The sequence below is a fragment of the Mobula birostris genome, chromosome 13 (genome assembly GCF_030028105.1).
Source record: "Mobula birostris isolate sMobBir1 chromosome 13, sMobBir1.hap1, whole genome shotgun sequence".
Classification (NCBI taxonomy): Eukaryota; Metazoa; Chordata; class Chondrichthyes; order Myliobatiformes; family Myliobatidae; genus Mobula; species Mobula birostris.
This window is the reverse complement of record NC_092382.1, coordinates 84,110,760-84,390,354: the sequence shown is the minus strand read 5'-3', so window position 1 is coordinate 84,390,354 and position 279,595 is coordinate 84,110,760. Positions and strand designations below refer to the sequence as shown.

Here is a 279,595-nt window from a genome sequence, read left to right as displayed (position 1 = left end):
AAGGCCGCGCTCGGAGGGCTCTGATAGACCACCGGGGGTGGTCCCAGCTGAGGGTGGTCGGGGTTCGGGGGGATCGATTGGTGGAAAGGCAACCCGGTTCCGTGAGTTCCAGCGGATTTACTTGTGCACAGACTGTTCAGAACCAAGTATAAGTGACGTGTTGTTCCTCTATATTGTGTTTCTCTACTAAGCACATAGTCACAGTAAGATTTTTAAATTGTAATCATTTAATCCCTTGCCGTGTACTATCTGAGTTTTGCACTGTGGGCCTGTACTGCGGTACATTACACATCAACCACACCAAATTGATTACGCAGTTTGGCGGGGCTGAAGGCCACTTCCCGAGACGAACACGAGCTGAGCGAGCCTGAGGCTGACATGTAGAATGACTTGGACAGATTAAGAGAATAGGCAATGATGTGGCAGATGGAATACAGTGTCGGGAAAGTCATGGTCATGCACTTTGGTAAAATAAATGAAAATGTTTACCATTTTTTAAATGGAGAGAAAATACAGAGACGCGAAGGGGCTTGAGTGACCTTGTACAAGATTCCCTGAAAGTTAATTTTTAGACTGGATATCTGATGAGGAAGGCAAATGCAATGTTAACCCATTTCAAGCGGACAACAACATAATAGCAAAAACATAATGCTGAGACATCATAAAGCACTGGTGAGGCCTCACTTGGAGTATTGTGCACAGTTCTGGGTCGTTTATCTTAAATTGGATGTGCTGACACTGGAGATGTTTCAGCGGAGGTTCACAAATATTATTCCAGCATTCAGCAGCTTGTCAAATAACGAGCGCTTGACGACTTTGGGCCAATAATTCACTGGAATTCAGAAGTCTGAGGGGTAACCTAATGAAACAGATCGAAAGATGAAAAGCCTTGATGGATTGGACGTGGAGAGGACGCTCCCTCTTCTGGAAGAGTCTAAGACCAGACGTCACTGCTTCAGAATAGAGAGGCGCCCTGTTAGAACGGAGATGAGGCCGATTCTCATTAATCAGAGAGTGGTGAATCTGTGGAATTCTTTGCGCAGGCTGTTGCGGAAGCCGTTTTTGCCGCATATTTAAGGCAGATGTCAAAGAATTATTAATTGATCAGGGCTTAACTGGAGAAGGGAAAAGATTGGAGGCGATGAAAAATGGATCCAACAAGATGAAATGGCGGAATTTCGTTTGGTGGCCGAGACTTGATGCAAACATCGAGCACATAGTTGGTGCACGCGACCCCTGCTTTTGTAGCTAAATCTCTCCAATGTTCCGTCCGAATCAGTCCCTGATCGCAGAGGTCAGCGCTCTTTCAGTCATGCCCGCATGGCCCTCCCTCCACCGCGGACGTCCATCCTTCAGCTACCTGAGGTGAAATTTCCCCAGTACCATCCTTCAGCTCTGTAGCCTGTCTATTCCTTCCACTCTGAGAATTCTCTCAGTGGAAAATTGGGCGAGATACACATCCCGTCAAAAACTCATCCTCAAGAATGCTCCAAGCCATATGGTAAGGGACACGTAAGTGAAAGGGTTCTAGGAGAACGAAACGGGGCAAATAGAGTATAGCCTCCTGGGTAATAACTGGGGAATAGCAATCACACTGTGAAAATACGCGGAAATCCGGGTGGACATATGAAATACAACCAGAAGCTATTCCTTAATGAGACATTATCATGGCTAATATTTTCCCACGAAGAAGTTCTTGTTTTCTTCCGCATCTAATCTCGTTGACTTTATATTAAAAATGGCAATGAAGAAGTATTTCAAAGACTGCGACTCTGCTGAATTTCGGATCAAACGTTACTAACATTCACTACATTTCCTAAAGGATATCCTTCCCGTCACAGTTCTGAATTATCCCACCTGGGGTGTTAATGTATCCTGTCCGCAGTGTGTAAGTTTGGTTCAGTTCATTTCTGTTTCTTGTATTTACTCCATGGATCTCCTCAGCTCCGCCCTCCTGCATCCATGCCACTCTGTCATACTCCTCCTTTGGAGCTTTGTTACATTCTTACTGTTACCATGTCTCCGTCGTACTTATCCATGTTGTAAGATGTCCACACATGTTTCTCTGAAGTTCCGTCTCTCGGAAAGTCTTCTCTGCCAATATAGGGAAATTCCTTTCTATATTTCAATTATTTCCTCTGCATATTCTCCCCACGACTCTCACCAGTTCAGCACGGTGAGATTTGCCTGGTCTTCATGCTCTTCAATATCAGCAAGATTCTACCAACCTTCACAAATCCTTTTTTATTTTCTCTCTCTCTCTCTCCCACTCCACGTCTTTCAGCATTTTGAAGGGAACATTCTTTCCCTGATTTTCCCTCGATACCATTATGCCCTGGTCCCAGATGAGGCACATCCACTGTGATCCAGGGACATGGAGCTGAGCAAACTCGCGGGCTAAGTGCTAGCGAAATTCTAGGCAGCCTCTAGAGTAGATCTCCCTGCTCTAGGCCGAAGAGCCTGTAATGTGCTGTAAATATCTTTGTTCGATGTTCCGCTTCTGGAAGAGTCTAAGGCCAGACATCACTACTTCAGATTAGAGAGGCGCCCTGTAAGAAGGAAGATGAGCCGGAATCTCATTAATCAGAGAGTGGTGAGCCTGTGGAATTCTTTGCGCAGGCTGCGCGGAGGCCGTTTTTATGTATATTTAACGTAGATATTCAGGGATATTCAATATTCAGGAGGGATAGACATGAAGGAAAGGGAGGTGGGGTGGCGTTGCTGGTTAAAGAAGAGATTAACGCAATAGAAAGGAAGGACATAAGCCGGGAAGATGTGGAATCGATATGGGTAGAGCTGCGTAACACTAAGGGGCAGAAGACGCTGGTGGGAGTTGTGTACAGGCCACCTAACAGTAGTAGTGAGGTCGGAGATGGTATTAAACAGGAAATTAGAAATGTGTGCAATAAAGGAACAGCAGTTATAATGGGTGACTTCAATCTACATGTAGATTGGGTGAACCAAATTGGTAAAGGTGCTGAGGAAGAGGATTTCTTGGAATGTATGCGGGATGGTTTTTTCAACCAACATGTCGAGGAACCAACTAGAGAGCAGGCTATTCTGGACTGGGTTTTGAGCAATGAGGAAGGGTTAATTAGCGATCTTGTCGTGAGAGGCCCCTTGGGTAAGAGTGACCATAATATGGTGGAATTCTTCATTAAGATGGAGAGTGACAGAGTTAATTCAGAAACAAAGGTTCTGAACTTAAAGAGAGGTAACTTTGAAGGTATGAGACGTGAATTAGCTAAGATAGACTGGCAAATGACACTTAAAGGATTGACGGTGGATATGCAATGGCAAGCATTTAAAGGTTGCATGGATGAACTACAACAATTGTTCATCCCAGTTTGGCAAAAGAATAAATCAAGGAAGGTAGTGCACCCGTGGCTGACAAGAGATATTAGGGATAGTATCAATTCCAAAGAAGAAGCATACAAATTAGCCAGAGAAAGTGGCTCACATGAGGACTGGGAGAAATTCAGAGTTCAGCAGAGGAGGACAAAGGGCTTAATTAGGAAGGGGAGAAAAGATTATGAGAGAAAACTGGCAGGGAACATAAAAACTGACTGTAAAAGCTTTTATAGATATGTAAAAAGGAAAAGACTGGTAAAGACAAATGTAGGTCCCCTACAGACAGAAACAGGTGAATTGATTATGGGGAGCAAGGACATGGCAGACCAATTGAATAATTACTCTGGTTCTGTCTTCACTAAGGAGGACATAAATAATCTTCCAGAAATAGTAAGGGACAGAGGGTCCAGTGAGATGGAGGAACTGAGCGAAATGCATGTTAGTAGGGAAGTGGTGTTAGGTAAATTGAAGGGATTGAAGGCAGATAAATCCCCAGAGCCAGATGGTCTGCATCCTAGAGTGCTTAAGGAAGTAGCCCAAGAAATAGTGGATGCATTAGTGATAATTTTTCAAAACTCGTTAGATTCTGGACTAGTTCCTGAGGATTGGAGGGTGCCTAATGTAACCCCACTTCTTAAAAAAGGAGGGAGAGAGAAACCAGGGAATTATAGACCGGTTAGCCTAACGTCGGTGGTGGGGAAACTGCTGGAGTCAGTTATCAAGGATGTGATAACAGCACATTTGGAAAGCGGTGAAATCATCGGACAAAGTCAGCATGGATTTGTGAAAGGAAAATCATGTCTGACGAATCTCATAGAATTTTTTGAGGATGTAACTAGTAGAGTGGATAGGGGAGAACCAGTGGATGTGGTATATTTGGAATTTCAAAATGCTTTTGACAAGGTCCCACACAGGAGATTAGTGTGCAAACTTAAAGCACATGGTATTGGGGGTAAGGTATTGGTGTGGGTGGAGAATTGGTTAGCAGACAGGAAGCAAAGAGTGGGAATAAACGGGACCTTTTCAGAATGGCAGGCGGTGACTAGTGGGGTACCGCAAGGCTCAGTGCTGGGACCCCAGTTGTTTACAATATATATGAATGACTTGGATAAGGGAATTAAATGCAGCAACTCCAAGTTTGCGGATGACACGAAGCTGGGTGGCAGTGTTAGCAGTGAGGAGGATGTTAAGAGGATGCAGGGTGACTTGGATAGGTTGGGTGAGTGGGCAAATTCATGGCAGATGCAAATTAATGTGGATAAATGTGAAGTTATCCACTTTGGTGGCAAAAATAGGAAAACAGATTATTATCTGAGTGGTGGCCGATTAGGAAAAGGGGAGGTGCAACGAGACCTGGGTGTCATTATACACCAGTCATTGAAAGTGGGCATGCAGGTGCAGCAGGCGGTGAAAAAGACGAATGGTATGCTGGCATTTATAGCGAGAGGATTTGAGTACAGGAGCAGGGAGGTACTACTGCAGTTGTACAAGGCCTTGGTGAGACCACACCTGGAGTATTGTGTGCAGTTTTGGTCCCCTAATCTGAGGAAAGACATCCTTGCCATAGAGGGAGTACAAAGAAGGTTCACCAGATTGATTCCTGGGATGGCAGGACTTTCATATGAAGAAAGACTGGATGAACTGGGCTTGTACTCGTTGGAATTTAGAAGATTGAGGGGGGATCTGATTGAAATGTATAAGATCCTAAAGGGATTGGATAGGCTAGATGCAGGAAAATTGTTCCCGATGTTGGGGAAGTCCAGAACGAGGGATCACAGTTTGAGGAGTGAGGGGAAGCCTTTTAGGACTGAGATTAGGAAAAACTTCTTCACACAGAGAGTGGTGAATCTGTGGAATTCTCTGCCACAGGAAACAGTTGAGGCCAGTTCATTGGCTATATTTAAGAGGGAGTTAGATATGGCCCTTGTGGCTACGGGGGTCAGGGGGTATGGAGGGAAGGCTGGGGCGGGGTTCTGAGTTGGATGATCAGCCATGATCACAATAAATGGCGGTGCAGGCTCGAAGGGCCGAATGGCCTACTCCTGCACCTATTTTCTATGGTTCTATGGTTCTATATTTCTATGTTTTCTCCTTCGTGACAAAGGTGAGATCCTTTTCACTGAAACCCCACAGTAAGAGGTTTCATCTCCTTTTCTGCATCACTGAGATGCCACAGATGGAGGTGAGATATCCCTCACTCGGACCCCACAGACAGAGACGAGGGCTCCCTCATTGAGACTCTAGACAGAGGTGAGGAATTGCTTCATGAAACCCTCACAGACGGATGAGACAGAGGAGGTTCATCAGCTTAATTTATTTACACTCTGTCTTCCCCCACCCCCACACACTGTCCCTGTGCAACACACACGTATGCAAACGGAGCACAAGACAAAATGCAAGTTCTATAGCGTGTGTGAGGATGGCCACTCACGTGTGACTCCCGATGAGGTGTAGATGTGTGACTGGAGAGAGATGGGACCACCCTACAACCTCCTCACTGTCTGCTGTGAGCAGTGTCAGGCTCAGCGACAGGTTGACTACTTTCCGCACCGGCTTCTCGAAGCAATGAAGTCTGAGCTGATCAGTACAACAGTTGATGAATGTTTGGGAAAATTATGCAAAGCAAACAAACAACCTGAACCTCTGCAATGAACAACCTATTGTTCCCAGTCAATGACTTCCTCTTACAACCATGGGTTCAGTGATTGGTCAGTTTTGAGCAGTAAAACAGGAATGGACAGAGGTGCTGGAGACAAAATAGTCACAGGATTACTGTTGTCAGGTTTAAAATAGGTCAGAATTGTGGAGTGGAAGCTGTATATCATCTGTAATGGACAGCACACATTCATCAGAGTAGATACAGGGCAAACCCCCCCAGTCAGGTTGGCAATGGACTGTTTTCAGGGCCTGTTACTGAGAAGGAATTGAGAGAGAACTTTATGAAAGATTCAGAGACTTTTACACACAGAAGTAAGTGTGCAGTCACACTGAACCACCACAGGGTGCTTATCTCAGACTGCAGGAAGGGGCAGCATTAGTTAGGAAAGCAAACGGCACGTTGATATTTATTGTATGGGGGATGGTGTTGGTCATCGAGTTGGACATACAAAGTCAGGTATCAAAAGGTTGAGCATGAGAGGTTAATGTCCTGGGTTCTGTATATTTCAATTTAAGGTTCACTGCAAGGAGTATGACAGAAGCAGCAAGTGAGCCCAGGGTTTGGACCAGCATGTGGAATCATGAACCTGTAGTGAGAATAGGTTGCAGGAGGAACAGGACTGGCTGCTCAATATTACAGAGTTCTGTTGTTTTAGCCAGGACAGAGTAGGGGGGATTAAAGGGAGAGCGGGGGCATTACTAGTCAGGGAAACTGTCACGGCTGTGTTCCAGCAGGACAGGATGGAGAGCTTGACTACTGAGGCTATATGGATGGAACAAAGGGATAAGAAATGCATGACCACATTAAAGGGATTGGATTACAGACCACTCAATAGTCAGCTGGATTTAGAGTAAATTTGTAGAGATCGCAGACTGTTCCAAGAAGCACAAGGTTGTGATAGCACAGAAGCAAACTGGATTTGAACCTGGGACAAGTCACCTCGAAGTCCGGTGCTGATGCCAGCCAGTTACCACCAACCGCTTAATAATGCCATTAGTTTCAAGACAATTGAGGAGCAGATTTGGTCTGGTCCTCAGGTTGATATTCTAAATCAGAGAAAGGCTAATGTTGATGTTATCAGAAAGGATCTGGCAAGTGTAGATTGGGATAGGTTGCTTTCTGCCAAAGGCATGTTTGTTAAGTGGGAAGACCTCAAAAGTGAAATTTTGAGACAATAGAGTTTATATGTTCTTGTCAAAATAAAAGGTAAATATAACAGGTTTTGGGAACCTTGGCTTTCAAGAGATATTCAGGTCCTGGGTAAGAAGATGAAAGGGGAGCTTAGCAAGTAGGGGAAGGAAAAAATTAGGTACTTGAGGAGAAGAAGAAATGCTGGAGATGGCTTAACAAGGAAATCATGAGGACTAAAAGAAAGCATGAGGTTGCTGTAGCAGAAAGGTGAAGGAGAATCCCAAAGGGATCTACAGATATATTAAGAGCAAAATGACAGCAGGAAAAAAAATGGTCCTCATGAAGTTCTTCTATGCATGGAGCCAAAAGCGTAGGGGGAAATTTTAAATGGATATATTGTATCTGTATTTACTCTGGAGACAGACAGTGAAGCAAAGCAAGGACTGTATACAGATTAGACAGGAGGGGACATTTGCTGTCTTGAAGCAAACTAGGGTGTATAAACCCCCAAGAATCTGACAATGTGTTCCCGCGGACCTTGCGGAATGCTACAGCAGTAATTTGCAGGGGCCGTAGCAGAGACATTGAAAATATGCTCAGCATCAGGTGAGTGTCAGAGGACTGGACGATTGCAGATGTTGTCCCGTCATTAAAAAAGATTCAAATAATAAACCAGGAAATTACAGGCCAGTCAGCCTGCCATCAGCAGTCGGTAAGTTATTGGAAAATATTCTAAGGGACCAGATATATAAATATTTGATTAGAGAAGGATAGTTTGAAAACTGTCAGAAACAATTTAATCCAGACAAGTCTGAGGTGTTGCACTTTGGTAGGATAAACCAGGGTAGGACTTACATAGTGGCATTCAGGAATGTCCCAGAACAGGGGGAACTGGGAATACACATCCATAATTCCTTGAAAGTAACATCAAAGGTAGATAGGGTCACATATAGGTAGATAGTAGTTCTGTTCAGCTACTCACAGAAAAGATACCAATAAGATTTGAGGAATGCAGAGAAAATTTACAAGACTGTTACCAGGAGTTGAAGACCTGATTTACAACAGGAAATAAAGGTACACACAATTGTGACAGGTATAGATAGGGTAAATGCAAGCTGGGTGAGACTAGAACTGGAGAAAATTTACAACAATGTTGACAGGACTTGAGGGCCTGAATTATAGGATATGTTTGGAAAGGTTGGGAATTTATTCCCAAGTGTGTAGGAGAATGAAGGGAGATTTGATAAGTGTATACACAATTATGAGGGTTATAGATAGGGTAAAGGTAAACAGCGATTGAAATATTTAAGGGGAACATGAGTGGAATCTTCTTCACTGAGAGCGTGGCGAGAGTATAGAACGAGTTGCCAATGGAAGTGCTGGATGTGGGTTCCATTTCAACATTCAAGAGAAATTTGGTAAAGTACAATGTAGAGTGGGAGGGGTTTGAAGGGCTCTAGGCCTGTTGCAGTTTGATTGGACAAGGCAGATTAATAGTTTGGCGTAGACTACATGGGAAGAAGGTCTCACTTTGAGCTCCAGTGTTCTCAGCTTCTTCTCTGATTTCTGAATTCTCTCTCCATTTACAAAATAGTCTATGCCTTTGTTCCTTCTACTGGAGTGTATGACCACATAATTCATTACAGTGTGTTCCATCTGACACCTTCTCAATCCTCCTAATCCAAGTCTTTCTGCAGACATCCTGCTTCCTCAAAGCTACCTGTCCCTCCACTTATCATCCACAAACGTTGCACAAAGCTATCATCCATAACAGTGACATCTCTCTCTCTGGCTATCCATCCCATAGGATGATGATGGTTCCTTTCATTCAGCTAGTGGGGTGCAACCCCACGTCTCAGAAAGGAACAGCGTCTGTGTGAATGGGTAGGGGGTTGCACAGGTCCAGACCCACCCTCTCGACATCCCCTCCCAGATCCAGAGGCATGGTGGGCTCCAAGACGGCTGGGGGAAGTTCTGTAGCAGTGATTGATAGATAGATAGACATACTTTACTGATCCCGAGGGAAATTGGGTTTCGTTACAGTTGCACCAAGAATAGAGTATAAATATAGCAATATAAAACCATAAATAATTAAATAATATATAAATTACGCCAGATGGAAATAAGCCCAGGACCAGCCTATCGGCTTAGGGTGTCTAACCCTCTAAGGGAGGTGTTGTAAACTTTGATGGCCACGGGCAGGAATGACTTCCTATGACGCTCTGTGTTGCATCTCGGTAGAATGAGTCTCTAGCTGAATGCACTCCTGTGCCCACCCAGTACATTATATAGTGGATGGGAGACATTGTCCAAGATGGCATGCAACTTGGACAGCATCCTCTATTCAGACACCACCATCAGAGAGTCCAGTTCCATCCCCAACATCACTGGCCTTACGGATGAGTTTGTTGATTCTGTTGGTGTCTGCTACCCTCAGCCTGCTGCCCCAGCACACAACAGCAAACATGTTAGCACTGGCCACCACAGACTCGTAGAACATCCTCAGCATCGTCTGGCAGATGTTAAAGAACCTCAGTCTCCTCAGGAAATAGAGTCGGCTCTGACTCTTCTTGTAGACAGCCTCAGTGTTCTTTGACCAGTCCAGTTTATTATCAATTCATATCCCCAGGTATTTGTAATCCTCCACCATGTCCACACTGACCCCCTGGATGGAAACAGGGGTCACCGGTACCTTAGCTCTCCTCAGGGCTACCACCAGCTCCTTAGTCTTTTTCACATTAAGCTGCAGATAATTCTGCTCACACCATGTGACAAAGTTTCCCACCATAGCCCTGTACTCAGCCTCATCTCCCTTGCTGATGCATCCAACTATGGCAGAGTCATCAGAAAACTTCTGAAGATGAATGGCTGGACCAACATTTGATGCAAGGGATGCCCTTTCTGCACTTCACGGCACATGTTTGCAAGATGGCCGTTGACCCTATAATAGGGTTTGTCCGCCCTTTGGCAGGTCTTGTTATTCGTCCTGCAGGGTGTCTAGCCACCCTCCTCACCAGGCAACTGGTAGGGGAGCCGGCTTAGTCGCCGACCACCTGACCATGCGAAAGGTAGTACTGAGTTACACGGTATCAGTAGCACTCAGACGAGTGACCTGACCCTAATATAATGTGAAAATAAATAGTCCCAATACCAACCGCTGTGGAACACCACTAGTCACCAGCAGCCAACCAGAAAGATCCCCTTTGTTTCCACTCAATGTCTTCTGCCAATCAGCCAATCATCCATCTCGCTGATATAGTTCCTGTGCTCTTATTTTGTTTAGCAGACTCATTTGCAGCACCTTGTTAAAAACCAACTGAAAATCCAAGTAAATAGCATCTTCTGACCATCCTTTATCTATCCTGCCTGTTATTTCCTCAAAGAACTCCAACAGCTCTGTCAGGCAAGAATTCCCCTTACGGAAGCTATCCAGATGACATCCTATTTTATCATGTGCCTTCAAGCTCCTCAACATCTCATACTTAATAATGAAACCAACATCTTACCAATCACTGAAGTCATGCTAACTGCCCTATAATTTTTTGTCTTCTGATATTTGCAAATTTCCAGTCCTCCTGAATTATCCCAGAATCGAGTGATTTCTGAAAGACCATTACTAATGCCTCCTTAAACCCTTCAGCTACCTCTTTTAGAAATGCAAGCACCTTCTCTTTGGTAACAGCAGAATCAGAATCAGATTTAATATCACTGTCATACATTGTGAAATTCGCTGTATTGTGGCAGCAGTCCAATGCAACACAATAATCATTAAACACTGTAAAATACAATGCATTTATACATAGTATTTAAGTTAGTAGAGCAAAAAAAGAGCCAAAATATGAAAAAGAAAAGAGATCAAGTACATGAGTTCATGGTCCATTCATAAAGCTGATGTTGGTGGGCGGTGTGGAAGAGGCTGTTGCTAAAACAATGGGTGTGTGGCTTCAAGCTCCAGTACCTCCTCCATGACGGTAGCAATGAGAAGAGGGCATGCCCTGAGTGATGGATTCCCTAATGCTGGATGTTGCCTTTCTGAGGCTTTCCCTGTTCAAGATGTCCTCACTGGTGGGGAGAGTAACACGCTGGAAGGAGTAGGCTATTTGCAATTTTCTGCAGCTTTTTCTGATCCAGTAGAGTACCACCTCCTCATTCCATTCCAGACAGTGATAGCCCCCTGACACTCCCAAATTCTGCCACACCGTCTTCTGCAGTGAAGACAGACACCAAATACATTTTCAGTTCATCCATCATTTCTTTGTCATCCTTTACGACCTCTCAGTATCATTTTTCAGTGGTCCGATCTCCACTCTCACTTCTCTTTTACTCTTTATATATCTGAAAAAATCTCCTTGCATCCAATTTTATAGGATTGGATAGCTTACCCTCATATTTCACTTTTCTCCCCTTATTGCATTTTAATTTTGCCTTCCGTTGCTTTGTAAAAACTTCCCAATCCTATACCTTAACAGCAATTTTGCTATGTATGCCTTGTGTTTTCTTTTCATGCATTCGTTGACTTCCCTTGTCAGCTCAACCTTCCGTTAGACCACATTGCGTTTGGGATTGCTTTATCCTGGGCCGTCCAGATTGCACCCAGAAACTCCAACTGTTGCATTTCTGCCTTCATCCCTGCCAGTGTTGCCCTCCAATAAACTTCAGCCACCTCCTTTATCAAGCCTCAGCAGTTTCCTTTCCTCCACAGTAATGATGATAATCTGATTTTCGCTTCTCCCTCTCAAACTGCAGGGTGAATTCTGTTATGTTATCATCACTGGCTCATTATACAATACCCAATCCAGAGCTGCCTTTTCCTTGCTGGGCACAACCACATGTTGTTATAAAAAGCAATCTTGTAGGCATTCTGCTATTGCCTTCTTTTAGATCCAGTACCAACATGATTTTCCTCATCTAACTGCAAAGTGAAATCCACCATGGCCTGCTTCTGTGTTGCATGAGTCTGTGACTCCTTCCCTTGCTCTCTCAATTCTACTGTCTGACACTTTCTCACTCCCCCCAACATCTCACTTTGTACCAATACATCGTGTTTCAATGTGCGATGTTTTACCAAATGTTACCTGTTCTAGGATGTGAAACCCCTCTGTTCTCCCTCTGTCTGCATCCTTTAACAAATAAGAGAACAGAACAGGGCAGAATTACCAGAGGGATGTTCCTATTACATCTGTAATGCCCACGGAAGCAAAAGCAAATAATTTGGAATGTTTTGCAGGGAAACAGAATATTCAGCCCAACAAACTGTGTGGCATCTCTCTTGAAATCCCCCCTCCACTTTTCTATTTATCTTTCTGTCTCTTCCTAGCTGACTAGCCGGTCTACCTGCCTCCTGTATACCACTTGGTCATCATTAAAATTCTGCCAACATTTCTGCAAACCGCACATTTATAGATGATGTTTGAAGCACTCACACTCACTCTGCCCCCAACACTCTTGAATTTCTGGCTTACCGTCCTCCTATTTACCTCACCGCCCTGTTCCAGGAACTCCTGTCACTTCTGCCTCTGTATGAATTTGCATCTGTGGTTTTCAACATGTTATACCTGAGTGAGTGAAATGAACAGACCTTTGTTGTCAATCTGTGTGTTTCCTGTTGCCTATAATTTCCTGTTTTTTAAATTTTCCTCATTAAAGAGTGGAGTGACATTTACAATTTTCCATTCCCCTGAAGCCAGTCCAGAATCTAGAGATTGTTCCCTGGAGCATAGAAGAATGAGGGGAGATTTGATAGAGGTACAGTATATAAAATTATGATGGGTATAGATAGAGTGAATGCAAGCAGGCTTTTTCCACTGAGGCAAGGGGAGAAAAAAAACAGAGGACATGGGTTAAGGGTGAGGGGGGAAAAGTTTAAAGGGAACATTGGGGGGGGCTTCTTCACACAGAGAGTGGTGGGAACATGGAATGAGCTGCCAGACGAGGTGGTAAATGCGGGTTCTTTTTTAACATTTAAGAATAAATTGGACAGATACATGGATGAGAGGTGTATGGAGGGATATGGTCCATGTGCAGGTCAGTGGGCCTAGGCAGAAAATGGCTTGGTACAGCCAAGAAGGGCCAAAAAGGCCTGTTTCTGTGCTGTAGTTTTTCTATGGTTTCTATGGAAAGATCACCACTAATGCCTCCTCAAACATTTCTGCTACTTTCAGACCTGTCGGCTACACAAGTACCTTCTTCCTAGTAACATCAACTGCACTCTCTTTGCCCCCAACACTCGATATTCTGGCATAGTGACAGTGTCTTTCACAATGAAAGCCAACGCAAAATAATTATTAAGTTTGTCCACCTTTCCTTATTCCCCATTACGACCTCTCCAGCGTCATTTTCCACTTGCCTCTCTTTTACTCTTCGTATATCTGAAAAAAAGCTTCTGGTATCTTCTTCTATGTTATTGGCTAACTGACCTTCTGATTTCATCTTATCTTACCATTTTTTAATTGTTTTCACTTTGTTTTTAAAATCCTCTAGTTTCTAATTATTGTTTTACTGATTGCCCTCTTTTGATTTTATACTGTCTTTGACATCCTCTTTTCAGCCATAGTTGCCTCATCCTCCCTTCACAATATTTCTGAAACTTTGATATTTATCTACCCTGTTCCTTCTGAATTACTCCTATAAATTCCAGCCATTGCTGCTCTGACATTATCCCTGCTAATGTCCCTTTCCAATCACATTGTCCAGGCCCACTCTCATGCCTCTGTAGTTCCCTTTACTCCACTGCAGTATTGATACATCTGATTTTAGCTTCTCCCATTCAAATTGCAAGGTGAATTCTATCATATTATGATCACAGTCTGATTACACAAGCCCAAATCCAGACTTTACCCTAGTGTGCTCAACCACAAGCTACTTCACAGGCATCTTACAAATTCCTTCTTTTGGGATCCAGCACTAACCTGATTTCCCCAGTCTTCCTGCAAATTGAAAACCCCATGGCTATTATTACATTACCCTTTTTATGTGACATTTCCATCCCCTGTTGTAAATTGTAGCCCACATCCTAGCTACTGTCCAGAGGTCCGCATATAACTCCTGTCAAGAGCTTTTTACCTTTGCAGTTTCTGAACTTCACCCACAAGGATTCTACATCTTCCCAATCCTATAAAACCATAAGACCAGTAGACATAGGAGCAGCATTAGGCCATTCAGCCCATCGGGTCTACTCCACCATTCCAGCATGACAGATCCCTCTCAACCCCATACACCTTCATTCTCATGATATTCCTTGACGCCCTGAGCTATCAGGAAACAACAAACTTCTGTTTTAAATATACGCACAGACTTGGCCTCCACTGCAGTCTGTGGCAGAGCATTCACCACACTCTGGCTAAAAAAAAAAAATCCTCCTTACCCCTGTTCTAAAAGGTCGCCCCACAATTTTGAGGCTGTGCTCTCTAGTTCTAGATGCCCCCGCCATAAGAAACATACTCTCCACATCCACCCTATCTAGTCCATTCAACATTTGATAGATTGCAATGAGCTCCCCATTCTAATTTCCAGTGAGTACAGGCCAAATTGCAATGAGCTCCCCATTCTAATTTCCAGTGAGTACAGGCCAAAAGCATTCTAATTTCCAGTGAGTACAGGCCAAAAGCTGCCAAACACTCCTCAAATGTTAACCCCTTCATTCCAGGAATCATCCATGTGAACTTCTTCTGGACTCTCTCCCATGACAACACATCCTAACTGAGATATGGGGCCCAAAACTGTCAACAAAAGTCCAAGCTCAGCCTGACTAGTGTCTTATAAAAGCTCGGCATTATCTCCTTGCATTTATATTCTATTTCCCTTGAAGTAAATGCCAACATTGCATTTGCCTTCTTTACCACAGACTCAAGCTATGAATTAAACTTCTGAGAATCATGCATCAGGACTCCTAAGTCCCTCTGCACCTCTGGTGTTTCAGACTTCTCCCCATTTAGATAATAGTCCGCATTACTGTCTCTTTTACCAAAATGTATTATTGTACATTTCCTAACACTGTATTTCATCTGCCACTTTTTGCCCATTCTTTCAATTTGTCTAAGTCCTGCTTCCTCAGCACTACCTATCCCTCCACCTATCTCGTATCATCTACAAGCTTTTGCCACAAAGCTATCACTTACATTATCCAAATCATTGACAAACAATGTGAAAAGTAGAGGTCACAGTACTGACACCTGAGGAACCACCCAGCAAAGGCTCCATTTATTCCCACTCGCTGTCTCCTGTCTGTCAGCCATTCCTCTGCCCGTGCCAGTATTTTTCCTGTAATGTCTTAGGAGTTTATTTGTTTAAACAGTCTCATGTGTGACACCTTATCAAATGCCTTCTGGAAATCCAACAATGACTTTCTCTGCCTCTCATTTATCCATCCTGCTTGCTACTTCCTCAAAAAACTCTAACAGATATGTCAGGGAAGCTTTCCCTTCACATAAACCATGCTGACTTTGACTTATGTTATCATTAAACTATGTACCCCGAAACCTCCTCCTTAATAATGAACTCCAACACTTTCTCAACCACTTAGGTTAGGCTAACTGGCCTATAACAACTTTTCTTTTGCCTTCCTCCCTTTTTAAAGAGTGGAATGGCATTTATAATCTTCTGGCCCTCTGGGACCCCGCCAGTATCAAGTGATTCTTGAATGATTATTAACAATGCTTCCACTAACTCTTCTGCAACCTCTCTTAGGGATCTGGAATGTAGTCCATCTGGTCCATGTGACTTTTCCATCGGAAGATATTAGAGCTTGCCAAGCACTTTTCCCTTTGTAATAGCAATGGCACTCCCTCCTGTTCCCTAAAACTCCCGGACCTCTGGCACACTGCTAGCTTTTTTTTCTCTCACTGTGAAGACTGATGCAATGTTCTCATCAAGCTCATCTGCCATTTCTTTCATACGACCCCACCAGCATCATTTTCCAGTGGTCCATTATGAACTCCAGTGCCAATTCTCTCTCAGAACTCTATGACTGTGGCAAAGTACAGCTCCAACACCATATACAAGTTTGCTGATGACACCACTGTTCTGAGCCGTATCAAAGTTGGTGATGAATCAGCATACAAGAGGGAGACTGAACATTTGGCTGAGTCATGTCCTAACAACAATCTCTCACACAATGTCAATAAGACCAAGGAACTGATAATAGACTTCAGGAGAGGGAAACCAGAGGTCAATAAGCCAGTAATCACTGGAGGATCAGAGAGGGTGTGCATCAGTAACTTTAAATTGCTGGTGTCTCTATCTCAGAAGATCTGTCCTGGACTCATTATAGAGAGATAATTGTGAAGAAAGCATGACAGCACCTCTACTTCCTCAGAAGTCTGCAGAGAATTGACAAGTCATCAAAAACCTTGGTAAAGTTCTGTAGCTGTGTGGTGCAAGGTCTGCCGACTGGCTGTGTTACGGCCTGGTCTGGGAACACCAATGCGTTTGAACAGAAAAGCCAACAAGAGGTAGTGAGTTTGGCCCAGTACATCACGGATAAAACCCTCCCAACCATTGAGCACAGCTACATGAAGTGTTGCTGCAGAGAATTAGCATTAATCACCATCCAGGCCAAGCTCTTTTCTCATTGCTGCCATCAGCTAAAAGGTACAGGAGCCTTTGGTGGCCGGAAGTGACAACTGTACTTTTTTCCATAGATGCTGCTGGGCCTGCTGACTCGTCCTGCTTTTTGTGAGATCCACCGTGTCATTCATACCTGTCAATTTCTAACTGTGCTACAAGATTTTTGACTTCTTGATGTTTTTTGACTTCTCCAGTGCATTCAACACCATCCGCCCTGCTCTGCTGGGGGAGAAGCTGACAGTGATACAGGTGGATGCTTCCCTGGTGTCATGGATTCTTGATTACCTGACTGGCAGACCACAATACATGTGCTTGCAATACTGTGTGTCCGACAGAGTGATCAGCAGCACTGGGGCTCCACAGGGGACTACCTTGTCTCCCTTTCTCTTCACTATTTACACCTCGGACTTCAACTACTGCACAGAGTCTTGTCATCTTCAGAAGTTTTTGGATGACTCTGCCATCGTTGGATGCATCAGCAAGGGAGATGAGGCTGGAAACAGGGCTACGGTTGGAAACTTTGTCACACGGTGTGAGCAGAACTATCTGCAGCTTAATGTGAAAAAGACTAAGGAGCTGGTGGTAGCCCTGAGGAGAGCTAAGGTACCAGTGACCCCTGTTTCCATCCAGGGGGTCAGTGTGGACATGGTGGAGGATTACAAATACTTGGGGCTACGAATTGACAATTAACTGGACTGGTCAAGGAACACTGAGGCTGTCTACAAAAAGGATCAGAGCTGTCTCTATTTCCTGAGGAGAGTGAGGTCCTTTAACATCTGCCGGACAGTGCTGAGGATGTTCTACGAGTCTGTGGTGGCCAGTGCTATCATATTTGCTGTTGCGTGCTGGGGCAGCAGGCTGAGGGTAGCAGACACCAACAGAATCAACAAACTCATTCATAAGGCCAGTGATGTTGTGGGGACGGAACTGGACTCTCTGATGGTGGTGTCTGAAAAGAGGATGCTGTCTAAGTTGCATGCTATCTTGGACAATGTCTCCCATCCACTACATAATGTACTGGGTGGGCACAGGAGTACATTCAGCCAGAGACTCATTCCACCAAGATGCAACACAGAGTGTCATAGGAAGTCATTCCTGCCTGTGGCCATCAAACTTTAGAACTCCTCCCTTGGAGGGCCAGACACCCTGAGCCCATAGGCTGGTCCTGGACTTATTTCTTAGAATAATTTACATATCACAGGTAAAACTCTCACAACCATTGGGCACAGCTACATGAAGTGTTGCTGCAGAGAATTAGCATTAATCACCATCCAGGCCAAGCTCTTTTCTCACTGCTGCCATCAGCTAGAAGGTAGAGAAGCCTTTGGTGGCCCGAAGCGACAACTGTATTTTTTCCATAGATGCTGCTGGGCCTGTTGACTCATCCTGCTTTTTGTGTGATTCACCATGTCATTCATACCTGTCAATTTCTAACTGTGCTACAAGAGTGTCGACATTATTCCTTCAGTGTGAGCATTCAAAGATAACACATTCAGTGCTGTATTCATCACCCTTTTCAATTTTACCCACATATTACCATCAGTAAAATTTATATCAGTTTCTAACCTTTCTGTCTTTTCATTTATTTGGGAGAATTTTGACACCTCTCTTGAACTCTCCTTCCCTTTTATTTTCTCCTCCACTGTTTGAAACAGCTGAAATGTTGAACGTAATATTTAATTTAAAGACAAACTTCATCCTATCCCACTGTCAGCAGTCTTATGGTCTAAATCTAATCGACCTATGGACTGCAATTTTAACCTGTCACCTGCCTAAATTCCACCACTATTTTGGTTTTGCTACCAGTGGTGAAAGCACACTAAACCTCCTTTATACTAACATACCAAGTGCATTTAAAGCTGTTTTCCCTCCCCACATTGGGCTCTCAGATCATTTATCTGTTATGTCAATACCTGCGTACAAACCACTGATCAAACTGGCCAAACCAGTTCTGAGGGAGCAATCTCAGCATTGCATGACGGCTTTGAAAACATGAACTAGAGAATGTTCAGAAAGGCTGCTACCTATGGCAACCATGTTAACGTCGAGAATATGTGGATTCTGTGACCAGCTAACACAGAGACGTGTGCTGAGAATTTTATCATCACAAAACACATCCATGTGAGGACAAATAAGAAGCCATGGCTTACTGCAGAGATCCATGCATCAATGAGGGATTGTGATTCTGTCTTTCAATCAGGACACGTGACATTTCTCAGGGAAACAGGAACTCTGCTTTCCACTCCATCAGCAAGGCTAAACCGGAGGATTGTCAGAGAATATGGAACCACTCATGTGATACCAGAGAAACGAGGCACATGAGGCGTAGAATTCAGAGGATTACAGACAAGTCTACCCCGTGCATCCGTGATAAGGATGCCTCATTCCCTGACAGGCTGAGTGTCGTTTCTGCCCAGTCTGATGCACAGAACTGAGTGCTGGTGAGAAAAGCACACAAGGGAGCAGACACTCTGTCTGGCTGAAGCTGAGGTGAGGAAGACCGTGGCCAGAGGCAACCCACGCAAAGCTGCAGGGCCCTATGATATAGCAGGTCAGGTTCTGAAAGACTGGGCAACCCAGCTAACTGAGGTGCTGTGGATATATTCAACATCTCTCTGGAGCAGTCCATTTTCCCCTCGGTTTTCAAGATGGCAATGTCATCCCAGTGACAAAGAAGGTGACAGTAACCTGTCTAAATGACTATCCGCCAGTGGCATTACCATGAACCATTATGAAATGATTTGAGTAGCTGGTCATGCAGAGCATTAGAGCCTTTCTCCGGCTAGATTGGAACCTTTCCAGTTGACGTACTGCTTGAATCAATCCACTGATGATTCTATAGTCTCTGCCCTGTCCCACCTGGAAAGTGCAAGGCTGTGAGACCAGTTCAGTGTTTAACTCCATTATACCCCAGACCCTGATTGGGAAACTGTCCTCGCTGGGTCTGAACACCTCCATCTGTAACTGGTTCCTGGACTTCTCAATGGAAAGGTCACAGTTAGTGCATGTGGGCAGCAATATCTCTAGTCCCACCACCCTGAGCACTGCTGTACCCCAGGGTGATGTGCTTACGCACTGCTGATGGACGACAGTATTTCAGAGTTCAGCTCAAACCGTATCATCCAGTTTCCAGATAACACAAGAGTGGTTGTGGCCCCATCAGTAATGATAATGAGTCAGAGTACAGACAGGAAGTGGAGTGGAAGTGTGAGAACAGCAACTTAAGCCTGAACATGGAGAAGACCAATGAAAAGACTGTGGATATTAGGAAGGTGCAAATGAACCAACCCCCCCTGAAAATTAATGACTCCTCTGTGCACCAAGTTCCTGGGAATTCGTATCATGGGTAACCTCACCTGGTCTCTCACATCACCTCCCTGAACGAGGCAGCACAGCAGCGTCTCCACTTCCTCAGGAGATTCAGGTATGTGAGCACACACCATCAGCAGAATTTTACAGCTGCATCTCCATCTGGTATGGGAACAGTGGAGCGTCGGACAGGAGGTCCCTACAAAGGACTGTGAGAACATCGGAGATTATCATAGGGGTCTCCCTACCATCGGGAATGCTGCATACATGCAGCCCTTAGAATTATTAAGGATCCCACTCATCCGTCCGACATCCTCTTTGACTTACTACCATCAGGCATTAAGACAAGTAGAGTCAGGATGGATACAGTTTGTTCCCTCAGGCCATTAGGCTTCTGAACTCACTGCCACAATGCATCCCAAGTATCACCAGTTCATTGGTTCCTTACCCGACAATATTTAATTTATGCACTTTATTTTGTGCATTTATGTGTAATTCATTTGCAGATTTTTATTCTTACTTTCCGAAGATATTGTGTGTGTTCTATGTCTACTTCTGTGCTTTACACCCTGGTCCAGAGAAATCTTGCCTTATTTGACAGTATACGTGAATCAATTTCGATGACAAAAAACTTGATTTGACTGTCCCTCCTCACTGTCTCAGCCATACACCATATCGACTTGTATACCATCTGCCCCATCCTCAGCCTTATCACTCCAGTTTCCATTTCCCTGCCAAAGTAATTCAATCCCTCCACAAGAGCTCTAGCAATCCTACCCGCAATGATATTGGTCCCCTCAGGTTCAGGCCAGAAATGTCAACTGTTTTTCCTTTCCATAGATGTTGCCTGACCTGTTGGGTTCTTCCAGCATTCTGTATGTGTTGATCTGGGTTTCCAGCATCTGCAGAATCTTGTGTCTATGATTTTCCAAGTCATGTCTTATTATCAAAAAATTGCCTGCTCCACCCCTTCCAAAAACCATATAGTTTTCCAAAAGCAGCTTGAATTGAAAGTCCGCTCATCTGAAACATCCCTTTAGCCACATATTTATAGACCAATCCTTGTATTTCTATACTCAGCGCACGTGGCACAGAGATTATAGACTTGGAAACCTGGCTCTTTAACCATCAATCCAACTCCCAAAGCAGGCATTGCAACATCTCATTCCCCTGTTATTAGCACCAAGGTGAACAATGATCTCTGGCTGATCTCCGTCACTTTTCACAATGTCCAGCAGATGCCCCCGAGATGTCACCAGTGGTCGTTCTCAGACCAGATAGTTATTACCAGAGGGGGCAGTTTTACGGTCAGTAGTCAGAGGTTCACAGGAGATTTCAGGTCAATATCTTCACAGTGAGGGTCTTCGGAGTTTGGAATGCAGTTCCTCAGAGAGTATTATCTGGATGAGCACTTGAATCAACAAGGCACAGGAGGTGATGAAACAAGTGTGCTTAATTATTATAGACAGGTACTTGATGGTCAGCATGGTCTGGATGGTCCAAAAAGGCCTGTATGTGCTGCACATTTTATAGTTGTTTCCAAGTTCAAAGTAAAAGACAAACTGGTGGAGGTAGCATCATGCCATGGGAATGCTTTTCAGGTGCAGGGTCTGGAAATCTGGTCAGGATTGCTGGGAAGGTGACTACTGCTAAATACAGAGAGATCTGTTTGGCTCTGCCAGAAAGCTCAAACTGGTGAGGAGGTTAGTCCTTTATTAGGACAACAACCCAAAGCACACTGTCAGAGCAGCCATGAAGTGGCTTCAAATGAATAAAATTGTTGCCCCTGCGTGGCCCAGTCAGCTTCCTGACCTTAACCCAATCGAACATCTCTAGCAAGACATCATGATTGCTGTCCACCGCTGCTCCCCACTAATCTGGCACAGCTTGAGCAATTTTGCCAGGAGGAATGGGCAAACCTTGCTCCATCACCTTGTGGAAATTAAAGAGACTGCTCCAAAAAATTAACTCCTGTCTGTAATAACTGTGAGAGGTGGTTTAACTAAATATTGAGCAAAGTTGAATAAACACTTTTGAACTTTTGAATTTTTAGCTTTTTATGCTTTCCAATTCTCTCTGGTTTTGGCCTCAATTAAGAAAAAAAGAGCATGCGACTTACAAGTAAGAATTCTGAGTTAAATTGATCAAGCTCCCTGGTTGTAATATTCAATTATGTGACCAAAAGGTTGGAGGGTGAATACTTATAGAAGGCACTGTAGTTTGATAGATCAATATATGAAACTGAGAACATGAACTGTAGAGTCCTTGAAAGTGAGTCCAAAGGTTGTGGAATTAGTTTATCATTGAAGTTATCCACATTGCTTCAGCAGCCTGACGGATGAAGGGTAATAACTGTCCTTGATCTGGTTGTGTGCTAACTCAGGTTCCTGTACTCCCGCTCAATGGTAGCAATGTGAAGAGAGCGTGGTCTGAATGTTGGGGTCCTTGATAATGGATGCGGCTTTCTTGTGTATGTACTCCTTATAAATGTGCTCAATGGCAAGGAGACCTTTTTCCCTGGGACTGGGCTGTATCCACCACTTTTAATAGGCTTCTCTGTACTTTGCATTGGTGTGGGACAGGGATGGATTGACCAGTAGTGGCAGCCTTAAATTGAGATGCAGGGCGAAGTCCTCTTGCTCCTAGTGTGTTGTCTCCTTAAATAATGACATGAAGGGGCCACAGGAGGAGACTCTAGAGCTTGGCTGCTGATTTCAATCCATACACTGATCAGTAGATTAAATGAACACAGAAAACAGCCTCCCAGGAAGGTGGAGACAATAATCTGGGATTAGCGTTCAAGGTGTTTGATGGTTGGCATGTAGTCAATTGTCCAAAGTGCCTGTTTCTGTGTTGTATGACGCTCAGCACCTCTCCCTCCTCTTTTACCTCTTACTGTCTTTCACTCTCACATTCTCCCCATCACACCCTCAACACATCGCTTTATATGAATGCCTCATGTTTTACCCTGTGAACTTTCATCAGATGTTACCTATGTCAATGATGTGAACCCTTTCTGTTCTCACTCTGTTGGCATCTGGTGGCAAACAGGAGAACAGAACAGGGCAGAGTTAAGCACACTGATATTCACATTAGATCAAGAGTGAAAAAGTGCAAAGAAGATTTACTAGGATATTGCCAGGTCTTCAGGAGTTGAGTTACAGGGAAAGATTGAACAGGTTAGGACTTTATTGCTTGGAGCGTAGAAGAATGAAGGGAGATTTGATAGAGGTTTACAAAATTATGAGGGGTATAGACAGAGTAAATGTAAATAGGTTCTTTCCATTTAGATTAGGAGAGATAAATATGAGAGGACATGGCTTTAGAGTGAAAGGGGAAATGTTTACAGGGAACATTGGGGGAACTTCTGCACTTGGAGAGTGGTGGGATTGTGGAACGAGCTGCCATCTGACGTGGTAAATGCGGGCTCACTCTTGCGTTTTAAGAATTGGATATGTATATGGATGGAAGAGGTATGGAGGGTTATGGGCCGGATGCAGGCCAATGGGACGAGCGGAATAAAGTTTTGGCAGAGACTAGAAGGGCTGAATGGCCTGTTTTCTGTGCTGTAGTGTTCTGTGGTTCTATCATGAATCACAACACAAGCAAGAGTGAATAATTTGTAAAATTTTGCAGGGAAATAGAATATTAAGCCCCAGAAACTGCATGGCATATATATCTCACTCTGTCCCCCTCCCTCCCCTTCTCTCTGATGCTCGCTCTCTGTACCACATCACCACCCTATTCCAGGAAATTTTCTCACTGATCTCTGTGGGTGAATTTGCATCTGTGGCTTTCAACACCTGATAGACAACAAAAAAATCTCAGTAAGATCAGAGGAAATGAAAGCTTTTTTTCCAGTCCCATGACCACTACCTGAATATTCATCGCTGGTATTGTTGACTTATTTTGTAAATTATAATAATTTTTATGTCTTGCACTATTATGCCATCATAAAACATTCTGCACAAATGTCAGTATTAAAAAATCTATTTCTGTTTCTCAGCTCCATTTCTCACCATGGCCTTGTTTTCAAATGTTGCTCAATACCATCCTTTGGCTTTTTACCAGATGGGTTGTCTTTGGGTCTGACACAGAGAGTCTTTCATTCACTAGCTGTCAGCTTCCTCTCACAAACACAACATCAGACTGCTGGAATCTGGAGCAACAGACAAGATGGTGGTGGTGTTCAGCAGGTCAGGCAGCATCTGCAGAGGGAAATGAACAATCAATGTTTCGGGTCAAGACTCTTAATTAATCTATGATCAATTACCTCCTCAGCCACAAGCTGTGTCTGTGTCCATGTTATCACACTGTACACAGATTGTAATGGACAGAGAGTGAGAGACAGACTGCAGGATTGATCCTTCCACACCAGCACAGTGTCAGATATGCACTTTGTAGAGGAAGGTGGGGTTAGATCAGACTGGCAACGTGGTAATTACAGATATCGTGGGTCAAATGGACTATCCTTGTGCTGTACTGCTTTGTGATTGAGTGACATTAGTGTTTTGTGCATGGAACACATTACACTGACACCACAAACAACAGAAAACCTGCAGATGCTGGAAATCCAAGCAACACACACAAAATTCAAGAGGAACTCAGCAAGCCAGGCAGCTTCTCAGGGAGAAAAAAAAGTCAACATTTTGGCAGGACAGATATGTCCCGACGAAGTAGCTCGCAAACAGCGGGGCTAGGCTACCGTGGCTGACAAAGGAAGTTAAGGACTGTATTAAAGTGAAGGAAAGTGCATATAAGGTAGAAAAAGTGATTTGGGGCTCATCTGTGGAAATGTCTGAGCCCACGGTGGTGGCGAGCAGAGGGATTCACCACATTGGGGGGCAAACACCGGCAGACTGTTGCCCTGCAAGCGGGGCCAATGGTCCGGGCAATGTGGGGATAGGAGTGGCGTTGGGGGGGGGGGGGTGGCGCAAAAATGGACTGGCTCGGGGTTTTATTGAATGACAGGACATGCTGGAGGAGCCGAGTGGCCTGCTCCCGTTCCTGGTGTCTGTGTCTTCAAATACAAGGAATAACCAGACCCTTCCCGGGCCTGCAGGATGTCCCAGTCGGTGTTGTAGGAACCGGTGCTCGGAGCCCAGTTGCTCCCAAACTGTGTCAACTATTTGGCTGAGAGACCATATCCAACATTTCCAAATCTGTTACTGACAAAAAATGTGTGTTCATAGAAACATAGAAAACCTACAGCACAATTCAGACCCTTCAGCCCACAAAGCTGTGTCGATCATGTCCTTACCTTAAAATTACTAGGGTTACCCATAGCCCTCTATCTCTCTAAGCTCCATGTACCTGTCTAAAAGTCTCTTAAAAGGCCCTATGGTATCCACCTACACCACCGTTACCAGCAGCCCATTCCACTCACTCACCACTCTCTGAGTAAAATACTTACCCCTGACAATCTCCTCTGTACCTACTCCCCAGCACCTTAAACCTGTGTCCTCTTGTGATAGCAATTTCAGCCCTCGGAAAAGCCTCTGACTATCCACCTGATCAATGCCTCTCATCATCTTGTACACCCCTATCAGGTCACCTCTCATCCTCCAGCTTGAACTCCATCTGTCACTTCTCAGCCAAGTTTTGCATCCTATCAAAGTCCCACTGTAACCTCTCCTCCGTCGCTCCAAGGAGAAAAGGCCAAGTTCACTCAACCTATTCTCATAAAGCATGCTCCCCAATCCAGGCAACATCCTTGTAAATCTCCTCTGCACCCTTTCTATAGTTTCCACATCCTTCTTGTAGTGAGGCAACCAGGATTGAGTACAGTACTCCAAGTAGGGTCTGACCAGGATCCTATATAGCTGCAACATTACCTCTCTGCTCCTAAACTCAATTCCATGATTGATAAAGGCCAATGCACCATATGTCCTTTTGACTGGGTTTTACTAGGTTTCGGCAAACTAGCAACAGAGGAGCTGAAGGCAGTGTGGACAGGGCCAACAAACTTATCCTGTTCTTTAACAGATTTGACATTGTGGCCCCTGCCCATCCCCCACATGAGCCATCTGTTGTCGGCCTCCAACCAACACATATTCCACTCTCCCCTCCTACCCCTCCTCACAGTCCCCCACCCTGCTGTCATGACTATACACCTTCCCCACACGAAACCACCATGGTTGGCTTCACCGCTGAACAGGTGAGAAGACAGCTGAAACGTCTCAACCCAAGCAAGGCTGCAGGATCGGATGGTGTCAGTACCAGGGTGCTAAAAGCCTGTGCCCCTCAGCTATGTGGAGTACTTCGCCATGTATTCAACCTGAGCCTGAGGCTCCGGAGGGTTCCTGTACTGTGGAAGATGTCCTGCCTCATCCCTGTGCCAAAGACGCCGCGCCCCAGTGGCCTCAATGATTACAGACCGGTGGCATTGACCTCCCAGATCATGAAGACCCTGGAGAGACATGTTCTGGAACTGCTCCGGCCTATGGTCAGGCCACACTTAGATCCCCTCCAGTTCACTACCAGCCTCGACCAGGAGTTGAGGATGCTATCGTCTACCTGCTGAACCGTGTCTACGCCCACCTGGACAAGCCAGCGAGCACTGTGAGGGTCATGTCCCCAGGTATTTGTAATCCCCCACCATTTCCACACTGACCCCCTGGATGGACACAGGGGTCACCGGTACCTTAGCTCTCCTCAGGTCTACCACCAGCTCCTTAGTCTTTCTCACATTAAGCTGCAGATAATTCTGCTCACACCATGTGACAAAGTTTCCTACCATAGCCCTGTACTCAGCCTCATCTCCCTTGCTGATGCATGCAACTATGGCAGAGTCATCAGAAAACTTCTGGAGATGACAAGACTCTGTGCAGTAGTTGAAGTCCGAGGTGTAAATGGTGAAGAGAAAGGGAGACAAGACAGTCCCCTGTGGAGCCCCAGTGCTGCTGATCACTCTGTCAGACACACAGTATTGCAAGCACACGTAGTGTGGTCTGCCAGTCAGGTAATCAAGAATCCCTGACCCCAGGAAAGCATCCACCTGCATCGCTGTCAGCTTCTCCCCCAGCAGTGCAGGGCGGATGGTGTTGAACGCACTGGAGAAGTCAAAAAACATGACCCTCACAGTGCTCGCTGGCTTGTCCAGGTGGGCGTAGACACGGTTCAGCAGGTAGAGCGGGGCTAGGCTACCGTGGCTGATGAAGGAAGATACAGACTGAAAGACTGAAGAGTGCCATGTTGGGCAATGATAATGAATATTCCAGCTCTCAAATTCAGCTGCACACACGAAGTGCTGGAGGAACTCAGAAGGCCAGGTTGCACCCATGGAAACGAGGGGCACCCATTTAGAACGGAGATGAGGAGGAATTTCTTTTGCCAGAGGTTGGTGAGTCTGTGGAATTCATCACCGCAGATGGGAGTGGAGGCCAAGTCATCGGGTATATTTAAGGCAGAGGTTGATAGATGGTTAATTAGTCAGGGCATGAGGGGTTATGGGGAGAAGGCAGGAGATTGAGGCTGAGATGGGAAGGGATCAGTCATGATCAAATGGCAAAGCAGCTTCGATGGGCCAAATGGCCTAATTCTGCTCCTATATCCTATGGTCGTAAGTTAAGGACTGTACAAAAGCCAAGGAAAGTGCATATAAGGTAGCAAAAGTAAGTAGGAAGTTAGATAATTGGGTAGCTTTTAAAATCCAACAACAAACAAAAAGCTATATGAAGGGGAAAGGTGAAATATGAGGGCAAACTAGATAATAATATAAACCATTATAAAAATGCGAAAGGGAGGCGAGAGTTGATATTGGACCACTGGAAAATGATGCTCATGAGGTAGAAATGGGGAAGAGATGGTAGATGAACTTGATAGGTACTTTGCATCCGTCTTCTCTGTGGAAGACACTGGCAGTGTGCCTGAGATGCATGAGTGTCAGAAGCAGGAGTGAGTGCCATTGCTATTACAAAGGAAAATGAGCTGGGCAAACTCAGGTTCTTAAAGTGGATAAGTCACCTGGACCAGATGGACTACATCCCAGAGTCCTGAGAGAGGTTGCTGAAGAGATAACAGATGCATTGGTCATGACCTGTCAAGAATCACTTGACTCTGGCATGGTCCCAGAGGACAGGAAGATTGCAAATGTCAATCCACTCTTTGAGAAGGGAGGAAGGCAAAACAAAGCAAATTATAGTCCAGTTAGACTAACCTCTGGCTGGGAAAGTGTTGGAGTCTATTATAACAGATGAGGTTTCGGGGTACTAGGAGACTAATGATATAATAAGTCAAAGCCAGCATAGCGTCTGTACAGGGAAATCCTGCCCGACAAATCTGTTAAAGTTCTTTGAGGAAGTCATAAGCAGGATGGACAAATGAGAGACAGTGGATATCAGTTATTTGGATTTTCAGAAGGCATCTGATAAGGTGTCACACATGAGACTGCTTGACAGGATAAAAATCAGAAGAAATACTGGCATGGATAGAGGAATGGCTGACAGTCAAGAGGCAGCGAGTGGGAATAAAAGGAGCCTTTTCCGGTTGGCTGGCAGTGACTAGTGGTCTTCAGGGGTCAGTATTCGGTCTGCTACTTTTCACATTGTTTGTCGGTGATGTGGATAATGGAACTGATGGATTTGTGGTAAGATTTGCGGATGATACAGAGATAGGTGGAGGCGTCGGTAGTGCTGAGGAAGGAATGCGATTGCAGCAGGACACAGACACATGTGAAGAATGGGCAAAAAATTGGCAGATGGATTACAATATTGGGAAATGTACGATAATGCATTTTGGCAAAGGGAACAATAGTGAACTATTATCTGATTGGGGAGAAGGTTCAAACAACAGAAGTGCAGAAGGAAATATGAGGCCTTGGGCAAGAGTTCCAGAAGGTTCAATGCAGGTTGAGCCTGTGGTAACGGCGGCAAATGCAATGCTGGCATTTAAACTGAAGCAGAATATATGAGCAAGAAGATAATGCTGGCACTTTATAAGACACTACTTAGGCCGAACTTAGAGTATTTGGGACCCGTATCTCAGAAAAGGTGTGTTGTCATTGGAGAGAGTCCCGAGGATGTTCAAGACGATTATTCCAGGAATGAAGGGGTTAAGATACGTGGAGCGTTTGCCAGCCTTGGGCCTGTACGAAGATTATTCCAGGAATGAAGGGGTTAAGATACGCGGAGCGTTTGCCAGCCTTGGGCCTGTACGAAGATTATTCCAGGAATGAAGGGGTTAAGATACGCGGAGCGTTTGCCAGCCTTGGGCCTGTACGAAGATTATTCCAGGAATGAAGGGGTTAAGATACGCGGAGCGTTTGCCAGCCTTGGGCCTGTACGAAGATTATTCCAGGAATGAAGGGGTTAAGATACGCGGAGCGTTTGCCAGCCTTGGGCCTGTACTCCTGCACTGAGCTATGTTTAGTAAATGCGGGTGGGGGTGGTGTTAAATCCTCAAAACGGAGGAGCAAACTTTTAGAGTAGTTAAGGAGGATTTCATTCAGTCAGAGAGCAGTGAATCTGTGGAATTCTCTGACACATACGACGATGGGGCCAAGTCTGTGGGTACATTTAAGGCAGAAGCTAATAGTTTGCTGATCAGTCAGGGCATTACAGGATATGCCGAGGAGGCAGGTGCAAGGGGTTGAGTGAGAACCGGGATCAGCCGTGATAGAACGGCAGAGCAGACTTGATGGGGCTGAATGGCCTAATTCTGCTCCTATGTCTTATGGTCTTATACTGCTAGTGTCTTACACAGTGAAGATTGACAGAAAATACTTATTACATTCAGTCGCTGTTTCTTTGCTTTATTACTAACTGACCAGCATCATCTTCCAGAGGTTCAATATCAGCTCTTGCCTCTCTTTTACTCTTTATATATCTGAAAAACTTTGGATACTTGATATTATTGGCACACATACCTTAATTTTTCATCTTGTCTCTCCTGTGTGTTTTTTTTAAGTTGTCTCTTGTTGGGTATGTAAAACCTTCCCAATTCTCTAACTTCCCACAATATTCTTGCTATATTATATGACCCCGCTTTTGTTTTTATCAAGAACAGGAGAAGATCCGTGGATGCTGGAAATCCAAGCAACACATACACAAAATACTGGAGGAACCAAGGAGGCCAGGCAGCATATATGGGAAATAGTGAGCAGTCAATGTTTCGGCCAAGACCCTTCATCAGGACTGGGAAAAAAAAGGTGAGACGTCAGAGGAAGAAGCGTGGGGGTAAGAGCGGTTGAAGAAGTGGTAGGTGATAGGTGAAACTGGGAGAGGGGGAGTAGTGAAGGAAAAAACTTCTTAGGATATAATTTCCTTAACGATTCTTGAAAAATCATTGCTAATGCCTCCACATCCCTTCAGCCACCTCTTTCAGATCTCTGGGCTGTACACCATCTGGTCCAGGTGACCTATTCACCTTCAGGCCATCTCTGTTTCCTGAGGACCTTCTCCCGAGCAAAGTAACTACACTTTCTGACCACTGACATCTGGGACTTCCATATTCCTGCCAACGTCTTCCACAGATAAGAGTGATGTACAATACTTATTCGGTTTATCTGCCATCACCTTGCACCCCCACCCCATTACTACCTCTCCAGCATCATTTTTCAGTGGTCCGATATCCACTTCTGCCTCTCTTTTACACTACATGTACCTGAAGGGACCAACAACTGCTTCAAAATTTGTATTGGAATCAAACAGCGGTAGTGAAAATTGATGGTAATATAAGCAGTTGGACTAAAATTCAACGAGGAGTTAGACAGGGATGTGTTGCCTCAACAGAATTATTTAATACCTATAGTGAAATGATTCTCAGAGAAATAGAAGACCTAGATGGGATAAAATTGGAGGTGTTAATTAACATCAACAATATAAGATATGCAGACGATACCTCCTTAATAGCAAGTGCTGCAGAAAACCTACATGTCCTCCTAGACAAAGTAGTCCAAAGAAGTGCAGATTCTGGTCTAACCATCAACTGTAAAAAAACAAACTGTATGGTAATATCAAAACAGCAGGATACTCCCAACTGCCGATTGTACATAGGAAACAAAGAGATTGAACAAAAGACCAGCTTTAATTACCTTGGTAGTTTTATATCACAAGATGGTAGAAGTAAAGTAGAGACAAAAAGAATTGCCATTGCCAAAACCAACTTCCAAAAAATGAAACCTGTTTTTACCAACAGACACATTTCTATGACAACAAGACTTAGGCTACTAAAATGTTACATCCGGTCAATCTTGCTGTATGCTTCCGAAACATGGACATTTACACCAGAACTCCAAAGAAACTTAGAAGCAACAGAAATGTGGTTTCTTAGAAGAATGCTGAAAATATCATACAGGGTAACTAATAAGTCAGTACTCCAACGTGCCCATACAAAAAGATATTTCATGAGAACATTAAATAAGAGGAAATTTGAATTCCTGGGCCATGTCATCAGAAATAGAATGCCTCACATTACAAGTCCATGTGCCTGGGAAACACGGTAGAGGAAGGCAAAGAAGAAAATATATGGACACTGTGAAAGGACTAACAGATCTAAGTGTGCGAGATATCACTGACGCTGCAAGGGATCATTCAAGGTGGAGAGCCATGTTCGCCCATGTGTGTAACGCACAAGGCACATGAAGAAGCGAAAAAATACTTGAAGAAAAATTTGGTATCCTCTTTAATATTACTGGCTCGCTCACCTATGCAATCCATCTGCAATGTTCTGACGAGAACTATCCTTTGTTATTCAAATAACAAGCCATGGGTGACAAAGGACATTAAGGACATCCTGAACGCTAAAAAGAGGGCGTTTAGAGGTGGAAATAGGGAGGAGCTGAGGGCAATACAGAGGGACCTGAAAGCCAGAATCAGGGAGGCTAAAGACATGTACAGGAGGAAGCTTGAGTGGAAACTCCAGCAGAACAACATGAGAGAGGTCTGGAGGGGGATGAGGACCATCACTGGGTTCCGGCAAACTAACAACAGAGGAGCTGAAGGCAGTGGGGACAGGGCCAATGAACTTAACCTGTTCTTTAACATTTGACATTGTGACCCCTGCCCATCCCCCACATGAGCCATCTGTTCTCGGCTCCCAACCAACACATATTCCACTCTCCCCTCCTACCCCTCCTCACAGTCCCCCACCCTGCTGTCATGACCATACCCCACCCCCACAAAAAACCACCACAGCGGGCTTCACGACTGAACAGGTGAAAAGACAGCTGAAACGTCTCAACCCAAGCAAGGCTGCAGGACCGGATGGTGTCAGTACCAGGGTGCTCAAAGCCTGTGCCCATCAGCTATGTGGAATACTTTGCCATGTATTCAGCCTGAGCCTGAGGCTCTGGAGGGTTCCTGTACTGTGGAAGACGTCCTGCCTCATCCCTGTGCCCAAGACGCCGCGCCCCAGCGGCCTCAATGACTACAGACCGGCGGCATTGACCTCCCACATCATGAAGACCCTGGAGAGACTTGTTCTGGAGCTGCTCTGGCCTATGGTCAGGCCACACTTAAATCCCCTCCAGTTCACCTACCAGCCCCGACTAGGAGTTGAGGATGCCATCGTCTACCTGCTGAACCGTGTCTACGCCCACCTGGACAAGCCAGCGAGCACTGTGAGGGTCATGTTTTTTTGACTTCTCCAGTGTGTTCAACACCATCCGCCCTGCTCTGCTGGGGGAGAAGCTGGCAGCGATGCAGGTGGATGCTTCCCTGGTGTCATGGATTCTTGATTACCTGACTGGCAGAACACAGTACGTGTGCTTGCAACACTGTGTGTCCGACAGAGTGATCAGCAGCACTGGGGCTCCACAGGGGACTGTCTTGTCTCCTTTTCTCTTCAAAACTTACATCTCGGACTTCAACTACTGCACAGAGTCTTGTCATCTTCAGAAGTTTTCGGATGACTCTGCCATAGTTGGATGCATCAGCAAGGGAGATGAGGCTGAGTACAGGGCTACGGTAGGAAACTTTGTCACATGGTGTGAGCAGAATTATCTGCAGCTTAATGTGAAAAAGACTAAGGAGCTGGTGGTAGACCTGAGGAGACCTAAGGTACCGGTGACCCCTGTTTCCATCCAGGGGGTCAGTGTGGATATGGTGGAGGATTACAAATACCTGGGAATACGAATTGACAATAAACTGGACTGGTTAAAGAACACTGAGGTTGTCTACAAGAAGGGTCAGAGCCGTCTCTATTTCCTGAGGAGACTGAGGTCCTTTAACATCTGCCAGACGATGCTGAGGATGTTCTACGTATCAGTGGTGGCCAGTGCTATCATGTTTGCTGTTGTGTGCTGGGGCAGCAGGCTTAGGGTAGCAGACACCAACAGAATCAACAAACTCTTCCGTAAGGCCAGTGATATTGTGGGGATGGAACTGGACTCTCTCACGGTGGTGTCTGAAAAGAGAATGCTGTCTAATTTGCATGCCATCTTAGTCAATGTTTCCCATCCTCTACATAATGTACTGGTTGGGCACAGGAGTACATTCAGTCAGAGACTCATTCCACCGAGATGCAGCACAGAGCATCATAGGAAGTCATTCCTGCCTGTGGCCATCAAACTTTACAACTCCTCCCTTGGAGGGTCAGACTCCCTGAGCCAATAGGCTGGTCCTGGACTTATTTCATAATTTATTGGCATAAATTACATATTACTATTTAACTATTTATGGTTCTATTACTATTTATTATTATGGTGCAACTGTAACGAAAACCAATTTCCCCTGGGATCAATAAAGTATGACTATGACTATTTTCCTTCTTAATTATTTTAGATGCATTCTGTTGGTTTTTGAAAGCTGCCCAATGCTCTAACTTCCTAGTAATTTTTGCTCTATGGCCTCTCTTTGGTTTTTATGTTGTCTTTGGTTTTTCTTATCAGCAATAGTTTTGTCACCTTACCTTTTAAAATATGACTTCCTCTTTCTGATGTACAAACCCCATTTCCAGAAAAGTTGGGATATTTTCCAAAATGCAATAAAAACAAATATCTGTGATATGTTAATTCACGTGAACCTTTATTTAACTGACAAAAGTACAAAGAAAAGATTTTCAATAGTTTTGCTGACCAACTTAATTGTATTTTGTAAACATACACAAATTTAGAATTTGATGGCTGCAACACACTCAACAAAAGTTGGGACAGAGGCATGTGTACCATTGTGTTACATCACTTTTCCTTTTAATAACACTTTTTAATTGTTTTGGGACTGAGGATACTAATTGTAGTACATTTGCAATTGGAAATTTTGTCCATTCTTGCTTGATATAAGACTTCAGCTGCTCAACAGTCCGTGGTCTCCGTTGTCTGATTCTCCTCTTCATGATGCGCCATACATTTTCAATAGGAGATAGAGCTGGACTGGCAGCAGGCCAGTCAAGCACACACACTCTGTGTCTACAAAGCCACGCTGTTGTAGCCCGTGCAGAATGTAGTCTGGCATTGTCCTGCTGAAATAAGCATGGACGTCCCGGGAAGAGACGTCGCCTTGATGGCAACATATGTCTCTCTAAAATCCTAATATACGCCTCAGAGTCAATGGTACTTTCACATACATGTAACTCACCCATGCCGTGGGCACTGATGCACCCCCATACCATCACAGATGCTGGCTTTTGCACCTTTCGCTGATAACAATCTGGATGGTTGTTTTCATCTTTGGCACGGAGAACTTGACGCCCGCTTTTTTCCGAAAACTAGCTGAAATGTGGACTCATCTGACCACAGCACACGGCTCCACAGTCTTTCGGTCCATCTGAGATGAGCTCAGGCCCAGAGCACTCATCGGCGTTTCTGCATAGAGTTGATGTATGGCTTCCTCCTTGCGTAATACAGTTTCAAGTTGCATTTCTGGATGCAGTGATGGACGCTACTTTTATACCCAGTCATGATACCTCACCTGCTACCAATTAGCCTGCTTAATGTGAAGTTTTCCAAACCGGTGTTACTTGAATATTCTGTGCACTTTTCAATCTTATTTTAACTCAGTCCCAACTTTTGTTGAGTGTGTTGCAGCCATCAAATTCTAAATTTGTGTATATTTACGAAATACAATTAAGTTGGTCAATAAAACTATTGAAAATCTTTTCCTTGTACTTTTGTCAGTTAAATAAAGGTTCACGCGAATTAACGTATCACAGATTTTCGTTTTTTATTGCATTTTGGAAAATATCCCAACTTTTCTGGAAATGGGGTTTGTATATATCCTGTGCCTTCTGAATTGCTTCCAGAAATTCCAGCCATTGCTGCTCTGTTTTCATCCCTGCCCGTGTTCTAAATCAATTTTGACCAATTTTTCTCTCATGCATCTCTAATTCACTTTATTCCACATCTGACTTTAGCTTCTCCTTCTCGAAGGTCAGGGTGAATTTGATAATATTAAGATCACTTGCCCCTAAGGGTTCTTTGAATTTAAGTGACCGCATTAATTCCGCTTCATTACAACACCCAATCCAGAATAGCTGATCCCCAAGTGGGCTCAACCACGAACTGCTCTAACAAAGCATCTTGCAGGCATTCTAGGAATTCCTCCTCTTGAGACCAACACCATCCCAATTTTCCTAATCACCTGCATGACAATCCCCCATGATGATTGTAACATTGCCCTCTTGGCACGCATTTCCTATCTCCTATTGTAATTTGAGGCCCAAGTACTTACTACTGTTTGGAGGTCTCTATACATTTCACGTCAAGGATTTTTTTTTACCTTTGCTATTCCTTAATTCTACCCACAGATTCTACACCTTCCAACCCCATGCCACCTCTTTCTAATGATTTTATTTAATATTTTACAAACAGAGCCACACACAACCCCACTACTGGCTTGTTCTTACAAGAAATGTATCTGGGAAACAAGAGGACCTGCAGATACTAGAAATCCAGAGAACTACACACAAAGTGCTGGAGGAGCTCAGCATGTCAGGCAGCATCTAGGGATGGGAATTAACATTTCAGGCCAAGACCCTTCCTCGGGACTCTTGATACCCACGTATCTGGAATATCAACAAGCAAAGAAAATAGAAAGTACTGCGAAATAGGGAAAAACTTTGACAAAATTTAGTTCAAGGCTTAAAAAATCTTGCCAAACAGAGCTCAGTTGTTAACAAATACAACAAAGGCAATAAATACTTTCATCAAAACCGACATTGACTTTTTTTTTATATAAAAATACCTTGATCCCATTTCAATCCATTTTAAAGGTAAATAACTTTAGAAAAGACTATTTACACTCAAACCCATTTAGATTAACACTACCTTGGAAAGAACACACATGAAAAAAAAATCACACAACAGTCAGATAAAACTTCTATGTATATATTTTCATCAAAAATGAACAGAATTCAGCACTCCATGTGTGCATTTGCAATCACAATAAGAAATACAGACCGGAAAACTTAAATGAGAGGCCAACTCAAAGAAATGAGTCATCACTATGGAAGAAAACATTAACCAGTGGAATGAGTATGACCCTCCATGGGAGACATCCCAGTGATCTGAGCAGACCAGATGGTGACAAGGAAGCATTGAGCACCTGACTGAGAGTTGGATCCCTCTTCCCAGAAACAGAGGGGTTCCTTGCAGAAATACTGGACAAGCTGGTTAACAAAAGGGGAAAAAAAATCGAAAACACATGAAATACAAACAAACAAGGCAGCAAGTGCAGAAAATGCCAAGAGAAACCAGACACAATCCAACACATGCCAGGATCCTGCAGCAGTTTAATTCAATTTGATCACTTACAAAGGTACAATCAAGTGATAAATATCATTCATCAAAATCTTGCTTTAAAATACAAACTCATGAATGCCCTCCATCACTTCATAAAGGCACCATAAATTCAAGCCTGGTCCAGTTTTAGAGTCAAAATCTTACAAATTATATGATAATCAACACATTATTTCAGATAGGACAATCCATAATAACCATTCAGATATAATATTACAGGATAAACAAGTGGGAACAACTCCCGCAATAGATAAAACCATTCCCAACACACACATGTTCCTCGACCACTGGAGCACCTCACCACAGGCATCGTTTGTGCCATCAGTCAGACAACCAAATTATTTTCTCTGTCAATCAGCTTCCAAATGTTGCTACTCTGACATTCGTTGCCACACCCCGCTGCTGATTCCCTTCTCCTCATCATACGTTCTTACCCTGACCATCGTCCAGAGCCTCAAACTCTGCCCTGTGCAGACCCGCCTCTGGTTTCTGACCCTGCTCCACTGAACATCCAACTAATGGTTTCCTATTCTGATTTCAGTCTTTAGAGGACAGTGGTATTTTCTAACAACCCTTTAGAAGCACAGAAAATGACATGTAATGTGGAAATGAGCCCTGAATAAGGAGGTTAACCCCCAATGTCATTCTTCCTCAGCCCAGAGATTTGAGAGGCGAAGGGTATCTCAGACAGAACTGCAGTCAGCTCGACTTGTTCAGTCTGCAGAAAATTCAAGGGAAACCTCTTCACCCACAGAGTGGTGACTGGAACCCATCCCACAGGGAGAGCGAGAGATGAACAACAGCAGAGGACTTAAAAGGACTGTCATGGAACAGAATCACTGGCAGGGTCCAGCCAGCCTGAGCTGACTCTCTACTGAACACTAGGTGAGTTATAAATTCACTAAGTCCCTGACACAGAGTTTAAAATAGAACTGATTTATTTGTCTCAGATGCAGTCCCATTAAAGGTGAATATGCAGCAGAAGAAACTCCTCCCATGCCCAGTGACCAGGGTGCAGAACTGGGTGTGGTGAGCAGCAGCAATAATTGCAGAGTTCAGCACCGACAGTCCTCTCAAAATTGCATTCAGCAATGGTGATGGACAAATATCGAGCATGCAGCTTATTGAAACTTTCTCCCCAGTGTGAACCCAGCAGTATGTCACAAGTGTAACACGCTGTAAGGTTTCACTGCTAATGTAATGGCCTCGGTGCAGTGTTTCACTGCTGAGGTAATGGTTTCTCTGTAGCAGCAATGTTTAGGTTACGACTAGAGATAACAGGGTTTTGGAGTGCGGAGCTATCCAATGAGTGAAATGTTCTTTCTTGTGAGTCTGGAAGAGAGATTTTTGTGGTCTTTTGCCAGGGAGAGATGAAAAGACGCGAATGGAGAGAGTGGGCTCTTTTTGTTCTTCGCTAACCATATAGTCAAAGTAAGAATTATAAAGCTTAATTGTTTAATCACATATTGTGTACTGTTTGGTGTTTCAGGGTACTGATGGTAACAGGGGACAGATCACGCAGCATCCTCCCAAACGAGATTTCTTAAGTTTGGCTCGGCTGGGGGGCTATCACCCCCTATATTAAGCTGCTAGCTGAAGCAAGAGTTACACAAGGTTAGATGACTGAGTGAATCCTTTCCCACATTCACAGCAGGGGAACGGCCTCTACCCAGTGTGAACTTGCTGGTGTCTCTGCAGTTGAGATGACCAAGTAAATCTCTTCCCACAGTCTGAGCAGGTGAATGGCTTCTCCCCAGTGTGAACTCGCTGATGTTCCTTCAGTTGAGATGATGAAGTGAATCCCTTCCCACATTCCATGCAGGTGAATGGCCGCTCCCCGGTGTGAACTCGCTGGTGCGCCATTAGGGTGGATGACTGAATGAATCCCTTCCCACAGTCTGAGCAGGTGAATGGCCTCTCCCCAGTGTGAACTCTCTGATGTGCCTTCAGTTTAGATGATCGAGTGAATCTCTTCCCACACACTGAGCAGGTGAATGGCCTCTCCCCTGTGTGAACTGACCGGTGTGCTTGTAGGTTGGATGACTGACTGAATCCTTTCCCACACTCTGAGCAGATGAACGGTCTCTCCCCAGTGTGAACTCGCTGATGTACCTTCAATTGATATGATGAAGTGAATCCTTTCCCACAGTCCGAGCAGGTGAACAGCCGCTCCCCAGTGTGAACTCGCTGGTGAGATATTAGGGTGGATGACTGAGTGAATCCTTTCCCACAGTCTGAGCAAGTGAATGGCCTCTCTCCAGTGTGAACTCTCTGATGTGCCTTCAGTTGACATGACCAAGCAAATGCCTTCCCACAGACTGAGCAGGTGAATGGCCTCTCTCCAGTGTGAACTCTTTGATGTATCTTCAGTTGAGACGACCGAGTGAATCCCTTCCCACAGTCTGAGCAGGTGAACGGCCTCTGTCCACTGTGAACTGACTGGTGTATCTTCAGATTAGATGAGCAAGTGAATCCCTTCCCACAGTCTGAGCAGGTGAACGGCCTCTCTCCACTGTGAACTGACTGATGTACCTTCAGTTTAGATGAGCAAGTGAATCCCTTCCCACAGTCCGAGCAGGTGAACGGTCCCTCCCCGGTGTGAACTCGCCTGTAAGCCATTAGGTCAGATGACCGAGTGAATCGTTCCCCACAAATTCAGCAGATGACCAGCCTCTGCCCAGTGAGAACTGACTGGTGTGTCCACAGGTGGGAAGACCGACTGAATCCCTTCTCACACACAGAACAGGTGAATGGCCTTGTCCCAGTGTGAACTTGCTGATGTACCTTCAGTTGAAATGACTGAGTGAATCCATTCCCACTGTCTGAGCAGATGAGTGGGAACTCACCCGTGTAAGATGACGGGCGTGCCAGTCGGTCAGATGAGCGAGTGAATCCCTCCCCACAGTCTGAGCAGGAAGGATGATCGAGTGAATCCTTTGCTCCACTTCTTAAACATCTGGACAGAGACAGCAAAACTGGTGTGTTGTGTTCAACGTTCCCGTAGACAAATTCCTTGTCAGTTTTAACCTGTAAATAGATTTACAAAATCCATCAATGGGTGTAGGACAACATTTCAGATGAGATCACTTCAGTTGTCAAGGTGTGATCTGGCATCACACTGTTACAGTGAAGTTCAACCCAAGTTGGAAGGAGAGATCATCTAACTGGGCACAGTGCTGGTACCTGGAATGATCATCAAATTCTCTGATGCTCTTTCTGTCTCTCTATGAATGGGGAATTTCTGCCATCTCCAATCTGTGACCTGGCCCCACAGTTACTGAAACCCTCTCGCACAAATTCCGGCAGTGCATTCCACACTACCACCACTCTCTGTGTAAAACACCTACCCCTGACATCCCCTCGGTATCTATCTCCAAGCACCTTAAAACTATTGCCCCTCGTGTTAGCCATTTCAGCCCTGGGAATAAAACTCTGGCTATCCACATAAACAATGCCCCTCATCATCTTATACATCTGAATAAGGCTCTGAACATAAACAAGGAAATTATGCATTGCTTTGAGGATTTGTTAGAAGTATACACAATTATGAGGGTATAGATAGGGTAAATGCAAGCAGCCTTTTCCAGTGAGGTCGGTGGGATGACAACCAGAAGTTGTGGGGAAGTGGGGAAGTGTGGAAGGTGAAAATTTAACGGGAATATTTGGAAAAGCTCTTCGCTGAAATGGTCGTGAGTGTGTGGAATGAAATGCCAGCTCAAGTGGTGAATATGAGGTCAGCTTCACCATTTCAAAGAAGTTCAGATGGGGGTCTGGATGGTAGGGGTATGGGGGGCAATGGTCCCGGTGCAGGTAGCTGCATTAGACAACTTAAATGTTTTTTTGGGCATTGACTAAATGGGCCAAATAGCCTGTTTCCGAACAGAACTTCTCCATGTTTCTATGACAGAGAAGCTGGCCAAACTTGTTTGGAAGGGTAGAGGTAGGAGTGACAATGGAGCAGCAATGGCTGGAACTTCTGGGAGCAATTCGGGAGCTGAGTGATCGATAGATCCAAAAGAAGCATTGGAAAGGCAGGAGGACACAACCGTGGCTGAAATGAGATGCCGAACCAACAGAAAAGCCAAAGGGATGGCAAAATATAGAGCAAAAACTATTGGGAAGCTTTTAGAAACCTACAGCAGATGACTAAAGAAAAGTCAGATGGGCTCAGGGCATGGAATTATGATATTGATTAATGAGTTTTGGTAGCACCCAACAGTCTGAGGCATTTCGAGGAACAAAATATCCCGGGCCTCAATATCTCTTGAAAACCAAAGTTCCCTGCACCAGTTACCTTTCAACTTTTATTTTGGCAGGCACATACAAACTCTACACCCTCAAAATTTCACTTCTGAAGGCCTCCCACTTACCAAGTACTCCTTTGCCAGAAAACAGCCTGTCCCAAACCACACTTGTCAGATCCTTTCTGATACGATCAAGATTGACCTTTCTGCAATTTAGAACCTCAACCCATGGTCCAGACCTTTATTTTTTTTATCTTTACTTTGAATTTCATGGCATTATGATCACTAACTTCTGTCATCAGCCCTGGATCATTTCCTAACAGCTCATTGCACACTTCTACATCAGGAATTCTACATACTGACTAAGGGCACATTTGACAAACTCTACCCCGTTTAGTCCTTTGACAGTATGGGAGTCTCAGTCAATATATGTAAAGTTAAAATCACTTACTGACTCAACCTTCGTTTCTTGGCATGGTCTGCGATCTCTCTACAAATTTGTTCCTCTAAATCCCTCAGACTGTTGCATGCAACCAAGTCCCAATAATGGCTACAATATCAGAATTCCCTGTCCTGTGCTCCTCTGGATTTCGTACAATGCTTCATGCATTGTGATATACACAGCTCTGCACATTCATTGCACCATGCTCGAACATTTGATTGCTTACTCTATGTGACGTCTGAACAACATCTGACTGGTGTCAAGAAAACAAACTCTCCCTGATTGTCACAAAAACAAAGGAGCTGATTGTGGACAACAGGAGGAATGGAGACAGGCTAACCCCGATTGACATCAGTGGATCTGGGGTTGAGAGGGTGAACAGCTTTAAATTCCTTGGCATAAACATCATCAAGGATCTCACATGGTCTGTACATACTGGCTGTGTTGTGAAAAGAGCACAACAGCACCTCTTTCACCTCAGATGGATGAAGAAGTTTGTGGTGGAGCCCCAAATCCCAAGAACATTCTACAGGGACACAATTGAGAGCATCCTGACTGGCTGCATCACTGCCTGGTATGGGAACTGTACTTCCCTTATTTGCAGAAACCTGCAGAGAGTGGTGCGGACAGCCCAGCGCATCTGTAGATGTGAACATCCCAATATTCAGGACGTTTACAGAGACAGGTGTGTAAAAAGGGCCCAAAGGCTATTGGGGACCTGAATCACACAACTACAAACTGTTCCTGCTGTTTAACATTCAGGAAAAGGTACCACAGCAAAAGGACCAACAGGCTCCAGAACATCATCTTCCACCAGGCCATCAGACTAATTAATTGATTTCTCTGTTATATTGATTGTCCTATGTACAAACTATTTATTATAAATTACACATTGCACATTGAGACAGAGACATAACATAAAGATTTCTACTCCTCATGTATATGAAGGATGTATGTAATAAATTCAATTTAATTCACCCTCTCCAATATCTGTTCTGTCATTCTGGCTCCCTTTCCCCCTACAACTTATGTTAACCACATCACCCCTCCCCCCACACTAGCACTAGCAAGCCTTACCACTAGGATATTAGCCACTCTTGTTCTGTTTCCTTAACTAACAAATCCCCTATCACCCTTTTGACTTTCCTCTGCCAGGTAATCCCCCCAACAGTTTCTAAAGTGGTCCACCTCTTGTTGTGGGGGATGACCACAAGAGTACTCTGCGATGGCTATTTAAACTCATTCCACTTCCTGATGCTCACCCAGTTTCCTGTGTCCTGCACCTTGGGTGAAAATCACCTCTCTTCATGTCATAGCTATCGCCCAGCCCCTCAAACTCCCGGATGATCCAGAATTCATTCATTTCCAGCTCCAACTCCTTAGAGTGAAGGGTTACAAGCTGTAGCTGGATGCACATCTTGTAGGTGAAGGCATCAGGGACACTGGAGGTCTCCCCACCTTCCCAGCAATGTCACCTGTAATTTGTAACAACCAGTGTGCACATAAATCTTGTACTGTGCATTTTTCACCCAGTGACAACGTGCACAGTGAATTTTATACAGAGAGGTATTCATTTTAACAGCTGGCAAATCACTGTCAATAGGAACTTTGATCTCCTCCGGGTTTGATCGAGTTCGTCTGCACTCTCACACAACCTATGTAGCAGGCCTGTAATGGGTAATGAAGGATTTTCTCACCAGAGCTTTTGCACATTGTCCATATGTGCTTTGCTTGCTAAAATATGCTTCAAAAAGTCAGATTTCCACATATCACTACACTTCTTCCCAGTTGCAAATTGTCCAGCAACTTTTGCATCACCGCAATACACACAGGTAACACCAGTTTCTGTATTGTACATAAATATTTCCCCTGAACCCTCCCCCAAATGTGGTGAACTCATTGATGGTAATGCCAATGAATATAAAGGGAGGCGCAGTAGTCTGTCTCATTGGAGTCTGGCACATTTGTGATGTGAAAGCTATTTGTTGCCCAGGACAAAGGTGTTTGATATCATTATCTTCACAGAGTGAATGGGTCAAAACATGTCCTCACGGGTAGAAAGGTCCAGAACAAGAGGAGGTGAAACAAGCAACACACACAAAATGCTGGAGGAACTCAGCAGGCCAGGCAGCATCTATGGAAAAGTGTACTAATGCTGAATTCCGGCATTTTGTGTGTGTTGCTTGCATTTCCAGCATCTGCAGATTTTCTCTTGTTTGTGATTGGAGGTGGAACAAAGGTGATTTTCTCAACTGGTGATGTAAAAGATTTTGTTCCCTTTCTCCAAATTCCTAATCATTGCACTTAGACAGCTGGAGCTAGCTCTGTCTGAGAGATCCATCGGCTCCCATTCCCTCATCAGCCGGAAGCTCCCTGGGGTCAGGGTAGGGATCGTGGGGCTGAGAGAGGGAAGAGAACAGGACTGTTCCGGGAGCGCGGGGCACAGCAATTGCCCCTCAGTCGGTGGTGAAAACGGCCGCACGCAGAAACACTTACCAGCAGCGATATCCGAGGCCTTTTGTGTACTGCGCATGCGTGATATTCGGGACCATCCGCAACCCTGACGCCTGCGCATTCGATCGGTGCTTCAGCGACAGCGAAAGCTGTTACGCTGAGCTTTCAGGTTGATCACGGAGCCGTTGAAAGTTTCTGCAAGCACCGGTTCAAGTACAAACCCCAGTGTTTTTTTTGTGTAGAAAACTCAGCACCTCTTTTAACGCAGAAAGCACTCCCTTAAAACAATACAATTAATATCAGCAAACTTTCCGCGTGTTTAATGCCAAAGTAGAACTTTCTTACAAATGCAGATATAAAACACAAGAGATTCTGCTGTTGCTGGAAATGCAGACATATACACATAAAATGCTGGAGGAACTCTGCAGTTCAGGCAGCAACTAAGCAGAGGAGTACACAGTCAATGCATGCTGAAGGGGCTCGGCCTGAACGCTGCCCATTTATTCTTCTCCACATTGACTGCCTGATCTGTTGATTTCCACCAGTATTTTGCAGAAATTAACCACATTTTTTCGATCAACCAGTTTCCAAATGTTTCTGATCTTTCATTTTAGCCGCATCCTGCTGATCTGATTCCTCTTCCTCCTCCTCCTTGTAAACTCCAGTTCCCATCTCTTCCTGGAGCCCCAAAGTCCTGACTCAGGCTGGTAACTCTTTGGTTTCTGACTCCCCTCCATCGAAGATTCACTCGTTAGTCTGCTGTCAGACTTCAGCAGTGCATTGCAACAACCCAGCTGTCTGAGGCACAGTCCTTTGAAATTAGTGAAAATGACACCAAAAGTTGAAAAGAGCAGGGAAGGAGGAGTTTAACCACCTTAGTCCGGAGCCCTGAAGAACGTGAAAACCACGGTGAGCTCATCGTCTTATTCCGTCTGGAGAGAATCATGCAGGAAATTCATGCAGGTGTATAAGATAATGAGAGTCATTGGTTGTGTGGATAGCCAGAGGCTTTTCCCAGGGCAAAATTTCCTTCCTGATGAGAAGTTGCTGATGTTGCAGCAGCTGGGATGATTGAGTAAAACTCTTTGCTCACTCCGGACAGAAATGTGGCCTCTATTTATTGTGAACTCACCGGAGCATCACAAGGTGTGTTAACTGAATGAGTCTCTTCGCACACACGGAGCAGGTGAACGGCCTCTTCCCAGCGCGAAGCTGTTGGTGTATCTGCGATGGCCGACTGAATCCCTTCCAAAATGAGAGCCAGTGAATGACATCACACTGCTATCAACGTCATGGCAATGTATCCAATCAGATCACGGACATGGACACGTGATCGGACTCTCCTTGTAGCGAGTGGGGCGCTGTCTTCTCCAGCATCTCCGCCTCCACATTCAAGGATCGGCGGCATTCAAGCGCTGGTGAACTGACAGATACAGCGGAACTAACGGGCTGTAGTGTTTGTGATTCCCATGCACAAATCCTTTGACTCTTCTACACTGTTAAAAGTTTACAACGCACGTCAGTGGGTGAAGGACAACATTTCAACTTAGAAAATTTCAGTCTCCATGGTTATTTCTGATAAAAACAATTTCACAACTGAAAACATTTCGGAGGAACAAGAAACACACATACAAATGCTGGTTGAACGCAGCAGGACAGGCAGCATCTCTAGGAAGAGGTATAGTCTCGTTTCGGGCCGAGACCCTTCGTCAGAACTAACCGAAAGAAGAGATAGTAAGAAATTTGAAATTGGAGGGAGAGGGGGAGTTCCGAAATGACAGGAGAAGACAGGAGGGGAGGGGTGGATCAAAGAGCTGGAAAGTTGATTGGCAAAAGGGATACGAGGCTGGAGAAGGGAGAGGATCAGGGGACGGGAAGCCTGAGGAGAGAGAAGCGGGGGGGGGGGGGAGCCCGGAGGGTGGAGGGCAGGCAAGGAGTTATAGTGAGAGAGACAGAGGGAGAAAAAAGAGAGAGAGAACAATGGGGGAAAATAACAAATATATTTTAAAAATAAATAAGGGATGGGGTATGAAAGGGAAGAGGAGCATGAACGTAAGTTAGAGGGGTCAATATACATGCCATAGGGTTGGAGGCTACCCAGACGGAATATAAGGTGTTGTTCCTGCAACCTGAGTATGGCTTCATACATATCAGAATGGGAATGGGACGTGGAATGAAAATGTGTGGCCACTGGAATAACAAGACCCTTCTTGGGCCTGCAGGTTGTCCCAGTCGGTGTTGTAGGGACCGGTGCTCGGAGCCCAGTTGTTCCCAAACTGTGTCAACAATTTGGCTCAGGGACCAAGTCAACATTCCCCAGTCTGTTATTGACAAAAATAATGTACATTTATATCCTGAAAATGACACCAACTGTATATTAGATCCTGAGAGTTTCGGGAGTTTGGATAAATTAAATGAGGGTGTCTGCGGGTTTTTGTTTCCCGGGGTTTGTTTCCACGTCCTGATATCGATGGAGTGAAGCGGGAGTTCAGAGCCGACACAGAGGGGTCGGATACAGGTCAGACGGGGTAAGTTACAGGCGACACTCCGCTCCGGGACCATCAGCACCGGAGCACTTAGAGTAACGCCGCAGTAATTCCGGTCAGAGAGAATATTAAATGAAACCAGCATGGACACTTTCTGATCCGATCCCCTGACAGAGTGTGAAGGAGCCGCGGCGAAGAGTAGTTGCAGAATTTAAAATAAGCGAGCCGAGCCGGGCCCGTGTGGGCGGAAGCCGAGGAGGAGATCGACGCCTGCGAACGGGGGAAGTAAATCTGCAACGAGCTTTGGAAATTGTCCGTGGACAAAGTCGGAGACAGCGGGGCTGAGCGGGACCGGACAGTGTGAACAGATGTGACCGGATCGCGGGAATCATTGTCGCTGAGAAAGTTGCCAAGGCTTTCTCGGCTTTGCATATCAGTCAGAAACCTGATGGACAGAGATTTACACTGATTTTCCGAAGCGTTCCCGGCCTCCTTCCCGAACCCTGCTCTCCGTGCAGTCAGCGCCCCGGACCGGAACGTTTCTCCCGGCATCGGCACCTTTGAGGCGCCGGCGATCGCCGCCTTCCGCGTTTTAAACCTCCGGGAATCAGCTGCTCTCTATTTCCAGCATCTCCCTGCCCCGGGACCCACGGAGCGGACAGACAGTAACCCACTCGCTCTCTCTGTTGCTTCCCAGTGAATTTAGTGGCGATGGTGATCCTGTCCCGGGGAAAGTGCGGCCTCTCCACCCGCACCACTCGCTACCTGGTGGCCACGGCAGCGGCGGATCGACTGACCATCGTGTTTGCGGTGATATTGTGGCGGGTCGGTTACTATTACTTCCCCGGGACTTTCCTGGACATCACCCGTGTGCAGTGTGATCTCTGCCCTGGGACAGGCAGCAACAGAAAGTTCTGTCTGGTTCACCGTCACTTTTACATTTGATCGGTTTGTCGCTATTTGTTGCCAGAAGTGGAAAATAAAATATTGCACCGGGAAAACTGCGCCTGTGGTTCTGACAACAACCGGCGTTCTGCTCTGTTTTAACAATGTGCCCTTCGTCTTTATATATCGTCCTGTGAAAGTGATTGACAATACACCCTGGGACTGTATTGAAATACCGGGCTACTATACAGATCCCGGGTGGGTGGGATATGACCGGCTTTCTACCGTCCTAACGCCATTACTCCCGTTCGTGTTAATACTGTTCAACGCTCTGACAGTCAGACACATTTTAGTGACTAGTCGCGTCCGTAAGGGTCTGAGGGGTCAGAGCAAGGCGGAGAACCGCAGTGACCCGGAGATGGAGAGCAGGAGGAGGTCTGTGATCTTACTTCTCACCATCTCCGGAAGCTTCAAAATCCTGTGGTCGGTGAGTGTTGCCGAATTTCTTTATTACACCATTGCCGGACTGGATCAATATAATTACCACGATTCTGAATACATTTTTCAACACACCGGAGACAGACTGGTGATATTAAGTTGTTGCAGAAACATGTTTATTTATGGGGTAACTCAGTTCAAGTTCAGAGAGCAGCTCATCAGCGCAGCGAAATATCCGCTCACGTCAATTATTCAACTAATTAACAAATAACATATCTAAGCTCTTCTCGGAGGCCGTCGCAATGTTTTCGATCTTGACTCTACAGAGCCAATGATTATTGTAGAACGTGGCAGCGGGGAGAGTAAATCTGGTTTCGAGCCCGAGAAAAACACAGCCCAGGAAAACCGTACCCCGCGACTCCACTCCTACCGATTCTTCAGCTCATCCTACCATTTATTTTCAGTTTCCACCATATTCCCGCGCTCGTCACCGCCAGACCCATTTCGGTCTGAGAAAACGGAACAGGTTCTGGGGACATTCAAGACCAAATCGGCAAAAAATGCAACTCATTTGTTACCTTAGCCTTTTGCAGAAGAATGAAGAAATCACCAGGGCCTGTTATTGTGGCAAATCACCACCAGGTGGCAGTGTTGTCCATAATAGGGAGATGTTTCCAGAGATACGGAGGGGTGGAGGGAGCTGGAAGCCAACCTCGCAAGTGGCTGAAATACTAAACCTGCCCCAAACTACTCTCTTTACCGCTAGTCAGGGTCCCAAACAGTCCTTCTGTGTGAGGCAACTCTTCAGCTTCGTGCCAGACAGGGTCATCTGCTGTTTTCTGTTCTCCCCGTATGGCCTCCTCGACATTAGTGAGAGCCGCTGTCGTCTCTGCACTCTGACCCAATGAGATGCTGGAGATGCAGAGTAACATACACAAAATGTTGGAGGAACTCAGGAGGTCAGATAGCTTCTAGAGAGTGGGGGGGGGGGAAGCATAGCAGAAATTTCTTGCTAAGACTCTTCCTCGGAAATGGAAGGGGTGGGGTATGCGGAATAAGATGTTGGGTGGAGGAGAAGGATTACAAGCAGGCAGGTGATTGGTGAAGCCAGGTAAGAGCGAAGGTGAGTGGGCGGGGAGGGGGGAGGTGAAGTGAGAAGGTGTGAGGTGGTAGGCAGAATAGGCAAAGGGCTGAAAATAAGAAATCTGAGAGGAGACGAGAGCCGACCATGGGAGAAAAGGATGGAAAAGAGGCACCAGAGCGAGCTGATCGGCAATGGGCAAGAGAGGAGGTAAGAGGGGAGAGAGAACCGAGAGGGTGGGGTGTGGGTGGAAAAAATGTAGAGTAGAAGTTAAAGATATCGACGTTCATGCTGTCAGGTTGGAAGCTACACAGATGTGTTATGAGGTGCTGCTCCTCCAACCTGGGAGTGCTGTCATCGCGTCAGTCCAACAATGATCCGGCATGTTGGAATGGGAAGCGAGAGTGGACTGGCCACCTGGAAATACGTTTTATTGCGGTCGGAACGAATGTGCTTGACAAGGAGGTTTTCCAATCTACATCGGGTCTCGCTGAGGTGCAGAAGGTCGCACTGGAAGTGCCGGATACGGTAGATGAACCCGACAGACCCGCAGGTGATGTGCTGCCTGAGCTGGAAGGCTGAATGGAGCTGACGGAGGAGGTAAGTAGGAGCGTGTAGGACTTCTCTGGCTTTGCAAGGTTACGTTCCAGGAAATAGATCAGTGGGGGGAGACGAGTGGACAAGGAAATCCCTATGGAAAGCCGGGAGTTGGGGTGGGGTTCAGTAAAAGATGAGCTTGATTGTTGGAGACAAGAGAAGTTGTGGAGGTGACTGGGATATGGAGTGAAGGTGAATTTTCCGGACATGGAGCAATTGGGTGTGAGATCGGCATCAATGGTGGTGGAAGGGAAACTGTATTCTTTGAAGAAGCAGGACAACTCTGACGATCTGGAAAGGAAAACCTCATCCTGGCAACAAATGTGACGGAGATGAAGGAACTGAGGAAAAGAAATAGCTTTTTTCACAGGAGGCAAGATGCAAGGAGGGTTAGTCAAGATATCCAAGCAAATCGGTAGGTTTATAAACAAAAAGCGTGAGGGTGTTTTATGAGCCCTGCCATCCGCCACGGGCAGTGTCTTTCTCGAGTCAGCTGTCGCCTGAATGCACCAGGGTGGATGGTGGAGGGTTTTGCAGAGATGGCGAGTGCTGTAGGGGTCGGAAGGGTTTATAGAAATAGGGAGTGCTTTAGGGCTCGGAAGAGTTTTCACAGATGGCGAGGGGTGTTTGAGCGTTTCTCTACCACTGAGGGAATGTACTTTACTTGTAGTTCCAACATGGCATTTTTGTCTGCAACAAAATGAAACCCATATTGTATCAGAGTGTTTTGCGAATAATGTTTGTGCAACATTATGCTGAGGGAACCCGAGTACCTAACTGCAGACCCACAGTCCCTACACTGTATTATATCTGCCACTTTTATTTCTTTTCCCAAAGTGCCTGACTATACAGTTCCCTACACTGTATTCCATCTACTATGATAATCAATACATTATTTCAGATAGGACAAACCATAATAACCATTCAGATATAATATTACTGGATAGACAAGGAGGAACAACTCCCTCAATAGATAAAACCATCCCAACACATCTTGTTCCTCGACGCATGAAGCACCTCACAACAGGTACTGTTTGTGTCATCAGTCAGACAAACGAATTATTTTCTCTGTCAATCAGCTTCCAAATGTTGCTACTCTGTCATTCGTTGCCACACCCCGCTTCTGATTCCCTTCTCCTCATCATACGTTCTTACCCCAACCATCGCCCAGAGCCCCAAACTCTGCCCTGTGCAGACCCGCCTCTGGTTTCTGACCCTGCTCCATTGAAAATCCAACTGATGGTTTCCCATTCTGATTTCAGTCTTTAGAGGACAGTGGTGTTTTCTAACAACCCTTTAGAAGCAGGGAAAATGATCCATAATGTGGAAATGAGTCGTCAATAAGGAGGTTAACGACCAATGTCATTCTTCCTCAGCCCAGAGATTAAATAATATCTCAGACAGAACTGCAGTCAGCTCGACTTCTTCAGTCTGCAGAAAATTCAAGGGAAACTTCTTCACCCACAGAGTGGTGACTGTTTGGAAACCATCACCATAGGGAGAGCGAGAGGGCAACAACAAGGCAGGATTTAACAAACTGTCGTGGAACAGAATCACTGGCAGGGTCCAGCCGGCCTGAGTTGACTCTCTACTGTACACTTGGTGTGTTATAAATTCACTAAGTACTGGAGACAGAGTTTAAAATAGAACTGATTTATTTGTCTCAGATACAGAATATTAATCTCCAGTCCCATTAAAGGTGAATGTGCAGCAGAAGAAACTTCTCCCATGCCCAGTGACCAGGGTGCAGAACTGGGTGTGGTGAGCAGCAGCAATAATTGCAGAGTTCAGCACCGACAGTCACTCTCAAAATTGCATTGAGAAACAATGATGGACAAATATCCAGCATGAAGCTTATTGAAACTTTCTCCCCAGTGTGAACCCGGTAGTGTGTCACAAGGTTAGATTACTGAGTGAATCCCTTCCCACATTCACAGCAGGTGAATGGCCTCTCCCCAGTGTGAACTCAATGATGCACGTTTGGTTGATTTGGCTGAGAGAATCTCTTCCCACAGTCTGAGCAGCTGAACAGCCTCTCCCCAGTGTGAACTCACTGGTGTGCCAGCAGATCAGATGACCGAGCAAATCACTTCCCACATTCTGAGCACATGAATTGCCTCTCCCCAGTGTGAAATCGCTGCCATGCCAGCAGATCAGATGACTGAGTGAATCCCTTCCCACAGTCTGAGCAGGTGAGCCGCCTCACTCCAATGTGAACTCGCTGGGGAGCCATTAGGTCAGATGACTGAGTGAATCCTTCCCCACAAATTCAGCAGATGACCAGCCTCTGTGCAGTGTGAACTGACTGGTGTGTCCACAGGTGGGAAGCCCGACTGAATCCCTTCTCACACACAGAACAGGTGAATGGCCTTGTCCCAGTGTGAACTCGCTGATGTACTTCAGTTGAGATGACCGATTGAATCTACCCCTACTGTCTGAGCAGATGAATGGCCTCTCCCCTGTGTAAAATGACAGATTTGCCAGTCCGTCAGATGATCGAGTGAATGCCTCCCTACAGTCTGAACAGGAAGGATGATTGAGTGAATCCCGTGTTCCACTGCTTAAATATCTGGACAGGGACCACAAAACTGACATGTTAACCATATAACAACTACAGCACGGAAACAGGCCAACTCGGTCCTTCTAGTCCGTGCTGAACTCTTACTCTAGCCTAGTCCCACCGACCTGCATCCAACCTATAACCCTCCATTCCTTTCCTGTCCATATATCTATCCAATCTAACTTTAAACTACAACATCAAACCTGCCTCAACCACTTCTGCTGGAAGCTCGTTCAACACAGCTACCACGCTCTGAGTAAAGAAGTTCCCCCTCATGTTACCCCTAAACTTCTGCCCTTTAACTCTCAACTCATGTCCTCTTGTTTGAATCTCTCCCATTCTCAATGGAAAAAGCCTATCCACGTCAACTCTATCTACCCCCCTCATAATTTTAAACACCTCTATCAAGTCCCCCCTCAACCTTCTACACTCCAAAGAATAAAGGCCTAACTTGTTCAACCTTTCTCTGTAACTTAGGAGATGAAACCCAGGCAACATTTTAGTAAATCTCCTCTGCACTGTCTCAATTTTGTTGACATCTTTCCTATAATTTGGTGACCAGAACTGTACACAATACTCCAAATTTGGCTATACCAATGCCTTATACAATTTCAACATTACATCCCAACTCCTATACTCAATGCTCTGATTAATAAAGGCCAGCATACCAAAAGCTGTCTTCACCACCCTATCGACATGAGATTCCTTCTTCAGGGAACTATGCACCATTATTGCTAGATCCCTCTGTTCTACTGCATTCTTCAGTGCCCTACCATTTACCATGTACGTCCTATTTTGATTCGTCCTACCAAAATGTAGCACCTCACATTTTTCAGCATTAAACTCTATCTGCCATCTTTCAGCCCACTCTTCTAACTAGCCTAAATCGCTCTGCAAGCTTTGAAAACCTACTTCATTATCCATGTTGTGTTCGAGATTCCCGTAGATAAATTCCTTGTCATTTTTAACCTGTGAAAACATTTACAAAATCCATCAATTGGTGTAGGACAACATTTCAGCTGATATCACTTGAGTCGTCAAGGGGTGATCTGACATCACAGTGTTACAGTGAGGTTTAACACAAATTGGAGATAGAAACCTTCTAACTGGGCACAGTACCGGTATTTGGATTGACCATGAAATTTTCTGATGCTCTTCCTGTCTCATTAGGAATGGGGCATTTCTGCCATCTCCAATCTGTGACCTGGCTCAGTTTGACTCTCTCCATTGGTATTATTCCCTGTTCCCACTGAGCTGCATGGGTGCCTGGCCCCACAGTAACTGAAACACTCTCACACAAATAGCTGACAGTGTATTTGACGCACCCACCACTCCCTGTGTTAAAAACTTACCCCTGACATCCCCTCGATATCTATTTCCAAGCACCTTAAAACTATGCCCCCTTGTGTTAGCCATTTCAGCCCTGGGGGAAAAAAAAAACCTCTGGCTATCCACAAGATCAATGCCCCTCATCATCTTATACATCTAGAAAAGCCTCTAAACGTAAACAAGGAAATTATACATCGCTTTGAGGATTTGTTAGAAGTACTGTATACAAAATTATGAGGGTACGGATAGGGTAAATGCAAGCAGCTTTTTCCACTGAGGTTGGGTGGGATGACAACCAGAGGTCGTGGATAAATGAAGAAGGTGAAAATATAACGGTAATATTTGGGAAAAGCTCTTGACTGAAATGGTCAAGAGAGTGTGGAATGAGATGTCAGCACAAGTGGTGAATATGAGCTCAGTTTCACCATTTAAGATACGTTTGGATGGGATCCTGGATGGTAGTGGTATGGAGGGAGATGGTCCTGGTGCAGGTAGTTGCATTAGACAGCTTGAATGTTTTTCGGCATTGACTAGATGGGCCAAATAGCCTGTTTCTGTACTGAACCTCTCCATGTTTCTATGACAGAGAAGCTGGCCAGACTTGTTTAGAAGGGAGAAGGTAGGAGTGACAACGGAGCAGCATTGGCTGGAGTTTCTGGGAGCAATTCGGGAGCGAAGTGATCGATACATCCCAAAGAAGTGGAAGCATTGGAAAGGCAGGAGGAGACAACCATGGCTGAAATGGGAAGCCAAAGCCAACATAAAAGCCAAAGGGAGGGCCAACAAAAGAGCAAAATATATTGGACAGGTTTTAGAAACCAACAGAAGATGACTAAAAAAAAACTCAGTTGATCTCAGAGCGTGGAATCATTATATTGTAGCATTAATGAGTCTTTGTCGCATCCAACAGACTGAGTCATTTAGAGGAACAAAATATCTGGAGTCTCACTATCTCTTGAAAACCAAGATACCCTACACCAGTTACCTTTCAACTTTTATTTTGGCAGGAACATACAAATTAGACACCGTCAAAATGTCACTTCTGAAGGCCTCCCACTTACATAGTACTCCTGGCAGCCTGTCCCAAACCACAAGTGTCAGATCCTTTCTGATACCATCAAATTTAACCTTTCTCCAATTTAGAATCTCAACCCATGGTCCAGACCTCTCTTTTTCCGTATTTATTTTGCATCGCATGGCATTATAGAACAGTACAGCACAGTACAGGTCCTTCGGCCCACAATGTTGTGCCGACCCTTAAACCCTGCCTCCCATATAACCCCCCCCCCACCACCTTTAATTACTCCATATAACTGTCTAGTAGTCTCTTAAATTTCACTAGTGTATCTGCCTCCACCACTGACTCAGGCAGTGCATTCCACGCACCAACCACTCTCTGAGTAAAAAACCTTCCTCTAATATCCCCCTTGAACTTCCCATGCCTTACCTTAAAGCCATGTCCTATTGTATTGAGCAGTAGTGACGTGGGGAAGAGGCGCTGGCTGTCCACTCTATCTATTCCTCTTAATATCTTGTATCCCTCTATCATGTCTCCTTTCATTCTCCTTCTCTGCAAAGAGTAAAGTCCTAGCTCCCTTAATCTCTGATCATAATGCATACTCTCTAAACTAGACAGCATCCTGGTAAATCTCCTCTGTACCCTTACCAATGCTTCCACATCCTTCCTGTAGTGAGGCGACCAGAACTGGACATAGTACTCCAAGTGTGGCTTAACCAGAGTTTTATAGATCTGCATCATTACCTCGCGACTCTCAAACTCTATCCCTCGACTTATGAAAGCTAACACCCCATAAGCTTTCTTAACTACCCTATCTATCTGAGAGGCAACTTTCAGGGATCTGTGTAATTTCAGTCACCAGGCCTGGATCATTTCCTAGAAGTTTATTGTACACTTCTACATCAGGAATTCTATGTGCTGAATAAAGGCACATTTGACAAACTCTACTCCATCTAGTCCTTTCACAGTGTGGGAGTCCCAGTCAATAAATGCAAGTTTAAAATCACTTACTAAATCAACCTTTGTTTGTTGGCACGGTTCGGGATCTCTCTACAAATTTGTTACTCTAAATCCATCGGACTGTTGGGTGCAACCAAGTCCCAATAATGGCTACAATATCATAATTCCCTGACTGAGCTGATCTGGCTTTCCTGTGATGCTTCTTGCATTGTGATATACTCAGCTCAGCACATTCATCACACCATTCTAAGCCATTTGATTGCTGACTCTGTCTGAGGTCTGAACAGCATCTGACTGGTGTCAAGAAAACAAACTCTCCCTCATTGTCACACAAACAAAGGAACTGATTGTGGACGACAGGAGGAATGGAGACAGGCTAACCGATATTGACATCAATGAATCTGGGGTTGAGAGGGTGAACAGATTTAAGTTCCTCGGGATTAACATCACCAAGGATCTCACATGTTCTGTGCATACCAGCTGTGTTGTGAAAAGAGCACAACAGCTCCTCTTTCACCTCAGATGGCTGAAGAAGTTTGGGATGGGGTCCCAAATCCAAAGAACTTTCTAGAGGGACACAATTGAGAGCATCCTGACTGGCTGCATTACTTCCTGGTATGGGAACTGTACTTCCTATAATCGCAGGAACCTGCAGAGAGTGGTGCGGACAGCCCAGCATATCTGTAGATGTGAACTTCCCACAATTCAGGACATTTACAGAGACAGGTGTGCAAAAAGGGCCCAAAGGAAATTGGGGACCCAATTCAGCACGACCACAAACTGTTCCTGCTGCTACCAGCCAGGAAAAGGGACCACAGCAAAAGGACCAACAGGCTCCGGGACATCATCATCTACCAGGCCATTGGACTGATTAATTCATGCTGATACAATTGCATTTCTGCGTTATATTGACTGTTCTATGTACAACCTATTTATAATAAATTACACATTGCACATTTAGACAGAGATGTAACGTAAAGATTTCTACTCCTCATGTATATGAAAGATGTATGTAATAAAGTCAATTCAATTCATATCACCCTCTCCACTATCTGTTCTGTCATTCTGGCTCCCATTCCCCCTACAACTTATTTTAACCACATCACCCTCTCCCCCTACTCTAGCACTAGCAAGCCTTACCACTAGGATATTAGTCCCCTTTTGTTCTGTCCCCCTAACTAACGAATCCCCTTTCACCCCTTTGAATTTCCTCTGCCAGGTAATCCCCCAACATTTTCTAAAGTGGTCTACCTGTTGTTGTGTGGGATAGCAACAAGAGAACTCTGCGATGGCTATTTAACCTCATTCCCCTTCCTGACTCTCACCCAGTTTCCTGTGTCCTGCACCTTGGGTGTAACTCACCTCTCTTCATGTTCATATCTATCACCCCCTCCAACTCCTGGATGATCCGGAATTCATCCATTTCAAGTTCCAACTCCTTAAAGTGCAGGGTTACAAGCTGCAGCTGGATGCACATCTTGTAGGCGAGGGCATCAGGGACACTGGAGGTCTCCCCACATTCCCACCAATGTTAGATTAGATTAGATTATGAGGACACGCAGTCCTCTTTTATTGTCATTTAGTAATGCATGCATTAAGAAATGATAAGAAGTTCCTCCAGTGTGATATCACAGAAACACAGGACAGACCAAGACTGAAAAACTGACAAAAAAAAAACACATAATTATAACATATAGTTACAACAGTGCAAAGCAAACCGTAACTTGATAAAGAACAGACCATGGGCACGGTAAAAAAAAATAAAATAAAATAAAAGTCTCAAAGTCTCTCGAAAGTCCATCAACTGACGCAAACGGTCGAAGGAAGAAAACTCTCCCTGCCATGAGCTTCCAGTGATGCAGCATCCTGGAAGCACCGACCATGGTCCGACTCTGAGTCCATCCGAAAACTTCGGGTCTCCGACCAACCCTCCGACACTGAGCACCGAGCAACATCTCTGCCGAACGCTTCGACCCCAGCCCCGGCCACCAGAAACAGGCAAAGCCGAGGATTTGGGGCCTACCCCTCCAGAGATTCTCGATCGCACAGTTGCAGCGGTAGTGAACCGGGCATTTCAGAAGTTTCTCCAGATGTTCCTCTGTGCTTCTCACGTCTGTCTCCATCAAATCAGAATTGCGCATGGCATCCTACTAACAAACACCGATATCATTCACCGGAGAGGCCGTGCGCGCTGCATCTCGCTGCCATCTTCTCCTCCCTCCCTTGGGGTTTTGTCCCCTCTTATTAGTAATATCCAGTGTACATATAAACCTTGTACTGTACATATTTTTAACCCAGTGACAAAATGCGCACAGTGTATTTTATGTAGAGAGGTATTCATCTTAACAGCTAGCAAATTACTGTCGATAAGAACTTTGATCTCATCTGGGTTCGATCAAGTTCATCTGTTCTCTCACACAACCTATGTAGCAGGCCTGTAACAGCTAGTGAAGGATTTTCTCAACAGAGCTTTTGCACATTGTCCATGTGTGGTTTGCTTGCTATATTACGCTCTAAAAAGTCAGATTTCAAAACATCACTCCACTTCTTCCCACTTGTAAATTCTCCAGCAGCTTTTGCATCACCACAATACACACAGGGAACACCAGTTTCTGTATTGAACATAAATATTTCACCTGAACCCTCCTGCGAAATTGAAAATATATTAAAAGAATCATTTTGAACATATGTAACCTGGCTAAAAGAATAATTGGGGCTGAATAGGAATTTTTGAACTGAAGTAAACTCTGTCTTCAGCCGTTAGCTAAGACGGGCTCATTACCAGTTCTCTGCGGCTTGCAGAGAGACACACTGAGAGATGATAACATTATACATTGTACTCTCATTAGCTGATAACATTATACATTGTACCCTCATTTGAGTAAAGGGAGGAGGACTCACTGATAAGAACAGGAATGAACATCTTTCTGTAATTAAATCAGGGCCGTGCAAAGGGAATGACCGATAAAATACATACATTTGTAATTAAGACCTTGATTTAGCCAACTCTCTTAACTAATTAATTAAGTTTTGCACCAACAGACTCGGTGGGCGTAACAGTTTAAATAACATCTTTCAATAGTCATGTATGGGGCTTGCTATGTACAAATATACGGCTGTAACTTGATTAAATCAGTCCACTTGTCAGATGGTGGCAGTGCTTACGTGCCTTCCCTTTGACAACTGGGTCTCAAACTCCTGCAGGAGAATGTGCAATAAACTGTGATGACGATAAGAAGCTGGTCTCCCGAGTTTTAATCAGATTCAACTTTAACATAGAACATAGAATAGTACAGCACAGTACAGGCCCTTCAGCCCGCAATGTTGACCCTCAAACCCTGCCTCCCATATAAGCCCCCAACTTAAATTCCTCCATATACCTGTCTAGTAGTCTTTTAAACTTCACGAGTGTATCTGCCTCCACCACTGACTCAGGCAGTGCATTCCACGCACCAACCACTCTCCGAGTTAAAAACCTTCCTCTAAAATCCCCCTTGAACTTCCCACCCCTTACCTTAAAGCCATGTCCTGTTGTATTGAGCAGTGGTGCCATGAGGAAGAGGCGCTGGCTATCCACTCTATCTATTCCTCTTATTATCTTGTACACCTCTATCATGTCTCCTCTCATCCTCCTTCTCTCCAAAGAGTAAAGCCCTAGCTCCCTTAATCTCTGATCATACAGTATACTTTCTAAACCAGGCAGCATCCTGATAAATCTCCTCTGTACCCTTTCCAATGCTTGCACATCCTTCCCATAGTGAGGCGACCAGAACTGGACACAATACTCCAAGTGTGGCCTAACCAAAGTTTTATAGAACTGCATCATTACATTGCAACTCTTAAACTCTATCCCTCGACTTATGAAAGCTAACACCCCATAAGATTTCTTAACTGCCCTATCCACCTGTGAGTCAACTTTCAGGGATCTGTGGACATGTACCCCTAGATCCCTCTGCTCCTCCACACTACCAAGTATCCTGCCATTTACTTTGTACTCTGCCTTAGAGTTTGCCCATCCAAAGTGTACCACCTCACACTTCTCTCGGTTGAACTCCATCTGCCACTTCTCAGCCCACTTCTGCATCCTGTCAATGTCTCTCTGCAATCTTTGGCAATCCTCAACACTATTTATAACACCACCAACCTTTGTGTCGTCTGCAAACTTGCCAACCCACCCTTCTACCTCCACATCCAGGTCGTCAATAAAAATCACGAAAAGTAGAGGTCCCAGAACCAATCCTTGTGGGACACCACTAGTCACAATCCTCCAATCTGAATGTACTCCCTCCACCACCACCCTCTGCCTTCGGCAGGCAAGCCAATTCTGAATCCACCTGGCCAAACTTTCCTGGATCCCATGCCTTCTGACTTTCTGAATAAGCCTACCGTGTGGAACCTTGTCAAATGCCTTACTAAAATCCATATTGATCACATCCACTGCACTACCCTCATCTATATGCCTGGTCACCTCCTCAAAGAACTCTATCAGGCTTGTTAGACACGATCTGCCCTTCACAAAGCCATGCTGACTGTCCCTGATCAGACCATGATTCTCTAAATGCCTATAGATCCTATCTCTAAGAATCTTTTCCTATAGCTTTTCCACCACAGACGTAAGGCTCACTGGTCTATAATTACTCGGACTATCCCTACTACCTTTTTTGAACAAGAGGACACCATTCGCCTCCCTCCACTCTTACGGTATAATTCCCGTGGACAACGAGGACATAAAGATCCTAGCCAGAGACTCAGCAATCTCTTCCGTCGCCTCATGGAGCAGCCTGGGGAATATTCCGTCAGGCCCCGGGGACTTATCTGTCCTAATGCATTTTAACTACTTCAGCACCTCCTCTCCCTTAAAATCAACGTGCTCCAGAACATCAACCTCACTCATATTGTCCTCACCATCACCAAGTTCCCTCTCATTGGTGAATACCGAAGAGAAGTATTCATTGAGGACCTCGCTCACTTCCACAGCCTCCAGGCACATCTTCCCATCTTTATCTCCAATAAATCCTACCTTCACTCCTGTCATCATTTTTTTCTTCACATAATTGAAGAATGCCTTGGGGTTTTCCTTTCCCCGACTCGCCAAAATTTGGGGTCACGAACCTACCTCTCCCCTCTTCTCTTCCTTTAAAGTCACCGAATGTGACCACAAAAAGGAGACCGTCTTCTGCAGAAAAGTTATCAACCCAGGCAAGGGTTGGACACTGATAACTTCCCACCGGTCACAGCTTTTCCACACTGCGAGGACCACTGATCGATTCTCCCGATCGATCCTCCAAAAACCGACCCTTCTGTGGGCATAGAGAGCTCATCCAGTGGCTAACACCGAGTGTGAGTGTGAGTGTGAGTGTGAGTGTGAGTGTGTGTGTGTGTGTGTGTGTGTGTGTGTGTGTGTGTGTGTGTGTGTGTGTGTGCCTAACAACCAGCTGACCTTGTATTTATCGCAGCAGACTGAAAACACCAGCTGTCCATCAATTAACGCCGCCCTTGGTCACCATGGCAACCCACCAGCTGTTCGTTTCTCTCTCTCTCTCTCTCTCTCTCTCTCTCTCTCTCTCTCTCTCTCCCTCTCTCTCTCTCTCTCTCTCTCCCTCTCTCTCTTCCCCGTTCCCTTTCCATGGCAACCCAGAAGCTGACAGCAGTAGTCAGTGTCCTTGTGAAAGTGTCAACACGAGCTGAAAGGCAGACTCCACCCCTCCCTCTCTCTCAGCAGAAATCCAAAAGTTAGTCTCTGTTCTCTGTTGTGCCTTAAGGTGACAGTCCACAGCCAAAAGGAAACCAAAGGGTACATAACAGAAGGAACCGCGGCGGAGAGTACTTGCAGAATTTAAAATAAGCGATCCGAGCCGGGCCCGTGTGGGCGGAAGCCGAGGAGGAGATCGATGCCTGCGAACGGGGGGAAGTAAATCTGCAACGAGCTTTAGAAACTGTCCGTGGACAAAGTCGGAGACAGCGAGGCTGAGCGGTACCGGACAGTGTGAACAGATGTGACCGGATCGCGGGAATCACTGTCACTGAGAAAGTTGCCGAGGCTTTCTCGGCTTCGCATATCAGTCAGAAACCCGATGGACAGAGATTTACACTGATTTTCCAAAGCGTTCCCGGCCTCCTTCCCGAAACCTGCTCTCCGTGCAGTCAGCGCCCCGGACCGCAACGTTTCTCCCGGCATCGGCACCTCTGAGGCGCCGGCGATCCCCGCCTTCCGCGTTTTAAACCTCCGGGAATGAGCTGCTCTCCATTTCCAGCATCTCCCTGCCCCGGGACCCACGAAGCGGACAGACAGTAACTCACTCGCTCTCTCTGTTGTTTCCCAGTGAATTTAGTGGCGATGGTGATCCTGTCCCGGGCAAAGTGCGGCCTCTCCATCCGCACCACTCGCTACCTGGTGGCCACGGCAGCGGCGGATCTACTGACCATCGTGTTTGCGGTGATATTGTGGCGGGTCGGTTATTATTACTTCCCCGGGACTTTCCTGGACATCACCCCCGTGTGCAATGTGATCTCTGCCCTGGGAGAGGCAGTCACAGACTATTCGGTCTGGTTTACCGTCACTTTTACGTTTGATCGGTTTGTCGCCATTTGTTGCCAGAAGTGGAAAATGAAATATTGCACCGGGAAAACTGCGGCTGTGGTTCTGACAACAACCGGCGTTCTGCTCTGCTTTAATAATATGCCCTTCGTCTTTATATATCGTCCTGTGGAAGTGATTGACAATATACCCCGGGACTGTATTGAAATACCGGGCTACTATACGGATCCCGGGTGGGTGGGATATGACCGGCTTTCTACCGTCCTCACGCCATTACTCCCGTTCGTGTTAATACTACTGTTCGACACTCTGACAGCCAGACACATTTTAGTGACTAGTCGCGTCCGTAAGGGGCTGAGGGATCAGAGCAAGGCGGAGAACCGCAGTGACCCGGAGATGGAGAGCAGGAGGAGGTCTGTGATCTTACTTCTCACCATTTCCGGAAGCTTCGTCATCCTGTGGTCGGTGAGTGTTGCCGAATTCCTTTATAACACCATGGCCGGATTGGATCAATATAATTACAACGATTCAGAACACATTTTTCAACACACCTCTGCACAAACACTTTAATTTATGGGGTAACTCAGTCCAAGTTCAGAGAAAGATTCATCAGCGCTGCGAAATAACCGCTCACGTCAATTATTCAACTAATTAATAAACAAAATATCTCAGCTCTTCTCAGAGGGGGTTGTGGTGATTTCCATCTTAACACTGCAGAACTGTATTCAGAGAAAGTGGCAGTGGGCAGAAGGGTACCCGTTACCCCTTCTTCCACTACGTCACTCCTCCTCTGCCACTTCCTCCGTCCTCTACAACTTTCTCAGTCTCCATGGCACCCTCGCTTCCATACACACCTCACCTCCGTCTCTCCTCGCTCCCCTTAAGATTCTCCCAGTCACCAGAAACTCTTCACTGTCCTACGAACACCCCCGTCACCCTAACTCCCTCCCTCCCCCACACCACTGTCAATCCACTTCACCCTCTCCCTCCCCTATATCACTCCTCGCCTCCCCAAAATCTTTACCCGTCTCAGTCACCCCCTCCCTCTCCAATAATATTCCTTGTCTCCGTCAGACCCCCCGTCACCTCCGAACCGACCCGTCTCTTTCAATCCCTCCCTTCCCTGCAACACTTTTTCTCAATCATTCCATAGTCCCTATCTCCCACCACGTCTACGGCACTCCTTCCTTCAATAAAACTTTCGCTGTTCTCCTCCCTACCCGTTGACACTCCCGTCTCCATCACGCCTTCCAGTCACCTGGTCTCTCCATGTCTCAGTCACACTCTCCCTCCCCTATGTCCCTGTCATGTCCGTGGAACCTCTCCTTCCTCAACGCTACACACCATCTCGTTACGCTCTCCCTCGCCGTCAACGACACCCTTCCCTCTCCTATGCCCCGGCCTGTCTCAGACACCCCTTCCCTCTCCTACGCCTGACCATGTCAACATCACCTCCCACCACATTACGCCCTCTCACTCCATCATACTCTGCCTCCCTTATCTTCTCCCCGTCTCCTTCACCACTTCTCTCCTCTTTGTCCCTCCCCGTCTCCGTCATACGTCCCACCCGTTTCTGTCATCTCCTCCCTCCCTTACGCTTCTCTTCCATCCTCATCCTTCACCTCTTCCATCCACTATGCCCCTCCCAATTTCAGTCCCTCTATCCCTCCTCGTCTATGTCGGCCATCTACTGTACGCTCCTCTCTGTTCCGTCACACACTCATTCCGCATGCACCCCTGCCCGTTACCCTCAATCACTCATTCCCCTACGACCGTCCCCTTCACCGTCACCACCTTCCTCTCTGACGCTCCTCCCATCTCCATCATCCACAACCACTCTTGCACCCCTCTCCGTCTCCGTCACTCCGTCCCTTCCCAACGGCACTGCACGTCTTCTTCAATGGTTCCCTCGCCCACTCCTCTAACTGTCGCAGTCAACATCTCCCTCCACAATGACCCCTGTCCCGGACTCTCCAACACTCCTCAATACGCCTGGGTCTCAGTCACCGCCCTCCCCCCTCCCCCCGCCTCCGTCATCGTATCCCTCCCCGATGCCATTCCAGTTTCCGGTTCCATTCACTCCCCTCCACCCTTTTGTCGTCTCTGCCCCTTCCTCCGTCTCCAACGTCCTTCCAGGTCTTTGTCATCTCACTCCATTGCGATCCTTCCCTCTCCGGCATTCCCTCTCTCCTGTGCCATTGAGTCCCTCTCCCTCCCACTCTCCCATAAACTCTCGGTCCCGTAAGCCCCTCAGCATCTCCGTCAACTCCTCCCTCCCCTACACTCCTACAAAACTCTGCCAATCCCTTCCACACCAACGTATCTCATGGTGCCCTTCACCCAGTCCTTCCATTACACTATGGCCCGTCTCTCACGACCCGTCTCCGTCAACACCACCTCCCCGACTCCATTAACCTCTCCCTCTACCACGACCTCCCCGTCGCCAATACAATACCGCGTACCTGACTCCCGACCATGTCACTGTCACACCTTCCACACACTATGCCCTCCCTCCCCGCGTCCATCACAGTCACTCTCACTCCTCCCAATGTCCGGCACCCACTCCCTCACCCGATCCATTCAATATACCCCTCTCGGCCTCAGACACATCCTCCACCACCTCCCCTCCACTCGTATGCACCACCGTCACCTCTCCCCTACTACGTCCCTCCCCATCTCCTTAACCCTCTCCCTTGCCCTCACCCCTCTGAGTCCACGTTACCACATCTCTCATCTATATTCCTCCGCACCTCCATCACCCACTCACTACACTACGCCCATCCGCTTCTCCCTCTCCCCCACCTCAACTACTATCCTCCCGTGTTCCGTCATTTACCTCCCTCCAATACGTCCCTCTCGCTTCCGTCACCCACTTCCTCCCACGTGCTACTACCCGTGTCCATCACCCGCTCACTCACTACGCCCATTCCAGTCTCCGTCTTCACACAACCGTGACTCCATCACACCTGCCTTCAACCCGACCCCGTCCCACCGTCCCCATCACTCACTCTCTGCCTCATGCATCTCCCATGTCCCTCACCAGCTACGTTCACGACGCCACTCCCAGTCAGTGTCAAACCCTCCATCTGTTGCACTCCTTCGCGTATCCATGTCCCAACTGCTCCCCATCTCATTCACTCCTGCCCCACCTGCCCGTATCATCAACAACCATCCGGCATACACCGTCCAACGACTACTAGATGTGTGCCGTCGGGGCAGGGGTTTCCAATACCTGATAGATTGGGAAGGGTACCGTCCAGGAGAACGTTCCTGTGTCCCCCGCTCCTGCATTCTAGACCCTTCCCTGTCATGGTCCGGTCCGTGAAGTCCGCATTTCGGTTCATGGTCCGGTCCGTAGACTCAGGATTCTAAGTCTTCCAGCTGTCCCTCATTTCGTTGAGTTAATCATAGGCACCTGATTCCCAGCTTGGGCTTGGAATATAAGTAGCCTCGGGGTTGAGTATGGGCTGCTGGTTTGTCTTGTCAGTCCCCCTTGGAACAACCTGCTGATGGAAGGCTAGTGAAACCATTCGTGATCTCTAGGCCTGATTGGAGGACCACCGCTCCATGGAGCTTTGCTGCCACTCGTTGGAGTAGTCTTTGTGGTATGGATTCGGCTGTTTCCCGGGCCAGCTGAGTGGCCGTCAGCCACTCCGGGCTAGGTACGGATCCGGCTGTTTCCGAAGCCAGCGGAGGTTGCTGGCTGTAACTGCGACTCGGAGCAACCCCAAAGCAGAGATGGAACTGCATGTCGTTCTTTGGTGCTTGTCTCTTCTTGTCCTCGCCTCCGTGGAGTAAGCCAGGCCGTTCTGCCTTTGCCCTGCGGGGGGATCTGTCTTGTCTTGTCCTCTCCTCCGTGGGCCAAGTCAGGCCGTTTTGCCGTTGCCCTGCGAGGGGGGAGTGGGGGCTTGTCTTGTCTTGGCCTCTGTTGGGTAAGTCCGGCCGTTTTGCCGTTACTCAACAGGTGGACCTGTCCCATCTTTGTGTGGAGAGGTTGAATCCCGGCTTGTCTTAGTATAAGTCCTGGCTCTATGTCTGTGTATTGTCCTGTCTCATGTTGGTGTCGTGTTAACGGTGAGTCCCGGCTTTTCGAAGAACAAGTCCCAGCTCTATGTTGATGTTCAGTTCCCAGTCGGTGTCTCAGCTCCATGAACCCAAGCCTCGAAGATCCCGCAGCCAAGCTCCATGAACCCAAGCCTCGAAGATCCCGCAGCCAAGCTCCATGAACCCAAGCCTCGAAGATCTCGCAGTCAAGCTCCAAGAACAATAGCCTCCAGGATCCCAAGCCAAGCTCCAGGAACCCAAGCCTGAAGTCCGCAGCCTCCAAGCTCAAGACCCAAGACCCCAGCCTACAGCCCAGCTCAAGACCCAAGACCCCAGCCTGCAGCCAAGCTCAAGAAGCAAGACTCTGTCCTGCAGCCAAGCTCAGGCCCCTAGACCCCAGCCATGTCCTGTCCTGAAACCATATCATGTCCTTGCCTGGTTCTGGAGTCCGAGCCCGAGGCAAGACCCAGGTTCTGGGCCCTTGTCTAGTCTCGGGCTCGAAGTCGAAGCCTTGTCTCCTAGTCCATGGTTTCTAGTCCTGGTCCCACTTTCCCTAGCCCAAGTCTGCGTTCTTGTCCCTGCTCCCTGCCTGTATCCCGTCAAGTCCTGTTCCTTGTACTTCAGTGTTTGTGTTTTGTATTTGGGTCCGTTCACAGCACCCCATTGTGACATTCCCTCATCCAGGACTTTCATCGGGACCATCCAGACAGTCCTGGAGGATCGCCTGGAGTCTCCCGTTGAATTGGGGCAGGGTGGGGGGCGTTACTATCATGGTTCCTTCTGACAATTCCCCACCTTTCTAGTTACCACAGGAATTGGGCCTTAATCACCTCATTTAATTTCCAATCATTCTCAGATTCCACTAACTACACACCTGTTTCCCATTAGAAACTGCAGGATAAAGGCCCTGTGGTCACGGTAAGGAGCTGCTCGTTCGTTGGTCGAATCGTGTATGAGTAACCTCGTTCCATGCTTCTTAGGACTATGAGTTCTAAGTCTAACATCTTTCCTGAATTCGCTACTAAAACCAAGACTCCTGTTAAAGACTCTCTTGGACACCAATTTCACTTTCGCTACGACCGTCACCCCTCCCGCCTCGGCCTCCGGGCCCGTGTTCAGCACTTGGGCTCGTTACCACCGCCACGTCCTTGCAACAGAGCGAACTGACCACGATGAACCCAGAGGACACGGATCCCGTACAACAGGCCCTGGCCAGCCACGGCTACCTATTGGGCGCCCACGACCAACTACTTTGGGAGATCACGGAAAAGCTTTGGACAATATTCACGAATGTGCAGGAGGTCAGTGAACAAGTGGACCGTGTTTCCACTTCCTTTTCTCTGCACCCTGCTAGAACTCCGGCTACCCAAACCGCACCGCTCAGGATGGCCTCGCCCTTAGAATCAGCAACACCATCCCCTCGAGAGCCGTATGTACCCGAGCCTGAACCCTAGGCTGCGGACCTAGGTAGGCGCCGGGCCTTCCTGTTACAATGCTCACTAGTCTCTGAGCTGCAGATACGTACCTACACTTCCGATAAATCAAAGATTGCGACATCATGGGGCTGCTACAAGGGGATGCCTTAGCTTGGGCCACCGCGATATGGGATAACCGGCCAGAGGTTTGTTCCTCCTACTCCTCCTTTGTCGCTGAAACTAGGAAAGTCTTCGAACAATCCATTCGCGGTAAGGACGCTGTGAAATGGTTGATTACTCTTTAGGCTTCGCAAAGTGTGGCCAGGTATTCCACTGAGTTCCGGACCTTCGCCGCAGACTCCGGGTGGAATGACGAGGCCCTACGGGAGGTGTTTTGACAGGGTCTCTCGGACAGGATAAAGGATGAGTTGGCCGCCAGGGACGACACGGACTGTCTGGACTCTCTGATCTCGTCAGCCATTCAATTAGATTATCGACTTCAGGAGCGTCGGAGAGAGAACTAGTCGCCCCGCTCCTCGGGGAAGCTCACAGTCCACCTTACTACTCTCAGCCAGCCCCGCTTCCTCAGCCGCTCACAGTGTGGCTCCTGCAACAGATTGACCCTTACCATACCAGGAAAGTTTAAAACCTGAACAGTGTGCAAGGATTAATTTGTGTTTTTATACCGATCAAAAGAAAAAGCGAAGTCACTTTCAAGTCAAAGTGAAAACAGATCGCTACAAGGTGATCTAAGTCCATTACAAATGTGAAATACAAGATAACTGGTTACCTAAGTATACACTTACCCCCTTTAATATAACACACTGAGTTATCACTGGTGCAGCCAATCGGTTTCATAAGGCACATAATCAGTTAAACGGAAATCACCGTCTGCAGTCAAGGTTTTTTTTCAGTTGAATGTAGTAAAAATACAACCGGATCTGGAACGTCCAACTGCTGCTGAGTCAGTATCCTGGGGGGAAATAAAGGTACACCATGAAGACAAAAGAGCACTTCATGCAACTCCGCAAAAAACTTTACTGAAAAGCAACAGTCAGGAGATGGATTTAGGGTAATTTCCAAATCACTGTATATCCCTTTGAGTACAGTTAAGTAAATCATCAAGAGATGGACAGAGCATGACACAGTTGTAAATCTGGCTACAGCCGGGGCTGTCCTGAATATCTGAGTGAACGTGCAAGCCGGGTACTAGTGAGGGGGACCACCAAGAGATCTTTGACAACACTGGAGGAGTTACAAGCTCCAGTGTCTGAGATGGTAGCGACTGTGCATACAACAGCTGTTGTCCGAGTGTTTCACCAGTCGCATCAGTGGCAAAGAGAAAACCACTTTTGAACAAAATACTAACATGAAATCTCCGCTGAAGTGTGTCAAAAGGCACGTGGGAGACTCTGATGTTAGCGGGAATAAAGTTCTATGGTCTGATAAAAATAAAAATGAGTTTTTTTTTTGCCCACAGACTGAAGGTTATATGTTGCCCGCATCGTGCCGTTGGGATGCTTCACTGCAGTCGGCGCTGGAGAGCTGGTGAATGTAGAGGGTAAAATGATTGTACAGTAATAGAGGGAAATCTTGCAGGAAAACCTGACAAAGTCTGCAAAAGAAATGCAACTTGGGAGAAGATATGTCTTCCAGCTAGACAATGACCCCAAGAATAAAGCCAAAGCTATACAGGAATGGCTTAAAATAACAGAATTAATGTCTTACAGTGGCCAAGTCTGAGCCCACACCTCAGTCCAATTGAAAATTTCTGGATGGACTTGCAAAGGGATGTTCGCTCACGAGCCCCATGCAGTATGACAGAGCCTCAGTGGTTCTTCAAAAGAGGAATGTGGGAAATTGCAGTGTCCATATGTGCAAAGCCGTTAGAGATCTACTGTATCCACAGAGAATGGAGCCTGCAATTGCTGCCAAAGGTGCATCTACTAAATACGGACTTTAATGTGGTGAATACTTAAGCTTTAAAAATCTATGCTTTCCTGGGCTATCTCTACTCCCTTTCTTGAATAAGGGAACAACATTCGCAACCCTCCAACCCTCCATCTCGTCCGTCCCGGTGACTTATCCAACGGTTCTTGTTTCAGTCGAAGCAAGTAGCAAGAGAAGTGAGCGGAAGAATTTCGGGTCGAAAAAGCCGTTTTTTTTTTAAACACTGCTCGGGGAGAAGGGTCTGCACTGCGCAGGCGCGTGATGTAGCGCGCCAGAGTTTAAAAGCAGACCACCATATACAGCGGCCATCGTCGGAGTGGACTGAGTCAGAGTGAGACGGCTTTGGCTCAAACAGGCTTCAGCGAGAACAGGCAGAGGCCAGGGTAGGTTCTGGTAAGTTTTTTGTTCAGATTCTTTAGAGTAGAGAGAATGCCAGGCAGGATGTTGGAATGCTCCTCTTGCAGGATGTGGGAAGTCAGGGAGCTCTCCGGTGTCCCTGACAACGACACCTGCAAGAAGTGCATCGACCTGCAGCTCCTGTCAAACCGCGTTAGGGAACTGGAGCAGGAGCTGGAGGACCTGCGGATCATTCGGGAGAATGAGGAGATTATAGATCGTAGCTACAGGGAGGTAGTTACACCAAAGGAGCAGAGGACATGAAATTGGGTCACTGTCAGGCTAGGGAAGAGGAAAGGGCAGGCAGAGCAGGGTTCCCCTGTGGCCATTCACCTCAACAACAAGTATACTGCACTGGATACTGTTGGGGGGGATGACTTACCTACGACTAGCTGCAGTAGCCGGATCTCTGGCACTGAGTCTGGCTCTGCAGTGCAGAAGGGAGGGGGGAGAAAGAGGAGAGCGGTAGTGATAGGGGACTCGATAGTTAGAGGTGCAGATAGAAGGTTCTGTTGTCGTGACAGAGAATCCAGGATGGTTTATTGCCTCCCGGGTGCCAGGGTCAAGGATGTCTCTGATCGATTGCATGACATTCTGAAGTGGGAGGGTGACCAGCCATATGTCGTGGTGCACATCGGTACCAATGACATAACAAGGAAGAGTGAAGAGGCCCTGGACAGTGAGTATAGAGAGCTTGGTAGGAAGTTGAAAAGCAGGACCTCGAGGGTGGTAATCTCAGGATTGCTACCTGTGCTAGGTGCCAGTGAGGGTAGGAATAGGATGCTCTGGAGGAGGAACAAGTGGCAGAGGAACTGGTGTAGGGGGCAGGGTTTCAGGTTTCAAGATCATTGGGACCTCTTCTGGGGCAGGTGGGACCTGCACAAGAGAGACGGGTTACACTTGAACCACAGGGGGACTAATATCCTTTCAGGGAGGTTTGTTAGTGCTATTGGGGAGGCTTTAAACTAGATTTGCAGGGGTATGGGAACCAGAGTGCCAGAGCTGACAGTGTGGCTGGGGTGAAAATAAATGAAGATTTAAGCAAATCCGCTGATAGAAAGGTTGTGAGTGGTGGTAAAAATCTTCTGAGGTGTATATATTTCAATGCTAGGAGTATTGCGGGGAAGGTGGATGAATTGAGGGCGTGGATTGACACGTGGAATTATGATGTTGTAGCAATTAGTGAAACTTGGCTACAAGAGGGGCAGGACTGGCAGTTTAATATTCCAGGGTTCCGATGTTTCAGATGTGATCGAGGCAGAGGAATGAAAGGTGGGTGAGTAGCATTGCTTGTTAGGGAAAATATTACAGCAGTGCTCAGGCAGGACAGATTAGAGGGCTTGTCTACTGAGCCCTTATGGGTGGAGCTGAGAAACAGGAAAGGTATGGCCACATTAGTGGGATTGTATTACAGACCACCCAATAGTCAACGAGACTTGGAAGAACAAATCTGCTGAGAGATAGCAGGCAACTGCAGGAAACATAAAGTTGTGGTGGTAGGGGATTTTAATTTTCCATACATTGATTGGGACTCCCATACTGTTAGGGGTCTAGATGGTTTAGAGTTTGTAAAATGTGTTCAGGAAAGTTTTCTAAATCAATATATAGAGGGACCAACTAGAGGGGATGCAATATTGGATCTCCTGTTAGGTAACGAATTAGGGCAAGTGACGGAAGTCTGTGTAGGGAAGCACTTTGGTTCCAGTGATCATAACACCATTAGTTTCAATTTGATCATGGGCAAGGATAGATCTGGTCCTAGGGTTGAGGTTCTGAACTGGAAGAAGGCCAAATTTGAACAAATGAGAAAGGATCTAAAAAGCGTGGATTGGGACAGGTTGTTCTCTGGCAAAGATGAGATTGGTAGGTGGGAAGCCTTCAAAGGGGAAATTTTGAGAGTGAAGAGTTTGTATGTTCCTGTCAGGATTAAAGGCAAATTGAATAAGAATAAGGAACCATGGTTCTCAAGAGATATTGCAACTCTGGTAGAGAAGAAGAGGGAGTTGTATGAAATGTATAGGAAACAGGGGGGGTAAATCAGGTGCTTAAGGAGCATAAGTGCAAGAAAATACTTAAGAAAGAAATCAGGAGGGCTAAAAGAAGACATGAGGTTGCCTTGGCAGTCAAAGTGAAGGATAATCCAAAGAGCCTTTACAAGTATATTAAGAGCAAAAGGATTGTAAGGGATAAAATTGGTCCTCTTGAAGATCAGAGTGGTCGGCTTTGTGCGGAACCAAAGGAAATGGAGGAGATCTTAAATAGTTTTTTTGCGTCTGTATTTACTAAGAAAGCTGGCATGAAATCCATGGAATTGAGGGAATCAAATAGTGAGACCATGAAAACTATACACATTGAAAAGGAGGAGGTGCTTGCTGTCTTGAGGAAATTTAAAGTGGATAAATCCCCGGGACCTGACAGAGTGTTCCCTCGGACCTTGAAGGAGACTAGTGTTGAAATTGAGGGGGCTCTGGCAGAAATATTTAAAATGTCGCTGTCTACGGGTGAAGTGCCGGAGGTTTGGAGAGTGGCTGATGTTGTTCCGTTGTTTAAAAAAGGATCAAAAAGTAAACCAGGAAATTATAGGCCAGTGAGTTTAACGTCAGTAGTAGGTAAGTTATTGGAAGGAGTACTAAGAGACAGAATCTACAAGCATTTGGATAGACAGGGGCTTATTAGGGAGAGTCAACATGGGTTTTTGCGTGGTAGGTCATGTTTGACCAATCTGTTGGAGTTTTTCGAGGAGGTTACCAGGAAAGTGGATGAAGGGAAGGCAGTGGATATTCTCTGCATGAACTTCAGTAAGGCCTTTGACAAGGTCCCGCATGGGAGGTTAGTTAGGAAAATTCAGTCGCTAGGTATACATGGAGAGGCGGTAAATTGGATTAGACATTGGCTCGATGGAAGAAGCCAGAGAGTGGTGGTAGAGAATTGCTTCTCTGAGTGGAGGCCTGTGACTAGTGGTGTGCCACAGGGATCAGTGCTGGATCCATTGTTATTTGTCATCTATATCAATGATCTGGATGATAATGTGGTAAATTGGATCAGCAAGTTTGCTGATGATACAAAGATTGGAGGTGTAGTAGACAGTGAGGAAGGTTTTCAGAGCCTGCAGAGGGACTTGGACCAGCTGGAAAAATGGGCTGAGAAATGGCAGATGGAGTTTAATACTGACAAGTGTGAGGTATTGCACGTTGGAAGGACAAACCAACGTAGAGCATACAGGGTTAATGGTAAGGCACTGAGGAGTGCAGTGGAACAGAGGGATCTGGGAATACAGGTACAAAATTCCCTAAAAGTGGCGTCACAGGTAGATAGGGTCGTAAAGAGAGCTTTTGGTACATTGGCCGTTATTAATCGAAGTATTGAGTATAAGAGCTGGAATGTTATGATGTGGTTGTATAAGGCATTGGTGAGGCCGAATCTGGAGTATTGTGTTCAGTTTTGATCACCAAATTACAGGAAGGATATGAATAAGGTTGAAAGAGTGCAGAGAAGGTTTACAAGGATGTTGCCGAGACTTGAGAAACTCGGTTACAGAGAAAGGTTGAATAGGTTAGGACTTTATTCCTTGAGGCGTAGAAGAATGAGGGGAGATTTGATAGAGGTATATAAAATTATGATGGGTATAGATAGAGTGAATGCAAGCAGGCTTTTTCCACCGAGGCAAGGGGAGGGAAAAAAAAAAACAGAGGACGTGGGTTAAGGGTGAGGGGGGAGAAAGTTTAAAGGGAACATTGGGGAGGCTTCTTCACACAGAGAGTGGTGGGAGTATGGAATGAGCTGCCAGACGAGGTGGTAAATGCGGGTTCTTTTTTAACATTTAAGAATAAATTGGACAGATACATGAGTGGGAGGTGCATGGAGGGATATGGTCCGTGTGCAGGTCAGTGGGACTAGGCAGAAAATGGTTTGGCACAGACAAGGACCAAAAGGCCTGTTTCTGTGCTGTAGTTTCTATGGATGATTTCCAACTTTTCCAGCATATCCTCTTTCTTAATATCCTTAATATCTATATGCTCAAGATTTTCAGTCCGCTTTAAGTCATCCCCACAATCGCCAAGATCCTTTTCTGTAGTGAGGTGGGTTTCATCAACAGTATATTTGTTTCAAAATTCTCCTGAGTAACTTTAGGTTTTCATTCAATAATTATATGATTACCTGAATTAGCATTGCCCAGTTGCACCAATAGAACAATGTTGCAGGCCTTTAGACACTGGCAATATAATTTAACTCTTGAAACAATATGACTGCCAATGACTTGTATAACCAAGATTCGTATCATTTCAGAATTGAATTGTCCGTCCTTGCTATGTAGCTCCGCGGCCAGATCAGTAAGTTCTGCTCAATAACTATTCAGAACTCAAGCTAAACATTCGCACAGTGATGGAGAGTCTGGAACAAAAAATAGGCCCATAAACATTTGAGTCAGAATGCAATTACAAAATAAATATAGAAACCGCATATCAGTGTTTCAGAGGAGATGTATTCAAGATATGTGCAACAACAGGTGTTTCCTGTGAGCTCAACAGAAAAGCACTTTTTAGAGACGTTGCTGCAGAATGTGACAAGACGGTTTCTCTACACAGAGAATGAACGAATGAATATTAGGCACTATATTCAATTATTACTGTGCAAATATTCTTTCTGGACGTTCCTAGGGACATGAAGATTCATGACACATATTGAAATGCTATTATTAAAATAGGAGCGGCTACATTACCTTAAAGTCGTGGCAAGATGCCACGAAAAGAGAACACACATGTTCTTACTCTGAAGCAGTTCTTTGTGTCAACAGTGTTAGGGGGAGGGAGAGGAGAAATTGATTACATTGGCACATTTTGAAATCAATGCAATCTTTGCTAACAGCTAGAACAGAAAGTAACTCGAGTGCAGGATCTACCAATAAACTATTAGCTCAAACTGCATGGACAAATGCAGCAGAATTTTTCAAATTGTGAATGTAAATTAACAGATCAATGAGATTAACCTTAAAGATATGACTGAAGACATAAACAGCTGCTGCGTTATTTGAATTTTTGTATAACTTGTTGCCGTCTCAAAGCTGTACTCAGGATTGACAGGTGCGAGGAATACCAAGAGTCTGGTTAAGGATATAACACCAAGAATGTTTTGAAATTGGGGAGAATGCATTTGGTGATCTGGGTTTGGAGTAACAAAACAAAATTCATTGGAATCAGTGGTGACCTGTTACAGATAGATAATACATGTTATGGAAATTCAGTTTTCGAAATCAGTCGAAGACGAGGCCATTGTCATATGTTGTGTGTCCTTAATTCTCAGGGTTATTTTATGATACAGTAGCATCGTGTATACCGGTATGTCAATAGGCTTCATTGTCCATCGATGCACTGCATCCAATCGAGGAGTAAATATGATAAAATCATTATCAAAGGAACTTTGGCATAGGGAAAACACAGCTTGAGTCAGCGTCCAATCCAGCTGGACATTCATCTTCCGTTCTGCACAAACTACTTCCAATTTTCTCGGACTTCCCGGCAGTTTCAGTTTCTAAAAATAGAATGCTAAAGTTTGTAACAAAAAACTCTGTTCTGTTTTTTTTTCTCTCCACTCTTCACTGCCTTTCTTTAGTATTCTGTACTGTTTTATCTTTTCACTTGGTGCATTGGATCCTTATGCAACTCAGCATTGAGTTCACTGTGCTTAGTCACAGCCCAATCTTTCACATAAAAGATGGTGATATTCATTCTGCGATTTCAGATATGTCTTTCTTTTCCAAATTCCACAATGTTCCTTCGCATTTCCATTTTCATTTCGCATATTCTTCATAAAAATGTACTGACTGACTCAGAAGTTTTCACGTTGATCGCAATTTATTTCTAGAAACAGGAATTCGACAGATAAATGCAAGATTGGTTCATAGACTACAAGTTTCGTCGGGTCTGTTGAATGTTTCCAGCTTTTCGCATGTGACTTGTTCTCCTTTGCCTTGCAATAGCGTTTAGTTGCTCATCTTAGCTTTGACTTTGTATTTATTTATGTATTTATGTATGTATGTATTTATTTATTTTGCTGTATTAGAACATACAGCATAGAACAGTACAGCACAGGTCCTTCGGTCCACAATGTTGTGCCGACCCTTAAACCCCACCTCCAATATAACCACCCACCACCATTTGAAATTCCTCCATATGCCTGTCTAGTAGTCTCCTAAAGTTCACTAGTGTATCTGCCTCCACCACTGACTCAGGCAGTACCACTCTCTGAGTAAAAAACCTTCCTCTAATATCCCCCTTGAACTTCCCATTCCTTATCTTAAAGCCATTTCCTCTTGTATTGAGCAGCGGTGCCCTGGGGAAGAGGTGCTGGCTGTCCACTCTATCTATTCCTCTTAATATCTTGTATACCTCTATCATGTCTCCTGTCATCCTCATTTTCTCCAGAAAGTAAAACCGTAGCTCCCTTAATCACTGATCATAATTCATACTCTCTAAACCAGGCAGCATCCTGGTAAACCTCCTCTGTACCTGTTCCAATGCTTCCAGATCCTTTCTATAATGAGGCGATCAGAACTGGACACAGTATTCCAAGTGTGGCCTAACCAGAGTTTCATAGAACTGCATCATTACCCCGCGTCTCTTAAACTCTATCACTCGACTTATGAAAGCCAGCACCCCATAAGCTTTCTGAACTACCCTATCTACCTGCAAGGGAACTGTCAGGGATCTGCGGACATGTACCCCCAGATCCCTCTGCTCCTCCACACTTCCTGTGCACCTAACGTCCAAGTGAGATTGCTGCTACCAATATGATTCCAGGACATGGGGAGGATCGGCCATCTTCCAGTAAATAGTTTCCCACTATACTCTGGAGACCACTTTAAATTACGAAACGTGGAAACATACAAAAAAAAAAGAATCTTGAGATACATGCATGTCATTATGTCCCATTAAAAACACACTCTGATGAGGGCATAGAAAACAGTAAAAACTTTAAAAAACGAGAATAGCAAGTGCCTTAGCCAGAGAAAATAGAAACTAAACTGGTAGACAGTAGGAACAGATTCTTGCGCCAATGGTATCTGTACTAAAATCCGCACAAAATAGCACACCCCATATCTACCAGCATGTTTACAGTCAAACCAGCCGCATCATGTTCCTGATCCCATCTGAAAGTCTTCTGAACGCAACTATCGTATCTGCTTCTAGCGGTAGCTTTAGCAACTTGTTAGACGTACCTCTCTTTGTTAATTAAACAGCTTCCCCTGCACATTCACTGTAAACGTGTCTTCCTTTCAGCCTAAAGTTTAGCTGCTGTGGTTTTGTTCTTTTTAATATGGGCGTTCGTGATGGTGGTCTTGTCATGGCTTTGTACAAGGCGGAGAGGGAGAGGGAGACACTGTGACTGTGTGGCGCGCCACTCCTCACACAGACATCTTCGCAGTATTTTCCCTTTATTTTAAGAGGTCAACCTTGCATGTACGCGGGAGCGGAGCCGACTGGTTTCTAACCCGGGAAGCTCCGCTCCCGGGTCCGGCGCCGATGTCATTGCGCCACCAGCCGACCCGAGATGCCCTTTTCCACAAAGAAACCATACCGGTTTGCCACTCCCATCCTATGTGTACTGCAGACTGTAATTAATCCTAGCCCTTACAATCCACTCACAAAGTTCAGATCATTGATCAGAGTCTCATTTGTCTCTTCGATTTCTCAGTCAAGGGATAAACATTGTGCTCCAGTTCACTGGCAGCTTAGCTGTCTGGACAGTAAGTACAGCAATCTTCGTCTATTCCCCAGCAATCTGCCCACGTTTATCTCCTAAAGGTAGGATAAATCCTATCAGGTCATGGGAATTCAGCCATCTCACCACCATCTCTCCTTTCAGCCTAAAGTTAAGCTGCCTTGTCTCTCATCTTTCTAACAAGCAACACATTTCTGTTTCGGGATACTAGTGTCTTCCCTCGGTACACTACCTCAGATTTTTCCTGGTTGAACCATATTTAAAATCCCTTCAGCCATCACTCTTAATGATATTCTATTGAATGTTTTGACGATCTTTCTCATTTTTCAGACATTCGCCATTTTGTATCATCTACAAATTTAACCACAATCTTTATGTTATTTCAAAGGAACGAACAGCCTAACATAACCCCTTGCAGAACACCTCTAGGCACGGTCTTCAAGCCAGAATTTCACGCTGCAACCTCCATAGTCTGTTGAGTTCTATACCCAAACTTCCAAGTGGCTCGGCATCCTGTGTATCTAAATCTTCATCTTCAACCCACCATAGAAAGCATTAACAGATGGAACGCCAATCACCATGCCGAAGTCCTCCAAGACGAATCCATTAAATCACTGAACTCGCTTTCTACAGTTCTAAATTCACTTTTTTTTTCTGCGATGACATCTTCCACACAAAACAAACATGCTGGTTTCCACTCCTACCCTATGTTGTTTTTTTTTTCTGTAATCAATCTTATCCTTGGCAATCTACTCCACTAATTTCACAACACTCATTGGGGACTCAATTGTCTGTTCGCATTTGTAGTCATGGGAGCAACATTGAGATCCAATCCACTGGTAGCTTGGCTGAATGGACAGTAAGTACAGAAATCTTCATCGATTCCACAACATTCTTCCCACGTGTATCTCCATAAGGTAGGATAAGTCCTATCAGACCATGGGAATGTATCCATCTTAATGTCCTTCAAAGCATTTAATAACATCGACCTCTTTGCTTCACAATTCAGCAGCTTATTCTGTTAGCACACTCTGATCTCACTTTCCCTGTATCCTTCTCCTTCGTGAATATAAATGCAGAAAACTGATTTAGTACTGTGCCGACATCCTCTGACTTCTGATACAAATTAGCTCCATGCTCCTTCAGCAGTAATACCCCCTCCATAGTCTGTCTCTTGTTCTGAAACTGCAACATATGTAGTTAGGATTCTTCTTGAGCAAGTTGTTAAGATCGTTCTGAAACCTTTGGAGTTTCTCTTCCTTGATAAAGTTCTCTATATTTCTCGAAATACCTTGTCCGATTTCATGAGCTATGTTTTTCTTTTTCTCCCTTTAGTGACTAGAACTATAACTTCTTCTGTCGCTTAAGACCCCTTACTTTACCATCTTTATCTTTCAATCTCACTAAACGTATCTTATCTGACCTCTGGACTAAGTCAGTGAACTGGGGCATATGAGAAACTTGAATCGGGTGAGTGACTGATTGAGCGAGACCATATCCGCGAAATAAACTACCGGGAAATAAAACACTTTGCAAAAAAAGAGGGAATGTCAGGGGACTGACAATCATTTTAAGACGTGAAAAAAAAACATAAGTTCTGGAGTGCGTTCTAATATTCCTGGAGATTTATGAATTCCTGGAGAGATATCTTTCAGATAATTCCATGTATCATCAGAGAATGGTATACAGCACTCTTTTGTTATTTCTCTGCTGATTTTGCGCGGAAATAACATAAAATATTCTGCCTGAAATCGAGAGACATAGATGGACAAATTGACGACAGCATGAAGTATTTTTGTATTGCAACCTCCTACCCCCATTTCCGCACCGAAAGCTGATCAGCAAGGAACATGAATTAAAGGAGCATTCAACAGGCGCGATGCTGTCATGCTACTAATGATAGTGTGAGTCGGGACAGGATCGCTGAGCAAATTATCAATGAGCCGAACAGCATGGTGTTGGGAAAATGGGAGTTGAGTAATCTGGTCTCAGAGAAAGCTCACCAGATCTTAAACAAAGTTACAGGATAGGATATGTTTCGATGCACACATCGGGTCGGTGATTCATGGCCTTTCCAGTTTCTCACCGCTCATTGGTTTCTCACAGCCAATGAGAGAAGATGGCCCCATCATGACCATTAAAGGACAAAATGTATCTCATTGGTGCGTTTCAGTGTATTGCGGTTCACAACTCAATATGTGAAATTTGACAGTTCAGAGAGAAATATTGAGCACTCGGGGGAAAAAAATGTTCAGATCAAGTGGAGCGTGAGAAGGTTTTGGAGAGATTCTTGGCTATCTGCAGTACTGGCTCCTTTAACATTCCTGAGAAACCTTCCTAAATGAACAGCGCTATAATGCTGCACACTGTCGTGGCACTGACGATGATGCATATCTGGACCAGTGAGTATATTAAGAATATGGAAATTATTGGGCAGCGAAAAGAAATTATTAATAACCTGTTCGCTTCCGCACGTTTATTGCAATCTCGCTGAATATTACAATCTTACTGGAAAGAAGTACACAGAAATTACATTATGATTACGCAATATTGAAACATATATTTCCCCTACGAATTTCCCGTGTAAAGGAAAGCTTAATTTGTTTGTATGATTAGAGTATACTGGCTGAATGGATCAGGAATCAGGCAGATTTGTTCGCAATTCATGACGATGAAAATAGAACACTGAGATTTGTTTACTTTGCAGTTTCATTGAAAATGGTTTTTTTTATTGCATTGTTTAAGCAAGTTCTCGTTTGAATCGCTGACGTTAGAGAACTGTCTCCATTAATTACATGGACTTACACGTTTGAACCTCCTATTGAGGTCTTTGTGAAACGGTTCACTCTGAAATTGCACCTACACTAAGGGAGATGAGACTCAGAAATTATCCCTCCGCAAACCAGCGGCTGTTGTCAAATGATATTCCAAACAGATTATAAATTGGAATTGACTAGAACTGGAGATAAATGATGTTAGGAATCTACGCATCGGCGTCCAGAATGAATAACTCAGTGAATGTTCGTAGCTCCCAAAGCTGCAGTTGCTCCTGGCTGATGGCTTGTGCACAACTTTCTTGCTGTTATTTATTAGTTACAGCTCTGTCTGCCACCATGTGGCATATTCAACTGAAGGAATTTGAAAAATGTACTTAGACTTAGATTTTGGAAACGTTTTACATCTTTGAAATCACTCTGCAATACTGTGAATATTTACTAATAATTTTGGTTTTATTCTTCAATCATCCGAAGATTTTTAGTTTTAATCCACCATACAGTGATGGAATGAGATTCGTTATCTATGATCTTATATTACATTATATATCTAATTTTACATTTAACTTTCCCTTTTATTGCACGTCAGGAGAAATGCAACTAAACATTTTGTTTTGCAGTCCATATTCCTGTGTTCCAGTGCATGGATGCGACGAATCACAGTTAGTTACATGTTGAAATTTATATTCTTATTCCCTGTCTTGTTTTAAATTATGATTTAGATTCTAATGGAAAATGGGACGATTTTTTTTTATCTCCTTTCAAGTATCTGGATAAAATGTTTAATACTTGACTGCCGTATGAAATGGAAACATCCAGGGAATCAGGGACACCAAAGAAATGGGAAATTCACTTAACATTTAGGCAGAATGCGCAATATCTATGAAAATAAATAAAAACAAGAAATACAAATAGCTCTCGTCCGCAGATACAGCTTAATCCGTCTTGCGTTTTTGACTTTATTTCTCTTCTGTTGAATATCCCGCCTAACATCCTATGACCACACAGCCTAATACCACTACTTCACAAACAAATCTAATTCTGCATTTCTCATTTCAGGTCGCTTCGGGGATTGTCAGCCAGAACCGTCAGGTAACTTTGTTAACTTTTCACTGCGCGGTGGACTGGGCAATTACAACTAATTGCTATTGAAACTCCAGCTGATAGGTGACTGCACCATTAGACTTAAGAGCAGAATTAGTTAATTTAACCTATCGAGCCTGCTCTGCCGTTCCATCATACCTGATTCTAGATGACACTCGACACCATACACCTGCCTTCTCGCTGTAACCTTTGATGCCCTGACCATTCAGGAAACTATCGGCTTCCGCTTCAAATATACCCATGAATATCCTCTGCCAAAGTCTGTGGCAGAGCATCGCAGAGATCTACTACTGTCTGACTAAAAAGATCCCCCTTACCTCTCTTTTAAAACGTCACCTTTCAATTTTGAGGCTGTGCGCTCTAGTTCCGGAAAGCCCACTCCAGCAACCAACCACTCCTCGTCCACCTCAGTCCATTCAACGTTCGATAGGAGTCAAAGAGATTCTGCCCCTCCGCATTCCTCTCAATTCCAGTCAGCACAGACAGAAACCTACCAAACGCTCCTCATATGTTAACCCCATCATTCGTGGGGAATCACTCTCGTGAACCTCATCTGAACTCTCCCTAATGACAACACGTATTTTCCGAGATATGCGGCCCAAACTGTTGACAATACCACAAGCGCAGTATGATTAATGTCTTGTAAAAACTTAGTATTATCTCATTGTTTTTTTTTATTCTAATCCCCGTGAAATAAAGGCCTATTTGCATTCTATACCGCAGACTGGATGTGTAAATTAACCTTCTGGGAATCTTGCACAAGTCTTGAAAAAAACACTGAGTTTTGAGTTATCTCACCATTTTGATAATAATTTGCACCATTGTTCATTTTACAAAAATGCATTTTCATACAATTCCGAACATAATGTCCCATCAGCCATTTTTTTTTTTTTTTTGCCCGATTTTCCAATTTGTCTGCGTTCTTCTGCAATCGCATTGCTTTCTCGGCACTAACTGCTCCTCATACTATTTTCGTATCATCGGCAGACTTTGCCGCAAAGTCATAAGTTCTATTATCTAATTATTTGCCAAACAATGTGAAAGGTAGCGGCCCCAATACCGACCGATGAGGATCACCAATGGTCACTGGCAGCCAAAAGGAAAGGCATCTTTTATTCCAAGACACTGCCTCCTGCCTGTCAGCCATTCTTCTGCCCATGCCAGTATCTTTTCTGTAAGAAAATAGGATTTTATTTCAACTTGGAACGATAATCAGTCATCTTCAGGAAGGACGGATAGCAGAGAAAGTACATTCCCTGACCTTAGTTTACTCCAAGCTTAAGTAAGCTTTCATTGTTAAACTCATCCTCTTACTGCTGATGCTGACGACACGTGAAGGCTCAGTTCGACTCTTTCCAACAAATTTTGGTTTCGATATCCCAATGAATGAGGACTGTTTGCAGTAGGACAATGACAGAATGGCAGATCTGCCGCTCTCCGAAGAATGCATATGACCTTATCTTCTGGGGAGCTACCCAATTCTTCTCCTGGGTCGACAGGCTTCCTCCAGCTCTCAGTCGTCAACTAGTTTCTTGTCTTTTTGTCACGTTAAGCAGCTCAAAAGGTGTTTCACTATCCTGACCTCCCGCTTGATCAAACGTTTTGCGTGAAGAATTTTGAACTTTCAGGCGTCGTTCAGTAGCGTACGCGATGCGCCGAGCACTAATGGCCTCCAGCTTAAACCGCTGTTTACCGTGGATCGTTATTTTCTGTTATTTTCCAGAAAGCGTGAAGTTGAGGTTGGTGAATGGCGGCAGTCGATGCGACGGGAGATTGGAGATTCAGTACAAAGGAAACTGGGGGACTGTGAATGGTCGTTCTTGGGATAGGCCGGACGCGAATGTGGTGTGTCGGCAGCTGGGCTGCGGCGCTGCACTGAGAGCCTATGCTGGTAGCTATGGGGAAGGATCCGGACCTGTTTTCACGACGAATGTTCAGTGCGGTGGGAGCGAGGCCTCTCTTCAGGAGTGTAAATCAGAGCCATGGGGTGGCACTGACTATTCACACAGTCAGGATGCTGGCGTTGTTTGTAAAGGTAAAAGTTAGGTTTTTATATCTGCGGTGCCGCGAGTTTGATGTCCTCCTGCATATCACTAATGCCAATACTCGAATAGAACGCCCCCAGTGTCAAACTAAATCCAATTTGTGTCGGGATTATTTTCGTCATGTTGGAATTACTATTCATGTTATTGTATCTTGTACTGATGATAACCAGCGTAAAAATACTTGTCAGTCCGCACAAATACGATCATATGACCAGGTCGAACAGCATCTGTGGTGGGAGAGAGATTCTCCGTAAGACCATGAGACATGGGAGCAGAATTAGACTATTTGATCCAATAAGTCTGCTACGCTTTCAGTCACGCCTGATCATTTCCCCCTTCCTCAACTCCACCCCCCGGACTTCCCTCTGTAAATTTTCTTGCCGTGCCCATCAAGAGCTTATCAAGGTCTTTGTTAAATATCCCCAACGACCTGGCTTTCAGCGGAGTCTTTCGTAATAAATTCACAAATTTAACTCACTCTGGCAAAAGAAATTTCTCAGCATCACTTTTCTATATGCACGTCCCTCTTTCGTGAGGCTGTTCCCTCCTGTCCAAGAATCCTCCTACACGGGAACATCCTTTTCACATGTTTTCTGACTAGGCTTTCAACATTCGAAATTTTCACTGAGATCCCCTCCCCATCCTTCTAAATAACAGAGCGAACAGATCCGTGGTATTAAACTTTCTTCTGTGACAATCCTTTCATTCGTGGACTCATCGTTGTAACTTCCTCTGAACCTTTCTTAATACCAGCGAATGTTTTTTTTTCTTAGAATGGGAGCACAAAACTTTTAACAATGCTCAAGGTGAAACCTCGCTAGTGGCGTATAAATCCTCAACATCATTTTTTTTTCTAGTCGTCTGAAAATGAAAATGCTAGAGCATAATAATGCGTTTGCCTTACTCACCACCGACTCAGTCTGCAAGTTAACCATTTCGGGTGTTTTGCACCAGGACTCCCAGGTCCCTTTGCAGCTCAGATTTTGTTTTGAATGTCTCCCCGTTTAGAAAATAGTCCGTACCTTTATTTCTATTACCAAAGTTTATGATCATACATTTTCCATCATTATATTTCATTTGCCACTTTGTTCCCTATTCTCCCAACATGTCTACGTCCTTTTACAGCCTGCCAGTTTCCTCAACACTGCCTGTCCTTACTCCAATCTTCATATCATCTGCACACCTGACAACAAAGCCGTCTATTTTATCATCTAAACCATTGACATACGGCATAAAAAGAAGCAATCCCGAAACCGAACCCTCCGAAACACCACTAGACTCTGGGAGCCAACTGAAATGACTTTTCCCACTCGCTGCTTCCTAGCAATCAGCCAATGATCTCACCGTTTTTCTGTAAGACCATGGCTTCTACCTTGTTAAGCAGCATTATATGTGGCACCTTGTGAAAGCTCTTCTGAGAGAACAAATATGCGACATCCTCAGCATCCCCTTTATCAATCCTACTTGTAATCTCAAAAAGGAATATCTGCAGATTCGCTAGGCAAGATTTTCCGTTATGGAGTCCAAGCTGAGTTTGGCCTGCCGTGTCCAGTGTCACCAAGTATTCCATTACTTCATCGTTAGCGATTGCATCAAACATGTTTCTAACCACTGAAGTCACGCTGGCTGGTTCATAATTTCCTTTCTGCTGCCTTCCTTCTTCCTTAAAGAGTGGAGTGAGTTCTGAAATTTACCATTCATCTGGCACCATGCCAGAATCCAATGTATTATGGAAGATTATTAATAATGCCTGTGCAATATCTACCGCTACCTCTTTCAGAACCCTAGGATGCTGTTCGTTTGGACCGGATGACTGATGTACCCTTCGCTGTTTCAGATTTTTGAACACCATACTCCCTTGTAATAGTAACTGCACTCACTTTTCTCCCTCACTCCCTTTAATACCTGGCACACTTCTATTGCCTTCAACATTGAAGACTGATGCAAGGAACTCATTTAGCTCGTCTGTCATCTCCTTGTGCCCCGTTATTATTTCTCCGCCTCATTTTATATCGATCCTATATCCACTTCCATCCTGATTTTATTGTTTACGTACTTGAAAAAGATTTTACTATTGACTTTGAACTTGTTGGCTAGCTTGCTTTCATCTTTTCACCTTTTTCCTCCAAATGATCTTTGAGTTCCTCTCTGTAGATTTCGAAACGCTTCCCAATCCTCCAGCTTCCAGATAATTTCTGCGGTGTTGTCTGCCGTTCCTTTTCCTTTAACTTTCACTTGCCTTGTCAGACACGGCTGTACTGTTTTGCCTGTTGAGTATTTCTTCGTTTTTTTCAAATACATCTCGTCTTCACTTTCCTCATTTTTTTGCCTCCAGAAACGCACGCCATTGCGGCCCTGCTCTCAACCCTGCCAGCAGCTCGTTCCAATTTACTTTGGTCAACTCCTTTCTCACGCTGGTGCAATACATTTACTCCACTAAAATATTTCTGCGTCAGATTTTACTTTTTTTCCTGTAGAATTTTACGTTGAACTCAATCATATTGTGATTACTGCATGCAGTCCATTTACCTCATGCTCCCTGATCACCTCCGTTTCATTATGAAACACCCAATCCAGTATAGTTGGTCCCCTAGTAGACTCAACGACAAATTGCTCGAGAAAGCCATCTCGCACCATTCAATAAACTCACTGCCTTGAGACTAATAACTAATCCGATTTCCCAGTCACACTGCATGTTGAAGTATTCCATGATTATAATACATTTGCCCTTTGGTCACGCCTTTTCTATGTCCCGCTGGTTCACATCTGAACTCCTGTTGGGAGGCCTGTATATAACTGCAACTAGGGTCTTTTCCCTTGCAGTTCCTGAAATCAACCAACATGGATTCAACAACTTCCGTTTCTATGTCACATATTTCTGAAGATTTGATGTCATTCTTTACTAGCCTACCCTGCCACCCTCTCTGCAGCCATTCTTATCGCTCCAATGTAACGTGTACCCTCAGACATTCAGCTGCCAACTACAGCTATCCTGCAGCCATGATTCGCTGATGGCCACAACATCATACCTGATAATCTCCAATGGTGTAGCAAGAACATCCACCATATTTCCTGTACCCCGTGCACTGTTAAAACACTTTGAGTACTGTATTAGCTCCCCTTTATTGATTCTGCATCCCTAATTTTATCCTGTCATCTACCTTACCTTCGTGACAGTCTTACTGTACGCTATATTTGGTTTAATACCATCCGTCTTATTCTGAGCCCCTTCACTCTGGTTTTCACCCGCTGCCAACAGTTTAAACACTGCACAGCCGCTCTAACAAACCCAACCGCGAGGATATGGGCACCCTTCGGGTTCAGGTGCAACCCGTCGCTCTGGTACATGTCATATTTCTCCCAGTAGTGATCCCAATGACCCAAGAACCTGAAGCCCGATCCCCTGCACTAGCGGCTCAGCCGTGCATTAACTTGTCGACGTCCGGACTGTACAGACTCGAACCAGAAATGTCTGGAATTTGATGATCAAAGTCAAAATCAATGTGAAGCAGATGATGATTGCTTTCTTATTTCGTCCACATTTCTTTTTCAGTGCTCCAAATTCCACAATTTGCAGCCATTGATTGTAGTGTCATTCAGCACCGCAACGGTTCTTTTCCCCTAACCTATACAAGAGACCAACATGATAATCTGATCCGATTTGACACACGGTGTCCCATATCTCTGCGAACATGTTCCATCTTTATATCTGTCGAAGTGGATTTAAAGTTACGTTTCTTTAACTGTTTCAACTACTTTCACTCTTAGTTCCCTGGTACACCTGCCACCATGTGGTTTAAGAGGTTGGCCCTCAGCTGCTTTTGAGTATTTTTTCTCTCTCATGATACACCTGTGCTTTCAATTATTGATCCATTTTCCTTACAAAAGCATTGTGTGCAACAAATAAACAAATAAATGATAATAAATAATGGTGACAGCATGAAACAAGGGAATAAGCAAGTAAATAAACAAGTAATCATAGAGCTGCCGCGAAATGGGCAGATAGATAGACAGAGAGAAACATAGAAACGTAGAAAGCTTTCAGCACAATACAGGCGCTTCGGCCCACAAAGTTGTGCCGAACATGTCCCAACCTTAGAAATTACTAGGCTTACCTATAGCCCTCATTTTTTCTAAACTCCATGTACCTGTCCAAAAGTCTCTTAAAAAACTCGTATCCGCCTCCGCCACCGCTGTTTCCGGCAGCCCATTGGACGCACTCACCACTCCCTGCGTAAAAAACGTGTCTCTGAAATCTCCTCTGTACTTACTCCCCAGCACCTTAAAACTGTGTCCTGTTGTGGCAACCATTTCCGTCCTGGAAAATAGCTTCTGACTGCCCACACGATCAATGCCTCTCATCATGTTATACATCTCTATCAGGTCACCTCTCAGACTCGGTCGCTCCAAGGAGAAAAAGGCCGAGTTCACTCAAACTGTTTTCAGATATACTAACATACCAATGAATATGCATATAAAATACTAATTTATCAATTTAACTGCTTATTTGTTTGTTTGTTTATTTAATTAATAAATATATATATAGTATCTGAATAAAACATATATGGAAATCAACAAACAATCGATGCTTCGGGCTGAGGCTATTCCTCACCGTGAATAATCAATGTTCGTATTTTGGGTGCTTTGCTCCTCTCGATGGATGCTGACTGATGTGTAAAGATCCGTCAACATTTTGTGTCTGTTGCTCAAAATTCCTAGCCTGCGCAACAACTGTTGTGTTAACGTTCAATCCTTTTTTATTCCAGAAAGTTTGAAGGTAAGACTGGAAAAAGGAGGCACTCCATGCGCCGGGAGAGTGGAAGCGAACCTCATGGGATACTGGAGACCTGTCTATGCTTCCAGCTGGGATTTGCAGGATGCAACTGTGGTGTGCAGAGAGCTGAGCTGCGGCTCCGCGCTGAAAGCCCCACACGAATATCACTTTGGAAAGGTTTTTGACTACGTTATAACGCGTAATGTTAAATGCATCGGGACCGAGGCTGCTCTGCGAGAATGTCAATCAGACGACTGGAATTTCTACACACACTCTGAACCCAACTATGCCGGCGTTATCTGCGCAGGTAAACTGAGCCCCATTTCTCTGAGTACACCCTGTCTTTATTGATCTGGGCTGTCCTCGAATTAGAATAACACAAACTTACCGCTCGCTGCGAGAGATCTGGTACTAAATCTACCTGTTTAGGGATTACTACTGCCATGTTGAGATAGCATCCTGATTTCAAACACCTACATAAAAACGTAAATATGTGACAGCCGGCACAGCCACCAGAACGATTGAACGGATCAAACGACATCTGTGGGTAAGAAAATGCAGAATGTTGTCGTCAGGACTAGTATAGACCAAACTCGATATTTTAGCAACTTCTCTTGCACCACAGCTGTTGCTGGTTCCCCTGGGTTCCGCCTTATTTCGAAGTTGTCAGTAAACGTCAGCTAATTGCGAAGTATGAATAAAATGTGATGAGTCCTGTCGGAAGTAAGGGATTAGGAAACTGACCTTACATCTCTCAAGGATATACGGTGTACCGGAAAGATGGGATAGTAGGCAGAGCAGGTGGTGTCCTCCTGTGTATATGAAATAATATTAAATCATTAGAAATGGGTGATATAGGATCGGAAGGTGTAGAGTCTCTCTGAGGTGAGTTAAGAAATGGTAAGTTTAAAATGAACTTACTGGCAGTTTCATAAAGACTTCCAAACAGTATCCAGAATGTGGATTACAAATTGCAGCAGGAGATAGAAAAGGCGGTGTCTGAAGGGTAATGACATGAAATTGGTTGGGGACTTTAACGTGAAAGTGGATTGGGAAAACCAGGTCAGTACCGGACCTCAAGAGAGAGAGAATTTGTGGAATGTCTAAAGGATAGCTTTTCAGAACAGCTTGTTGACGAGCGCACTGTGGGATCGGCTGTGCTGAATTGGGTGTTGCACAATGATCTGGAGGTGATAAGAGAGCTCATGGTTAAGGGATCCTTTGGGAAAAGTGATCAGAATATGATGGAGTTCACTTTGCAACTTGATAAAGAGGAACTAAATCCCAATGTGTTGGTATTTGAGTGGAGTAAATGAAATTACAATGGCATGAGAAAGGAACAGAACAAGGTGGTTGGAAGGGGACACTAGCAGGAAGGACAGCAGAACGGAAATGGCTGGAGTTACTGCGAAAAATGAGAGAAGTGCAATGCAGATCTATTGCCAAAAAAGAAGAAATGTCCGAATGGAAGAAGGACACCACCGTGGCTGACAAGTGAAGTAGGAGCCAAAGTAAAAACAAAAGAGAGGGCGTACAAAGAGATCAAAGCTACACGAAGATCAAGATCGCAGAAAGAAACAAAAAAGGTCATTAGGAACGAAAAGATGTATTATGGAAGGTCGCTGGCGACCAATATCAAAAATAAAACTAAAAGCGTTATTAAGTATAGAAAAGTATGGAGAGTTGATGGTAGATATTGAACCAATAGAAACTGACGCTAGAAGTGTTCTGAAAAAAAAAATAGTTGACGAGATCGTGAAGCCTTTAACGATGATCTTTCAAGAGTCGAAAGATTCAGGCACTGTACGGCATGTCTGGAAAATTACAAATGTTACGTTACAATTTAAGAAGGGTGAGTGGCAGCAGAAAGAAAATCAGAGACTAGTTAGCTGATATCAGTAGTTGGGAAATTTTTGGAATCGATTGATAGGGATGAGAATACGGAATACCTGGAGGCACGTGACAATATAGGCCAAAGCCAGCATGGTTTCCTGAAAGACAAAAAATCCTGCATGGCTAAACTATTGCAATTATTTGAGGAACTTACAAGCAGCGTAGACAAAGGAGATCTAGTAAAAATGGTGTACTTGGATTATCAGAGGCCTTTGACAAGGTGCCACACATGAGGTTGCTTCGGTAGATAAGAGCCATCGAATTACATGGGAATTACTAGCATGGGTGGAGCATTGGCTGTTCGGCAGAAAACAGATCTTATTCTGGCTGTCTGCCGATTACCAGCGGAGTTCCATGGGAGTCGGTGTTGGGACCGCCGCATTTTACGATGTATATCAATGATATGGACTGTGGAATTAATGGACTTGTGGCTAAATTTGCCGATGATACAAAGATAGGTGGAAGAGCGTGTAGTGTTTAGAGACTTAGATAGATTAGGAGAATGGGCAAATACGTGACAAATGAAATTCAATGTTGGAAAGTGCATGGGAAAGAAATAAACGGGCAGACTATTATTTAGATGTGGAGGGAATTCAAAATGCATAGATGCGAAGGGACTTGAGAGTCCTTGAACTGGATACCATGAGGTTACCCTTCAAGCGGAGATGGTGCTGAAGACGGCAAATGCATTGTTGGCATTCGTTTCTAGAGGTAAAGAATGTAAGAGCTTGGATGTGATGTTGAGGCTCTGTAAGGTAGTTGCAGACCGCACGGTGTCTTGTGTGCCGTCTTAGCCTCCTTATTTTAGAAGCGATATACTGACATTGGAGAGGGTTCGGAGAAGATTCACGAGAATGATTCCAGGAATGGAGGGGCAGCCCCTGGACTGTGCTCCCTGCAGTTCCAGAGAATGAGGGAGGTTCTTATAGAAACATTCGAAATATTAAAAATACTGAACATATTAGATACGGCAAAGATGTTTCCCATGGATGGGAAGTCTTTGACAAGAGGGCATGACTTCAGAATTGAAGGGCGACCTTTTCGAGCAGAGATACGGATACACTATTTTCGTCAGAGGGTGGAAAATCTGTGGAATTTGTTGCCCCGAGCGGCTGTGGAAACCAAGTCATTGAATGCATTTAAGGCAGAGGTAAATAGGTTCTTGATTAGTCAGGACATCATAGGGTTTGGGGGGAAGGCAGGGGAGTGGGGATGACTGGAAAAATTGGATCAGCCATGACTGAATGGCGGAGCAGACTGGATGGACCGAATGGCCTACTTCTGCTCTCATAACTTATGTTCTTATGGTCACACTCATGGCATTGTGAATGCCAATATCCCTCCGGATTAGATTCCATATTCATTCCGTGAGGAAATATGAACATGATTTCAGACCATCGCTAATGCTTGGTACCATTACATAGAATCGATTGCATTTTTAGTGATAACGGACTAACTTCGACCTCAGAACGTGCATGTACTACCCTTTGCATTGATAATGCGGTCTATGTGCCTCTGTGTTCTTTTCTATTTGATTCAGATTTTTGTTAACTGCAGCGTTGCATTTTAAGTATCAAATCCAAGCAAATGTTGCCGTTGTATAGCTGCCATTGTCTCGCAGAACCAGTAATTGAACCTACGGTGTATGAAAACAATCTGGAAAAAAAATAAGGTTAATGCAATTCCGAAATTACTGTTCCATATAAAATTATTTCAAGACATTGTCACACTTTAGAGGATCAAATGCTATCGGGACTGCAGGAAACTTGAATAAAATTAAACCGCTGGATGAACTGAAATAATCACCAGTCCTGTATAGAGAAAATATGAACAACACCGTTCCATTCCGGGACAATGTTGTAGATTGCCTGAACAGGAAACAGAGAGCAAGGGATTCAGAGTGAGTTCTCTACCCCATAAAACTGGAGATACGGCCGAAAGGGGTTTCTACTAACAGTGGAAAAGAGAAGTGCACCGTAGTACATGCTGCCGTTTCTAGAGAGGCTACTGCTTCGGCCATCGGGTTTCCGGACTCAGAATCGGAATTAATATTACCGACATTTGGCGTGAAGTGTGTTAACATTGTAGCAGCCGTATAATGCAATACGGGAAAATATAGAAAAATTGTGAAGTGCATTAGGTATCTATATATATATATATATGTACACACACGCATACAGACACACACACACACACACACAGATGCATATATATATGACATGACATGTGTGTGTGTGTGTGAAATAGCTAATTTAAATAAAGGCTGCAAAAACAGAAAAAAAAAGAATAGTGGGGCCCTGATCATGGGCTCAATGACCATTCAGAAATCGGATGGCAGATGGAAAGAAACTGTTCTTGAATCGATGAGTGAGTGCTTTCAGGCTTCTGTGCCCCCTTCTTGATGTTACCGATGAGAATTGGCATGTCCTTGTTGGAGGGAGTCTCTTTAATGATTGAGACCGCCTCTTTGAGGCGCCGCTCCTTGACGGTGTCCTGGATATTACAGAGACCAGTTCTCATAACGGGACCGACAACATTTACAACTTTTTTCAGCTTACGAGATCCTTGCAGTTGTCTCGCTGTAGCAAAAGCGAAAGTTACTCAAATCAAGTCTTCATGACTGCGGTCAAGCAATTCTCTCTCCGTCAAATCTCATGAAGCAAATTCGGTTTACACAGTAGCAATTTATACAACTGAGCCGTACTATGGTTTACATATTCGGGTTTAGCTGTGATTTCTCTGCGTTTGACGCGGAGAATCTGTTCTCATAAAATACAGACAGCATACCTAGTATATATTAATATACCGCCCAGCGATAACATTTTTAATCTGATTCTTCGATTTTACTAACCTCTATTTAGTTAAATTTAACAGTCCTTAACAATTAAATAACTTTTACTAAAACAGGTTATTGTATTGGCTTGCTGGGATTCTATCGTCTGGAACCATTTCTGACTTTTCTTAACGTCATCAACTGACAGGAACTCCACAGGACGAGATCTGTATTCACTAGGGAAACAAAGGATTACTGGAAAGGCAGGGTCTGATTCTGCACAGTCTGCATAACGTTGTGATGGGGTAACCTCGTGTTTCTAATAAACTTGATTAATTGTTCCAGTAATTGCAAATATTCTTCATGGCACAGCAGTGCACATTAAAAACATTTTGCACAAGATTTCGCAAAGATGAGGCACACGGGTTGCAAGGCAGGCTGAATAATTTTGAAATTACGCTGCACTGCAGGAGATAGAATCCAAAGATAGAACAATGCTTGTCTTATTGTTAATCTGTGACCAATTTTGCATCCAAAGGGCGATGCTTGAACTTCTGTTGTGTACGATGTGTATCAATAACAAGGAAATAAATGCTTGTCGTATCATTATCAATTATATAGATGAAACGAAATTGATAGATACCTAATATATCTCCAGCCTCCCGCCTCGCCTCACCTTAAGTCTCCAGCCTCCAGCCTCGCCTCGCCTCAAGTCTCCTATCTCCTGTCTCCAGCCTTACCTCGCCTCAAGTCTCCTGTCTCCAGCCTCGCCTCGTTTCGTCTCCAGTCTTCAGCCTCGCCTCAAGCCTGAAGACTCCGGCCTCTAGCCTCTAGCCTCTTGCCAAGCCAAGCCATGTCTCTAGTCTCTAGCCTCTTGCCAAGTCAAGCCAAGTCTCTAGCCTCTAGCCTCGAGCTTCAAGCCTGTAGATTTCCGCCTCGTCCTGCCTGCCAGCCAAGCCTTGTCCTTTTCTAGTTCTGGGGTCCGAGGCAGAGGCAAGACCCAGGTACTGGGTTCTTGTCCAGTCTCTGGCTCGGAGTCCAAGCCCGGGCTCCTAGCTCTTTTGTCCAGTCCTGTTCCAGGTTCCTGGTTTTCCTGTCCATGTCCTTGTCCTGTCCCTAGTACTTCAGTGTCTGTGTCTTGCACTTGGGTCCGTTCACAGCCACAGCCCTTATGACAGTTTTTGCCTCAATCCATTTAACATGTGTATCGACGACTACCAATGGTTCGTGTCCGCCCAATGGACTGGCGAGTCAAAGTTAAACGTCTCCAAGTTTTGGTCGTCCACTGCCATGGGACGGGAGCGTTTACAGTTCAAGACTGTTGGCAGGGGTCGCGTGCACCAACTATGTGCTCGATGTCTGCATCAAGTCTCGGATACCAAACGGAATTCCGCCATTTCATCGTGTTGGATCCATTTTTCTTCGCCCCAATCTTCTCCCTTCTCCAGTTCAGCCCTGATTAATCAATAATTCATTGACATCTACCTTAAATATACATAGAAACGGCCTCCGCAACAGCCTGCGCAAAGAATTCCACAGATACACCACTCTCTGATTAATGAGATTCCGGCTCATCTCCGTTGGTTATTCCCCGTTATCTGTAGTTATAAGCCAAACATCGCAGCTACAGAAAAGAACCATTACCTCAGCAGTTAGTATTACAGAGAAGCCATTTTATCGGCATGAGAAGTTAGCATAGTTAACATTACAGAGAACCCACTTACACTCTCTCCCCACCAAATTTATTATTGCCCTCATGACATTAAGATAATTCTCCAACCCTTCCTGCAAAACCCAGAGGCCAATCCAAATACAGAAAGCAATGACAAAACTCCCCAGAACAGTAGAGATCACATCCTGTTGCCCGGGCGCTATATAGGCCAACCTATCCGGGGTGTTCCTAATTCTCTGAGTCCTTCGTACCTCCTCTAGTGCCTTTTCCGGCTCAGACGCTACTGGAGACTCTCAGGGCCACATGACGAAACCTCCCGCGATCTATCACTCAAGCCCCTCGGAAACCCGGAACCCCAGTTTCGTGTTCAAGCCCCACCTCCTCTCCTTCACAGTCCTGCTGTACCCCAGGCTGCACACCAATAGCACCCCCTCCGCCTCAACTGACTCAGTGGGAGAAGCACCAGGAGTCTCTTCCTCCTTCACGTGTCATGGTCCGGATCGGGGTTCCTTTAAATTTAGCTTATTTATGTTACGATCCGGACCGTTGATTCCCTGTTTTCCCGTGTCCCTCGACTTTGGTGATTAGAGACAATTAACACTCGGCTTAACTGGTAGTTTATAGTCTCTGGCTTTCAGCCCTTCGGGTCGGGAGCGGCTACAAAGTCTCCAAAGTCACGGCGTGCCAATGTCATCTGGCCGGAGCAAGCCTGGCCTCCGCCCGAAGCGAGTGCCGGTAATTCGCCCTTCCTCACCGGAGCAACCCTGCCCAGTTACCTCGCCGAAGCGAGCCTGCAAAGTTTCCTCAGCGAGCTGGGTCCGTCAGTGAACCCGCCGGAGAGAATCAAGAGGTGCTGTCTACTGTTCCCGAGCCGAGTCTAGAGCTTGGCACTACCCGGAGGTTCCAAGCACAACGTCCTGACTCTGGCGGCATACAAGCACCAAGTCCACGTCCTGGCTCCGGCCTCATCCAAGTACCACATCAACGTCCTGGCTCCGGCAGCATCGAGCTACCACGTCCACGTCCTGGCCCTGGCGGCGATCAAGTACCATGTCAAGTCCTGTCCCTGGCGGCTTCCGAGTTCTGAGTCTATTCCTGGCCCTGGGGAGTCATGGCTTGTCTTGTCTTGTCCTCGCCTCCGTGGGTAAGTCTGGCCGTCTTGCCGTTGCCTCGCGGGGAGTCACGTCTTGTCTTGTCTTGTCTTGCCCTCGCCTCCACGCGGTAAGTCAGGCCGTCTTGCCGTTACCCCGCGGAGGGTCATGAGTCCCGGCCCTATGTCCTGTACCCAAGGAGGGGTCCCGACTCTGTGTTCTGTGTATGTGTCCATAGTTACGTGTATCTGCTCTCCCGAGGCCAAGACTCTGTTTTCCATGTTACTCCCCTCCCTAGCCCATGTCATGTCCGTGCCTGGTTCTGGGGTCCGAGCCCGAGGCAAGACCCAGGTACTGGGTTCTTCCCCAGTCTCGGACTCGGAGTCCATACCCGAGCCTCTTCATGTCTCCTCTAGTTCTGGGACCCGATTCCGAGTCCAAGCCCAGACCCTTGGTCCCAGCCTACTGGTAGTCCTGAGTCCTTATCCTGTTCGCAATTCCTGCTTCTGTCTTGCTCTCCTGGTATCGGAAAATAAACTAAATCTAAGTAACCTCACAAGATGTGTCTGGCATTTGGGTCCACCCTACCTCCCAAAGTCCCCGCCATTGTGACATCACGGGGGAGTTAGTGAACGGCAGCATTTACCACAAATCGGAATTATCATCCTCCGAATCAGTATGCCTCTTTTTAAACCGCGTAGCAAATAGTGCCAACGCCCGGGTCATCTCGCTGAGCAATTGTCACTTCCTCAGAGCTCAATTCGGGCAACTGTTTGGTCTCCAGAGCAGTCAGATTGTAATAAACAGTGGGCAGAGCGTCATCAGAAACACCCCATTGATCCACTGCTCGATCCGGTCTCACCTTGTCCTCGGCCTTCGCGGCGATCGCAAACTGACATATGGCCTTCACCCCAGGGGCAGGAACGCTCTCCAACTCCCCGTCCTTGTCCAGTCCCTCATGCATCCGTCGGGACAAAGCATCCACATCGATGTTGCGACTCCCCAACCGGTACTTCAGGCTGAAATCATGTGCAGACAACGCATATGAGTGGTGGGAGAGCGTATGGACATCTGATTGTCGGCTGGGGTAATATACTGCGTCCGATGCTCCCGATGCGGCCTATCTATATATTGGCGAGACCAGACGCAGGCTGGGAGACCGTTTCGCTGAACGCCTACACTCTGTTTGCCAGAGAAAGCAGGATCTCCCAGTGGCCACACATTTTAATTCCACGTCCCATTCCCATTCTGACATGTCTATCCACGGCCTCCTCTACTGTAAATATGAAGCCACACTCAGGTTGGAGGAACAAGATCTTATATTCCATCTGGGTCGCCTGCAACATGATGGCATGGCATGAACATTGATTTCTCGAACTTCCGTTAATGCCCCTCCTCCCCTTCTTACCCCATCCCTTATTTATTTATTTATTATCCCCCTTCTTTCCTCTCTCTTTTCTCTCTCTATCCTTCTCACAATCACTTCTTGCCTGCCCTCCAGCTTCCTCTGGGTCCCCCTCCCCCTTTCTTTCTCACTGGACCTCCCGTTCCATGATCCTCCTCTTTCTCCAGCTCTGTATCCCTTTTGTCAATCAACTTTCATGCTCTTAGCCTTATCCATCCCCATCCTGTCTTCTCCTATCATTTGGGATATCCCTCTCCCCCTCCAACTTTCAAATCTCTCACTGTTTCTTCTTCTTCTTCTTCTTCTTCTTCTTCTTCTTCTTCTTCTTCTTCTTCTTCTTCTTCTTCTTCTTCTTCTTCTTCTTCTTCTTCTTCTTCTTCTTCTTCTTCTTCTTCTTCTTCTTCTTCTTCTTCTTCTTCTTCTTCTTCTTCTTCTTCTTCTTCTTCTTCTTCTTCTTCTTCTTCTTCTTCTTCTTCTTCTTCTTCTTCTTCTTCTTCTTCTTCTTCTTCTTCTTCTCCTTCTCCTTCTCCTTCTCCTTCTCCTTCTCCTTCTCCTTCTCCTTCTCCTTCTCCTTCTCCTTCTCCTTCTCCTTCTCCTTCTCCTTCTCCTTCTCCTTCTCCTTCTCTTTCTCTTTCTCCTTCTCTTTCCCCTTCTCCCTTCTCCCTTCTCCCTTCTCCCTTCTCCCTTCTCCCTTCTCCCTTCTCCCTTCTCCCTTCTCCCTTCTCCCTTCTCCCTTCTCCCTTCTCCCTTCTCCCTTCTCCCTTCTCCCTTCTCCCTTCTCCCTTCTCCCTTCTCCTTCTTCTTCTTTTTTCTTCTTCTTCTATCGTAATGAGACCCGGTGCATGAGCGTGAAGGGAGATTCAGACACAACATAACGTTTACGGTTCGCAGCTCGCGGTTGTCCAAACACATCTATCAGGGCAATGCTCAAAGCTGTCAAAATACAAATATCAACAAGGCTCATTGTTTAAAACACAGAATAATGCAGAAAGATGGCTGCAAAGTTAGTCATCTGAGCAGTCTCGCTAAAATTCACCAGGGGGTCAAGTTTTTTTTGGTGGGGTGTCGTGGGGCGAAGGGGGTATCGTGTGGGCAGAAAGGCTCCAGGTATATCAGGTTATTTTTGCTCGCACTTTACCAGTGCCGAGGGTGAACCTCCTTACGCGACAGAGGAAACAAGACAAGATACGCTGCTGGCATGTTACCTTTATCTTCTGTCACCAGTTAGAGTAGCTTCCAAAATAAAGCTTCGGATACAAAGGAGCTGAAGTAAAAAAAAAAAAAAACAGTTAGGACACGTGGAGATGAGATCTGGACAAGGAAGAGCACCTGGCCAGCGTAGGCTGCTTCCCAGGTTTTACATTCTTTGGCTGTTCATTGGTGAGGTGGGGGTGGTGTCTGGGAAATTACTACGTGTTCACTCAGGTTTTCCGTTGTGTAAATTCACTTGTGCTTCAGTAAATACAATAAGTACAGAATTTGCCTGTGCCTAACTGATCATTTTCACTAAGGGGGCAATCCTTCACTCAGCATAAAGTGGTGTTAACTTCGGCAAAACATCGTGCACCAAATTCCATTCAAAACGATGTGTATAATGGCCTCCGTTCAATTAAACCGTCACAACATCCGCAACTTTAAAAAAAAACACGGTGCACTAGCTAGTGTGTTACAATGATCAACAGACTACTGGACGATTGTTGCCATGACGATTCAGGTTGCATTGAAAGATTTGTACTGTGACAGGAAATTTCTTCGTAGGTATGAAGAACATTATCTACTTAGCAACTTCAATTTTGGAATTATTGTGTAGACTGTTGGTTTCATTTCATGACCCCTGACAACTGGAACTTCCACCATACTGGCAGTGTCACAGTGAAAATTGACGAAGAATACTTTTTTAGTACGTCCGCCATTCAATTCTATCCTATGCTACCTCTTGATCATCGCTTTCCAGCAGTCCAATATCCACTCTTGCCTCTCTTATACACTCTGTGTATCTGAATAAACATTTGTTAGCTTCTATAATTTTATCGGCTTCCAAAATTTCGTTAACTTCGTAATGACTTATTTGTCGCCTTCCCTTGGCATTGGAAAATCATCTAGCTTCCCAGTAATTCTTGCTGTATTGCAAACCTACTCTAAGGCTATTATGTTGGCTTTGAGTTCTCTTGTTCTCCACAGTTGTACCATCTTTCCTTTAGAAGACATCTCCTCTTTCGGAAGCATATATCCTGTGTCTTCCAGATTCCTTCCGGAAATTACAGCCATTGATGCCGTGCTGTTCATTGCTACCAGTATCCTTTTCCAGAACAATTCTGGCCAGCTGCTCTCTCATGCGTCTTTAATTCCATTTACTCCACTGTAATTCTGATGCGTCCCACTTCAGCTCTTTTTTTCTCAAATTTCAGGGTGGATTAGATCATATTGTCATCACTTTCTCCAAAGCGTTCTTTGATGAATCTCTCCAATTAATTCCGGCTCATGACAGAGTACCCAATCCAGAATAGCTGATACCGTAGTGGGCTTAACTTCGAGCTGCTCTGAAAAAACATCACGTCGACATTGTTGAAATTCTCACTGTTGGAATCCAGCACCAACATGATTTTCCCAGTCTTGCTGAATATTTAAATCCCTCATGACGGTTGTTATATTACCCTTAAGGCATGGAGTTCTATCTCCCGTTGGAATTCGTATACCACATACCTACTCTTGTCTGTGAGGTCTCTCTAAAAATCACAAAAATATCTTTACAGTTCATTAGCTCTATCGACAATGATACAACGCCTTACGACCCTGTAACACCTCTTTCCAATGACTTGATTTCATTTTTAACCAACACAGCAACACCAACCCTTCCACGGTCTTTCCTGCTCTTTTGCTACAATGTGCATCACTCACATTAAGCTCCCATCTATAATCTTCTTTCTATGATTCAGTTGTTCTTTCCACAGCTTACACACGTATTCCAATATGTAGCTCTGCTATTAGTATTTCTACAATATCCAATAAACAACGCGCATTCAAATATAACACCTTTAGTCCAGTATTCACCCATTTCAATTTCGCCCGCCTTTTTAACTTGCAAATAATCTTCTTCACAGCAATTGTGATCCATCATCAGCCTTTCCTTTCTAACGGTCTCGTTACACATTGCCTCTGTTTCTCAAACAACTGCCGCATCTTCAGGACTACCACGCCGGTTCCCTGCCCCATGCCAAATTAAGACAAACTGACCAGACAAACTCGAGCCAACTTGCCCGCTAGGACATTAGACCCCATGGGTTCAGGTGTAACTTGTCCCTTTGGTACAGATCGTACCTCTCCCAGAATAAAAAACGGCAACATAAAAAAAAATCGCCCCCGTGTTCGAGGACTCCAGGGGTAATCAGCACTCTTCAAAGATTGCCTGTCTGGGGTCAATGGTCGCGTAACCAGGACCTGTGATATACGGCATCTGTTCGTAGGACCATCCTCCGCCTACTCCCACATCTACACTGATCCTGATCGGTGGGGGAGGGGGAGTAGTGGGCTAAGCAATTTGACTAACCATACTCAAGAGTGACCTGCAGGCTGGCGGAGGAAAGGGGCGACTTACATATCTTTTATTTGATCTATCTGCACAAAAAATAATTCCTGACATTGTTCAGTGAAGAAGTGGATAAAGAACCGAAAGTATGAGAGGAGCTGCAGCTTGTATTCAGAGGTGCAGATAATGGAACACACGAGGAAATATGATAATATCGAGTCTACGTCAGTTACAGCTTTATACAGCAGCTTCTTGTTCTGATCTCGCATATTGGTAATGACATAGCAAATACAATTGTTGAAATATCATGCATGCATATAAACACACATTTAACATATTTAAACAGTTAGAAGTATTGTGAAGAATGTTCCTAATAAATGATCAAGTTTGTTTTGCTTCAACGTTGCTGTGTACAATAACAAAGAGAATTAATGCACATCACAAATCAGGTTAATTGCAGTCAGAAGTAGCTGTAGTTAACCCGTTGCAGTTCGGCACATCCAGAATTATGGAATACGCCATATGTTTGTATTAAAAAAAAAACACGCTATTCTTCAAGATCTTGTAATGATTTGTAAATATTGCTCTAAAAGAAGAAAAGTAAAAGTTCTTGGTAAATGGGGACGGATGAGAAGCACAGCCTTGATGAATCTGTCCAAAGTCTCAGCCGCTGACACTCAAACTCATCTCTCCGACCTCATGGACAGCCACTCCCTGGATTGGAAATGCAGAACAGCGGATACGAAACAGACACATTGAGTGTAAAGCTGGAAATTTAGAAAGACTACGGGCTGTTGCCTGTAATAAACAGAGTGCTTTACACTTTCAAAGTTGGTCAATGCTCACGCTGATGTTGTCATTGCTTCTCCGGATCTCAGCTCACTGAGCTGAGATGATGATCTCACTGCAGACCAAGCTGCTGACGTCATTATTATTCAACGCCCGCAGTTGACCATGATGATAATGTTGTCTCTTGAGCCATAACAGTGACCACAGTGATAATGTTACAGCGTGTCCTGGTCATTCACTGAAATGTATTCCTAAGACACCCATATTTTAAATTCTTCTTCTCTGCATAGAATTCAACTGGAAATGTATCCATCTCCCCGGGAGTTCCCTTCTGTCAGCTGATCGCGATTACCTAGATCAAAGGCACCATAAATGCAGCATTATATTTTGTACGTTACTGCCCCATATGACAGCGTAACGAGCAAAACAGGTGGGCAATTTTTCCAGGTGCTACTGTCCTGCTGCTTCACCGCTAACCTCAAATACAGGATCACCGCCAAACCTATATATCGGCTTTTACCTTAAAAGTGTGTCGGTATTCTAATGCAATACAGTAGATTGCAATTTGTCAACATGCATCTGGTATGGTTTCCATATAGTTAATCCTATGCACAGCAGATTGGAAATTATATGAAATGATCACCAACAGAAATAACTCGTTTTATAGTTCGGATGTCGGAGTGAAGGGATTGAACAACGCAATAATCTAATGCGTTGGAGCTCACGCCTCCGAATCCATCCATAACGTCCTTCCGAGACTCCGGCCACCATCCGAACCGCCGAGGCCCGGTATCTGCTGCACTGGAACCGCTGTCCGTTCCCCACACGTCCGTCCTCTCCGCTCGACTCCCGAAAAAGCCCGCGAGCCTCAGCTCAGAACACACATACAAGATAGCATAACATAGCTTCCATTGGTTAGTTCCTCCGTTATCTATAACTATAACCTAAACGTTTCAGCTACAGAGACAATTACCTCATAGTGAGCATTACAAAGAAGACATTTCATTATAACACTTCAGGGAAGCCATTTTATAATAAGCAGTTAACAGTTAACAGTCCAGTTAATATTACTGAAAACCCTGCATTCTCTCCCCTCCTCCAACGATTTAAGTCATGCCCTCATGACGTTCAGATAATTCGTCATCACTTCCTGCAAAACACACAGCCCAATCCACGTGCAGAAAGCAGTGTCATAACTCCCCAAAACAGTAGAGATCATACCCTGTTCCCCGGGTGCTGCATAGACCAACCTCTCTGGAGGGTTCCGATTTCAATGAGCCCTACGTACCCCATCTTCTAACTCTTCCGCTTCGGAAAAGTTCCGCTCATCTGGATCTGGTAATATCCACTCCTCAAATCCAACACTTCGCCCCAGTCAGACAGGCCAGCGCGCCTTCTACCCGGGGGACCGTGTACTGATCAGAGACCGTGCGCCTGTTCATTGTTCTATAGTCCACACACATACGAACCTTCCCATTCTTCTTCCGGGCCACTACGATAGGACACGCGTAAGGGCTTTGGGACTCCGTGATGATGCCAGACTCCTTCAACTTACACAAATGATGTCGCATGTCTTGCACATCTGCAGGGTCCAGGCGCCGTGACCGTTCTCTGAACGATCACCTATACAGTGTGGCGAGTGCTCCTGGAACAACCCACATCAAACTCGTCAAGGGGGAAAAGAAACATCTGTCATTGTCGACATCTTCTCCACCAGCTTTTGCTTCCAACCCTCCGGCACAGATCATGCCCCAAAGTTAAAAGCTTCAGCGGTGAACTTAGTCCCTTTTCCCAACAGCTCTCCCTGAACTGGCCGCACGGGGGCGCTATGCATCACCGTCACCGGGAACAAATGCGCCGGAGGCATCCCTCGTTTAAAGGTGACCTCCCGCGTCGTAGTGTTTCTGATGATTACCACCAGCCTGCGTGCCTGTACCACCGAGGACTTCCTCACCAGCACGAGACTCCCCCTCGAAATCTTCCGGGGTGTCCACGTAAAGGGCTCCACCCTCAGGCACTCCCAAGTATCTGGGGATCCCCATCACTCCTGCTACTTCTCCGGGCCTTTACAACCCTGGGCTTCGACTAGGCACACCACACAATGCCTCGTTCACCTGTGGCGCCCAGCCAAGTCGACCCAACCCTTCCTTAGAAGCAGCTCGGAACACTGAGTGCACTGACAAGGTCTCCAGAAATTCTTCACCCCCCTTCTCCTTACAGGCTACCAGGAGTCTCCGCACAATAGGAGTGCTGGTCCCCACCAGAATTGACACACCCCCCGCCTCACCGGTGTCGGGGCAAACCAGTACCAGGGTCTCATGAGCCTCAGAGACCCTCACCTCAGCTTCCAGGAACTCCAGTTTCACAGACAAATAGCCATCGTACGGGTAATCACCAGCACTGATACCCCACATTTCCAGTGCACTGAAAGGAGTCAAGGGTAAATGAGCCAGATACTGATCGTATTGTGACCTGAGACCCGGTGTCGAGTATGGTTTTTACATCTATCACCTCTATCTGTATCGACACGCCGGATCGGGGTCCCACCAATCCTTCTGGGATAGGGACTTTTCCTCTCCAGGGTCCCGCCACACATTGTTGGGAACGTATTTTCCCAGAGGCTCCAGTCCGTTCCCTCACTGAGTCTCTTCTAAGTTTCCCGACCCCCCTTCCTGCTGGGGCACCTGTGGGCTCTCCCTCCGAGGGTCTTCCTGCCGTTCACATTCTCGCCTGAAGTGCTCCTGTTCCCTGCGGTTATAGCACACGCCTCGCCTCCCAGGACGCCGGCCTCCGCCTGACCTCAGTGCAGTCCGCCCTTTCAGGGAGGGACCTTCTCCGCTAGGACCCTCCCGCGGAAGGACCCAGCTGCCCTGACACCTTTTACTATCTCCCGCGTGGAATTGGCCCCGGTCATTTCACCACCAGGAGCTACTACCGAGAACTGCACCGTATTATCGGAGCCCTCTTCCGCTTCTAATGCATCCTCCTCCTCCCTTACCTCTCTGAGCATCTGAACAAAAGACGGAGGTGGGGGGTGGGGGTGGGGGTGGAACACGCTCTACGGGACTGCTGGAGGCTCTCAGCGATCATATCATGTCTCTGAGCGCCCCTGGCTACCTGGCCGATCCTTATCCGATCTACCTCTTTCCCTGAAATGATCCCCCGGCGTCTCAAGCAATTTAGCCTTCGCTATAACCGGAAACGATACATGAAAGTCTTTCCCCTTTTTCCTGACTCAGATTCCGAATCCCCCCAAGAAGTTCCACCCTGCCCCAGTCAGCTCAAATGGCTTCCCTGATGCTTCTAGACACTCCAGCCAAGAAACCAAGTGTTGGTTAACTTTCACGGCTTTTACCACCTCAACTGCCGCCCCTCTCAAACTTTCTCCCAATCTTTGCCGCTTCTCCTCCTCAGGAGACTGCCGCTCACCGAGCAGCTGAGAGGTATGTTCCATCCAGGTCTCATCATCACCTTTCCCTTCGGGAATGGGAGTGCTCCCTGAGAAATTTCTTAACTTCTGATATGGACCCATTGCCCTGTTCACCAGGGAGTTAATGGCTGAGGCCAACTCAGAGCCTTCCCCCTTCCGTGGGGAATGAGAACAAGTTACATTCCCGAAATCTGTCCACTCCCTTCCTTCATCCTTCAAAAACGATTGGACCCACTCTCTAATATCTCCGCCCCCAGCTTCGGGCAACTCCTCTGGTGTCCCTTCAGATCCTTCCTCCGTGACAGCGTGCTCGCCCCAACTGAGTCCCGATGCCGAGGGTGATTAGCCGTTGACCCCGCCAAAAAGTGCAAATACTTTGCTGCGGATACGGTGTGAGGCCCCGAAATATCAGCCACGACACAAGTATCAAACAATATACAAAGTGCTAGTAAAGAAATATACTTTACAGTAATTCTTCGTGATGGGTTACTAGAAACAACTAATCGAAAAGGCGCCACACAGGTAAACCTATCTGTCTTCTGCACATAATATTTTAATAAGTTGGAGTTCCACAACGTCCTTCGGAGACTTCGGTCACCATGCGGACAGTCGAGGCCCGGTATCTGCCGCCTTGGAACCGCTGTCCCCGCACGTCCGTCCTCTCCGCTCGCCTCCTGAAAAAGCCCGCGAACTCCAGCTCAGCACACACATACAAGATAGCATAACGTAGAGCACTTTCCTTGCTTAGCTCCAGTTAGCAGTCCAGTTAATATTATTGAGAACCCTACGCTCATCTATGAATTCAGTTAAATTCGTGAAGCACATTGAAAACTACCAGGCTTGTCCAGAAGAGATAATAAGACGTAGGCTTCTGGATTATGCTTTCAGTGCTTATGAGGATTGTTTATTGTCTATTCTGTCTATAACTAATGAGTTTTTCTTACGATGTCCTCTGGTAGAATAGGCATAACATAGCCACAGCAAAAATAAGTTATACCAACAGGTGGAAAGAGCGTCCTTTGGAAAGTTACAATATTGTAATTAGGTGCGTGACTTCAAAATTGCAGATAGGAGGACGAGACTTGCCTCATCCAGCAGGAAACAGAGTAATGAAGGGGAGCTTCAAGTTCCAACGCACTTACACACTAATACAGCCGATATTTCTGGGACAAGATTCTACCAGAGTTGCCACCGATTACTTTTTTGATTGCAGGCTGGACACGAGTTGTGGAGGAGGCAAAGGAGATAATCCATCAGTGGACTAAGCACATTAAAATAATTAATTTTAATTAATTATTAATACGTACATATCAAGAACATGAGTTTTGGGGTCCTCTCATGTGAGTTCATTGTTAATATAGGGGATATTATCGTTACAGATGAAAATATACTCCAAGATCAGGCCTTCTTGTCAGAACCGGGAAGCAGGGGTAACAGATTCACCACAAGCTTCAATTTAATCGTGTTGTGTTTACAGTGTTTGCAATGTTTCTTTTTACAGTGTATACATAAAATGCTTCTGGATTCCCGTAATACTCTTCACTCTAGTAATTTCCTCGTCAATATTCACTCTCCCGATTCACAGTTTGACTTGCTTGTTGACTTCTCACATTACTCCGAGACCCAGTACAATTTTAGCATCCCAAACTTCACATTGTCCTCTCTCTCTCTCTCTGAAGTAAAGACAATGGCATTTTGTTGTCATATGTAAAACAGTTACAATTGTGCTACTGGAAGATAGTTCATGACGTCAGAGATAAAGAGAACCTACAGGTTGACAAAGAGGAGAAAACGAGGGTGAATGAAAGGCCGGGTTATCACGGGATCAGGAGTGGTTGTTACTGACTAAAGTATACCCCATGATCAGGCAGTTCTGTTAGAACCGGGAAACAGGGACAACAGATTCGCCACAAAGTTCAATGTAATCGGGGCGTGAGGTAAGGTCAAAGTGGATTTCTCTGAGACGCTGAGGTCAGTGATGCCGTCGGAAAAAGCTGTAAACAACTGGTTTATTACCCTGAGGCAACACACACAAAATGTTAAAGAAACTCAGTAGACCGGACAGAAAATATATAAAAGAGTAAATTCTGATAGTGTGTGTTGTTTTCTATTTCGAGCATCAGCAGATGTTCTCCCGTTTTAGTTCTATAACTCTGTTCATCATATTGTTTCCATTTATACACAAGTGGGTTTACAGAGTAGGGATCATGAAGGCAGCTTGATTGTAATAATTTACAGTATTTATTTCTAACGTTTAGTGAGGTTCAAAATCCTATTCATTGGGTATTTCAGCATATTCTTGATTTCTTCTCGGAATTTGTTCTGGGTCAGGGCGTAAATAAAAGTGTTGGTGCAGGAACTGAGAATCTGCAGCATTCCCGATATTTCCCCGGTGAGGTAGTGGGGATCTGTTACAGAATAATAAACAAAACTCATTGAAATCCGTTGATAGATATAAAATGCCTGCCGTGTTACCGAGCACAGTATGAAACTACCGGTTATGCTGAAGAGCAAAACGATGGATTTGCGTCGGTTCTCCATCTCCCGGTCCTTGTCATTCTCTCCATTCCTTCGTCCCCGGAGCCCCCGGCGGGAACGGCTGGCTGCTAGAATCTTCCTAACTGTTCGAATATTGAGCAGCAAAATCAGAAAGAATGGGACACAAGGGGTTAAAATGCGGTGAAACATTGCAAATGCCGCCCATGAGGGAGAACTTTTGTAGCTCGATGTATGAACACAATACCAGGGAACACCATCCATTATTACCAGAGGCTCGTATACAAAGCCCCAGGGGACACTCTCCAAACAGGCCAGCACACTCACTGTCCCGATAACCACAGCGGCCGTCCTCTCGGTGCAATATTTTGCTTTCAGCTTCTCGCAGCAAATAGCCACAAATCGATCGAAGGTGAAAGCGACAGTCAACCAGACTGAGGTCGCAGCGCTCGCAAAAATTAACCATCCACAAAATCTGCACCCAGGAGTGATGAACAGAAATGATCGGGGAAAATAAATCCAAGCAGTCCACATCAGCAGCGGATAGGAGATAACCAGCAAGAGATCGGCGGCGGCCATTCCCACCATGTAACGATTGACGCATTTGGACAGACCGCACTTTCCCCGGGACAAAATCACAATGGCCAGCAGGTTCGCTGAAAGAGAGACAGGGAACAGCAAGTTGAAAAAAAAAGATACTGAGCAGAGGCTAGTGCAGCAATGTGAGCAGATACCGTAATACTTCCATGTCATTGACGCGTTTAGTGAAGGAAGATTCCAAAGAGGGCGCAGCTGGACAAAGAAGGACGTTACACAGTAAAATAAAAGCAATATAATTTGTGTACGGATTCCTTACTGGTGACCGAAATGTGAAGTGGCAGCGGAAAGTGAAAACTGGGGAATTACCTCCTCAGAGTCCTACTGGATGGAACAGTTTCTACTGGCGCCTCTGCATTTCGTGTCATGAAATGAATACATCCGCACCTTAATTGCGGTATAGTTTCAATAGACAATCATCAGCTTCTATGGTGCTCCCTGTCAGGACAACCGAAGGACGGTACAAAAGAACGGAATATTCTGGAAACACGCATCCAGACAAAAGAGAATTTGTGGAAAAAAAAACAGTTAAAGTGTCTCTTCTCATAATGTACTCAGGGAAGTCCCTGACAAACCTGTTAAGATTTCTTTTTTTCCATTCAAACCGATTGGAATTTAGTGTTTAAAGTATTTCCCATGTTTGCTTCCTAATCCAGCTTCTGCCATCAGTGACTTTACAACAGAGCATTGACTGTTACCACCATTAAAACGCAATCTGACACAACGTGAGAGAGAGATATGGATATAACACGTCCCAATGAAACCATCACAGGGAAGCAGGGAAGAGGAATTCATCGTCCAGTAGCCAACTCAGTGTCTCTTTTAGATAACTGAATCAGTGTCAGATGTAGATATAATATATAATACATTTTATAGTGTTGATAACACATCTGTTGTGATAATTGGCTCAACAACGACTTCATTGAATTGTCCATCAGCTGCTTCACATTCAGTCACAGCGCACATATTTATTAAAAATCCTCGAGTTTCCTCACATTTACGAAAGAGTTAATACCAGTCAATGGTTTGATTATTGCACCTCACACGACGGCTCACATACAAATGCAGACAATCCATCGGTATAAACATGGGGAGCAGCACGGACTATTTGCGATTTCAGTACAGCCACTACCGGACCAAAAGCAGGTAATCCCGAACATCACATTATTCAGCAGAAGCAGCTGGGAGAACTCTGCCTGACCCGTTGAATTCCAGAATCGCTGAAGTCCAGCATCGGTTTGTTTTTAGATTCAGATCCTGAAATCCACATTCCCGATGTTTCCATTCCATTTCTGAAATGCGGCAGACTGGGACTGGACATGTGGCAGTGGAATCCAGCGACAGAAACAATTACAACAATGGATTTCAACTTCAGTTCCCACCTACAGCAGCCGATACGGAGGCTTACCAGGAATTCCAAAGGCTGAAATAAAAGGATAGTACACTCTCCCTATTCTCAGGATGACTGGATAACCCATTTCAGTGACAATTTGATTTCTGTTGCTTTTCAATTCACAGCGCCGGCAGAAACTCTGAGCTGGTGCTTTCAAAACGTCCCTGATTTATACAAAAGGAGTATTCTCGAGAGATACAGTTATACCCCGACTAACATCATTAGTTACAATTACTTGAGCAAAAAAACATATTCAACACCATTGTCTCTGATGTAAATATTGAGCATATTGAAGAGAAATATATCAAATTTATTTGGCATTACGTCAGCAGGCAAAAATATGACAAAATCTGAGCTTTCTGTTGGAGCAACCATATTTACGGGGTTCATGTTTTTGTTGACTAATTATTAATATAACCATATAACCATATAAAATTACAGCACGGAAACAGGCCATCTCAGCCATTCTAGTCCATGCCAAACTCTTACTCTCGCCTAGTCCCGCCGACTTGCACTCAGCCCATAACCGTCCATTCTTTTCCTGTCCATATAGCTGTCCAGTTAAACTTTAAACGACAACATCGAACCTGCCTCAACCACTTCTGCTGGAAGTTCGTATCACACAGCCACCACTGTCTGAGTAAAGAAGTTCCCCCTCATGTTACCCCCAAAACTTTTTCCCTTTAACTCTCAACTCATGTCCTCTTTTTTGAATCTCCCCCACTCTCAATGACAAAAGCCGCTCCACGTCAACTCTGTTTATCCCCCTCATAACTTTAAATACATCTATCAAGTTCCCCCTCAATCTTATACGTTCCAAAGAATAAAGACCCAACTTGTTCAACCTTTCTCTGTAACTTAGGTGATGAAACCCTGGCAACATTCTAGTAAACCTTCTCTGTGCTATCTCTATTTTGTTGACATCTGTCCTGTAACTTGTAAGCAGATTTCACCGACACCGTACGACCCCTAATTTCTGTCCCTGCGGTTTCCGATTTTCAGTGTTTCAACTCCCTCCTGGCCCCCCACACACACGACAAACAAACACACACACACACGCACACACACAGAAACGCAGATACGAATAGATCCCGGGAATGATAGTGAACACACACTAAGTGTTGGAAGAACTTCGCTGAGTTCCTCAAGCATTTTGATATGTTGCTGGAGAGGTAGGCTTTCATAAGCCGTCCACTTCATAAAACCGTCTAAGTTTTGCCTGTCTCAGACTGACCAATTTCCTTCTTCTTCCCTCAGGGAAAGACTACAATATTACTGTCGATACACAAAGTAAAGAGAATCTCTCACATCAAAGGTGTGTTTCAGAGAACAGGGATACTGACAGCTCATCAGTTCCACAGTCTCAGACGGAAGCCATTCAGTCCCACACTGAGCCCAAGCCGGATACACATTCCACTGTTACACTGAAACATACATGTTCATTGTTTTCATTGTATTCTGTACCACAGTGTCCTACAGGTAGAGAGACATACCCAGATCCAAAATGCCCACACACGGTGCTGGGAGGGCTGCAGCAGTAGGGTTGGCAGAGTCAGTGTGGGTTCAGGACATTACAAACAGTTGAAACATTACGAACTGATGAATGTGGTGTTGGTGGAATTTTACAAAGTTTCTGATCAGCAAATAAGGTTCTGGTGTGCTTGTGTAGACTTAGAATTCGTCAGCAGTTCAAAGACAGAGAGAGAGGGAATAAATGGGCCATTTTCGATTTGGGAAGCTGTGACGAGTAGGGGGAATCAGGGATTGGAGCTGAGACTCCAGCTGTTCACAGTCTCCATGACTGATTTGGATGTGCGATGATATCATTGTCTGCTGGAGTTACAGAGCTTGGCGGCAGGATCGGTATTGAGAAGGATACAGAGTGGGTCCGGGGACGCAGGTAGAAGTGAATGAGTGAGGACCTGGCAGATGTACAAAGTGCGGGGTGACTTGAGGCCAACCATTCCGAGAGAACAAGGTAGGAAAACCCATTTTTACATGGGGACGGAGGATTTTGAACAATTCACTGAGAGTTAACACTCAGGCACAACAGATATTAAGTGAAACAAGCTTCTTTATGTCCTATGAAGCAGAATGACTGGGGAAGAGGAGGTGTCTAATTGGGCTCTGGTGAGAATGCATCTTGAATATTATTTACTTGTCCCGTCGCATTTCCTCAGTAAACTCATCCCTGTAGCACTGAGAGTGCAGGGATTATTCCTCACACTGTCTGCACTGGCTCCAGGGATGGCAGGGTGTCGTGTGAGGAGAAATTGAGTGAGCCGGGCCTGTATTCTCTGGAATTTATGAGGAGAATTTATCGATTCTTTGAATTATTCAGACCGATTGGAGTGATGATTCCCCAGAAATAGGATTCTGTTACCATGGGTCATAGCTTCATCAAGAAACAATAAAAATTCAGGAATGAGAGGGAAAGAAAATGTCCTTATTCGGTGATTGTTCATCTAGTTGGGATCCATAACATTGCCAGACAGGAAGGCACCCTTTGGTCTGTGATGTTCGGCTGACGTAATTGAGCCAGTGATGCCTAATTAAATTAATCCATCTCCCTGCATGTTGTCTATATTGCTTCGTTCTCTGTGTGTTTCTTTGCCTAAGAGCCTCATAAATGCCACTGTTTCACCTACTTCCAGCTCCGCCCAGAACTCCATTCCAGAACCCCACAACTCTTTGTTTTCTTTTCTTCTAATTGCTTCCTGCACATGTCCTTTGAATATTTTCCCCTCTCACCTTAACTGGATGCCCTCTGGTATTCGGCATTTGATGCTCTGAGAAAGATACCCGGTATCTACTTTATTTACGACTCGGATAAACATTTCAGTCTCCGTTTCGCTTCTGGCACTCTGCGAAGAACAATTCAAAATTGTGCAACTCCTGCTTTTAGACCTCCTCCTAAACTCCTCCTGTTGAAAGTCTTCTATGCCTTTTCCAAAGGCTCGGCATCCTTCCTACAATGGGGCGACTGAAACGAGATGCAATATCCCAGGTGCAACCAGACCAAACTTTTATAAAGCTGAAACATTACCTCCTGGCTCATGAACTGAAACGTTTATTAATAAAGGCAAATATGTCACGGACCAGGAGCAGTGGAGGAAAGTGACTCATCAGTATGATGCTGCAGACCTGGAAATGAGGCCAAAGAAAAGATAACGAGGGGAAAGGAGATGGCAGATGCACTAAATGACTATTTTGCACAAGGCTTCACTGCGGAAAGTACAAGCATTGCGCCGGATGTTAGAGGCTGTGAGTGGGGGACATGATTGCAGTTACTATAACAAGGGAGAGTGCTCACAAAAAGCTGGAAGATCTCATAGTGTATAATCCCCCGGACCATGTGAACTGCGCTCTCGGGTTATAAAACAAGTAGCGCTCAAGACTGTGTAGGCATTAGTAAAGATCTTTCCAAAATTAAGTGGACTCTGGCAGAGGACTGGAAAATTGCAATTGTCACTCTGCTCTATAAGAAAGCAGGACGGCAGCAGTAAGAAAATTGTAGATCAGTTAGCTGGACAGCAGTGGCTGCTAAAATTTTGGAGTCATTTGTTAAGGATGAGGTTATGAAGTCCTAGGACACACAAAACAAGATAGGGAAAATGAGGCTGCTTACCAGGTTAAGGGCCGATTATATTATAGGAAAGTTTCTGGCATGTTTGAACAATAAGTGATTTGTAGGAGGCAGCGAGTGGGAATGAAAGGATGATTTTCCGTTTGCCTGCAAGTGTGTGTTCCACAGGAGCTTGGGTTGGGACCGTTGCTTTTTTATGTTGTATCTCAATGACTGAGACGGTAGATGATGCAGAGATTGGTGGAGGGAAGGGTGGTGTTCAGGAAACAAGTAGGCTGCAGAGGGACTCAGACAGATTAGGAGGATGGGCACTCGCTGTCTTCTACAAATTCATTGTGTCACCTTTAGGTACCGAATGTTTAATATCCTCAACAAAATCCAACAGGTTCGACAGGCATGATTTTCCCTTTAGGAAACGATGCCGACTTTGTCCTACCTTGTACTGTGTGTCTAAGTACTCCATAATCTCATTTTAACAATTGACACCGAGATCTTCCCAACCACCAATGAAGGCTAACTGATCTATAAGATACTTTCTGCTGATCATTACTAATGCCTGCACAGTCTCCAGCGCTTCCTCTTTCTGAACCCTGGGGCGGAGTTCATCTGGTCCAGTAGAGTTGTGTGTCCTTACGTCTTTCAGCTTGTTGTGCGCACTGTCCCACGTCATAGTGACTGTACTCTCTTCCGTCACTTCCCTCCTTTAACATCCGGCGCACTGCTAGTGTTTTTAACAGTGAAGGATAGTGCAAAATGCTCATTTAGTTCATCTGCCATCTCCTCGCCCGTCGTCATTTTATCTACGGCCTCATTTTCCTGCGTTCCTACATCCAAAATCATCTCTATTTTATTTTCTTACATACTTGAAAAAAAAACATTTACTATCCACATTGATACAGTTTGCAGCCTGCATCTTTTCCCACCTTTTTATTTATTTATTTATTTATTAACTTTCTCTCTCTAGGGTTTTAAAAGCTTCCCACTCATCATTCCTCGTAATAACTGGAGCTTTGTTTTGTCCCTCGCTTTTACATTTGCTTAATTTGATTTCTTGACTCTTACCACTCTGAGTCCCGAACAATGAAGGAAAACTTCCCACAGATGCGCTTTAATATTGTGTCTAATTGTCTTACAACTTTGGTCCGTTGATCACTCTGTACATCAATGCTGAAGGACAAAGAAGGACGTTACAGAGTAAAATAAAATCAATATAATTTGTGTACGGATTCCTTACTGGTGACCGAAATGTGCAATGGCAGCGGGAAGTGAAAACTGGGTAATTACCTCCTCAGGACCCATACTGGAATCAACATTTTCCACTGGCGCCTCCGCATTTCGTGTCATAAAATGAATACATCCGCACCCTGATTGCGGTATAGTTCCAATAGACAATCATCAGCTTCTATGGCGCTCCCTGTCAGGACAACCGAAGGACGGTACAAAAGAACGGAATATGCTGGAAACACGCATCCAGACAAGAGTTTTTGTGGAAAAAAGCTGTTAAAGTGTCTCTTCTCATAAATGGTCTCAGAGAGGTCCGTGACAAACCTGTTAACATTTCTCTTTCCATTCAAACCGATTGGGGTTTAGTGTTTAAAGCACTTCCCATGTTTGCTTCCTAATCCATCATCTGCCATCAGTAACTTTACAACAGAACATTGACTGATACCACAACTAAAACGCAATCTGACACAACGTGAGATAGCGATATGACACCTCCTATTGAAACCATCACAGGGAAGCAGGGAGAGAAATTCATCGTCCAGTAGCCAACTCGGTGTCTCTTTTAGATAACTGGATCGGTGTCAGATGTAGATATAATATAATACGTTTCATAGTGTTGATAACTCTGAAGCCACACGTCTGTTGTGATAATTGGCTCAACAACGACTTCATTGAATTGTCCATCAACTGCTTCACAGTCAGTCACAGCGCACACATTTACTAAAAATCCTCGAGTTTAATGCTGCAACATGGAATTCCTCATATTTGCTAAGGAGTTACTACCAGTCGACGGTTTGATTATTGCACCTCACACGACCGCTCACATACAAATGCAGACAGTCCATATAAGCACGGTGAGCTGCAGAGACAAAATGTGTGTGATTTCAGTATAGCCACTCCACGACCAAAAGCAGATAATCACGAACATCACATTATTCAACAGAAGCCACTGGGAGAACTCTGCCTGACCCGTTGAACTCCAGAATCGCTGAATTCCATCATCGGTTTGTTTTTAGATCCAGATCCCCAAATCCACATTCCTGAGCTTTCCATTCCCTTCATGAAATGCGGCAGACTGGGACTGGACATAAGGCAGTGGAATCCAGCGACAGAAACAATTACAACAAGGGATTCCAACTGCACTTCCCACCTACAGCAGCTGATACGGCGGCTTACCAGGAATTCCTAAGGCTGAAATAAAAGGATAGTAAACTTCCCCTATTCTCAGGATGACTGGATAACCCATTTCAGTGAGAATTTCATTCCTGTTGCTTTTGAATTCACAGCGCTGGCAGAAACTCTGATCTGGTGCTTCCAAAACGTCCCTGATTTATACAAAGGAGCAGTCTCGAGAGATACGGTTATACCCCTGTCTAACATCATTAGTTACAATTACTTCAGCAGACACATTTATTCAACACCATTGACTCTGATGTAAATATTGGGCAGATTAAATAGAAATATATCAACATTATTGGGTGTTACGGCAGCAGTGGAAATTATGACAAAATCTGAGGTTTCTGTCGCAGCAGCCATATTTACAGGGTTCATCTTTTTGTAGGCTAATTATTAATCTGTAAACAGATTTCACCGACGCCGTACTAATTTCTGACACTGCGTTTTCCCATTTTCAGTGTTTCACCTCCCTCCTGGCCACACACACAGGAAACAAACACACACACACACACACACACAGACACACACACACACACACACACACACACAGGAAACACACACACACACACATACACACACACATAACACACACACACAGAACTACATGCACACACACACACACACACACACACACACACAGGCACACGCACACAGACACACAGATAAAACACACACACACACACACACACACACAGACACACACACAGACACACACACACACACACACACACACACACACACACACACACACACACACACACAGATAAAACACACACATACACACACACACACACACACACACACACACACAAACACAGATCCTGGAAATGAAAGTGAGTACACACTAAGTGCTAGAGAAACTTCGCTGAGTCCGTCAAACATTTTGATATGTTGCTGGAAAGGTTGGCTTTCATAAGCCGCCCACTTCATAGAACCGTCTATGTCTTGACTCTGTCCCACTGACCCAGTTTCCTTCTTCTTCCCGCAGGGAAAGACTACAATGTTCCTTCCTGTCGATACCCAAGTTAACTCAGACCGAAGGCGTTCAGTCCCACACTGAGTCCAAACCGGATACGCATTCTACTATTACACTGAACCACACATGTTCATTGTTTTGATTGCATTCTGTACCACAGTGTCCGAGAGGTAGAGAGACTGACCCTGATCATTAATGTCCACACACGGTGCTGGGAGGGCTGCAGCAGTAGGGTTGGCAGAGTCAATGTGGGTTCAGGATACGACAAACAGCTGGAACATTACTAACTGATAAATGTGGTGTTGTTGGAATTTTAGAAAGTTTCTAATCAGCAAATAAGGTTCTGGTGTTCTTGTGCAGACTTAGAATTAGTCAGCAGCTCAAAGACAGAGAGATGGAATAAATTGGCCACTTTCGATCTGGGAAGGTGTGACGAGTAGGGTGAATCAGGAATTGGAGCTGAGACCCCAGCTGTTCACAGTGTGCATCACTGATTTGGATGTGTGATGTTATCAATGTCTGCTGGTGTTACAGAGCTGGGTGACAGGATCAGTAGTGAGAAGGATACAGAGTGGGTCCGGGGACGCAGGCAGAAGTGAATGAGTGAGGACCTGGCAGATGTACAAAGTGCGGGGTGACTTGAGGCCAACCATTCCGAGAGAACAAGGTAGGAAAAGCCACTTTTACATGGGGACGGAGGTCATCTTTCAGCGGGACGTGAGGAGCATTTTGAACAATTCACTGAGAGTTAACATTCAGGTACAACAAATATTAAGGGAAACAAACTTCACTTTGTCCTATGAAGCAGAATGACTGGGGAAGAGGAGGTGTCTAATTGGGTTCTGGTGAGAATGCATCTTGAATATTGTAACCATATAACCATATATAAGCATATAACAATTACAGCACGGAAACAGGCCATCTCGGCCCTTCTAGTCCGTGCAGAACTCTTACTCTCATATAGTCCCACCGATCTGCGCTCGGTGAATTTCTAACAAAAGAGTCACTGCTGACGTAATGCCCAAGGAATTTGAAACATTGCTCTTCAATCAGTCCCATATTTACACCAGAGTCAATGGTGTTGAATAAAAGTGTTTGTTCAAGTAATTGTAACTTATGAAGTTGGTCAGGGATATGACGTTATCTCTGGAGACTGATCATTTGTATATATCAGAGATGTTTTGCATACATCAGCTCAGAGTGTTCTGCTGCGGCTGTGAATTCAGAAGCAATAGAACATTTTACTGAAATGGGGTATCCAGTCATCTTGAGAATAGGGGAAGTTTACTATCCTTTAATTTCAGCCTTTGGAATTCCCGGTAAGCCGCCGTATCAGCTGCTGTAGATAGGAACTGAAGTTGAGTTCCAATGTTGTAATTGTTTTTGTCGCTGGATAGCACTGCCACGTCCAGTCCCAGTCTGCCGCATTTCAGCAATGGAATGGAAACACTGGAAGTGTGTTTTTTGAGATTTGAGTCAAAAACAATCCAATGTTGGAATTCAGCGATTCTGGAGTTCGACGCTTCTCTAAGCTGCTTGCGTTCGATGGTTTGATGTTCGGGTTTCTCTGCTTTTGGACCAGTCGCGGCTGCACTAATATTGCATATATTTTCTTTAAGCTTCTCCCGGTGTTTATACCGATTGATTGTTTGCATTGGCATGTGAGCGGACGTGTTATGTACAATAATCAAACTATCGACTCATGGAGGAGTTCCATGTTGCAGCATGAAACTTGTGGATTTTTAATAAACGGGGAAGTTTGCTAGTACTGCTTCGGGAGGCTCAAACTAGCTTAGCAGTGGGAGTGGAATCAGAGTGTTAGAGCAGATAGTCAGGTAGAGGAGGATAAAGGTCATGCGAGAACTGCAAGTATAGACATAAATCGCAGGTTTGTATGAGATAGAAATGTTCTCAGGTGCACCTGTTTCAATAGAAGAGAATTTTAGGTAAGGCAGGTGAGCTCAGGTCATGGATTAGCACGTGGGATTACGACAGTATTGCTATTACTCAGACTTGGTTGCAGGAGAGGCAGGACTGGCATCTTAATGTTCCGGGGTTCCGTTGTTTCAGATGTGACAGAGTGAGAGGGATGAAAGGGGGAGGAGTGGCATTACAAGTCAGGGAGAATATCTCAGCTGTGCGTAGACAGGACAGCCCGGAGGGCTGGTCTACAGAGGTCATATGGGTGGAGCTGAGGAACGGGAATGTTGCGACCACACTAATAGGGTTGTATTATAGACCGCCCAATGGTCCGAAAGAATTGGAGGAGCAAATCTGTAGAGAGATAGCAGACCGATGTAAGAAACAGAAAACTGTAATAGTAGGGGATTTTAACTTTCCACATATTGACGGGGACTCCCACATTGTGAAAGGGCTGGATGGCTTGGAATTTGTCAAATGTGTTCAGGAAAGTTTTCCAAATCAATATATAGAGGCACCAACGAGAGAGGATGCAACACTTGATCTCCTATTATGAACCAGACAGGTTAGGTGTCAGAAGTATGTGTAGGCAAAAATGTCGGGTCCAGTGACCATATTGTCATTAGTTTCAAGTTAATTATGGATAAAGAGAGGTCTGGTCCTCGAGTTGAAGTTCTAAATTGGAGAAGAGCCAATTTTGTGGAGATGCGAAAGGACCAAGGAAGAGTGGATTGGGATAAATTGTTTTCTGGCTAGGATGTGTTCAGTAAGGGGAAGGACTTCAAAGGAGATTTTTGAAGTGCAGAGTTTGCATATTCCTACCAGGATTAAAGGCAAAGTTAACAGGCATAGGGAACATTGGTTTTCAAGGGATATTGGTGATCTGTTTAAGAAAAAGAGAGATGTGTATGGCAGGTATAGGCAACTAGGAACAAATGAGGTACTTGAAGAGTGTAGAAAATGTAAGAAAATACTGAAGAAAGAAAACGGGAAGGGAAAATGAAGACATGAGGTTGATTTGGCAGGTAATGCGAAGGTAAACCCGAAGGGTTTCTACAAGTATATTAAGAGTAAAAGGATAGAAAGGAACTAAATTAGTCGCCTAGAATATCAGAGTGGCCGTCCATGTGTGGATCCTCAGGAGATGGCGGAGACCTTAAACAGTTATTTTTATTTCATCAGTATTTATTCAGGAAACTGGCAGAGTGTATATGGAAGGAAGGGAAACAAGCAGTAGTGTCATGGAACATATAGAAATTAAAGAGGAGGAGCTGCTTGCTGCCTTACAGCGAATGAAGGTAGATAAATCCGCCGGGCCTGACAGGATATTTCCTCGGCATCGAGAGAGTCCAGCGTAGAAATTGCAGGGACCCTAGCTGAAATATTTAAAATGTCCTTAGCCACCGGTGCGGTGCCAGAGGACTGGAGGGAGGCTCATGTTTTTCCGTTGTTTGAAAAGGGCTCTAAAAGTAAACCAGGCAACTACAGACCGGTGATCCTGACATCAGTGGTAGATAAATTATTGGAAGGTGCTCTGAGAGATCGGATATGCAAGTACTTGGACAGCCAAGGGTTGATTAAGGATAGTCAGTAAGGCTTTGTGCGTTGTAGATCGTGTTTAACAAATATTCAGGAGCTCTTTGAGGAGATTACCAAGAAGGTAGATGAGGGAAAGGCCGTGGATGTTGTCTACATGGACTTTAGTAAGGCCTTTGACAAGGTCCCATATGGGAGGTTAGTTCAGAAGGTTGAGACACTAGGTATCCATGGAGAGGTTGTAAACCGGATTCGAAATCGGCTGTGGGGGAGAAGACAGAGAGTGGTAGTGGATAATTGCTTCTCAGACTGGAGGCCTGTGACTAGTGGAGTGCCTCAGGGATCTGCGCTGGGACCATTATTGTTTGTTGTCTATATCAATGATCTAGATGATAATGTTGAAAATTGGATTAGCAAAATTGCTGATGACACTAAGATTGGAGGCGTTGTGGATGGCAAGGAAGGCTTTCAAAGCTTGCAGAGGGATCTGGACCGGGTGGAAAAAATGAGCTAGAAACTGGCAGATGGAAGTTAATGCAGACTAGTGTGAGGTGTTGCATTTTGGAAGGACAAATCAAGGTAAGACGTACATAGTAAATGGTAGGGTACTGAGGGGTGCGGAGGAACGAAGGATTCTATGAGTTCAGATACATAATTCCTTGAAAGTGGCGTCACATGAGGACAGGGTGGTAAAGAAGGCTTTTGGCATCCAGGCATTCATAAATCAAAGCACTAAGTATTGCAGTTGGGATGTTTTGGAGAGGTATAAGACGTTTGGAAATTGGAATATTGTGTGCAGTTCTGGTCACCCAACGAAAAGAAGGATATCAGTGAGATTGAAAGTGTGCACAGAAGATTTTCTAGGATGTTGCTGGGTCTTCAGGAGTTGAGTTGCAGGGAAAGATTGAACAGTTTAGCACTTTATTCCTTGGAGCGTAGAAGGAAGAGGGGAGACTTGATAAAGGTTTACAAAATTGTGAGGAGTATAGACAGAATAAATGCGAGTAGGCTCCTTCCACTTAGATTAGGAGGGATAAATACGAGAGGACATGACTTTGGGGTGAAAGGGGAAAAAAATTAGGGGTAACATTAGGGGGAACTTCTTCGCTCAGAGAGTAATGAGAGTGAGGAACAAGCTGCCATCTGACGTGGTAAATGTGGCTCACTCTTACGTTTGAAGAATAAATTGGATAGATACATGGATGGAAGAGGTCTGGAAGGTTATTGACTGGGTGCGGGTCAATGGGACTGGTGGAATAAAGTTTCGGCACAGACTAGACGGGCCGAATGGCTTGTTTTCTGTGCTGTAGTGTTCTATGGTCTATGCTGTGTGCTGTGACTGACTATAAAACAGTTGATGGACAACACAACTCAATTGTTGCTGAGCCAATTACCACAACCGAAGTGTTACTTCATAGTTATCAATACTGTGAAATATATTATGTTATATTTACATCCGACACCTTTACAGATATCTGAATGCGACACCGTGTTTGCTGCCAGGCAATGAATTTCTCCTCTCTGCTTCCCTCTGCTGGTTTCAATGGCAGACTTCATACCTGTCTTTCACGTTGTGTCATACTGCGCTGTAACTGCGGTATTAGTCAATCTTCTTTTCTAAAGTCAGTGAAGTGGTAGATTCTGGAACAGGAGACACACATGTGGAATACTGGAAACACTAAACCCCAATCAGCTAGAATGGAAAGAGAAATTTTAAAAGGGATGTCAGCGGCCTGTCTGAGAACATTTATGAGAAGAGAAAATTTAAAAGTTTTTCCACATATTTTGTTTCGTCTGGATGCGTGTTTCCAGCATTTCCCCTCTCTTTTTTTTAAACGTCCTTCGGCTTTCGTGGCAGGGAGTGCTATAGAAGCTGCTGAATTTCCAATGGAAGTATCCTGCAATCAGGGTGCGGATTTATTCACTTTACGAACACGAAACGCGGGGGCGCCGTTAGAAAATGTTCCATCCAGTATGGACTCTGAGGAGGTAGTTACCCAGTTTTAGCTTTCACCTGCCACTCTACATTTCGGTCATCAGTAAGAATCCGTATGCAAATCGTACTGATTTTATTGCACTGTGTCTTTCTTTGTCTCCTCCAGATCTGCCCACTCTTTGCACACTTGCACCACTAAACGCAACAATATCATGGAGTGTTAGAGTATCCCCTCCAACTACTCCATTAGCCTCCGCTCAGAATTTTTTTTCAACTTGCTGTTCCCGGTCTCTCTTTCAGCAAACCTGCTCGCGATTGTGATCCTCTCCTGGAGAAAGTGCGGTCTATCCAAATGCATTAATCGCTACCTGGTTGGAATGGCCGCGGCCGATCTCCTGATCGTTATCTCCTATCCGCTGCTGACGTGGACTGCTTGGATTTACTTCCGTCGGTCTTTCCTTTTCATCACTCCCGCGTGCAGACTCGGTGCATGGTTAATTTCTGCGAGCACGGTGACCTCTGTCTGGCTGACTGTCGCTTTCACCGTCGATAGGTTTGTGGCTATTTGCTGTGAGAAGCTGAAAACAAAATATTGCACCGAGAGAACGGCGGCTGTGGTTATCGGGACAGTGAGTGTGCTGGCCTGTCTGGAATGTGTCCCCTGGGGCTTTGTATACGAGCTTTTGGTAATGATTGATGGAGTTCCCTGGTATTGCATTTACACACGAAACTACAAAAGATCTCCCTCATGGGCGGCATTTGCAATGTTTCACCGCATTTTAACCCCTTGTGTTCCATTCTTGCTGATATTGCTGTTCAATATTCGAACCGTTAGGAAGATTCTTGCAGCCAGCCGAGCCCGCCGGGGGCTCCGGGGACGAAGGAATGGAGAGAATGACAAGGACCGGGAGATGGAGAACCGACGCAAATCCATCGTTTTGCTCTTCAGCATAACTGGTAGTTTCATACTGTGCTGGATAACACGGCAGGTATCTTATATCTATCAACGGATTTCAATGACTTTTGTTTACTATTCTGTGACAGATACCCGTTACATCACCGAAGAGTTATCGGGAATGCTGCAGATTCTCAATTCCTGCACCAACACTTTTATATACGCCCTGACCCAGAGGAAATTCCGAGAGGAGCTCAGGAATATGCTGAAATACCCATTGAATGGGATTTTGAAACTCGTTAAACGTTAGAAATAAATGTTGCTAAGTATTATAATCAAGCTTTCTTCATAATCCCTATTCTGTACAGCAACCTTCTGGCAAATTACAACAACGTGATGCACAGAGAGATGAAACTACAACACAAGAAAATCCGCAGATGCTCTCCACCTGCAGGTTCTCCTCTACCATCAGGAACTATCTTCAAATGGCATATTTTAATCCTTTTAAAGTGAAGACAAAGTACCTTTATTTTACTTGTAGCTGTTGCGAGAGAGAAGGAGATGGGGTGGGAGGGGGAGAGATGTTGTGTACAGCAGAGATAGATGGAGTCATTGGAGTCAATATCGGTTTTGGAAGCTGAAATTGGACTGGGTCTTGGAGGAACATCAGGGGCCAGCAAGCAATCACACAGTGAATCAAGAGAATGAATAGTGACCAGGAAATATATTCACTGAGGAGAATTAATGGGACTGAAAACAACAGAATACTGGCAAGAGCACAGGACCACTCAGTGACAAAGAAGGGAGATTGTGTCTGGAGCTGGAGTTAGCATGTGAGGGACAAGATCATTACGTTGCATTCACTGGTGTTCATTAAGGGGAAGGGCATGGAGTAAAGCGAGATCAAGAAGTGTGTAAAGTAATATTCTCAGTGTTGCTATCAAGGGGGAAGTTGCTTTGGGCCAAAGAACATAAGGTGTAAATTGTCATCATGATCAACACACACACACACACACACACACACACACACACACACACGCGGTGAGGAGAGGTAACTGTTCCTGTGCTGTACCCTGCTGTTTACTCATCAATGATTTGATGCCCAGTGGGCCAAGATCCAAGGAGCAAGTGATGAAACTCGTATTTCTATGCTGACTCTGATATCATCCGGGACTCACTGCATTTAGGGGTGATACGAAAGAGAAAATGGAGAGATCCCACATTGGAATTAATCTGCTGAGCTACGGGGAACGGGACAATGAGAATGTTGTAAAAGGACAGTTTGCGTAATAAGGACACACTTGTGTAAAACACTGGCATTGTTTCCAAGCGCACTGAACAGCCATTGCAAAGCATCGACCGGTAAGGACACAGACCAGTGTAAGACTCTAATACAAGGACAGAGAATGATCAACACATAACTCTGATGAACCAGAGTCGGATAATCCCTGTCTTTTTTTTACTGTAATAAACATCGTCTGCACTATACTGTAAGGGCACAGCCCTTTATAACATCAAGCGCATACTGAAAGGACACAGATCTTTATAACGGCTGACCAGACGAAGGACAGAGATCATTGCAATAGTCGGCAGCATACTCTAAGGACAATCGATGTTTACAACAGCTGAGTTCGTTCTGCAAGGCCACTGATCCTTCGAACAGCCGGCACCGTACTGTAGGGATACAGACCAGTACTGCAGAGCGTACCACAACAGCAAGTGCAATCAGCTTCACAGCAGTTATCACCGTGGTTTCAGGACGCAGGTTCTTACAACTGTTGGCAGTATGATGTAATGAGACACGTCTTTACAAGCGTTGGGCATACAAATACCTGAGATAAAACTGCGTACGAGCATACGAGCCTGTAGAACAACAGTCAGCAGTTGACTAGAGGGACAATGACCTTTACAATATCTATACCTTCACTACCAGGACACAGACTTATAAAACTTCAAACACTGTGCAGTGAGCACACAGCCCTGTACACACCCAGTACTGAACTCCACCGGGAAACACTAGTACAATCGCAGAACGGTAGGGACAGAGACCTGGGCACTGCCAACACTGGACTGCAATTCATCGGCACTGTCAATCACCTCCCTCCCAATGGGCACCTTTCAACGTGTAACGGAGAGTTGATAAAGGGGAGCATTGAGATGTTGCGTGCTTCAATCACTAACGTTTTTTGAAGCTGCAACTGGAGGGACATGCACAGAAATGTAGGCAGGTTATTAAAGTCGTAAGATCAACAGAGTAGTGTGTGAATGATATCCCCGATATTGACTGGGATTCTTAGCGTAGAGGCTCAGAGGAGAACCCTAACCTGGAAAGACTTAGCAATATTTACAGTCTGTACAAGTCATAATCAGAGTCATACTTTATTGATCCCGGGGGAAATTGGTTTTCGTTACAATTGCACCATAAATAATAAATAGTAATAAAACCATAAATAGTTAAATAGTAATATGTAAATTATGATAGGAAATAAGTCCAGGACCAGCCTATTGGCTCAGGGTGTCTGACCCTCCAGGAGAGGAGTTGTAAAGTTTGATGGCCACAGGCAGGAATGACTTCCTATGACACTCTGTGCTGCATCTCGGTGGAATGAGTCTCTAGCTGAATGTACTCCTGTGCCCAACCAGTACATTATATAGTGGATGGGAGACATTGTCCAAGATAGCATGCAACTTGGACAGCATCCTCTTTTCAGACACCACCGTCAGAGAGTCCAGTTCCATTCCCACAACATCACTGGCCTTAGGAATGAGTTTGTTTATTCTGTTGGTGTCAGTTTGTGCAGATTTAGAATGTCGTCTGAACCAGACAGATTTTTAGAGTGGTATAGTGGAGAGTACCCTGATTGGTTGCATCATTGTCTGGTTTTAGAAACACAAAGTTCCTTAAGCAGAATAAACAATGAAAAGTTGTGGATGCAAACAGCCCATCAGATGTGTATCTCTACCCACCGCTGAAAACATCGACAAGGAGTGAAATCACCGGAAAGCAGCATTCATCATCAGGGACGCCTGTCACCCAGGTGATGCTCACTTCTCCATGCTGCTGTCCGGAAGGAGTGACTGGAGCGTCAGGTCCCATAGCAACAGGTTCAGCAATACTTCTACTCGTAAATGATCAGGATCCTCCAGTACAGGGGATAACTTAACTTACCCCAACAATCAACTCACATGAGAGGACTCCACAACTCATGTTCATGATAGTTACTCAATTAATAATTAATTAAAATCAATAATTTTAGTGTGCTTAGTCCATTGATAGATTATCTCCTCCACCTCCTACACAACTCGAGTCGAGTCTGCAATCAAAAGCTTAATCGTTGGCAACTCAGCAAGAAGCTGGTCCCATAAATATCGACCGTCGGAACTTAAAGCTACCCCTTCATTACTCTGTTTCCTGCTGGATGAGGCAATTCTCGCCCTCCTATCTCAAAAATGTTCTCAATTACAATATTGTAACTTTCTGAAGGACACTCTTTACTGTTTTTACTGTGGCTATAATATGCCTGTCCCACGAAAGCACATTGTAAGAAGTACTCATTAGTTATCGGCAGAGTAGACAATGAAAAACTCTCATAAGCACTGAAAGCGCAATCCATGTATCTATGTTTTCTTATCTCTTCCGGACAAGCTAATCGTTTTACCCATTTTATGACATCTGGATGAATCTATTCCGTACACATTTGTTAAAAATCCACAAGTTTCACGCTACAACGTGGAACTCCTCACATTTACGAAAGTGTTACTACCAGTCGAAGCTTTGATTATTGCACCTCACACGACCGCTCACGTACACTGCAGACAATCAATTGGCATAAACACTGGATGCAGTGTAAACACAATATTTGCGATTTCAGTGCAGCTACTACCGGACTAAAAGCAGAGAAGCTCGAACATCACACTGTTGAACAGAAGCAGCTGGGAGAACTCTGTCTGATCCGTTGAATTCCAGTATCGCTGAATTCCAGCATCGGTTGTTTTTTAGATCCAGATCCCCAAATCCACATTCCCGGTGTTCATTACATTCCTAAAATGTGGAAGACTGGGAAAAGACATGTAGCAGTGGAATCCAGCGACAGAAACAATCACAACATTGGAATTCAACTTCAGTTCCCACCTACAGAGGCTGAAACGGCGGCTTACCGGGAATTCCAACGGCTGAAATAAAAGGATAGTAAACTTCCCCTATTCTCAAGATGACTGGATACCCCATTTCAGTGAGAACCTGACCTGTCGCTCCTGAATTCACAGCTCCAGCAGAAACTCTGCGCTGATGTATTCAAGACGTTCCTGATTTATACAAAGGATCAGTCTCCAGAGATACCTCTGACTAACTTCATTAGTTAAAATTACTTGAACAAACACTTTAAATCAACACCATTGACTCTGATGTAAATATTGGGCAGTTTGAAGAGAAATATATCAAAATTCTTGGGTGTTACGTCAGCTGTGACTCATTCGGTGGAAATAATGTCGATGTCTGAGTTTTCTCTCAGAGCAGCCAATTTACAGCGCTCATGCTTTTGTTCATCAGCAAACAGATTTCTCCGACACTGTGCTTCTGTCCCTTCGATTTCCCATTTTCAACTGTCCTATTGTGCTTCAATTCCCTCCTGCTCCTACCCCACCCCACACACACACACAGACACACACACACACAGACACAGACACACACACACACACACACACACACACACACACACACACACACACACACACCCATACACACACAGACACACACACACACACACACACACACACACACAGACACACACACACACAGGGATACCGACAGCTCATCAGTTCCACTGTCTCGGACAGAAGTCATTCAGTTTCACACTGAGCAAAAGCCAATTACATATTCCACTGTTACACTGAACCACACACGTTCATTATTTTCATTGCATTCTGTACCACTGTGTCGTTCAGGTAGAGAGACTGAACCAGATCCCACATCCCCACAAACTAATCCATCCACCTGCATGTTGTCTATATCCCTTCGTTCCCTGTGTGTTTCTTTGCCGGTCTAAGAGCCTCATGAACGCCACTGTTTCACCCACCTCCAGCACCACCCCAGAAATGCATTTCAGACACACATAACTCTTTGTTTGCTTTCTTTTAACGACGTGTGCTTTGAACGTTTTCCCCTCTCACCGAACTGCATGCCTCCTGGTATTCGGTATTTTGATGCTGTGAGAATGATACCTGCTTCCTACTCTATTTACGAATGGTATAAACATTTCTGTCTCCGTTTCTCTTCTGGCACTCTGCGAAGAACAATACAAAATTCTCCTTCCTATAATGGGGCGACCGAAACTAAATGCAATATTACAGATGTAACCTGACCAATGTTTTATAATGCTGCAGCATTGCTTCCTGACTCTTGAACTGAAACCCTTTATTAAAAAGGCAAAAATGTCACACACCTGGGGAATGAAGGAGAGTGACATATCGGTGTTATGCTGCAGAACTGGAAATGAGGAAAGAGAAAAAATAACGAGGGGCATGGAGATGGCAGATGAACCAAGTGAATATTTTGCACAAGACTTCACTGTGGAAAGCCGGATGTTAAAGGCTGTGAGGGAACAGACGTGAGTGCAGTGACTATAACAAGGAGAGTGTGCAGTAAAAGCTGAAAGACCTGAGGGTGCATATGTCAGCCGGACCAGATACTTTATACTTTATACTTCATTGTCGCCAAACTAATGATACCGGAACATACAATCATCACAGCGACATCTGATTCTGCGCTTCCCGCTCCCTGGAGTACAAATCGATAGTAAATATTAAAAATTTAAATTATAAACCATAAATAGAAAATAGAAAATGGAAAGTAAGGTAGTGCAAAAAAAAAGAAAAAAAAAACAAGAGGCAGGTCCGGATATTTGGAGGGTACGGCCCAGATCCGGGTCAGGATCCGTTCAGCAGTCTTATCACAGTTGAAAAGAAGCTGTTCCCAAATCGGGCCGGACGAGTCTTCAAGCTCCTGAGCCTTCTCCCGGACGGAAGAGCGACGAAAAGTGTGTTGGCTGGGTGGATCGTGTCCTTGATTATCCTGACAGCACTGCTCTAACAACGCACAGTGTAAAGTGAGTACAAGGACGGAAGATTGGTTTGTGTGATGTACTGCGCTGTGTTCACGATCTTCTGCAGCTTCTTTCGCTCTTGGACAAGACAACTTCCATACCAGGTTGTGATGCACCCTAGAAGAATACTTTCTGCGATCATCAAAAAAATTAGTGAAGATTTTAGGGGACAGGCCAAATTTCTTTATTTTTTTTCAGGAAGTAATGGCGCTGGTGGGGCTCCTTGCCAGTGGACTCTGCTTGTTTGGACCAAGTCAGGTCACTTGTGATATTGACCCCGAGGAACTTAAAGCTTTTGACCTGTTCCACTTGCGCACCACCAATGTAAATGGGGTCGTGCGGTCCACTGCTCTTTCTGAAGTCAACAACCAATTCCTTCGTCTTTCTGACGTTGTGGGATAGGTTATTGTCTCCACACCATGCCACCAGATTCTTCATTTCCTCTCTGTACTCAAACTCATCATTACCCGAGATACGGCCTATAATTGTTCTCTGATCAGCAAACTTATATATTGAGTTCGATGGAAACCTGGCGACACAATCATGGGTGTACAGTGAGTACAGCAGGGGTCTGAGTACACAGCCTTGTGGGGCACCGGTGCTCGGAATGATTGTAGAGGAGAGCTTGTGCCCTAGTTTTACCGCCTGGGTTCTGTCTGTGAGGAAGTTGAACATCCAGCTGCAGATCTGAGTGCTAAGGCCCTGGTTCCGGAGCTTAGGAATCAGATAATTTGGAATGATTGGATTAAAGGCAGAGCTGTAGTCAATGATAAGGCGCCTTACATATGCGTCTTTATTCTAGGGAGGAATGTAGAGCCAGAGAGATGGCATCTGCCGTTGACCTGTTGCTCCGGTAGGCGAATTGCAAAGCGTCGTGGTTGACTGGTAGGCTGTGGTTGATCTGTGCCAAAACCAATCGCTCGATGCACTTCATAGCAATTGATGTCAGAGCCACACTAAGGTTCTGAAGCAAGTAGCGCTCAAGATTGTGTAGGCATTCGTAATGATCTTTCAAACATTAATCAGGCAGAGGACTGAAAATTGCAAATGTCTCTCTACTCTTTAAGAAAGCAGGAAGACAGCAGAAAATAAATTATAGATCAATTAGCCTGACAACAGTGATTGCCAAGGTTTTGGAGTCAATTGTCAACGAAGAGGTTGTGAAGCACCTGGACACACAGTACAAGACAGGACAAAGTCGGCATGGTTTCCTAAAGGGAAAATCCTATCTGACGAACCTGTTGGGACTTCTTGAGGAAATTAAACATTCGATACTAAAGGGGACATGGACGTGGATACTTAGACATTCAGAGGGCCTTTGACAAGGTGCCACACATGAGGCTGCTTACCAAGTTAAGGCGCCATGGTATTACAGGAAAGGACAAGGTGGGTGATCTTAAAGGGAGACTCACCTACTGCAAGGAGATGCAGAACTGCTGTGTATTCTGTTTCACCGACACCTGGCTCTCCCCTGCCACCCCCGACTGTGCCATCCGACCGGAAGGATTTTCGATCCATCGGATGGACCACGCGGCGTCTTCGGGCAAGACGAGGGGAGGTGGTGTCTGCCTACTGATCAACACTGCGTGGTGCTCGGACACAGTGGCACTGACAAGCTCCTGAAGCCCGGACCTGGAACACCTGTCGGTGAAGTGTCGTCCCTACTATCTGCCACGGGAATTCACCTCTGTCATACTGACAACGGTCTACGTTTCCCCCAGGCGGACGTGAAGTGTGCTCTGAACATACTGTATGCCAACATCAGTGAACTTGAGTCCAGGTATCCGGAAGCCTTGCTCATTACAGCCGGCGACTTTAACCAGGCCAACCTCAGAAAGGCGCTGCCAAAGTTACACCAACATGTCTCCTGCCCCACTAGAGGCCCGAATATACTTGACCACTGCTACACAGCAGTCAAGGATGCCTACCGTTCCGTCCCACGACCTCACTTCGGAAAATCGGACCATCAGGCCGTACTCCTCCTCCTGGCTTACAAACAGAAACTGAAGCGGGAGGAAACGGTGTCAAAAGTAGTGTCGCGTTGGACGGAGGAAACAGATGAGGTCCTCCGTGACTGCTTTGAATCGGTGGACTGGTTATTATTCAAGGACTCGGCAGCTAACCTCGATGAGTATACCTCAGCTGTCACGGACTTTATTTGGAAATGCACGGAGGACTGTGTGTCTCGCAAGACGATCCGGGTATTCCCTAACCGGAACCCTTGGATGAATTATGAGCTCAAGTCCCTTTTAAAGGCCAGAGCTGCTGCTTTTAGGTCCGGGGATACCAGTCACTACACGGAATCCAGGCGTAAACTCCCGAAAGCCATTAAGGGCGCCAAGAGGCAATATCGAGCCAAGTTGGAAGCCCAGGATAACCAAAGGGATGCAGGGTCTAAATGAGATCACTGGGCGCAAAGAAAAGGTTGGGAATATCAATAACTGTGGCGCTTCTCTTCCTGACGAACTTAACGTATTCTACGCAAGATTCGAACAGAAGAGGAGCGTCCCGCTCCCTCCGGATGATCCGGACTTGGTGGCATCGAGATTCATCGTCGCCGAGGAGGACGATAAAAGGGCCTTCATGAAGATAAATCCAAGGAAGGCGACGAGCCCAGATGGCGTCCCAGGACGGGTTCTCCGGGGCTGTGCAAGCGAGCTAGCTGGAGTGTTTGCTGACATCTTCAACTGCTCCTTGCTTCAGTCTAAGATCCCCTCGTGTTTTAAGAAGGTAACGATAATCCCAGTGCCGAAGAAGAGCAAGGTGGCATGCCTGAATGACTATCGACCTGTGGCTCTGACATCAGTTGCTATGAAGTGCTTAGAGAGATTGGTTATGGCACACGTCAACCACAGCCTACCAGCCAACCTCGACGCTTTGCAATTCGCCTACCGGAGCAACAGGTCTACGTCAGATGCCATCTCTCTGGCCCTACATTCCTCCTTAGGACACCTGAAGAATAAAGACGCATACATAAGGCTCCTTTTCATTGACTACAGCTCTGCCTTTAATACCATCATTCCAAATAAACTGATTCCTACGCTCCGGAACCTGGGCCTTAGCGCTCAGATCTGCAGCTGGATCTTCAACTTCCTCACAGACAGGACCCAGGCTGTAAAAATAGGGGACAAGCTCTCCTCTACAATCACTCTGAGCACCGGTGCCCCACAAGGCTGTGTACTCAGCCCCCTGCTGTACTCATTGTACACCCATGATTGCGTAGCCAAGTTTCCATCAAACTCAATATATAAGTTTGCTGATGATACAACAATTGTAGGCCGTATCTCGGGTAATGATGAGTTTGAGTACAGAGAGGAAATTAAGAACCTGGTGGCATGGTGCGAAGACAATAATCTATCCCTCAACGTCAGCAAGACGAAGGAATTGGTTGTTGACTTTAGAAGGAGTAGCGGACCGCACAACCCAATTTATATCGGTGGTGCGCAAGTGGAACAGTCAAAAGCTTTAAGTTCCTCGGGGTCAATATCACAAATGACCTGACTTGATCCAGCCAAGCAAAGTTCACTGCCAAAAAGACCGACCAGCGCCTTTAATTCCTGAGAAAACTAAAGAAATTTGGCCTGTCCCCTAAAACCCTCAGTAATTTTTATCGATTCACTGTAGAAAGCATTCTTCTACGGTGCATCACAACCTAGTATGGAAGTTGTCCTGTCCAAGACCGAAAGAAGCTGCAGAAGATCATGAGCACGGCTCAGCACATCACACAAACCAATCTTCCGTCCGTGGACTCACCTTACACCTGATGCTGTCGGAGCAGTGCTGCCAGGATAACCAAGGACACGACCCACCCAGCCAATACACTTTTCGTCCCTCTTCCTGCGGGAGAAGGCTCAGGAGCTTGAAGACTCGTCCGGCCCGATTTGGGAACAGCTTCTTTCCAACTGTGTTAAGACTGCTGAACGGATCCTGACCTGGATCTGGGCCGTACCCTCCAAATATCCGGACACACCTCTCGTTTTCTTAGCACTACTTTACTTTCCATTTTTCTAATTTATATTTATGATTTATAATTTAAATTTTTAATGTTTACTAATTTTACTATTTTTAATATTCAATATTTGTAATCCAGGGAATGGGAAGCGCAGAATCAGATATCGCTGTGATGATTATACATTCTGTTATCAATTGTTTGGCGACAATAAAGTATAAACTATAAGTACTATTCATACAGTATCTGTGTATTGCTGGAGGACCATCAGTGATTGTCCGTGATCCCTTCTCCCACCTGGTTCCATATGCTCATTTCTGCCCATCTTGTTCAAACTCTGTCCAGTCTGCTCATCCCACCTTCCTCCACCCCCCCCCCCCACCCCGCTTCAGTGATATACATCAACCTCGGTCCACCCTGCATCCCACCTCCTCAGCAGTCTTTCTTCTAACCTTTGTCTTCATTGTGAACTGTTCTTTTGCACCTTTTGCCTCGCTGATTTATTTCCAAAATCGTTTTTTGGAATGCCTGAGGGTCATCAGGTACCAGTTCTGTTGTACATTGGTGTGGAGGAGCTAGTTTTTAACTGTGACTGGCTGACACACTGTAGAATTTTACTGGCAGCAAAGAGTACTGGGGGAGTTGGTGCTTGGGCTATAATCGTGTGATCTACATTCCAGGCATAATGGACTGTCGGTGTTTTGGCTTTGACTTTGGTTAGTGCTTCTACAGATGGGGCTGGATGGTTGTCCTTCTGCAGTGAAGCAGAAATTTCGAGCAGCTGGACATTGGTTGTGGGGAAATCCCGGATTGCACTACCCAGTGTGAGACGTGGGGACAATGTGTGAGACTCTCAAGGTCGGTGAGTGGCAGATTCAGCTGTGTGACTCTGTGAGGTTGGGTCCTGGGATATCACTGTTTTTGATCCAGGTAAAATGGACCCAGGGATCGAGCTGTTTGGGCTCATGAGGTGTTGAGCGAGTATTTCTGGTCTGGGATCAGATGTTTGTTTCTGGAGTTCCTTTGGAAGCAATGACTGCTAATCTGAGGAGAGGATGAGCTGCTACTCCATTCTCACAGGGAGAGGCTATGAGTAAATAGGCTGTTCTATAGACCCTTGAGTTTGGCGTTCAAACTATGTTTGGAAATCCACCACGTTCACTGTCACTTGTCTGTCACTCCGTGGAAATCAAGCAGAATCTCAAGCTGATGGAGATCTGCACGAAAAAGTGAACATGTTTGAGTCTGTTATGTACTCCTAGGAGGTGGACTGTCACTTTAAGATGCCGAGAGAAATGGTCTGACTTTTGGGACACTTTTGGATTTCTACTGTCTGCAGAATTGCTCGGTTGCTATGGAGAGCAGCTCATGTTATGGTTTCTCTGCAGCGTGTTTGCTTTTTTCAAGGGCACTTACAGACACGGAGAAACAGATGCTCAGAGTCAAGTTGGATTCGGTCAATGAAGGACACCAGTGAGTGAGGTCCTGGTTTAAACTTTCAGTAACCCAAAGGGGTGAGTTGAGATCGATCCGGAGTATTGATAATTGACTCCCACAAGTGCTGCAAATGGAAGTTTGCAGAATAGAGAGGAGAGGAACGTTTGAAACAGAAGAAACCGAGTGACAAAGACGTTACTGTTTGGACTCTCTCTCCAAGTAGCTCGTAAGGGGTGAGTTTGAGTTCAATTCGAATGTGAAGGTGTGACTGTCACGTATTTAATCCACAGGAGTGGGTTCTCTGGTGAGGGGAAACCTGCGACGTGTGTGTTACCCTTGTCTGGGTGTGGTAGTTCACTGAAGAAAGGCACCCCTGTGGAAAATCACTGTTGGAGGTATTTCGTAATTCACGGAAATGGATAAGTGGCTATCACGTTGTGGGTAACCTTGTGGAATCCACCGGTGTGTCGACCCTTGCCTGGGTGGTGGTTCCCTAGAACAGAGTTCCCTTTGTGATAAGCTACTGTTGGTGATAATCCATACGTGGATTCTGTTTGAGTATCCTGTGACCACCACTTTGGGATGACCCGTAGCTGAATTCTGGTGTGGTACCACTTGTGTTGAAAGGATATTCGTTGAAGATCACTGTCGGTGATACTTCGTGTGTGGGGTGGAACAACTTCGGAGATAAAACCTACTCTGCTGTTGTTATCTTGTATTGTTATTGTGGGATCTGTGGAATGTCGACGTAATTGCCTTCTCACAACATTCGCCTTTTGGGTCACAAATATCTCTCATTAATTAACCTGAGCATTGAACTGAACTGTCTTACCTTCCATCGTAAGACTGTACCTTTTACCACCTAAGTTTGAAGAAGTTTGGGTTTTATATTTACACACCTGTATATATGCAGAAACTGTGCTAACCTGTTGGCTTTATCTCGGTTTTATATCACTGTATTGCGTCGTTACTAATAAAAATTAGAGTGTTTTCACAGCAGAACCAGACTCCAGGTGTGTTCCATTCCTGCTGGTTCCTTAAACTCATTACGGGATACGTAAAAAGTTATTATGGCAAAACGTTATTAACCTGAATTGTAAAGTTTATTCCTTTCCCCACAGCTGTTCCTTACCTGCTGAGAGTTTGTGGTAATTCCAGATTCGTTTTTATTACATTCACCCTGCAATGGTTTATATTTCCTGAAATGGACCTCATTTAACCTGGAAATGGAAATAGCTTGTTCTGTGATAGTCGAACAGTAAAGAAAGCACAAATTTTCCCTGTAAATTGTCTTGGTACCAATTTGTTATTCCTGGAACTGTTGCTAACAAGGTTTACAAGAATAATCTCAGGAATGATCGGCATTATGTATGAGGAGCATTTGATGGTTCTGGACCTGTGCTTGATGGAATTCGGAGGGACGGTGGTGTGGTGGAGGGATGTATGATTAAGAAAATCTACTGAAAACTGAAAAGCCTGGACACAGTGGACATGGAGAGGATGTTTCCATTAGACGGAGAGCCTGTGATCTGACAGCACAGTCTCAGAATAAAGGTGCTTCCCTTTAAAACTGAGATAAGAAAATTTTTGGCTAAGAGATATCTGATCGGCGGAATTTGTTGCCATTTGGGTATATTTGTGACAGAGATTAATATATTCATGATTGCTAAGTAGCTTTAGGGTTACAGGAGGAAGGCAGGAATATGGTGTTGGAATAAAACTCAGCCATGGTTGAGTGGTGGGGCAGACCAGATGGATCGAAACACCTAATTCTGTTCCTGTGTCTTATGTCTTACCATGACTGAATGATGGCTCCTTCTTATCCCATATCGTTTTGTGACGTGTGAGGGACAATAAAAGATTGCTCACTGAGATCATTATATTTGCCTTCAACGTTTAAATTTCAGTGAGTTTTGTTCTTAGCAACATTAAGCAGAAATGTTTGGTTCTCCTTTCTATTGTTAATGTGCTTGGTTATCTTTCATGTTAAAGTTAGACCTGCGGTGAGAGATTTATTGGAAGAAAAACCCCAACTGGAAGCAAAGCACAACTGAAGACGAGAGAACAGCAATAAGTGAACCAGCCCGAGGATTGAGAGCCTCAACTAGAGAGAACCCATCTGACTTGGAAATTCCAGTGATTCAGTCAGGAGAAAGTTTGGTGAGTCTCATTTACTCAAACACTGGTCCTGTAGACATTACATACCTGTACAAAGGAAGGTAGGAATGTCCCCAAAAGAAGCAGCTATACCTCTGGCAGATCAAGTTGCAATCACTCCAGGTCTGGTAATGTGCTTCCAGCAGCTCAGCCCTTTAAAACCACTCCCATTCTGTGGAAGTCGAATCCAAATAATGTCACTCAGAGACCGTATAAGTACAAACTCTTTATTCGAAGCACCCAGGACTTACTCAGTTAGTCACTCAAACAGGAACAGTCTATGATTGTTCCCGCCCAATCCACTAAATGACGAAAAATTCCCCTTACACCTCAGATATATCTGTCCAGATAACACCCCCCCCGCCCCCCGCCACAGCAAGACAGGCTGGAGCCAAAGTAATTTACTACATGACAGACCCTAAAGACAAATTACAAAATATTCATCATGGCTTAAACACAGAGAACAGACTGAAGCTGTCCTATCTCTACTCAGGAGTGCACATGGAGATAAGCATCCTGAAACCCTAGCTAGCGACCCTCAAGAAGAAATATGGCTCAGCATGGCTTTGCACATCTATTGATCCTCAGCAGTTTCATTCAGAAGAACAGGCTGCTATTGTTTAACGAAGTGTTAACCCTTTTACATACTTTATCATTCCCTCATTTTGATCATTACATGATCAACAAAGCAGTAACTTATTTACAGAAAAAAGCAACCGAGTACAGCATTGGTTTATCAGTGGTTAAAAACAGCGTACAACAGTAATGATAACAATGATATGTACAACTATTAGGCCATAATGCAATATCTCGCCCCACATATTACCGAACAGGCCTTCGAAGACCACCATTTCGACCCTTCGGTGAACCCGTGTAAATCCTGCTCTACTTTCTTGATGTTGTCAGTCTCCTTGGCAGTGTGCTCGGAGAGGGATGTAATGTTAGTAGAGTCATCAGGGATATAGATGCAGCATTCTGTGTCAATAATAGCACAGGTTCCCCCTTTTCTCAGTCAGGATAAAATCTAAAGCCTTACGATTCTGTGGGACTGTTTGCCGGATTGCAATCATTTCAGTGGATATTTCTGTTACTTGGGCCTGTGTTTCTGTCAGGGCCCCTGCAGTATTGTGGCCAGCTCCTCAAGTGTTGTAGCCAAATTGATTATCTCTCGAGAATTCCTGGCTACTCCATCGGAGAGAAAAGTGATCATCCAAAATCGCTCAGTCTCAGCTTCTCCGCTGCTGGGCACCTGCAAGTATGGCCAGGATGCATGTTTCCCAGTACAGGAAGTTCTGTTTGGTGGGGGCCTGAGATACCATCCCTCAAAACACTGACAGCCACAGTCATCTCTGACTGGACCACAGTTCCTCACCTCACTTCCCCGGGTGTTATTTGAGAAAGCCCAGGCTGAGAGTTCCTCACTCTGGTTGAGTGGGATTACTGACATTGGAATCATAGTTTTACCATGCTGGGGAATTTCACCACAAACCCAGCAGGCCCCTAGTTCTATCTGTTTGGCGTAGGTGTGACAGAGAGACAGAAAGGTGTTAACATGGGGGCCCCCGGATTCTGGGGTGAGCCCTCTCAAAGACATAAACACGTACACCAATACATTTTCCTTTAGTCCGAGAGAGTCCATCCACAATGTTCCTTCAGTAACACGTTTGTTGTCTGTTTGATGTATTCACCGAGATTCCCCCTTCAGTTTCACAGCCGTGGGAGTGGTCAGTAACACCTGATATGGTCCTCTCCACCGAGGTCCGAGTTTCCCTCGATCCCAGTTCTTGATCAGGACAAAATTCTCAGGTTCTATGGTAGGATAGTCACCCCTCTCTGCGGGGTAGTTCTCTTCCTTGTAAGCCTGTCGTACCTGTGAATGTAATGCTTGGAGTATTTTGGTTAGTTGGCATATATATTTCCCCATCTCTTCCCCTAGTGTATGTATATCCAATTCTGCTGGTAGACTTTCCGGGAACAAGGGTACACAAGGTCTTGGTCCTCAGAGTGTCCTCATGGGCCGTCCATGAAAGATTTCAGCTGGTGACAACCCTGTTTTCCCCGGTGGGGTAACCCTCATGTGGAATAGGACTAGTGGGGCCTTCAACCAAGTGAGTCCAGTCTCCACCGTTAGAGTGCTGGTTTTTCTTTTCTATCTGGGGCCTGATTCATGATCATTATCATTTCCTGAGGCTTCCAGGGTGCATACACAGAAATCACTGAGGGCTCTCCCCCCTCCTGCTCGTGGATTGGGCAGCATTCGGTTGGGCAATAGTCTTTGTGGAACCATTAACTCTGGGGTTTTATTGGATTCTTCCCTCCCTGTCTTGGAATAATCCTCCGTATTTCCTTTCTGGATCTCAGGGCACATAGAGCCTCCCCTTCCCTGCTGCTGCTGTTTCACCCGAGCAGCCACCATATCTGAGTACCCCGAGGATTGGGGTTCACGGGCACTGGGTGCACTTGGCCCCTGGTAAGGTGGGGGTGTATGATGGGTGCCCACTCCTCATCACAGTGACTGCCCTCAAACAGGGTCAGTATGCCAGACATGGGTTCGGGATCCCTTGTTTCCCTATCAGTTCGAACTTTAGACTGACGTTCCTGCCCTTCTCTCCTATCATGGCCAGCCTTGGTTTGCTTACATTGTTTTTCCTGCTCTCGTTTCCGGTGCCATCCACCCATTTACACTCCGCTTTTTAGTGTCTCCCAACCTTTGGCGTTCCTTCTGCAGTACATACCTCTATCCCTTTGTCACATGCATTATTCCTCCAACTTGCTAATAATATACTGTTCCTCTTTACATCTGCCTTTTCCTTCCATTCCCTTTTTAACAATTTCCACTTCTTTCCACAGTTCTTTTTCCATATCGAATTTACTGCTTGTTCTCATGAGATAATATCCCACCACAGTCTGCTTGGCACTCCCGATATTGGGATCCTGTTCTTGACTCCAAATGTTAAAGTCGAATCTGAATAAAACTCGGGAGACCAGATCATCACCACAGTTTATTGCACGTTCTCCTGCAGGAGTTTGAGACCCAGTTGTCAAAGGGAAGGCACGTAAGCTCTGTCACCAACTGACAAGTGGAATGACTTAGTCAGGTTACAGCCATGTATTTATACATAGTAGCCCCATACATTACTATTCGAAGATGTTATTTAAACTGGTACGCCCACAAAGTCTGTTGGTGCGAAACTTAATTAACTAGATAAGAGCGTTCGCTAAATCAAGGTTTTAATTACAGATAGATGTACTGTCCAGTCTGTATCAGTCATTCCCTTTGCAAGGCCCTGATTTACTTACAGACAAATGTTCATTCCTGTTTTTATCGGCGAGTCCTCCTCCCTTTACTCAAACGAGCGTACAATACATAATGCTATCATCTAATGAGAATACAATGTATAATGTTATCAGCTCTCAGTCTGTCTCTCTGCAAGCTGCAGAGAACTGGTAATGAGCATGTCTTAGCTAACCGCTGAAGACAGAGTTTACTTCAGTTCAAACATTCCAATTCAGTCCCTAATATTCTTTTACCCAGAGGTTACATAGATTCAAAATGATTTTTTTATATATATCCTCAATTCCTCAGGAGGATTCAGGGGAAATATTTATGTCCAATATAGAAACTGCTGTTACCTGTGTGTATTGTGGCGATGCAAAAGTTTCTGGAGAATCTACAAGTGGGAAGAAGTGGAGTGATATTTGGAAATCTGACTATTTGAAGCTTAACTTAGCAGGCAAACTTCATACGGACAGTGTGCAAAAGCTCTGGTGAGAAGATCATTCATTACCCGTTTCAGGCCTGCTACATAGGTTGTGTGAGAGTGCAGATTAACTCCATCGAACCCAGAGGAGATCAAAGTTCTTTTCGACAGTGATTTGCCAGCTGTTAAAATGAATACCACCTTATATAAAATTCACTGTGCACATTATGTCACGGCGTAAAAAATACACAGTACAAGATATATGTCCACACTGGTCATTACAAATTAAAGGGGACATTGGTGGGAAGGTGGGGAGACTCCAGTGTCCCTGATGCCCTCACCTACAAGATATGCATCCAGCTGCAGCTTGTAACCCTGTACTTTAAGGAGTTAGAACTTGAAATGGATGAATTCCAGATCATCCAGGAGTTGGAGGGGGTGATAGATATGACATGAAGAGAGGTGAGTTACACCCAAGGTGCAGGACACAGGAAACTAGGTGAGAGTCAGGAAGGGGAATGAGTTTAAACAGCCATCGCAGAGTACTCTTGTTGCTATCCCGCAAAACATCAGGTGAAACACTTTAGAAACTGTTGGAGGGGATTACTGACAGAGGAAAGTCAAAGGGGTGAAATGGGATTTGTTAGTTAGCGGAACAGAACAAGAGGAGACTAATATCCCAGTGGTAAGGTTTGCTGGTGCTAGTGTGGGGGGAGGGGTGGTGATGTGGTTAAAATAAGTTCTTTGGGGAATGGGAGCCAGAATGACAGAACAGATAATGGACAGGGTGAATTGAATTGACTTTATTACAGACATCCTTCATATACACGAGGAGTAGAAATCTTCACGTTACGACTCCATCTAAATGAGCAATGTGGAACTTACATTAATTTATAATAGATAGTTTGTACAAAGAGCAGTGAATATAACATAGAAATCAATTAAACAGTCTGATGTCCTGGTGGAAGATGATGTCCCGAAGCCTGTTTGTCCTTTTGCTGTGGTACCGTTTCCCGGATGGTAGCAGTAGGAACAGTTTGTGGTTGTGGTGATTCAGGTCTCCAATGATCCCTCCGGCACGTTTTTACATACCTGTCTCTGAAAATGTCCTGAATAGTGGGATGTTCATATCTGCAGATGCGCTGGGCTGTCTGCACCACTCTCTGCAGGTTCCTGTGATTATGGGAAGTACAGTTTCCATACCAGGCAGTAATGCAGTCAGTCAGGATGCTCTCAATTGTGTCCCTGTAGGAAGTTCTTAGGATTTGGGACCCCATCCCAAACTTCTTCAATCATCTGAGGTGAAAGAGGTGCTGCTGTGCTCCTTTCACAGCACAGACGGTATGCACAGACCATGTGAGATCCTTGGTGATGTTTATGCTGAGGAACTTAAAGCTGTTCACCCTCTCAACTTCAGATCCCTCGATGCCAATAGGGGTTAGACTGTCTCCATTCCTCCTGTCGTCCACAATCAGCTCCTTTGTTTTTGTGACAATGAGGGAGGGGTTGGTTTCTTGACACCAGTCAGATGTTGTTCAGACCTCAGACAGAGTCAGCAATCGAATGGCTGAGCATGGTGCGATGAATGTGCTGAGCTGAGTATATCACAATGCAAGAAGCATCGTAGGAAAGCCAGATGAGCCCAGGGCATGGAATTATGATATTGTAGCCATTATTGGGACTTGGTTGCACCCAACAGTCTGAGAGATTTAGAGGAACAAATTTGTAGAGAGATTGCAGACCATGCCAAGAAGCAAAGCCTGATTCAGTAACTGATTTTGACTTTCCATATATTGACTGGGACTCCATACTGTAAAAGGACTAGATGGGGTAGAGTTTGTCAAATGTGCCCTTAAACAGTACGTAGAAGTCCTGACGTAAAAGTGTCCAATAATCTGTTAGGAAATGATCCAGGGCTGGTGACAGAAATTAGTGATCATAATGCCATGAAATTCAAAGTAAATTTGGAAAAAGAGAGGTCTGGACCACGGGTTGAGATTCTAAATTGGAGAAAGGTCAATTTTGATGGTATTAGAAAGGATCTGACAAATGTGCTTTGGGACAGGCTGTTTTCTGGCAAAGGAGTACTTGGTAAGTGGGAGGCCTTCAGAAGTGAAGTTTCGAGGGTGTAGAGTTTGTATGTGCCTGTCAAAATAAAAGTGGAAAGGTAACTGATGCAGGGAACCTTGGTTTTCCAGAAATATTGAGGACCTGGGTACTTTGTTCCTCTAAATACCTCAGAATTTTGAGTGCTACCAAGACTCATTAATGACTACAATATCATAATTCCACCCCCTGAGCTCAACTGACTTTGTTTTAGTCGTCTTCTGTTGGTTTCTAACAGCTTCCCAATAGTTTTTGCTCATTATTTTCCCTCTCTTTGGCTTTTATATTGGATTTGGCTTCTCATTTCAGCCACGGTTGTGTCCTCCTGCCTATCCAATGCTTCCACTTCTTTGGGATGTATCGATCACTCAGCTTCTGAATTGCTCCCAGAAACTCCAGCCATTGCTGCTCCATTGTCACTCCTACCTTTTCTCTTCCAAACAAGTCTGGCAGGCTTTTCTGTCATAGAAACATGGAGAAGTTCAGTACGGAAACAGGCTATTTGGCCCATCTAGTCAATGCCGAAAAAGCATTTAAGCTGTTTAATGCAACGACCTGCACCGGGACCATTGCCCTCCGTACCCCCACCATCCAGGATCCCATCCAACCTTCTTTTAAATTTTTCAACTGAGCTCACATTCACCACTTGTGCTGGCATTTCATTCCACGCTCTCATGACCATTTCAGTAAAGAGCTTTTCCAAATGTTCCCGTTAAATTTTCAACTTCCCCACTTACCCATGAATCGGGTTGTCATCCCACCCAACCGCAGTGGAAAAAGCTGCTTGCATTTACCCTATCTATACCTGCATAATTTTGTATACTTCTAACAAATCCTCAAAGCTATGTATAATTTCCTCATTTATGTTTAGAGCCTTTTTTTGGTGTATAAGATGTTGAGGAGCATTGTTCGTGTGGACAGCCAGAAGTTTTTTTTTTTTCACAGGGCTGAAATGGCTAACACGAGGGGCATAATTTTTAGTTGCTTGGAAATAGATACTGAGGGGATGTCAGGGGTAACTTTTTTAGACAGAGAGTGGTGGGTGTGTGGAATTCACTGCTGGCTGTTCGTGTGAGAGTGTTTCAGTTACTGTGGGGCCAGGCACCCATGCCGTTCAGTGGGAACAGGGAATAATACCAATGGAGAGAGTCAAACTGAGCCAGGTCACAGATTGGAGATGGCAGAAATGCCCCATTCTCATAGAGAGAGGAAGAGCATCAGAGAGTTTGATGGCCATTCCAGAAACCAGCACTGTGCCCAGTTAGAAGATGATATCTCTCTCCAACTTGGGTTAAACTTCACTGTAACAATGTGATGCCAGATCAGACCTTGGCAACTCAAGTGATCGCATCTGAAATATTGTCCTACAACCATTGATGGATTTTGTAAATCTTTTTACAGGTTAAAAATGACAAGGAATTTATCTACGGGAACCTCGAACAAAACACACCAGTTTTGCTGTCTCTGTCCAGATATTTAAGAAGTGGAGCAAGGGATTCACTCGATCATCCTTCCTGCTCAGACTGTGCGGAGGGATTACTCAATTATCTGACCGACTGGCATGCCTGTCATTTGACACAGCGGGGAACTCATTCATCTGTTCAGACATTGGGAATAGATTCAATCAGCAAGTTCACTCTGGGACAAGGCCATTCACCTGCTCTGTGTGTGAGAAGGGATTCAGTCAGTCTTCCCACCTATGGACGCACCAGTCAGTTCACGGTGGGTAGAGGCTGGTTGTCTGCTGAATTTGTGGTGAAGGATTCACTTGGTCATCTGACCTAATGGCTCACCAGCGAGTTCACACTGGACAGAGGCCATTCACCTGCTCAGACTGTGGGAAGGGATTCACTTCGTCACCTCAGTTACTGAGACACCAGTCAGTTCACACCGGAGAGAGGCTGTTCACCTGCTCAGACTGTGGGAAGGGATTCACTCAGTCATCTCAGTTACTGAGACACCAGTCAGTTCACACCGGAGAGAGGCCATTCACCTGCTCAGACTGTGGGAAGGGATTCACTTGCTCAACCAAACTGAAGTTACATCAGCGAATTCACACTGGAGAGAGGCCATTCTCCTGCTCATTGTGTGGGAAGGGATTCACACAGTTAGCTAGCCTACAAGCACACCAGTCAGTTCACACTGGGGACAGGCCGTTCACCTGCTCAGACTGTGGGAAGGGATTCACTTTGTCATCTCAGTTACTGAGACACCAGTCAGTTCACACTGGGGACAGGCCGTTCACCTGCTCAGACTGTGGGAAGGGATTCAATCGGTCATCTCAACTGAAGGTACATCAGCGAGTTCACACTGGAGAGAGGCCATTCTCCTGCCCAGACTGTGGGAAGGGATTTGCACAGTTATCTGGCCTACAAGTACACCAGTCAGTTCACACTGGGGAGAGGCCGTTCATCTGCTCAGACTGTGCGAAAGGATTCACTTGGTCATCTCAACTGAAGGTACATCAGCGAGTTCACACAGGAGAGAGGCCGTTCACCTGCTCAGTCTGTAGGAAGGGATTTATTAGGTCATTTAATCTGAAGCTGCATCAACGAGTTCACACTGGAGAGAGGCCGTTCACCTGCTCAGACTGTGGGAAGGGATTCACTTCATCATCTCAACTGAAGGTACATCAGCGAGTTCACACAGGGGAGAGGCCGTTCACCTGCTCAGTCTGTAGGAAGGGATTTATTAGGTCATTTAATCTGAAGCTGCATCAACGAGTTCACACTGGAGAGAGGCCATTCACCTGCTCAGACTGTGGTAAGGGATTCACTCAGTCATCTCAACTGATGGTACATCAGCGAGTTCACACAGGGGAGAGGCCGTTCGCCTGCTCATTCTGTGGGAAGGGATTCATTAGGTCATTTAATCTGAAGCTACATCATCGAGTTCACACTGGTGAAAAGCCTTTCACCTGCTCAGTCTGCGGGAAAGCATTCACTCAGTCATCTCATCTACTGAGACACCAGAGAATTCACACTGGAGAGAGGCCGATCACCTGCTCAGACATTGGGAAGAGATTCTCTCAACCAAATCAACCAAATGTGCATCATTAAGTTCACACTGAGGAGAGGCCGTTCACCTGCTGTGAATGTGGGAAGGGATTCATTCAGTTATCTATCGGTTGGCTAGCAGGTTAATATAGGGGGTAATTGCCCCCCAGCCCAGCCAAACTTAAGAAATCTCGTTTGGGTGTATGCTGCGCGATGTGTCCCCTGTTACAAATCAGTACCCCGAAATAACAAACAGTACACAATATGTGATTAAATGATTGAGCCTTATAATTCTTACTTTGACTATAGGGTTAGTAAAGAAAATAAAACAAAAAAAAAGCAAAAGGGTCCATTCTCTCTGTTCGCATCTTTTTATCTACCCCTGGCAAAAGACCGAACTCCAAAACCCTGTTATCTCTAGTCATAACCTAAGCATTGCTGCTACAGAGAAACCATTATCTCAGCAGTGAAACATTGCTGAGAGGCCGTTACTTTAACAGTGAAACCCTACTACGTGTTACACTTGTGACACACTACCGGGTTCACACCGGGGAGAAAGTTTCAATAAGCTGCATGCTGGATATTTGTCCATCACCGTTGCTGAATTCAATTTCGAGAGTGACTGTTGGAGCTGAGCTCTGCAATTATTGCTGCTGCTCCCCACACCCAGTTCTGCACCCTGGTCACTGGGTATGGGAGGAGTTTCTTCTGCTGCATATTCACCTTTAATGGGACTGGAGTTTAATATTCTGGATCTGAGACAAACAAATCAGTTCTATTTTAAACACTGTCTTTGGTACTAGTGAATTTATAACACACCTAGTGTACAATAGAGAGTCAACTCAGGACGGCTGGACCCTGCCAGTGATTCTGTTCCACAACGGTCCTTTTAAATCCTCCCCTGCTGTTCCCCTCTCACTCTCCCTGTGGTGATGAGTTCCAAACAGTCACCACTCTGTGGGTGAAGAGGTTTCCCTTGAATTTTCTGCAGACTGAAGAAGTCAATCTGACTGCAGTTCTGTCTGAGATGTTCTTCGTCCCTCTAATCTCTCTGCTGAGGAAGAATAACATTGGTAGTTAACCTCCTTAATCATGGCTCATTTCCACATCATGGGTCATTTTCCCTGCTTCTAAAGGGTTGTTAGAAAACACCACTGTCCTCTAAAGTTTGAAAGCAGAATGGGAAACCATTGGTTGGATGTTCAACAAAGCAGGGTCAGAAACCAGAGGCGGGTCTGCACAGGGCAGAGTTTGGGGCTCTAGACGATGGTCGGGGTAAGAACGTATGATGAGGAGAAGGGAATTAGCAGCGGGGCGTGGCAACGTATGTCAGAGGAGCAACATTTGGAAGCTGATTGACAGATAAAACAATTTGGTTGTCTGACTGATGACACAAGCAATGCCTGTTGTGAGGTGCTCCTTTGTTCGAGGAACATGTGTGTGTTGGGATGGTTATATCTATTGAGGGAGTTGTTCCTGCTTGTTTATCCTGTAATATTATATCCGGGTGGTTATTATGGATTGTCCTATATGTAACAATGTATTTATTATCATAAAATTTGTAAGATTTTGACTCTAAAGCTGAACCAGGCTTGAATTTATGGTGCCTTAATGAAGTTTAGGTGGTCATTCATGAGTTTGTATTTTAAAGCAAGACTTTGGTGAATGATGTTTGCCACTTGATTTTACCTTTGTAAGTAATCAGATTGAGTTAAACTGCTGCAGGATTCTGGAATGTGTCGGATTGTGTCTGGTTTCTCTTGGCATTTTCTGCATTTATTGCCTTGTCTGTTTGTCTTTTATGTAGTTTTGATATATATGTGGTATATGGCATGGTGGTTAAGGCATCGGTCTAGTGATCTGAAGGTGGCTAGTTCGAGCCTCATATGGGCAGCGTGTTGTGTCCTTGAGCAAGGCACTTAACCACACATTGCTCTGCGGCGACACTGGTGCCAAGCTGTATGAGTCCTAGTGCCCTTCCCTTAGACAACATCAGGGGCGTGGAGAGGGGAGACTTGCAGCATGGGCAACTGCCGGTCTTCCATACAACCTTGCCCATGCAGCAGTCATCATCGAAAATTAATGGACAGCCGAAGATTTTTTTTTAATGTTTGAGAATGTTAACCACCTTGACCTGTATTTCCCCAAGGAAACCCTGTTTCTGGGAAGAGGTCTCCAACTCTGAGTCGGGCTCTCTATACTTCCTTGTCACCAGCTAATCTGCTGAGATCATTGAGATGCCTCCCATGGAGGGTCATACTCATTCCACCGGTTAACGTGCTCTTCCATAGTGATGATTCATTTTTCTGAGTTGGCCTCTCATTTAAGTTTTCTGGTCTGTATTTCTTCTCAGAATTGCATATACCTGCATGGAGTGCTGAATCCTTTTTATTTTGTATGAAAATATATACTTTAGAAATATTATCAGGTAGTTGGTTGATTTTTTTAAATGTCTGTTACAGCTCTTCCTCCTTCTGATCTACTACTGTACAGAGTCTTGTCATCTTCAGAAGTTTTCGGATGACTCTGCCATAGTTGGATGCAACAGCAAGGGAGATGAGGCTGAGTACAGGGCTACGGTAGAAAGATTTGTCACACGGTGTGAGCAGAATTATCTGCAGCTTAATGTGAAAAAGACTAAGGAGCTGGTGGTAGACCTGAGGAGAGCTAAGGCACCGGTGACCCCTGTTTCCATCCAGGGGCTCAGTGTGGACATGGTGGAGGATTACAAATACCTGGGGATATGAATTGACAATAAACTGGACTGGTCAAAGAACACTGAGGCTGTCTACAAGAAGGGTCAGAGCCGCCTCTATTTCCTGAGGAGACTGAGGTCCTTTAACATCTGCCGGACGATGCTGAGGATGTTCTACGAGTCTGTGGTGGCCAGTGCTAACATGTTTGCTGTTGTGTGCTGGGGCAGCAGGCTGAGGGTAGCAGACACCAACAGAATCAACAAACTCATCCGTAAGGCCAGTGATGTTGTGGGGATGGAACTGGACTCTCTCACGGTGGTGTCTGAAAGGAGGATGCTGTGCAAGTTGCATTTCATCTTGGTCAATGTCTCCCATCCAGTACATAATGGACTGGGTGGGCACAGGAGTGCATTCAGCCAGAGACTCATTCCACCGAGATGCAACACAGAGCTCCATAGGAAGTCATTCCTGCCTGTGGTCATCAAACTTCACAACTCCTCCCTTGGAGGGTCAGACACCCTGAGCCAATTGGCTGGTCCTGGACTTATTTCCTGGTATAATTTAAATATTACTATTTAATTATTTACGGTTTTATATTGCTGTATTTATACTCTATTCTTGGTTGGGGCAACTGTAACGAAAATCAATTTCCCTCAGGATCAATAAAGTATGACTATGACTATGACTATGATCTCAGTGGTATTAATCTAAATGTGTTTGAGTGTGAATAGTCTTTTCTAAATATGTCATTTAAGTTCTTATTTTTATTTGTGAAGTTTCCAGATTGGAATGGGACCAAGATATTTTGCTGAAAGAGAACGCTAATAATGGGTATAACAATGGTGTATATTGCCTTTGTTATATTTGCTGTGCCATGGAGATCAGCTTGGGAAATCTTATTAAGCCCTGAAGTTAATTTTGTCTTTTTTTCGTTTTCGCGGTATTTTCTGTTTTCTTTGCCTGTTTATATTACAGATGCCTGGGCCAAAACGTTGATTCCCATCGATAGATGCTGCCTGACCTGCTGAGCTCCTCCAGCACATTGTGAGTATGGCTTAAGACTTCCAGCATCTGCAGTATCTCTTGTGTCCCATATTCTTGTATGTTTCCAAAAAGGACATGCAGGTAGGCAGAGAGGGTGCTGTGGCTCTGTTGGTAAAAAAGTTAAATCAAATCATCAGAAAGTTGACATGGTGTTGGAATGTGTTGAGTCAACGTGGATAGAACTAAGGAATAGCAAGAGTGAAAAGATCTTGATTTTTTTGGAGACCCCCAAACAGTAGTAAGTATATTGTCTGCAACTTAGAACGGGAGAAAGAAAGTGCATGCCAAAAAAGCAATGTTATAAGAGTCATGGGGATAGTCATGCAGATATATTGGGAAAATCAGGTCGGCGCAGGATCCCAAGAGGGGGTTCCCTAGAATGCCCACAAGATGGCTTTTTAGAGCAGCTCCTGGTTGAGCCCAGCTGGGGATCAGCTATTCTCAACTGGGTGATGTGCAATGAACAAGAATTAATTAGCATACTTAAGGTGAAGAACCACAGGGGCAAGTGATCCTAAAATATGGGAATTCATCCTGAAATGTGAGAAGGAGAAGCTAAAGTGAGATGTGTCAGAATAACCGTAGAATAAAGAGAATTACAGAGAGAAGAATTGTCCTTTTTTTTTTTAGAAAAGAACACTGGCAGGGATGATGACAGAATGGCTGGAATTTCTGGAAGCAATCCGGAAGGCACAGGATAAACCATATGTACCAAAGAGGAAGAAGTATTCTAAAGACAAAATGATACAATTGTGGCCAAAGAGAAGGCAAAGCTAACATAAGAGCCAAAAAGAAGGCATATAACAGACCAAGCAATAGTGGGAAGTTAGTTACCGCACCCCATTTCTGTAAACCCCCCGACCTCTACAGCACTCACCATCTCTGCAAAACCCTCCACCATCCACCCGGGTGCATTCAGGCGACAGCTGACCCGAGAAAGACACTGCCCGCGGCGGATGGCAGGGCTCATAAAACACCCTCACGTTTTTTGTTTATAAACCTACCGATTTGCACGGATATCTTGACTAAACCTCCTTCCACCTTGACACCTGTAAAAAAGCTATTTCTTTTCCTCAGTTCCTTCGTCTCCGCCACATTTGTTGACAGGATGAGGTTTTCCTTTCCAGGTCGTCAGAGATGTCCTCCTTCTTCAAAGAATACAGTTTCCCTTCCACCACCATTGATGCCGATCTCACACCCAATTGCTCTATTTCCTGAAAATCCGCCTTCACTCCATATTCCAGTCACCTCCACAATTTTTCTTATCTTCAATCATCAAACACATCTTTTCCTACACCCCGCCACAACTCTCTGCCTTCCTTGTCCATTCGTCTCCCCCCACTAATCTATTTCCTGGAATGTATGCTTGCAAAGCGAGGGAAGTGCTACACGTTCCTAGTTACCTCTTCCTTCAGCACCATTCAGGATCACCAACAGTCTGTCCAGGTGAGGAACACTTCGCCTGTGGGTCTGCCAGGTTCATCTACTGTATCCAGCACTCCCAGTGCAGCCTTCTGTACCTCAGTGGAAAACCTCCTTGTCAAGCACATTCATTCCGTCCACAATAAAACGTATTTCCCGGTGGTTAGTCCACTCTCCCTTCCCATTCCAACATGCCAGATCATTGTTGGACTGACGCGATGATAGCATTCCCAGGTTGGAGGAGCAGCACCTCATAATACATCTGTGTAGCTTCCAAGCTGACGGCATGAACATCGATATCTTTAACTTCTACCTCCACTTTTACTTCCACCCACACCCTGCCCTCTCGGTTCTGTCTCCCCTCTTACTTCCTCTCTTGCCCACTGCCGATCATCTCCCTATGATTCCTCCTTTCCATCCTTTTCTCCCATGGTCCGCTCTCGCCTCCTCTCAGATGCGCATCTTGTAGGTGAGGGCATCAGGGACACTGGAGGTCTCCCCACCTTCTCAGCAATGTCCCCTTTAATTTGTAATGACCAGTGTGCACATAAATCTTGTACTATGCATTTTTTTTAACCAGTGACATGTGTACAGTGAATTTTATATAGAGAGACATTCATTTTAACAGCTAGCAAATCACTGTCGATAGGAACTTTGATCTCGTCTGGGTTCCATCGAGTTCATCTGCACTCTCACACATCCTATGTAGCAGGCTTGTAACCTGTAATGAAGGATTTTCTCACCAGAGCTTTTGCACATTGTCCATCTGTGGTTTTCTTGCTAAATTACACTTTAAAAAAGTCAGATTTCCAAATATCATTCCACTTCTTCCCACTTGCGAATTCTCCAGCAACTTTTGTATCACCACAATACACACAGGTAACACTGGTTTCTGTATTGGACATAAATATTTTCCCTGAATCCTCCTGGGGAATTGAGGATATACTAAAAAATCATTTTGAACCTAGGTAACCTCTGGCTAAAAGAATAATTGGGACTGAACAGGAATGTTGAACTGAAGTAAACTCTGTCATCAGCAGTTAGCTAAGACAGGCTCATTACCAGTTCTCTGCAGCTTGCAGAGAGACAGACTGAGAGCTGATAACATTATACATTGTACCCTCATTAGTTGATAACATTATACATTGTACCGTCGTTTGAGTAAAGGGAGGAGGGCTCACTGATAAGGACAGGAATGAACATCTGTCTGTAACTAAGTCAGAGCCTTGCAAAGGGAACAACGGATAAGGACTGGATGGTACATCCATCTGTAACTAAAACCTTGATTTAATGAACTCTCTTATCTAATTAGTTAAGTTTTGCACCAACAGACATGGTGGCTGTACCAGTTCAAATAACATCTACCAACAGTAATGTATGGGGCTTACTATGTATAAATACATGGCTGTAACCTGACTAACTCATTCCTCTTGTCAGATGGTGGCAGTGCTTACGTGCCTTCCCTTTGACAACTGGGTCTCAAACTCCTGCAGGAGAATGCACAATAAACTGTGGTGACGATAAGAAGCTGGTCTCTCAAGTTTTACTCAGATTTAACTTCAACATTTGGCGTCACAAATAGGATCCCAGTATAGGTACTGCCAAGCAGACTGTGGTGGGATATTACCTCACGAGAACAAGCAGTAAATTTGATATGGAAAAAGAACTGTGGAAAGAAGTGGAAATTGTTGAAAAGGGAATGGAAGGAAAAGGCAGATGTAAAGAGGAACAGTTTATTATTAGCAAGTTGGAGGAATAATGCATGTGAGAAAAGGATAGAGATATGTACTGCAGAAGGAACGCCAAAGGTTGGGAGACGCTAAAACCGGAGTGTGAATGGTGGATGGGCGCTGAAAACGAGAGCAGGAAAAACAACGTAAGCAAACCAAGGCTGGCCTACATAGGAGAGAAGGGCAGGAACGTCAGTCTAAAGTTCGAACTGACAGGGAAACAAGGGATCCCGGACCCATGTCTGGCATTCCGACCCGATTTGAGGACAGTGACCGTGATGAGGAGTGGGCACCCATCATACACCCCCACCTTACCAGGGGCCAAGTGCACCCAGTGCCCCTGAACCCCAATCCTCGGGGTACTCAGATACAGTGGCCACTCGGGTAAGACAGCGGCGACAGGGGAGGGGAGGTCTCTATAGCCTGAGATCCAGAAAGGGAATACAAAGGATTATTCCAAGACAGGGAGGGAAGAATCCAATAAAACCCCAGAGTTAATGGCTCCACAAAGACAATTTCCCACCCAAATGCTGCCCAATCCACGAGCAGGAGTGATTCAGTGATTCCTGTGTACGCACCCTGGAAGCTTTAAGAAATGATAATGATCATGAATCAGGCCCCACATAGGAAAGAAAGACCAGCACAGTTTGCTCAGTATGTCCGCAGTACTCTACAGGTGTTTAATGCGACCCCGCAAGATTTATTCGGTCTCTGCTGCATGATTCTGTCAGCTGATGAGGGGTGGAAATGGAAGGCAGAATTGAGATACCAAACCTATCAGGAGTTTCAGGCAGGAAACCATAATGAGAATGAACAGACAGACCAGATTATTCAAGCTTTGGAAAGGGCTCTCCAGCAACTCGTAAACATCACTAAAGTACAAGAATGGAAACCTCAGCCTGGGGAATCGGGACCAGACTATTGGGAGTGATTTGTGGCCTGCTAAGGCACTTTCACAGGAGACCAAGCCTTTAATGTGGGAATCCGTCCGCCCAGTTTAACGCCTTACTGCTCCAATGCTTACCAACTAAGTCAGCCAACATGATTAAAACCAATAATATGGATTGGCCTGACAATGACCGAAATCGAATGCGACGAGCTTTGACATATTATTGGGACCCGGCTTCCGAACCCAATCAACCCCGAAGGGAACTAATATTAAGGGTGATTACGTTCAGTGGGAAGCAGGACGCGAGTGGTCTTTATCTGGAGATCAGAAATGGGAACAAAAACCTACCAAGGGACAGGTGGGGACAACAACCCGTTTAGAAATTGACAAGCAAGGATGCTTCCAACCGTGAGTACCACCCCTCTGGAAGAGCACAATGTGATAGTGACGGACGGTGAGATGGTTGTGCAGGCCTCTTTTGAAGCAGCTGCCTCCGCCCAGAAGGCTGAGCTCATTGCTCTGACTCTGACTCGTGCCTGTATCCCAGCAACAGACTAATGTGCAAACGTTCACACAGACTCCCATTATGCATTTGGAATTGTACATAACTACGGGCCAACTGGCCAAAATTCTCCAAGCATTACATTCACAGTATATTAAATTACATTATATTCACAGAACCTGTGCTATTATTGAAACAGAATGCTGCACCTATATCCCTGAAAAGTCTAAAATTACATCCCTCTCCGAGCACACTGCCAAGGAAACTGACAGCACCAAGAGAGTAGGGCAGGATTTACACGGGTTCACCGAAGGGTCGAAATGGTGGTCTTTGAAGGCCTGTTCGGTAATATGTGGGGCATGATATTGCATTATGGCCTAATAGTTGTACATATCATTGTTATAGTTACTGATGTACACTGCTTTTACCCACTGATAAGTCTGTGCTGTACTCAGTTGTGTTCTCTGTAAAGAATTACTATTTTGTTTATCATGTAATGATCAAATGGAGGGAGTGATAAAGTATGTAAAAGGGTTAACACTTTGTTAAGAAAGAAACTGCTGATGATCAACAGATGTGCTGAGCCATGCTGAGCCATATTTCTTCCTGAGGGTCGCTAGCTGGGGTTTCAGGATGCTTATCTCCTTCTGCACTCATGCATAGAGATAGGACAGCTTCAGTCTGTTCTGTGTGTGTAAGCCATTATGACTATTTTGTAATTTGTCTTTAGGGGCTGTCATGTAGTAAATAACTTTGGCTCCAGCCTGTCTCATGTGGGGGGTATCTGGACGGATATACCTGTGGTGTAAGGGGAATTGTTAGTCAGTTAATGGATAGGGCAGGACAGTCATAGACTGTTCCTGTTTGAGTGACTAACTGAGTAAGCCCTGGGTACTTGGAATAAAGAGTTTGTACTTATACGGTCTTTGAGTGACTTTATCAGGATTCAACTTCCACAGAATTGGAGTGGTTTTAAAGGGCTGGGCTGGGCTGCTGGAAACACATTACCAGACCTGGAATGATTGTAACAGGGTCTGACAGAGGCATAACTTCTTCTGGGCACATTCAGTCTCACTCCAACTGTTTCCTATCTTCCTTTGTACAGTTATGTAATGTCTAAAGGACCAGTGTTTGAGTAAATGAGACTCACCAAACTTTCTCCTGACTGAATCACTGGAATCTCCGAGTCAGATGGGTTCTCTCCAGTTGATGCTCTCAATCCTCGAGCTGGTTCACTTGTTGCTGTTTCCTCGTCTTCACAAGCGGTTTGCTTCCAGTTGGGGTTTTTCTTCCAATAAATCTCTCACTGCAGATCTGACTTTAACATGAAAGATAATGAAGCACATTAACAATAAAATTGAGAACCAAACATTTCTGCTTCATGTTTCTAAGAACAAAACTCGCTGAAATTTAAACATTGAAAGTAAATATAATGATCTCAGTGAGCAATCTTTTATTGTCTCTCACACGTCACAAAACGCTGTGGGATAAGAACGAGCCATCATTCTGTCATGGTAAGACATAAGATACAGGAACAGAATTAGGTGATTCGATCCATCTGGTCTGCCCCGACACTCAACCATGGTTGAGTAGTGTCATTCCAACACCATATTCCTGCCTCCCTCCTGTAACAATGAAGTTACTCATCCTTTACTCAGATTAGCAGTCATTGCTTCCAAAGGAACTCCAGAAACAAACATCTGATCCCAGACCAGAAATACTCGCTCAACACCTCATAAACCTGGCCATCTCGATCCCCAGGTCCAATTTACCCGGGTCAAAAACTGTGATATCCCAGGACCCCACTCACAGAGTCACACAGCTGAACCTGCCACTCACTGATCCTGACAGACTCACACATCGTTCCCACATCTCACACTGGGTAGTGCAATCCGGGATTTCCCCACAACCAATGTCCAGCTGCTCGAAACTTCTGCTTCATTGCAGAAGGACGACCATCCAGCCCCATCTGCAGGAGTACTAACCAAAGTCAAAACCAAAACACCAACAGTTCCATATCCCTGGAAAGCTGATCACAGGATTACAGTCCAAGCACCAACTCTCCCAGTACTCTTTGCTGCCAATAAAATGCTGCAGTGTGTCAGCCAGTCACAATTCAAAAACTAGCACTCCCACACCGATGCACAACAGAACCGGTACCTGATGACTCTCTGGCATTCCAGCTAACAAAAAACAATTCTGGAAATAACTCAGTGAGGCCGAAGGTGCAAAAGAACACTTCACAATGAACAGAAAGGTTAGAAGAAAGATTGGTGATATATAACATTGAGGTGGTGGGATACAGGATGGACTGAGGTTGACCCAGGTTGTTGATATACACCATTGAAGCAGGAGTGGGGGGTGGGGGGTTTGGAGACTGGACAGAGGGTGAACAAGATGGGCAGAGATGAGCAGATGGAACCAGCTGGGAGAAGGGATCAAGGACAATCACTGATGGTCCTCCAGCAATACAGAGATACTGAATGAATAGCACATACCACTGCGTAAAATATCCTAAAATAACTAAGTTAGAACAAACGACAAGAACTTTGGCATATGCCCTTTGACCCTCACCAAATTTTTATCAACACAACACAGAAAGTTTCCCATCCAGACACTTCACGCTTTGCATGGTAACTACTCTGCCCGTGACTGCGAGAAATGGCAGAGAAATTTGGATAAGGGGTAGGCCATTTAGAACAGAGTTGAGGAAAAACATTTTCACCCAGAGAGTGGTGGATATATGGAATGCTCTGCCCCAGAAGGCTGTGGAGGCCAAGTCTCTGGATGCTTTCAAGAAAGAGATGGATTGAGCTCTTAAAGATAGTGGAATCAAAGGTTGTGGGGATAAGGCAGGAACTGGATACTGATTGTGGATGATCAGCCATGATCACAGTGAATGGCGGTGCTGGCTCGAAAGGCTGAATGGCCTACTCCTGCACCTATTGTCTATTGGATACAGATCCGCACATCACAGAAACCATTCCCCGCACCCCCCCCCTCAAGACTTCCCAGACCCTTGGTAAAGCAGGCAGTGAAATCAAAGATCCCCACAACCTGGGATGTTCTCCTTTTTCATTCACCCAAATCAGGGAGAAAACACAACAGCCATAAACTCAGAGGACAAATGCGAGGAGCCTCAGGAAGCGAGGCAAGTTGGAGGAAGTTAACGGGACTCAGTGGCCAACTTCTGATTCCCCAAAACATGGAGGAAGCATCACCACCAACCACACACCACGTGATCTTGCGTCACAATGCAGAGGGCGGGGCAGAGCTGCCGTAAACAACCTCACGTGATCTGTTGGCGGGAGTTCCATTTCAATTCTTCAGAAATAGACAGCCTGGGCTCCTGGTTTGGATCGTTCAATGCAGATTCAGTGAAGTCGACACATTATTGACAAGCCCAGATAACTGGGTACTAAGTGAGTAATTGATAGATAGATATACTTTATTAATCCCGAGGGAAATTTGGTTTCGTTACAGCCGCACCAACCAAGAATAGCGCGTAAATATAGCAATACATAAAACCTAACAATCAAACAACAAAATGCAAACTATGCCAGATGGAAAATAAGTCCAGGACCAGTCTATTTGGCTCAGGGTGTCTGACTCTCTACGGGAGGAGCTGCATGTTCGATGGCCCCAGGCAGGAACGACCTCCCGTGCCGCCAAGTGCTGTATCACGGTGGAATGTGGCCGAAGTTCAACAGTAAAAAGTCCAATATCCAGTCTGCAAACACGTTCCTCAATCGTACTATGCCCCGGATTGCACCATCCGTTGTTAGCCACAACAGTAAACACCCAACTCCTTCACGCTTACCGCTCTCAGTGCACTTCCAGTCAACCGGAACGGTATTACCCACCGAAATCCTCGACTCCAAAAGTCTCTGTTGTCTCGACCCGGTCCTCTTTCCTCGGCTTTGTGATCCCCCTCTGCATCCTCTGTGTGTTTTCCTCCGGATTTCAGCAGGGGTGACCGCCGCTCTGTTCGCTCAGCCGGCCGGGGTTTGCTGGTCCGTGGAATACACAATGCGACCTTGCTTCTGTCCCGCGTGTCGGGATGTAACCATTTCCAGCGCTAAAGAAAACCCAAATAAAACTCTCTCTACCAGCATGTTAGAGAGGGTGCAGCTTCGACATGTTACCGTGAGAAAAAAATACAAAAATAACGTAAATTAAAAAGTAAGAAGAAGAAAGAAAAAGAATACTTCAGAGCGGCTGTACCAGGCTGCATGCACGACCGGCGCATGCGCACTAATTGGTGCTCAGTTCGGGGCTCACGGACAACATCAGATCTCCCCGCTCGGGATCGGTCTCAATACTCACCGATGGGAAAGTGATATGTTCGGCCCGCGGACAGTGATTCCGACCCAGGAGGCGAGGATCCCTCTCCAGAACCCGCCAATGAGCGGCTTCACCACAGAACGGAAAGGAAGCCCACCCGGCCACTGTGAGCTTGCGCGAAGTGAGTATTATATCATCTGGAGGGCGGGGCCTCGGAAACAGTCGCGCAGATGCTGCCCATCTGCGGTTAAACGGGGGGGGTGTAAACGGGATCATGTGACTTGTTCGGTCTACCACCCCAGACCGGGACTCCAGCTACCAACTACTCACCTTAAATCCTTAAATGTATTCGACACTTTATCATCTGTCAACTCTACCAGTCCTCTCGTAATCTTATAAACGTCCATCAAGTCTCACCCCAGCCTGCGCCGCTCTGGAAAAAACAACCCAAGTTTGTCCAACCTCCCGTTATAGTTTATGCTCTCTAATCCAGGCAGTATCCTGGCAAACCTCTTCCGCGCCTTCTCCAAAGCCCCGACATCCTTCCGAGAATGGGGATGACCAGAACTGTATGAAACACTACAGATGTGGTCTAACTACTTTTATAGAGCTGTGCTACGAACTGTAACGTTTTAGCAATGAACCAGCAGCAATAGAGTTCACACTGGAGTCTGGTTTTGATCTTAAAACCACTATCCTTACTAGTATCTACTTATAATGTAGTAACTTAACGAAATAAATGAAAGTTAACAGTGTTATGTGTATATATGTGTAAATATAACTCCCAAACTATCGAGCCTGAGGGAACAAACCTTTGAGTCTTGAGACGGTAAAGTAGGAAAGTTCAGTAATCCACGGAATAAATGATGGGAGAGAGATATTTGTAATCCAGGGTGAAACGTAGAGAAAAGACCATTACATCAAAATAACCGTCGTCGAAGTTCTTATCCGTTGAATCCGTACATATACAAGTTATCAGCGAAAGTGACCTGTCACAGGAATACCGTTTTCCAGGGGTTACCACACAACATACCCAGGCACGGGTTAACACAAGCGGTCCCTCAAGATATTCTAAAATCCACTCCAATGGATATTATGAAGTGACAGCCACACACATTCGTTGTGGTTCCGTGTACCGATGATCAACCCACTCTTGTGGGCATAGGAGAGTTCCAAGCCTCAGCTGTGACAAACTGAAGCTATCAGCTTTTCCAGTGTCTGTCTCTGTCTCTCTCTCTCTCTCTCTCTCTCTCTCTCTCTCTCTCTCTCTCTCTCTCTGTCTCTCTCTCTCTCTCTCTCTCTCTCTCTCTCTCTTTCTCTCTTTCTCTCTTTCTCTCTTTCTCTCTCTCATGGTTAAATCCACAGTCAGCGCCGTCAGCCTGTGACTGACGTCATAGTCCCGCCTCCTCACTGCGGCGCTCTTAAAGACACAGTCACAGTCCGACCGCAGGCTCGCAACATCCGCAACACAACTTCCCGACTTTTCAACTCAGTGCTTCAACTAATAAAGACAACCACGCCATTTGCCTTCATAACCACCCGATCAATCTGTGCAGTCTCTTTCAGGGAGCATTGAAATTGGAGTCTAAGATCCCTCTGATCATCAACACTGTTCAGGGTTTTGCATTTAACAGTGTACCGTCTCATACATTCGACCTACCGAGCTGCCAAGATGATCATCACTAATCAAATCTCACTGAGATTTCTCAGGTCCTGTTGAATTTATTGCCAAGTGCACAAGTACGGGAAGGTACAGGTACAGAGAAACACTGACTTGTGGCAGCATCGCAGGCAAGTACATTCAGATAACACACGGAACACAAATTATACGGTTGTCTGCCAGGAACAATCTATAAATATGTTTAATGTTATTAACAATATATAAAATACAATGTGTTACAATCAATATTAAAATGTGCATTTTGTGTCAATAACAGACTTCGAAATGTTGAATTTTGGTCCCTATCTCCAGTCCACAACCAGCTCCTTTGTTTTTGTCACCATGAGGGAGAGGTTGTTTTCTTGACACCACTGAGTCGGGGTGATGATTTCTTCTCTGTAGGCTGCCTCGTTATTATTTGAGATTAGGCCAATCAGTGTAGTGTCATCAGCAAATGTAATTAGCAGATTGGAGCTGTGGGTGGGGACACAAATCATGGGTGCACAGAGAGTAAAGGAGGGAGCCAAGGAGACAACCCTGTGGGGTATGAGTGCTGGGGGTCAGAGATACAGAGGTGAGGGAGCCCACTCTTACCACCTGCCGGCGATCTGACAGGAAGTCCAGGATCCAGCTACACAAGGCAGGGTGAAGGCCGAGGTCTCTGAGCTTCTTGTCGATACTTCACGCCTTCGTATGGCTACTGCTCTGCCCATGACTGCAAGGAACTGCAGAGAACTTTGGAGAGCAGAGAACATCAGAGAAACAGGCCTCCCCTCCATGGACTCTTCCTACACTTCCCCTGCATCGGAAAAGCAGGTCGTGTACACAAAGATCCTCACAACCCGGACATTCTTGCTGCAAACCCGCTCCCCCATCGGGGAAGGGATACAAAAGCCTTAAAGCGCGTATCACCAGGCTTTAGGACGGCCTCCTGTCTGCGGTTATAAGCCGAATGAATGATAAAATGGACTCGACCGTACAATGTTACTCGACGTGACCCTACACCATATGTCTATCTGCACTGCACTTTCTCTGCAGCCATAATGCTTTGTTACAGTTATTGTTTTGTCGCATATCAGGTCACTGTACTGTTGCAACGTATAGATCTGGTGACTGAAGGCAGCTGCAGGTTCATGAGGGACTGTTACTGTCAGATTCTGCAGTTCTTGCGGCTGCTCATCGCACCCAGGACTGAACCCTGGTCACTTGAGCATTGGAGGAGTCTGTTCGGCTGATGTTAGCCTTAAACTGGACTGGTGTTTAATATTGTGGATCTGTGAAAGATCAATCAGTTCTGTATCAGATCTCGTGTCTCAGGTACTTCCTGTCTCTACCACACTCACAATGTACACTAGAGAGGCCACTCAGCCCATCTGGTCCCTGCCCATATTTCTATTCCATATCAGTATATCAAAATCTATCCCTGCCGCTCACCTCTCACTCTTCCTGTGATGACAGGTTGCAGCTAGTCACCACTCCGTGGGACAGGAGATTTCCCTTGAATTTCATAGAATCATAGAAATCTACAGCACGTTACAGGCCCTTCGGCCCACAGTGTTGTGACGACCATGTAACTTGCTCTAGAAACTGTCTAGAATTACCCTACCGCATAACCCTCTATTTTCCTAATCTCTATGTACCTATCTAAGAGCCTCTTAAAAGACTCTAGAATTACCCTACCGCATAACCCTCTATTTTCCTAATCTCCATGTACCTATCTAAGAGTCTCTTAAAAGACCCTATTGTATCCACCTCTACCACCATCGCTGGCTGTGCTTTCCACACACACACCACTCTTTGTGTAAAAACTTAGCTCTGACATCTCCTCTGTACCGACTACCAAGGAGCTTCAACCTATGCACCCTCGTGTTAGGCGTTTCAGCCCTGGGGAAAAGCCTCTCCACACGAGCAATGCCTCTCATCATCCTGTACACCTGCATGAATTTCCTGCAGGCGATGACCGCCCCTGTCTGCAAATGGAGCAGCAGTAATTTTGTGCTGCTCTTAGTTTTCTTTCTCTCTCCCTAGTTTAAACTTTGAATTTAAAATTTTTTATTTGCTGATTCTTGAGGGGGAAACAATATGTCTATGTCTACAAGAAGTGGGAAGAATTTACCTGAACCTAGTGATAAAGGTAATGGGAAAGGAAAGGTGCAAAAGCAAAGATCTGATGAAATGCCATCGTGGGCTGAAGATATCGTTCGGACACTGAATTCAATTAAGAATCAGAATGGATCATTTAAAGACCAGCTGGAAAAGAATAGTAATGAAATGAAGCCATTTCTGGGAAATCTTAAAGACCTGGAAACTCAAGTTATTACACATGAAGAGGAATTGAAGATAACTAAGCAAAAGTTGCCTGAAGCTACAACTCGTTTGGAAAGATATCAAAATAAGATTATAGACCTGGAAACTAGGGCTCGCCGAAAGAATATACGAACTGTTGGGCTGCAGGAAGGAGCTGAAGATGGAGATTTACGACTTACTTTGGTAAGCTTTTCCACACTTTATTTCCTACCATTCTAACAAAGCCGCCTGCTATAGAAAGGGCACACAAGGCATTTACTTCGAAATTGAAGGATTCTCATAAACCAAGATCTGTTCTGGTTTGCTTTCATCACTTTAAAATTAAAGATCAAATAATGCGACAGGCAAGAAAACAGAGAGTTTTTAGATTTATGGAAACTGATCTCCGCTTTTACGAAGATTACCCAAGAGAGATAATGGAGCAAAGATCAAAATTTGCACTGGTAATGAAGCAGACATATGATAAAAAAAAACTCTTTCCCTCTCTGAGGTATCAGACAAGAATTAAAGTTTTTCCTGCTAATTCTCCTCCTCGTACTTTTTTTGATCCAAAAGCTGCACGGGACTTTGTTCAGGCTATACCCGCCGCAGTTACTGACGCCGCTGCTGAATGAACTATCTGAAAAGCTGTTTGGCTATCTGTATATTATTCGCATTTTGGAAAGAAGATTTATGAAGTTCATTTGTATATTTTGTTGCGAGACAAATTAAAGAAGACAAGGAGAGTTGTTCATTATTGCATATTGTTGGTTTTCCTTTGGAAAGAAGATTTACGGCTCAAGTATGACTGTCTAAATGATCATCTGAGCATTTGACTGTGAGAAGAGGATAAGGGGATTTGTTCCTTTAATGTAATATTTGGTTTGTTTCTTTTTTTAATCAGCTAATCGGTAGTTTTATTTCCTACTAATAAGGCTTTATATATATTTGGGAGGGTTTAATTACTTATGATATTATTAATCAGTCTTTTTTTAAAATTCAGCTGGGTAAAATACACTATTAATTTTCCTTCTGTTTTATTATAACATTTTACAATTGAATTGAAAGCTTTTTTAGGGAATTAATATTAAACTTAAAGATGGTGCTGTTTTTTCTCGCTAAGAGATAACATTATTTTGGTTCTTTCTTGTTTATTAGTTGATGGAATGTAAAAACCTTTCTTTGCTGAGACTTTATTGTTTTTTTTACAAAGTCACTCTACTTTTTTACTAACTGGGGGGAGGGAAAGAAAACACAGACAGAGTGGTCAGTAGCTTTGAACGGTATTGCAGATCGCTTGCCTTTTTCGGGCTTCTGGGTGTGAGTGGGTGGGTTTAGAGTTAGTAGTTTTTTCCCATTGGGCGGTTCCAGAGCATGCGTGTTTTTTATGTGGTTGTATTTTTCATCACCGCCATTTTTGATCATCCAGTATTGGTGTGTGCTCTGCGCATGTACAAAGTAGAATAAAATTATAGCATGGTATTTAAACGGATTAATATATTAAGTTGGAATGTACGTGGTTGGAATCATCCTATTAAACGAAAAAAGACAGTTAAAATTACTAACCGATTCCAACCTGATAAAATTTTTGCTCAAGAGACACATATCAGGGCGGGAGTTCAAAATAGATTTTTTGGATGGTGGAATGGTTTGCAATTCCACTCTACTTCTCAGAGAAAAACAAAAGGCGTGTCTATTTTCATGAAACCTAATGTATTTATTCAAGAGGATGTTGAATCAGATTCTAATGGTAGATTTTTAATTGTTAAAGGAACGATCTGTAACAGAAAAGTTGTTTTGGTTAATTTGTATGGTCTTAACTTAGATGATCCTTTTTTTAAAAAGGTATTAGCTTTACTGCCTGATTCAAATGAATACATGCTGATAATGGGTGGAGATTTTAACTGCTGCTCCTATGATTGATAAGAGCTAAAACATCAGCGACTTCCAAATCTATCCGCTTCATTTATTAATTTCTTTTTGATTGATTTTGGGTTGATTGCATTGCGGAGGTATCTCCATTCCGATAACAGAAAATATTCTTTCTACTCAATTGTTCATAAAAAATAAACACTATCTTCTTGCCTAGTGTTAAAACTTGCGAATATGACGCTATTGCTATATCTGATCATGCGCCTCTGAGTTTGTCTTTTGAATTTGATGATGTCACTCTTGCCCGCCCACCCTGGCGCACGTCTCAGACATTATTGCAAAACTCCGACTTTGTCAGTTTCATTGAAACCCAGATAAAATATTTTTTTTTCTTTTTAATGATATGGGGGTATGTCTAAATTAATTATATGGGATACATTTAAAGCATTTTTACGAGGTCAGATCATTTCTTATTCAGCTAAACATAAAAAAAACAGATGAAAACAGAATTAGATAGAATTTCAAAACAAATTAAAGATTTAAATAATATCTAAGCAATTTCCCCCAATACTGATTTATTTAAACAAAGGTTGGAACTTCAATCACAATATAACCTGTTATTAACTCATCCCATTGAAGGATATTTGCTTAAGTTAAAGAGCCAATGTGATATGTTTGGAGATAAAAATAATAAACTGCTTGCATCTCAATTAAAAATGGCTGCAGCCAAAAGGCAAATCATGAAAATTCGTAGGAAAGATGGTACCTTGGCTCAGAAATATGAAGAAATTAATAAGATTTTTCAAGATTTTTATGCTGAACTTTATAAATGTCAATGTCCGGTAGATACCTCTGAAATGAATGTTTTTTTTTTTTACAAAAGATTGTTTTTTCCTAAATTCTCGGCTGAGGATCAAAAAATTCTTGATGCTCAAATCACCGAAGCCGGAATTCATAAAGCTATTTTTTCAATGCAGTCTGGTAAGTCCCCGGGACTTGATGGCTATCCTGTAGAACCTTATAAAAAATTGGGAAAGTTGCTTTCTCCGTATATGTTGGAAATGTTTAAGGATTCTTTTGTGAAAGGTGACTTACCCTCTACTTTTTATGAGGCTTCTATTTCTTTAATTCTTAAAAAAGATAAAGATCCCACTGACTGTGCTTTATATAGACCTATTTCATTACTAAATGTCGATGCTAAGATTTTGTCAAAGACAATGGCCAATCGGTTGGAGAATATTTTGAGTAAAATTATTTTTAAAGATCAAATAGGCTTTATAAAGGATCGCTATTCTTTTTCAGATGTTCCGAGACTAATTAACATTATATATTCATCCTCTTTTAAAACTCCACAGTGCGTTGTATCTTTGGATGCTGAAAAAGCGTTCGACCGAGTCGAGTGGAAATATTTATTCAATATTTTAGAGAAATTTAGTTTTGGTGCTAATTTTAATAATTAGATTATATGATATATAAAGCCCCTATTACTACTGTTGTCACTAACAATTGTAGGTCTCCTTTTTTTCAGCTTTCACGGGGGACAAGGCAGGACTGTTCATTAAGTCCTTTGTTGTTTAATTTAATATTAGAACTCCTTGCTATTGCTCTTCGTGAGGCTAAAAATATCCATGGATTTTTTGTGAATGAGACCATGCATAAGGTCTCTCTTTACGTTGATGCTTTACAGGTTTATATATCTAATCCTAACGAATCTATTCCTGCCTTGCTAAAATTATTTAATGAATTTGGAGGTTTTTGAGGATATAAAATAAATTTTAGTAAAAGTGAATTGTTTCCTTTAAATGATTCTGTCTCTATATATGATAATACTCCGTTTAAAATCTCAGATTCTTTTAGATATTTAGGTATTATAATTATTAAAAAATATAAGGATCTTTATAAAGCCAATTTTGTTCCTTTAGTAGACTCTATGAAGTATTTATTTAGTAGATGGAGTCCACTTACATTTTCACTTGTTTGTCATATTCATATAGTTAAAATGAAGATTTTACAAAAATTTTTATATTTATTTCAGAATATTCCTTTTTTTTGACTAGGAAGTTTTTTGATCGGATTAATTCTATTATTTTATCTTTTATTTGGAATAATAAAAGACCAAGAATTAGTAAGTGTCACTTACAGAAATTGAAAAAGGATGGAGGTCTTGCTTTGCCTAATCTAAGAATGTATTATTGGGCTGTTAATGTGTGATACATGTCTTTTTGGTTATATTGGGTTGATAAGAGGTAGACCTGGAAATGAAAGTTGTAAAACAGTTTTATTTAACCTCGTTATTGGGAGCTGCTTTACCTATGCAATTAGCTAAAGTTGTTCATTTAAAACTATATCCTGTGATTAAGTATTCTTTATGAATCTGGCTCCAGTTCTGCAATTTTTTTAATCTTAAAAAAAAATAAACTTTGTAATTTAATTTATCGAAATTACTTTTTTAAGCCTTCTTTGAGTGATCCATTTTTTTTTACTTTGGGAAAATAAAAGTATTAATTCTTTTTTGGATTTATTTAAAGAAGATATATTGATGTCTTTTGAACAATTAATTGATAAATATACTCTTTTATCCTCACACTTTCTGCAATACCTTCAAGTTAGACATTTTTTACAAAAATATTTAAGTAATTTTCCTTAAATATTGGAGGCTGATCTGTTAGGTACTATTATGAGTATGAATCCTTCGATCAAGAGTTCTATAATTTATTATTACAATGGGATAAGCGTCCTTTATCTAATATTAAACAGGATTGGGAAAAGAGACTCAATTTGGCTTTTACGACGGAAGATTGGATGCGGATTTTGAAGTTGGTTAACACTTCTTCAATTTGTGCTAGCCATTCATTGATTCAATTTAAAATTGTACATCGTTATCATTTGACGAAGGAGAGACTTTCTAAAATATTTTCTAATGTTGATAGTCATTGAAATAGATGTAAAACTGAGATAGCTACACTGGCACATATGATTTGGTCTTGTTCTATGTTGGAACAGTTCTGGAAATCGTTTTTTTCAACAATTTCTAAAGCACTTAAAATCAATCTACAGCCTAATAAATTAACTGTGCTTTCTGGAATAATTCCTCAAAATATTCATTATATTTCTGTGTCTGACCAACATGTCATTGCATTTGTTACATTGATAGCTAGGAGGGCCATTTTGTTGAAGTGGAAGGATACATCAGCTCCCACTTTATCACAATGGTTCTCTCAAGTGATGCTATGTCTTAGTTTGGAGAAAATTAGAAGTCGAACCTTTGAACCTTTATTTGATTTTGAGAAAAGGTGGGGCTCGTTTGTTTGTTATTATCATTTGAGCTAATTGATAGATTTTTTTTCCACGATCTAATTGTAATTTTTTTAGTATATTTTCTTTTCTTGCTGGCGGTTTGATGTTTATTTTTAGGAGCTTTTTGTATGACACATGACCCGGGGTTGTACACCTAATGGGTTCTTATTTTTTCTCAATTCTTCTGCTTAGAAGGTTTTTTATGTTTATCACAATTTTTTTCAATCTTTAAAATAATGTCTTTTTTGAGACATTGTAAGTGTTGTTACTTCAATGTGCTCATGTTATTTCTTTTGCATAATATAACAATAAAAAGATTTGAAAAGAAAGAACTTCTTGCAGGCATCTCTCCAGGTTGAATAAAACGATGAGTTCACTGTGGTTTTAACATTCTTCAGGGCTCTGGTCTAAGGTGGTTAAGCTCCTTCTTCCCTGCCCTTTTCAACGTTTTGTGTCATTTTCACTCATTCAAAGGACTGTGCCTCAGACAGCTGCATTGCGTCTCTAAAGTCTGACAGCAGACGAGCAAGTGAATCTTCAATGCTGTAGAGTCAGAAACCAAAGAGTTACCAGCTTGAATCGGGGCTTTGGGGCTCCAGAAAGGGATGGGAACTAGAGTTTACAAGGAGGAGGAGGAAAAGGAATCAGACCAGCAGGATGTGGCTAAAATGAAAGATCAGAAACATTCTGTAACTGTTTGATTGAAAAAAAAAAGTGGCTAATTTCTGCAAAATACTGGAGGAAATCAACAGATCAGGCTGCAATTGTGGAGAGGAATAAATAGACAATGTTTAGGCCGAGCCCCTCCAGCATGCCTAGACGGTGTACTCCTCTGCTTATTTGCTGCTTGAACTGCAGAGTTCTTCCAGCATTTTGTGTGCATGTGTCTACATTTCCAGAAACTGCAGAATCTCTTGTGCTATATATCTACAATTGTAACAAGGTTCATAGTCATACTTTATTGATCCTGGGGGAAACTGGTTTTCCTTACAGTTGCACCATAAATAATAAATAGTAATAGAACCATAAATAGTTAGATAGTAATATGTAAATTATGCCAGTAAATTATGAAATAAGTCCAGGACCAGTCTATTGGCTCAGGGTGTCTGACCCTCCAAGGGAGGAGTTGTAAAGTTTGATGGCCACAGGCAGGAATAACTTCCTATGACGCTCTGTGCTGCATCTCGGTGGAATGAGTCTCTGGCTGAATGTACTCCTGTGCCCACCCAGTACATTATGTAGTGGATGGGAGACATTGTCCAAGATGGCATGCAACTTAGACAGCATCCTCTTTTCAGACACCACCGTGAGAGAGTCCAGTTCCATCCCCACAACATCACTGGCCTTTCGGATGAGCTTGTTGATTTTGTTGGTGTCTGCTACCCTCACCCTGCTGCCCCAGCACACAACAGCAAATAGGATAGTTCTACTTTGGCATTAGACACGCGGAAAGTTTGCTGATATTGAGTGCATCGTTTATGGGAGCTGCTTTCTGCATTAAAAGAGCTGCTGAGTTTTCTACACAAAAAAAAAACCTGAGGTATGGACATGGAACCGGTGCTTGCAGAAACTTTTAATGGCTCCGTGATTACCCGGAAAGCTCTGCGCAGCAATGTTCGCTGAAGCACCGATCGAATGCGCAGGCGTCAGGGTTGCGGCTGTTCCCGAATATCGCGCATGCGCGCAGTACATAAAAGGCCTCTCGCGAAATCAGCTCCAGGTAAGAGATATTCCCCGGCTGCGGGTAGGAATTTTCAACACCGAATTCGGGACAGTTGCTGTGAGCTCCGGACACCGTGACCCGTAATCCCGGGGTAGTCCTGCTCTCTTCCCTCTCTCTCAGCCCCACGATCCGTGCACGGACCCAGGGGAGCTTCCGGCTGATGAGGGAATGGGAACCGATGGATCTCTCAGACAGAGCTGAGCTCCAGCTGTCTAAATGCAAGGATTGGGAACTCAGAGAAACGGAACAAGATCTTTTACATCACCAGCTGAGAAAATCACCTTTGTTCTGTGAAATTCTCTGCCACAGGAAACAGTTAAGGCCAGTTCATTGGCTGTATTTAAGAGGGAGTTAGATATGGCCCTTGTGGCTACGGGGGTCAGGGGGTATGGAGGGAAGGCTGGGGAGGGGTTCTCAGTTGGATGATCAGCCATGATCATACTGAATGGCGGTGCAGGCTCGAAGGGCCGAATGGCCTACTCCTGCACCTATTTTCTATGTTTCTACCTCCAATCACAAACAAGAGATAACCTGCAGATGTTGAAAATCCAAGCAACACACACAAAATGCTGGAGGAACTCAGCATTAGTACTCTTTTCCATAATGCTGTCTGGCCTGCTGAGTTCCTCCAGCATTTTGTGTGTGTTGCTTGTTCTACTCCCTCTTGTTCTGGACCTTTCTACCCGTGGGGACATGTTTTGACCCATTCCCTCTGGGTACATAATGATATCAAACACCTTTGTCCTGGGCAACAAGTGCCAGACTGCAATGAGACAGACCACTGCCCTTCCCTTCATATTCATTGGCCGTCAGTCACCTGGGGGAGGGTTCAGGGGAAATATTTATGTACAATACAGAAACTGGTGTTACCTGTGTGTATTGTGACGATGCAAAAGTTGCTGGAGAATTTACAAGTGGGAAGAAGTGGAGTGATATTTGGAAATCTGACTTTTTAAAGTGTCATTTAGCAAGCAAATCAGATATGGACAGTGTGCAAAAGCTGGTGTGAGAAAATCCCTCATAACCCTCTACAGGTCTGCAACACAGATTGTGTGAGAATGCAGATTAACTTGATGAAACCCAGAGGATATCAAAGTTCTTATTAATAGTGATTTGCTAGCTGTTAAAATAAATCCCTCTCTATTTAAAGTTCAGTGTGCACATGTTGTTGTCACTGGGTAAAAATTGCACAGCACAAGATTTTTTGGCACACTGGTCATTACAAATTAGAGAGGACATTGGTGGGAAGGTGGGGAGACCTCCAGTGTCCCTGATGCCCTCACCTGCAAGATGTGCATCCAGCTGCAGCTTCGACATACCCACCCCACAGAACCCACAGCCTCCCGTAACTTCCTGTCGTCTATCACGCAGGTCTTAGACGACGGCAAGCAGGAGAGTCTGGATCGGCCACTGACCCTGGACGAGCTGACAGGCTCCATCCGTTCCTTTGGGTCGGGTAAGACTCCCGGAAGCGACGGCTTACCGCCTGAGTTGTACTCGGCTCTGTGGAACTGGATGGGCCCAGACCTGCTGGAAGTGTACAACGCTATGCTTCTGGCCGGCAGTATGTCTGAGTCCATGAGGAAGGGCATCATCACCCTCATCTGCAAGCAGAACGGGGAAAGGGAGGACATTAGAAATTGGAGACCCATCTCTCTCCTGAATGTGGGCTACAAGATCCTGTCCAAGGCTATTGCCAACAGGGTCGAGTCTGCTCTAGGACAGGTGATTCACCCGGACCAAACCTGTGCTGTACTGGGCAGGAAAATCTCAGACAACCTCGCACTGCTGAGGGACACCATCACCTACGTGCAGGACAGGGGGGTGGACACCTGCCTGGTCAACTTGGACCAGGAGAAAGCCTTCAACAGGATATCACACACATACATGGCGGTCGTGCTTTCCAAAATGGGATTTGGGGAGGGAATCCGGAATTGGATTAGACTGCTCTACACAGACATCCGTAGTGCAGTCCAGGTCAACGGGTGGGAAACAAACAGCTTCCCCATCAGGTCGGGAGTCAGGCAGGGCTGTCCCCTTTCCCCTGTCTTGTTTGTCTGCTGCATAGAACCCTTTGCGGAAGCCATCAGGAGGGATGAGGGCATAAGAGGGGTGACGCTGCCAGGCAGTGGAGGGACCCAAGTGAAAACCTCCCTGTCCATGGACGATGTCACCGTCTTCTGCTCTGATCCGAGGTCAGTTCACAGGTTGATTGGCACCTGCGAACAGTTCGAGCTAGCGTCGGGGGCCAGGGTCAACCGCACGAAGAGCAAAGCCATGCTCTTCGGCAACTGGCCCGACCGATCCAGCGTCCCCTTCACCATCAGGTCTGACCACGTGAAGGTGTTGGGGATCTGGTTCGGAGGGGCTGAGGCGTGCAACAAGAACTGGCAGGAGCGGACTGCCAAGGTGAAACAGAAACTGGGACAGTGGGGAGGGCGCTCCCTGTCAATAACGGGCAAGAACCGGGTCATCAGGTGTGAGGTGCTCTCAGGGCTGCTGCACTGGGCGCAGGTGCGGCCCGTCCCCCGCTCCAACAGCTCGGAAATCACCCGAGCTGTCTTCAGATTCGTCTGGGGATCCAAGATGGAGCGGGTGAGACGGACTGTCATGCACAAGTCCCTGGACAATGGGGGCAAGAACGTCCCCAATGTCGCCCTCACCCTAATGGCCAGCTTCGTATGTGGCTGCATCAGGTTGTGTGTAGAACCCAGGTATGTGGGCACCAAGTACCACTATGTGCCCAGGCTCTACCTGTCGCCCTGGCTACGAAGGATGGGTCTGGCCCCCCTCCCACGCAATGCCCCAGTCAGCTGGTCGTTGCTGGCATACCTGTCCTACGTAGCAAAGTTCTTCCAGGAGAACGCCTTTGACCACGGGGCCATCAGGCAGTGGTCGGCACGTAATGTCCTGCAGGCACTGCAGGAGAAGGACGTGATGGACACAGTGGTGTGGTTCCCTGAGCAGACCGTCCAGTTCATCTGGCAAAATGCCTCATCGCCAGATCTCACCAACAGGCACCAAGATCTCGCCTGGCTGGCGGTGAGAGGGACCCTCCCAGTCAGAGCCCTCCTATATGCCCGGAACATCGTCTCCGCACCCCACTGCCCACGGGAGGACTGCAGTGAGGAGGAGTCTGTGACAGTTCGCAGAGAGGGTGTGGAGGAGGATGGATGGGCTAGTGTCACGTTTCATCCCCAGCAGCTGTGTGACAGAGGACTCTCTGATCTACGGGCTGTTCCCGGGGACGCACACGGAGACCAACATCTGGTGCTGCTGGCAGATCATCAACTCGGTGAAAGACGCTCTTTGGTAGGCCCGAAACTTGATGATCTACCAGCACATGGAGATGTCCGTGGGAGAATGCTGCCGACTGGCACATTCTCGGCTGCAGGAGTACGTGCTGAGGGACGCACTGAAACTCGGTGCAGCCACCGCAAGGGCCCGGTGGGGAAGGGCCACAGTATAGAGTTCTTCTCCCGTGGGAGTGGGAGGGGCCGGGTGGCGGGGAGTATACCCCTCAACAGTGATGTGGTAAGGTGAAGAACTGGAGTGCCACGTGGGTGGCCATAAATATGGATATGTACAGACTATAATGGAAACGTATGTAAAGGATGGGAAGTTATTGAATGGTTTATTGTATATATTTATTTTTGAATATAGTATATTTTGAAACATAAAAAAAACCCTGCACTTTCAGGCATTGGATCTGGTGTTTTATAAGGAATAGGATGGGAGGTAGAAAATAGCATTACTGGTCAGGGATAGTATCATGGCTGTAGAAAGGGAGGATGCTGCAGAGGGAGTGTCCACTGAGTCAGTGTGGGTGGAAGTCAGAAATAGGAAGGGATCAATCACTGTGCTGGGAGTAGTCTATAGGCCCCCAAATAGCCCTCGGGACACCGAGGAGCAGATAAGCAGACAGAGTTTAGAATGGTGCAGATTTGTAGTTATGGGTGATTTCCACTTCCCTCGTATTGACTGGCACCTCCTGACTGCAAGGGGGAGAGGTGGGGTTGAATTTGTCAGGTGCATTCAAGAAGGATTCCTGACACAGTATGTGGACTGGCCGATGAGAGGAGAGGCCATACTAGATCTAGTTCTGGGTAATGAACCTGTTCAGGTGGTAGACCTCTTGGTGGGGGAGCATTTTGGTGAGAGTGACCACAACTCCCTTAGCTTCAGCATAGCTATGGAAAAGGATAAAAACAGACAAAATGGGAAAGTGCTTAACTGGGGAAGGGCTAACTATGAAGGGATGAGGCAGGAACTAGCGAGAGTAAATTGGAAACAGATGTTCAAGGGTGAAAGCACAGAAGTAATGTGGAGGAAATTTAGGGACCACTTGTGCTGGGTTCAGGATAGGTTTTGTCCCTCTGAGACAAGGGAAAAATGGTAGGAAAAGGGAATCATGGCTGACGAAACACGTGAGGCAACTCGTCAAGAGGAAGAAGGAAGCATATGTTAGATATAAGAAGCAGGAAGCAGGAGGGGCTTATGAGAAATATAGGGTAGCCAGGAAGGAGCTTAAGAAAGGACTTAGGAGAGCTCGAAGGGGGCATGAGAAGGCCTTGGCATGTAGGATTAAGGAGAACCCCAAGGCATTCTATGTGAATGTGAAGAACAGAAGGATGGCAAGAATGAAGGTGGGGCTGCTCAAGGATGAAGAAGACAACATGTGCCTGGAGGTGGGGGAGGTTGGGGAGGTCCTAAGTGAATACTTTGCTTCAGTATTTAAAATTGAAAAGGATCTTGATCAGGGTGAGGTCAAGTTAGAACAGGCCTGTGTGCTGGACAATGTGGAGTTTAAGGAAGAGGGAGTGTTGGATCTTCTTAAAAACATCAGTAAAGAGCTTTTCCAAATGTTCCCGTTAAATTTTCACTTCCCCACTTATCCATGACCTCTGGTTGTCATCCCACCCAACCTCAGTGGAAAAAGCTGCTTGTATTTACCCTATCTATACCCTTATAATTTTGTATACTTCTCACAAATCCTCAATGCAGTGTATAATTTCCTTGTTTATGTTTAAAGCCATTTTTAGGTGTATAAGATGATGAGGGACATTGATCGTGTGGATAGCCAGAGGTTTCTTCCCAGGGCTGAAGTGGCTAACACGAGGGGGCAGAGTTTTAAGGAGCTTGGAAATAGATACTGAGGGGAAGTCAGGGGTAAGTTTTTTACACAGAGAGTGCTGGGTGCGTGGAATGCACTGCCAGCTATTTGTGTGAGAGTGTTTCAGTTACTGTGGGGCCAGGAACCCACACAGCTCAGTGGGAAGAGGGAATAATACCAATGGAGAGAGTCAAACTGAGCCAGGTCACAGATTGGAGATGGCAGAAGTGCCCCATTCTTATAGAGACAGGAAGAGCATCAGAATTTGATGGTCATTCCAGATACCAGCACAGTGCCCAGTTAGAAGATGATTTCTCTCTCCAGCTTGGGTTGAACTTCACTGTAACAGTGTGATGACAGATCACACCTTGGCAACTAAAGTGATCTCATCTGAAATGTTGTCCTACACCCATTGATGGATTTTGTAAATCTTTTTACAGGTTAAAAATGACGAGGAATTTGTCTACAGAAATCTAGAATACAACACACCAGTTTTGCTGTCTCTGTCCAGATATTTAAGAAGTGGAGCAAGGGATTCACTCGATCATCCTTCCTGCTCAGACAGTGGGAATCGATTCAGTCGGTCATTTCAACTGAAGGTACATCAGCAAGTTCACACTGGGAAAGGCCATTCGTCTATTCTGTGTGTGAGAAGGGATTCAGTCAGTCTTCCCACCTGTGGACACCAGAGGCTGGTCATCTGCTGAATTTGTGGGGTAGGATTCACTTGGTCATCTGACCTAATGGCTCACCAGCGAATTCACACCGGGGAGCGGCTGTTCACCTGCTCAGACTGTGGGAAGGGATTCTCTCGGTCATCTTACCTAATGGTACACCAGCGAATTCACACTGGAGAGTGGCCGTTCTCCTGCTCGGATTGTGGGAAGGGATTCACTTGGTCATCTCAACTGAAGGTACATCAGCGACTTCACACTGGCGAGAGGCCGTTCACCTGCTCAGACTGTGGGAAGGGATTCACTTCGTCATCTCAACTGAAGGTACATCAGCGAGTTCACACTGGAGAGAGGCCGTTCACCTGCTCAGACTGTGGGAAGGGATTCACTCAGTCATCTGACCTAATGGCTCACCAGCGAGTTCACACTGGGGAGAGGCCATTCACCTGCTCGGACTGTGGGAAGGGATTCACTTGCTCATCTCACCTGAAAGTACATCAGCGAGTTCACACCGGGGAGCGGCCATTCACCTGCTCAGACTGCGGGAAGAGATTCACTATGTCATCTGATCTACTAAAACACCAGTCAGTTCACACCAGAGAGAGGCCATTCACCTGCTCAGACTGTGGGAAGGGATTCACTCGGTCATCTTACCTAATAGTACACCAGCGAATTCACACTGGAGAGTGGCCGTTCTCCTGCTCGGATTGTGGGAAGGGATTCACTTGGTCATCTCAACTGAAGGTACATCAGCGACTTCACACTGGCGAGAGGCCGTTCGCCTGCTCAGACTGTGGGAAGGGATTCACTCTGTCATCTCATCTGAAGGAACATCAGCGAGTTCATACTGGAGAGAGGCCATTCACCTGCTCAGACTGTGGGAAGGGATTTGCTTCGTCATCTCCACTGAAGGTACATCAGCGACTTCACACTGGCGAGAGGCCATTCACCTGCTCAGTGTGTGGGAAGAGATTCACTTTGTCAACTGATCTACTGAGACACCAGTCAGTTCACACCAGAGAGTGGCCATTCGCCTGCTCAGACTGTGGGAAGGGATTCACTTTGTTATCTAAACTGAAGGTTCACCAGCGAGTTCACACTGGGGAGAGGCATTTTTATGCTCAGACTGTGAGAATGGATTCACATCGTCATCTAAAGTGAAGGTACATCAGAGAGTTCACACTGGGGAGAGGCCGTTCACCTGCTCAGACTTTGATAAGAGATTCTCTCAGCCAAATCAACCAAATGTGCATCATTGAGTTCACACTGGGGAGAGGCCGTTCCCCTGCTGTGAATGTGGGAAAGGATTCACTCAGTCATCTAACCTTATGTAAATCCCGTTTTGGCTAGCAGCTTAATATAGGGGGTGATAGCCCCCCAGCCTGGGAAAACTTAAGAAATCTCATTTGGTTGAATGCTGTGTGATGTGTCCCCTGTTACAAATCAGTACCCCGAAATAACAAAAACAGTACAGAGTATGTGATTATACGATTGAGCTTTATAATTCTTACTTTGACTATAGGGTCAGGAAAGAAAACCAAAAAAAGAAAAGGGGCCCACTCACTCCATTCCTGTCTTCTCATTTCTCCCCGGCAAAAGACTGGGAAAATCTCTCTTCCAGACTCACATGAAAGAACAACATTTCTCTCACTGGATAGCCCCGCATTCCAAAATCCTGTTATCTCTAGTCGTAACCTAAAGATTGCTGCTACAGAGAAACCATTACCTCAGCAGTGAAACATTACAGAGAGGCCATTACATTAGCAGTGAAACTTACAGCATATTACACTTGTGACACACTACCGGGTTCACACTGGGGAGAAAGTTTCAATCGGCTACATGCTGGATATTTGTCCATCACCATTGCTGAATGCAATTTCGAGGGTGACTGTTGGTGCTGAACTCTGTAATTATTGCTGCTGGTCACCACACCCAGTTCTGCACACTGGTCACTGGGTACGGGGGGACTTTCTTCTGCTGCATATTCACCTTTAATGGGACTGGAGTTTAATATTCTAGATCTGAGACATATAAATCAGTTCTATTTTAAACTCTGTCTCCGGTACTTAGTGAATTTATGACACACCTAGTGTACAGTAGAGAGTCAACTCAGGCCGGCTGGACGCTGCCAGTGATTCTGTTCCATGACAGTCCTTTTAAATCCACCCTTGTCGTTCATCTCTCGCTCTCCCTGTGGGATGGGGTCCAAACAGTCACCACTCTGTGGGTGAAGAGGTTTTGCTTGAATTTTCTGCAGACTGAACAAGTCGAGCTGACTGCAGTTCTGTCTGAGATGTTCTTCGCCCCTCAAATCTCTGGGCTGAGGAAGAACGTCATTGGGAGTTAACCTCTTTATTCAGGGCTCATTCCCACATTATGGGTCATTTTCTCTGCTTCTGAAGGGTTGTAAGGAAATACCACTGTCCTCTAAAGACTGAAATCAGAATGGGAAACCATCAGTTGGATGCTCAACAGAACAGGGTCAGAAACCAGAGGCGGGTCTGCACAGGGCAGAGTTTGGGGCTCTGGACGATGGTCGGGGTAAGAACGTATGATGAGGAGAAGGGAATCAGCAGCGGGGCATGGCAACGAATGACAGAGTAAAAACATTTGGAAGCTGATTGACAGAGAAAATAATTTGTTTGTCTGACTGGTGACACAAACAATGCCCGTGGTGAGGTGCTCCACTGATCAAGGAACGTGTGTGTTGGGAATGGTTTTTATCTATTGAGGGAGTTGTTCCTGCTTGTTTATCCTGTAACATTATATCCGGATGGTTATTATGGGTTGTTCTATCTGTAATAATGTATTGATTATCATATAATTTGTAAGATTTGGACTATAAAACTGGATCGGGCTTGAATTTATGATGCCTTAATGAAGTGATGAAGGGCATTCATGAGTAGGTACTTTAAAGCAAGAATTTGGTGAGTGATATTTGCCACTTGATTGTACCTTTGTAAGTAATCAGATTGAGCTAAACTGCTGCAGGATCCTGAAATGTGTTGGATTGTGTCTGGTTTCTCTTGGCATTTTCTGCACTTGCTGCCTTGTTTGTTTATATTTCATGTATTTTTGATTTTTTTTCCCCCTTTTGTTAACCAGCTTGTCCTGTATTTCTGCATGGAACACCTCCGTTTCTGGGAAGAGGTCTCCAACTCTCAGTCAGGTGCTCGATGCTTCCTTGTCACCATCCCGTCTGCTCAGATCGTTGGGATGTCTCCCAAGGAGGGTCATACTTATTCCACTGGTTAATGTTTTCTTCCATAGTGATGATTCATTTTTCTGAGCTGGCCTCTCATTTAAGTTTTCCGGTCTGTATTTCTTATCGTGATTGCATAGACACACCTGGAGTGCTGAATTCTGTTCATTTTTGATGAAAATATATACTTACAAGTTTTATCTGACTGTTGTGTTTTTTTTCATGTGTGTTATTTCTCTTCCTCCTTCTGTCCAAGGTAGTGGTAATCTAAATGGGTTTGAGTGTAAATAGTCTTTTCTAAAGTTGTTATTTATCTTTGTAAATTTTACTGATTGAAATGGGACCAAGGTATTTTTATATTAAAAAAAGTTAATGTCGGTTTTGATGAAAGTATTTATTGCCTTTGTTGTATTTGTTAACAATTGAGCTCTGGTTGGCAGGTTTTTTTAAGCTTTGAACTAAATTTTGTCAAAGGTTTTCCCTATTTTGCACTACTTTCTATTTTCCTTGTTGATATTCCAGATATGTGGGTATCAAGATTCCAGATGAAGGGTCTTGGCCCGAAATGATGATTCCCATCCATAGATGCTGCCTGACATGCTGAGCTCCTCCAGCACTTTGTGTGTAGTTCTCTAGATTTCTAGCATCTGCAGATCCACTTGTTTCCCAGATACGTTTCTTGAAAGAACAAGCTGGTATTGGGGTTGTGTGGGTCTGTTTGTAAAATATTAAATAACATCATTAGAAAGAGGTGGCATAGGGTTGGAAGGTGTAGAACCTGTGGGTAGAATTAAGGAACAGCAAATGTAAAAAAAATCCCTGATGGGAATTGTATAGAGACTCCCAAACAGTAGTGAGTATGTGGTCCACAAGTTACAATGGGAGATAGAAAATGTGTGCCAAAAGGGCAATGTTACAATAGTCATGGGGGATTGTCATGCAGGTGATTAGGAAAGTTAGGATAGTGCTGATCTCAAGAGGAGGAATTCCTAGAATGCCTACAAGATGCTTTTTTAGAGCAGCTCGTGATTGAGCCCACTTGGGGATCAGCTATTCTGGATTGGGTGTTGTAATGAACTAGAATTAATTAGGTCTCTTAAGTTCAAAGAACCCTTAGGGGCAAGTGATCTTAATATGATCAAATTCACCCTGACATTAGAGAAGGAGAAGCTAAAGTCAGGTGTGGAATAAAGAGAATTAGAGAGGCATGACAGCAGAATTGGTCAAACTGGTTTGAGAAGAATACGGGCAGGGATGAAACAGAGCAGCAATGGTTGGAATTTCTGGAAGCAATTCGGAAAGCACAGGATAGACACATCACAGAGAGGAAGTAATATTCTGAAGGTAAGGTAACAAAACTGTGACTGATATGAGAAACCAAAAAACAACATAAAAACCAAAGAGAGGGCATGGAGCAAAAATTACTGGGAAGTTAGAGGATTGGGAAGCTTTTAAAAACCAATAGAATGCAACTGAAGTAATTAAGTAGGAAAAGATGGAATACATAGGTGAGCGAGCCAGTAATATTAAAGAGGATGCCAATTTTTTCTTCAGGTACATATGGTGTAAAAGAGAGGTGGAAACCACTGGGAAATGATGCTGGAGAGGTAGTAATGGGGTGGGGGTGCAAGGTGATGGCAGATGAACTGAATAAGTATTGTACATCACTCTTATCTGTCGGAGACACTGGCAGGAATATGAAAGTCCCAGATGTCAGTGGTCAGAATGTGTAAAGTTACGTTACTCGGGAGAAGTTTCTTGGGAAACAGAGATGGTCTGAAGGTAAATAGATCACCTGGACCAGATGGTGAACACGGCAGAGATCTGAAAGAAGTGGCTGAAGGGATGTGGAGCCATTAGCAATCATCTTTCGAGATCTTACCCCCACTACCCGAAATCTCCTCTCCTCACCCACCCTCCCAACTCCAGTCCTGGCCCCGCTTGCAGGGCAACAGTCTGCCGGTGTTTGCCCCCAATGTGGTGAATCGCCACCACCGTGGGCTCAGACATTTCCACAGATGAGCCCCTCCTGTCCCCACCGGGACAAACATCCTGTCCGCCCCCTCTCTCACCGTCTTCATCCTCTCCCTCCCCGGGGAACCGGCATCAAACCGACGGGCCGAGCGGTCTCCTCCTACCTCTCAGCGATACATCAGACTCCGGCCGCAGGAGACGCTTCACAAACGCCCCAACTTCCCTCGGAGGGAAATGGAAATAAATCAGAAAGCGGACATTTACTTTGGGATTTGTTCCTCTTTGAGAAGAGATGTCAGCGGGGTAACGCCCTCTCGGCTGGTCCGCCTTCATATTGGGCGTAAACAGTGATTGACATCGCCTCGGGCCAATGACTACAGTGCAGCGGAGGAGAGGGGTGGAGGGGTCTCGTGGTCGGTAGCTCAGCCGTTAAACCGCCTCAGCACGAGCAGAGCAGCGCGTGTGTGACGTCGATACGCGCGAGGGGAACCATGTGTGACGTCAGGCGGGTGGTGGAGCGCTGGTATTTAAAAACACCTGAATGGACATTTCTTATGATTTCAGTGGGACAACAACATTAATCACGGGTTTCATCACTGAATCCAGTGTTGTGAGATGTAAAGTCCCCTGTTATGTGTCCGGCTGTGCCGTGTTGTTGGTGGAGTGGGCAGCCTGGTGTTTGTCTCGATTCGGGTCACAACACCAGAATTGCCAGCGGGGTCCACACACAGTGTATTAGTGACCAGAAAACCTCCCGTCCCTGCAGTCTTTGTCTCCTGGTAAACTCAACACCCCGACAATGTGGATCATAGATACCCCTTCCTCTCAGAGTCAGGGAATCATTCAGACAGTGATCAAAGAGAGGAATTATATTTATTGGTCATTAAAGTTCGCCCAGACTCGTTTGGACGGATTTGATGTGGAGTTCGGGGGTCACAGTGAAAGGGCCGGACGGCCGAACTCTCCCCGTTATCCAAACATCCTTCCGGGTGAGGCGACCCTTCACCTGTGAATCTTCCGGGGTCGCCCGTTGTGTCCGCTGCTCCCGATGCGGCTCCTCTGCACCGGTGACACCGGCTCCTCCGCAGTTGTGCGGGGTCGGGTTGTTTTTTCGGGGGGATCGATGTTATTTTTCCCTTTTGTGGGAGGGGTGGGTTTTGGGGGTTGACGATCGGGATGCCGTTCCTTTTTATACGGAGTTGGGGTGGGAGTTTGATTTTTTTCGCTCTGAAAGCCTTTCTTTCCTTGTTTCGTGACTCTCTGGAGGAGAAAAAAACTCAGAGTTATTTATGGATACCTACTTTGATAATAAATTAACCTTTGAACTATCCGTGCCGAGCGGGACTTCCCGGTGTCCAAACATTTCATTCCGACAAACTGAAGCTATCAGCTTTTCCAGTCTCTCTCTCTCTTCAGACCGGCCGACTGCCTGTCTGCAGATCGCTCTCTCTCTTATGGTTAAATCCACAGTCAGCGCCGTCAGCCTGTGACTGACGTCATAGTCCCGCCTCCTCACTCCGGCGCTCTTAAAGACACAGTCACAGTCCGACCGCAGGCTCGCAACAGCCGCAACACAACTTCCCGACTTTTCAACTCAGTGCTTCAACTAATAAAGACAACCGCGTCATTTGCCTTCTTAACCACCCGATCAATCTGTGCAGTCTCTTTCAGGGAGCGATGAACCTGGAGTCTAAATTCCTCTAATCATCAACACTGTTCAGGGTTTTGCATTTAACAGTGTACTGTCTCATACATTCGACCAACCGAGCTGCCAAGTTCACAAGTACGGGAAGGTACAGGGACAGAGAAACACTGACTTGTGGCAGCATCACAGGCAAGTACATTCAGATAACACACGGAACACAAATTATACGATTCTCTGTCAGTAACAATCTATAAATACGTTTTATGTTATTAACAATATGTAAAATACATTGTGTCGTGATCAATATTAAAATGTGCATTTTGTGTCAATAACAGACTTGGAAATGTTGAATTTGGTCCCTGTCTCCATTCCTCCTGGAGTCCACAACCAGCTCCTTTGTTTCTGTGACATTGAGGGAGAGGTTGTTTTCTTGATACCACTGTGTCGGGGTGATGACTTCTTCTCTGTAGGCTGCCTCGTTATTATTTGAGATTATGCCAATCAGTGTAGTGTCGTCAGCGAATTTAATTAGCAGATTGGATCTGTGGGTGACGACGCAAATCATGGGAATACAGAGAGTAAAGGAGGGCGCCAAGGAGACAACCCTGTGGGGTATGTGTGCTAAGGGTCAGAGAGACAGAGGTGAGGGAGCCCACTCTTACCACCTGCCGGCGATCTGACAGGATGTCCAGGATCCAGCTACAGAAGGCAGGGTGAAGGCCGAGGTCTCTGAGCTTCTTGTCGATACTTCACGCCTTCTTATGGCTACTGCTCTGCCCATGACTGCAAGGAAAAACAGGCCATGTACTCAAAGATCCTCATAACCGGCACATTCTTGCTGCATTCCTCCCCATTTTAATTGTGTGGAAATATTAGACAGACTGAGCTTCTGTTTTGAAACCGCAGAAGGAAACTTATCTGAACTATTGTCATTTCTGAGGAATGCAGGTAAGTAGAAAAGGCTTCAATCTCGCATTACAATCTGCGGTAACTGGGATCAGGTGACCGGTGGGGGGTCTCCCATATCAATATCAGAATCAGGTTTAATAGCACCGGCAAATGTCATGACATTCGTTGTCTCTGCGGCAGCAGTAGAACCTAATTCATAGCAATAGATTTTAACAATTGTGAATTACTATAATATACATATTAAATAGCTAAATTACGTAAGTGGTGCAAAACTAAAAATAAAAAAAAATGTAATAAACTTTTAATTGTGTGGTAATTCTGGAGCAAAGCTTAACTAAACTGTACACATTTATGAGAAGCTCAGAAAAATAGAAATATCTAAATTCTCAAATGCATGGTTTTGTGTTAAATGTTTCACCAATATGGTGACTGAAGGCAGCTGCAGGTTCATGAGGGACTGTTACTGTCAGGTTCTGCAGTTCTTGCGGCTGCTCATCGCACCCAGGACTGAACCCTGGTCACTGAGCATTGGAGGAGTCTGTTCTGCTGATGTTAGCCTTAAACTAGACTGATGTTTAATATTGTGGATCTGTGAAAGATAAATCAGTTCTATATCAAATCCCGTGTCTCAGGTACTTACTGTCTCTACCCCACTCACAATGTACACTAGAGAGTCCTCTCGGCCCATCTGGTCCCTGTCCATGTTTCTGTTCCATATCAGTATATCAAAATCTATCCCTGCTGTTCCCCTCTCACTCTCCCTGTGATGACAGGTTGCACCTAGTCACCACTCCGTGGGATAGGAGATTTTCCATGAATTTCAGAGAATCATAGAAATCTATAGCACATGACATATCCTTTGGCTCTAAATGATGTCACGACCATGTAACTTACTCTGGAACCTGCCTAGAATTACCCTACCGCATAGGCCTCTATTTTCTTAATCTCCATGTACCTATTTAAGAGTCTCTTAAAAGACCTTGTTGTATCCGCCTCTATCACCGTCGCAGGCAGTGCATTCCACACACACACCACACTTTGTTTAAAAAACGTAGCTCTGACATCTCCTCTGTACCTACCTCCAAACACCTTAAGCCTATGCCCCCTTGTGTTAGCCGTTTCAGCCCTGGGAAAAGCCTCTGACTATCCACACAACCAATGCCTCTCATCATCCTATACACCTGCATGAATTTCCTGCATGCTTCTGTCCAGGCTGAATAACACAATGAGCTCACTGTGGTTTTAACGTTCTTCAGGGCTCTGGTCTAAGGCGGTTAAACTCCTTCTTCCCTGCTCTTTTCAAAGTTTTGTGTCATTTTCACTCATTTCAAAGGTCTGTGCCTCAGACAGCTGGTTTGCTTAAATGCGCCTCTAAAGTCTGACAGCAGATGAGCAAATGAATCTTCGATTGTGTGGAGTCAGAAACCAAAGAGTTACCAGCTTGAATCAGTGTGTTGGGGCTCCAGAAAGAGATGGGAATTAAGAGTTTACAAGGACGAGGAGGAAGAGGAATCCAACCAGCAGAATATGGCTACAAATGAAAGATCAGAAACATTTTGAAACTGTTTGATTGAAAAAAAAGGTGGTTAATTTCAGCAAAATACTGGAGGAAATCAACAGATCAGGCTGCAAATGTGGAGAGGAGTAAATAGGCAACGTTTAGGCCGAGTCCCTTCAGCATGCCTAGATTGTGTACTCCTCTGCTTAGTTGGTGCCTGAACTGCGGAGTTCTTCCAGCATTATGTGTGTGTGTGTGTTTACATTTCCAGCAACAGTAGAATCTCTTGTGTTTCATATCTGCATTTGTAACAAGGTTCTACTTTGGCATTAGACACGCGGAAAGTTTGCTGATAGTTTATGCATTGCTTATGGGAGCTGCTTTCTGCATTAAAAGAGCTGCTGAGTTTTCTACACACAAAAAAACCTGAGGTATGGACATGGAACCTGTGCTTGCAGAAACTTTTAATGGCTCCGTGATGACCCAGAAAGCTCTGCGCAACAATCTTCACTGTCGCTGAAACACCGATTGAATTGCAGTCTGTTCCTGAAAATTGCGCATGCGCGCAGTACTCAAAGGCCTCGAGAAATCGGCTCCAGGTAAGAGATATTCCCCGGCTGCGGGTGGGGGTTTTCAACACCGAATTCGGGACAATTGCTGTGAGCTCCGGACACCGTGAACCATAATCCCGGGACAGTCCTGTTCTCTTCCCTCTCTCTCAGCCCCACGATCCGTACATGGGCCCCGGGGAGCTTCCGGCTGATGAGGGAATGGGAACCGATGGATCTCTCAGACAGAGCTGAGCTCCAGCTGTCTAAATGCAAGGATTGGGAACTCGGAGAAAGGGAACAAAATCTTTTACATCACCAGCTGAGAAAAAAACACCTCTGTTCTGCCTTCAATCACAAACGAGAAAACCTGCAGATATTGGAAATCCAAGCAACACACACAAAATGCTGGAGGAATTCAGCACTAGTACTGTTTTCCATAATGCTGTCTGTCCTGCTGAGCTCCTCCAGCATTTTGTGTGTGTTGCTTGTTCTACCTCCTCTTGTTCTGGACCTTTGTACCCGTGGGAACATGTTTTGACCCATTCTCTCTGGGTACATAATGATATCAAACGCCTTTGTCCTGATCAACAAGTAGCTTTCACACACAAATGTGCCATTCTCCAATGAGACCTGCCCTTCCGTTCATATTCATTGGTCATCAGTCCCCTGGGGGAGGGTTCAGGGGAAATATTTATGTACAATATAGAAACCGGTGTTACCTGTGTGTGTTGTGGCAATGCAAAAGTTGCTGGAGAATTTGCAAGTGCGAGGAAGTGGAGTGATTTTAGAAATCTGACTTTTTAAAGCATCATTTAGCGAGCAAATCAGATATGGACGGTGTGCAAAAGGTCTGGCGAGAAAATCCTTCGTAACCCTCTACAGGCCTGCTGTATAGGTTGTGTGAGAGTGCAGATGAACTCAATCAAACCCAGAGGGCATCAGAGTTCTCATTTGCTAGCTGTTAAAATAAATACCTCTCTATTTAAAGCTCAGTTTGCACATGTTGTTGTCAATGGGTAAAAATTGCACAGGCAAGATTTTTTGGCACACCGGTCATTACAAATTAGACGGGACATTGGTGGGAAGCTGGAGAGACTTCCAGTGTCCTTGACACCCTCACCTATGAGATGTGCATCCAGCTGCAGCTTGTAACCCTGCACGTTCGGGAGTTGGAGCTGGAAATGGATGAATTCCAGATCATCCAGGAGTTGAAGGGAGTGATAGATATGTCATGAAGAGAGGTGCATTGCACCCAAGGTGCAGGACACACGAAACTGTGTGAGAGTTAGAAAGGACCCTGTACAGATTACAGATGTGGAGGTGTTTGTTGTCTTAAGGCAAATTACCATGGATAAATCCCCAGGGCCTGACAAGTTGTTCCCTGGGACGCTGCGGAAGACAAGTGCAAAAATTGTTGGGGCCCAAGCACAAATATTTAAATCATCCTTAGTGACAGGTGAGGTACTGGAGGATTGGAGGACAGCCAGTGTTGTTCTGCTGTTCAAGAAAGGCTCTAAAGGTAAACAAGAAAATTTTATGTTAGTGAGCTTGACATCAGTAGTGGGAGAGTTATTGGAACATATGTGCAGCAACTGGATATATAAGTATTTGGATAGATGTGCTCTGATTAGAGATAGGCAGCATGGTTTTGTGCATGGTAGGTCATGTCTAACCAATCTTATAGAGTCTCTCGAGGATGATATCAGGCAAGTGGATGAAGGCAAGGCAGTGGATGTTGTCCACATGGACTTTAGCAAGGCACTTGACAAAGTCTCATCTGGGAGGTTGGTCAAGAAGGTTCAGTCACTCAGCATTCAAGATGGGATAGTAAATTGGATGATACACTGTCTTTGGGAGAAGCCAGACTGTGGTAGCAGATGGCTGCCTCTCTGACCGGAGGCCTGTGACTAGTGGTGTGCCACAGGGATCAGTGTTGGATCTGTTGTTGTTTGTCATCTATATCAGTAATCTGCATGATAGTGTGGTTAACTGGATCAGCAAATTTGTGGATGACACCAAGATCGGTGGTGTAGTGGACAGCGAGGAAGATTATCATGGCTTGCAGTGTGATCTAGACCAGCTGGGAAAATGGGTTGAGAAACAGAAAATGGAATTTAATGCTCACAAGTGTGAAGTGTTGCACCTTAGTAGGACCTAGAATTGCACAGTGACTGGTAGGGCACTGAGAAGTGTTGTAGAAGAAAGGGGTCTGGGAATACAGGTCTATATTTCACTGATAGTGGTGTCACAGTTTGATAGGGATAGAAAGAAAGATTTTGGCACATTGGCCTTCATAAACCAAAGTACTGAGTACAGGAGATGGATGTTATGTTGATGTTGTACAAGACATTGGTGAGGACTAACTTGGAGTATTGTGTGCAGTTTGGTCAGCAACCTACAGGAAGATGTAAAAGAGGTTGAAAGAGTTCAGAGAAAATTCGCAAGTATGTTGCCAGGTCTGGAGGACTTGGGTTATGAGGAGAGATTGAACAGGTCTGGGCTTTATTCCTTGGAATGTAGAAGATTGAGGCGAGATTTGATGGAAGTGTATCAAAATTGTGAGGGTTATAGATGGGGTAAGCGCAAGCTGGCTTTTTCCACTGAGATGGTGTGGGACTCCAAACAGAGGCCATGGGTTGAGGGTGAAAGGTGAAATATTAAGGGGAACATGCAGGTAAACGTCTTCACACAGGCAGTCATCCAGGTGTGGAATGAGCAGACAGCCCAACTGGTGCATGTGAGCACAATTTCAACATTTAAGAGGTTTGTATTGGTATCTGGATGGTAGGGGTATGGGTGTAGATAGGTTAAATAGTTCAACACAAACTAGATGGGCCAAAGTGCCTGTTTCTGTGTTGTACTTTTCTGTGACTCTGTGACAAGCACAAGAAATAATACTAATGTTCATTTAATTCCTTTTAACAGCTGTGAAGACCAGCCATTCATCTGGGCAGGAAATGTTTACATGGCGTTAAAACTGCGGCACTTTACATTGACAGTAGATAAAAGAAAATCCCTGCTGCACGTCCGTCAACAAAGGCTATTTGTGTGAGAGTGTTTCAGTTACTGTGGGGCCAGGCACCCATGCAGCTCAGTGGGAACAGGGAATAATACCAATGGAGAGAGTCAAACTGAGCCAGGTCACAGATTGGAGATGGCAGAAATGCCCCATTCCTATAGAGACAGGAAGAGCATCAGAGAGTTTGATGGTCATTCCAGATACCAGCACTGTGCCCAGATAGAAGATGATTTCTCTCTCCAACTTGGGTTGAATCTCACAGAAACAGTGTGATGGCAGATCACACCTTGGTGACTAAAGTGATCTCATCTGAAATGTTGTCCTTCACCCACTGATGGATGTTATAAATCTTTTTTCAGGTTAAAAACGACAAGGAATTTATCTATGAGGATCTCGAACACAACACGCCAGTTTTGCTGTCTCTGTCCACGCTTATAAGAAGTGGAGCAAGGGATTCACTTGATCATCCTTCCTGCTCAAACTGTGGTGAGGGATTCACTCGATCATCTGACCGACTGGCATGCCTGTCAGTTTACACAGGGGAGTGGCCGTTCACCTTTTTGAACTGTGGGGATTCAAGGTCATCTCATGAAGGTACATCAGCAAGTTCACACTGGGACAAGGCCATTCACCTGTTCTGTGGTGGGTCTTCTCACCTGTGGACACACCAGTCAGTTCACACTGGGCAGAGGCTGGTCATCTGCTGAATTTGTGGGGAAGGATTCACTTGGTCATCTGACCAAATGGCTCACCAGCGGGTTCACACGGGCGAGTGGCCATTCACCTGCCCGGAAGGTGGGAAGGGATTTACTTGCTCTTCTAAACTGAAGGTACATCAGAGAGTTCACACTGGAGAGAGGCCGTTCTCCTGCTCAGACTGTGGGAAGGGATTCAATCAGTCATCCACCCTACTGACTCACCAGCGAGTTCACACTGGAGAGAGGCCATTCATCTGCTTGGACTGTGGGAAGGGATTCAATTCTTCATCTAATCTACAGAGACACCAGCGAGTTCACACTGGAGAGAGACCGTTCACCTGCTTCGACTGTGGGAAGGGATTCACTGAGTCGACTAGCCTACAAGCACACCAGTCAGTTCACACTGGAGAGAGGCCATTCACCTGCTCAGTGTGTGGGAAGGGATTCACTCGATCAGCTCAGCTGAAGGAACATCAGAGAGTTCACACTGGAGAGAGGCCATTCACCTGCTCAGGCTGTGGGAAGGGATTCATTCGGTCATCTGACCTAATGGCACACCAGCGAGTTCACACCAGGGAGCGGCCGTTCGTTTGCTCGGACTGTGGGAAGGGATTCACTTGGTTATCTAATCTGAAGGTACACCAGAGAGTTCACACTGGGGAGAGGCCGTTCACATGCTCAGTCTGTGGGAAGGGATTCAGTCAGGCATCAAACCTGCAAGAGCACCAGAGAATTCACACTGGGGAGCGGCCGTTCACCTGCTCAGACTGTGGGAAGGGATTCACTTGCTCATCCCAACTGAAGGTACATCACAGAGTTCACACTGGGGAGAGGCCATTCACCTGCTCAGACTGTGGGAAAGGATTCAATTCATCATCCCAACTGAAGGTACATCAGAGAGTTCACACTGGGGAGAGGCCGTTCACCTGTTCAGACTGTGGGAAGGGATTCATGCAGTCATCCGAACTAAAGGTACATCAGCGAGTACATACCGGAGAGAGGCCGTTCACCTGCTCAGACTGTGGGAAGGGATTCACTTTGTCATCTAAACTGAAGGTACATGAGCGAGTTCACAACGGAGAGAGGCCATTCACCTGCTCAGACTGTGGGAAGGGATTCACTTTGTCTTCTCACTTACTGAAACACCAGTCACTTCACACCGGGGAGTGGCCATTCACCTGCTCAGTCTGTGGGAAGGGATTCACTGAATCATCCTCCCTACTGAGACACCAGTCAGTTCACATCAGGGAGTGTCCGTGGCCATTCACCTGCTCAGTCTGTGGGCAGGGATTCTCTGAATCATCCTCCCTACAGAGACATCAGTCAGTTCACACTGGGGAGAGGCTGTTCACCTGCTCAGACTTTGGGAAGAGATTCTCTCAGCCAAATCAACCCTATGTGCATCATTGAGTTGATTGAGCTGGAATGAGGCTGTTCACCTGCTCTGAATGTGGGAAGCAATTCACTCAGTTATCTGAACATATGTAACTCTCGCTTAGGCTAGCAGCTTAATATAGGTGGTGATAGCCTCCCAGCCCAATCTTATCTAATTCTACTTTAGTCTGTTTTTTAAGCTTAGCTGAATAAGAAATGATCTGGCCATGCAAAAATGCTTTAAATGTATCCCATATAATTCATTTGGACGTACCCACTATATCATTAAAATGAAAGAATTCTTTTATCTGGGTTTCAATAAAACCAATAAAGTCAGAGTTTTGCAATAATGTCTGAGACATGTGCCATGTGCTATGTTGAGCGGGCAAGAATGACATAAATTCAAAACACAAACTCAAAGGTGCATGATCAGATATAGCAATAGCGTCATTTTCACAATTTTTAACACTAGGCAGGAAGCGGGGATTGATTATAATATAATCAATCCTCGAATATTTTTTGTAAACATGTGAAAAGAAAGAATATTCTCTGTTACCGGGGTGCAGATATCTCCATAATTCGATCAATCCAAAATTGATCAAAAAGGAGTTAATAAGTGACACAGAGTGAGTTGGAAGTCGCTGATTGGTTGAGCTCTTGTCAATCATAGGATTTAAACAACAGTTAAAATCCCCACGCATTATCACATATATTCATTTGAATCAGGCAGTAAAGCAAATATCTTTTCTAAAAAAAGAAGGATCATCTAAGTTAGGACCATACAGATTGACCAAAACAATTTTTCTGTTACAGATCACTCCTTTGACAATTAAAAATCTACCATTCGAATCTGACTCAATATCCTCTTGAATAAATATATTAGATTTAATAAAGATGGACATGCCTTTAGTTTTACTCTGAGAAGTAGAGTGGAACTGCAAACCTCTCCACCATCCAAAAAAAAACTATTTAGATCTCCTGCCCTGATATGTGTCTCTTGAGCAAAAATTATATCAGTTTGGAATCAGTTAATAGTTTTGTCTATTTTTCATTTAATAGGATGATTCCAACCACAAACATTCCAACTTATTACATTAATCCGTTTAAATACCATATTATAATTTTATTATACTTTATACCTGCACAGAGCACATACCAATACGGGATGATCAAAAATGGTGGTGATGAAGAATACAACCACATAGAAAACACCCATGCTCCAGAACCACCCAAGAGGAAAAAAAAACTCCTAATTCTAACCCCACCCACCTCCCTGAAAGCCCCCCAAAAAAAAGGCAAGCAACCTATGATAGCATACGAAGCCAGGGACCGCTCTGTCTGTACAGACTCTTGATGCCCAAATTACTGAAGCCGAAATTCACAAAGCTATTTTTTCAATGCAATCTGGTAAGGCCCCTGGACTTGATGGGTCCTGTAGAATTTTATAAAAAAATTGGAAAATTGCTTTTTCCGGATATATGTTGGAAATGTCTAAGGATTCTGTTTTGAAAGGTGATTTACCCTCTACTTTCTATGAGGCTTCTATTTCTTTAATTCTTAAAAAGGATAAAGATCCTACTGACCGTACTTCATATAGACCTATTTCATTATTGAAAGTCGATGCTAACATTCTGTCAAAGATAATGGCCAATTGGTTAGATAATATTTTGGGTAAAATTATTTTTAAAGATCAAATAGGCTTTATAAAGGGTCGTTTTTCCTTTTCAAATGTTCGGAGACTACTTAACATTATATATTTATCCTCTTTTAAAACTCCACAATGCATCATCTTTTTGGATGCTGAAAAAGCATTTGATCGAGTTGAAATATTTCTTTAATGTTTCAGAGAAATTTGGCTTTGGTGTTAATTTTAATAATTGGTTTGGAACGATATATAAAGCTCCTATTGCTACTGTTGTCAATAACAACTGTAGGTCTCCTTTTTTTCAGATTTCACAGGGGACAAGACAAGGTTGTCCATCAAGTCCTTTGTTATTTACTTTAATATTAGAACCCCTTGGTATTGCTCTTCGTGAAGCTAAAAATATTCATGGGATTTTTGTGAATGAGACCATTCATAAGATTTCTCTTTACGCTGACTATTTATTGGTTTATGTATCTAATCCCAAAGAATCTATTCCTGCCTTGCTAAAATTATTCAATAAATTTGGAGATTTTTCAGGATATAAAATAAATGTTAGTAAAAGTGAATAGTTTCCTTTAAATGAACCTGCCTCTATAAATGATAATATTCCTTTCAAAGTCACAGATTCTTTCAGATATTTAGGTGTTATAATCACTAAAAAATATAAGGATCTTTATAAAGCCAATTTTGTTCCTTTGGTAGACTCTATGAAGTATTGATTTAATAGATGGAGTCCACTTACCTTTTCACTTGTCAGTCGTATCCATATAGTTAAAATGATGATTTTCCCCAAATTTTTATATTTATTTCAGAATATCCCTGTTTTATTGACTAAGAAGTTTCTTTGATCAGATTGATTCTATTATTTTAACTTTTATTTGGAATAATAAAAGACCAAGAATTAGTAAATGTCACTTACAAAAGTTGAAAAGGGATGGAGGTCTCACTTTGCCTAATTTAAGAATGTATTACTGGGCTGTTAATGTGTGATACATGTCCTTTTGGTTATATTGGGTTGATAAGAATGATTGGCCAATTTGGGTAGACCTGGAATTGAAAGCTGTGAAACAGTTTTACTGAACCTCATTATTAGGAGTTGCTTTACCTATACAATTCGCTAAAGTTGTTAATTTAATTCCATACCCTGTGATTAAGCATTCATTACACACTTGGCTCCAGTTTTGCAATTTTTGAAAATTTTAATCTTAAAAAATTTAAACTTTGTAGTTTAATTTATCAAAATTACTTTTTTAAGCCTTCTTTGAGTGATCCAATTTTTTTACTTTGGAAAAATAAAGGTTTTTTTTTGTTTTTTTAAAGAAGATAGATTGGTGTCTTCTGAACGATTAGTTGATAAATATTATCTTTCATACTCACACTTTTTACAATACCTTCAAGTTAGACATTTCTTACAAAGATATTTAAATAATTTTCCTTGCGTATTGGAGGCTGACCTGTTAGATATTATTATGAGTATGAACCCTTTGACGAAGGGTTTATTGGAAGAAATTATATTTTTTTTATTACAATGGGATAAGTGTTCTTTATTTAAGATTAAACAAGATTGGGAGAAGGAACTCAATTTATCTCTTATGACGAAGGATTGGACACGGATTCTGAAGCTGAACTCTTCTTCAATATACGCTCGTCATTCACTATTCAATTTAAAATTGTACATCGTTACCCTTTGACGAAGGAGAGACTGTCTAAAATATTTCCTAATGTTGATAGTTATTGTGATAGATGTAAAACCGAGACAGCTATGCTGACACACATGTTTTGGTCTTGTTCTATACAGGAACAGTTCTGGAAGTCAGTTTTTTCGACAATTTCTAAAGCACTTAAAATTAATTTACAACTTAACAAATTAACTGTGCTTTTTGGAATAATTCCTCAAAATATCCGTGGTCTCTCTATATCTGACCAACATGTTATTGCATTTGTTACTTTGATAGCTGGGAGGGCCATTTTGTTGAAGTGGAAGGATACATCAGCTCCCACTTTGTCACAATGGTTCTCTCAAGTGATGCTATGTCTTAGTTTGGAGAAAATTTGAAGTCGAACCTTTGAACCTTTATTTGATTTTGAGAAAAGATGGGATTCATTTGCTCGTTATTATCATTTGAGTTAATTGGTAGATTTCCTCCACGATCTAATTGTAAATTTTGGTATATATTTTTTTTTCTTGCTGGCGGATTGCTGTTTATTTTTAGAAGCTTTTTGTATGACGCATGGCTCCGGGTTGTACACCTAATGGGGTTTCCCCCCACTTTTTCCTGCTGAGTAGGGTTTCTATTTAATATCAACAAAATTTTTCAATCTAGAAAATAATGTTTTTTTCCGTGAGACATTGTAAGTATCGCTTACTTTGATGTACTCGTGTTATTTTTGAATAATATAATAATAAAAAGATTTGAAAAGAAAGAAAGAAACTGCCGAGATACAGTCGGCTAAGAGCCAAGTGCTGATAAATGGGACCCGTGTAGAATTGATGAAGTTCCTGTCTCTTTCTCCATTAATGTTTCCTCCTTACGGCAAAACTAACCCTCTCACTGTGTCAGAATCAGTGATTAAATCCGGCCCCAAACACTGTGCTTTCATCCCTGCACATTATAACTTGAACCATCTCACTGAGGGTCTGATGGAGACACAACCCCTGCCCTCTGCACATGTGATCACATCTCCCCTGCTTCTGACATTTCAAATACCCTCAGAATGGTTTTCTGATTCAGTCTGAAGGTTATGGTACATTCAGCTCATCATCAGACCTGACAAACCATGTCTTCCCACAGCTGGTTCCACCTGTTGGTGTGTCCTCTTTCCTCCATCTCCAGGGAAGCTGCATCTCCACACAAACTCCTCACTTGAGACGACTGTCTGTACCCGTGACACAGGGAATCACATCACTGTCACTCTCCTGATACCATCCGGGAAGCGGTACCGCAACATAAAAGCCATGACCAACAGGCTCCGGGGCAGCTTCTTCCACCAGGCCGTCAGACTGATGAACTCACGCTGATTTGAGTGTGCTCTATATTACATTGTCTGTTTTATTTATTGTAAACTATTATAAATTACTATGATTGCACGTTGCACATTTAGGTGGAGACGTAATGTGAAGATTTTTACCCCTGATGGATATAAGAAATAAAGTCAATTCAATTCAATTCCTGATTCCGTATCTGAGCTGCTCGCCTCCGGGTATCCTCCGTCAACAAGCTTCTTCCTCAGTCACCATCTGTCAGATTATAAAAAACAATTAAAACGATCTATCAGACAGCTCCTGTACCCCTCCACCCCTGTTAAAACTCTCTGCTCAGCCCCTTCCCTATTCCCTTTCCCTTTCAGACTCTCGATGTGCCAGCAGATCCGAATTCACCGTGTGGACATTTCTACCCCACAGGAGGCTGTACAAACCCATGTCCTTCTCTGATGCACAGCTCAGTGACCCCAATCCCTGTCTGCACTCGCAGCCCATGACGGTGACAGCTGTCCTAGACTCTGTAACTCACAATCTTGTAACACATAATCTTGTTCATAGCAAGTTTAGACAGTTATTAATATGAAGAGAGAATTGTTGTTTCCTGAAAGGACAGGCGAGCGAAGCTGTCTGATCCAATTCACCAGATGGTCCGGTGTTTACAAGTTAATGTGTCCCGGGACCCACACCCACACCCACTCATAACCCCGACCCACACAGACAGACAGACAGACAGACAGACTGTCCCTTCGCCCCAAACCCCCTGCAGAACCACAAGGAATTGATCCACGGCCCGGGCTCGGTCGCAAAGTGAAAACCGGGGCTGAGGAGAGCCCGGAGACAAACACCCCGCTGCCCACTCCACCAACAACACGGCACAGCCGGACACATCTCACAACACCGGATCCGCTCCCGATGAAACCCGAATTTAATTTTGTTGTTCCAGATCGGACCCAACAAAAGGTGTTTTAAAACTGAAGCGCTCCCCCCTCACGTGACGTCACACAACAGCCCCTCCCACGCGCCTGACGTCACCCATGGTCTCCCCGTATCTGCATCTGCTGTCACGAGCACGGTGCCTTACGTGACACACGCGCTGCTGTGCTCGAGCTTTTTCGGTTTAACGGCTGAGCTACTCAGCACGAGCCACGCCCCCTCCCCGAACAGTCAACAGAGGAATTGAACTGATTGCAGAGCTGCGCTATTCCCATTGGTGCGAAGCGATGTCAATCACTGGTTACACCCAATAGTGGAGGCGGACCAGCCGAGAGGGCGTTACCCCGACTTCTGCTGCAGGAGCGAACTGCCCGTTAAAGTGGAAGAAAGCCGAAAGTAAATGTCCGCTTTCTGATTTATTTCCATTTCCCTCCGAGGGAAGTTGAGGCGTTTGTGAAGCGTCTCCTGCGGCCGGAGTCTGATGTATCGCTGAGAGGTAGGAGGAGACCGCTCGGCCCGTCGGTTTGATGCCGGTTCCCCGGGGAGGGAGAGGATGAAGACGGTGAGAGAGGGGGCGGACAGGATGTTTGTCCCGGTGGGGACAGGAGGGGCTCATCTGTGGAAATGTCTGAGCCCACGGTGGTGGCGATTCACCACATTGGGGGGCAAACACCGGCAGACTGTTGCCCTGCAAGCGGGGCCAATGGTCCGGGCAAAGTGGGGATGGGAGTCGCGTTGGGGGCCCGGGTGGACCGGTCCGAGGTTTTATTGAATGACAGGACGGTGTGGAGGGGCCGAGAGGCCTGCTCCTGTTCCTGGTCTCTGTGTGTTCAAATACAAGGAATAACCAGACCCTTCCCGGGCCTGCAGGATGTCCCAGTCGGTGTTGTAGGAACCGGTGCTCGGAGTCCAGTTGTTCCCAAACTGTGTCAGCCATTTGGCTGAGAGACCAAATCCAACATTTCCAAATCTGTTACTGACACAAAATGTATGTTCATAGAAACATAGAAAACCTACAGCACAATTCAGACCCTTCAGCCCACAAAGCTGTGCCGAACATGTCCTTACCTTAAAATTACCTAGGTTTACCCATAGCCCTCTAATTTGCTCAGCTCCCTGTACCTATTCAAAAGTCTCTTTAAAGACCCTTTCATATCCGCTTCCACCACCATTGCCGGCAGCCCATTCCACACACTCACCACTCTCTGAGTAAAATACTTACCCCTGACAATCTCCTCTGTCCCTACTCCCCAGCACCTTAAACCTGTGTACTCTTGTGATAGCAATTTCAGCCCTCGGAAAAGCCTCTGACAATCCACATGATCAATGCCTCTCATCATCTTGTACACCCCTATCAGGTCACCTCTCATCCTCCAGCTTGAACTCCATCTGTCACTTCTCAGCCAAGTTTTGCATCCTATCAAAGTCCCGCTGTAACCTCTCCTCCGTCGCTCCAAGGAGAAGAGGCCAAGTTCACTCAACCTATTCTCATACAGCATGCTCCCCAATCCAGGCAACATCCTTGTAAATCTCCTCTGCACCCTTTCTATGGTTTCCACATCCTTCCTGTAGTGAGGCAACTAGAACTGAGCTCAGTACTCCAAGTGGGGCCTAACCAGGGTCCTATATAGCTGCAGCATTACCTCTCAGCTCCTAAACTCAATTCCACGATTGATAAAGGCCAATGCACCATATGCCTTTTTAACCACAGAGTCAACGTGCGTAGCAGCTTTGCGTGTCCTATAGACTCGGACCCCAAGGTCCCTCTGATCCTCGACACTGCCAAGAGTCTTACCATTAATACTATATTCTGCCATAATATTTGACCTACCAAAATGTACATAGAAACACTTATCTGGGGTTAACTCCATCTGCCACTTTACAGCCCAGTTTTGCACCCTATCAATGTCCGATGTAACCTCTGACAGGCCTCCACACTATTCACAACACCCCCAACCTTTGTGTCATCAGCAAATTTACTAACCCATCGCTCCACTTCCTCATCCAGGTCATTTATAAAAAGAGTAGGGGTCACAGAACAGATCCCTGAGGCACAGCATGCCTCCTTACTTTCTCAGTGAGCCTATCATGGGGTACCTTGTTAAAGATCATCTGAAGATCCAAGCAAAACAACATTCACTGGCTCTGCTTTATCTATCCTGCCTGTTATTTCCTCAAAGTATTCCAAGACATTTGTCAGACATAATTTCCTCCAAAGGAGTCCTGCTGAGTTTGCCCTACTTCATCAGGCGTCCCCAACTACAGTACCCAAAAAACTCACCCATAATACACACTATCACCTTCCTGACCACTGTGGTCAGCCGAACTGTCCTATAACTCCTTTATTCTGCCTCCCTCTCTTAAAGAGTGGAGTGACATTTGTACTTTCTAGTCTACCAGAACCGTTCCCAAATCTAGTGATTCTTGATGCATTTTAAGAGAAAACTAAGGGGGAAATTATTCATTCAGAGGCAGGGACAGTGTGCAACGAGCTGCCAGAGCAAGTGGCAGGGATGATTTCAACCTTTAAGAGAAGTTTCCTTTGGTCCATGGATGAGAAGGATATGGAGGGCTATGGTCCAGGTGGAAGTTGTTGGAACTCGGCAGATTAATGCTTTGGCACAGACTAGATTGGCCGAATGGCATTTTCCTGTGTTGTGGTGTTCTATAACTCTAATAACTTCACAATCTCTTCAGCTATCTCTTTCTGAATCCCGGGGTGTTCACGTTCTTGTCCAGGAGCCTTATCTACCTTCAGGCCTTTCAGCTTCCGAAACACCTTCTCTCCTGGGTAAAAGCATGTAACCTCACTTCTGCCCCAGTTACTCCCAAATGGTTGGCATTTATGTAATAAATTTAATGACACAATTGTAGTGGGTTACTTCAATCTGTAGGACAATTGGGAAAGTCAGCTTTGTGTCAGATCGGAAGAGAGGGAATGTATCAAATTCCTACGAAAGGGCTTTTTAGAGCTGCTGATGGTTGAGCCTACTCGGGGAACTACAATCTTTGATTGGGTATTGTGTAATAACCCAGATCTTATTAGGAAGGTTAATGTAAAGGAACCATTAGAAGGCAGGGACAATAATATGATTCAATTCCTACTGCAATTTCTGAGGGAGAAGCATAGGTCACATGCGTAGTATTGCAATGGAACAAAGGGAATTACAGAGGCATGAGAGAGGTGATTCCCCAGGTGGATTGGAGAAGGATACTCGTGGGGATGATACCAGAGCAGAAATGGCTGACGTTTCTGAGAATAGTTCATAATGTACAGGATAGATGTGTCCCGATGAAGTAGCTCTCAAACAGCGGGGCTAGGCTACTGTGGCTGACAAAGGAAGTTAAGGACTGTATAAATGTGAAGGAAAGTGCATATAAGGTAGCAAAAGTGAGTAGGAAGTTAGATAATTGGGTAGCTTTTAAAATCCAAAACAGGCAACGAAAAATAGATAAGAATGCTAAAGGTAAAATATATGGGCAAACTAGACAATAATATAAACTAGTTATAAAAATGCGAAAGGGAGGCGAGAGTTGATATTGGACCGCTGGAAAGTGATGCTCATGAGGTAGACATGGGGAAGAGATGGTAGATGAACTTGATAGGGACTTTGCTTCCGTCTTCTCTGTGGAAGACACTAGCAGTGTGCCAGAGATCCGTGAGTGTCAGGGAGGAGGAGTGAGTGCCATTGCTATTACAAAGGAAAATGAGCTGGGCAAACTCAGGTTCTTAAAGTGGATAAGTCACCTGGACCAGATGGACTACATCCCAGAGTCCTGAGAGAGGTTGCTGAAGAGATAACAGATGCATTGGTCATGACCTGTCAAGAATCACTTGATCCTGGTCTGGTCCTGGAGGACAGGAAGATTGCAAATGTCAATCCACTCTTTGAAAACGGAGGAAGGCAAAAGAAAGCAAATTATAGTCCAGTTAGACTAACCTCGGTGGCTGGGAAAGTGTTGGAGTCTATTATAACAGATGAGGTTTTGGGCTACAAGTGGACTAATGATAAAATAAGTCAAAGCCAGCATAGCTTCTGTACAGGGAAATATTGCCTGATCAGTCAGGGCAGTACAGAATATATCAAGGAGGCAGGTGCATGGGGTTGAGTCTGAACAATGATCAGCCATGATAGAACGGCGGAGCAGACTCGATGGGGCTGAATGGCCTAACTCTGCTCCTATATTTTATCGTCTTATACTGCTTGTGTTTTACACAGTGAAGATTGACACAAAATACTTATTACATTTGGCTGCTATTTCTTTGCTCTATTACTAACTCGCCAGCATCATCTTCCAGCGGTTCAGTATCAGCTCTTGCCTCCCTTTTACTCTTTATGTATCTGAAAAAGAAATTTTGATGCTTGATATTATTGGCTCACTTACCTGAATTTTTCATCTTGTCTCTCCTGTGTGTTTTTTTCAGTAGTCTCCTGCTGGTTATTTAAAAGCTTTCCAATCCTCCAACTTCCCACTATTTTCTTGCTATTTTATATGACCCCACTTTTGTTTTTATCAAAACAGGAGAAAATCTGTGGATGCTGGAAATCCAGGCAACACATACACAAAATGCTGGAGGAACCTAGGAGGCCAGACAGCATATATGGGAAATAGTAAACAGTTGACGTTTAGGTCAGAGACCCTTCATCAGGACAGGGAAAAAAAGATGAGATGTCAGAGGAAGAAGTGTGGGGGTGAGAGGGGTGGAAGAAGTTGGAGGTGATAGGTGAAACTGGGAGAGGGAGAGTAGTGAAGGGAAAAACTTTCTAGGATATCATTTCCTTAACGATTCTCGAAAGATCATTTCCAATGCCTCCACATCTCTTCAGCCACCACTTTCATATCTCTGGGGTGTACACCATCTGGTCCAGGTGATTTATTTACCTTCAGACCATCTCTGTTTCCCAAGAACCTTCTCCCGAGTAACGTAACTTTACACATTCTGACCACTGACATCTGGGACTTTCATATTCCTGCCAGTGTCTCCGACAGATAAGAGTGATGTACAATACTTATTCAGTTCATCTGCCATCATCTTGCACCCCCACCCCATTACTAACTCTCCAGCATCATTTTTCAGTGGTCTGACATGCACTTCCGCCTGTCTTTTACACTATATGTAGCTGAAGAAAAATTTGGTATCCTTTTTAATACTACTGCCTAGCTCACCTATGTATTCCATCTTCCCCTTCTTATTTATTTTAGTTGCATTCTGTTGGTTTTTAAAAGCTTCCCAATCCTCTAACTTCCTGGTAATTTTTGCTCTCTGCACTCTCTTTGGTATTTATGTTGTCTTTGGTTTCTCTTATCAGCCACGGTTTTGTCACCTCACCTTTAGAATACTATTTCCTCTTTGTGATGTATATATCCTGTGCCTTCTGAATTGCTTCCAGAAATTCCAGCCATTGCTGCTCTGTTTTCATCCCTGCCCATGTGCTTTTCAAATCAATTTTGATCTTTTATTTTCTTATGCCTCTCTAATTCTCCTTATTGCACATCTGACATTGGCTTCTCCTTCTCTAATGTCAGGGTGAATTTGATCACATTAAGTTCACTTTCCCTTAAGGGTTCTTTGAACTGAAGTGACCTAATTAATTCAGGTTCATTACAACACCCAATCCAGAATAGCTGATCCCCAAGTGGGCTCAAACTCGAGCTGCTCTAAAAAAGCATCTTGTAGGCATTCCAGGAATTCCTCCTCTTGAGACCAACACCATCCTAATTTTCCTAATCACCTGCATGACAATCCCTCATGACGATTGTAACATTGCCCTTTTGGCACGCATTTTCTACCTCCCTGTGTAATCTGTGGACCGCATACTTACTACTGTTTGGAGGTCTCCATACAATTCCCATCAGGGACTTTTTTTTTTACATTTATTGTTCCTTAATTCTACCCACAGATTCTACACCTTCCAACTTTAATTTTACCAGAAGAGCCACACAACCCCACTACCAGCTTGTTCTTTCAAGAGGCATGTAAGTATCTGGGAAACAAGAGGACCTGCAGATGTTAGAAATCTAAAGAACTACACAAAGTGCTGGAGGAGCTCAGCATGTCAGGCAGCATCTATGGACAAAATTTAGTTCAAGGTTGAAAAAAAACCTGCCAAACAGAGCTTAATAGTTAACAAACACAACAAAGGCAAGAAGCACTACTGTAGCCTACTGACTCTCACAGCTATCTGGACTATTCCTCTTCTCACCCTGTCTCTTGAAAAAATGCCATCCCCTTCTCGCAATTCCTCCATCTCCGCTGTATCTGCTCTCAGGATGAGGCTTTTCATTCCAGGACGCGGGAGATGTCCTCCTTTTTTAAAGAAAGGGGCTTCCCTTCTTCCACTATCAACTCTGCTCTCAAACATATCTCTCCCAATTCACGCACATCTGGTCTCACTCTATCCTCCCGCCACCTCACTAGGAATAGGGTTCCCCTTGTCCCCACCTACCACCCCACCAGCTTCTGGGTCCAACATATAATTCTCCATAACTTCCGCCACCTCCAACGGGATTCCACCACTAAGCACATCTTTCCCTCCCCCCCCCGCTGCTTTCCGCAGGGATCATTCCCTACGTGACTCCCTTGTCCATTCATCCCCCCTATCCCTCCCCACTGATCTCCCTCCTGGCACTTATCCTTGTAAGCGGAACAAGTGCTACACATACCCTTACACTTCCTCCCTCACCACCATTCAGGGCCCCAGACAGTCCTTCCAGGTGAGGCGACACTTCACCTGTGAGTCGGCTGGGGTGATATACTGCGTCCGGTGCTCCCGATGTGGCCTTTTATATATTGGCAAGACCCGACGCAGACTGGGAGATCATTTCGCTGAACACCTACGCTCTGTCCGCCAGAGAAAGCAGGATCTCCCGGTGGCCACGCATTTTATTCCACGTCCCATTCCCATTCTGATATGTCTATCCATGGCCTCCTCTACTGTAAAGATGAAGCCACACTCAGATTGAAGGAACAACACCTTATATTGTCTATTTTCTATTGTCTATTCCATCTGGGTAGCCTCCAACCTGATGGCATGCACATTGACTTCTCAAACTTCCACTAATGCTCCACTTCCCCCTCGTACCCCATCCGTTATTTATTTATATACACACATCTTTTTTTCTCTCTCCTTTTTTCCCTCTGTCCTTCTGACTATACCCCTTGCCCATCCTCTGGGCTCCTCCCCCCTTCTTTCTCCCTAGGCCTCCTGTCCCATGATCCGCTCATATCCCTTTTGCCAATCACCTGTCCAGCTCTTGGCTCCATCCCTCCCCCCTCCTGTCTTCTCCTATCATTTTGGATCTCCCCCTCCCCCTCCCACTTTCAAATCTCTTACTAGCTCTTCTTTCAGTTAGTCCTGACGAAGGGTCACGGCCCAAAACGTCGACTGTACCTCTTCCTAGAGATGCTGCCTGGCCTGCTGCGTTCACCAGCAACTTTGATGTGTGTTGTTTGAAATTCCAGCATCTGCAGATTTCCTCGTGTTTGCACGAAGAACTTGCATCAATACAGTACTGACATTGACTATTTTTTATCAAAATATCTTGGTCCCATTTCAATCAGTAAAATTTACAAAGATAAATAAGAACTTTAGAAAACTTTAGAAAAAACCATTTATACTCAAACTCACTTCGATTAACCAATTGCCCACTATTGAGAACATCTACCATAAACGCTGCCTGGGGAGGACGAAAAGCATTATCAGGAATGCATCTCACCCTAACCATGGACTTTTTACTCTCCTCCCATCCGGTAAGCGCTACAGGAGCCTCCGCTCCTGCACCAGCAGGCACAGGAAGAGCTTCTTCCCTGAGGCTGTGACACTGCTGAACTTCTCATCACAGTGCTAAGCAGTATTGCATCTGTATTGTACTGCCTCAGTACTTTTATATTTGTGTGCTGTAGCACTTTTTTTTATTAGCAGTTATTTTGTAAATAACGCTATTCTTTGCATTTCTGGTCAGATGCTAAATGCATTTCATTGGTTTTGTATCTGTACTCGGCACAGTGACAATAAAATTGGATCTGATCTAATCTAACCTAATCTACCTTGGACAGAAGGAGAATGAGGAATAACACACATGAAAAAAGAAATCACACAAAAGTCAGATAAAACTTCTAAGTATATATAATCTTTCATCAAAAATGAACAGGATTCAGCACTCCAGGTGTGTCTATGCCATCGTGATAAGAAATACAGACCAGAAAACTTCAATGAGAGGCCAACTCAGAAAAATGAATCATCACTATGGAAGAAGACGTTAACCAGTGGAATGAGTATGACCCTCGATGGGAGACATCCCAATGATCTGAGCAGTCAAGATGTTGACAAGGAAGCATTGAGCACCTGACTGAGAGTTGGAGACCTCTTCCCAGAAACAGAGGGGTTCCTTGCAGAAATACAAGGTGGTTAACAAAAGGAAAAAAAAATACATGAAATACAAACAATCAAGGCAGCAAGTGCAGAAAATGCCAAGAGAAACTAAACACAATATAACACATTCCAGGATCCTGCAGCAGTTTAACTCAATCTGATTACTTACAAAGTTACAGTCAAGTGGCAAATGTCATTCACCAAACTCTTGCTTTAAAATACAAACTCATGATTGACGCCCATAACTTCATTGAGGCACCATAAATTCAAGCTTACATAGAAACATAGAAAATAGGTGAAGGAGTAGGCCATTCGGCCCTTCGATCCTGCACCACCATTCAGTAGGATCATGGCTGATCATACAACTCAGAACCCTGTACCAGCCTTCCCTCCATATCCCCTGATCCCTTTAGCCACAAGGGCCATATCTAACTCCCTCTTAAATATAGCCAATGAACCGGCCTCAACTGTTTCCTGTGGCAGAGAATTCCACAGATTCACCACTCTCTGTGTGAAGAAGTTTTTCCTAACCTCGGTCCTAAAAGGCTTCCCCTCTATCCTCAAACTGTGACCCCTCGTTCTGGACTTCCCCAACATCGGGAACAATCTTCCTGCATCTAGCCTATCCAATCCCTTTAGGATTTTATATGTTTCAATCAGATTCCCCATCAATCTTCTAAATTCCGATGAGTATAAGCCTTGTCGACCCTGCCTTTCATCATATGAAAGTCCTGCCATCCCAGGAATCAATCTGGTGAACCTTCTTTGTACTCCCCCTATGGCAAGGATGTCTTTCCTCAGATTAGGGGACCAAAACTGCACACAATACTCCAGGTGTGGTCTCACCAAGGCCTTGTACAACTGCAGTAGTACCTCCCTGCTCCTGTACTCTAATCCTCTTGCTATAAATGCCAGCATACCATTCACCTTTTTCACCGCCTGCTGTATCTGCTTGATCCAGCCAGAGACAGAACCTCACAATTTATATCACAGTAAATACATTATTACAGATAGGATAATCTAAAATAACCATCTGGATAAAATATTACAGGATAAACAAGCAGGAACAACTCCCTCAATAGATATAACCATTCCCAACACACACGTGCCTCGACCAGTGGAGCATCTCACCACAGGCATTGTTTGTGTCATCGGTCAGGCAACCAAATTATTTTCTCTGCCAATTAGCTTCCAAATGTTGCTACTCTGTCACTCGTTGCCATACCCCGCTACTGATTTCCTTCTCCTCATCATACATTCTTACCCCGACCATCGTCCTGAGCCCCAATCTCTGCCCTGTGCAGACCTGCCTCTGGTTCCTGACCCTGCTCTGTTGAACATCCAACTAATGGTTTCCCATTCTGCTTTCAGTCTTTAGAGGACAGTGGTGTTTTCGAACAACCCTTTAAGAAGTAGGGAAAATGACACACAATGTGGAAATGAGCCCTGAATAAGGAGATGCCAATGGCATTCTTCCTCAGCCCTGAGACTTGAGGGGGGAAGAACATCTCAGACAGAACAACTTCTTCGGTCTGCAGTAAATTCAAGGGAAACCTCTTCACCCACAGAATGGTGACTGTTTGGAACCCATCACCACAGGGAGAGCAAGAGGGGAACAACAGGGGAGGATTTAAAAGGACCGTCATGGAACAGAATTACTGGCAGGGTCCAGATGGCCTGAGTCGACTCTCTACTGTAAACTAGGTGTGTTATAAATTCATTAAGTACTGGAGACAGAGTTTAAAATAGAACTGATTTATTTGTCACAGATGCAGAATATTAAACTCCAGTTCCATTAAAGGTGAATATGCAGCAGAAGAAACTCCTCCCATGCCCAGTGACCAGGGTGCAGAACTGGGTGTGGTGAGCAGCAGCAATAATTGCAGAGTTCAGCACCGACAGTCACTCTCGAAATTGAATCAGCAACAGTGATGGACAAATATCCAGCATGAAGCTTATTGAAACTTTCTCCCCAGTGTGAACCCGGTAGTGCGTCACAAGTGTAACACGATGTAAGTTTCACTGCTAATGTAATGGCCTCTCTGTAATGTTTCACTGCTGAGGTGATGGTTTCTCTGGAGCAGCAATGTGAAATGAAATGAAATATCTTCATTGTCATTGCATAGTACAATTTGACATGCACCAATACAGCGAAAAAGAGTTTGCAACTCTCATACTCAATGCTATAAAACAAATAAAATGAATAAACAATAAATAAAATCAAGTAACCAGCCAGTACAAGCAATGTCCAGCAGTACAAAAACACAACTCAGATGCATAACAGCCATAAAACCAGTATTAAAGTAGCAATATAACACATTTATGGATGATGCTTGGCCAAATTAGTTCAGAGCAATTATAGCTCTGGGGCAAAAGCTATTTTTCAGTCTGGAAGTGCGGGGCATAGAAAGTCTTATAATGTCTGCCAGATGGAAGAAGCTCAAACAGATGATTGCATGGGTGTGTATTGTCCTTACAGATGCTTGTAGCTTTCCTTAGGCAGCGAGAGCTGTAGGTGTTCTTCAGGGCTGGGAGCTGTGTCCCGATGATCTTCTGTGCACTAGAGATGACCCACGCAAGTGCTTTAGACCAGCTTTCTTCAGCTTCCTGAGGAAAAACAAGGGACTAGGTTACGAATAGAAATAACAGGGTTTTGGAGTTCAGGGCTATCCAATGACAGAAATGTTCTTCCTTGTGAGTCTGGAACAGAGATTTTCGTGGTCTTTTGTTGGGGAGAGATGAGACAATGCGAATGGAGAGAGTGGGCCCTTTTTCTTTCTTTTTGTTTACTTCACTCGCCATATAGTCAAAGTAAGAATTATAAAACTCAATCATTTATTCACATCTTGTGTACCATTTGTTATATCAGGTTACTAATTTGTAACGGGTACAAATCACGCAGCATCCACCCAAACAAGATTTCTTAAGTTTGGCCGGGCTGGGGGGCTATCACCCCCTATATTAAGCTGCTAGCCAAAGCGCGAGTTACATAAGGTTACATTACTGAGTGAATTGCTTACCACATTCACAGCAGGTGAACGGCCTCTCCCCAGTGTGAACTCAGTCATGCACATTTGGTTGATTTGGCTGAGAGTATCTCTCCCTTTCTTTATTAATCTTTTTATTGATTTAAAAAGCACATATATACAAACACAAGAATTATGTCAAATATAAATATCAATAGCAATACAAACAGACATTATCAAGATCATACATAGTATTAAACTAATTAGTATATAATAAAAAAGGAAAACAGCTAATTCTCTTATCAATTCATAAAGAGAGAAAAAATGTTTAATTTTTTAAAATGAAAAGCAAAAGAAAACACCCACAGCTCTATATAAAAAAAGGTGGTGGGGGGGGGAGAAGGACTGGGCAGTCCATTCTGAGGACACGACCAATAAAAAGGAAAGAGTTCCTGATCAAATCTAAAACTTCGAAAATAAATAATTGGAAGAGTTATAAGTCAAATCAAATGAAAATATTGAATAAAAGGTCGCCAGATTTGCTCAAATTTAAAAGATGTATCAAGTGTCTGACTTCTTATTTTCTCTAAGCTTATACAGGACGTAATGGCGGAAAGCCAATAAAAGACAGTAGGTGGATTAGAATCCTTACACTTCAATAAAATGGCTCTCCTAGCCAATAAAGTTGAAAAGGCTATCATACATTGACTGGAAACAGGAATATTTCCTGCTTCTGATGGGATAATCCCAAAGATTGCCGTAGGTAAATTAGATTGTAGGTTCAGATCCAAGACTTTTGATAGCGTTTTAAAAATGTCTCTCCAAAAATTATCTAGCTTTATGCAAGACCAAAACATATGAGTTAAAGTGGCCGCCTCAGTATTACATCTCTCACAAATAGGATTGATGTTGGAAAAAATACATGCTAGTTTATCCTTTGACATATGGGCCCGATGCATTACCTTGAATTGTATCAAGGAATGGCGGGCACAAATAGATGAGTTATTAACAAAATGAAAAAATTTACTCCATTGATTATCTAAAAATGACTCTTGAAATTTCAATTCCCAAGCATGTTTAATTTTATCATTAGGTACCATTTGTGAATTCAATAACCGTTTATAAATTATAGCTAGCAACCCTTTTTGAAGTGGTTTAAGCTGAAAGAGAGCATCTGTCATATTAGTTGGATAAGTAGAAGGGTAATTTGTCAGCATACCATGTAAAAAAAAATCCTAATTTGTAAATATCTAAAAAAGTGTACATTAGATAAGTCATATTTATCCACTAACCGAGAAAAAGACACTAAACAATCCCCTAAAAACAAATCTGAAAAAGTTGTTATTTTCCTGGTGTTCCAAGTTAAAAAGGCCTTATCCAAAAGTTTAAAACAATAATTGAAATGGATATTACTAGAGAGAACAAAATTATTTAACTCAAAAAAATCTACGAAACCAAATCCAAATTCTTAATGTATGTTTAATAATGGGATTAAAGTCTTGTCTACTAATTTTAGAAAACAAAAAGGAAAGGGGAGCTCCCAGTAAAGAGGCCAAAGAGAACCCCTTTACTGAGTTTTCCTCCAAATCCAACCATGAAGGATATTCATGTATGTCTGAATAATGAATCCAAAAAGTAATATATTGAATATAATAATTCTAAAATTTGGCAAAGCCATACCACCATCCTTTTTTAATTTCTGCAATAAGGGTTTACTCAAGCTAGGATTTTTATTATTCCAAATATAAGATAAGATTATAGAGTCTATTCTGTCAAAAAACGTTTTAGGAACAAAGGAAGGAACAGCCTGAAATATATCTAAGAATTTCGGTAGAACTATCATTTTAATAGTATTAATTTGACCTATTAATGATAATGTCACAAGTGACCATTTAGAAAGCATTTGTTGAGTGTAATAAATTAATGGAAGAAAATTATATTTATACAGGTCCTTAAAATTTTTAGTAATTTTATTACCAAGTAAAGTAATTTTTTAGCAATACTAAAGGGTACTTGATGATATTGATCTGAGTAATTATTAATGGGAAATAACTCACTTTTACGTAAATTTAATTTATATCTAGAAAAACTACTGAATTCAGGAAATATAGATAACATAGAAGGAATAGATTTCCTAGGATCTAAAATATAAACTAACAGGTCATCTGCATACAACGAAGCCTTGTGTACTTTGTCCCCTCTCTTAATAACCTGAACAGTATTGGAATCTCTAACAGCAATAGCAAGGGGTTCTAAAGCCAAGTTAAATAATAAACCGCTAAGAGGACATCCCTGCTGAGTACCTCTGTTTAATCGAAAGTGAGGAGATTTTTGATTATTAGTTATAACCGCAGCCATAGGGACTTGATAGATCAATTTGATCCAGGAAATAAATCACAGTCCAGAATTAAATTTTCCAAAACCTCAAATAAGTAAGACCACTCCACCCTATCAAAGGCTTTCTCTGCATCAAGAGAAACAACACATTCAGATTCTTTAGATGGAGAAGAGTGAATAATGTTTAATAATCTTCAGATGTTAAAATGTGAATATCCATTTTTAATAAATCCAGTTTGATCATTGGAAACAACACTAGGTAAAATACTCTCAAGTCTATTAGTCAAGATCTTAGAAAGAATTTTAAAATCCACATTCAGTAGAGCTATTGGTCTGTAGGAAACACATTCAGATAAATCTTTTTCTTTTTTAGGAATTAATAAGATTGATGCTTCATAAAAAGTTTTCGGGAGATTCCCAGAGGATATAGAATCAGTGAAAATTTGACATAAATGAGGTGTAAGTATTTCAGTGAAAGTCTTATAAAATTCCACTGTGTATCCATCTGGTCCCAGAGCCGTACCTGGTTGGGAAGAGGACATAGCCCTTGCTATTTCCTCTTGTTTAATAGGTGCATCTAATGTATTCATATCTTGGATAGAAATTTTATGTATATTCAATTTTTGCAAAAAGTTATTCACAAAAGAAATATTGTCTGAAAATTCAGATTTATAAAGGTTAGAGTAGAAATCCATAAATACCTTATTAATTTCATAAGGAGCTACCATTTCAGTTCTATCAGGTCTTCGTATTTTCAGGATCTGTCTTCTAGCCATATTTGCTTTTAATTGACCAGCCAATAATTTGCCTGACCTGTCCCCATGTATATAAAATTGGCTTTTAGATTTAAGAAGTTGTTACTCAATGGGAAAGTCAAAAGCAAATCATGCTGTGTTTGGAGTTCCACCCTTTCCTTAAAGAGATCTTCACTAGGCATTACTGAATACACCTTATCTATTTCTTTAATCCTATTAGTAATCACTAAAAGTTCCGCCTTGGTTTTCCTTCTTAAACCTACTGAGTATGAAATCATCTGACCCTAAAAAAGATTTCATCGTATCCCAAATAACCAAATTTGACATTCCTTCAGTTGTATTTAATTCAAAAAATAGAGAAATTTGCTCTTTAATAAAATTTACAAAGGTTGAATCTTGTACCAATGCAACATTAAATCTCCACTGTGGTATCTTCAGAATATTATCAGAAAACATTGAAGTTAGTTTCATGGGGGCATGATCCGACAACGCAATAACATCATATGCACAATCAGCGACAGAGGGCACCAATCGCGTGTCCAGCAAAATATAATCAATTCTTGAGTAATTATGGTATACATGTGGAAAAAAAAGAAAAATCCTTATCTTTAGGATGCCTAAATCTCCAAATATCGACCAAACCGCATTCTAATAAATAAGTATTAATACAAGTCACAGATTTATTAGGAAGTGACGAATTGGTGGACGATTGAGACAGCCCATAATCAACTGATATTCCTTTAAATTTGGCAGCACAGAAGATAACTTCTTAAAAAATTCAGGGCCATCTATAATTAGGTGCATAAACACACACCAAACCCACTTCTGACCACATAACAGACCAGTAACAATTAAATATCTTCCAATTAAGTCAGTGACAGTATTAAAATGTACAAAATGGATTTTAGAATGAATACAAATAGATACCCCTCTTATTTTATTTACCGATAAAGAATGAAATAAGGTCCTTTCCAATACTTAAAAAAAACTATTTTCATCCTGCCTACGGATATGAGTCTCCTGCACAAAAACAATATCCTCTTAAAAATCTTTCTGTGCTTAATAGGTTGACTCATACCGTTCAGATTCCAAGATATTATACTAATTTTATTAAGATCCATATTTAAAGTGTAATTTAAAATTGTCTAAAGAAAGCTAATGCGCAGGCACAAACTAAATCTGAAGAAAGGACAAAGCATGACTTGATCAGAAAGAAAAGCAAGATAATTGACAAAAAAAAACTATCAGGATTGCCCAGTCCAAAAAAAAATTAATGTAATAGATCCACCCCCCTCCCCCGGAAACTGTCCACTAGGCAGACAGCATGCTACTCAAACCCTTGGCCCCCGTCTCCAATTAGCAGCCACTGCTTACAAAGTAATACGTTACCATCACCAAACAGACACAATAAAGGGTACATAAAAAAAAACAAGTTCCAAATCTTTTCATATTATGTCTACCAATAGATAACACCTAACTAAAACAGCCATCTTAAATTCATTTAAAATACTTAACCATGTATTCAAAAAAAGATAAATCCAACCAACTAATATACTACAACTAATGTTAAAGACTGACAATTAAGTAAATAATAAGTAAAAAATAAGTAAATAAATATATAAAATCCAAAACTATATTAACTATTAAAGCAAACAACAGAAGATCTAAGTCAACCAAGTCCATGTCTGGGCACTCATAAAACGAGGAGCAGACTTTCATTGAAGCCATTACAAACAGCTCCCAGATAAGGACTAACTTTTGAAATTGTTTATGAAATAAGCTTAAACTCCTTTAAAATTTTCCAACCGTCTTCTGGGCAGTCAATCTGTTTTGGACGAGTGTTAGGTGGAGTAATTATCAGACAAGCCAAATAGCGCAGAGAGGAATGACAGTTAAATCTTAAAAAGTTCAGCCATGACTTCCCAATATTTGATTCTATCAGCATAAATCTCTGTGGTGAAATCTTCAACTATATGAATCTTTATATCGTTATAAATTAGCTCATCCCTTTTCCTTGCATCCTGAAGAATAGCTTCTTTGGTTGTAAAATAATGGAAAAACTATCACAGGACGTGGTTTCATTTTGGCTGAAGGCTTAGGACGTCGAATTCGGTGGGCTCTATCCAGTATCAGACAGGCTTCAAGAATGTCACTAAAAAGTAAATATAACACGTTCAAAAAGAACTTTAATGGCTTCTCTTCCCAAAGTCTGAGCAGGCGATTGGCCTCTATCCAGTGTGAACTTACTGGTGTCTCTGCAGTTGAGATGACCGAATAAATCCCTTCCCACACACTGAGCAGGTGAACGGCCGCTCCTCGAAGTGAACTGACTGGTGTGCCATGAGGGATGATGACTGAGTGAATCCCTTACCACAGTCTGAGCAGGTGAATGGCCTCTCTCCAGTGTGAACTCGTTGATGTACCTTCAGATTAGATGATGAAATGAATCCCTTCCCACAGTCTGAGCAGGTGAACGGCCTCTCGCCAGTGTGAAGTCGCTGATGTACCTTCAGATTAGATGATGAAATGAATCCCTTCCCACAGTCTGAGCAGGTGAACGGCCTCTCCCCAGTGTGAACTCGCTGGTGTGCCATTAGTGTGAATGACTGAGTGAATCCATTCCCACAGTCCGAGCAGGTGAATGGCCTCTCTCCAGTGTGAACTGACTTGTGCAGCAGTAGGTCGGATGACCGAGTGAATCCCTTCCCGCAGTCTGAACAGGTGAACGGCCTCTCTCCGGTGTGAATTCACTGATGTACCTTCAGATTAGATGAGCAAGTGAATCCCTTCCCACAGTCTGAGCAGGTGAACGGCTGCTCACTGGTGTGAACTCGCTGGTTAGCCAATAGGTCAGATGACCGAGTGAATCCTTCTCCACAAATTCAGCAGATGACCAGCCTCTGTGCAGTGTGAACCGACTGGTGTGTCCACAGGTGGGAAGACCAACTGAATCCCTTCTCACACACAGAACAGATGAACAGCCTTGCCCAGTGTGAACTTGCTGATGTACCTTCAGTTGAAATGACCGACTGAATCCCTGCCCACAGTCTGAGCAGGAGGAATGATCGAGTGAATCCCTTGCTCCACTTTTTCAGTATCTGGACAGAGACAGCAAAACTGGTGTGTTGTGTTCGAGATTCCCGTAGACAAATTCTTTGTCATTTTTAACCTGTAAAAAGATGTACAAAATCCATCAATGAGTGCAGGACAACATTTCAAATGAGTTGCAAATGGCATCTGGCATGAAGTTCAACTCAAGTTGGAGAGAGAAATCATCTTCTAACTATGCACAGTGCTGGTCTAGGACCATAACTAAATCATTATGCATAATGAATAGACCATAAGACAAAGGAGCAGAAGTCAGCCATTTGGCCCATCGAGTCTGCTCCGCCATTTTATCATGAGCTGATCCATTCTCCCATTTAGTCCCACTCCCCCGCCTTCTCACCATAACCTTTGATGTCCTGGCTACTCAGATACCTATCAATCTCTGCCTTAAATACACCCAATGACTTGGCCTCCACTGCTGCCCATGGCAACAAATTCCAGATTCACCACCCTCTGACTAAAAAAAATTCTTCGCATCTCTGTTCTGAAAGGGCGCCCTTCAATCCTTAAGTCATGCCCTCTCGTACTAGACTCCCCCATCATGGGAAACAACTTTGCCACATCCACTCTGTCCATGCCTTTTAACATTCGAAATGTTTCTCTGAGGTCTCCCCTCATTCTTCTAAACTCTAAGGAATACAGTCCAAGAGCGGACAAACGTTCCTCATATGTTAACCCTCTCATTCCCTGAATCATTCCAGTGAATCTTCTCTGTACCCTCTCCAACATCAGCACATCCTTTCTTAAATAAGGAGACGAAAACTGCCCACAGTACTACAAGTGAGGTCTCACCAGCACCTTATGGAGCCTCAACATCACATCCCTGCTCCTATACTCTATTCCTCTAGAAATGAATGCCAACATTGCATTCACCTTCTTCACCACCGACTCAACCTGGAGGTTAACCTTAAGGGTAGCGTGTACAAGAACTCCCAAGTCCCGTTGTATCTCAGAACTTTGAATTCTCTCCCCGTTTAAATAATAGTCTGCCCGTTTATTTCTTCTGCCAAAGTGCATAACCATACACTTTCCAACATTGTACTTTATTTGCCACTTCTTTGCCCATTCTTCCAATCTATCCAAGTCTCTCTGCAGACTCTCCGTTGCCTCTGCACTACCGGCCCCTCCACCTATCTTTGTATCATCAGCAAACTTAGCCACAAAGCCCTCTATTCCATAATCCAAATTATTGATGTACAATGTAAAAAGAAGCGGCCCCAACACGGACCCCTGTGGAACACCACTGGTAACCGCAGCCAACCAGAATAGGATCCCTTTATTCCCACTCTGTTTCCTACCAATCAGCCAACACTCTATCCACGTATGTAACTTTCCCGTAATTCCATGGGCTCTTATCTTAAGTAGCCTCATGTGTGGCACCTTGTCAAAGGCTTTCTGAAAATCCAAATATACGACCTCCACTGCATCTCCCTTGTGTAGCCTACTTGTAATTTCCTCAAAAAATTGTTATAGGTTTGTCAGGCAGGATTTTCCTTTAAGGAAGCCATGCTGAGTTCTGCCTATCTTGTCATGTGCCTCCAGGTACTCTGTAACCTCATCCTTGACAACTGACTCCAACAACTCCCCAACCACCGATGTCAAACTAACAGGTGTATAATTTCCTTTTTGCTTCCTTGCCCCCTTCTTAAATAGCGGAGTGACATTTGCAATCTTCCAGTCCTCCGGAACCATGTCAGAATCTATCGACTTTTGAAAGATCATTGCTAATGCCTCCGCAATCTCCACAGCTACTTCCTTCAGAACACGCGGGTGCATTCCACCTGGTCCGGGAGATTTATATACCTTTAGACCATTCAGCTTCCTGAGTACTTTCTCTGTCGTAATTGTGACTGCGCACACTTCTCTTCCCTGCCACCCTTGAATGTCCAGTATACTGATGTCTTCCTCAGTGAAGACTGATGCAAAATACTCATTCGGTTCCTCCACCATCTCCTTATCTCCCATTACAATTTCTCCAGCATCATTTTCTATCGGTCCTATATCTACTATCACCTGTCTTTTACTCTTTATATACTTGAAAAAGCTTTCAGTATCGTCTTTGATATTATTTGTTAGCTTCCTTTCATAGTTAATCTTTTCCCTCTTAATGACCTTCTTAGTATCCTTTTGTAAGCTTATAAAAACTTTCCAATCCTCTGTCTTCCCACTAATTTTTACTTCCTTGTATGCCCCCTCCATTGCTTTAACTTTGGCTTTGACTTCTCTTGTCAACCATTGTTGCTTCCTCTTTCCATTCCAAAATTTCTTTTTTGGAATATACCTGTCTTGCACCTTCCTCATTTCTCGCATAAACTTCAGCCACTGCTGCTCTGCCATCTTTCCCGCCAGTGTCCCTTTCCAGTCAACTTTAGCCAGTTCCTCTCTCATGTCACTGTAATTTCCTTTACTCCACTGAAATACCGACATATCAGATTTCGGCTTCTTTTTCAAATTTCACAGTGAACTCAATCATGTTATGATAACTGCCTCCTAAGGGTTCCTTCACCTCAATCTCTCCAATCACCTCCGGTTCATTACACAATACCCAATCCAGTACATCCGATCCCCTAGTGGGCTCAACAACAAGCTGTTCTAAAAAGCCATCTCGCAGACATTCTACAAATTCTCTCTCTTGAGATCCAGTGCCGACCTGATTTTCCCTATCCACTCGCATGTTAAAATCCCCAACAATTATCATAACACCGCCCTTCTGACAAGCCTTTTCTATTTCCTGTTGTAATTTCTAGTCCACATCACTGTAGCTGTTTGGAGGCCTATAAATAACTGCCATCAGGGTCCTTTTACCCCTGCGATTTCTTAGCTCAACCCATAAAGATTCTGCACCTTCCAATCATATACCACCTCTTTCTAATGATTTAATATCATTTCTTACCAATAAAGGCACGCCTCCCCCTCTGCCTACCTTCCTATCCTTCTGATACACCGTGTATCCTTGGACGTTCAGCTCCCAGAGACATGCATCCTTTAGCCACATCTCTGTGATGGCCACAATATCATACCTGGTACTAGAATGACCAACAAATTCTCTGATGCTCCTCCTGTCTCTATAAGAATGGAGCATTTCTGTCATCTCCAGTCTGTGAACTGACTCAGTTTGATTCTCTCCATTGGTATTATTCCCTGTTTCCACTGAGCTGCATGGGTGCCTGGCCCCACAGTAACTGAAACACTCTCACACAAATAGCCGGCAGTGCATTCCATGCACCCAAGACTCGCTGTGTAAAAAAAAAACTTACCCCTGACATCCCCTTGGTATCTATTTCCAAGCACCTTAAAACTATGTCCCCTCGTTTTAGCAATTTCAGCCCTGGGAAAAAAACCTCTGGCTATCCACACGATCAATGCCCCTCATCATCTTATATACCTAAAAATGGCTCTAAAGATAAACAAGGAAATTATACATTGCTTTAAGGATTTGTTAGAAGTATACAAAATTATGAGGGTATAGATAGGGTAAATGCAAGCAGCTTTTTCCACTGAGGTTGGGTGGGATGACAACCAGAGGTCATGGGTAAGTGGGGAAGGTGAAAATTTAACGGGAATATTTGGAAAAGCTCTGTACTGAAATGGTCATAAGAATGTGGAATGAGATGCCAGCACAAGTGGTAAATATGAGCTCAGTTTCACCATTTAAAATACATTTGGACGGGAGCCTGGATGGTAGGGGTATGGAGGGCAATGGTCCTTGTGCAGGTAGTTGCATTAGACAGCTTAAATGTTTTTTCGGCATTGATTAGTTGGGCCAAATACCCTGTTTCCGTACTGAACTTCTCCATGTTTCTCTGGCAGACTTGTTTGGAAGGGAAAAGGTAGGAATGACAATGGAGCAGCAATGGCTGGGTTTTCTGGGAGCAATTTGAGAGCTGAGTGATTGATACATCCCAAAGAAGTGGAAGCATTGGAAAGGCAGGAAGACGCAACCGTGGCTGAAATGAGAAGCCAAAGTTAACGTAAAATCCAAAGAGAGGGCAAACAAAAGAACAAAAACTATTGGGAAGCTTTTAGAAATCAACAGACGATGATATAAAAAGAAAGTCAGATGAGCTCAGGGCATGGAATTATGATATTGTAGTCATTAATGAGTCTTGATAGGACCCAACAGACTGAGCCATTTGGAGGAACAAAATATAAGGGGCCTCAATATCTCTTGAAGACCAAGGTTCCCTACACCAGTTACCTTTCAATTTTTATTTTTGCAGGCTCAGACGAACTTTACACCCCAAAATTTCACTTCTGAATGCCTCCCACTTACCAAATACCATTTCAAGTTCCAACTCCTTAAAGTACAGGATTACAAGCTGCAGCTGGATGCACATCTTGTAGGTGAGGGCATCAGAGACACTGGAGGTCTCCCCACCTTCCCATCAATGTCCCCTCTAATTTGTAATGACCAGTGTGCACATAAATCTTGTACTGTGCATTTTTTACCCAGTGACAAATTGAATTTTATATAGCGAGGTAGTCATTTTAACAGCTAGCAAATACTGTCAAAAAGAACTTTGATCTCCTCTGGGTTCGATTGAATTCATCTGCACTCTCACACAACCTATGTAGCAGGCCTGTAATGGGTAATGAAGGATTTTCTCACCAGAGCTTTTGCACATTTTCCATACGTGATTTGCTTCCTAAATTATGCTTTAAAAAGGCAGATTTCCAAATATCACTCAGGTAACACCAGTTTCTGTATTGTACATAAATATTTCCCCTGAACCCTCCCCCAGGTGACTGACGGTGGTGAACTCATTGATGGCAATGCCAATGAATCTGAAGGGAAGGGCTGTATTCTGTCTCATTGGAGTCTGGCTCATTTGTGGTGTGAAAGCTACTTGTTGCCCAGGGCAAAGTTGTTTGATGTCATTATGTACGCACAGAGAATAGGTCAAAAACTGCTGGAGGAACTCAGCAGGCCAGGCAGCATCTATGGAAAAGAGTACTAATGCTGAATTCATCCAGCATTTTCTGCGCGTTGCTTGAATTTCCAGCATCTGCAGATTTTCTCTTGTTTGTGATTGGAAGTAGAACAAAGGTGATTTTCTCACCTGCTGATGTAAAAGATTTTGTCCCCTTTCTCCGAGTTCCTAATCCTTGCATTTAGAAAGCTGGAGCTCAGCTCTGTCTGAGAGATCCATCGGTTCCCGTTCCCTCATCAGCCGGAAGCTCCCCGGGGCCCGTGTACGGATCGTGGGGCTGAGAGAGAGGGACGAGAGCAGGATTGTGCCCGGATTGCTAGCCATGGAGTCCGCAGCTGACAGCAATTGACCCTCAGTAGGTGTTGGAAAACCGCCCGGAGAAATGCTCTTACCTGTAGTCGATTGTTTGAAGTCTTTTGTATACTGCGCGCATGCGCGATTTTCGGGATCATCCGCAACCCCGACGCCTCCGCATTTGATCGGTGCTTCAGCGACGGCGAATATTTAGAACACAGGGCTTTATGGGTAATCACGGTGCCATTAAAGATTACTGCCAGCCCTGGTTCCAAATCCATACCTCTGTTTTTTTTGTGTGTAGAGAAAAATCAGCAGCTGTTTTAACGTAGAAGCCGGTTCCCATAAAATACATGCATTCTGTGTATCGAATGCCAAAGTACAATCCTCTTGCAAATGCAGATATAAAACACAAGAGATTCTGCAGTTGCTGGAAATACAGGGACGCACACACATAAAATGCTGGAGGAACTCTGCAGTTCAGGCAGCAACGAAGCAGAGAAGTACACAGTCTGGGCATGCTGAAGGGGCTCGGTCTAAACGTTGTTTATTTATTCCTCTCCACATTTGCTGCCTGATCTGTTGATTACCACCAGTAATTTGCAGAAATTACCACATTTTTTCGAACAACCAGTTTCCAAATGTTTCTGATTTTTCATATGTAGGCAGATTATGCTGGTCTGATTCCTATTCTTCCTCCTTATAAACTCCAGACCCCATCTCTCTCTCTCTGGAGCCTCAAAGCCCTGACTCAGGCTGGCAACTCCGGTTTCTGACTGCTCTATCAAACATTCACTTGCTAGTCTGCTGTCAGGCTTCAGAGGCACATTCCAACAACCCAGCTGTCTGAGGCAGAGTCCTTTGAAACTAGCTGGTGCATTCAGAATTGGCTTTTGTCAGCAGAAGGTAGATGATAATTACGCGTATGATCAGTGGTGACGTGCAGGGATCTGTTCTGTGATCCCCTGTTTATAGTTTTTTAAATAGATGATTTGTTTGAGGAAGTGGAAGGGTGGAATTTGTAAGTTTGCAGATGATATGGAGATTGCTAGAGTTGTGGTTAATATAGAAGATTGTCGTAGCTTACAACAGGACATCGACAGGATGCGGAACAGGGATGAAAAGTGCCAGATGGGGTTCAACATGGAAAAGTGTAGAGTGATTCACTTTGGAAGGATGAATTTGATGGTTCTTCCTCCCTCCACTGACCTGTATGTCACCCTTGGGCGAGGCATTGCTCCTACTTAGCACAACCCCTCCCGCCACCCCGATCAGGGTGATGTGAAGCCATGGGATCTTATGAGTAGCCAGCGCGTGTCACAAGTTCTGCTAATGTGTCCACTGACACCGGGCAGTCTGTCTCTGAAGAGTACTGATAACGGCTGTCTCTGACCAGTACTGATAACGGCTGTCTCTGAAGAGTACTGATAACGGCTGTCTCTGACCAGTACTGATAACGGCTGTCTCTGACCAGTACTGATAACGGCTGTCTCTGAAGAGTACTGATAACGGCTGTCTCTGAACAGTACTGATAACGGCTGTCTCTGACCAGTACTGAAAACGGCTGTCTCTGAACAGTACTGATAACGGCTGTCTCTGACCAGTACTGATAACGGCTGTCTCTGAACAGTACTGATAACGGCTGTCTCTGACCAGTACTGATAACGGCTGTCTCTGAACAGTACTGATAACGGCTGTCTCTGAAGAGTACTGATAACGGCTGTCTCTGACCAGTACTGATAACGGCTGTCTCTGAGGAGTACTGATAACGGCTGTCTCTGACCAGTACTGATAACGGCTGTCTCTGAACAGTACTGATAACGGCTGTCTCTGACCAGTACTGATAACGGCTGTCTCTGAACAGTACTGATAACGGCTGTCTCTGACCAGTACTGATAACGGCTGTCTCTGAAGAGTACTGATAATCCCAACATCTTGAAAAGACACTGCCCAGAAAGCAGCAATGGCAAACCACCGCAGTAGAAAAATTGCTGAGCAATCAGTCATGGAAAGGCCACAACCACCTACATCATGTGACACAGCACATGGCGAACGAACGGACAAATATAAACTTGGACCTGCTGACTGAAAGTGATTTAGATGTAGAATTTGTCAGGCGCATCTTAATGCAACATGTGTATTGTCCAACAAGCGGAAGGCCTGTACTGCATCGGGGGTTGGGTAATGAGCCCAGCCAGCAGACTGAACAGTGAACAGAACACCTCCCACCCTGTCACTATTTCCACCTTCCCACCTCCCCCTCACCTGGATCCACCTCTCACTCCTCAGCTCTTGCCCCATCCCCACCCCTCACCTCTCTTCTCTGACTATTTCCCATCCACTCTCAGTCCAGAGGGAGGGTCTCGGCCCGAAATGTTGACGGTCCATTTCCCTCCACAGATGCTGCCCGACCCACTGAGTTCCTCCGGCAGTTTGTTCTTTGGTCTGTATAACCCGTGTTAGTGTGGGGAGCGGGATTTTACACCATATTCCCGGTACAATCTCAACAAATCCCAAATGATTGTCACTTTTCCCGGACCATTGGCCCCGCTTGCAGGACAACAGTCTGCCGGTGTTTGCCCCCCAATGTGGTGAAGTCCACTGCTCGCCACCACTGTGGGCACAGACATTTCCACAGATGAGCCCCTCCTGCCCCCACCGGAACAAACATCCTGTCCGCCCCCTCTCTCACCATCTTCATCCTTCCAATAAAATCCTCCCCCTCCCATCTTCTGCCGGGATCCCTCCTTCCCACCCAGGGGAGCCGGAATCGCCAATGGGCCGAGTGGTCTCCTCCCACCTCTCAGTGAAGGATCAGGCTCCGGCCACAGAAGACACTTCACTAACCTTCTCCAAAAATGTACTTTATTCAGAAATACTACAAAATAAAGTTATTTACAAAAAAAGAACATTTGTTGACTGAGTCTTTAGTCAATAGTTATTTACAATAAATCATGCATTGACTCTCAGTCCTTGTTCAAAATAAAGACGTTTACAATATATCATTCGTTGACTCTCAAACCTTAGTCAAGAATAAAACTTATTTACAATAAAAAGCCAGGCGTTGACTCTCATTCCTTTATCGAAGTTCCATTACAGTCAATACCTTTCTCCATTTCTAGCCACTCCTGTGACACAATGTTGATTCAACTATCCATACTGCTGATGAGGTGTACACTGCCCACCCGACCCTCCCACTCCCACGGGTGACGAATCTTAAACTGTGGCCCTTCCCCACCGGGCCCTTGCGGTGGCTGCACCGAGTTTCAGTGCGTCCCTCAGCACGTACTCCTGCAGCCGAGAATGTGTCAGTCGGCAGCATTCTCCCACGGACATCTCCATGTGCTGGTAGATCATCAAGTTTCGGGCCGACCAAAGAACGTCTTTCACCGAGTTGATGATCTGCCAGCAGCACCGGATGTTGGTCTCCCTGTGCATCCCCAAGAGCAGCCCATAAATCAGGGATCCTCGGTTACTCAGCTGTTGGGCATGAGTCTCGATACCGTCCCTTCCATCCTGCTCCACACCCTCTCTGCGAACTCAGTGTACAAGATGTGGTTCACAGACTCCTCCTCATTGCAGTCCTCCCGTGGGCAGCAGGGTGTGGAGATGACGTCCCGGGCGTACAGGAGGGCTCCTCTCACCGCCAGCCAGGCGAGGTCCTGGTGCCTGTTGGTGAGGTCTGGCGATGAGGCATTTTGCCAGATGAACTGGACGGTCTGCTCAGGGAACCACCCCACTGTGTCCATCACGTCCTTCTCCCGCAGGGCTTGCAGGACATTACGTGCCGACCACTGCCTGCTGGCCCTGTGGTCAAAGGCAGGGGACCCCAACCTTTCTGGCACCGCAGACCGGTTTAATATTGACAATATTCTTGCCGACCGGCCGGCCGGGGGCACCTCTGTGCGCGTGCATGATGTGTGCATGCGTGTATGTGGCGATTCTTTTCTACAAATCGTGTTTGGCGATTCTGTTCAGTGAAACTACACTGTACATACATTATTTCTACTTTATATAGGCTGTGTATTTATCATATCATTCCTGCTTTTACTATATGTTACTGTTTTTTTAGGTTTTAAGTGTTATTTGGTATGATTTGTTAGGTTATTTTTTTGGGTCTGGAAACGCTCAAAATTGTTTTTCCATATAAATTAATGGTAATTGCTTCTTTGGCGTAAAGCATTTCAGCACGAAAAAGTATTTTGTGTAATTCAAATACAATTCGCCCAAATAAAAGGCCACAAATTGGAAGTACAATCTGAGCTGTTTTTTCTCCAAACGATTTAGTAGGTAGATCTTGCCTTTCACTGAGGTCGAGGTAGGGGATCTTGGGCTTAAAAAGGTTGGTGACCACTACTTTAAACCATCGCACACCCAACACAGCCATGGGCATTTCCCAAATATCACAAACCATTCAATAATAACCAGGGTTGAACCCTGCCCAAAATCTTCTTACTGCAGAACCAAAACGGTCTGTTCAATCACCAGACTTGCTGAGGTCAAAACACCATTAAATGAATTTGAGGTAAACTGCAGGTGAATGGGAGAAAAAAAATAAATTCAGCTGGAACCCCTACCACCTTCCCTTAGCATACACATCGAACAAATAGACCCATGGTCTGCAGCACTCCCATTGATTCAGATGTTGCTCTGAAGAGCAAAGCTCTAGTTCCAAAGTTTCGGTGACATGCGGGGAAATGTTCAAGCTTGATGGGCAGCCTCCTCCCACATGGGCTAATGGATCTCAAAACTGTTTAACCGTATCCAACAAATGCTCATCAGCTGCTAGCATGGAGATGACTGCAGTTATTGAAGAATGTGCACATCTCAGCCTGTTACGTTGCTAGAAATGCTTTGCACACTGAGCAAAGAGAACAAAGATACAGAAATGATCACTGACTCAAGACGCATTCAGCTTTTCATGATTATCAACTGGTACGAATATTGTTGCTGAGGGCTTGAGTATAGTTCTAAAAATAAAAGGGAAGTATAACATAGCAAAGAAGAGTGGGAAGCCGGAGGATTGGGAAACGTTTAAAGAGCAACAGAAGGTAAATAAAAAGGCAATATGTGGAGGAAAAAAATGAGGTATGAAGGTAAACTAGCCAAGAATATAAAGGAGGATAGTAAAAAGCTTCTTTAGGTATGTGAAAAGGAAAAAAAATAGTTAAGACCAAAATTGGGCCCTTGAAGACAGAAGCGGGTGAATTTATTATGGGGAACAAGGGAATGGCAGATGAGTTGAACAGGTACTTTGGATCTGTCTTCACTAGGGAAGACAGAAACAATCTCCCAGATGTAATAGTTGCCAAAAGAACTAGGGTAATGGATGAATTGAAGGAAATTTATATTAGGCAAGAAATGGTGTTGGATAGGCTGTTGGGTCTGAAGGCTGATAAGTCCCCAGGACCTGATGGTCTGCATCCCAGGGTACTTAAGGAGGTGGCTTTAGAAATCGTGGAAGCATTGGTAATCATTTTCCAATGTTCTATAGATTCAGGATCAGTTCCTGTGGATTGGAGGGTGGCTAATGTTGTCCCGCTCTTCAAGAAGGGAGGAAGAGAGAAAACAGGAAACTATAGACCGGTTAGTCTGACTTCGGTGGTGGAAAAGATGCTGGAGTCAATTATAAAAGATGAAATTACAACACATCTGGATAGTAGTAACAGGTTGGTCCGAATCTGCATGGATTTACAAAGGGGAAATCGTGCTTGACTAATCTTCTGGAATTTTTTGAGGATGTAACTATGAAAATGGACAAGGGAGAGCCAGTGGATGTAGTGTACCTGGACTTTCAGAAAGCCTTTGATGAAGTCCCACACAGGAGATTAGTGGGCAAAATTAGGGCACATGGTATTGGGGGCAGAGTACTGACGTGAATTGAAAATTGGCTGGCTGACAGAAAACAAAGTAGCGATTAACGGGTCCCTTTCGGAATGGCAGGCGGTGACCAGTGGGGTACCGCAGGGTTCAGTGCTGGGACCGCAGCTGTTTACAATATATATTAATGATTTAAATGAGGGAACTAAAAGTAACATTAGCAAATTTGCCGATGACACAAAGTTGGGTGGCAGTGTGAAATGTGAGGAGGATGTTGTGAGAATGCAGGGTGACTTGGACAAGCTGGGTGATAGGGCAGATGCAGCTTAATGTGGATAAATGTGAGGTTAAACACTTTAGTGGTAAGAAAAGGAAGGCAGATTATTATCTAAATGGAGTCAAGTTAGGAAAAGGGGAAACACAACGAGATCTAGGTGTTGTTGTACATCAGTCACTGAAAGCAAGCACGCAAGTACAGCAGGCAGTGAAAAAAGCTAATAGCATGCTGGACTTCATAACAAGGGGAATTGAGTATAAGAGCAAAGAGGTCCTTCTGCAGCTCTACAGGGCCCTGGTGAGACCACACCTGGAGTATTGTGTGCAGTTTTGGTCTCCAATTTGAGGAAGGACATTCTTGCTATTGAGGGAGTGCAGCGTAGGTCCACAAGGTTAATTCCCGGGATGGCGGGACTGTCATATGTTGAAAGATTGGAGTGACTGGGTTTGTATACTCTGGAATTTAGAAGGCTGAGAGGGGATCTTACTGAAACATATAAGATTATTAAGGGATTGGACACGCTGCAGGCAGGAAGCATGTTCCCGCTGATGGGTGAGTCCAGAACCAGAGGCCACAGTTTAAGAATTACAACAGAGTTGAGGAAAAACTTTTTCCACCCAGAGAGTGGTGGATGTATGGAATGCTCTGCCCCAGAAGGCTGTGGAGGCCAAGTCTCTGGATGCTTTCAAGAAAGAGATGGATAGAGCTCTTAAAGATGGTGGAATCAAAGGTTATGGGGATAAGGCAGGAACTGGGTACTGATAGTGGATGATCAGCCATGATCACAGTGAATGGCGGTGCTGGCTCGAAGGGCCAAATGGCCTAATCCTGCATCTATTGTCTATTGTCTAAATGTCTGAACTGCTGTGAATAAGGCATAACAATACCCCATTTTTGTTCTATTACACAATAAAAGTGAAGAGATTTGCATCCTTATACCTTGGTCATCAAGTAACAGAGACTCTGGCTTGATGTCCCTGTGTGTAATTCCATTGCTGTGAAGATATTCCTGAAAGTAGGCAAAGACAAATATAAATCAGGTATTCTGAATTTACATCTTTTTCTAATTCTCCAAGCCCACAAAATATCAATTGTAGAAATGGAACAGATTTCTGGCAGAATTAGTGACACTAATAAGTCAGATACAATTGCTGGACAATCGGTTCAGAGAATATTTTGTGACTTATTCTGGGTGCACACTAGACTTCCAGTGCCGATATGAAAGTTGAGTATGAAGGCTGGCCTGGAAGAATGATGAAACTTCTGAAGATGCTTTGGGAGGTCACCCATCCATGAACAGCATTTTACTGTCAAAGGGAACTATGGTGAGCTCCAAAATTGATCTCATTTGAAAATTGGGAAAAAGCACTGTTAACCTCCTTACTGCTGGTTATAGTGCTAGTTCAATTCTGGCAGACAAAGCTCTTCGAGAGCAAACATGGGCAGGTCAATCCATCTATGATCATGCTCAGTAATGTACGTCGAAATAGAGAAAACTGCTGCTGCACGTCATAAACACTCACTTAAAACAAAGGGATAAATGATGAGGAGCACTTACCACTCCTGCTATCAGCTGCTGGAAAAACCCATCAGCATCTGCCTCGGGCATCCCCACGTCAGGCTCTGTGGGAAGGCAGATCACATTAATCAAAGGCTGAACTTGGGATCAGTTCGCAAATCATTAATATTGTCTGAAATTATGTCATTTTACATCACGCTTAAATTTAATCCCAAATCCCAGGCCTCATTTCACTCAGGTGCCCAAGTAGATGGATTCTCCAACATGCCCTATTTAGCCCACAGACCAAAAAACCTAGGACAACTGAAGCAGCTTACATGCTGAACTTTAAAGCCTGTCCTATTTTGTCCCCGTAACATCTGGAAATGTATTATGTACAACTTCAGATGTTCCATTTCTCCCATAATTTAGTTTTCTGGGTGTTCTATAGGGAGAATGTCTGGGAGTGGATGCCAGCTTTTTCCAGCTCAGGACACAAAGGTGCAATTACTAAAAAACCCACACAAATATATCTGTAAAAGTGACAGCAACGGTATAACCAAAATTATTACAATTAGCCAATCCGTATACAAAACATCTTTAACCCTTCCCCCCTCACCCCAAACTTCTCTATTTTAAACCCTAAGTTTAAGCACAGATCCTACCTATTCTATCAAAGAACTCTCCTCCACTGCAATACTCCAAAAACAAGTATTGGATATGGGCCTCGACGATGCCCATAAAAGCCGACAGTCTTTTCATGGTTCAACATCTTATTGATGCATATTTCTCTCTTGATGTTATCAGGGTAGTCACGAGCATGTGTGGTGTCCACTTTCTTCACTGTCACTGCTTCCTTTGTTCATCGACTAATTGCCAGTTGTACCCTATGATCAAATACAAAACCGTTGTCTACATTGCAAAACTTCTCAATGCTCCATTGAGTTAAATGCATCAGAAACAGAGCATGAGCCAAATGGCTCTTCATCCCCGCTACCCCATGCAATAAGATCATTATTGATCTGGTTTTGGCCTCAACACCACTTTCCAACTCTCTCTGCACCTGTAGATTTCCATGTAGTTCCTATGCCTGCAATATATTGTATATTCTATGGCTGTACCACAACTCTTAGTTGAGAATTCCAAAGGATCACAACCCGCAGAAGAAATTCCTGTTCATCTCCTGATCAATGGGAAAACAGTTACTCAAACTATATCCCATTTTCTCAATATCCCCACTTGGAGAAACAACCTCTCAGCATCTTGTCTAACAACACCCTCAGAATCTTGCTTCAGTAAGATCACCTCTCATTCTTCCCTACTCGCTCACCTCTTGCCCCCATACGTGAATCCCCTGATTCAAGTATATCCTTCCTTAAAGACGAGATCTAAACTGTACACAGATCGCCAGGTGTTGTCTCACGAGCTGCCAATAAATTTGCTACAAAGCATCCTTACCTTTGTTATCCATAATCCTTACAATAAAGGCCAACAGTAGATTAGCCTTTCTGCTTATTTGTTTAACCTACACACCACTCTTGTGCTAGAGATTGAGTTTGCACTGCAACATTCTCTAATCACCTCTCTATTTAACCATCAAGTTTTTCATTCTTCTTTCCAGGGCAGGCAGGCAACTTCATATTTTGTTCTACATTATATTTCAAAGGCCACCTTTCTGCTCGTTCACTTAACCTGTGCTCATCGCGTTGCAGGCTCTTGTGTACAGCGCATGTCACAAGTTCTGCTAATGTGTCCACTGACACCGGGCACTCTGTCTCTGAAGAGTACTGATAACGGCTGTCTCTGAACAGTACTGATAACGGCTGTCTCTGAACAGTACTGATAACGGCTGTCTCTGACCAGTACTGATAACGGCTGTCTCTGAAGAGTACTGATAACGGCTGTCTCTGACCAGTACTGATAACGGCTGTCTCTGACCAGTACTGATAACGGCTGTCTCTGACCAGTACTGATAACGGCTGTCTCTGAACAGTACTGATAACGGCTGTCTCTGAACAGTACTGATAACGGCTGTCTCTGACCAGTACTGATAACGGCTGTCTCTGAAGAGTACTGATAACGGCTGTCTCTGACCAGTACTGATAACGGCTGTCTCTGACCAGTACTGATAACGGCTGTCTCTGAAGAGTACTGATAATCCCAACATCTTGAAAAGACACTGCCCAGAAAGCAGCAATGGCAAACCAGCTCAGTAGAAAAATTGCTGAGCAATCAGTCATGGAAAGGCCACAACCACCTACATCATGTGACACAGCACATGGCGAACGAACAGACAAATATAAACTGGGACCTGCTGACTGTAGGTGATTTAGATGTAGAATTTGTTAGGCGCATCTTAATGCAACATGTGTATTGTCCAACAAGCGGAAGGCCTGTACTGCATCGGGGGTTGGGTAATGAGCCCAGCCAGCAGACTGAACAGTGAACAGAACACCTCCCAACCCTGTCACTATTTCCACCTTCCCACCTGCCCCCTCAGCTGGATCCACCTCTCACTCCTCAGCTCTTGCCCCATCCCCACCCCTCACCTCTCTTCTCTGACTATTTCCCATCCACTCTCAGTCCAGAGGGAGGGTCTCGGCCCGAAATGTTGACGGTCCATTTCCCTCCACAGATGCTGCCCGACCCACTGAGTTCCTCCGGCAGTTTGTTCTTTGGTCTGTATAACCTGTGTTACTGTGGGGAGCGGGATTTTACACCATATTCCCGGTACAATCTCAACAAATCCCAAATGATTGTCACTTTTACCGGACCATTGGCACCGCTTGCAGGACAACAGTCTGCCGGTGTTTGCCCCCCAATGTGGTGAAGTCCACTGCTCGCCACCACTGTGGGCACAGACATTTCCACAGATGAGCCCCTCCTGCCCCCACCGGAACAAACATCCTGTCCGCCCCCTCTCTCACCATCTTCATCCTTCCAATAAAATCCTCCCCCTCCCATCTTCTGCCGGGATCCCTCCTTCCCACCCAGGGGAGCCGGAATCGCCAATGGGCCGAGTGGTCTCCTCCCACCTCTCAGTGAAGGATCAGGCTCCGGCCACAGAAGACACTTCACTAACCTTCTCCAAAAATGTACTTTATTCAGAAATACTACAAAATAAAGTTATTTACAAAAAAAAAACATTTGTTGAATGAGTCTTTAGTCAATAGTTATTTACAATAAATCATGCATTGACTCTCAGTCCTTGTTCAAAATAAAAACGTTTACAATATATCATTCGTTGACTCTCAAACCTTAGTCAAGAATAAAACTTATTTACAATAAAAAGCCAGGCGTTGACTCTCATTCCTTTATCGAAGTTCCATTACAGTCAATACCTTTCTCCATTTCTAGCCACTCCTGTGACACAATGTTGATTCAACTATCCATACTGCTGATGAGGTGTACACTGCCCACCCGACCCTCCCACTCCCACAGGTGACGAATCTTAAACTGTGGCCCTTCCCCACCGGGCCCTTGCGGTGGCTGCACCGAGTTTCAGTGCATCCCTCAGCACGGACTCCTGCAGCCGAGAATGTGTCAGTCGGCAGCATTCTCCCACGGACATCTCCATGTGCTGGTAGATCATCAAGTTTCGGGCCGACCAAAGAACACCTTTCACCGAGTTGATGATCTGCCAGCAGCACCGGATGTTGGTCTCCCTGTGCATCCCCAAGAGCAGCCCATAAATCAGGGATCCTCGGTTACTCAGCTGTTGGGCATGAGTCTCGATACCGTCCCTTCCATCCTGCTCCACACCCTCTCTGCGAACTCAGTGTACAAGATGTGGTTCACAGACTCCTCCTCATTGCAGTCCTCCCGTGGGCAGCAGGGTGTGGAGATGACGTCCCGGGCATACAGGAGGGCTCCTCTCACCGCCAGCCAGGCGAGGTCCTGGTGCCTGTTGGTGAGGTCTGGCGATGAGGCATTTTGCCAGATGAACTGGACGGTCTGTCAGGGAACCACCCCACTGTGTCCATCACGTCCTTCTCCCGCAGGGCTTGCAGGACATTACGTGCTGACCACTGCCTGGTGGCCCTGTGGTCAAAGGCAGGGGACCCCAACCTTTCTGGCACCGCAGACCGGTTTAATATTGACAATATTCTTGCCGACCGGCTGGCCGGGGGCACCTCTGTGCGCGTGCATGATGTGTGCATGCGTGTATGTGGCGATTCTTTTCTACAAATCGTGTTTGGCGATTCTGTTCGGTGAAACTACACTGTACATACATTATTTCTACTTTATATAGGCTGTGTATTTATCATATCATTCCTGCTTTTACTATATGTTACTGTTTTTTTAGGTTTTAAGTGTTATTTGGTATGATTTGTTAGGTTATTTTTTTGGGTCTGGAAACGCTCAAAATTGTTTTTCCATATAAATTAATGGTAATTGCTTCTTTGGCGTAAAGCATTTCAGCACGAAAAAGTATTTTGTGTAATTCAAATACAATTCGCCCAAATAAAAGGCCACAAATTGGAAGTACAATCTGAGCTGTTTTTTCTCCAAACGATTTAGTAGGTAGATCTTGCTTTTCACTGAGGACGAGGTAGGGGATCTTGGGCTTAAAAAGGTTGGTGACCACTACTTTAAACCATCGCACACCCAACACAGCCATGGGCATTTCCCAAATATCACAAACCATTCAATAATAACCAGGGTTGAACCCTGCCCAAAATCTTCTTACTGCAGAACCAAAACGGTCTGTTCAATCACCAGACTTGCTGAGGTCAAAACACTATTAAATGAATTTGAGGTAAACTGCAGGGGAATGGGAGAAAAAAAATAAATTCAGCTGGAACCCCTACCACCTTCCCTTAGCATACACATCGAACAAATAGACCCATGGTCCGCAGCACTCCCATTGATTCAGATGTTGCTCTGAAGAGCAAAGCTATAGTTCCAAAGTTTCGGTGACATGCGGGGAAATGTTCAAGCTTGATGGGCAGCCTCCTCCCACATGGGCTAATGGATCTCAAAACTGTTTAACCGTATCCAACAAATGCTCATCAGCTGCTAGCATGGAGATGACTGCAGTTATTGAAGAATGTGCACATCTCAGCCTGTTACGTTGCTAGAAATGCTTTGCACACTGAGCAAAGAGAACAAAGATACAGAAATGATCACTGACTCAAGACCCATTCAGCTTTTCATGATTATCAACTGGTACGAATATTGTTGCTGAGGGCTTGAGTATAGTTCTAAAAATAAAAGGGAAGTATAACATAGCAAAGAAGAGTGGGAAGCCGGAGGATTGGGAAACGTTTAAAGAGCAACAGAAGGTAAATAAAAAGGCAATATGTGGAGGAAAAAAATGAGGTATGAAGGTAAACTAGCCAAGAATATAAAGGAGGATAGTAAAAAGCTTCTTTAGGTATGTGAAAAGGAAAAAAAATAGTTAAGACCAAAATTGGGCCCTTGAAGACAGAAGCGGGTGAATTTATTATGGGGAACAAGGGAATGGCAGATGAGTTGAACAGGTACTTTGGATCTGTCTTCACTAGGGAAGACACAAACAATCTCCCAGATGTAATAGTTGCCAAAAGAACTAGGGTAATGGATGAATTGAAGGAAATTTATATTAGGCAAGAAATGGTGTTGGATAGGCTGTTGGGTCTGAAGGCTGATAAGTCCCCAGGACCTGATGGTCTGCATCCCAGGGTACTTAAGGAGGTGGCTTTAGAAATCGTGGAAGCATTGGTAATCATTTTCCAATGTTCTATAGATTCAGGATCAGTTCCTGTGGATTGGAGGGTGGCTAAAGTTGTCCCGCTCTTCAAGAAGGGAGGAAGAGAGAAAACAGGAAACTATAGACCGGTTAGTCTGACTTCGGTGGTGGAAAAGATGCTGGAGTCAATTATAAAAGATGAAATTACAACACATCTGGATAGTAGTAACAGGTTGGTCCGAATCTGCATGGATTTACAAAGGGGAAATCGTGCTTGACTAATCTTCTGGAATTTTTTGAGGATGTAACTATGAAAATGGACAAGGGAGAGCCAGTGAATGTAGTGTACCTGGACTTTCAGAAAGCCTTTGATGAAGTCCCACACAGGAGATTAGTGGGCAAAATTAGGGCACATGGTATTGGGGGCAGAGTACTGACATGAATTGAAAATTGGCTGGCTGACAGAAAACAAAGTAGCGATTAACGGGTCCCTTTCGGAATGGCAGGCGGTGACCAGTGGGGTACCGCAGGGTTCAGTGCTGGGACCGCAGCTGTTTACAATATATATTAATGATTTAGATGAGGGAACTAAAAGTAACATTAGCAAATTTGCCGATGACACAAAGTTGGGTGGCAGTGTGAAATGTGAGAAGGATGTTATGAGAATGCAGGGTGACTTGGACAAGCTGGGTGATAGGGCAGATGCAGCTTAATGTGGATAAATGTGAGGTTAAACACTTTAGTGGTAAGAAAAGGAAGGCAGATTATTATCTAAATGGAGTCAAGTTAGGAAAAGGGGAAACACAACGAGATCTAGGTGTTGTTGTACATCAGTCACTGAAAGCAAGCACGCAAGTACAGCAGGCAGTGAAAAAAGCTAATAGCATGCTGGACTTCATAACAAGGGGAATTGAGTATAAGAGCAAAGAGGTCCTTCTGCAGCTCTACAGGGCCCTGGTGAGACCACACCTGGAGTATTGTGTGCAGTTTTGGTCTCCAATTTGAGGAAGGACATTCTTGCTATTGAGGGAGTGCAGCGTAGGTTCACAAGGTTAATTCCCGGGATGGCGGGACTGTCATATGTTGAAAGATTGGAGTGACTGGGTTTGTATACTCTGGAATTTAGAAGGCTGAGAGGGGATCTTACTGAAACATATAAGATTATTAAGGGATTGGACACGCTGCAGGCAGGAAGCATGTTCCCGCTGATGGGTGAGTCCAGAACCAGAGGCCACAGTTTAAGAATTACAACAGAGTTGAGGAAAAACTTTTTCCACCCAGAGAGTGGTGGAAGTATGGAATGCTCTGCCCCAGAAGGCTGTGGAGGCCAAGTCTCTGGATGCTTTCAAGAAAGAGATGGATAGAGCTCTTAAAGATGGTGGAATCAAAGGTTATGGGGATAAGGCAGGAACTGGGAACTGATCGTGGATGATCAGCCATGATCACAGTGAATGGCGGTGCTGGCTCGAAGGGCCGAATGACCTATTCCTGCATCTATTGTCTATTGTCTAAATGTCTGAAATGCTGTGAATAAGGCATAACGATACCCAATTTTTGTTCTATTACACAATAAAAGTGAAGAGATTTGCATCCTTATACCTTGGTCATCAAGTAACAGAGACTCTGGCTTGATGTCCCTGTGTGTAATTCCATTGCTGTGAAGATATTCCTGAAAGTAGGCAAAGACAAATATAGATCAGGTATTCTGAATTTACATCTTTTTCTAATTCTCCAAGCCCACAAAATATCAATTGTAGAAATGGAACAGATTTCTGGCAGAATTAGTGACACTAATAAGTCAGATACAATTGCTGGACAATCGGTTCAGAGAATATTTTGTGACTTAATCTGGGTGCACACTAGACTTCCAGTGCCGATATGAAAGTTGAGTATGAAGGCTGGCCTGGAAGAATGATGAAACTTCTGAAGATGCTTTGGGAGGTCACCCATCCATGAACAGCATTTTACTGTCAAAGGGAACTATGGTGAGCTCCAAAATTGATCTCATTTGAAAATTGGGAAAAAGCACTGTTAACCTCCTTACTGCTGGTTATAGTGCTAGTTCAATTCTGGCAGACAAAGCTCTTCGAGAGCAAACATGGGCAGGTCAATCCATCTATGATCATGCTCAGTAATGTACGTCGAAATAGAGAAAACTGCTGCTGCACGTCATAAACACTCACTTAAAACAAAGGGATAAATGATGAGGAGCACTTACCACTCCTGCTATCAGCTGCTGGAAAAACCCATCAGCATCTGCCTCGGGCATCCCCACGTCAGGCTCTGTGGGAAGGCAGATCACATTAATCAAAGGCTGAACTTGGGATCAGTTCGCAAATCATTAATATTGTCTGAAATTATGTCATTTTACATCACGCTTAAATTTAATCCCAAATCCCAGGCCTCATTTCACTCAGGTGCCCAAGTAGATGGATTCTCCAACATGCCCTATTTAGCCCACAGACCAAAAAACCTAGGACAACTGAAGCAGCTTACATGCTGAACTTTAAAGCCTGTCCTATTTTGTCCCCGTAACATCTGGAAATGTATTATGTACAACTTCAGATGTTCCATTTCTCCCATAATTTAGTTTTCTGGGTGTTCTATAGGGAGAATGTCTGGGAGTGGATGCCAGCTTTTTCCAGCTCAGGACACAAAGGTGCAATTACTAAAAAACCCACACAAATATATCTGTAAAAGTGACAGCAACGGTATAACCAAAATTATTACAATTAGCCAATCCGTATACAAAACATCTTTAACCCTTCCCCCCTCACCCCAAACTTCTCTATTTTAAACCCTAAGTTTAAGCACAGATCCTACCTATTCTATCAAAGAACTCTCCTCCACTGCAATACTCCAAAAACAAGTATTGGATATGGGCCTCGACGATGCCCATAAAAGCCGACAGTCTTTTCATGGTTCAACATCTTATTGATGCATATTTCTCTCTTGATGTTATCAGGGTAGTCACGAGCATGTGTGGTGTCCACTTTCTTCACTGTCACTGCTTCCTTTGTTCATCGACTAATTGCCAGTTGTACCCTATGATCAAATACAAAACCGTTGTCTACATTGCAAAACTTCTCAATGCTCCATTGAGTTAAATGCATCAGAAACAGAGCATGAGCCAAATGGCTCTTCATCCCCGCTACCCCATGCAATAAGATCATTATTGATCTGGTTTTGGCCTCAACACCACTTTCCAACTCTCTCTCTGCACCTGTAGATTTCCATGTAGTTCCTATGCCTGCAATATATTGTATATTCTATGGCTGTACCACAACTCTTAGTTGAGAATTCCAAAGGATCACAACCCGCAGAAGAAATTCCTGTTCATCTCCTGATCAATGGGAAAACAGTTACTCAAACTATATCCCATTTTCTCAATATCCCCACTTGGAGAAACAACCTCTCAGCATCTTGTCTAACAACACCCTCAGAATCTTGCTTCAGTAAGATCACCTCTCATTCTTCCCTACTCGCTCACCTCTTGCCCCCATACGTGAATCCCCTGATTCAAGTATATCCTTCCTTAAAGACGAGATCTAAACTGTACACAGATCGCCAGGTGTTGTCTCACGAGCTGCCAATAAATTTGCTACAAAGCATCCTTACCTTTGTTATCCATAATCCTTACAATAAAGGCCAACAGTAGATTAGCCTTTCTGCTTATTTGTTTAACCTACACACCACTCTTGTGCTAGAGATTGAGTTTGCACTGCAACATTCTCTAATCACCTCTCTATTTAACCATCAAGTTTTTCATTCTTCTTTCCAGGGCAGGCAGGCAACTTCATATTTTGTTCTACATTATATTTCAAAGGCCACCTTTCTGCTCGTTCACTTAACCTGTGCTCATCACGTTGCAGGCTCTTGTGTACAGCGCATGTCACAAGTTCTGCTAATGTGTCCACTGACACCGGGCACTCTGTCTCTGAAGAGTACTGATAACAGCTGTCTCTGACCAGTACTGATAACGGCTGTCTCTGAACAGTACTGATAACGGCTGTCTCTGACCAGTACTGATAACGGCTGTCTCTGAAGAGTACTGATAACGGCTGTCTCTGACCAGTACTGATAACGGCTGTCTCTGACCAGTACTGATAACGGCTGTCTCTGAAGAGTACTGATAACGGCTGTCTCTGAACAGTACTGATAATCCCAACATCTTGAAAAGACACTGCCCAGAAAGCAGCAATGGCAAACCAGCTCAGTAGAAAAATTGCTGAGCAATCAGTCATGGAAAGGCCACAACCACCTACATCATGTGACACAGCACATGGCGAACGAACAGACAAATATAAACTGGGACCTGCTGACTGTAGGTGATTTAGATGTAGAATTTGTTAGGCGCATCTTAATGCAACATGTGTATTGTCCAACAAGCGGAAGGCCTGTACTGCATCGGGGGTTGGGTAATGAGCCCAGCCAGCAGACTGAACAGTGAACAGAACACCTCCCAACCCTGTCACTATTTCCACCTTCCCACCTGCCCCCTCAGCTGGATCCACCTCTCACTCCTCAGCTCTTGCCCCATCCCCACCCCTCACCTCTCTTCTCTGACTATTTCCCATCCACTCTCAGTCCAGAGGGAGGGTCTCGGCCTGAAATGTTGACGGTCCATTTCCCTCCACAGATGCTGCCCGACCCACTGAGTTCCTCCGGCAGTTTGTTCTTTGGTCTGTATAACCCGTGTTACTGTGGGGAGCGGGATTTTACACCATATTCCCGGTACAATCTCAACAAATCCCAAATGATTGTCACTTTTCCCGGACCATTGGCCCCGCTTGCAGGACAACAGTCTGCCGGTGTTTGCCCCCCAATGTGGTGAAGTCCACTGCTCGCCACCACTGTGGGCACAGACATTTCCACAGATGAGCCCCTCCTGCCCCCACCGGAACAAACATCCTGTTCGCCCCCTCTCTCACCATCTTCATCCTTCCAATAAAATCCTCCCCCACCCATCTTCTGCCGGGATCCCTCCTTCCCACCCAGGGGAGCCGGAATCGCCAATGGGCCGATTGGTCTCCTCCCACCTCTCAGTGAAGGATCAGGCTCCGGCCACAGAAGACACTTCACTAACCTTCTCCAAAAATGTACTTTATTCAGAAATACTACAAAATAAAGTTCTTTACAAAAAAAACATTTGTTGACTGAGTCTTTAGTCAATAGTTATTTACAATAAATCATGCATTGACTCTCAGTCCTTGTTCAAAATAAAGATGTTTACAATATATCATTCGTTGACTCTCAAACCTTAGTCAAGAATAAAACTTATTTACAATAAAATGCCAGGCGTTGACTCTCATTCCTTTATCGAAGTTCCATTACAGTCAATACCTTTCTCCATTTCTAGCCACTCCTGTGACACAATGTTGATTCAACTATCCATACTGCTGATGAGGTGTACACTGCCCATCCGACCCTCCCACTCCCACAGGTGACGAATCTTAAACTGTGGCCCTTCCCCACCGGGCCCTTGCGGTGGCTGCACTGAGTTTCAGTGCATCCCTCAGCACGTACTCCTGCAGCCGAGAATCTGTCAGTCGGCAGCATTCTCCCACGGACATCTCCATGTGCTGGTAGATCATCAAGTTTCGGGCTGATCAAAGAACATCTTTCACCGAGTTGATGATCTGCCAGCAGCACCGGATGTTGGTCTCCCTGTGCATCCCCAAGAGCAGCCCATAAATCAGGGATCCTCGGTTACTCAGCTGTTGGGCATGAGTCTCGATACCGTCCCTTCCATCCTGCTCCACACCCTCTCTGCGAACTCAGTGTACAAGCTGTGGTTCACAGACTCCTCCTCATTGCAGTCCTCCCGTGGGCAGCAGGGTGTGGAGATGACGTCCCGGGCATACAGGAGGACTCCTCTCACCGCCAGCCAGGCGAGGTCCTGGTGCCTGTTGGTGAGGTCTGGCGATGAGGCATTTTGCCAGATGAACTGGACGGTCTGCTCAGGGAACCACCCCACTGTGTCCATCACGTCCTTCTCCCGCAGGGCTTGCAGGACATTACGTGCTGACCACTGCCTGGTGGCCCTGTGGTCAAAGGCAGGGGACCCCAACCTTTCTGGCACCGCAGACCGGTTTAATATTGACAATATTCTTGCCGACCGGCTGGCCGGGGGCACCTCTGTGCGCGTGCATGATGTGTGCATGCGTGTATGTGGCGATTCTTTTCTACAAATCGTGTTTGGCAATTCTGTTCAGTGAAACTACACTGTACATACATTATATAGGCTGTGTATTTATCATATCATTCCTGCTTTTACTATATGTTACTGTTATTTTAGGTTTTAAGTGTTATTTGGTATGATTTGTTAGGTTATTTTTTTTGGGTCTGGAAACGCTCAAAATTTTGTTTCCATATAAATTAATGGTAATTGCTTCTTTGGCGTAAAGCATTTCGGCACGAAAAAGTATTTTATGTAATTCAAATACAATTCGCCCAAATAAAAGGCCACAAATTGGAAGTACAATCTGAGCTGTTTTTTCTCCAAACGATTTAGTAGGTAGATCTTGCCTTTCACTGAGGTCGAGGTAGGGGATCTTGGGCTTAAAAAGGTTGGTGACCACTACTTTAAACCATCGCACACCCAACACAGCCATGGGCATTTCCCAAATATCACAAACCATTCAATAATAACCAGGGTTGAACCCTGCCCAAAATCTTCTTACTGCAGAACCAAAACGGTCTGTTCAATCACCAGACTTGCCGAGGTCAAAACACCATTAAATGAATTTGAGGTAAACTGCAGGGGAATGGGAGAAAAAAAATAAATTCAGCTGGAACCCCTACCACCTTCCCTTAGCATACACATCGAACAAATAGACCCATGGTCTGCAGCACTCCCATTGATTCAGATGTTGCTCTGAAGAACAAAGCTCTAGTTCCAAAGTTTCGGTGACATGCGGGGAAATGTTCAAGCTTGATGGGCAGCCTCCTCCCACATGGGCTAATGGATCTCAAAACTTTTTATCCGTATCCAACAAATGCTCACCATCAGATAGCATGGAGATGACTGCAGTTATTGAAGAATGTGCACATCTCAGCCTGTTACGTTGCTAGAAATGCTTTGCACACTGAGCAAAGAGAACAAAGATACAGAAACGATCACTGACTCAAGACCCATTCAGCTTTTCATCATTGTCAACTGGTACGAATATTGTTGCTGAGGGCTTGAGTATAGTTCTAAAAATAAAAGAGAAGTATAACATAGCAAAGACGAGTGGGAAGCCGGAGGATTGGGAAACGTTTAAAGAGCAACAGAAGATAAATAAAAAGGCAATATGTGGAGGAAAAAAATGAGGTATGAAGGTAAACTAGCCAAGAATATAAAGGAGGATAGTAAAAAGCTTCTTTAGGTATGTGAAAAGGAAAAAAAAATAGTTAAGACCAAAATTGGGCCCTTGAAGACAGAAGCGGGTGAATTTATTATGGGGAACAAGGGAATGGCAGATGAGTTGAACAGGTACTTTGGATCTGTCTTCACTAGGGAAGACACAAACAATTTCCCAGATGTAATAGTGGCCAAAAGAACTAGGCTAATGGATGAATTGAAGGAAATTTATATTAGGCAAGAAAAGGTGTTGGATAGGCTGTTGGGTCTGAAAGCTGATAAGTCCCCAGGACCTGATGGTCTGCATCCCAGGGTACTTAAGGAGGTGGCTTTAGAAATCGTGGAAGCATTGGTAATTATTTTCCAATGTTCTATAGATTCAGGATCAGTTCCTGTGGATTGGAGGGTGGCTAATGTTGTCCCGCTCTTCAAGAAGGGAGGAAGAGAGAAAACAGGAAACTATAGACCGGTTAGTCTGATTTCGGTGGTGGAAAAGATGCTGGAGTCAATTATAAAAGATGAAATTACAACACATCTGGATAGTAGTAACAGGTTGGTCCGAGTCAGCATGGATTTACAAAGGGGAAATCGTGCTTGACTAATCTTCTGGAATTTTTTGAGGATGTAACTATGAAAATGGACAAGGGAGAGCCAGTGGATGTAGTGTACCTGGACTTTCAGAAAGCCTTTGATGAAGTCCCACACAGGAGATTAGTGGGCAAAATTAGGGCACATGGTATTGGGGGCAGAGTACTGACATGAATTGAAAATTGGCTGGCTGACAGAAAACAAAGTAGCGATTAACGGGTCCCTTTCGGAATGGCAGGCGGTGACCAGTGGGGTACCACAGGGTTCAGTGCTGGGACCGCAGCTGTTTACAATATATATTAATGATTTAGATGAGGGAATTAAAAGTAACATTAGCAAATTTGCCGATGACACAAAGCTGGGTGGCAGTGTGAAATGTGAGGAGGATGTTATGAGAATGCAGGGTGACTTGGACAGGCTGGGTGATAGGGCAGATGCAGCTTAATGTGGATAAATGTGAGGTTAAACACTTTAGTGGTAAGAAAAGGAAGGCAGATTATTATCTAAATGGAGTCAAGTTAGGAAAAGGGGAAACACAACAAGATCTAGGTGTTGTTGTACATCAGTCACTGAGAACAAGCACGCAAGTACAGCAGGCACTGACAAAAGCTAATAGCATGCTGGCCTTCATAACAAGGGGAATTGAGTATAAGAGCAAAGAGGTCCTTCTGCAGCTCTACAGGGCCCTGGTGAGACCACACCTGGAGTACTGTGTGCAGTTTTGGTCTCCAATTTGAGGAAGGACATTCTTGCTATTGAGGGAGTGCAGCGTAGGTTCACAAGGTTAATTCCCTGGATGGCGGGACTGTCATATGTTGAAAGATTGGAGCGGCTGAGTTTGCATACTCTGGAATTTAGAAGGCTGAGAGGGGATCCTATTGAAACATAGAAGATTATTAAGGGATTGGACACGCTGCAGGCAGGAAGCATGTTCCCGCTGATGGGTGAGTCCAGAACCAGAGGCCACAGTTTAAGAATTACAACAGAGTTGAGGAAAAACTTTTTCCACCCAGAGAGTGGTGGATGTATGGAATGCTCTGCCCCAGAAGGCTGTGGAGGCCAAGTCTCTGGATGCTTTCAAGAAAGAGATGGATAGAGCTCTTAAAGATGGTGGAATCAAAGGGTATGGGGATAAGGCAGGAACTGGGTACTGATCGTGGATGATCAGCCATGATCACAGTGAATGGCGGTGCTGGCTCGAAGGGCCGAATGGCCTACTCCTGCACCTATTGTCTAAATGTCTCAAATGCTGTGAATAAGGCATAACGATACCCAATTTTTGTTCTATTACACAATAAAAGTGAAGAGATTTGCATCCTTATACCTTGGTCATCAAGTAACAGAGTCTCTGGCTTGATGTCCCTGTGTGTAATTCCATTGCTGTGAAGATATTCCTGAAAGTAGGCAAAGACAAATATAAATCAGGTATTCTGAATTTACATCTTTTTCTAATTCTCCAAGTCCACAAAATATCAATTGTACAAATGGAACAGATTTCTGGCAGAATTAGTCAGATACAATTGCTGGACAATCGGTTCAGAGAATATTTTGTGACTTAATCTGGGTGCACACTAGACTTCCAGTGCCGATATGAAAGTTGAGTATGAAGGCTGGCCTGGAAGAATGATGAAACTTCTGAAGATGCTTTGGGAGGTCACCCATCCATGAACAGCATTTTACTGTCAAAGGGAACTATGGTGAGCTCCAAAATTGATCTCATTTGAAAATTGGGACAAAGCACTGTTAACCTCCTTACTGCTGGTTATAGTGCTAGTTCAATTCTGGCAGACAAAGCTCTTCGAGAGCAAACATGGGCAGGTAAATCCATCTATGATCATGCTCAGTAATGTACGTCGAAATAGAGAAAACTGCTGCTGCACGTCATAAACACTCACTTAAAACAAAGGGATAAATGATGAGGAGCACTTACCACTCCTGCTATCAGCTGCTGGAAAAACCCATCAGCATCTGCCTCGGGCATCCCCACGTCAGGCTCTGTGGGAAGGCAGATCACATTAATCAAAGGCTGAACTTGGGATCAGTTCGCAAATCATTAATATTGTCTGAAATTATGTCATTTTACATCACGCTTAAATTTAATCCCAAATCCCAGGCCTCATTTCACTCAGGTGCCCAAGTAGATGGATTCTCCAACATGCCCTATTTAGCCCACAGACCAAAAAACCTAGGACAACTGAAGCAGCTTACATGCTGAACTTTAAAGCCTGTCCTATTTTGTCCCCGTAACATCTGGAAATGTATTATGTACAACTTCAGATGTTCCATTTCTCCCATAATTTAGTTTTCTGGGTGTTCTATAGGGAGAATGTCTGGGAGTGGATGCCAGCTTTTTCCAGCTCAGGACACAAAGGTGCAATTACTAAAAAACCCACACAAATATATCTGTAAAAGTGACAGCAACGGTATAACCAAAATTATTACAATTAGCCAATCCGTATACAAAACATCTTTAACCCTTCCCCCCTCACCCCAAACTTCTCTATTTTAAACCCTAAGTTTAAGCACAGATCCTACCTATTCTATCAAAGAGCTCTCCTCCACTGCAATACTCCAAAAACAAGTATTGGATATGGGCCTCGACGATGCCCATAAAAGCCGACAGTCTTTTCATGGTTCAACATCTTATTGATGCATATTTCTCTCTTGATGTTATCAGGGTAGTCACGAGCATGTGTGGTGTCCATTTTCTTCACTGTCACTGCTTCCTTTGTTCATCGACTAATTGCCAATTGTACTCTATGATCAAATACAAAACCGTTGTCTGCATTGCAAAACTTCTCAATGCTCCATTGAGTTAAATGCATCAGAAACAGAGCATGAGCCAAATGGCTCTTCATCCCCACTACCCCATGCAATAAGATCATTATTGATCTGGTTTTGGCCTCTACACCACTTTCCAACTCTCTCTCTGCACCTGTAGATTTCCATGTAGTTCATATGCCTACAATATATTGCATATTCTATGGCTCTACCATAACTCTTAACGTGGAGAATTCCAAAGGATCACAACCTGCAGAAGAAATTCGTCTTCATCTCCTGATCAATGGGAAACCAATTACTCAAACTATATCCCATTTTCTCGATATCCTCACTTGGAGAAACATCGTCTCAGCATCTTGTCTGACAACACCCTCAGAATCTTGCTTCAGTAAGATCACTTCTCATTGTTCCCTACACGCTCACCCCTCGCCCCCATATGTGAATCCCCTGATTCAAGTATGTCCTTTATTAAAGACGAGATCTAAACTGTACACAGATCGCCAGGTGTTGTCTCACGAGCTCCCAATAAAGTTGCTACAAAATATCCTTACCCTTGTATTCCATAACCCTTACAATAAAGGCCAACATTCCATTGGCCTTTCTGCATATTTGTTTAACCTACACACCCTTTTTGTGTGCTAGAGATTGAGTTTGCACTGCAACATTCTCTAAACACCTCTCTATTTAACAATCAGGTTTGTCTTTCTTCTTTCCAGAGCAGGCAGGCAACTTCATATTTTGTTCTATATTATATTTCAAAGGCCACTTTCCTGCTCATCCACTTAACCTGTGCTCATCACGTTGCAGGCTCTTGTGTACTCTGCATCACCTGATAAGCCACTTATCTTTATATTTTCAACAAATTTGAGAACATACATCCGGTCTCCTCAGATTACAACCAATGCATCCACTATCTCTGATGCCACTCATTTGTAAAGTTACAAATTTGTCCTGTACTTTTTCACTGATAAAAATAAAAAAAATCTCTCTCCCTACAGACCTTTGCAATCTGTTATTATTTTCATTATTTAGAATCTGTACCTTCTCATTCCCAATTTTACAATCAGCCTCAAAAACCAACATTACTTTTGGCTTTTTGCTTGTATTTCTGTAAAAACCCCATCAATATTTTTAATAATTTACTCATGAGTCCCACATTCTTTACAATTTTTGTGGCATACCTTGTAGTTTTAAACTTTCCCAGTCCTCTTGACTACCATCAATTAATTAATCCTCATTACAACGTATATTATTTCAAAGATATAGCATCCTAACTTCCTTGGGAATTCTCCACAGATGGTGCACCCTTCTCGTGGGGCGTTTCTTCCTCCAGACTTTTGCTGTAAGTTAAGAAATACCTCCTTAAATGAGTGCTTGCACTAACATCAGACGCTAGAGAGGGCGGGCGGAACAGTTCGACAGGACTATCAGCTGAGAGGAGGAGTATTCATACAAACCAGGTCCGCCTCTCTCATTTGGTTGGTGAAATATCAGCTATTTTACACGATCAGCTATATTCCAAAAGAGCTTTCGCGACGAGGGAGAAAAAGACAACTTCTGTCCAAGATTGAGAGAAATTACACCAAACCTACTTCAAACGTTGGAGAGAAGTAGGATAAATCGGTGTCCTGTAGACAGTCTGTCTAACTTAATAGAGGGAAGACTAGCAGGATCCGAAAGGGTCCGGACAGTTGTGGGTATCGCTTCTCCGCTTTTTGGCTGCATCGTCGCACAGTGACAAAGGCAGTGTACAGCTTACCGCTTGCGTTTTTCTCCGACCTCGGAAACTGCAGAACCATGGCCGGCAAAAACCCCAAGGTTTTTATGGACATCTCTATTCAGGATAAACCCCAGGGTCGCCTAGTGATGGAGCTAAGACCAGATATTGTCCCAAAGACTGCAGAAAACTTCCGTGCATTATGCACAGGCGAGAAGGGTTTCGGTTACAAAGGCTCAACGTTCCACAGAATCATTCCTGGCTTCATGTGCCAGGGTGGCGACTTCACAAAACATGACGGCACTGGAGGCAAGTCCATCTATGGGGAGAAGTTTAAAGATGAGAATTTTCAGCTGAAGCACACGGGGCCAGGCATCCTGTCCATGGCCAATGCTGGACCAAATACAAATGGTTCACAGTTCTTCATATGCGTCACAAGGAGCAGCTGGTTGGATGGGAAACATGTTGTGTTTGGATCTGTGGTAGAAGGAATGGATGTGGTAAAGAAGATGGAGAGATGTGGCACCATGAATGGAACACCAAAAGCCACGGTTAAAATCACTGAGTGTGGGCAGTTGACCTAAAGTATTTGAATTTGGAATTGTACTGTTTAAATAAAGTGTGATTGTTTGGAACTCCAAAAAAAAAACACAAAAAAAAAACGTCCGGTGCTGCTGGCAGATCAGCTCGGTGAAAGACGCTCTTTGGTCGGCCCGAAACTTGATGATCTACCAGATGTCCAGTGTAGACAGGAAAACCTGGATCAGGGGTCGATGGACCGGACCGTGAACCGGAATACCGTCTTTATGGACCGGACGATGACAACATATTTTGGTCTTGTTCTATACAGGAACAGTACTGGATGTCAGTTTTTTCGACAATTTCTAAAGCACTTAAAATTAATTTACAATTTAGCAAATTAACTGTACTTTTTGGAATAATTCCTCAAAATATCCGTGATATCTCTATGTCTGACCATCATGTTATTGCATTTGTTACATTGATAGCTAGGAGGGTCATTTTGTTGAAGTGGAAGGATACATCAGCTCCCACTTTGTCGCAATGGTTCTCTCAAGTGATGCTATGTCTTAGTTTGGAGAAAATTAGAAGTCGAACCTTTGAACCTTTATTTGATTTTGAGAAAAGATGGGGTTCATTTGCTCGTTATTATCATTTGAGTTAATTGATAGATTTCCTCCATGATCTAATTGTAAATTTTTGGTATATATTTTTTTCCTTGCTGGCGGTTTGATGTTTATTTTTAGAGGCTTTTTGTATGACGTATGGCTCCGGGTTGAACACCTAATGGGGTTTTATCCCAGATTTTCTGCTTAGTAGTTTTTTTTTTAATTATCAGCAACATTTTTCAATCTTTAAAATAATGTTTTTTTCCTCTAGACATTGTGTTGCTTAATTTGATGTACTCGTGTTATTTTTGAATAATATAATAATAATAAAAAGATTTGAAAAGAAAAAAGAAAGAAACTGCTGAGATACAGTCGGCTAAGAGCCAAGTGCTGATAAATGGGACCCGTGTAGAATTGATGAAGTTCCTGTCTCTTTCTCCATTAATGTTTCCTCCTTACAGCAAAACTAACCCTCTCACTGTGTCAGAATCAGTGATTAAATCCGGCCCCAAACACTGTGCTTTCAGCCCTGCACATTGTAACTTGAACCATCTCACTGAGGGTCTCATGGAGACACAACCCCTGCCCTCTGCACATGTGATCACATCTCCCCTGCTTCTGACATGTCAAATAACCTCAGAATGGTTTTCTGATTCAGTCTGAAGGTTATGGTACATTCAGCTCATCATCAGACCTGACAAACCATGTCTTCCCACAGCTGGTTCCACCTGTTGGTGTGTCCTCTTTCCTCCACCTCCAGAGAAGCTGCATCTCCACACAAACTCCTCACTTGAGACGACTGTCTGTACCCGTGACACAGAAAATCACAACACTGTCATTCTCCTGATACCATCCGGGAAGCGGTACCGCAACATAAAAGCCATGACCAACAGGCTCCGGGACAGCTTCTTCCACCAGGCCGTCAGACTGATTAACTCACGCTGATCTGAGTGTCCTCTATATTACATTGTCTGTTTTATTTATTATAAATTACTATGATTACACGTTGCACATTTAGATGGAGACGTAACGTAAAGATTTTTACTCCTCATGGATGTAAGAAATAAAGTCAATGCAATTCAATTCCTGATTCCGTATCTGAGCTGCTCGCCTCCGGATATCCTCCGTCAACGAGCTCCTTCCTCAGTCACCATCTGTGAGATTATAAAAAACAATTAAAAACGATCTATCAGACAGCTCCTGTACCCCTCCACCCCTGTTAAAACTCTCTGCTCAGCCCCTTCCCTATTCCCTTTCCCTTTCAGACTCCCGATGTGCCAGCAGATCCGAATTCACCGTGTGGACATTTCTACCCCACAGGAGGCTGTACAAACCCGTGTCCTTCTCTGATGCACAGCTCAGTGACCCCAATCCCTGTCTGCACTCGCAGCCCATGACGGTGACAGCTGTCCTAGACTCTGTAACTCACAATCTTGTAACACAGAATCTTGTTCACAGCAAGTTTAGACAGTCATTAATATGAAGAGAGAATTGTTGTTTCCTGAAAGGACAGGCGAGCGAAGCTGTCTGATCCAATTCACCAGATGGTCCGGTGTTTACAAGTTAATGTGTCCCGGGACCCACTCATAACCCCGACCCACACAGACAGACAGACAGACAGACAGACTGTCCCTTCGCCCCAAACCCCCTGCAGAACCACAAGGAATTGATCCACGGCCCGGGCTCGGTCGCAAAGTGAAAACCGGAGCTGAGGAGAGCCCGGAGACAAACACCCCGCTGCCCACTCCACCAACAAGACGGCACAGCCGGACACATCTCACAACACCGGATCCGCTCCCGATGAAACCCGAATTTAATTTTGTTGTTCCTGATCGGACCCAACAAAAGGTGTTTTAAAACTGAAGCTCTCCCCTCACGTTACGTCACACAGCAGCCCCTCCTGCACGCGCCTGACGTCACCCATGGTCTCCCCGTATCTGCATCTCCTGTCACGAGCACGGTGCCTTACGTCACACACGCGCTGCTGTGCTCGAGCTTTTTCGGTTTAACGGCTGAGCTACTGAGCGCGAGGCACGCCCACCACCCGAACAGTCAACAGAGGAATTGAATTGATTGCAGAGCTGCGCTATTCCCATTGGTGCGAAGCGATGTCAATCACTGTTACACCCAATAGTGGAGGCGGACCAGCCGAGAGGGCGTTACCCGGTCTCCTGCCGCATTGCGACCTGCCCGTCAAATCGGAACAAAATCCCAAAGTAAATGTCCGCTTTCTGATTTATTTCCATTTCCCTCCGAGGGAAGTTGGGGCGTTTGTGAAGCGTCTCCTGCGGCCGGAGTCTGATGTATCGCTGAGAGGTAGGAGGAGACCGCTCGGCCCGTCGGTTTGATGCCGGTTCCCCGGGGAGGGAGAGGATGAAGACGGTGAGAGAGGGGGCGGACAGGATGTTTGTCCCGGTGGGGACAGGAGGGGCTCATCTGTGGAAATGTCTGAGCCCACGGTGGTGGCGATTCACCACATTGGGGGCAAACACCGGCAGACTGTTGCCCTGCAAGCGGGGCCAATGGTCCGGGCAAAGTGACAATTATTTGTGTTTTGTTGAGATTGTACCGGGAATATGGTGTAAAATCCCGCTCCCCACACTAACACGGGTTATACAGACCAAAGAACAAACTGCCGGAGGAACTCAGTGGGTCGGGCAGCATCTGTGGAGGGAAATGGACCGTCAACATTTCGGGCCGAGACCTTCCCTCTGGACTGAGAGTGGACGGGAAATAGTCCGAGAAAAGAGGTGAGGGGTGGGGATGGGGCAAGAGCTGGGGAGTGAGAGGTGGATCCAGGTGAGGGGGAGGTGGGAAGGTGGAAATGGTGACAGGGGTGGGAGGTGAGTGGTTGACCTGGAATACATATACTTTATACTTTATAGTCGCCAAACAATTGATACTAGAACGTACAATCATCACACTGATACTTGATTCTGTGCTTCCCACTCCCTGGATTACAAATATTAAATATTAAAAATAGTAAAAGTTAGTAAATATTAAAAATTTAAATTATAAATCATAAATAGAAAATAGAAAAATGGAAAGTAAGGTAGTGCAAAAAAACCCGAGAGGCTGGTCCGGATATTTGGAGGGCATGGCCCAGATCTGGGTCAGGATCCATTCAGCAGTCTTATCACATTTGGAAAGAAGCTGTTCCCAAATTTGGCCGTTCAAGTCTTCAAGCTTCTGAGCCTTCTCCTGGAGGGAAGAGGGACGAAAAGTGTGTTGGCTGGGTGGGTCGTGTCCTTGATTATCCTGGCAGCACTGCTCTAACAACACGCGGTGTAAAGTGAGTCCACGGACGGAAGATTGGCTTGTGTGATGTGCTGGGCCATGTTCACGATCTTCTGCAGCTTCTTCCCGTCTTGGACAGGACAACTTCCATACCAGGTTGTAATGCACCCTAGAAGAATGCTTTCTACGGTCATCTCTAAAAATGACTGTGGGTTCTAGGGGACAGGCCAAATTTCTTTAGTTTCCTCAGGAAGTAAAGGTGCTGGTGGGCCTTCTTGGCAGTGAACTATGCTTGGTTGGACCAAGTCAGGACATTTGTGATATTGACCCTGAGGAACTTAAAGCTTTTGACCTGTTCCACTTGCACACCACTGATGTAAATGGAGTCGTGCTGTCCACTACTCCTTCTGATTTAAAAACCAATTCCTTCGTCTTGCTGACGTTGAGCGATAGGTTATTGTCTTCACAACATGCCACCAGGTTCTTAATTTCCTCTCTGTACTCAAACTCATCATTACCCGAGATACGGCCTACAATTGTTGTGTCATCAGCAAACTGATATATTGAGTTCGATGGAAACTTGGCTACACAATCATGGGTGTACAGACAGTACAGCAGCTTCTCCTTCTCACATTTCAGGATGAACTCCAATATTTTACGATCACTTGCCCCTGTGGGTTCTTTCTCCTTAAGTGCTCTAATTAATTCCTGTTCGTTGCACAACACCCAATCGAGAATAGTTGGTCCCCAGCTGGGCTCAACCAGGAGCTGCTCTAAAAAGCCATCTTGAGGGCATCGTAGGAAATCCCCCTCTTGGGATCCTGCACCTACCTGATTTTTCCAATATATCTGCATGACTATCTCTCATGACTATTGTAACATTGCTGTTTTGGCATGCATTTTCTTTCTCCTGTTGTAATTTGTGGATAATATACGTCCTACTGTTTGGGAATCTTCAAAAAACTCCCATCAGGGTCTTTTCACCATTGCTGTTCCTTAGTTCTATCCACAATGACTCAACATCTTCCAACCGTATGTCACCTCTTTCTAATGATTTGATTTTATTTTTTTTCCCAACAGAGCCACACCACCCTCTTTCCCTGCCTGCGTGTCCTTTCGATAAACATACCAGTATCTGGGACACGAGATATTGCAGATGCTGGATGTCTGGAGCGATACACACAAAGTGCTGGAGGAGCTCAGCAAGTCAGGCAGCATCTATGGATGAGAATCAACGTTTTGGGCCAAGACCCTTCATCAGGACTCTTGACACCCAGCTATCTGGAATACCAAAAAACAATGACAATAGAAAAATACTGCAAAAAGGAAAACTTTTAACAACATTTGCTTCACGGCTTAAGAACATTTACCAAGCAGACATCCATGGTATAACAAATAGAACAGAGAAAATAGAAATCTACAGCACATTACAGGCTCTTTGTCCCACTATACTCTGCCTGCCACGTAACCTACTCTAGAAGCTGCCTAGAATTTTCCTACCGCAATGTCCTTTATTTTTCTAAGCTCCATGTATATATCTAAGAGTCTCTTAAAAGATCGCATTGTATGCACCTCTACCCTCTCATCCTGCAGTGCATTCCATGCACCTACCATGCTCTTTGTGAAAAAATTACCTCTGACACACATTAGAAATGTGTGCAATAAAGGAACAGCAGTTATTATGGGTGACTTCAATCTACATGTAGATTGGGTGAACCAAATTGGTAAAGGTGCTGAGGAAGAGGATTTCTTGGAATGTATGCGGGATGGTTTTTTGAACCAACATGTCGAGGAACCGACTAGAGAGCAGGCTATTCTGGACTGGGTTTTGAGCAATGAGGAAGGGTTAATTAGCAATCTTGTCGTGAGAGGTCCCTTGGGTAAGAGTGACCATAATATGGTGGAATTCTTCATTAAGATGGAGACTGACATAGTTAGTTCAGAAACAAAGGTTCTGAACTTAAAGAGGGGTAACTTTGAAGGTATGAGACGTGAATTAGCTAAGATAGACTGGCAAATGACACAAAGGATTGACGGTGGATATGCAATGGCAAGCATTTAAAGGTTGCATGGATGAACTGCAACAAATGTTCATCCCAGTTTGGCAAAAGAATAAATCAAGGAAGGTAGTGCACCCGTGGCTGACAAGGGAAATTAGGGATAGTATCAATTCCAAAGAAGAAACATACAAGTTAGCCAGAGAAAGTGGCTCACTTGAGGACTGGGAGAAATTCAGAGTTCAGCAGAGGAGGACAAAGGGCTTAATTAGGAAGAGGAAAAAAGATTATGAGAGAAAACTGGCAGGCAACATAAAAACGGACTGTAAAAGCTTTTATAGATATGTAAAAAGGAAAAGACTGGTAAAAACAAATGTAGGTCCCCTGCAGACAGAAACAGGTGAATTGATTATGGGGAGCAAGGACATGGCAGACCAATTGAATAATTACTTTGGTTCTGTCTTCACTAAGGAGGACATAAATAATCTTCCAGAAATAGTAGGGGACAGAGGGTCCAGTGAGATGGAGGAACTGAGCGAAATACATGTTAGTAGGGAAGTGGTGTTAGGTAAATTGAAGGGATTGAAGGCAGATAAATCCCCAGGGCCAGATGGTCTGCATCCCAGGGTGCTTAAGGAAGTAGCCCAAGAAATAGTGGATGCATTAGTGATAATTTTTCAAAACTCGTTAGATTCTGGACTACTTCCTGAGGATTGGAGGGTGGCTAATGTAACTCCACTTTTTAAAAAAGGAGGGAGAGAGAAACCGGAGAATTATAGACCAGTTAGCCTAACGTCGGTGGTGGGGAAACTGCTGGAGTCAGTTATCAAGGATGTGATAACAGCACATTTGGAAAGCGGTGAAATGATCGGACAAAGTCAGCATGGATTTGTGAAAGGAAACTCATGTCTGACGAATCTCATAGAATTTTTTGAGGATGTAACTAGTAGAGTGGATAGGGGAGAACCAGTGGATGTGGTATATTTGGATTTTCAGAGGGCTTTTGACAAGGTCCCACACAGGAGATTAGTGTGCAAACTTAAAGCACATGGTATTGGGGGTAAGGTATAGGTGTGGGTGGAGAGTTGGTTAGCAGACAGGAAGCAAAGAGTGGCAATAAACGGGACCTTTTCAGAATGGCAGGCAGTGACTAGTGGGGTACCGCAAGGCTCAGTGCTGGGACCCCAGTTGTTTACAATATATATTAATGACTTGGATGAGGGAATTAAATGCAGCATCTCCAAGTTTGCGGATGACACGAAGCTGGGTGGCAGTGTTAGCTGTGAGGAGGATGCTAAGAGGATGCAGGGTGACTTGGATAGGTTGGGTGAGTGGGCAAATTCATGGCAGATGCAATTTAATGTGGATAAATGTGAAGTTATCCACTTTGGTGGCAAAAATAGGAAAACAGATTATTATCTGAATGGTGGCCGATTAGGAAAAGGGGAGGTGCAACGAGACCTGGGTGTCATTATACACCAGTCATTGAAAGTGGGCATGCAGGTACAGCAGGCGGTGAAAAAGGCGAATGGTATGCTGGCATTTATAGCGAGAGGATTTGAGTACAGGAGCAGGGAGGTACTACTGCAGTTGTACAAGGGCTTGGTGAGACCACACCTGGAGTATTGTGTGCAGTTTTGGTCCCCTAATCTGAGGAAAGACATCCTTGCCATAGAGGGAGTACACAGAAGGTTCACCAGATTGATTCCTGGGATGGCAGGACTTTCATATGAAGAAAGACTGGATGAACTGGGCTTGCACTTGTTGGAATTTAGAAGATTGAGGGAGGATCTGATTGAAACGTATAAGATCCTAAAGGGATTGGACAGGCTAGATGCAGGAAGATTGTTCCCGATGTTGGGAAAGTCCAGAACGAGGGGTCACAGTTTGAGGATAGAGGGGAAGCCTTTTAGGACCGAGATTAGGAAAAACTTCTTCACACAGAGAGTGGTGAATCTGTGGAATTCTCTGCCACAGTAAACAGTTGAGGCCAGTTCATTGGCTATATTTAAGAGGGAGTTAGATATGGCCCTTGTGGCTACGGGGGTCAGGGGGTATGGAGGGAAAGCTGGGGCGGTGTTCTGAGTTGGATGATCAGCCATGATCATAATAAATGGCGGTGCAGGCTCGAAGGGCCGAATGGCCTACTCCTGCACCTATTTTCTATGTTTCTATGTTTAATGGCTTTACTTCCCAAAGTCTGAGCAGGCGATTGGCCTCTATCCAGTGTGAACTCGCTGGTGTCTCTGCAGTTGAGATTACCGAGTGAATCCCTTCCCACACACCGAGCAGATGAACGGCCGCTCCCCTATGTGAACTCGCTGGTGTGCCATGAGGGATGATGACTGAGTGAATCCCTTCCCACAGTCTGAACCGGTGAATGGCCTCTCCCCAGTGTGAACTCGCTGATGTACCTTCAGTTGGGATGATGAATTGAATCCTTTCCCACAGTCCGAGCAGGTGAATGGCCTCTCTCCAGTGTGAACTGACTTGTGTAGCAGTAGGTCGGATGACCGAGTGAATCCCTTCCCGCAGTCTGAACAGGTGAACGGCCTCTCTCCGGTGTGAATTCACTGATGTACCTTCAGTTGGGATGACTGAGTGAATCCCTTCCCACACTCTGAGCAGGTGAATGGCCTCTCCCCAGTGTGAACTCGCTGATGTACCTTCAGTTGAAATGAATGAGTTTATCCCTTCCCACAGTCTGAGCAGGTGAATGGCCGCTTCCCAGTGTGAACAGACCAGTGTGCTTGTAGGCTGGATGACTGAGTGAATCCTTTCCCACACTCTGAGCAGGTGAATGGCCTCCCCCCAGTGTGAACTCGCTGATGTACCTTCAGATTAGATGAGCAAGTGAATCCCTTCCCACAGTCCGAGCAGGTGAACGGCCTGTCCCCAGTGTGAACCTGCTGGTGTGCCATTAGAGTGAATGACTGAGTGAATCCACTCCCACAGTCTGAGCAGGTGAATTGCCTCTCTCCAGTGTGAACTGACTTGTGTAGCAGTAGGTCGGATGACCGAGTGAATCTCTTCCCGCAGTCTGAACAGGTGAACGGCCTCTCTCCGGTGTGAATTCACTGATGTACCTTCAGTTGGGATGACTGAGTGAATCCCTTCCCACAGTCCGAGCAGGTGAATGGCCGCTCCCCAGTGTGAACTCGCTGGTGTATCATTAAGGTGGATGAGCAAGTGAATCCCTTCCCACAGTCTGAGCAGGTGAACGGCTGCTCACTGGTGTGAACTCGCTGGTGAGCCATTAGGTCAGATGACCGAATAAATCCTTCTCCACAAATTCAGCAGATGACCAGCCTCTGTGCAGTGTGAACTGACTGGTGTGTCCACAGGTGGGAAGACTGACTGAATCCTTTCTCACACACAGAACAGGTGAATGGCCTTGCTCAGTGTGTACTTGCTGACGTACCTTCAGTTGAGATGGGCGAGTGAATCCATTTCCACTGTCTGAGCAGGAGGAATGATCGAGTGAATCCGTTGCTCCACTTTTTCAGTATCTGGACAGAGACAGCAACACTGGTGTGTTGTGTTCGAGATTCCCGTAGACAAATTCTTTGTCATTTTTAACCTTTAAAAGATTTACAAAATCCATCAATGAGTGCAGGACAGCATTTCAAATGAGTTGCAAGGTGGGATCTGGCATCACACTTACAGTTAAGTTCAACCCAAGTTGGAGAGAGAAATCATCTTCTAACCGTGCAGTGCTGGAATAAGACCATAAGACCACAAGACAAAGGAGCAGAAGTCAGCCATTCGGCCCATCGAGTCTGCTCCGCCATTATATAATGAGCTGATCCATTCTCCCATTTAGTCCCAGTCACCATAACCGTTGATGCCCTGGCTACTCAGATACCTATCAATCTCTGCCTTAAATACACCCAATGACTTGGCCTCCACTGCTGCCCGTGGCAACAAATTCCATAGATTCACCACCCTCTGACTAAAAAAATTTCTTCGCATTTCTGTTCTGAATGGGTGCCCTTCAATCCTTAAGTCATGCCCTCTCGTACTAGACTTCCCCATCATGGGAAACAACTTTGCCACATCCACTCTGTCCATGCCTTTCAACATTCGAAATGTTTCTCTGAGGTCTCCCCTCATTCTTCTAAACTCTAAGGAATACAGTCCAAGAACGGACAAATGTTCCTCATATGTTAACCCTCTCATTCCTGAAATCATTCTAGTGAATCTTCTCTGTACCCTCTCCAACGTCAGCACATCCTTTCTTAAATAAGGAGACCAAAACTGCCCACAGTACTCCAAGTGAGGTCTCACCAGCGCCTTATAGAGCCTCAACATCACATCCCTGCTTCTATACTCTATTCCTCTAGAAATGAATGCCAACATTGCATTCGCCTTCTTCGCCACCGACTCAACCTGGAGGTTAACCTTAAGGGTAGCCTGTACGAGGACTCCCAAGTCCCACTGTATCTCAGAATTTTGAATTCTCTCCCCATTTATTTCTTCTGCCAAAGTGCATAACCATACACTTTCCAACATTGTATTTTATTTGCCACTTCTTTGCCCATTCTTCCAATCTATCCAAGTCTCTCTGCAGACTCTCCATTTCCTCAGCACTACCGGCCCCTCCACCTATCTTTGTATCGTCAGCAAACTTAGCCACAAAGCCATCTATTCCATAATCCAAATCATTGATGTACAATGTAAAAAGAAGCGGCCCCAACACGGACCCCTGTGGAACACCACTGGTAATCGGCAGTCAACCAGAATAGGATCCCTTTATTCCCACTCTCTGTTTCCTGCCAATCAGCCAACGCTCTATCCACGTATGTAACTTTCCCGTAATTCCATGGGCTCTTATCTTGTTATCATTTGTGGCACCTTGTCAAAGGCCTTCTGAAAATCCAAATATACAACATCCACTGCATCTCCCTTGTCTAGCCTACTGGTAATTTCCTCAAAAAATTGTAATAGGTTTGTCAGGCAGGATTTTCCTTTAAGGAATCCATGCTGAGTTCTGCCTATCTTGTCATATGCCTGCAGGTACTCTGTAACCTCATCCTTGACAATCGACTCCAACAACTTCCCAATCACTGATGTCATACTAACAGGTCTATAATTTCTTTTTTGCTTCCTTGCCCCCTTCTTAAATAGCGGAGTGACATTTGCAATCTTCCAGTCCTCCGGAACCATGCCAGCATCTACCGACTTTTGAAAGATCATTGCTAATGCCTCCGGAATCTCCACAGCTACTTCCTACAGAACACGCGGGTGCATTCTGTCTGGTCTGGGAGATTTACCTACCTTTAGAATATTCAGCTTCCTGAGTACTTTCTCTGTCGTAATTGTGACTGCGCACACTTCTCTTACCTGCCACCCTTGAGTGTCCGGTATACTGCTGATGTCTTCCTCAGAGAAGACTGATGCAAAATATTCATTCAGTTCTTCCACCATCTCCTTATCTCCCATTACAATTTCTCCAGCATAATTTTCTATCGGTCCTATATCTACTCTCACCTGTCTTTTACTCTTTATATACTTGAAAAAGCTTTCAGTATCGTCTTTGATATTATTTGTTAGCTTCCTTTCATAGTTAATCTTTTCCCTCTTAATGACCTTCTTAGTATCCTTTTGTAAGCTTATAAAAACTTTCCAATCCTCTGTCTTCCCACTAATTTTTACTTCCTTGTATGCCCCCTCCATTGCTTTAACTTTGGCTTTGACTTCTCTTGTCAAACATTGTTGCTTCCTCTTTCCATTCCAAAATTTCTTTTTTGGAATATACCTGTCTTGCACCTTCCTCATTTCTCGCATAAACTTCAGCCACTGCTGCTCTGCCATCTTTCCCGCCAGTGTCCCTTTCCAGTCAACTTTAGCCAGTTCCTCTCTCATGTCACTGTAATTTCCTTTACTCCACTGAAATACCGACATATCAGATTTCGGCTTCTTTTTCAAATTTCACAGTGAACTCAATCATGTTATGATAACTGCCTCCTAAGGGTTCCTTCACCTCAATCTCTCCAATCACCTCCGGTTCATTACACAATACCCAATCCAGTACATCCGATCCCCTAGTGGGCTCAACAACAAGCTGTTCTAAAAAGCCATCTCGCAGACATTCTACAAATTCTCTCTCTTGAGATCCAGTGCCGACCTGATTTTCCCTATCCACTCGCATGTTAAAATCCCCAACAATTATCATAACACCGCCCTTCTGACAAGCCTTTTCTATTTCCTGTTGTAATTTCTAGTCCACATCACTGTAGCTGTTTGGAGGCCTATAAATAACTGCCATCAGGGTCCTTTTACCCCTGCGATTTCTTAGCTCAACCCATAAAGATTCTGCACCTTCCAATCATATACCACCTCTTTCTAATGATTTAATATCATTTCTTACCAATAAAGGCACGCCTCCCCCTCTGCCTACCTTCCTATCCTTCTGATACACCGTGTATCCTTGGACGTTCAGCTCCCAGAGACATGCATCCTTTAGCCACATCTCTGTGATGGCCACAATATCATACCTGGTACTAGAATGACCAACAAATTCTCTGATGCTCCTCCTGTCTCTATAAGAATGGAGCATTTCTGTCATCTCCAGTCTGTGAACTGACTCAGTTTGATTCTCTCCATTGGTATTATTCCCTGTTTCCACTGAGCTGCATGGGTGCCTGGCCCCACAGTAACTGAAACACTCTCACACAAATAGCCGGCAGTGCATTCCATGCACCCAAGACTCGCTGTGTAAAAAAAAAACTTACCCCTGACATCCCCTTGGTATCTATTTCCAAGCACCTTAAAACTATGTCCCCTCGTTTTAGCAATTTCAGCCCTGGGAAAAAAACCTCTGGCTATCCACACGATCAATGCCCCTCATCATCTTATATACCTAAAAATGGCTCTAAAGATAAACAAGGAAATTATACATTGCTTTAAGGATTTGTTAGAAGTATACAAAATTATGAGGGTATAGATAGGGTAAATGCAAGCAGCTTTTTCCACTGAGGTTGGGTGGGATGACAACCAGAGGTCATGGGTAAGTGGCGAAGGTGAAAATTTAACGGGAATATTTGGAAAAGCTCTGTACTGAAATGGTCATAAGAATGTGGAATGAGATGCCAGCACAAGTGGTAAATTTGAGCTCAGTTTCACCATTTAAAATACATTTGGACGGGAGCCTGGATGGTAGGGGTATGGAGGGCAATGGTCCTTGTGCAGGTAGTTGCATTAGACAGCTTAAATGTTTTTTCGGCATTGATTAGTTGGGCCAAATACCCTGTTTCCGTACTGAACTTCTCCATGTTTCTATGGCAGACTTGTTTGGAAGGGAAAAGGTAGGAATGACAGTGGAGCAGCAATGGCTGGAGTTTCTGGGAGCAATTTGAGAGCTGAGTGATTGATACATCCCAAAGAAGTGGAAGCATTGGAAAGGCAGGAAGACGCAACCGTGGCTGAAATGAGAAGCCAAAGTCAACGTAAAATCCAAAGAGAGGGCAAACAAAAGAACAAAAACTATTGGGAAGCTTTTAGAAATCAACAGACGATGATTTAAAAAGAAAGTCAGATGAGCTCAGGGCATGGAATTATGATATTGTAGTCATTAATGAGTCTTGATAGGACCCAACAGACTGAGCCATTTGGAGGAACAAAATATAAGGGGCCTCAATATCTCTTGAAAACCAAGGTTCCCTACACCAGTTACCTTTCAATTTTTATTTTTGCAGGCTCAGACGAACTTTACAACCCAAAATTTCACTTCTGAATGCCTCCCACTTACCAAATACCATTTCAAGTTCCAACTCCTTAAAGTACAGGATTACAAGCTGCAGCTGGATGCACATCTTGTAGGTGAGGGCATCAGAGACACTGGAGGTCTCCCCACCTTCCCATCAATGTCCCCTCTAATTTGTAATGACCAGTGTGCACACAAATCTTGTACTGTGCATTTTTTACCCAGTGACAAATTGAATTTTATATAGCGAGGTAGTCATTTTAACAGCTAGCAAATACTGTCAAAAAGAACTTTGATCTTCTCTGAGTTTGATCGAGTTCATCTGCACTCTCACACAACCTATGTAGCAGGCCTGTAATGGGTAATGAAGGATTTTCTCACCAGAGCTTTTGCACATTTTCCATACGTGATTTGCTTCCTAAATTATGCTTTAAAAAGGCAGATTTCCAAATATCACTCAGGTAACACCAGTTTCTGTATTGTACATAAATATTTCCCCTGAACCCTCCCCCAGGTGACTGACGGTGGTGAACTCATTGATGGCAATGCCAATGAATCTGAAGGGAAGGGCTGTATTCTGTCTCATTGGAGTCTGGCTCATTTGTGGTGTGAAAGCTACTTGTTGCCCAGGGCAAAGTTGTTTGATGTCATTATGTACGCACAGAGAATAGGTCAAAAACTGCTGGAGGATCTCAGCAGGCCAGGCAGCATCTATGGATAAGAGTACTAATGCTGAATTCATCCAGCATTTTCTGCGCGTTGCTTGAATTTCCAGCATCTGCAGATTTTCTCTTGTTTGTGATTGGAAGTAGAACAAAGGTGATTTTCTCACCTGCTGATGTAAAAGATTTTGTTCCCTTTCTCCGAGTTCCTAATTCTTGCATTTAGAAAGCTGGAGCTCAGCTCTGTCTTGAGAGATCCATCGGTTCCCATTCCCTCATCAGCCGGAAGCTCCCCGGGGCCCGTGTACGGATCGTGGGGCTGAGAGAGAGGGACGAGAGCAGGATTGTGCCCGGATTGCTAGCCATGGAGTCCGCAGCTGACAGCAATTGACCCTCAGTAGGCGTTGGAAAACCGCCCGGAGAAATGCTCTCACCTGCAGTCGATTGTTTGAAGTCTTTTGTATACTGCGCGCATGCGCGATTTTCGGGACCATCCGCAATCCTGACGCCTCCGCATTTGATCGGTGCTTCAGCGACGGCGAATATTTTAGCACAGGGCTTTATGGGTAATCACGGTGCCATTAAAGATTACTGCCAGCCCTGGTTCCACATCCATACCTCAGTTTTTTTTGTGTGTAGAGAAAAATCAGCAGCTGTTTCAACGTAGAAGCCGGTTCCCATAAATAATATACTCAATATCTACATGCATTCTGTGTATCGAATGCCAAAGTACAATCCTCTTGCAAATGCAGATATAAAACACAAGAGATTCTGCAGTTGCTGGAAATGCAGGGACGCACACACATAAAATGCTGGAGGAACTCTGCAGTTCAGGCAGCAACTGAGCAGAGAAGTACAGAGACTGGGCATGCTGAAGGGGCTCGGTCTAAACGTTGTTTATTTATTCCTCTCCACATTTGCTGCCTGATCTGTTGATTACCACCAGTAATTTGCAGAAATTACCACATTTTTTCGAACAACCAGTTTCCAAATGTTTCTGATTTTTCATATGTAGGCAGATTATGCTGGTCTGATTCCTATTCTTCCTCCTTATAAACTCCAGACCCCATCTCTCTCTCTCTCTGGAGCCTCAAAGCCCTGACTCAGGCTGGCAACTCCGGTTTCTGACTGCTCTATCAAACATTCACTTGCTAGTCTGCTGTCAGACTTCAGAGGCACATTCCAACAACCCAGCTGTCTGAGGCAGAGTCCTTTAAAACGAGCTGGTGCATTCAGAATTGGCTTTTGTCAGCAGAAGGTAGATGATAATTATGCGTATGATCAGTGGTGACGTGCAGGGATCTGTTCTGTGATCCCCTGTTTTTAGTTTTTTAAATAGATGATTTGTTTGAGGAAGTGGAAGCGTGGAATTTGTAAGTTTGCAGATGATATGGAGATTACTAGAGTTGTGGTTAATATAGAAGATTGTCGTAGCTTACAACAGGACATCGACAGGATGCGGAACAGGGATGAAAAGTGCCAGATGGGGTTCAACATGGAAAAGTGTGGAGTGATTCACTTTGGAAGGATGAATTTGATGGTTCTTCCTCCCTCCACTGACCTGTATGTCACCCTTGGGCGAGGCATTGCTCCTACTTAGCACAACCCCTCCCGCCACCCCGATCAGGGTGATGTGAAGCCATGGGATCTTATGAGTAGCCAGCGCGTGTCACAAGTTCTGCTAATGTGACCACTGACACCGGGCAGTCTGTCTCTGAACAGTACTGATAACGGCTGTCTCTGACCAGTACTGATAACAGCTGTCTCTGAAGAGTACTGATAACGGCTGTCTCTGAAGAGTACTGATAACGGCTGTCTCTGAAGAGTACTGATAACGGCTGTCTCTGAAGAGTACTGATAACGGCTGTCTCTGAACAGTACTGATAACGGCTGTCTCTAAACAGTACTGATAACGGCTGTCTCTGAACAGTACTGATAACGGCTGTCTCTGAACAGTACTGATAACGGCTGTCTCTGACCAGTACTGATAACGGCTGTCTCTGAACAGTACTGACAACGGCTGTCTCTGAACAGTACTGATAATCCCAACATCTTGAAAAGACACTGACCAGAAAGCAGCAATGGCAAACCAGCTCAGTAGAAAAATTGCTGAGCAATCAGTCATGGAAAGGCCACAACCACCTACATCATGTGACACGGCACATGGCGAACGAACGGACAAATATAAACTGGGACCTGCTGACTGTAAGTGATTTAGATGTAGAATTTATTAGGCGCATCTTAATGCAACATGTGTATTGTCCAACAAGCGGAAGGCCTGTACTGCATCGGGGGTTGGGTAATGAGCCCAGCCAGCAGACTGAACAGTGAACAGAGCACCTCCCACCCTGTCACTATTTCCACCTTCCCACCTCCCCCTCACCTGGATCCACCTCTCACTCCCCAGCTCTTGCCCCATCCCCACCCCTGACCTCTTTTCTTGGACTATTTCCCGTCCACTCTCAGTCCAGAGGGAGGGTCTCTTTTACAATAAAAAGCCAGGCATTGACTCTCATTCCTTTATCGAAGTTCCATTACAGTCTATACCTTTCTCCATTTCTAGCCACTCCTGTGACATGATGTTGATTCAACTATCCATACTGCTGATGAGGTGTACACTGCCCACCCGACCCTCCCACTCCCACGGGTGACGAACCTTAAACTGTGGCCCTTCCCCACCGGGCCCTTGCGGTGGCTGCACCGAGTTTCAGTGCGTCCCTCAGCACGTACTCCTGCAGCCGAGAATGTGTCAGTCGGCAGCATTCTCCCATGGACATCTCCATGTGCTGGTAGGCCACAAAGTTTCGGGCCAACCAAAGAGCGTCTTTCACCGAGTTGATGATCTGCCAGCAGCACCGGATGTTGGTCTCCCTGTGCGTCCCCAAGAGCAGCCCATAAATCAGGGATCCTCGGTTACTCAGCTGCTGGGCATGAGTCTCGATACCGTCCTGTCCATCCTGCTCCACACCCTCTCTGCGAACTCAGTGTACAAGATGTGGTTCACAGACTCCTCCTCATTGCAGTCCTCCCGTGAGCAGCAGGGTGCGGAGACGACGCTCCGGGCGTACAGGAGGGATCTGACTGGGAGGGCCCCTCTCACCGCCAGCCAGGCGAGGTCCTGGTGCCTGTTGGCGATGAGGCATTTTGCCAGATGAACTGGACGGTCTGCTCAGGGAACCACCCCACTGTGTCCATCACGTCCTTCTCCCGCGGAGCCTGCAGGACACTACATGCCGACCACTGCCTGGTGGCCCTGTGGTCAAAGGCGTTCTCCTGGAAGAACTTCTCTACGTAGGACAGGTATGCCGGCAATGACCAGCTGGCAGAAGGCAGATTATTATCAAAATGGAGTCAAGTTAGGAAAAGGGGAAACACAATGAGATCTAGGTGTTCTTGTACATCAGTCACTGAAAGCAAGCATGCTAGTACAGCAGGCAGTGAAAAAAGCTAATAGCATGCTGGCCTTCATAACAAGGGGAATTGAGTATAAGAGCAAAGAGGTTCTTCTGCAGCTCTACAGGGCCCTGGTGAGACCACACCTGGAGTACTGTGTGCAGTTTTGGTCTCCAAGTTTGAGGAAGGACATTCTTGCTATATTGAGGGAGTGCAGCGTAGGCTCACAAGGTTAATTCCTGGGATGGCGGGACTGTCATATGTTGAAAGATTGGAGCAACTGGGCTTGTATACTCTGGAATTTAGAAAGCTGAGAGGGGATCTTATTGAAACATATAAGATTATTAAGGGATTGGACACGCTGGAGACAGGAAGCATGTTCCCGCTGATGGGTGAGTCCAGAACCAGAGGCCACAGTTTAAGAATTAGGGTAGGCCATTTACAACGGAGTTGAGGAAAATCTTTTTCCACCCAGAGAGTGGTGGATATATGGAATGCTCTGCCCCAGAAGGCTGTGGAGGCCAAGTCTCTGGATGCTTTCAAAAAAGAGATGGATAGAGCTCTTAAAGATAGTGGAATCAAAGGTTATGGGGATAAGGCAGGAACTGGGTACTGATAGTGGATGATCAGCCATGATCACAGTGAATGGTGGTGCTGGCTCGAAGGGCCGAATGGCCTACGCCTGCACCTATTGTCTAAATGTCTGAAATGCTGTGAAGAAGGCCTAACAATACCCAATTTTTGTTCTATTACACAATAAAAATGAAGAGATTTGCATCTTTATACCTTGGTCATCAAGTAACAGAGTCTCTGGCTTGATGCCCCTGTGTGTAATTCCATTGCTGTGAAGATATTCCTGAAAGTAGGCAAAGACAAATATAAATCAGGTATTCTGAACTTACATCTTTTTCTAATTCTCCAAGCCCACAAAATATCAATCGTAGAAATGGAACAGATTTCTGGCAGAATTAGTGACACTAATAAGTCAGATACAATTGCTGGACAATCGGTTCAGAGAATATTTTGTGACTTAATCTGGGTGCACACTAGACTTCCAGTGCCGATATGAAAGTTGAGTATGAAGGCTGGCCTGGAAGAATGATGAAGCTTCTGAAGATGCTTTGGGAGGTCACCCATCCATGAACAGCATTTTACTGTCAAAGGGAACTATGGTGAGCTCCAAAATTGATCTCATTTGAAAATTGGGACAAAGCACTGTTAACCTCCTTACTGCTGGTTATAGTGCTAGTTCAATTCTGGCAGACAAAGCTCTTCGAGAGCAAACATGGGCAGGTCAATCCATCTATGATCATGCTCAGTAATGCACGTCGAAATAGAGAAAACTGCTGCTGCACGTCATAAACACTCACTTAAAACAAAGGGATAAATGATGAGGAGCACTTACCACTCCAGCTATCAGCTGCTGGAAAAACCCATCAGCATCTGCCTCGGGCATCCCCACGTCAGGCTCTGTGGGAAGGCAGATCACATTAATCAAAGGCTGAACTTGGGATCAGTTCGCAAATCATTAATATTGTCTGAAATTATGTCATTTTACATCATGCTTAAATTTAATCTCAAATCCCAGGCCTCATTTCACTCAGGTGCCCAAGTAGATGGATTCTCCAACATGCCCTATTTAGCCCACAGACCAAAAAACCTAGGACAACTGAAGCAGCTTACATACTGAACTTTAAAGCCTGTCCTACTTTGTCCCCGTAACATCTGGAAATGTATTATGTACAACTTCAGATGTTCCATTTCTCCCAGAATTTAGTTTTCTGGGTGTTCTATAGGGAGAATGTCTGGGAGTGGATGCCAGCTTTTTCCAGCTCAGGACACAAAGGTGCAGTTACTAAAGAACCCACACAAGTATATCTGTAAAAGTGACAGCAACAGTATAACCAAAATTATTAAAATTAGCCAATCCGTATACAAAATATCTTTAACCCTTTCCCCCCTCACCCCAAACTTCTCCATTTTAAACCCTAAGTTTAAGCACAGATCCTACCTACTCTATCAAAGAGCTCTCCTCCACTGCAATACTCCAAAACCAAGTATTGGATATGGGCCTCGACGATGCCCATAAAAGCCGACAGTTTTTTCATGGTTCAACATCTTATTGATGCAGATTTCTCTCTTGATGTTATCAGGGTAGTCACGAGCATGTGTGGTGTCCACTTTCTTCACTGTCACTGCTTCCTCTGTTCATCGACTAATTGCCAGTTGTACCCTGTGATCAAATACAAAACCGTTGTCTACATTGCAAAACTTCTGAATGCTCCATTGAGTTAAATGTATCAGAAACAGAGCATGAGCCAAATGGCTCTTCATCCCCGCTTCCCCATGCAATAAGATCATTATTGATCTGGTTTTGGCCTCAACACCACTTTCCAACTCTCTCTCTGCACCTGTAGATTTCCATGTAGTTCATATGCCTGCAATATATTGTATATTCTATGGCTCTACCACAACTCTTAAAGTGGAGAATTCCAAAGGATCACAACCTGCAGAAGAAATTCCTCTTCAGCTCCTGATCAATGGGAAACCAGTTACTCAAACTATATCCCATTTTCTCGATATCCTCACTTGGAGAAACAACCTCTCAGCATCTTGTCTGACAACACCCTCAGAATCTTGCTTCAGTAAGATCACCTCTCATTCTTCCCTACTCGCTCACCCCTCACCCCCATACGTGAATCCCGATTCAAATATATCCTTCCTTAAAGACGAGATCTAAACTGTACACAGATCGCCAGGTGTTGTCTCACGAGCTCCCAATAAATTTGCTACATAACATCCTTACCTTTGTTTTCCATAATCCTTACGATAACCTACACACCACTCTTGTGTGCTAGAGATTGAGTTTGCACTGCAACATTCTCTAATCACCTCTCTATTTAACCATCAAGTTTTTCATTCTTCCTTCCAGGGCAGGCAGGCAACTTCATATTTTGTTCTACGCTATATTTCAAAGGCCACCTTTCTGCTCGTTCACTTAACCTGTGCTTATCACGTCGCAGGCTCGTGTACTCTGCATCACCGGATAAGCCAGGTTGGAAACGGTATTCTCACTGTTAGAACCAAATACCAAATTCATCTATCTGCATTTTAAAGCAATAGTCAAACACTGATTTCAGCTAACAGTAGAAGTGAATTCAGGAATTTGCTGCACATCAGCTTTTAAACATCTTAATGGGAACTGAACGTACAACAAACCTGCCCTTTCTGTAACATTTTTTTTTACAAAAGGCCAAAATGAAATAAAGCGATACAACATACGGAGGATGGAAACACGAGGAAATCTGCGGATGCTGGAAGTTCAAGCAACACACACAAAAATTGCTGATGAACGCAGCAGGCCAGGCAGCATCTATAGGAGGAGGTACAGTCGACGTTTCAGGCTGAGACCCTATGTCAGGACTAACTGAAAGAAGAGATAGTAAGACATTATCCATTAGGCCACACGGTTGTGTTATTTGCGAAAGGCCGAGGGGGGAAATGGGGAACATGCTGACTGCTGCGAGGAGTTTCCACGTGTGAAATGGTTTCCTGACCAAGATAAAAGTACTCACATGCAGGGATTTCATCCCAGGTGAACATTCGACCATTGTTGCTAATATCTCTCCATTCATTCTTGCTTTGGGATGTTCTCTTAAATTCAATATTCTCTTTCTGTCACACAGAAAGGAACTCTAAAAGGCACACACCACTATCTTTTGCGGCTGCGTTATATTGTGGGATTGGAATAAGTGAAAATGGTCCACCACATTAAATACATTATTGATAGAGTGAACTCGATCTCTTTTTTAGGTATTTCAGCCGTTGGTCTGGTATTACAGAAACAAGCAGCCACGTGAATGTAAGCAACACACATAAAAGTTGCTGGTGAACGCAGCAGGCCAGGCAGCATCTCTAGGAAGAGGTGCAGTCGAAGTTTCAGGCCGAGACCCTTCGTATCTCTAGGAAGAGGTGCAGTCGAAGTTTCAGGCCGAGACCCTTCAGACGAAGGGTCTCGGCCTGAAACGTCGACTGCACCTCTTCCTAGAGATGCTGCCTGGCCTGCTGCGTTCACCAGCAACTTTTATGTGTGTTGCTTCAATTTCCAGCATCTGCAGAATTCCTGTTGTTTGCCATGTGAATGTGTCGGGTAAGCGTTAGGATGTTCAGATCTGCGGCTGCGCACAGCCGGGTGTGCCCTTCAGCGCGTCATAATGTGGTAGCTATCGGATTATTGCATTTGCCCAAAACACGGAAAATCGTCATTCTCGAACCAGATGGCAAATTCTTATAATATCTGTTTACGAAATCGAGCAATATGATAACAAAGCTATTGAAATTTTATTTAATACAACATAAATTTATCTCATTTTACAAAACATTCACAGTTTCTCCGAGTTACAGAGCACGGATTCCATACTTATGCCACAGCAAGTCAATAGCGTTTACGGTGCCTGCATTAGTTATTTCCATGTTTCCCGTGTTTGGCACAAATCTCTCTAAACTTTTCTTATCCACGTCCATGAATTCTGGTAAGCACGGCAAGCAAAGTTAATTGACATAGAATCTGAACACAAATGTTTTGACGATAAGTAGAGTCTGTAAGTGCTCTGAAGAAATTGAGAACTTAGAAACAAGAGAGAGTAGAGCAGATGAGGTGGCTGAGAGGTTAAGGCGATGGACTGCTAATCCATTGTGCTCTGCACGGCTGGGTTCGAATCCCATCCTCGTCGCGACATGTTTATCTGGGAGTCTCTTTGTTGAATCTGTCACTTTAAAACATCCAAGCTCCAACTTCTGTCACAGGGACGCCAGACGGTTTGTTATATAAGTCATGAAAAACAACATTCATCATTAGTTTACCGCCAAATTTGGCCTCAATGCCACAAGATATACTGTAGGAGCAGGATTAGGCTATTCATCTCATCGATGTTTCTCCGCTATTCCATCATGGCTGAGGCCTCACCTTGGGTATTGTGAACAGTTTTGGGTCCCTCGTCTCAGAAAATATGTACTAGCTTTGGAGAGAATCAAGAGGAAATTCACCAGGATGATTCCAGGAATGAAAGGGTTATCATACGAGAAACATTTGATGGCTCTGGGACTGTACTCGCTAGAATTTAGAAGGATGGGAGGGGGATCTAATTGAAACTATTCAAATGTTGAAAGAACTAGACAGAGTAGATGTGGAAAAGATGATTCCCATGGTGGGGGAGTCTAGGACAAGAGGGCACAGCGTCAGGATAGAGGGGCGCCCTTTCAAAACAGAGATGCGTAGAGATATCTTCAGCCAAAGGGTGGTGAATTTGTGGTATATATTGCCACATCCAGCTGTGGAGGCCAGGTCGATGGGTGTACTTAAGGCAGAGATTGGTAGGTTTCTGATTGGACATGGCATCAAAGGATACGGGGAGAAGGATGGAGACTGGAGTTCATGAGGAAAGGAAAAAAGGATCAGCCATGATTGAATGGCGGAGCAGACTCGATGGGCCAGATGGCCTAATTCTGCTCCTATGTCTTATAGTCCTGTGGTCATACATATTATCAGTCTCAACCCATTTCCCTTGCCTTCTCCTCGTCACATTTGACAACCTCATTACCTGTCCACCTCCTCAACCGCGGCTTTAAGTATGCCCAATTACTTGTCATTCACGGCTACCCGTGGCAATAAATTCCACAAACCCATAACTTCAAGCTACAGAATCTGCTTCTCTAAAGGGACGTCCTTATCTGAGGTTGTGCCTTCTGGCCCTCGACTCTAGCACTACATCAAAAACCTCTCCAGGTCCTTTCTAACTCGACCTGTCAATATTCGAAAGATTTCAATGAGATCCCCGACTCATTCTTCCAAATTCCAGCGACCAAAGCCCACGGTCTTAAGTATTCCTCATACATAACTCTTTTATTCCGGGCATCATTATCGTGACGGCCCTCTGGACTCTGTCCAATGCCGGCACATCCGTCTTAGATAAGGACCCGAACCGTTCACCATATTCCAACTGCGGCCCCACCGAAACCTTATAAAGGCTCAGCATTACATATCTGTTTTTATTTTCTAGTTCTCTCGAAATAAATGCTGACACTGCATTTACCTTTCTTATATCTGTCTCAAACTGACAATTAACCTCTAGAGAATCCCGCACTAGGCCTCTGAACTCCTGTTACACCTCTTCTTTTCTGATTTGTCCCGATCAGAAAATAGTCATAATCAGAAAAAAGGGATACGAGAGGATCATGGGACAGGAGGTCCGGGAAGAAAGACAAGGGGGGGGGGGGTTGTATCCCTTTTGCCTATCACCTGTCCAGCTCTTGGCTCCATCCCTCCTCCTCCTGTCTTCTCCTATCATTTTGGATCTCCCCCTCCCCCTCCAACTTTCAAATCCCTTACTCACTCTTCCTTCAGTTAGTCCTGACGAAGGGTCTCGGCCTGAAACATCGACTGCACCTCTTCCTAGAGATGCTGCCTGGCCTGCTGCGTTCACCAGCAACTTTGATGTGTGTTGCTTGAATTTCCAGCATCTGCAGAATTCCTGTTGTTTGCGTTTTTTAAAATCTACGTTTGAATTGTCTGCAAATTTGGCCGCAAAAGCACCAGTTTCATCAACCGGATTCATTGACATATGATGCCCTAATTCTGACTAGTCCCCTTTATTCTCACTGTCTGCCTCCACCCAGTCAGCCATTCGTCTATCTATGGCGGTATCTTTACTGTATTATGAGGAACGTTTATCTTTTTTAGCAGACTCCTGTGCTTCACTTTGTCAACGACCTTCTGAAAATCCAAGTAAACAACATTCAGTGACTCTCCTTTGTTTATTCTGCTCCAATTTATCTCTCAATATGTTTCGTTCCGCACTCCACAGACCCTCGATGGACAAGGGAGGGAACTGCTGCAGGCAGGCACAAGAGAGGGCGCGCTGAGGTCATAGTTCAGCTGTGGAAAATGCCTGAGAGGTCAAACACCCTGCTCTGAATTCAATAAAACAGCAGCCAGACCTGAGAAATAAGTGACCCAGTGAGTTTAATGTCGCTAGTCTTTCCATCACTTACTGAAGAGATGTATCTATCAGTTAAGTATGATGGATGCAAATTCATCCGCGGGAAATGGCCGTGATGTCATATGATTGGTGCTGTGATTTGGTTACCTACTGTTTCCAGTAAGAACGGTCATCTGAAGGGGAAGGGCGCGCCTATGTTGCTGTCGCCTTTGACCGGTAGTTATCTCTGGGAGTTGTAATCTCGGCACAGCTGCTACTTTGCCGATTGCTGTAATGGTGCAACTGGGTGCAACTGTTGAAGACAGTTTTATTATCGGGCTGACTCTGAGACCAGTGCGGCTCCAGGCAGCTGGGTCAAAGTTAAAACCAGGAGAGGGAAAATGTCTCGTGTTCAAAAGGGGAAAAAAATGAAAAATGTGTAATAGTTCATGATATTTCACAGCGTCCTTCCTTCTGCTGCCTCTGAGTAATACCTCCACAGCGGTCTTCGTCCTGAGCTGTGACTGGAGTTTATAGTGTGACAACAAACTGGTCCCAAGCTGAAGAATAAATCGAAGCGCCGACACCAACCGAATCGAACCAACTGCAGGTTGCAATTCCTCTCTGCAGTAGACAATTTTTTCCAGAGAAAACGTGGCCACTGCTATGGTGCTCTGAATTAATAATTTTTGACTCGGAACACATGTTACAAAGACTCATTGATGTAAAATGAGTATTTGCGTGTTTGAAGAAAAGCGTGATGAAACAGGGTGTAGCGTAAAGGGTGAAGTTCAGGTTATGAGTGTGTTATTATCTGAAGGTGTGTTCAAGGTGTGTTTACCTACTGTTACGGTTCATAAAATTTTAACGAGTTTATTCGCTGAAGCAGGTCTAAGGTCGCTGATACCACAGAACACATTGACAAATGAAAGATCCAGCTAATTTTATGTTCAGGAGTTTTCTATCGACCTCTGACGCAGAACGGTAAGTGTATGTATAAAATAAATTAGACATCAGGGAAATTCACAGGCGAGAATGGTCGTAATTTGATATGATTGCTGCTGGGATATGGTAACGTGTTTCCAGTGAGTGAGTAGTAAAGTGAAGGAGAAGGGGGTTCTTAATCTGCTGTCGACTTTGACCCGTAGCTATCTGGGGGAAATGGTAATCTCAGCATGTTTCTCCCCAACTGGCCCATTATTCCAACAGACCACCATCAGACAACTGCTAAAGCTGGCTGTATAAACGGGCTAACTTTAAGATCAGCGCAAGTCTACGCGATGGGAGAGCAGTTAAGGCTGGAGAAAGGAAGGATCCAGTGTTCATAAATATATATATATTCCAAAGGCAAAATATATGATCACACCTAACAGAGTTCTTCCGTCTGCGGTGCCTGTGCAGTAAACACGCAGCGGTCTTTGCCCTGAGCTGTCACTGGAGTTTATAGTCTGGCAATAAACTGGGCCCAGGGTGAATAATAAATCAAAGCGCCGACACCAACCGAATGGAACCAGGATGCGGGTTGTGATCGCTCTCTGGAGCAGATCAAATTTTCCAGTGGAAGTTACTCATTGCAATTGTGCACTGTCGTAGTAGCTCGGATTGGAACCGTATGTTAGAAATGCGCATTCAAGCGATACAAATGCTTTAACATGAGCGTTGTGGAACAGGATGTGGCGTTACGTGCTGAAAAGTGTGCTGTTTAGGTTTATGAGCGTGTTATCAACTGACCCTTGCTCAGGGTGTGTTCCCTCACGGTTAGGGCACATAAAATTCAGCTCAAACACGAGGAAATCTGCAGATGCTGGAAATTCAAGCAACACACATCGAAGTTTCTGCTGAACGCAGCAGGCCAGGCAGCATCTCTCGGAAGAGGTACAGTCGACGTTTCAGGCCGGGACCCTTCGTCAGGACTAACTGAAGAAGGAGCTAGTAAGAGATTTAAAAGTGGGAGGGGGAGGGGGAGATCCAAAAAGATCCAAAATAAAATTCAGCTGCTTCGATAGGCTGGGACCAGACTCAGGAGCTGAGCACAAGGTAAGAAGAGAGACTATACGGGGAAAAGTCACGGTGTTTCAATGCGCCCACTCGTCGCGGCAATGCGTCTAGTGTTACTACCAGATCAATACGGTCACTAAAATCGCACGGCTTGTTGGATCTGTTTTTTTCTGTATGCGTATTTTTTTTTAGCAATAACGGGGTACAGCAGGCAACGGTATTTAATATAAATTTTCTCCAAGTAAATTCACTGGCTGTTGATAAAAACACACCAATGTGCAGACACGGTGGGCGCTTTATTATGTTCGTTCTGTACCTAATGAAGTGGAAACTGAGTGTATGTTCAGGACCTTCTGCTACTGTTGCTCGTCCAGTTCAATTCTCGGTATGTTACCCGTTCAGTGATGCTGCACTGCACACTACTTTTATAACGTGTGCATATTTGATTTGCTGCCGATTTCCTATCAGACTGAATCAGTCTGGCCAATCCTCTTGATCTCTCTCAATAGGGCCATGTTCTCGCCCACAGAACTGCCGGTTTCCTATCAGACGGAATCAGTCTGGCCAATCCCCTTGATCTCTCTCATTAGGGCGATGTTCTCGCCCACAGAACTGTCACACACTTGATTTGTCTTTTATTTTGGCTTTTGTTTTTTGCACGATTCTCTGTAAACGGAACAATTTGTGCGTGAGCGTCCCAGGAGCTGAATAGTTTCTGAGATATTGGCACCAACAATCCTCCCACGGTCAAAGACGTTTGGATCACTTTTGTTCCCCATCTTGAAGTTTCCCCTGAACACCCTTCATACGTATTGACCATGCCTGCATGTTTTTATGTTTTAAGCTGCTGCCACATGATTCACTGGATCGCATTGACGAGCTGGTATACATATCCACCGAATAGAGTGGCTAATGGTTGTATTTCCTATTCAGACGGCCCTCCCCTATCTCTAATATGAGCATTTATGAGATCTGGACCTAATTACTCCCGATGCCCCTGTTTTCAAAAACATAGCCAATTAACGGTCCAATTCTGTGCCAGGCGTCGCGGCATAAAACCATAAGATATAGGAGCAGAAGTAGGTCGTTCAGCCCCTCGATTCTGCTTCGCCATTCAATCGTGCGCGGCTCCACTTCATCCACTCACGCCCACTCCCCCGCTTTCACCCCAAACCCTTTAATGCCCTGGCTAATCAGGAACCTGTCTATCTCTGCCTTAAATACACCCAGTGACTTGGCCTCCATAGCCGCTTGTGGATTTCCACAGATTTACCACCCTCTGATTAAAGTAATTTCTCTGCATCTCAGTTTTTTTTAGTTTTTAAAGGACGTCCTTTAATCCTGAAGTCATGCCCTCTTGCCCTAGCATCCCCTACAATGGGAAGTAACTTTGTCATATCTAATCTTTTCAGTCCTTTTAACATTTGGAATGTTTCTATGAGATCCCCCCTCATTCTCCTGAACCCCAGGGAATACAGCCCAAGAGCTGCCAGACCTTCCTCCTACAGTAACCCTCTCATTCCTCGAATCATTCTAGTGAATCTTTTCTGAACCCTGTTCAATGTCAGTATATCCTCTCTATCATAAGAAGCCCAAAATTGCACAATACTCTAAGTGTGGTCTTACGATTGCCTTATAGAGCCTCAACATCACATCCCGGCTCTTATATTCTACACCTCTAGAAATGAATGCCAACATTGCATTCACCTTCTTCACAACCGACTCAACCTGCAGGTTAACCTTTCGGGCATCTTGCACAAGGACTCCCAAGTTTTTGGCATCCCTGCATTTTAATGCTTTCCCCATGTAAATAACAGTTTGCCAGTTTATTTCTTCCACCAAAGTGCATGATCATACACCTTCCAACATTGTATTTCATTTGCCAATTCATTGCCTATTCCCCTAAATATCTAAGTCTCTCTGCATGCTCTCTGTTTCCTCAACACTACCCATTCCTCCGTCTACTCTTTTTTTTCTGCCGACCAGCCAGTGCTCCATCCATACTAGTAACTTCCCTGTAATTCCATGGGCTTTTATCTTGCTAAGCAGCCTCATGTGCGGCACCTTGTCAAATGGCCTTCTGAAAATCAAAGTACACCATTTCTACTGCATCTTCTTTGTATACCCTGCTTGTAATTTCTTCAAAGAACTGCAGGATCTTCCTTTCAGGAAACGATGCTGGCGTTGGCCTGTCTTGTCATGTGGCTCCAGTACGCCGTAATCTCATCCCTAACAATCGATTCTAACAACTTCCCAACCACTGATATCAGGCTAACAGGTCTACAGTTTCCTTTCTGCTGCCTCCCACCCTTGTTAAGTAGCGGAGTAACATTTGCAATTTTTCAGTCACCCGGTACAATGCCAGGATCTACCGATTCTTGAAAGATCATCGTAAACGCCACCGCAGTCGCTAGAGCTACTTTCTTCAGAACCCGTGGGTGCATTCCATCAGGTCCAGAAGATTTATCCACCCTCAGACCATTAAGCCTCCTGAGTACCGTCTCAGTCGTAATTTTCGCTGCAGGAACCTCACTTCCATGACACTTTTGAATGTCCGGTGTACTGCTGACGTCCCGGTGAATTAATCTGAGCTCATTAATCCGGTCAAAACCGAATACAGTAACTGCTTGGGGTGCGGGGTGGGAGGTGTGGGGGTGGAGAAGCGTGTCGACTGATAAAGCCGTCTTTTTGTTTCTGATTATCAAGCGGAAGTAATATTTACTCCGGAGTGTACATTTACCCACAAAAACAATAACGGACTCAAAGAGATCCGAATCGGGAGACCCAGTACAAGGTAGGTTACTGAGAAATATATATTTCAGTCACAAAACAAGAAATTTGAGAATGTTGGAAATCAAGAGCAACACACACAAAACTCAGCAGGTCAAGCAGCATCTCGGGAGATAAATAGGAAATCGACGTCCAAATGAAACGTCTCGGATCTGAAACGTCGACCGTAATATTCCTGTCCATAGAAGCTGCCTTATCTGCTCAATTCTTCCAGAAGTTTGTGTGTGCTGCTCTCTAACTTCCGGTGAAGGTATTCCTATGAAATACAGTCACTTCACCGTTGCACGCAACTGTTCAATAAACTTCAGATATTGCCGAATTGTTGTCCGGATAACTAAGAAATCACGTGGCCTTAAATGTATTATTTCTCTGTTCGGTTGTTTGTGATGAGGGTCTCCCTTGATTGTCTGCGAGCTGCAAGGACAGTTATTCACACAACACCAACACCACCGCAACGAGTCCGCACGGCGCCCCTATCCCCAGACCGCGTGTCGCCCCGATCCCCAGGTCAGTGATTTTATCAAGGTCCGGTGACTGCCACTCGGCAGTCAAAGTGTCATCTCGGGTGCAGACCCAATGAAGCGAGATAAGAGACGTATCGAGGTTATGCTCCATGCTGTCAGTTACGTACTCTATCTAATAAAACATTGAAGATTGTCGCATTAGGGAAATCGAATGGAATTCCAATAGTCTTGCTTAATTTTGCAGGATTTTTTTTACAGGCAATTGAGGAAATTCTTATCCATTAAATAATTAAAATAAATCTTCGGTGAGGGAAATGTGAAACGTAAACAGAGTATACTGGAAGTGTTCAGTAGATTGGGGAACAGCTGTGGACTGGCTCAATTCTGATTATGGTCCCTCGACCTGAAAAAAAGTATTACACCGTCTGTCTTGTTGAATAATTCCAGCATTTAAAATTATTTTGAAGATTTTTCGTAAAACTTGCTGTATTGGATGTAACGATCCAGTGGTAACCAGTTGATAGGCTCCAATAAATCTTGACAGCAACTTAGGCGCTGAAGACCTGCCAGTGAAAATACAGTGGTTTAAGGCAAGACGTCGTGATGCTGTACGCGGGACTGGCTTTCCACATTGCCTGAAACAAGATATGTAGTCTTGCCAGGGACGTCAATACTTCGTAATTTAAAAAAAAATGGAAGGAGACTCTGAGAATCAGGTGTGATGGAGAAATGTGTACAATTTGGCGAAGTGAGGAATAGATGTGCCAAGGACAGCAGAAGTGTTTGAGCATTCGCTGCTGTACCAGATGTCCATTGATCACCATAGCGCCACTAGTGGTCGGAGGGCACAAGCTGTATGTGTTTCCTGCTCAGGACCTCCAACCTGCATTGACGTTCTGTTGACTTGACAAGCCAGTGTGACACCTCACTCTTGCTCATGTCACGGGATTGCCTGGAAAAGCACGGGCATCTCATCCAGTCATCCGGCCATAAAGTATCTTCCAGAAGTTCTCTGGGTGTGTGCAGAAGGATCAAGCCTTATCATGATTTCATTGGGAAGGACTATATTTTTGGCAGTATGTTGCTCTGCACAGATATCAGCTTTCTCCTTTATACCTAAATTAATACCGGACCCTATTCTTGATTTTGTTTCTTGCAGAGAACTAGAATCTGTTAACACCTGTCTTCACAATGGCTGATGGAGCCAGCGAGGGACGAGACTCAGAGGCGTCAACATCAGAAAAACACCCGGGTACGCAGCCATCCTGTCATTTCCACCAAAGTGGCCAGTCGTATATTTGTTATTCGTACTGTATCTGCCAGGTATTTCTCAACTTCCTGGACAAATTTAAATCTGTCGCAGCCTGTCTCTTCGATTCTCGCCTTCCATCCAGATTTAGGTCATTCAGAAACATGGAGATGTTTCATTTATTTCCCTCGTGGAAATAGCCTTTCTGAATATCTCGGGTCCTGGCATTGATTCCGGTGGTACCACTCCTCACTCATTGCCATTCGGAAAACAATCACTTTATGCCTAATCTATGTAATTCGACCAACACGTTCGTATCCGTATCATTACTTTATCCGCAACCCCTCGTGGTTTACGCTTGCCTGATAATCTGTAATGCGTGATTTTACTGAAAATCCTAATATTCTACATTCGCTGGTCCCACCTTATATATTCTGCTAGTTGCATCCTCAAAAGTATTGCAAGGGGTTAAGCCAGTGTGATTTCTGTTTCACAAAGCATTGCTGAATTTGTTAGGCCTTTTGAATTTTCTCCTGATACAGCTTCTACAATGGCCGAGAATTGTTCACATCACTGATGTCAGGCTAAGCAAAATACTGTTCCTAATCTTCGTTTTAACTTCTACTTTCACAGACCTGTGTAATGTTAACCACCTCAAACCATTCAGCTCAAGAAGTAGGTAAATGCAGGTGGGATTAATGAGAATTGAAATATACTGAAGTCGATCTAAGGTGCAACTGCACGCAATACTCCAAACAAGACCTCACGAACGACTCATACAGCTCCAATTTCTCTACTCAGTAGCTAGGTTAACAAAATTAAATGTTCCAGGACTCTCTTTAATACCCTGTCTCCACGTGACGCCACTATCAATTAATTAAATTCCTTGGAGTTGGCTCTATATTTCTCAGTGCCATGTCTTTCGCTGTGTAAGTCCTTCCATGATTTGTGCTTCAAAATGGTAACACCTGTGTGTGTCTATTTCTGATTGTGTTTGGTAACATGGTGCACCGACCTTAGGTTCTAGATGGAAAGGTGTTGAGCAATAAAGGTTGGATAATGTCTTTAGTTTCCTTCGCTTCGCTCCACAGGTCCGAGCTCAGTAATCACCGAGCTCCTGGCAAACTGGAACGATTTCAAGCTTCTGCAGTTGATTGACTTCTACCGGGACAGGCTGGAGCAGGCGATGGAAGGAATGGTGCACGGAATGAGCCTGGCGTTAACGTTCGAGAATCAGTTCAGTGAAGAGGAACATCGGGTAAGTGAGCGAGAGAATGGGTTTGAATGTTCACACATCATAGGTGTCCAAAATCTGACTCATCGGATATTAAAGCAGATAAATGAACAACTGGGAAATAAATACTGAATATACAGTGGCATGCAAAAGTTTGGGCACCCTTGGTCAAAATTTCTGTTACTGTGAATAGTTAAGCGAGTAAAAGATGACCTGATTTCCAAAAGGCATAAAGTTATAGATGACACATTTCTTTAATATTTTAAGCAAGTGTTTTTTTTTTTTAAATTTCCATCTTTTACAGTTTTAAAATGACAAAAAAGGAAAAGGGCCCGAAGCAAAAGTTTGGGCACCCTGTATGGTCAGTACTCAGTAACACCCCTTTTGGCAAATATCACATTATATAAACGCTTTCTGTAGCCAGCTAAGGGTCTTTGAATTCTTGTTTGGAGGATTTTCGCCCATTCGTCCTTGCAAAAGGCTTCTAGTTTACTGAGATTCTTGGTCCGTCTTGCGTGCACTGCTCTTCTGAGGTCTATCGACAGATTTTCGATGACATTTAGGTCGGGGGACTGAAAGGGCCATGGCAAAACCTTCAGCTTGCACCTCTTGAGGTAGTCCATTTTGTATTTTTGAGGTGTGTTTAGGATCATTATCCTGTTGTAGAAGACAGACGGTGTGATGTTTGCTTCCAGAAATTTGCTGGTATTTAATCAAATTCATTCTTCCCTCTACCAGTGAAACGTTCCCCGTGCCACTGGCTGCAACACAAGCCCAAAGCATGATCGATCCACCCCCGTGCTTAACAGTTGGAGAGCTGTACTTTTCATGAAATTCTGCACCCTTTTTTCTCCAAACATACCTTTGCTCATTGCGGCCAAAAAGTTCTATTTCAACTTCATGTTTCCAAAATGCACTAGGCTTGTTTAAGTGTTCCTTTGCAAACTTCTGACGCTGAATTTTGTGGACGCAGAAAAGGTTTTCTTCTGATGACTCTTCCACGAAGGTCATATTTGTGCAGGTGTCGCTGCACAGTAGAACAGTACACCACCACTCCAGAGTCTGCAAAACTTTCCTCAAGGTCTTTTCCAGTCAAACAGGGTTTTGATTTATCTTTCTAGCAATCCTACGATCAGTTCTCTTGAAAGCTTTCTTCGTCTTCCAGACCTCAACTTGACCTCCACCGTTCCTGTTAACTGCCATTTCTTAATTACCTCATGAACTGAGGAAACGGCTACCTGAAAACGCTTTGCTATCTTCTTATAGCCTTCTCCTGCTTTGTGGGCATCATTTATTTTAATTTTCAGAGCGCTAGGCAGCTGCTTAGAGAAGCCCATGGCTGCTGATTGTTGGGACAAGGTTTGAAGATTCCGGGTATTTATAAAGCTCTGAAATTTGCATCACCTGGTCTTTCCCAACGATGATTATGAACAATCCATAGCCCTAACAAGCTAATTAAGGTCTGAGACCTTAGTAAAAGTTATCTGAGAGCTCAAATCTCTTGGGGTGCCCAAACTTTCACATGGTGCTCCTTTCCTTTTTTTCACTCTAAAATTGTACAAAACAAAAATAATACACTAATCTTGTTTAAAATGTTGAAAAGAATGTTTCATCTTTAACTTCATGTCTTTTGGAGATCAGTTCATTTTCTACTCACTTAACGATTCACAGTAACAGAAATTTTGACCAGGGGTGCCCAAATTTTGCATGCCCTGTACAATCACAAAATTATGAATCTGCACCAATGACAGAAAAGGGGTGAAAATATCCCCCGGGCTGGTGGGTGATTGCTCATTTTCACAGCGAGGGAAGTGGGTAACTGTTGTATAGACTTAACATAATGGACATTAAATAGAAATATGATACGGTATTTCAGTTTAGGACGATCGCAGAGCGTGACCGTAGGATTTCAGTGAAAACCTGGGCATCATCTGTGGGTGTCACAGGAACTCGACAGTGTTCTCTTTTGGGTGGAGGTGCTTGTGTTATAATTTGTAACTGCAAACTGTGTCTTTCGTGGTACACTACCATGTTGTGATGTTGTGATGTAATCACTGAAGAAACGCCACCAGAAAAGAAAATGGAAATACAGTGGGTGCCAGTCGCCGTCATGTTGGATACTGGCAGACTGAGAGGATTAATCGCATCATCTTTTCTGTAACTTCTCTGAGACTGAACACGTGCTATAAAAAAAGCTTCTTGACTTCTTTGTTCATCTGCTTTATGATAAATCATATTTTATGATTTCTTATTGACTGTCAAATCTGATGAGGAATTATTTATGGGTTGGAATCATTGTAACAAAGTGGTCACAGACCAGCCAGGATCTCATTGACTGGTGGGCCAGGTTCACGGTGAATGCCCCTCTCTGTGCTCTGCTCTGAATGTACAGCCCATCTCCAGAGAGGATCGGCATCCGGCCGTGTGATCCCGATAAAGGGTACATCGCTTACTTCGCATTCTCTGTGAATCTGGCAGTCCCCAATATGTTCATTTCTGCACCTCACAGAAAATCTCTGATCTCGCTGATAAGGGAGAGTTGGTGGATGGTTCTAAACTCCTCTTGAGCCTGGTGATTGAGAGAGGCTCCCGCGCCCGGAGGGTGATGTGGGAATCGTTTGTGAAAATGCGGAATGGCGTCCCAAAGTTGGACAAAATACTTAAAGAAATACAGGAATATGGTGAGATAATAGTAGAGATTAATGTCAATTCGGATTCAAACAATGCACACTTTATAATTCAACACATCTGATTTCACCAAACTGTTTAAAATTAAACAGGTTGTGCACCGTACGAGCGATCAGACCCCGCTCAAGGTTTACGGGAGATCCCCAGTGAGCTGAAAGGTAGGTGAAGAAAATGCTGTTTCCACCAACCGCTGACACTTGCGCAGAGCGGTCATGTTGATGAGTCACGGGGGTTTGACCAGGTAAATGTCATCACTGTGACACAGTACATACTAAGGCACATAGAAACATCGTCTCCTGGAGGAAGAGTTTTCAGAGGACATAATGAGGAACGAGGCTGAGAGTCGGGACTTGAGGAAAGGGGTGACTCCTCTCTGGTGCCTGGAACTACAGCTGCTTCCACCGGGGTCAGAGCATACGAAGGAGCAATCCGGTGGAGGGGAAATCTGGGAAACCTCTACACCCCAAAAGGTCGAAACCTCACCCTACCTGCCTCTCTCCCCCTTCCCCACTGCCGAACATCCCTCATCCTAATTCATTTCTCTAAACTCCGTCAGTCCCCTCAGATAATCAGTTCTTCAAGTTGGACATCGATTGAAGTTCTAGTCACAGAATACCAGCAACAGCTTCCCTTTAAACAGAAAACCAGGTCATATTCCAACTAATCTGTCCAATCCCAAAAAAGCAACTGCAACCCAGTCTGTTTATATCTGTACTCTCTTAATGCAAACAGTGGGAAGTCCATCAGGAGACAGTGGAGGTGAGGGGAGGGTGGGGGGGCAGTGAGGGTTGAAAAATCTACAGAACTGAAATTCATGTCTGCCTGTGGTGTGTGATGGAAACTGTGGACGGGTAAGAGCTGTCAATTAGGTCAGAGAAACCCAGTGTTGTGTTAATGCGGCGAGGAAACTGAGAAGAACTGAAGAAATCGATAAAAAAAATGTTGAGATAAATTACATGCTCCAGACTGATGAGAAGCTCACTTCATCCATAAGCACATTGTGTCTGTGAAAATGGAGCCCTGGGCAGTGCAAGTGCTCAGAGTCCGAAAAGCTTCATATTCACAGACAGTGTTGTATCATCCAACTGCACATCTAACAGAGGAGAGGGCGAAGGAAAGACAGATATTGCAACAGTTATTAATCTTACAGTAGCCAATGTTGTATCTCAGTATTCGAAAGTCTTCATCAGAAACATGAGGAATCCCTGCCAGTGTCCTGGTTCAGCGTCTCTCATTTCCAAGAACAAATTCCAAATATGTTATTGTTCTTATAGGACCTGAGATAGGC

General features: G+C 44.5%; 4 protein-coding genes, 1 long non-coding RNA gene and 1 pseudogene across 8 annotated transcripts in view; 4 read left to right on the top strand and 2 right to left on the bottom strand.

The window, feature by feature from the left end:
* Window positions 1–36,331: 36,331 nt before the first annotated feature.
* LOC140207084 (uncharacterized) lies at window positions 36,332–252,404 on the bottom strand (annotated as a pseudogene).
* LOC140207411 (uncharacterized) lies at window positions 127,774–177,292 on the top strand. Its single transcript, XM_072275940.1, has 4 exons — window positions 127,774–127,859; window positions 143,857–143,979; window positions 144,232–144,695; window positions 174,077–177,292. Exons 1-4 carry the CDS (start codon window positions 127,774–127,776, stop codon window positions 175,051–175,053), a joined length of 1,650 nt encoding a protein of 549 aa, XP_072132041.1. The 3' UTR covers window positions 175,054–177,292.
* On the bottom strand, window positions 144,986–157,436 carry LOC140207080 (uncharacterized). Of its 3 annotated transcripts, none has more exons than XR_011888487.1 (4): window positions 157,310–157,436; window positions 154,134–154,301; window positions 148,418–148,545; window positions 144,986–145,754 (listed from the first exon to the last, which is right to left on the bottom strand). It is a non-coding gene; the product is annotated as an uncharacterized lncRNA (long non-coding RNA). The 3 variants fall into 3 exon arrangements; XR_011888488.1 differs by having other exon boundaries at window positions 144,986–145,751; XR_011888486.1 differs by lacking the exon at window positions 144,986–145,754 and having other exon boundaries at window positions 145,776–148,545.
* Window positions 183,625–191,658, top strand: LOC140207079 (uncharacterized). Of its 2 annotated transcripts, none has more exons than XM_072275399.1 (2): window positions 183,625–183,719; window positions 187,050–191,658. In XM_072275399.1, the coding sequence occupies exon 2, from the start codon at window positions 187,434–187,436 to the stop codon at window positions 188,796–188,798; it is 1,365 nt and encodes a 454-aa protein (XP_072131500.1). In that variant the 5' UTR covers window positions 183,625–183,719; window positions 187,050–187,433; the 3' UTR covers window positions 188,799–191,658. The 2 variants fall into 2 exon arrangements, with proteins under 2 accessions (XP_072131500.1, XP_072131499.1); XM_072275398.1 differs by having other exon boundaries at window positions 183,662–183,719; window positions 186,597–191,658.
* Window positions 242,540–244,448, top strand: LOC140207718 (peptidyl-prolyl cis-trans isomerase-like). The gene has a single exon (XM_072276274.1). The coding sequence runs from the start codon at window positions 242,867–242,869 to the stop codon at window positions 243,368–243,370; it is 504 nt and encodes a 167-aa protein (XP_072132375.1). The 5' UTR covers window positions 242,540–242,866; the 3' UTR covers window positions 243,371–244,448.
* Window positions 252,405–274,334: 21,930 nt separating the features above from the next.
* The window catches only part of LOC140207410 (NACHT, LRR and PYD domains-containing protein 3-like), a 16,794-nt gene continuing 11,533 nt past the window's right edge, over window positions 274,335–279,595 (top strand). Inside the window, exons 1-4 of the mRNA XM_072275939.1 lie at window positions 274,335–274,388; window positions 275,455–275,643; window positions 278,129–278,300; window positions 278,400–278,465. Coding sequence (XP_072132040.1) covers window positions 274,335–274,388; window positions 275,455–275,643; window positions 278,129–278,300; window positions 278,400–278,465 — 481 coding nt within the window. The remainder of the gene's footprint in view (window positions 274,389–275,454; window positions 275,644–278,128; window positions 278,301–278,399; window positions 278,466–279,595) is intronic.

Bases quoted from the DNA above. Each gene is read 5' to 3' on its own strand.
- LOC140207411 (XM_072275940.1), top strand. From the start codon at position 127,774: ATGGAGATGGCAGATGAACCAAGTGAATATTTTGCACAAGACTTCACT. The intron at 127,860-143,856 runs GTGAGTGCAGTG...CACTGGGGACAG, and splicing joins AAGGCTGTGAGGGAACAGAC to GCCGTTCACCTGCTCAGACT. The intron at 144,696-174,076 runs GGCCGATCACCT...ACACTGGAGAGT, and splicing joins GAGAATTCACACTGGAGAGA to GGCCGTTCTCCTGCTCGGAT.
- LOC140207079 (XM_072275399.1), top strand. From the start codon at position 187,434: ATGGCTCACCAGCGGGTTCACACGGGCGAGTGGCCATTCACCTGCCCG.
- LOC140207718 (XM_072276274.1), top strand. From the start codon at position 242,867: ATGGCCGGCAAAAACCCCAAGGTTTTTATGGACATCTCTATTCAGGAT.